Source organism: Carettochelys insculpta, chromosome 6 (assembly GCF_033958435.1).
Source record: "Carettochelys insculpta isolate YL-2023 chromosome 6, ASM3395843v1, whole genome shotgun sequence".
Classification (NCBI taxonomy): Eukaryota; Metazoa; Chordata; order Testudines; family Carettochelyidae; genus Carettochelys; species Carettochelys insculpta.
The window spans coordinates 123,169,273-123,450,716 of record NC_134142.1 but is presented as its reverse complement, the minus strand read 5'-3'; the positions used below and the strand labels follow the sequence as shown (position 1 = coordinate 123,450,716).

Genomic DNA, 281,444 nt, shown 5'->3' with positions numbered 1-281,444 from the left:
GTGCCCCTTTTTTTTTTAAAAAAAGTTGAAATATGGGAACCCTACGGAAGGGAAGAGAGTAACAGAGCGGGAGCCGTGCTAGTCTATATAGTGGGAGGTGGAAGATAAGAGGTTGCTGATGCATTAACAAAGGTCTAGTGAAAGCGCAGGGTGACATGGTGTCCCAGGAGTGCTGGTATGGTTACAATGGAGCATTAGAGAGTTAAAGACTGCTCTGTAACTAGAGCAGCCCATCCCCATTCATATAGTTAATTTAACTGCCTAAAGGCAGGCTCACCACCTGGGACCTTTGAAGCATTGCATAAGAGCCTCTGGGATGTGAGCCAAAAGGCAGCTGCCACCCAGCTAAGGCAGTAGAGGAAACTCATTCTTTCTCTGTGTGATTGGTCTAGGTGCCACCACATGGGACAGTGACCCATACCCCTAGGTGTGTGGGTTACATAAGCATGCTGGTTCAAAACAGAGTCAGAGGGACCATATTTACATGAGCTGGGAACTGCCCCTTCTGTCTCAAACCTAGGTGTCCCTCCCGGGCAGGGCTCCCTAGAAGCTAAGTGCTTGGGTGGCTGCCCAGGAGAGGTTGAAATGCTGCCCAGCTGATTAACAGAGCACCTGCAGCACCTACAACTGGCAGAGTGTATTTCTATGGGTGGTGCACTTCCAGACATGCCTCAGTGCACATAACAATATTTATTCCACTCAGGGATGGAAAAAATTAGAAGGAATATTGCTTCTGGGTAAGGGAGTTCAAGGATGATTCTTAAGCTGCATGTGGTGGGGTTTTCTTCCTGGGAAGCTGGCTGGGGGGCGGGGGGGTGTGGAGGTGTGCCAGGACCTACAGGCACCTGAATCGTATCCTGCCAAGAGGCAGCATGAGACCTGCTAGGGGCCTGTTGAGACATTGCTTGGAGAGGGCAGAGGGAGGATGGCTTGGAGAGGGCAGAGGGAGAATGGCCTGGAGAAGCCTTTTACTTTTCCATCTGTCTTTAACAGCATTTGATGAACTCCTGTGGGTGCAAGTGGATGGGCTGGAAAAAGAGAGGATGGGCCTGAACCTTTCTGCAACTGTGGGGCAGGCAAATTAAAGGTATGTGTGTTAATGGGGCCCACTGGGGAATTGCCGAAAGAGGGCAGAGTTAAGGTTGCCAGGGCCTGGCCCTTCACTGGGCATTTCCAGATCAGTGCCCTGATGTTAACCTTAACTCTGCCCTGAAGTAAATTTTCGCCCTTGACTAGACAGCCTTTGACTGCATTACCTGGATGGCAGTGAGGCCTGGGGAGAGGGCAGCTACTGATGGCCTGTTTTGTCCCCCTCCTCCCTGCACACACAGCAACTTCCCTGCAGCCTTACTCCTCCTCCCCTCTCTCTTTTCCTGCCCCCCTCCCATTGTCCTCCCAGGTATCTAGTCCCCTTCCTGACAAAACCCTGTGCCAAAATCAGACAGAAACAGCAGACTGGCATACTCACCAGCTGCTTACCTACAAACACCCTGATGGGTCTGAGTGTGGAGGCCCCTCTGCCTTCACCTCCCACCCGTCTAGTTAAACTGTGAGCTTCTTCTGGCATTGTGACATGTCCAGCGCCCGGCGCATTGGGAACCCACCAAGAAGGGGTGGGTGCAGCGGGGAGGGTTTTAGGGAGGCAGAGTGCCAAGGAGAAGGCCCAGTCTCTTGTTGGGAGGTTGCAGAAGCTGTGTTGCTCTGCGGGCGAATATACTCCGCCTCTCAGTGTGGTTAACTAAGGGTTAATCTGGCTGCGTGATTTGACTCACCTGTAGCTCCCACACTGGGTTTTAGTGCAGGTGACTCCTGGTCGCCGCCACCAGCACCTGCAGGAGAGAAAGCAAGTGGGAGACCATGAAGAACAAAGGAGCTCTCTGGACCACTGGGCATGATGCTCCCTCCCCTCAGCTGTGGGACCCACTCCCATCCTGATGGCTCTTTCCTCAGCCCAGAAATCCCTGATCCAGCTCCCACAGTCACCCACCCTTGGGGGAACCCTCCTCCGCTCTCTGGGGCCACACACTGGTCAATCTTCGACTCATTCAAAGCTCCTGCCCCTGCACTAAGGGACTGCCTTAGAATCCTCGTCCAGCACTGACCCCATAAGGATGGGCAGGCAAGGGATAAGCACCCAGACAGGATAACCAGTGTCCCCTTTGGGCTGGACTCAGAGCGCTGCCCAAGATCCCCTCTATTTTTTCCCCTTTATATTCAGAATAAATTTTGTCCTGTGACTGAGGCGTGTGTGGACGTGCACCACCCATAGAAACACAGGCCGCCGGCTGCGGGCGCTCTGCTAACCAGCTGGGCAGCACCTGGATCTCTCCTGGGTGGCTGCCCAAGTGTTCAGCTTACAGGGAACACGGGCGCTGCCCCCTGGGTGTGCTGGGGGAGGTGATTATCTCCATTACCCTCCAGCTCTTCAACCAGCTCTCTGTCTGTAGCTTTCAGCGCCTGGTAGAGCCGATCCTTGTGCCACATGTCCCAGCTGGGCACCAGCTCAAACAGCATCCGTGTCCTGCCAGGGTCGGTTCTGATACCGCAGTACTGTTCATCATCCAGTAGGTCCCCGTGGAGCCGAGCCAGGACTTCGTCCACTCGAGAGGCTTGTTGTATCAGCTGCTTGCAGTGCTGGGTGACAAAATGCTCCCCTGATGAGAAAGACGATTCAAACTTAAGCTGCCCAGAACGGCTGAACGGGACCTGCCCCCCAGGTACTTCAGGGGAGTGACTGTGCCCGTGTGTGACTTCACAAGTAACGAGCCTAACACGTGGATTAGCACGTGAGCTTTCGTGGGCAAAACCCCCTTCCTTGGACGAACATGGTGAGTGCGGGGAAGAGGAGAGGCGAGCCCACTGCCTCCACCCTTGGCTACAGGTAACCCCCAGACCCCTTACCTGGTGGGGGGTAAAGCAGCAAGGTGGTGTGGGGGAGCTGGCAATGGGTGGGGCCTGCAGTGCCAGAAGAGGGTGTCTTTGGCTCCACACGTAGGACACTACGGGGGTGTTGTCCTAGACCACCTCCAGGATGGCCCTGCCCAGAGACATGAGCCCGGGTTGGGCTCAGGGGCAGCTCCCCTGGGGATGGAGTGGGAGGTTATGTTTCCGCCCAGTTTCTTTACCTTCTAGCTCTTCAATGAGGGCTGGGTTTGTCACTCTCAGTGCCCAGTAGAGCCGGTCCTTGCGCACCGTGTCCCAGCCCGGCACCAGCTCGTACAGCTTCTGCATCCTCTGCAGCTCAGAGTGCTCGGCCAAGATGCTCCAGAATTGCTTATCAGTCAGCACGTCCCTACCAAGCAGGCTCAGGACCATGGTCACCGAGGCCGTGCGCTGAATCAGGGGTTCTTTGTGCGACTTCACAAAATGTTCCTCTGGGCAGAGAGACACTAGAAACACCAATGAGTCCGTTGGAGTGCCATGCCCCGAAGTGGCGCTAGGTGTGCCATCCGACGCTCTGAGCCCACACCCCGCGGCTTGGTGGGAGAAGCACCTGGCGGCAGCAGCAAACCTAAAGCAACAGGAGCAGCGGTGGCAGCCCTGGTGAGTTGCCAGCATCAAGTTAAAGTGGGAGAGGCTGGGGGTACCTGGCTCGGGAGGAGGGGGATTGGGTTAGAGAGAGGGGCTGGGGGTGCCTCTCTCTGCAGGAGGGGAGGGAAATTGGGTTATAGTGGGGGGCTGGGGAGCTGGTTCTGGGGGAGGGGAGGGGATTGGGTTAGAGCTGGGGCTGGGGGGCTAGCTCTGGGGGATGGGGAAGGGATTGGTTTAGAGTTGGGGGCTGGGGGGCTGGCTCTGGGGGAGGGGGGGGGAGAGGATTGGGTTATATCTATTGGGTGTGCTGTGAAATTACAATGAGTACTGGAACGTGCCATGAGGTATGAAAGGCTGCTGCTGCTGCGCCCTGCCTCAGAGGCTACAGAGATGGGAGGCGAATTCCCTACACTGACGTGCAACCACTTCCGCGACAGGCCTGGCATCTCTTGCTCAATCCCACCCCACTCCAGCACCTCCTAGGACGGTCCATGAGGGGTTTTAGCTGTCAAGAAGCAGGAGAAGTTTCATGGAAACCTGCGGGGATCAGCAGATGTCTCTTCTCTCTCCCTTCCCTGAGTCTAAGTTTGTTATTCCATGTCACTGGCCTGGGTGAAGAGTGGGGGGCGGTGGGGGCAGCCAAGCTCAGCCTGTTTGGGGTAACTACATTTCTAGAGTCAGCACTAAGTTCTGTCCTTGGGTCAGAGCGAAGGCCCATCTACCTCAGTCTCCTGTCTTCCGACAGCGGCCAATGCCAGGGGCCCCAGAGGGAGTGAACAGACCAGGAAATCGCCAAGTGACCCCCCCACCATCTCCCCCTTTCGCCAATTTCTGTGTTGGGCTTTCAGGGGCAGGTCCCCTTCCCAGGGACAAAAGGGGCAGTTATTTTGTGGTTCCATTTATTTACCCTCTAGCTCTTTAATGACGGCTGGGTTGGTTATTTGCAGCACCCGGTAGAGCCGGTCTTTGTCTCTCACATGCCAGCTGGGCAGCAGCTCATACAGCTTCTGCATTCGCTCTCGGTCGGACCTCGCAGCCAAGATGCTCCAGTACTGATGATCGCTCAGCGTGCTCTCCCAGAGCAAACTCAGGGCTGCATCCACTGGGGAGACTCGCTGGACCAGCTGCTCTTGGTGCCGCTCCACAAAATGCTCCCGTGGCGAGTGAAACACTACAAACAATAAACCCGTGAGTGTTCTTACCACCGGTTCAGGCAGTTCTCTGAGGCTATTTAGCCACAGCCCAGAGCAGGGACTAAGACAGGCCTGTCCTGGCCCTGGGGGCAATTCATAGAATCACAGAACACTAGAACAGGAAGGGATCTCAAAGGGTCATCAAGTCCAGTCCCCTGCCCTTATGTCAGGATCAGGCACCACCTAGACCATCCCTGTTATCCAGCCTGTTCTTAAATATCACCAGCAATGGAGACTCCACAACCTCCCTAGGCATTTATTCCGTTACTTAACCACCCTGACAGGAAGTTTTTCCTAATGTCCAACCTAAGCCTCCCTTGTGCAGTTTAAGCCCGTTGCTCCTTGTGCTAAGGAAGTACAAGGATGGATCACACCTCAGGAATCACCATCTCTTCCCCAGCCCCCAGAGAGACATGCCTGAAGTTTCTGCTCCACAATCCATTAAGGACAATTCTCTCTTCTTTCTCTTCCCAAACCACAATGAGGACGGGGATCTGCTTTGGGGACTCAAAGGCACCCGGGGCTCAGACAAGCAGTCAGGACACAGGGCCATTGGTGTCAGACTGGCCAGTTCGACCTGCCTCTGAGATGTGCAGTGATAGGTTGTTGCTCTTTCCCCCTTAATTCACATTCCTCTTTCCAGCCTCTTTCTGTCTCAGCCATCTCCGGTATTATGTTCAGGTGACTAACACTAACTGTCCCAGCCAGTGCAGCACAGCAGGAGGAGGGGCACTACCCAGGTCTGGAATGCTGGGCTTGTGGTTAAGGCCCTGCTCTGATCCACGTGATACCTGGGTTCCATTCCTGACTTGTAGAAGCTCCTTATGGGGAGCCCCCAAGCAAATCTCTCAGTTCTTCTTCTGCTTGCTGGAGAGAATAATCCTTCTCTTCTCCCTACCCTGGTATGTGATGCCTTCAGATCAGGGACTGTGTCTTTCCTGCTTATCTGCACAGCCTCACACACCAGGAACCAGCCGTGGTGCTAGGCTCTGAAAAAAATTTTGTAGTAATCTGCCTGAGAGCAAGACAGAGCTGAGAACTTCTCAGGGGCTGGACAGAGCTGTGTTGTGTGTGGTTGCACTGTCCCTCATGAACTCCAAAGGCCTTTTTCAATGTCTCCTCTCTCCTCTAACATAAACACCAGTGGCAAAATGGCCCTTCTGGGCCTGCAACTGAAGCTGTTTCCCAAGGCCAGGCTCTCCTCTCCAAGAAACCCTGTTAGAAACTCAAACCAAAGGTTCCAGATTAGTCACCATAAATAACTCAGCTCTCTGTGCTGGCAGAACCCAGGCCATTATTGGCTGGTTAATGTTCTGACACTGATACGATCACCCATTTAACCTCTTGGGCCCCTGTCTCTCTTCATGTAATGCTGACACAGGCTGTGTAATGGGACAGGCCAGGAGAACTGTAGGAACCACCAGCCTGGAGCAAACTCTGAGTGCATCTAGCCCACTGTCCTGTCTCTGATGGTAGCCAGAACCATCGGTGATACAGTAAAGTGTGAGAACCCTGCAGTGTCATGTGTGGGTTAAGCAGGCCTGTACTCCAAATCTCATCCTGATCCCTGTTACATCTGCACAGCAAGCTGAAACCCTATGATCCTGAGTCCATAACTTTGGGCTCATCTGACACCGCCTGCAGATGTTCAAGCTGAGAGTATGAAGCTTAGGGAGGGGAGCTGATCCAGATACTGGATGTTTATGTAACACTCACATGTGGACTCAAACCTGGGCCCTCTGTAACTTAGTTCATGAGCCTCTACTGCAAAAAGCTAGCTGTGACCTCAGGCTGTAGATCAGCCTCCTTCTTTGGTCCATGAGTGTGCTCAGTACCACTAGCTGTGACAGTGGCCCACACTGATAAGGTGTGTGAGTTACATAGACACAGCTGTTCACAGAGCTGTAGTCACAGGCTGTGCGGTTCATTTCAGTGGGTTTCTGCTTTCTCTGTAGAGGGACACTTATGGCATGGCACAGAGGGTTCAATTTTCTGGTGCAGAATTCCCTGAGGAGTACTTTAGCCCTTTTACTTGGTGCCACGTAATCCACAGGGTTTTGGGTTTTTTTTTGTGGGTAATAAATGGGTTTTGCTTTTGTTATAAATCATCAGTTCTGAGTAAGTCCAGTCCAGTCCGGTGAGGGCTTCTGACAACTGGGATCATTCTACTGTCTTGGTAGAGGCAGTGACCTTAACACTTTCACTGCGAGGGCCCAATAAGTGAGACTAGAACCTTCCGTAAAACAATTTGGGAGCAAATTCGGGATGGAAGAGCACTAAGGTCAGCCCACAAGGAATAACTGGGTTGGGCAAAGCCAGGGTGAGGCTTGTGGGCTGCTGGACAACTTGGTGTCATAAGAACATAAGAATGGCCATACTGGGTCAGACTAAAGGTCCATCCTGCCCAGTATCCTGTCTGCCAACAGTGGCCAGTGCCAGGTGCCCCAGAGGAGGTGAACTGAAGACAATGATCAAGTGATTTGTCTCCTGCCATCTGTCTCCAGCCTTTGACTAAAGGCAAAGGGCACCATGCTTTGCCCTTGGCTAATAGCCATTTATGGACCTAACCTCCAAAAATTTATCAAGCTCTATTTTAAACTCTGTTAGAGTGTTGGCCTTCACAGCCTTCTCTGGCAAGGAGTTCCACAGGTTGACTGTGCGCTGTGTGAAGAAAAATTTTCTTTTATTAGTTTTGAACCTACTACCCATTAATTTCATTTGGTGTCCTCTAGTTCTTATATTATGGGAACAAATAAATAACTTTTCAATATTCACTTTCTCCACACCATTCATGATTTTATATACCTCTATCATATTGCCCCTCAATCTCCTCTTTTCTAGACTGAAAAGTCCCAGTCTCTCTAGCCTCTCCTCATATGGGACCCTTTCCAAACCCTTAATCATTTTAGTTGCCCTTTTCTGAACTTTTTCTAATGCCAGTATATCTTTTTTGATGAGGAGACCACTTCTGCACACAGTACTCAAGATGTGGGTGTACCATAGTTTTATATAGGGGAAGTATGATATTCTTCGTCTTATTTTCTGTCCCTTTTTTAATAATTGCTAACATCCTATTTGCTTCACTGACTGCCGCTGCACACTGCATGGATGTTTTCAGAGAACTATCCACTATAATTCCAAGATCCCTTTCCCGATCTGTTGTATCTAAATTTGCCCCCATCATATTGTATGTATAATTGGGGTTATTTTTCCCATTGTGCATTACCTTACACTTACCCACATTACATTTCATTTGCCATTTTGCTGCCCAATCACTCAGTTTGCTGAGATCTTTTTGAAGTTCTTCACAATCTACTTTGGTTTTGACTATCCTGAACAGCTTGGTATCATCTGCAAACTTTGCCACCTCACTGCTTACTCCTTTCTCTAGATCATTGATGAACAAGTTGAACAGGATTGGCCCCAGGACTGACCCTTGGGGAACACCACTAGTTACTCCCCTCCACTGTGAAAATTTACCATTTACTCCAACCCTTTGTTTCCTGTCTTTTAACCAGTTCCCAATCCATGAAAGGATCTTTCCTCCTATCCCATGACCACCTAATTTACATAAGAGCCTTTGGTGAGGGACCTTGTCAAAGGCTTTCTGGAAATCTAAGTATATTATGTCCACTGGATCCCCCCTGTCTGCATGTTTGTTAACCCCTTCAAAGAACTCTAATAGATTAGTAAGACACGACTTCCCTCTGCAGAAACCATGCTGACTTTTGCCCAAAAAATCATGTTCCTCTACGTGTCTGACAATTTTATTCTTTACTATTGTTTCTACAAATTTGCCCGGTACTGACGTTAAGACTTACTGGTCTGTAATTGCCAGGGTCTCCTCTCGAGGCCTTTTTAAATATTGGCGTTATATTAGCTGTCTTCCAGTCATTGGGTACCGAAGCTGATTTAAAGGATAGGTTACAAACCACCATTAATAGTTCTGCAATTTCACATTTGAGTTCTTTCAGAACCCTTGGGTGAATGCCATCTGGTCCTGGAGACTTGTTACTGTTTAGCTTATCAATTAGTTCCAAAACCTCTTCTACTGACACTTCAGTCTGGGACAGTTCCTCAGATTTGTCACCTACAAAGGACGGCTCAGATTTGGGAACCTCTGTAATATCCTCAGCCATGAAGACTGAAGCAAAGAAATCATTTAGTTTCTCTGCAATGTCATTATCTTCCTTGATTGCTCCTTTTATATCTCTATCGTCCAGGGGTCCCACAGCTTTTTTAGCGGGCTTCCTGCTTCTAATGTACTTCAAAACATTTTACTATTGTTTTTTGAATTTATGGCTAACTGTTCCTCAAAATCTTTTTTGGCTTTTCTTATTACATTTTTACACTTAATTTGGCAGTGCTTATGTTCCTTTCTATTTTCCTCACTAGGATTTGACTTCCACTTTTTAAAGGATGCCTTTTTATCTCACTGCCTCTTTTACATGGTTGTTAAGCCATGGTGGCTCTTTTTTAGGTCTCTTACTGTGTTTTTTAATTTGGGGTGTACATTTAAGTTGGGCCTCTAATATGGTGTCCTTGAAAAGTTTCCATGCAGCCTGCAGGGATTTTACTTTAGTTACTCTACCTTTTAATTTCTGTTTAACTAACTTCCTCATTTTTGTATAATTCCCCTTTTTAAATTAAATGCCAGAGTGTTGTACTGCTGCGGTGTTCTTCCCAACACAGGAATATTAAACGTTATTATATTATGGTCACTATTTCCAAGCGGTCCTGTAATAGTTACTTCTTGGACCAGATCCTGTGTTCCAGTCAGTACTAGATTGAGAATTGACTCTCCCCTTGTGGGTTGCTGTACCAGCTGCTCCAAGAAGCAGTCATTTAAGGCATTGAGAAATTTTATCTCTGAATCCCATCCTGAGGTGACATGTACGCAGTCAATATGGGGATAATTGAAATCCTCTATTATTACTGAATTTTTCACTTTGATAGCCTCTCTAATCTCCCTTAACATCTCAGCATCACTATCACTGTCCTGGTTAGGTGGTCGATAATATATTCCTAGTGCCATAGTCCTATTAGAGGAAGGAATTGCTATCCATAATGATTCTATGAGGTACTTTAGTTCACCCATCTTATTAGACAGACTTCTAGCTTTTGTGTAAAAGCACTTTAAAAAACTACCATTATCTATATGTCTGCCCTTCACTGATGCGTTGAATTTTTTTTTTATATGTGACTGTTTCTCATCTGATCTGGCCCATACTTTACCATCTCCCATCTTCTCTTTCTGACCGACTTCTAGGGAATCTCTTTCAATGGAGTCTCATCTAAGAGAAGTCTCCGTCCAATCCACGTGCTCCCCTGCACCAATCAGCTTTCTCCCATCTCTTAGTTTAAAAACTGCTCTACAACCTTTTTAATGTTTAATGCCAGTGGTTTGGATCCACCATCTTTCCTGTATAGGCTCCCCCTACCCCAAAAGTGTCCTCAGTTCCTAATAAATCTAAACCCTTCCTCCCTACACCATCGTCTCATCCACGCATTGAAACTCTGAAGCTCTGCCTGTCTACCTGGCCCTGTGCGTGGAACTGGAAGCATTTCTGAGAATGCCACCATAGATGTCCTGGATTTCAGTCTCCTTCCTAGCAACCTAAATTTGGCTTCCAGGACATCTCTCCTACCCTTCCCTACGTCATTGGTACCTACATGTACCACCACCACTGGCTCCTCCCCAGCACTGCATATAAGTCTATCTAGATGCCTCGAAAGATCCACAACCTTCGCACCAGGCAGTCAGGGCTCTGGACCACAGCTACAGAATACCCAGGGTTACCAGGCAGGTGGTGACCAAACCCCTCACAGATCTGGGTTACCGCAATATGTCACAATCATTCAATAAAAATGTTTCTCCACTATCCTGTTCGGTTAATCCTACAGTCGCTCCTAGCACCTTCATACTGGGGTGAGTCTGGGAAGGGGCAGGTCAGGTTGGGTTGATTTCAGGAGAAGAATGTGGAGGGAAGAGAAAGAGATGGGAGCGTTCTGGCCCACAGACCAGCTGGAGTTCTGAGAAATGTTCCACAAACAGACTTATGGCCCAGACCTGCAAAGGTATTAAACCTTCTAAACTCTGCTGGAGTGAGTCTGTGCTCACGAAAGCTCACGAAAGCTCACGCTCCAAACTTTTCTTTAGTCTGTAAGGTGCCACAGGACCCTTCGTTGCTGTTACAGATCCAGACTAACACGGCTCCCCCTCCAATACCGGTTTCTAGGGGCATTAGAAGCCCAAATGCCTTGGAGGAGCAAGACCTGTAGTCACTAGTGCACTCAACTCAGGGCTCACACTGCTGGGATTAGCTCCTTCCCATGCCCTGCCCGGAGGCTTGGATGGGTCCTGAGGCCACAGTGGTGGGCAAGGGATAAAAACCCAGAGAGACCCAAGCTGGGATAGATTGGGGGTGTAGTTCCCCTGAAGGGACAATTATTTTCTTGATTCCATTTGTTTACCCTCCAGCTCCTTGATCAGGGTTTGGTTTGTGTCTTTCAGTGCCTGGTAGAACCGGTCCTTGCGTCGTGTGTCCCAGGTTGGCACGAGCTCGTACAGCTTCCGCATCTTCCCCGGCTCCGTGCAGATCTCCAGGTATTGCTCATAGTCCAGAGCATCTCCGCACAGCAGAGCCAGGACTTCATCCACCGAGGAGGCTCGTTTGATCAGCTGCTCTCGGTGCCACTCCACAAAATGTCCCCCTGCACAGAAAGACATGAAAAAAAACCCCACTGAATCATTGGATTTCATGGCCAAACTCTTCCGGGGTGCTCCAGGACCCACTTAAGCTATGTCTACAGCCCCGGCTGGCCTAGGTCACCTGATTCAGGCTCACGGGGCTCTGGCTTCAAGGCCAAAAATAGGCATGTAGCTGTACGGGCTGCAACCCGAGCTCTGGGATGCCCCACCTGTGTCCAAACGTCTACACAGCAACTTTCCATTCCCAGAGCTTGAGCCTCACAAGTCCTTAGCCACAGCCCTGAAATGGCTGGGACAAAGCTGCCCTGTGTCAGAATGGATCGTGCCGCAGAAATACGGTCCCTCCCCCAGCTTCCCATTGTGCAGAGGGACACACCAACTGCATTGGATAGGGCCATCTGCTCCCCACCATACCCAGCCATCTCCTACCCTCACCAGCACTGACATGCAGCCATCTCTGGGGTGGGTCATGGTAGCCACTTAACAGTTGCACAACAGTGTTAAATTAGATTTCAGGGCAGGAAGTGCTGGGGGCAGATGCTGGCTGCTAAGAGGAGGGGGAGGCAGCAGAGAACTCCAGGAATCCCAGTCCCAATCAGCAGAGAATGACAGTTAGGCAGTCCCTATACACATGCCCTGACCTTATGTGATGATGGCAGTTTGAGGTGGAAGGGGCAGAGTTAAGGCTGTTTAGGGCAACTGATTTTCCAGAACCTGCACTGACTCTTGCCCTGGATCTAAGAACTCCCAGCATTATTGTCAACCGCACGGTGGGGTAAAATAAGAGACAATTGGCCCATTCAGTAGTGAACTGGAACCCCAGGCACCCCATCCTCCCTTTTCAAGGAGAGTAGAAACCGCATAGATGGAAAAAATTAGGGGAAACATTAGTTTGTATCAATGGGGTGGGCTGGTTGTACACTGGATTGTATTCTCTGAGAACTGAGCAGAGATACTACAGGTTGAACCTCTCTTGTCTGGCACCCTCAGGACCTGACCGGTGCCAGATGAGAGAATTTGCCGGACAGGAGGTCAATATTTTCTAGAAAGTTACCGACACTTCCATTGCTGACTGGGCTCTTAGAAGACATTTAGGGGTAAATTACAGGTAAATAATAGCACAGAACACTGAGAGCCAGGGCTGATGGCTGTAAACAAACTTTTTGGGACCATGGGAAACTTGGCCACACCCATGATAAGTGGACATCCAGCTAAACAAAATCATGATGAATTACTAATGTTGCCAGATGAGAGAGGTTCACACTGTAGGTGTTTGCTAAAGGGACAGCATAACCAAACTTGAACCTGTGACCTCTGGAGTTTAGTACAGGAGCCTCTACAGTTAAAAGCTCTCGGCTAAGGCTGAAGAGGAGAGTTATTCTTTTGCTCTGAAAGTGGTCTAGGTGCTACTCCACAGGATGGACCCATGCCCAGTAGGGGTGTCAGTGTCGTACTCCCCCTTGGTGGGAAATAACATCCTGAGCTTCAGACACCCAGCTGAAATGCCAGACAGGCCCCCACTTGTAACTGCCCACAGGCAGGTGGGAACCTAGAACCTCTAGAGCTTAGTGCAGGAGCCTCTACAATTTGAGCTAAAAAGCAGCTGCCGCTCAGCTAAGGCTGCAGAGAAGACTCATTATTTCTCTCTCTCTAAGTGGTCTGGGTGCCACTGCATGGGATAGTGGCCCACACTTTGCATCTCAGGCATGGAGAGGGTCACCTCAGGTAGAGACACCAGGTGCTGAAGTAAAGAACCCAAGACCCAACCCAGGCGAGAGGCCAGTCCAATTAGCAAACAGGAGAGAGGAGACTTGAGCCATGTCTTGGCAAGGGGGCTACACTGGTATTCTGGGAGCTGGTAAACATCCATGTCCAGCTGACACCACAGTGATGGACAGGAGATAGAAGCCGCCAGCGGTCCAAGCTAATGTCCCCGCTGGGATGGGTTAGGGTGAGTCCTCTCAGGTCACAGAGGGTGCCCATTTCCCAGATGTCATCGACTTACCCTCCAGCTCTTCGACAAGAGCTCTGTTTGTGACTTTCAGTGCCAAGTAGAGCAAATCTTTGGAGTGTGGGTCCGAGCTCAGCATCAGCTCACACAGCTTCTGCATCTTCTCTGGGTCAGTTCTCTTAGCAGTGCTGGGCTGGTGTGGTTGGTTCTCCCAAAATGCCTGCGTCCGCTTTTGCAGCACAGGGAAGATGTCTGTACTCGCAGCAAAGGCAAAATGTCTTTCTTGCGATTCCTCTGAGAAGTCATTTTTAAAAAGAGCAAATTAATGAGTGTCATGATCCTATATCAACACACGGAGGGGAAAAAAGTAAATATTATTCCTCCTGCTGTTAATCATCAATTGGACCAGCCAACTCAGGCCAATTGGACCAGCCAATTCTCTTCCTGCCCTCCACCTCCACCACTCTTAGTATTGATCCTTGGGTTAACACAGGCAGGAAGGAAGCCCAGTGGCTTTCGTGCAGTGTATCTAAACCAGGGGTACGTGTACCTTTGGGGATATGCCGAGGTCTTCCAGGGGGACATCAACTCATCTAGATAGTTGCCTAGTTTTACAACAGGCTGCATAAAACCACTAGCAAAATCAGTACAATCTAAAAGTTCAGTCAGACAGTGACTTGTTTCTACAGCTTCATAGGCCTTCTGCTGAAAGGCAAGTGCAACATTTCTATTCCAAGTCATTTATTTGGTAATTAGATGGTAGAAAGTCTATAAGTTTTCAGGAGCCGTCTTCTGCAAAATTTTTGCCTTTTTTGTAAGTAAGTAATTTTAAAATGAGGTGTAACTTGGTGTATGCAAAACAAATCTGATTCTTGAACAGGGCACAGTAATCTGGAAAGGCTGAGTGGCCCTTGTTTCAAGACCTCAGATTACTTTAGGACCATGTGTCTCAATTCAGTGTTTCTCAATTGCTGATACATGTGTAGTACCCAGAGGCAGACACCTCATCAGGGATGAGTCAAGTTTCTGCTCTACAGCCTTAACAGTGAGCCATGGGGCCTTTAGCTCACATGATAGAGTGCAGTGCTTTCAACCCCAGACTTATAGGTTCTATTCCCAGGGCCAGCAAGTCTGGTCTGTCTGTGTCACACATCAGAGGGGTAGCTGTGTTAGTCTGGATCTGTAACAGCAATGAAGGGTCCTGTGCTTGGCTGTAGACAATCGATTGTGTGGTGTGTCTGGGATGGAAGCTGGAGGTGTGAAGGTAGGCGTAGCGGTCAGTATGTTTACAGTACAGGGTGGTATTGATGTGGCCATCATATAAGCACTAAGATATAACTGCATTTGCTCCAACCCCTCTGACAGAGACAAACACCTACAGGATCTCTACCAAGCATTCTTAAAACTGCAATACCCACCTGAGGAAGTGAAAAAACAGATCAACTGTGCCACAAAGCCTCTTACTACAGGACAAGCCCAAGAGAGGAACCCAACTAGAACATCACCTACAGTCCTCAGCTAAAACCTCTACAGTGCATCATCAGGGATTTACAACCCATCCTGGACAATGATCCCCCACTTTCACAGGCCTTGGGAGGCAGACCAGTCCTTGCCCACAGACAACCTGCCAACCTGAAGCAAATCCTAACCAGCAACTATACACTGCACCACAGTCACTCTAACTCAGGGACTCATCCATGCAACAAACCTTGTTGCCAGCTCTGCCCACGTATCTACACCAGCAACACCATTACAGGACCTAACCAGATCAGCCACACCATTGTGGGTTCATTCAGCTGCACATCTACCAATATAATTTATGCCATCATGTGCCAGCAATGCCCCTCTGCTACATACATCGGACAAACTGGACAGTCTCTACGTAAAAGAATAAACACACACAAATCAGATATCAGAAATGGCAATATACAAAAACCCGTAGGAGAGCACTTCAATCTCCCAGGCCACACAGTAGCAGGCTTAAAAGTAGCTATCCTACAGCAAACAAATTTCAGGACCAGATTCCAAAGAGAAATGTCTGAGCTACAATTCATCGGCAAATTCGACGCCCTCAGCTCTGGCTTAAACAAAGACTGTGAATGGCTGGCTAAATACAGAAGCAGCTTCCCCTCCCTTGGTGTTCACACCTCCAGATCAACTGCTGGTAGTAAGCCTCACCCTTGCTGACTGAGCTAACCTTGTTTTCCCCAGCCTTGCTCTGGTTTATTTATACCTGGCCCTGTAGATTTCCAAGACCAGCATCTGATGAAGTGAGTCTGTGCTCACGAAAGCTCATGCTCAAAACTTTTCTGTTAGTCTGTAAGGTGCCACAGGACCCTTCGTTGCTGTGTCACATATGGATCTCTTGCAAAAGAACTGTGTAGAGTAGACCTATCCTCTCTACCTCAGGTTCCTTGTCCCTCAGATCTTTGCTGCCTCACCCCAGAACAAGGCAGCACTAAAACAGTGTTTTTCAACGTTTTTTATAAAGTCCTCCCTTTTTTTTCAAAAATATGTATAAGTACCCCCCGACTTCTCTCACACACCCTCCTTTGGACCCTGTTCAGAGCTATTCTGGCTTCTTCCTTACCAGCTGTCACCGTGGGAATGACTTTCAGTAGCTGGTAGCTGGGTTTCGGAAACTCTGCTCCATAATGCTGCCAGTAGGACCCGGCATCGGCTCTCTCACTTATGCTCCCTTGCAGCTGGAGACCACTCAGTGTCTTCTGGATGCTTTGCATCTTTTTCGGTGCCTGATCTTGGGGGGGTCTCCACGCCATGCTGCCACCTCCGGCAAGGGCCCCTCCACGTTGTCAAGAACAGCAGAGACTAGGTCAGAGAACTGCTGCTGCCAAACCGTGACAGGGAGCAGGAAGTGACTGCTCTGCAAAGAAGCAGGAAATGCTTGAGAGCCTCCCTGTAGTGCACCCAGGGCTATCGCGTCTCCCTACTCCACCCTGCCTCCGGCGCGTCCCGGCTGCTGCTCTGTGCCAGCTGGGAAGGTCTGTGCTCCAGGTGTTTCACCTCGGGAGCGGAAGCTTTGTGCCCCTGGTTTTGTGACCTCCAGGGGTGTGTTTAACACTGTGTCCTCGTGATTGGCACTTGGCAAGGTAGGCAGAGCCACAAAGGCATATAAATGTCTAGTGCAGGGCTGAGCAACCTGCGGCCCACTGGGGCTCCACCTGCTGCCTTCCTCCCCCACGCCTCTCGCAGGCCCCGGCACCAGAGCCCCATACTCCCAAACCGTCCCCCTCTCTCCCAGCACATACAGAGGAGCTGTGAATCCCCTGGTTCACTCTGTCCCCCGCCTTCCCTTTGGAACACTGCAAATCCGCTGTTCACCGAGTTCCAGGTCTGGGAGGGAGGAAGAGTAGGTAAGTGTGGTGCCCCTGGGCACAAGGGGCAGGAGTAGGGGACACACGGGGGCTGCAGGTGGGAGGGATGGGCAATCAGACAGAGAGCAGCCTGAGCTGGAGGTGGAGCAGGGGACGGCTGTGCAGCCGGCCAGGGACAAAGCACATTTCAGGGCAATTCCTTTAATATCAGGACATCTGGGCAGCCTTACCAGTGTCTGGAGACCACCAGCTCTTAGCTGGCCAGGGGAGAATATAGTTAAGTCCATAAATGCCAAGTAGGGACCATACTGGACTCCCGTCTGGGGAGGCCATAACTTAGAGCAGCTCCACAGACCTGAATGATGCTAGAGGCTGTTTCAGCCCCTGGGCAGCCCACAATTGGGAGGGTACAAAGTTTCTTTAGGCTGTTGTTGCCTTTCACCACAAGGATGGGTGAGTGCTGGGCTGTGCCCCTTAGATCCCGAGGGTTAGCATCCGCCTTTCCATGTCAAAGCACCCCACTTGGCAGCACATGAGGGGTGAAGAGGTTTTATTCCCCTCTCTGCTGCAGGAGAGACCTGCCGGAGTGAGGATCCCAGCAGGGACCCCTGGGGGCAGGACAAATGTGACTTGTGTCCCAGAGAGAAGGCAGAGAATTGTGGAGTCCCCCTCCCCCCCGATCCTTGTCATAAGCACGGCCAGACAGGGTCAGACGAAATCTTCGTCCAGCCCAGGATCCTGTCTTCCAACAGTGGCCAACGTCAGGCACCCCAGAGGGAATGAACAGAACAGATTCAGCCCCGGTCACCCATTTCCAGCTTCTGACAAACAGAGGCTAAGGACACCATTCCTACCCATCCCAGGTAATCGTCATTTACTGACCTGTCCTCCATGAATTTACCTATGTTCTCTAGACCTTTAATCATTCTTGTCACTCTTTTCTGGACTCTCTCTAATTTCTCCACATCTTTCTTGAATGATGAGACCCGAATGTGGGAAGCTGTTGTCGGACTGGGTGAGAGCTTCTGTGTGGCTGAGGTGAAAATGACCAATGAAACCTTGCAGAAGGGTGGTTCTGGGATCCTTTGTGACTGAGCCACATGGTCTGGGGGGAGGCTGTGTCCCTTTGGGCTTCATCAGGAGTGGTACCGGGGTGCTAAGTGTGGTGGTTCGACAGTGTAGTGGCTATCACATCTGCTTTATGCACAGAAGATCCTGGGCTGAAGACCCAGTGGGACAAAAGCTTGTGGTTTGGTTTAGGGAGGTGGTGAAGCACTGGAATGTGTTACCTACAGAGATGATGAAATCTCCACCCCTAGAGGTTTATAAGCTCTGGCTGGGGTGACTTAGTTCGGGTTTGTCCTGCTTCGTGCAGGAGGATGGACTCTCTGACTTCCTGAGGTCTCTTCCCCCCCAAGGATTCTCTGAGGATGTCGGAGCAGGCACAGCCAGGTGGAGGCAGTTGTTTGTGCAGGCGGTCCCAAGCCAGCAGCTGTCATGAGGCAGGAAGCATGTGAAGGTTCTGGCAATTAGGAGAGAAAGGCAACATAGTAGCAAGATTGGTGCAGTAAGATGAGGGCCTGAAATATAAGCCCATGCATCACAGGCCTGGTGTGTGGCCTGAGGGAGACAGTAACCCAAGCGTGTGTCTACACAGCAACGTTATTTCAAAATAGCAGACAGCTTATTTCAAATTTGGTAAACCTCATTGTACGAGGAATAGTGCCTATTCCAAACCAAAGATTTCAGAATAGGGGCTGTGTAGACAGGGAATAGCAGCTATTTTGAAATAAACTATTCCTGAATAGCTTATTCCGAAATAATTCTGCTGTGTAGATATGGTATTTCAGTTTAGAGCCCTGGAAGCACTGCTTCTGGAGTTCTAATCTGAAATAGGCTCTACTGTGTGTAGACACACCATTTCGGAATAAGGTTTGCTTTTCTGGGGCTTCCCTGTAGTGTAGATGCATTCTTCTGGAATAACAACTCCCGAATAACCTTGCTGTGTAGACATACTGCAAGGGCATGTCTCTGTGCAGCCTGGGGGCAGTGACAGATCCCATGTCACTGAGCTAACTCCGTTGTAAGGAGCGTACTTGTCTCAGAGGTATAGCTGTGTTAGTCTGCAGCTTCACAGATAACAAGCAGTTCTGTGGCACCTTAGATTATGTCTACACAGCAACATTATTTCAAAATATCTTTGCTAGCATCTACACAATGCAACTGCTCTATCGAAAGAATTTCAAAAGAGTGGATGCCTTATTTCAAAATAGGCACTAGGTATTTTGAAATAGGGGCTGTGTAGACAGAATAATCTATTTCGAAATAAGCCATACTGAGTTCAATGGCTCGATTTAAAAATTGGCTCTCTTGTGTGTAAACACGCTATTTCAGAATAAGGTTTGCTTGTTCCGGGGCTTCCCTTTAGTGTAGACACATTATTCTGGACTAGATTATTTTGGAATAACAACTCTGGAATAAGATATTTTGGAATAACTTGTCTGTGTAGACACACCCTTAGGCTGAGTGTACACAGAGCTGTGCTGCTGGCAACATGATGCAAAGGACGGGGGTCTCAAAAATGCAAATAGATGCTCATTTGCCTATTTATTTGGCTAATTTGCATAGTCACATGAGATTGTCCTGCTGGCAGAGGCTGCTGCCAGCGGAAAACAAGCCATGCAGACGGGGTTCTGCCAGCCAAAACCCCCTTTGACAGCAGCCCCTTATGTCTGATTTTTTCCAGACATAAGGGCTGCTGACAAAGGGGTTTTCGCCAGCAGAGACACAGCTGTCATCTGTCTATAAGGCAGTACAGGACTGTTGGTTTTTTGTGGAGCTAGGCTAGCACATCTAACTGTAGACATCTGGTCTGGAAAAACTGGGACCGTGCTTCATAGACTTGGTGCCAACATGACCTGGTGCTCTTTGGGGGCTCACTTGGAGTCTGCTGTATTATCCCTGCACAGATGGCTAATGTGATCCTCTAGAGGAGCACACACAGCTGAACAATTATCATCATTGACTTCTGACAGCCACAAGATCCCCACTAAGAGCATGGAACTCAAGATCATTGCCCTCAAGCACTGGCCAACCACAGCAACCCCACTGCACAATTCCTATGGGGGACAGAACTCACAACCCCGGGCTACCCAAACCCAGGCCTGCAGTGCAGCCCCCATCCCTGCCTGCAAAGTGTGTCGCTCGTCCACGATACACTGTAAGCTGCAGATTCCTGTCAGCAGAGGGCATATGAGCACAGACACACGGTGCCCACTGTGTTATCAATAGTCTGGACAGACTTCTCTTTCTGGGTTTTAAAATCCTTTCAACAGACATTTGGTTTACTTGTAAAACTTTTGGTAGGCTTTTATTGACCTAAATGTTCAGTGGCATGAAATGATGGGGGAGGGTCAGGCAATTATTTAATGACAATGGATGCTGAGATTCAAAACTCTTTTTAAAAACCCTTTAAAATGCAAATACCACCTTTCGAGGGGGTAGAGACAAAGTAAATATCCATCTCATCTGTTCCTTTCCTAGTCTGTTTGCAACAAGCCCAGGTCAGAGGTCTGAATCACTGCAAATGGACTCAGGCAGCATTTTTCTTACATTCCCTGTCCAAGAATTCCTATCACCCACCAGGAAAACATGTGTGGGTGGGTGCTATGAAATTCATTTCTACCAACACTTGGCCCTGACAATCTTAATCCTTCCGAACCTAATTAAAAGCTCTCTCTTGATCACAGAGTCTCTCAGGAGCAGATCCTTGGATGGGCACAACCACCATTAACATCTTTAGGCCACCTCATGATGGAGGGAATTTTCCCATTTCTGCACTTGATACTTCCTTTTCTCTTCAAACTGGGGACTGTGTATGCGACCCCAGTTTTTAAATCCAGTTCTTCTGTCTGTCAGGCCGGTTTCTCCTTACAGGAGCAAAGAATCAGGGGGAGAAATCCCTATTGTTTTCTGTAGTCCAACATTCTATATTGTTGCTGACATATCACACCCCAGAGGTGGCTGCATTTAGACACTGAGTGAGCAATCTCTCAATAGCCAGGCTGCAAAGGGCTGTGGCAAAACTCATCAGAGAATATTTATACTAAGAGACCCCAGTTCATTCTCTGTCTCCTCCTCTGAAAGGCACCTTTTTTTGGTTTTGTTTTTTTTGGCAGGCACCCAGAATGATCCAGCGGGTGACTGCAGTGGGGAGCATTCCAAATATGCTACACAGCACCACTCTAGATGGTGAGTGATAGCGAATGTTTAACCTGGGAGTACAGCTCCAGAGAAGATGCAGAAGCTGTATGAACTTGTCCTGAGCTGGCTCAGGGATGGCAGGATGCGGGACAGACACAAGGAGGAGAGAGATGAGGCTTCTAGAAAGGCTACACTGAGGAATCACTCCAGGGAACTCCAGATTCCAGTTCTGGTCCTTCACTTTTCAAACAGTCCCACCAATTCCTCACCAGGGCTACGTCTACACGTGCACCCAACTTCGAAATAGCTTATTTCGATGTTGCGACATCGAAATAGGCTATTTCGATGAATAACGTCTACACGTCCTCCAGGGCTGGCAACGTCGATGTTCAACTTCGACGTTGCTCAGCCCAACATCGAAATAGGCACAGCGAGGGAACGTCTACACGCCAAAGTAGCACACATCGAAATAAGGGAGCCAGGCACAGCTGCAGACAGGGTCACGGGGCGGACTCAACAGCAAGTCGCTCCCTTAAAGGGCCCCTCCCAGACACACTTTCATTAAACAGTGCAAGATACACAGAGCCAACAACTAGTTGCAGACCCTGTATATGCAGCACGGACCCCCAGCTGCAGCAGCAGCAGCCAGAAGCCCTGGGCTAAGGGCTGCTGCCCACGGTGACCACAGAGCCCTGCAAGGGCTGGAGAGAGAGTATCTCTCAACCCCCCAGCTGATGGCCGCCATGGAGGACCCAGCAATTTCAATGTTGCGGGACGCGGATCGTCTACACGTCCCTACTTCGATGTTGAACGTCGAAGTAGGGCGCTATTCCCATCCCCTCATGGGGTTAGCGACTTCGACGTCTCGCCGCCTAACGTCGATTTCAACTTCGAAATAGCGCCCGACGCGTGTAGACGTGACGGGCGCTATTTCGAAGTTACTGCCGCTACTTCGAAGTAGCGTGCACGTGTAGACGCAGCTCAGGACAGCAATCCAGGACTCCTGCGTCCCATTAGCCTCAGGTGCGCTGGCCTGTGGGGAAAGGGGTGGAGCCAGGGGGAGAAGCAAGGTACAGACAGGACCTCATGGGAAGAGGCAGGGCAGGGGCTGGAGCCTGTGGGAGAGGCAGGGTAGAGACAGGACCTCATGGGAAGAGGCGGGGCAGGGGGTGGAGCCTGTGGGAGAGGCAGGGTAGAGACAGGACCTCATGGGAAGAGGCGGGGCAGGGGGTGGAGCCTGTGGGAGAGGCAGGGTAGAGACAGGACCTTGTGGGAAGAGGCAGGGCAGGGGGTGGAGCCTGTGGGTGAGGCGGGGTAGAGACAGGACCTCATGGGAAGAGGCAGGGCAGGGGGTGGAGCCTGTGGGAGAGGCAGGGTAGAGACAGAACTTCCTGGGAAAAGCCGGGGCAGGGGCTGGAGCCTGTGGGAGAGGCAGGGTAGAGACAGGACCTCGTGGGTAGAGGCGGAGCAGGGGGTGGAGGCTGTGGGAGAAGCAGGGTAGAGACAGAACCTCATGGGAAAAGCCGGGGCAGGGGCTGGAGCCTGTGGGAGAGGCAGGGTAGAGACAGGACCTCATGGGAAGAGGCGGGGCAGGGGGTGGAACCTGTGGGAGAGGCAGGGTAGAAACAGGACCTCATGGGAAGAGGCAGGGCAGGGGGTGGAGCCTGTGGGAGAGGCAGGGTAGAGACAGGACCTTGTGGGAAGAGGCGGAGCAGGGGGTGGAGCCTGTGGGAGAGGCAGGGTAGAGACAGAACCTCATGGGAAAAGCCGGGGCAGGGGCTGGAGCCTGTGGGAGAGGCAGGGTAGAGACAGGACCTCATGGGAAGAGGCGGGGCAGGGGGTGGAGCCTGTGGGAGAGGCAGGGTAGAGACAGAACCTCATGGGAAAAGCCGAGGCAGGGGCTGGAGCCTGTGGGAGAGGCAGGGTAGAGACAGGACCTCATGGGAAGAGGCGGGGCAGGGGGTGGACCTTGGGGGAGAGGCAGGGTAGAGACAGGACCTCATGGGAAAAGCCGGGGCAGGGGGTGGAGCCTGTGGGAGAGGCAGGGTAGAGACAGGACCTCGTGGGAAGAGGCGGGGCAGGGGGTGGAGCCTGTGGGAGAGGCAGGGTAGAGACAGGACCTCGTGGGGAGAGGCGGGGCAGGGGGTGGACCTTGGGGGAGAGGCAGGGCAGAGAAAGGACTTCACTTTCCCCAGGCGGGTGGTGAAGCACTGGAATGCGTTACCTAGAGAGGTGGTGGAATCTCCACCCCTAGAGGTCTTTAAGTCCCAGCTTGACAAGGTCCTGGCTGGGATGACTTAGTTGGGGTTGATCCTGCTTGAAGCAGGGGGCTGGACTCGATGACCTCCTGAGGCCCCTTCCAGCCCCAGGATTCTATGATTCACGGAAAGAGGCGGGGCAGGGGGCGGAGCCAGAGGAGAGGCAGGGCAAAGACAGGCCCTCGGGGAAGAGGTGGGGCAGGGGCGGTTCTGGAGCTCCTGCAGTAGTGGCTGGCTTTCAGCCATTAGAAAGTAGGCAGCCCTCCACCAAGGACCGAGAGTTCCCATTGCCCCCCTGCTCAGGCGCTGATTTCAGTGCATCCGCCAAAGCTCAGGGACAGCGGCGGCCCTGACTCTCTGCAACATCTTGGCTGGGAGATGCAGTCACCACAGCTGAGCTGGGCTGCTAGACCCTCCCCACCCGCAATCACCGTGGAGCTGTGCCCCCAGAGCCAGAAGTCATGAGAGTCCACCCATGTCTGGAATGGCAGTGTGGGGGCCTCCCACAGCCCCTCCTTCCCAGGGGGCTCAGACATCCTGGGTGATAGTTTAGCATGCCCAGTCCCCGGGGTCCAGGGGAGAGAATGGGACCCAGGCGTCCGGGAGGGGAATGCAGGGCAGAAGGCTTCTGAGGAGCGACAGCCGGGTTTCCCCCTGCCAACAGCTGCCTGAGCCATTTGCTGCCACCTTCTCCTCCCCCTCCTGTGCTGCAGACAAAAAATTGGCTGGTGTCCTGTGCTTCCCAGAAGAGCGTGGCATTATTGATCTATATATAGCAGTGGGGAAGGGCTGGGGGCAGTCGTGCTGCGGCGGAGCCCGTCCGAACGTAGTCAGCTGCTCCGGGGCGCCTGTCTGATCTCTGCACCATCTCGCCCTCCGGCTGGACGCTGCTCCCTGATCCGTCTCCTCCAAGCTCCGTAAGACACCAGTTTCTTTCTCTTGCACCCTGGGCCAGGCTACAGGTGGATCTTGCTGGTCCCGGGGCTGTGGGCAGCCCAGGGCAACTGGGGTGCTGGGATCCAGGCTTCGGGAGGGCAGGTGGGAAAACTCGAAGGGTTTCTTAGCCATGTAGGACAGAGCAGGTTGCATGGGCAAGGTCAGAGGGTCTCTCGCGGAGATGGGCTTGGACCCTGCCCTCGGGGGGTGAGCTGGCCCAGGTTGGAGTTAGTTCACTCCAGGCGGGGATGTGACATGCTCCAGGAGACCTTGGTCCGGGTCAGTCTGTCTGCATCTCTGTGTCCGTCCATCGGGCTTTCGTGCATCTGTTTCCAGTCTGTCTCCCCTCTTGTGCGTGTCTGTGGGCACAGCATGGGGTAGGGACAGTGGGGGACAGGTCAGAAGGAGGCTGGGGGGGCTGGGTTAGATTAGAAAGTCACTCTGAGCAGGAGCTAAACTTGTCCTTTGTCTCTCCCTCTGTCTGTGCCTGTCTCACCCACTCTCGGCTCTCGGTCCCCTCCAGCCCTGCAGCTGACATCCCTAACCCAGGGAGAAGCTACCTGTGCCTCCTTTGGGGCATCCCTGCCCCCTCCAGAATGGAAGGGGACATGGTTTCACCCATCTCCACCCTTAGGGGCTCAGTCTGTTCCCTGCCTCCTGCTTACACCCTTCCCACTGCTCCCAGCCCCTTCTCCCCTACAGCTCTGTGGATAGTGGGGCCAACCCAGCCCGGCCCAGTTCTTTTCATCTGACCTCCTGGATAAGACAGGCCAGAGAACTGCCCCAAATGTAACACAACCCCACACATGCACACTCACACACCCTGTGCCTCAGCTTGAGCCTCTACTACTGTCCTCACCCCCCACCCCAGCACCTACCCACAGCACACAAGGCAGCGTGACTGTGCTTTGAACCGCCCCCTGCTAGACTGCAGTGCGCTCGGCTGCAATGCAGGGCACAGGCACTCATAAACCACCACACTTAACGCTCAGTTCGCTGCACTGCACCGCCAGGAGTGCAACCCAGTGCAGCTGAGACAACGGCCAGGAACTGAGTCTGCAGAATCACGCTATGAGTGTCTGGCAATGCCAAACACTTCCCTGCAGCGTATGATATACTGTGTGCATTACGAAAAGCCAAACAGTGCAACCCAGCAGAACAGACTGGGTCAGACCAAAGGCCGTCTAGCCCAGTAACCTGTCTTTTGACAGCGGCCAATGCCAGGTGCCCCAGACGGAGTGAACAGAACAGGGAATCAAGTGATCCACCCCTGTGGCCCGTTCCAAAATGAATAGAGTAAAATGCGGCTGAATCTCTCTAACCCAGCACCCTTGGGACTGGACTGGTGCCGAACGAGAAAATTTGTCAGACCACAGGAGGTCAATATTGTCCAGCAGTATTACCAACACTGCCACTGCTTACTGGGCTCTTAGAAAACATTTACGGGTAAATTACAGCTAAATGACAGCAGAGAACAGTCAGAGCCAGGACTGGTGGCTGGAAACAAACTTTCTGGGGCCACAGGAAACTTGGCCACATCCCTGATGTGGTCGCCTGACTAACTAAAATCATGCCAGACTATGGATATTGCTGGATGAGAGAAGTTGAACCTGTACAAAAAGTAACATACGAATACCTGGCTCTTGCCTTCAGTCAATCTCTGAACACATTACTAAGGGAGAATTTTACAGCAAGGGAAACTGAGGTCAGGGGAAAGCAACTTGCTAACAGTCACAGAGCAGCACCTTTGCAAATCAAAGCAGTCTCCTGCCTCCCAGCCCCGCCCTTCCACCCTTAGGCAACACTCCTGTGCACAGCCACTCAGCAAAATGCCAGCCACCATAGCACTGTGAGCTGCTACGCCACAAATATAACCCTCCAAAGCACGCACAGTGGAGCCTAGTGGTTAGAGCACTGGCCTGGGACACAGCAAAGTTCAGAACAGGGGTATTCAATTTCTGGCCCAGGCTTGCTGGAGGATGGGGGCAAATTGATTCACTTTCATGTACCTCAGTTTCCCCATCTGTAAAATGGAGCTTCCCCATGGCAGGGAACCCTCCCCCGCCCACCCCAGTGAGTAAGTGGAGGTAACCAATGTCCTTGCTCTGTGGTTGATGCTGGGCTGGATCTTCCATTCCCTTGGAGTCGGGGAGCAGGGGGACTTGGACAGCTGTCTCAGAGCCTTTAAGCCTCCCACTGCGCTGCTCGAGCTGTGGGCTGATCCCCGCAGCTCTGCCACAATGCACTAATTCCCTGGCCTGCAATCCCTGCAGCAGCTGGAGCAGGCATGGCAAGACGGGGCTGGCTGAGCCCCAAAGAACCCTTTAACCCCTTGTTGCCCAGGGCAGGGTGCGTGCACCCTATCAGGCACCTAGGGGGACTTTGGGGGGGGAGCACAAGGGGCCACATCCCCCCAAGTGCCATGAGTGGGGGAGGAGCAACAGCCAACAGAGGGTTCGTCCGAACACCCTGTTCCCAGGCACAGGCTGCAGGGATTGGGCCCGCTCTGCACCCACCCGTGGTCAGTGGTCCCTGCCAGCTGAGCGCAGGAGCGATTCAGGGGCAGTCCAGCTGGTTAGCAGAGCTCCCACAGCCGGCATCGTGTGCATCTACGGGTGGTGCACATCCGCACATGCCTCGGTGTGCATGACAACCTTTATTCCACACACGGGTGAAAACAATTAGTGGGAGCCCTGCCAGCAAGGGCCCCAGCCCTCCCCACTAGGCCCATTCTACACCATGTCGCGCGGGGTCTGGTGGAACTGCTCCTTGGGGCCACTGGCAGCAGCGAGCGGAGCCCTCCCCACAGTCAGGGATGGGGCAGGGAGGAGTCACGTGTCTAGTGCCCTCTCCTTGTGTCCCGGCCCAGCAGTCGTAGCTGCACACCCCTGTGCAACAGACAGTCACTCTCTGCACCCCGTTGCAACAGTCCAACCGGTGCAACACCCAGCATCGCAGTGCCGCCAACCACCGCGCCATGCAACAGATGCACGATCGTGCTCTGGACTTCACAGCCGTAAGCACGCTGTGCCTCGCACCACTACTGAGCAGCGCCTGGCCGTGCACGGCGCAGAACGCGATCCACCTTTGCTGCTGAAGCACACCCGCCTGCAGCGCCCCGAACCTGGTGCGAGTCGCGCCAAGGCCTGGCGGCCAGGGAAAACGCTGCAGCGAGGAGCGGCAGAGAAAAAACTCAGGGCAGTGCAGCCTAGTCAGGCACAAGCCCAGGGAGAGGCAGTGGTCTGCAGAGGGAGAATTTGCCGGCTGCGGAGCTCAGCTCCTGTTACCAGGCCTGTTCCAAGCCAGCTATTTATAGGTATTAGTCATATCCCAGGCATGGGCCCAGCAGATGCCAGGCTGGGTTAACATACCTCCAGGTCAGGCTGCGTAGGCCACACACATGAGGGGGAAGGGAAAGGACTGATTTACCCCAAACAGGGGCTGGATCCGAGGCAGGGAACGGGGTTCCCCCTGATTATTGCCACAGACAGGTGGAATAAATTTTGTTTTGTGCACTGACGCATGCATGGGTGTGCACCACCCACAGAAACACAGGCTGCCAGCTGAGCTGCCGATCAGTGGGGCAGCACCTGAATCTCTCCTGGGAGGTGGCCCAAGTGTTCAGCTTACAGGGAGCACTGGCAAGAACCTGGACCTGGTGTCATCCCCATCTGAGGGGCTCTGGCTCCCGTCTGGGACTGGCTGGCTCAGGGGGTACATGAGTCATGTTCTGCCCCCTCTCTGCCAGTGCCCCGCCCCACCCAGCCATGTCAAACTCCAAGCAGCGCCTGATGCAGGGCATGCAGCAGGACCTGAGCTGCCCCAGCTGCCTGAAGCTGTTCAAGGCCCCAGTGACAGCAGAGTGCGGCCACACCTTCTGCCTGGAGTGCCTGTCCCAAGCCACAGCATGTCCCACCTGCAAGGCCCCCACCAAGGTGGAGCAGCTGCGCATCAACCAGCAGATGGAGCACCTGGTGCAGTGCTTCCAGCAGGTGCCCCACGACCACTGCGAGGAGCACATGGACCCGCTGAGCGTGTACTGTGAGCAGGACCAGCAGGTCATCTGTGGGGTGTGTGCCTCGCTGGGCAAGCATAAGGGCCACCACATCATCACGGCGGCTGAAGCCCACCAGAAGATGAAGGTAAGACGCCAGGGCCCATCTAACCAGGTATCCACAGGTCCGATCTGCCTTTCATCCTGGATCAGACCCATCTACCCTGCTTTCCTGTCTGCCGCCCCGAATCCGACCCATAGGCCCATCTACCCCGGTACTCCCAACCAACCTGCCCCCTCCCAACCATGCCAGCTCAGACCAATCTGTTCATCTTTTTCTCTCGCTCGCTCAGAAACAACTTCCTCAGCAGCAAGTCCAGCTGCAGGAGGCACAAACGCACAAGGAGAAAACGATTGCTGTGCTGAACAGACAGATAGCGGAGGTGGAGGTGAGCGAGCTGTGTGGATGTGGGTGTGGTGTGCACGCTGGTTTCAGGAGAGTCGGGTGTGCGTTGTGGAAGGGGATCTGTGACGTGTTTGAAACACCACGTGGTTGTCTTGTGAGTTCAAAGGGATCCCAGCGCTCTGGAGTTACCACACTTCTCTCCCTTCAGGGGGTGCCAGACAAGCCATTCTCAATCGTTAAGTCCTCGCTAAAGACCCTGCAATAACAAAGCAGTGCATGCAGGCCCAGTGCCCGGAGAGACCTTACAATTACAATCCCTATGCAATCCCTGTGGCCATAACGCCCTACAATAACAAAACATCCTCCATGACCCCAGTGTCTATGCACAATTCACAACAACAAACCCTGTGTACCTCTGGCGATGTCAGGAGACCCTACGCTAACAAAGCAATCAGTTCCTCCTCGTGTCCATCCAGGTAGATGTGGGGAGGAGGTTGCTGGGGGCTTCCACCCCAGGAATTGTGGTGGATGGGGACAGGAGGGGGGTAGTTGTGGTGGGATGGGGTAAACTGAGAGGAGATGGCACAGCAGTGACCTCCCCCACCCCCGGGCTGCAGGACACGGTGGCCCGGTTCAAGCAGCACGTGTCAGAGCAGCTGGGGGTGATGCGTGCTTACCTGGGGGCACTGGAGGCTTCGCTGGGCCGGGAGGCAGAGCGGGTGCAGAACCAGGCCACGGCCGTGCTGCAGGAGGAGAACAAGACCATGCGCCACTACCTGGAGCAGCTCAAGCAGATGGAGGCCGTGCTGGGCGAGGTGCAGGAGGAGAGCCAGACCGAGTTCCTGAGGGTGAGGAGCCACCACCATGCTCTCACTGCCCCCTTCTGTCTGTCTGTCTGTCTGTCTGTCCAGGGCCCCCTTCCCTATGTCTGTCTGTCCAGGACCTCCAGGACTCCACTTGTGCATTGCTCTGTCTGTCTGTGACCCCACACTTTACCTTGTCCTTGCCTGTCAGATGATGGAGGTGACCCACGAGGGGAAAACTTGCCCTTTGCTTCCTGGCCACCTATCCAGGGACGTTTTGATCCCCACAGAGGGCAGCGGTGGGTGTAACAGCCTGACCCTTTGTTAGTCTGGCCTCCTAATTTCCAACCCACCCGTTTGGGTTCATTGGTTTCCAGTTGCCTTTTTTTCTTCCCTTGCTTACCAGGTGTCACCTCAACCACGCCCTTGGCGCAGGGCTCAGCCGGTGCACATGCACTCTGTCCATGGTGTTTTCTAAATTATTCCAGTCGTCTTGTGCACTGGGCTGTTGTTACCTGGGACAACTGAGACTTGGTCCCCAGTGGCAACTTACGCCCTTCAGCCGTGTGGAAAATCCACAGCCCCAAGCTACACAACTACACCTCCTGAACACCTGGTGTAGACAGTGCTCTGCCGCGGGGAGAGCTCCTCCCATGGAGATAGCTGCACTGTTCTGGGAAGTGGAAGCCCTCCTGTCAGTGTAGTGTCACCACTGACATGCTGCAATAGCACAGTCTTTTAAGTATAGACAAGCCCTTAGTGTCCAGGGCTTCGTCTTGGGCCTGTCTGCAACCCTTCCCAAGAGCTCTGTGCCTGTCTGCCACCCGCCACCCCCAAGTCTGTCTGTCTGTCAGACTCTAAACATCCCTGATCCCTCTCCCACCAGGTCCCTCTGTGTGTTCCCCTCCCCAACTCACGCTCACTTCTCTGGGTGTGGGTGTGACCCTTGGCCACACACATGCTTCCCGCACCCCCGACTCTGGCTGTCCTTTTAGCAGGGTGCTGTTACTGCCATGGGGGTTCAGAAGGGCTGGGTTAGGGAGGCGGGATGGCTGGGGGGTCTGAGGGTGAGGGATGGGAATGGGGCAATGCTATGGGATGGATGTTAATCTTCATCCTCTCCACAGAAATACTGCCTGGTGGCCAGCAGGTGAGTGCTCCCCCTCCCCCGTCAACTCCCCACAGCTGCCACCCCCCATCCATCCCACAGGGCTAGGGACATGGGACCAGAAGGGCCCTCCTGGGTCACCCAGCCAGTCCCTGCTCTCGCAGTCTACTCCAATCATCTCAGACTTGTCACCCTGCAGCTGCCAACCAGTTGCACACTCGCTCTTTTCACCATCTTCCCTTTGCACACTAGCTCACACTAGCCATACATCCCCCCTCCCAAAGTGCCTCGCCTTCGGGGAACACCCCCATGTTCCAACCAACATCAGGCCCCCATCGCACCAGGTGCTGTGCAGAACTCAGGAGGGATCAGGGCACCTGTTCTGTGCACAGACTCTCAGGGCAGACAGGGAGATCACATTCTAAGCAAAGGGGCGGGGGAGAAATTTGGTCCATTTTACAAACGGGGAAACTGAGGCCAGGAGAGTTTTGGTGACTTGCAGTAGGGGAAGCATTGGGAATCGAATCCTTGTGTCCTAAGATCCAAGCCAGTGCCCTAGCCATGAGGCCTGCCTGGCTTTCCTATTGCACGAGGCCAGAGTATTTGCTCACTGTGTGCTCCACCCAGCTCTGCTCACACCTCTCCCCTTGCACAAGCGTCTCGCGCACCCCCGCCAAATGACTGGATCCATGAAGTGACTCTCAGTCTTAAACTCCCCATTGCTCCTTACCCTCCCACCCTGACCTCCTGGTCTCCCTCCTTGGGCACACGCCCCCTCCTCCCCCGGGCTCTCCCTTCCCTGCAGGCTGCAGAAGATCCTGGATGAGTCCCCGCCCGTTGCCCGGATGGACATCCAGCTGCCAATCATCACGGATGACTTCAAGTTCCAGGTGTGGAGGAAGATGTTCCATGCACTGATGCCAGGTAGGGCATGTGTAGGAGATGAATCAGCAGGGGGCGCTCTGCCCTGGTAGTGCCGCTCCAATGCCCCAGCTCCACACTAAGGGGTGTTGTGCTGGAGGGAGCAGGCAGGGGACTCAGCAGGGGACGCTGTGCTGCAGGGAACAGGGCGGGAGCCTCAGCAGGGGGCGCTCTCCCCTCGCAGTCAGTGCTGGTGCCAATGCCCCAATGCAGCACCAGGGGGCGCTAAGGAGACATCATAGCAATGCTGTGGCCATTCATGGGTTTTAAATCTCCCAGGCCTTTCCCCCTCGCCCCCCCGTCAGAGTGTCAACCACAATGACCAGGCAAAACCCCAGCTGCAGGTTCTCCATTCTGTTCTCGAAATTCTACCTTCACTGTCAGGACTGCAGCACAGCCGCTACGCAAATCCCGCACCCTATCTCACAGATGGCTGTTTCTCAGCGCCAGGTGAGGGACGCCTGTATTAACAGCCTGTGTGCTCCTCCCCAGAGGTGGCTGCATCTCAGCACTGGGCGAGGGATGCCTGTGTAAACAGACCCCTTGCCCATGCCAGAGGCAGCTTTCCTTCAGTGCAGGGCGAGGGACTCCTGTATATATCCAAGGAGATACTCTATTTACCCCGAACAGTAATCAGCTGTTGGGCCAGGTGCTAAACAGACCTTGAGTCAAATGATCAGCTCAACAAACCCATGAACAGCACCCGTGTGTCCAGGGCCCCTGCTGTGTTCTGTTCACTGGACTCCAATGTGCTGGGAGCTCCCTGAGTCCCTCAGCTGAGATCCCAGCCTCCCTTGAAGCTGACACTGGAGCTACTGCATAGGAAAGAACGAGGAAAAATGGGGTGATGACAGGTGGGAAGGGTGGCATTTTGGGCCCTGCTGGGCCATGGGTATCACAGCCCTGCCCTTTCCTCCCACCAGCTCCAGAGAACCTGACTTTGGACCCAGACACGGCCCACCCGAACCTGCTGGTGTCAGAGGACGGCAAGCAGGTGGAGTGCGTGGAGCAGAAGCAAGCAGTGAACGCGGACGACCCGGGCCGCTTCGACATTTGCAGCTGCGTGGTGAGCCGGCAGAGCTTCTCCAGCGGCGAGCACTACTGGGAGGTGACAGTGGGCGACAAGCCGCGCTGGGGGCTGGGTGTCATCTCGGCCGAAGCGGGGCGGAAGGGACGGCTCCAGGCTCACCCCTCCAATGGCTTCTGGCTGGTGGGCTGCAAGGAAGGCAAGACCTATGAGGCCCACGTGGAGCACAAGGAGACCCGCCCGCTGCGGGTGGAGACCAAGCCCAGCCGCATTGGGATGTACCTCAGCTTCGAGGACGGGCTGCTGGCATTCTACGATGCCAGCGACGAGGACAACCTGACGCAGCTCTTCGCCTTCCACAGACGCTTCACCACCACCCTCTACCCCTTCTTCGACGTCTGCTGGCACGACAAGGGCAAGAACAGCCAACCGCTGATCATCCACGTGCCGGAGCCAGCAGCCTCCTAACGGCGCCCTGCAGGGCCACGGGGGCGGAGCCATGCCCAGCCACACCTCAAAGAACCACGAGTGCCATTGCCATGTTGCTGAAGGTCCTGTAGCCACGCCCAGCCCTGCTCTGTGCTGCCAGATGCGCCTCCGCCTTGCCCAGCCTAGACCCAAAATGCCAGAGCAGGAGACGCTGCCACCACGCCCAACCGCCCCCGAAGCACGTCCAGCCACCTCTGCGTCACCAGCCGTGCCAGACCCTCCCCTTCCCTGCCCCCTGGAGCAAATGAGGGACCAGGGCCACACCCAGCCATGCCCACCTCACCGAATGAGCCCCAGGCACTGCCCACCCAGCCACACTCCCACCCCGGGGGACCTCAGCCAGGCCCTGCCCTGTCCCGCTGTGCCTGATATCACCAGACCGTGAAGTACCACAGCCACGGCCAACGTCCAGAGCTGTCCTGTCCATAGGATGAGGTGGGGCAGTCACCCCAGCCATCCTATGGATGGGAGGGGAGGGATTACCTGGGCAGGGGGCAGGCGCGGCAACAGTGGGGGGGTCCCCTGCCCTCGCCCCCCCGCTGCACTCTGCATGGGGCGCAAGTGGCAGACTGCTCTGCTCCACCACAGACTCCCGGCCCACTGAGTCCCACTGCTCTGTGGCGGTGGCCGCCACTCGCACCACCTGGAGAGTCCTGGTGGGGAGCCGAGGGGAGGTGACCCCCTGCAGCTGCTGTTCCCCGCTGCCACCCGCGCCCAGCTCCAGCCATTCCCAAGCTGGTCAGGGCAGGGTGGGGGCAGAGCAGGGAAGGGGCGGGGCCTGCAGTGTGAGGGGCGGGGTTGCCCAGGGCCCTGCCCCTCTCAGGACTGTGCTGCTGACATCACTGGAAGTTCTACCACTCTGCTATCAGAGGCAGTCGTAACCACAACCCACACCTCCAGAAGCTCTGTAGCTATGCCTGGCCACACTCCCGTCACCAGAGGTGCCCTCACCCTGCCCCCCTTACCACAGGCACCCGAACCACGCTCCAGCAACGGGTCCATCACGAGGGACCCCCTGCCCGTGCCCATGTAGTGGGATGCGCCAGACCTTACCAAATGCCCTTGCTGCTCCTTTGGGTGTTCGGAGCCCAGGCGGCCCAGCTCCGCGCTTCCTGGGACGGGCGGTGACGGGCGTTCCCTGTAAGCTGAGCGCTTGTGTGGCCACCCAGGAGACATTCAAATACCGCCCAGCTGATTCGTGGCGCGCTGGCAGCCGGCAGCCTGGGGGCCTATTGGCGGTGCACACCCGTGCATAACGAAGTTTATTCTGCATGCGGATGGGAAGATGAGAGGGAATGTTGGCAGTGACCTGACGTGGTTCCAAGCCTCCTGGATCTCTACCGCCACGGCCTGCGTCTGAGCATGTTCACATCCACCCCCCATATGGTCTCCAATAAAGCATGGTCATGTCCCCTGTGTCTGTGTGTGTGTCTGGGCTTCTATCTGCCACACGGCTCATGACCCATCGATCCATATGGGACTGGCTTTGTGTGTACATGGACCTGGACCCCCTAGTGACTGGGCACGTACCAACGAGAGTGGATTTATCCTTCCAGCACACACCAACGTCAGTACAATACAAATTCCTTGTTATTGTTGCTTCTGATGGCTGAAACCAAGAGCAGGGTCCCTGTTCTGCCATGGAACTCATAGACCTTGACCAAGATCAGGGCCCCAGCGTGCTGGGTGCTGCACAGACACTGACTGAAATCAGGGTCCCCAGTAGGTTGGATGTTGGGCCTCATCCCAGAGTTCCCTGTAAACTGTGCGCTTGTGTGACCACTCAGGGGAGTCTCACATGCTGCCCAGCCAACTAGCAGAGTGCCCACAGCTAGGCTGTGTGTTTATACTGGTGGTGCACATTTGCACACGCCATGGCACACATAAAATTTGTTCCGCACATGGAATGAGTGTGAGTGAGGGAAGGGGCTCAGAGCAGCTTGGTGCCCATAACAAAATTTATTCCACCCACAGATGGGAAAAATTGCAGGGAGCACTTCTTCTAGCTCTTGTGCATGTTCATGGCAAGAGGGACTCTCCTCAGGAAGGAAAGCAAACGCTTCCGCGCTCCGGACCTCCAGAACCTTCCTGCCCTGTGAACTTCCTGTATCTGGGATCGGATCTCCGTTGAGACTGGTGGGATGTTATAATCCGTTGGGGGTGGAATGCCTGTGCATAGAAATGCCTTTGCCTTTCTTGGACAGTTTCAACTCATTAGAATGACTTCTGTTAAATAAACACGGTCTTTAAGTACTGGCAGGCAAGTGCCTGTATACAGCAAGAGGAAAACGGTGGGAGCAGATTTCAGACAGGAAATAAAAAAGCTCTTGATTTTTAACAGCCAAAGTGATCACTCACAGAAAGAGCGTATGCAGGAATGGGAGGGATTCTTTTACCACACGAATCCCAGACTGGACTTCTGTCTTTGTAGATCAAGCACAGCCAGCCAGATGGATGCAGGAGCTACTAAGAGAAATGTCCTGATGTGGGTTGTACAGGTTGAACCGCTCTAATCTGGAACTCTCTCATCTGGCAAACTCTGTAATCCAGCATGATTTGAGTTAGCCCGATGACCACTTCTCAGGGGTGTGGCCAAGTTTCCTGTGGTCACGCAAAGTTTGTTTCCAGCCACCAGTCCTGGCTCTGAGTGTTCTGTACTGTTATTTAGTTGCAATTTACCCCAAATGTCTTCTAAGAACCCAGTAAGCAGCAAGTGTTGGTAATGCTGCTAGACAATATCGACTTCCCTTCATCTGGCAAATTCTCTTGTCCGGCACTGGTCAGATCCCCAGGGTGGTGGATTAGAGAGGTCCAACCTGTAGAACAAGTCTGCTTAAGATGGTCATAATGGCTCTTTCTTGCCTCAAAATGCGTGACTCTATTATTGCTCCATGCACAGTAAACACGGCTGGGTGTGGAATCTAACCTGGCCAAGTGGCCTAAATTAGAAGAGATTCTTCACGAGCTCGTATTTTTGCTGCACTGGGTAGCGTGACCATCTGTCCCATAGTAGGTGGGATGGTCCTGTGTTTGGGACACCTACTTATTTTTTAAAAGGGACAAATTGTCCTGTATTTAGGCCCTTGGGGGCTGGGTTGTGGGTGCGAGTGCCCGTGGCTGGGGCTTTCCTGGGGCTCCAGGGCCAGGAGCGCCCACAACTGCTGCTTCCCTGGGGCTTGGTGCAGCTGGGGGGAGATGCTTCTCCCCCACATATCTCCCTGTCTTGTATTTGGGACAGGGAGATATGGTCACCTTAACATTGGGGCAAAGTGAGATTAAAACATGAGATCAGAATCCACCACTCCCACACATGTGGGAGTATTTTACACTTGCTTTGCAACAGGAATATGTCACAACCTGCAGTGCAAGAGGGAGTCATGCTTTCCTTTTTGCATTTCACACAAGTGTGGTAATTAACGGAGCCTAGTGAATTTCATTTCTGTTTCTAAGCCATTTCACTTGCCAGGCTCTACACAAGGCAGAAGCCTCTGGGTTGCAAAACAGTGCAAGCTTAACAAAGTTTTCATGCTTATCAGCAGGAGTTATACCTAGGCCCTGGAAGTCCACAGCATGGGCCTCTACTGCTTGAAATCAAGCTGAATCCGCCTCAACTATAGAAGGCTGTTATCTTCCATGTGGCCCGGCCGCTAGAGTCAGAAAAAGCCTGCAGAAGGTGCATTTTCTGATTTTAAAAAGAAATTTCAACCAAAATTTCTCTTCCCTGCGTCCCTAATAACCCCAGACATTGTTAAATCCTGCCATTTTGAAAAGATCTTGTTTTCTGGTTATTATTACTCCCAGCATTTTATTTTGTGATGCCATTAGGACAAGGAACACAGAGGGCCAGTTCTGTTGTTAGGAAGTGCAGATTTTCCAAAGAGAGACCGTTGCTATTGAGACACATAGAGGAAATGGTGACAGTGGCAAGAGAGAGAGAGAACTCCCCAGTGGGCTGTCCCGGTTGGGAGAAGGATGTTCTAAGGGTGGGGCCATAGCCTAGGACAGTGGTTCCCAACCTGGGGTCTGCAGGGGGTCCTTGAAATAAACAAAACAAAACAAAATAAATAAATAAATAAATAAAAATGGTCATAGAAAATAAGTTTTAAATAATTTGCAAAGTAAAGTATCTTCCAATGATGTTATCAATGGCTGTCCGAAAATCTGGGTGGTGGTTTCCCTTTTCATTTAATGAAGTGTCCATAGCAGCTTTGAAGGGGAGCCAACAACAGGTTTGGGGGGTGATTGGAAGTCCACAATGGTGAAAAGCTTGGGCCTAGCATTTAGGACACCAGGGCTCAGCTTTATGTCCCACCCCAGGGTTCCTGTGTGCCCTTAGGCAAAACCCAGTTCTTCTCTCTGGACTTCAGTTCTCTGCTAGTGATGTGGGAAAATCAACACTTCCCATCAGGCCTTTCCAACCACCTGAGGCTGCTGACTGGCTGTCTTTGCAATTCTGAGTATCTCTGGCCTGGCTCCTCAGAGGACGCCACCCACACACGGCTTGATTATTTTTCCCCCTTGGAAAAAGTTCAATGAAAAGTCTTTCCTTTTCGGTGATTGTCCTTCGTAGGAAAAACATTAATATATTCTTATCCCCTATGCTATGCCCCATCTTCTCCCAGTCTCTGTGGCATCTGTCTCTTCCCTGATATCAAGGTGTTCAGCGTTGCAGGCTATACCAGACAGCGACTCTCCATGGGAGCTCTTCAGTTCCATTTCACTCCTGAACGCCTGTCTTACTGTATTGTAAATGAAGGGGATGCGGGGAGAGGTAGAGACAGAGATTGCTGTTCCGCTGCTGAAAGGAATGAGACCCGGTGCGCTCTGTGTGTGTGAACTACCACTCCCTGCGGGAAGCCAGAACTATTTCACCATGTGTCATACACCCCATACTGGTCAGAGCTAAGGGAAACTTGCCTCTTGCTCCAGGGATGGGTTTTTAGTTCCAGTCAGGTTCCTCTGAGTCTCCCAGCAGGATCCAGGACTCTGCCCAAGCACCAAGCCAGGACCTGCCAAGGAGGATTGATGGGAGTCAAAGGAGCAAACTACCCCAACAGCCCAGCATGGGAGGGGCCCAGCACCTGTGAAATTACAGAGGAAGGAGGGAACATTCAGCCCATAACTGCCAGCGCTGCTGTATTTGTAAGGAGACTTCTTCGAGCCCCAGCAGAGCAGCTGCTAATACCCAGCACCCGAAGAGAGGCACTCAATCCCCAAGGGCTGCAAGGGTCTGGCAGCTGGACAGGCCTTCCCGACCTCCAGCGGCCACAGCCCACTCCCCTCCCAGGGCTGGACAGGACCCAGGAGTCCCGCCTGCCAACAGACACACACCACTACCCTCCCGGCTAGACAAGGGCAGAAGGCGGGAGTCCGGGCCCCTCTCTCTAACCACTGGACACAACTCCCCCTCCTCTCATGGCCAGGGTGGAACCCAGGAGTCCCGGCTCCCACACCAGCCCTCACTCCCCTGCCCGGGCCAGGGCTAGAACCCCGGAGCCTGCCCCAGCCCCTCCCCAGCCTGGCTGGAGGCCGGCCCCGGGCTCCCGGGCTCCCGGGCAGCGGCGGGCGGCGCAGGGGGAACGCTCCGGCAGGCGGGCGTTGCTGGGGACGGGCTTGCAGGCGCACCGCATCCTGTCCCCGCGCCGGCAGGCAGCGCCCGGGGTGAGCCGAGCCGAGCCGAGCCGAGCCTCCGCCGGGCGGGGGAGGGGGGTTCCAGCGGGGGCGGAAAGCTGCCGCGGGCGGGGCTGTCACAGAGGGACCCGCGCCCGCAGGGCAGAGCGCAGCCGTGCAGCCCGGACGCCTGGGTTCCCTGCCCAGCTCGGGGCGGTGGGGGTTAGAGCAGGGGGGGGCTGGGAGCCCGGACTCCTGGGTTCTCTCCCTGCAGCGGGAGGGGAGGGGGCTGTAGGGGTTAGAGCGGTGGGGGGGGCTGGGAGCCCGGACTCCTGGGTTCTCTCCCTGCAGCGGGAGGGGAGGGGGGTGTAGGGGTTAGAGCAGTGGGGGGCTGGGAGCCCGGACTCCTGGGTTCTCTCCCTGCAGCGGGAGGGGAGTGGGGTGTAGGGATTAGAGTGGTGGGGGGCTGGGAGCCCGGACTCCTGGGTTCTCTCCCTGCAGCGGGAGGGGAGGGGGATGTAGGGGTTAGAGCAGTAGGGGGGCTGGGAGCCCGGACTCTTGGGTTCTCTCCCTGCAGTGGGAGGGGAGTGGGGTGTAGGGGTTAGAGCGGTGGGGGGGCTGGGAGCCCGGACTCCTGGGTTCTCTCCCTGCAGCGGGAGGGGAGTGCGGTGTAGGGGTTAGAGCGGTGGGGGGCTGGGAGCCCGGACTCCTGGGTTCTCTCCCTGCAGCGGGAGGGGAGGGGGGTGTAGGGGTTAGAGCAGTGGGGGGCTGGGAGCCCGGACTCTTGGGTTCTCTCCCTGCAGCGGGAGGGGAGTGGGGTGTAGGGGTTAGAGCGGTGGGGGGGCTGGGAGCCCGGACTCCTGGGTTCTCTCCCTGCAGCGGGAGGGGAGGGGGGTGTAGGGGTTAGAGCGGTGGGGGGCTGCGAGCCCGGACTCTTGGGTTCTCTCCCTGCAGCGGGAGGGGAGTGGGGTGTAGGAGTTAGAGCAGTGGGGGGGCTGGGAGCCTGGACTCCTGGGTTCTCTCCCTGCAGCGGGAGGGGAGTGGGGTGTAGGGGTTAGAGCGGTGGGGGGCTGGGAGCCCGGACTCCTGGGTTCTCTCCCTGCAGCGGGAGGGGAGTGGGGTGTAGGGGTTAGAGCGGTGGGGGGGCTGGAAGCCCGGACTCCTGGGTTCTCTCCCTGCTCCGGGACGGGAGGGGGGTGGGGGCTGGTGGGTTACAGTTGAGGGACAGGTCTCCTGTCATTCTGGCTTTGATCCCTGGTTCTCCAGGGAAGACCCCCAAAGGGTCACTGTGAAATTTTACCTGTGCCCAGAGCCCCTCAGCCCCTGCCCTGTGCCCACCCCCAGGACGATGTAACACACGGGCCTGCTTCCGACCCAGGCCGCCGGATCCCCTGTCCCAGCTGGGATCAGGAGGTGGATGGAATGGAAGAGATTCAGGGCCCAGACCTGTGGGGTCCCGAGGAACGGCAGAGCCCAGAGGGTGCCCGCAAAGGTAAGCAGTGAGTGACAGGGCTCAGAGCATGGCCAGGAGGGAAGGACGCAGGTGGGATCCCAGCAAAGCTGCAGAGAGGCCCCTGCTCCCCATTTCTGGCTTGTCCTGCCCGGTCCTAATGGCAAGTGTCACGCCCAGCCTGGAGTCCCCCCTTCCCTCCCCCTGGCTTTCCCTGAAGGCTCAGCTGGGCCATCGGGTCAGAACCAACCTGTCCTTCCCCACCAGGAAGGGTTCAGGGAAAGGGACTTCCTGCCTGTCAGGCTTTCTGCTCACTGACAAGCCCTTTGCTGCCCCGTCTCGCCTTGGTGCAGGGAACAAACCCAGGCTTGACTCTGACTCTCTCCCAGCAGGTGCCGGGAGAGATGAGGCGAGTCCCTGGCAGGATGGGCCTGTGGAAGCAGAGCCAGATGGGGCATCACCTGGTGAGGGTGCTATTGAAGAGGCCCACAGGATGCTGCTTGGTGGGAAGGAGTCCATAGAAGAGGACCCAGGAGGAGCATTGTCTGGTGGGAAGAAGTCTGTAGAAGAGGACCCACCTGGGGCATTGTCTGGTGGGAAGGTGTCCACAGAAGAGGATGCACCTGGGGCATTGTCTTCTGAAACTTTATCCCAGCTTCCAGCCCCGCCTCAATCCTTTGAGCACCCCCCTGGCCCATGGACACCTTCCACCCTGGAATCTCAGTGGGGAAAGCCTCCAGGGCTGCCCCTCCCGGTGGCACCTGCCCAGCCCAGACGAGCCCCCAAGAAAACCCCTTACCGGGAAGCCCAGCCAACCATCTGCAGTGAGTGCGGGAAGAGCTTCACCCGGAGCTCCCTGCTGGCCCAGCACCAGCGGGTACACACGGGCGAGCGCCCCTACCGGTGCACGCAATGCGGGAAAAGTTTCAGCCGCAGCTCCACCCTCCTGCAGCACTGGCGGAGCCACACGGGAGAGCGGCCGAACACCTGCGCCGAGTGCGGGCGGGGGTTCAGCCAGCGCTCAGACCTGGTGAAGCACCAGCGCACCCACACCGGGGAGCGCCCCTACCGGTGCCCCGACTGCGGGCAGAGCTTCAGCCGCAGCTCGGACCTCATCAAGCACCAGCGCGTCCACACGGGGGAGCGGCCCTACATCTGCCCCGACTGCGGGAAGGGCTTCAGCCGCAGCTCCGACCTCTTTCAGCACCAGCGCACGCAGCGCGGCGAGAAACCCTACCGGTGCACCCAGTGCACAAAGATGTTCAGCCGCAGCTCCAACCTCATCCGCCACCAGCGCGTCCACACGGGCGAGAGGCCCTTCGTCTGCCCCGACTGCGGGCGCGGCTTCTCCCAGAACTCCCACTACACGGACCACCAGCGGAGCCACCGCCGGGAGAAACCCTACCATTGCACCCAGTGCGGCAAGGACTTCGGGCGTAGCTCCACCCTCATCAAGCACTGGCGCACACACACCAGGGAGATCCTGTGAGCCTGGGGTGGAGGGAAGGACCTTCAGCTCGCTGGCCGTGGGCCGGGAATCCCACCCAGGCCTCCTGGGGAGCTTGAGGTGGTATCACCAAAAGAATCAGTGTTCTTCTTCGGGGGGTACTTGTCCCACTGTGTCCCCCAGGCTCAGCTTGGGTTGCTGATGCCATTAGTAACTGCTGGGTGTTCTCCTGGTGGTACTTGTCCCAATGTCTCCCAGGCTCACCTGTACTGCCGTTCAGATCAGCATCTGCCTTGATTTCATTAACATCAGTGGGCTCACTCTGGATTTAAACTGAGGTCTGTCAGATCAGAATCCAACTCTTAACTTCAGAAAGAGAGAGAGAGAGAGATAGAGAGAGAGAGTGTGTGTGGGAGGGGGGGGGCATTATTCCAGGTTTACACCAGCACTGAGGGAAATCCAGTGTCAGTTCTGATTACCTGGGTGACTTGAGGCCATTTCTGGGCTTTTGCCAGCCTTCCAGTACGTGATGGGGCATTTTTGCCTTGGAAAAGAAGTAGGTTGGGAAATTAAGCAATGAGGCTTGGAGAGGGAGGAGCGAGACAGAAGCAGTGGCTACATCATGGTGGTAGGAGACATGTCATTTATTTCCAGGGGGCACAGAGGTGATGGTGGGGAAACAGACGGTGAAGGAACCCCTAAAGGATCTATGCTTTGGTGGGCAGTTGATGGTACATAAAGAGTAGGTCCCTACCAAATTCATGGCTGTGAAAATGTGTCACAGATTGTGAAATCTGCCCCCCCCGACCCCACAAAATCAGGTCTTTTCTTTACTTTTGCCTTATCCTATATTATGTGGTGTTTTTCTAGTATAACAGTATACAAAAGTACACAATGTTTCTCGAGAGTTGCATGGTTTATTGTAGAGGGGTCATGGTATTGCCACCCTTCTATGCTGCTGGTAGGGGCGGTGCTGCCTTTAGAGCTGGACACCTGGCCTGCAGTCGCTGCTGTCCAACCACCTAGCTCTGAACGCAGCGCAGAAGTAAGGGTGGCAATACCGTGCCTTGCAACCCCAGTTTGGGCCAGGACCCCAGTGTGAAAACCACTGGGTGTTAGGGGCTTTGCATGTTTATATTTGCCCTTCTCAAATACATAGTCATGTTTTGCTACAACACCAGGGAAGTTAAGATTAAAGCATCTGAAATCATGAAAGTCAAGGTTTTATAAGTGTCAGAGGGGTAGACAAAGTCCTGTGGTACTTTATAGACTCAGATATTTTGGAGCATAAGCTTTTGTGGGCAATGACCCACTTAGTCAGATGCATGAGTGGCGGGGTTCCAGAGGAGGGTCTAAATATACGGGCTTATGAGAAGGAGGGAGTCTCAGTTAAAGAGAGGCCCAGAGTTCACAAGGTCAGTTCAGCCAGGGAGGATGTGGCCCATTATCAGTAGCTAATGTGGAGGTGTGAACTTCGGGTGGAGAAATTGCTTTTGTAGCTGGCCAGCCACTCCCATTCTCTGTTCAGTCCTTGGTTGATGGTGTCAAATTTTTAAATGAATTGTAGCTCTGCAGTTTCTCTTTGGAGTCTGTTTTTGAAGGTTTTGCAGTTGCAGGACGGCGACTTTTAAATCTGCTACTGAGTGTCCACGGAGACTGAAGTGTCCTCCTGCCGGTTTGTGTATGTTACCGTTCCTCATTTGTGTCCATTTATTCTTTGACGTGAGAGACAGTCCAGTTTGGCCAATGTATACGGCAGTGGGGCATTTTAAAAAGGCTCTGACTGAAATTTACAAGGACGGACCATGAATTTGGTAAGGCCTTAAAGAGAAATCTAAATGTTCCTTGGAGTAGCAGGAAACCCACCACCTCAGATCAAGTTAATCCCTCTCCATGCTCTTCAGGAATCTTGAACACACAGTCCCCTTCAGACCCAGGTTTAGAAGAACAGTTCCAGTAATCCCATTTCAAACGCAAATCCCTCTGCTTGGGTGACTCAGTCCTACTGGAGCGGCTGCGTGATCTAGGGCCACCTGCACGTTGCCTGAAATGTTGGGACCTTTTGCAGTCTTTGGGGTACTGAGTTTGGGAACCTTTGGATCTGAACAAAATGAGTCTTGCCCTGTTGCTTGCCCTGTGCACTGAAAGGAAGAACAAATGGATAAATCTTTGCTGTGTTCCAGCCCTAGAGGGTGGGACAAACATACGGGCTACGTCTACACTAGCACACTACGTCAAAGTAGCCTATTTCAACGTAAGAACATTGAAATAAGCTACTTCGATGTGTATCATCTATGCGTCCTCCAGGGCTCGTGCCATTGACGTTCAACGTCGAAAGGAGCCACCCCAGAAGGAAATGCAGAGCGTCCACACACAAGCGCTCTCTGTCAAAATAAGGGGCCAGCAAAGCCCCAAGCCGCTCCCTTAAAGGGCCCTTCCAAACACACTCGGCCTGTGCAGCATGAGATCCACAGAGCGTCTCTCAACCCCTCAGCTGATGGCCACCATGGAGGACCTCGCTGTTTCGACGTAGCAGGACACAGCTCGTCTACACACGCCCTACTTCAACGTTGAACGTTGAAGTAGGGCGCTATTCCCATCTTCGGATAGGAATAGCGATTTCGACGTCTCGCCGCCTAATGTCGATTTCAACATCGAAATAGCTCACAGCACATGCACATGAAACACGTACTATTTTGGCGTTGTACCAGCTACTTCGAAGTAGCCGGCTAGTGTAGATGCACCCGCGTTGTAGGATCTACCTACCTTATCCACAGAACTACCGAATTACCTGCAAATGGCACAGCTCTAGCTCTGCCACAAGGAGTGACCATGGGTCATATTGGCCTGTATTAAATCTCTAGCATAACTGCCTTGAAGGTGTCTAAGAACGAGGAGGGCAGTTATTTGTTTCACTGGGGTTTTTTCTTTGTGTCTGTTTCCCATTGGTCAAAAACGAGTCAGTAGAGCCTCAATTATTTTTTTTTAATGTGATGTTTAATCAGCCGTTGGATCTCACTGCCACGTGATTTAATGGGGAATGAGATTTCGATAGCATTGAGGGAAAGGACTTATATGGAACACACACAATCTACTAAACTAGTAGTTTTGAGCCTGGGATCAGTCCATAGTAAGGGTCTGTATACACAGCACAGGTACTGTGAAATAACTATCCTAGCCTCTACACAACGCAACCGCTATTAATTTTGAGCGAGCGGTTGGCCTATTTAAAAATAGACAAACGTCATTTCAGGAGGAATAGCGTCTATTTCGAAATAAGCATAGTGCCTCCAATGGCTCTTTTTTGAAATAGGCTCTGTTGTGTAGATGCTCTATTTCAGAATAACTAAGTGCAGTTTTGAAATGCATTTTCTGTGTAGCAGTATTATTTCAAAATAAGCTATTCCAGAAAAATCTCTTTCAGAATAGCTTATTTCAGAATAACGCCTGTGTGTAGGTATACCCATAGGCTTTGTCTACACTAGGCTGATTTTAGCAGTACAGCTGTGTTTCTAAATCCACAGAGCTAAAAGTCGCACAGCGTAGCCACCGTTTCGCTGGCAAAATCCTGCTGCTGCAAGAAGCAGCGTTAGGTTTGCCCGCAGGAATGCTGTCCGTGCTAGCCCCTGAAGGTTTTGTCCTTCAGTTGCTGGTAGACACGGCCAAAGGTGTAGAAATCCTTCCTGCTTCTGGGATTAAGCCAGATGCTATCGGAGCAGAGTTTGGAAGAAGCTTTCACTGTGAGGCATTTACTTCATTATAAAAAAAATGAGGGAAGGTCTGTTAGCCCCATATCGAGCTTGTAGAGGCATCAGACTTTATTTGTGCTTCTGCCAGCATCTCGTTCTGCTTTGTAGCTAAAACATCCACTGCCTGGTGCAGGTGAGGGGAACATGCAGCCTTTCCTCGAGAGGGTGTCGGCTCTGGTCTGGACCCAATGTGAGGAGACCAAGGAACAAGATATGGCCCCTTACCCTCCTAGGCCAGCTCCGTGCCAGACTTTAAAGTCAATTGTAGATACACAATTCAAGCTGAGGCAATTCCCTAGCTGGAATCGATTTATCTATAATCGACCTAGCTGGCCGTCCTCACTGAGGGAGGTTGACAGGACAAACGGATGGTTCGATTTGCCTGTCCCTACTCGGGAGTGTGTGAAATTGAACTCCAGAAGGTCGACCCTGAGCAGGTCGATCTTCCAGGTAGTGGTGATCTATGCTGAGGGCTGAGCTCTGGCCCCGTTTGCTCCAAAAGAATGTTGACCCCAGTCAAGCCCCAGGGCAGAGGGAACAGTGGTTTGCAGGGGGACGGTGAGAAATGTTCCCTTTAATCTAGTTCATCCAAGTGCCGATTTTCTCCATGTGTGGAATACATTTTGTTATGTGCACTGAGGCTTGTGCAGATGTGTACCACTGATGGGACCAAAACCCTACCTGTGGGTGCTCTGCTAATCAATTAGGCGGCATTGGGCTCTCTCCTGAGTGCCTTTCTAGGGACGACCAGCCCCAAACTGACCCAAGCTCACCATAACTGCCTTGTGGTGGGCAAAGAATGGGCCCATTCACTTATGCGGGGCCAGACTGGCTGGCTCTGATGTGTCAGGCAATTGGAATGTACCCTTTGCAACAGCAATAAGCTTGTCCTGAGTTAAGAATAAATGGCGTGTTGAGCAGAATGTTGTGAAATAAAATAAGGCCATTTGTGCCCCGTGCTCAGAAGAGTCTGAGCTCTCTTGTGAGAAGAGTCTTGTGTCTCTGAATAGCTGCCGGATTTGCAGGGCAGTGAAGAAGAGAAAAGAGCTAGTGTTAAGAAGATAGAAGGGGTCTGGAGAAAGACAGGGAGAGATTCCTAGAAGGTAGGAACAGAAAGAGAAACTGCAGGGAAATAGAATTGGAGTGGGAGTCTGCAGTTAAAAAAGGGTAAATCCCTGCATAGGAGTTATCTACAAAGAGATACTCAGAATGAAAGCTGAGACTGGAAGTTGAGGTTCTTAGAAACAGAAGTGGAGAACTAACAGCTCAGTACTTGAGTGAGTGGCAAGATTATTCCATAAGTCAAAGACAGAAAAGACTCTCCCTGCCTTACTGCAGGGGTGTGCAAAGCAGGGGTGGGAAATTTCGTAGTTCGGGGTGCAGCATGATCGGGTGCTGGGTCTCAGGCTCATCCAGCTCATTAAAAACTATTACTATTTTCATATCTGTGTATTCATGTTACACACTGATTAGTAGTGCTTTTTCCATTCTTCAGACTTATTTTCAGACACACAACGGAAGATGGTTTTTTCCATATGAACATAACCACAATTTCCGTCAGTTTGGATTACATTAGAGAGGTCACTGGGGACGGGGACAAAAACTGGGGCCCAACATAAAAGTGTGCTCACCTTGGCCTTAAGAGAACTATTACAGAGCTGAAGCAGAGCTCATATGGAATTTCCCAATGAAAAATTTTTGTTTTTAAAAAAAAAATTCAGAACTAAAAATGTCTAGTATGTTGTGTCGATGCTGGCAAAATTTTCAACAAATTTATATCAGCAAAAAATTAGTGTCTCTGATTTTATTTTTTATAGTTTCACTTCATTCTGACATTGATAGCATCCTGTTTCCTGTTTGTTTTCGACTTTCAGAATATTATTCTCTCCACCCTGTCTCCGCACCCACATATCCCTACCCTCCGTTTTCTGCAGAGAAACAGTGGAATTAGAAACCAAAATGACCACCATCTTCCCGTATGGCAAAGGGCAAAACATTTTGGTTGGACATTTTTCACTCAAAGCATTTCATTTGGACATTTTTTTCCCCAGTCAACATATCAACTCATTAAAACTGACCTTTTCAACACTGTGGACACAAAATTATCTTGGGGTTCCACCGGCATCTGTTTTGGGATCAGTTCTATTCAGTATCTTGGCATCGAGAGTACACTTGTTAAGTTTGCCGATGATAACAAGCTGGGAGGGGCTGCAGTTGCTTTGGAGAATAGGGTCATGATTCAAAATGTTCTGGACTAAGTGGGTAAATGGTCTGAGGCAAACAGGGTGAAGTTTAATAAGGACACATGCAAAGTACCGGACTTGAGAAGGAACAAACAGCTTCATACATATAGAATGGGAAACAACTGTCTAGGAAGACTACTGCAGAGAAAAGATTTAGGGGTGGTAGGGCCAAACTGAATGTGAGTCAACAGTGCGATGCTGTTGCAAAAAAAGCCAAGGTGATTCTGGGATGCACTAACAGGTGTGTTGAGAGCAAAACACGAGAAGTCATTCTTCTGCTCTACTCCATGCTCATTAGGCCTCAGTTGGAATATTGTGCCCAGTTCTGAGCACCACATTTCATGAAAGGTGGAGAAATTGGGGAAGATCCAGGGAAGAGCAACAAGAATAATTAAAGGTCTAGAGAACGTGAGCTATGAGGGAAGACTGAAAGAACAGGGCTTGTTTAGTTTAGAAAATAGGAGACTTACGGGGTACACGGTAGCAGTTTTCAAGTACCTTAAAGCGGGTTACAAGGAGGAGGGAGAAAAATTGTCCTCCTTGGCCTCTGAGGACAGGACAAGGAGCAATGGGTTTAAACAGCAGCGAGGGAGGTTTTGATTAGATATTGGGAAAAACTGTGGTTTGGGACTGGAGTCGGTCCCGCCTCCTCCTACAGCCCAGCTGGCCAGAGCAGTGCACTGTCTGACCATCTCCTCTGGTTCAGACACTGCAGATCCTGCGCCTTGGCAGGGTTACCTCTCCGTCGATGTAGGGCCCCTCTTGCTTCTACACCACCTGAGACAAGTGGCTGTCCAGCCTCTTTTTGAAAGCCTCCAGGGAAGGAGCTTCCCCATCCTTGCTAGGCAGCTCTGTCCCCTTCTCCCCGGGGTCGGAAGATTTTTCTGAGATTTATTCTCACTCTCCTCTGCTGCAGTTTGACCTCTGTGGCCTCTTGTCCAAGGTTTCTCCACCTCTTCCATGGTGGCCTTCCAAGCATCTGAAGACCTCTCTCCCACCCATATCCTCTCTCTCGGACGCAGCGCCTCAGTCCTCCAGCCGCGGCTGGTTTGGCCGCATCCCAGTCCTTGCACTGTCTTCCTGGCTTACCTCTGGATTCCTTCTAAGTTCTCTGTTTCCTTTTTACACAGCAGTCCCCAAAGTTGGAGCCAGAATCCAGCCAAAGCCTATCCAGAGCTGAGTGGTGCTACTGTTAGAACCAGAGCTGAGGAGAACCCTGCCCTCGCTGTCGGCACTGGTCATGCGGCTGAACATTGGATGTGCTTTGGGGCAGAGGTGACATACGAGGGGTCACGTGCCCCTATGCTGCAGGTGGGAGGAGGAAGGGTCCGGCCAGAGGGGAAATTAGGGGGGTGCCTAGTTCCTGCAGCAGGGGTCCAGCCTCCCGCCTCTCCGCTGTCATTGGCAGCAGCAGGGAAAGCAAAGCAAGCTGGAGGGACACCTCGGTGCTTGCCAGAGGGAAGCGATGCAGCCAGAAAAGCAGAACAAGCAGGAGCCACAGAGCTCTGCTTCCCCTGCCAGTGGGGAGGGGTGGGGGGCAGATCCCTGCAGCTGGCACTGGCCCCTGGCTGCCTCATGTGAGGCAGAAACCGAGCAAGGGCAGAGAAGGGGTGGGGCCTGGGGCGGAGGGGTTGCCATGGCCCTTTCCTGGGCTAGGGGGATATTATGTGCCCCCCACCCTGGGACTCCCCTCACCCGTCACCTCTGGTTTTGGTTTGTGGCTTCTTTTTAACAGCATCACCTCGCTGACTCATGGAGGCTGTGGTCCACTGTAGCCAGACAAAATCTCCCCGCTACAGACCAGCTTTTGCCTCCCCTTTAAGGTGCCTCAGAGCACACAGGGCACTGAACAGCAGTTAAGCAGCGCAGTCTTTGATGCCTTCCTAAAGGGGCCCAGATGTGCTGGCTCATCGTGACCCTGACGAACTGAAAACACAAATAGAGGGCGAGCAGGCTAACTGTTAACAAAGGGCCTCAGAGAACTGCCCTTGGCTGGCATTAAAGGAGTGATGCGCCCACACAGTTATCCCAGAAGAGAAATCTCCACCCTTGTAAAAGAATGTCTTGTACTCCCAAATTCTTTATCTCCTGTCTTACAAGTGCAAATTAAGTAAGAATTGTCCTTGTAAAAACTAGCGTCACAAAGACAGACCAGTACGATCTGACACCATAGATAAGAAAGAGAATACGTGACCCAGGGGGTATAAAGATGGGCCCAGCAGCACTCTGACTCTGAGTGCATTCCCACCAACTACCTGCTGGTCGGGTCAGGTGATTGCCTCCCAAGGTCCGCAACTGGGGACGCCCAGTTGGGGACGCCAACTGGGGACGCCCAACCTCGTATTCGTCTTTCCGCGGAATTGAGTGACTGATCCTGGCTTGGCTACGCTGGTATCGAGAGACGCAAGGAGGATAAGATGTACCCATACTAAGGTCTCCTTTTGGTGCGCACAGTTAAAGAATTAGAGCTCTATAGATGGATGCTGTTGCATTAAGGTGTCGTGGTATTGAATTGTAATGTAACCTGTTAACACCTGTACTCTGCTAGCATATAAGAAGTAGACAATAGCCTTTTCTAACCGCACGCTCATAAACTGTAGCTTAATAAACTTGTAACTAGTTAAGATCTAAGCCTGACTGCTGTTACTCTCTGTCACTACAACACAGCCGGCACAATAAAAGAACTTTAACCGTTTGGTTACCAGAGGCTGGCCGTAGGTGAGAGTGCTAAGAGCCTAGCGTAGAGTCGTGCCGCCTCCATGGGGCAGACACCTGGGGCGCCCGTCAGCCAATCCTGGCTGCCCGCTGTGACAGAGCTCCCTGCTCTAGCAGTAAAAGACTCAGGTGTTTAGGACCCTGGGGCGTCCGTCAGCCTGGCCCAGGCTGCCCGCTGCGAAGGAGCCCTGCGCTCTAGCAGTTAAAGACTCGGACGGTAACAAGGGCATAGTTGGTACCTCACCGCCCATTACCCAGCCACCAGCTAACATCCACCACAACTCCTAGCCCAGGGGTCAGCAAACCCCGGCACCAGTGCCGAGTGCGGCACGCGAGCTGATTCACATCAGCACATGAGGCAGGAGCTCAGCACCCCTCCCCCGCCCACATCCACCTGCATGCAGCTGGGAGCTGGCTCAGAGCCGCCACCTGTCCATTAACAGCAGCCCAGCAAATGCCTCAACCACCACCTCCACGGGAAAGCTCTGCCTCTTCCGTGATTGATTTGATAAGGTGGAAGCCAAGCCCCTTTCCCCCGCTCCCTGCTGGTGCATTTGGGTTTGGGGCCCAAAACTTAGCACCTCCCGGCCGGCTGGGTGGAATATTATCGCCTTGGCTCTAGCCCCTTTCTCCAATTTATCAGGCTCCCTCTGCGTGTCGCCTCTGTCCTCCAAAGGGCTGGTAGCCCACTGTGGCTTTGTCTCCTCCGCGGACGGGGTCTGAAGGCCATCTAAAGCTACGCCCACTCATGGACGCATTGTATGCTTCTGACGAGGCGGGTCTTTGCCCACAAAAGCTGATGCTCCAAAATATCTGTTAGTCTAGAAGGTGCCACAGGGCTTCTTGTCATTTTTGAAGATACAGACTAACACGGCTCCCTCTCCGATCATTGCCACAGAGATATAACAGACCCGAGCCCTGTGGAACCCCACTCCAGACTCCCCCCCCGTGCTCTGCCGTCTGTTCCTTTGCACGTTAGGCCAAAAGAAACCCTTAAAATAGGCTTGTTTTAAACTCTGCAAAAGAAAAAGAGCAGAGGGGCTGGGGGGCAGGGGTGGAAAAAGTACCCGAAAAGTGACTTGAGTAAAAGTGCAGCAGCTTTCACTTCTGGATACTTGAGTACAAGCTAGAGGTGGGGGTGAGGGTGTACTTCTGCTCAAGCCGTTTTCCTGAGGGACACCAGTGACTTGTGCTTCAGTACATTACCCCAAAGCAGCTGCACTTTTACTCAAGTCACTGTTTGGGTACTTTTTCCACCTACATGGCTCAGGACCACTGTACCAAACACAGCAAATGCAGCCAGAGCCTGTGCAGGTAATTCCATTAGTTATCACCAGCTCCTGGGGGCAGAGTTAAGGTGATGGGGCAGTGGCTACCAGCATGGCAATCAGATGACATAAATTTAGTTCTTTGTTCTGCCACGCATTTCCTGTGTCGGGGGGCGGGGGGGGGGAAATGCAGGGAGGGTGCACAAGGGGTCACAGGCACTTACCATCAGCACCATGCCACTTCCAGAGGAAGAGGAGGGCATGGGCAAAGCAGAGGTGGGGAGGGGGCTGGGCATGGGAGGGAGAGGGTAGAGCAAGGTGAGGGAGGGGAAGGGCTTGGCCAAAGCAAGGAAGGGAGAAGAGGGATGGGGGCATGTGACCAGTGCCCCCCAGACCTCCCTCATCCATCGCCACTGTCCTGTGTGAGCTGCTTAGTTTTAATGTCCTTCGGTTGCCACCTGTGAAATGGGTGAAATCGTGTGAGGCTCATGTTGCACCCGCAGCACCAGGATTATGAGGACAGTGTTTCCCCATTTTTGAAGCACCAATCCAGCGCTCAGAGGGCTCCAGCCCTAACGCACTCCGCTTTTCTCCTGCCTGCCCGCCCTTGGCCAAGTGCATGGGCCTGACGCAGCTTTCTTCGGTGTGACCAGAGCAGCTGTTTACATTCTTTGAGCACTGCAAAGATCTGTGGGCAGGGCACAGACCACCGTGTAAGGCAGAAGTGCTAAGGTCAGTCAAGCAAAGCTGCAGCCGTCCAGCACGTTGGTTTGGAACGGACCTCTGACAACTGCCCCGCTTGCAAGCTAAGGAACAGGAAGTGCAAACCGAAAGAGCTTGGGATCCGGTGTGGGGCTGAACCAAGGAGGCGATGGTGAGAGCGAAAACCGGAGGGCGAGAAATGCTCAGGCCGTTGCAGAAAGGAACTTTGCTCACAGTAAACACAGCGTCCGCTTCACCTCAGAGCAGCTGCAGCTCAGCACCAGGCCAGGGATCACCGCATAAACAGCCCTCACACAGCAACCTCAGAGAGCAGCACCTCAATGCTAGGCTAGAGCTCCCTGTGTGTTATTGCCACATGGCTATTACCTAGTTACCGTATCCCGCTCCAGAAGCAACTGCGTCTCAGTGCGAGACATGCGATTCCTGTGCACTGTTCCATGGTGGTTAGCTTGTGACCAGTTTCTGTAACTGTCCAAGATGTGGATTCCCAGACAAAACACTCTGCTAACACAGCTTTAACAGTTGCCAGCTGACCGTGTTCCCTGTAAACTGACCACTTGGGCTGCTGGCCGGGAGAGGTTTGTGTGCTGCCCAGCTGATTGCCAGAGCATCCACAGCTGGCAGAAAGCAGCCTGTGTTTCTTCTGGTGGTGCACATGCCTTAGTGCACGGAACAAAATTTATTCCACCCATGGATGGAAAACATTTACAGGAACCCTGCCCACAGGGCTCTTCTGCCCTTCTGCAGCACTGAGTTCAGCAAAGCTCAAACTTACAAAAAAATCGTGAAATGAACCCTTAAGGCACTTGCCCCATCACCTTAACTCTGCCCACAGGAGCTGGTAATATTAGTGGGAGTTACCCACACAGGCTCCGGCTGCATTCGCGGTGCTTGAGGCAGTGGTCCTGAGCCGTGCAGGGATTAGAGGGCAATATTTGGCAGAGCACGTGATTGTAAAAGGATGCATTGGGCGGGGAGGGGAGCACCCCTCTGAGGTTGTGTGCAAGCCCAAGCCCCTCTCCCTGGGTGATCAAAGGAAAGAGATGCAGGTGTCTCTTGGGAGATCCTGTTGCCTCCTCATGTGGAAGCACGTGCCTGTCCCAACACAGGTTGTTCGCGCAGGGTGAGGCTCAGGGCCATGTTCCGCCTGTGCAGTTGCCTACCAGGCAGGAGAGAGATCTCAGCCACATAGAGTCATGGCTGGTGGGCAGACCCCTTGGGCTTGCTGTCTGCACATGCTCTGTGGAACCTGTTCAGCCCATGGGGGTTAGCGAGACAGTTGCACTTTTTCAGTTGCTGTAGGCAGTGTCATCATTATCCTCATCATCATCAGCTATAACCGTGGGCTCAGTGCTTGTTGGTGTCTGATGCCTCTCTCACTATTTCCTTCCGTCTTTCCCTGCCGAGTGCAGAGTGGCTCAGTGTCTGTAGACTAGCTCCACACCAACCTACTACATCATCTACCCATTCTCTGTGGGGTCGGCCTCTCCTATTTGAACCGTCCATTATGCCAAATACCAGGGTCTTGATTTTTCATTCGTCGTTCATTCTGCAAATCTGCCCAAATAGTCATAGCTTTCGTTTTGTAACCTTCTGCAGCAGGTTCTCGTTCAGCTGTGTCTTCGCATATAATTCCTCATTGGTGACCTTCTGCATCCATCCTATTCTCAGAATCTTTCTACAACAACTCCTTTCGAGCGCCAAGATTCTTCTTTTCAAATCTTTCGTTATCACCCATGTCTCACATTCGTACAACATGCTGCTGAATACACGTTTTCAAGATGCCCAGCTTCATTCCTAAGCTAATCACTTTGCTTTTCCAGATCGTATCCATCGCCTTCAAACTCGCTCTTGCTTTTGCTATTCTAGTCGCTATTTCCTTCTTACAGTCTCTAGATCATACATTATGTTGCTCCCCAGATATGTGAACTTCTCTACATTTTCTAGTTCAATACCATCCACGCTGATCTTCCTTCCTATTTCCTTATCTCCAAATGCCAGAGTTAAACAGGGATAGGGAAGGGGGTGGATCTGTGCAGGGAAAGGGTGTAGACTCAGCGAAGTGGTTTTGTTAGGAGGGGGAGCCGTTTCACAGGACCCGAGACCTAACCCTATACACCCCAGAGGCACCCCAGTAATCAGGGTAACTGTGATGCCAAATTTAGAGCCCTTCAGAAAGTCTTGTTGAAACAGAAAAAAAATCTGCTCACCTGTAATAGCAGCAGGGCACAGCCCAACCGCAGGCAGTTCCTGTGTAGAATTCATGTTAAGCTGTTCACCCCGGCAGCAGCTGCATCTCAGAGTGGGGCAAAGAGAATCCAGTATGAACAGCTCTTATGCCCCATCCTAATGGAGAGGGGATTGCTGTGTGACCAGCTCCTCTGTTCCATCCCACAGGCAGCCACATTTTAGCACTGGCTGAGGGATCCTAGTATGAGGGATCCCTGTGCTCCACCCCAGAAGCAGCTGCATGTCCACATTGAGCCAAAGGTATAAGAAATAAAGGCACAGCCTGGAAAGTGATTTGTTCTTGGTCAGGTTGCAGGCACAAAGAGATAAAATGTAAACATACTGCATAATTTCAGAGAAAGAGGATCTTCTAGTTCCACCTGTAGTTTTACCTCTTCCCCTTGTCTGAATCAGGGAAGTGGTTTACATGGGCCCACAGCTGGGTCCTATGTTACAGTATGGGAAGATATAAAGCAGATTAAGTCAACAGTTTCTAAGCTAGCTACATTGCTGTTTATACAGGGATCCCAGGCCTGGTGTTTGCACAGGGCTGCTCTGAGAGGAGATGATGGCCATAGAACATTAGAACTGGAAGGGACCTTGAGAGGTCATCAAGTCCAGACCCGTGCCCTCAAGGCAGGACCAAGCACCATCTGGACCATCTCTGTTAGATGGTTGTCTAACCTGGCTCTTCAATGTCTCCAATGATGGAGATAAAACAACCTCACTAGGCAATTTATTCCAGTGCTTAACCATGCTGACAGTTAAGAATCTTTTCCTAATGTCCAACCTAAACCTCCCTTGGTGCAGTTTAAGCCCATTGCGTCTTAACTTACCTGCAGAGGCCAAGGAGAAGAATTTTTCTCCCTCACAGAATCACAGAATCATACGGCTGGAAGGGATCTCAGGAGGTCATCTAGTCCAGCCCCCTGCTTCAAGCAGGATCAACCCCTACTAAGTCATCCCAGCCAGCACCTTGTCCAGCCGGGACTTAAAAACCTCTAGGGATGGAGAATCCACCACCTCTCTAGGCAACATATTCCAGTGCTTCACCACCCACCTGCTGAAGAAGTTTTTCCTAATATCTAGCCTACACCTTTCCCTCTTCAACTTCTGACCATTACTCCTTGTTCTGCCATCAGACACCACTGAGAACAATTTCTCACCCTCCTCTTTAGAGCTCCCCTTCAGGAAGTTGAAGGCTGCTATTAAATCACCTCTAAGTCTTCTCTTCTGTAAACTAAACAAGCCCAAATCCCTCAGCCTATCCTCATATGTCTTGTGCTCCAGACCCTTAATCATTTTTGTTGCCCTTCGCTGAACCTGCTCCAGCAAATCCACGTCCTTTTTATACTGGGGGGCCCAAAACTGGACACAGTATTCCAGATGTGGCCTCACCAGTGCCCAATAAAGAGGAATAACTGCTTCCCTAGATCTGCTTGAAATGCTCCTCCTAATGCACCCCAGTATGCCATTAGCTTTCTTGGCTACAAGGGCACACTGTTTACTCATATCCAGCCTTTCATCCACCATAACCCCTAGGTCCCTTTCCATCGTACTGCTGCTGAGCCAGTCGGTCCCCAGCCTGTAACAACGTTTGGGATTCTTCCGCCCCAGGTGCAGGACTCTACACATCTCCTCATTGAACCGCATCAGATTTCTTTTGTTCCAGTCCTCCAATTTATCCACTTCCCTCTGGATTCTCTCTCTACCCTCCAATGTATCTACCTCTCCCCCTAGTTTTGTGTCATCTGCAAACTTGCTGAGGGTGCAACCCAGTCCCTCATCCAGGTCATTAGTAAAGATGTTGAACAACACCGGCCCCAGGACCGAGCCTTGCGGCACTCTGCTTGAAACAGACCGCCATCCAGATATTGAGCCATTGGCCACTACCCATTGGGCCCGACCGTCAAGCCAGCTTTCTATCCATTTTATAGTCCAAGGATCCAATCCATATTTCCTTAACTTATGGACAAGAATGTGGTGGGAGACCTTATCAAATTGCTGAAGTCAAGGTATATCACATCCACTGACTTCCTCATGTCCATAGAGCTTGTTAACGTCGTCATAGAAGCTGACCAGATTGGTCAGGCAGGACTTGCCCCTGGTGAATCCATGTTGGCTACTTTTGATCACTTTCCCCTCTTCCAAGTGCTCCAAAATGGATTCCTTGAGGATTCCCTCCATTATTTTCCCAGGGATTGAGGTAAGGCTGACGGGTCTTTCGTTCCCTGGATTGTCCTTCTTTCCTTTTTTAAAGATGGGCACTACGTTTGCCTTCTTCCAGTCATCTGGTATCTCCCCCGATTTCCAAAAGTCTTCAAGGATAATGGCCAAAGGTTCAGCAATGACCTCTGCCAATTCCCTCAGTACCCTGGGGTGCATTAAATCCAGGCCCATGGACTTGTGCGCATCTAGTTTTTCTAGCTAGCTCAGAACTTGTTCCTTCCCCGCAGATGGCTGCCCTTCACCTTCCCGTACTGCATCATCTAGGACCATCACTGGGAAGTTGACTTTGTCTGTGAAGACTGAGGCAAAAAAAGCATTGAGTTCTTCAGCTTTTCCTGCATCATCTGTCACTAGGTTACCTCCCTCACCCAGTAATGGCCCCACACCTTCTCTGATAACCAGTTTATTGTTCACATGCCTGTAGAAACCCTTCTTGTTACTCTTCACATCCCTTGCCAGCTGCAGTTCCAACTGTGCTTTCGCTTTCCTGATTACCGCCCGGCATTCTCCAGCCATATGTTTATCTCCTCCTCAGTCAACTGTCCTCATTTCCATTTCTCGTATGCATCCTTTTTGAATTTAAGATGACTAAGGATTTCCCTGTTAAGCCAAGCTGGTTGCCTACCATGTTTGCATTTCTTACTACGCAGTGGGATTGTTTGTTCCTGTGCCTTCAGTAAGACTTATTTAAAATACTTCCAGTTCTCTTCAACTCTTTTCCCCTTCATCTTTGTTTCCCAAGGGATCCTGCTCATCCGGTCTCTTAGGGAGTCAAAGTCTGCTCTTCTGAAATCAAGGGTCTGTATGTTACTGCTCACCCTTCTTCCTTTCATCTGGATCCTGAAATCTACGATCCCTGGTCGCTGCAGCCCAGGTTCCCCCCAACTTCTATTTCTTCTACTAGCTCTTCCCTGTTTGTGAGCAACAGGTCAAGTTGTGCACGGCCCCTGGTCGGTTCCTTCAGCACTTGTACCAAGAAGTTATCCCCAGTAGTCTCCAAAAACTTCCTGGATTGTCCGTGTGCTGCTGTATTGGTCTCCCAACAAATGTCCGGATGATTAAAGTCTCCCATGAGAACCAGGGCCTGTGATTTGGAAGCTTCACTAAGCTGCCTGAAGAAATCCTCATCTATCTCCTCTCCCTGATCTGGCGGCCTAGAACAGACACCAACTACAACATCACCTCTGTTACTTCCACCTCTAAGCTTAACCCAAAGACACTCAACTGGATTTTCTCCTTCCTCATACTGGAGCTCTGAGCAATCACACTGCTCCCTCACACAGAGCGCAACTCCTCCTCCTTTTCTCCCCGTCTGTCCTTCCTAAACAATTTATAACCGTCCATGACCGTGCTCCAGTTATACGAATCGTCCCACCAAGTCTCCGTTGTTCCAACCACCTCATACTTGTGTGACTGTGCCAGGGCCTCTAATTCTTCCTGTTTGTTCCCCAGGCTTCTGGCATTAGTGTACAAGCATCTTAGCGAAGGGGCCGATTGGCCCACTTTCTTCTCTTCACCCAGGAAACCCACTTGATTGTTCCCTCCTCCTTCCCCACTTACCTCTGGGCTTGTGTCACCTTCCCCCGACAAACCTAGTTTAAAGCCCTCCTCACTAGGTTTGCAAGCCTGCCCGCAAAGATGCTCTTCCCTCTTTTAGTGAGGTGGATCCCGTCTCTTCTCAGCAATCCCTGTTCACGAAACAGAATCCCATGGTCAAAGAAACCAAATGCTTCCCTGCTACACCACCTACGCAACCACGCATTTACCTCTGTGATTCGACGATCCCTCTGCGGACCCCTTCCTTCCACAGGGAGCATAGACGAGAGGACCACCTGTGCTCCGTATGCCTTGCTCTTTCTCCCGAGGTTACGTAGTCTGCCATGATCTCACCAAAGTTGTTCTTGGCTGTATCATTGGTTCCTACGTGAAGTAGGAGGAAGGGGTAATAGTCTACCGGTTGAAGAATTTTTGGCAGCAACTCTGTAATATCCCGAATTCTAGCTCCAGGCAAGCAACAAACTTGCCGGGATTCTAGGTCCGGGCGGCAGATGGATGCCTCCGTTCCTCTTAGGAGGGAGTCCCCGACCACCACCACTCGTCTTTTCCTCTTGGGGGGGGTGGTCATAGAACTCCCATCCCTAGGACTGCGCATCCCAGGCCTTCTAAACTGTGGGGACTCTTTCAGATACAATCCCTGGGAGGTATCAGCCCCAATTATCTCTGCTGTATCACCTGTGGAGAGAGGCTCAAAGCTGTTACTTAACTCCACTAGAATTGGAGCGACTGGAACTGGTTTTCTCCTCCTAGTAACACACGTTTAGGTACTTGAAAGCTGCTAGCATGTCTCCTCTTAGCCTTCTCTTTTCCAAACTAAACAAACCCAATTCCTTCAGTCTTCCCTCATCGGTCATGTTCTGTAGACCTTTAATCACTCTTGTTACTCTTCTCTGGACCTTCCCCAGTTTCTGCACATCTTTCTTGAAACGTGGCACCCAGAACTGGACACAGTACTCCAACAGAGGCCTCATGAGCACAGAATAGAGCAGAAGAATGACTTCCTGTGTCTCACTCATAACATCTCTGGTAATAAATCCCAGAATGATGTTTGCTGTTTTCACAACAGCGTTGCACTCTGGACTCAGATTTAGCTTGTGGTCTCCTATGTCCCCTAGATCGATCCCTTTCTGCAGCGCTCCTTCCTACGGAGTCATTTCTAATTTCATATGTGTCTCTCCAGAGTTTATACGTGGTACCCCTTGCACAGCAGGGGCAATTTATCTCTACACCGGTTACACCATGTGAAAAGTCAGATTAGGCCCACGTCTTACTAAGAAATCAGAGAGAGAGGGAAAGCCCGTTGGAGCCCCTGGGTACAACCACAACTTTGCATCTGTTAGGTTGGCCTTTCAGCCTTCCAGGATTTCACTCCTCGTTGTGCCCGCAGATGACCAATATTTATGGTGCTCCCAACACCTGTAAAGAGACTCCCAGCTCACAGGTCGGGCAGCTGAAGCAGAGCCACGCAGGGCTCTGCCAGGCGCAGATGGGCTGGAAGAAGGTGGGAGGGTTACGAGGGGTGTGAGTTGAGCTGCAGCGAGAGGCATTGACTCCCTGGCCACCCTGGCAATTTGGGGGGAAAAATAGGGAGTGCTTAGCACCCACCCCAGCCACGGCTGTGTGGCAGCTGGTGGGAGATGAGCCGGTGGGGAGGGGGGCAGAGAGTCGTGAGTGAAAGGCCGGGGGGCCTTGGAAGAGGGGGCGGAGTAGGGGCAGGAAGAGGAGGAGTGAGGGCGGAGTCTCAGGGCAGGGCAGGGGTGGAGCACCCGCAAGGAATAATAAAAGCCATCAGCTCTGTCTTCAGCTTCTCATAAGTGGGACCAGTTAGAAAGCCCACGTTGCCTCCAGGCACAACGCCGCCACATCAACACCGCAGAAGGGATCGTGATGTTATTGGATTTTAAAGTGAACCATTATTGTAACCACTGGCCTAGGCTGGCACCACATGCTGTGCCCAGGAGGCCAAGGGAGGTTCTAATGAAAGCTGGTAACTACCTCAACCTGTTTATGCTGCTTATACGTCTGTATCATTTTGGTACGTGAAGTTGTAACTATCGGCTCTGCATTTGCATTAGAAATATTAAGTTCTGGAAGGCCACACTAGGAGACGCGGCCACCTCCTAGCCATAAGAACATCAGAACAGCCCTCCTGGGTCAGACTGTAGGTCCATCAAGCCCAGTTTCCTGTCTTCCGACAGTGGCCAATGCCAAGTAAAGATGTGCTGAACAGAGAAACGGCCTCATCACACTCCAATCCACATCTCAGGAACTTTGCTAGGATTTGTCATCTGGCTTGTTGCCAATGGCAGAATGCCCCCCAGAAGGACAGGCAGGTGACCTAATCATGTGATTCTCCATCATTACTGGCAGGGATTTCCCTCCATGTGGGCCAGGCTATAAAAGGGACCCAGGCAGTGACCATTCTGTCTCCAGTCTGCATTCTCCTTCTTGTCTCCAATCTCCAGGAACATCTGTGCTATGAACTAAGCCTGAATGGACTGTTTGCCCACCCTGGCAAAGGATTTATTTCCAGAGACCATGAAGACAGCAGCCTCTTCTATCTGCTGTGGCCTGCATCACAGAATCTGTGATGGAAGTATGTAATTTAAACCACTTTAACAATTTTTCACTCTCACCCTATTCTTTCTTTCTTTTATTAATAAACCTTTAGACTTCAGGTTCTAAAGAATTGGCCCAGTGTGCTGTTTTGGGTCAGAGCTAAGCGTATATTGACCTGGGAATGTGGCTGGTCCCTTTGGGGGCTGGAAAGACCTTTGTGGATTTGGTGAGATTGGTTTTCACAACCTCTCATCTGTGTAAAGAGCAGTGACTTTAAAAAAAAAGTAAACAAAGAGGAGCTGGTACTCAGTCACCTTCCTGTCCTCACCCTCCAGCCACTTCCATCACTGGGGCTGCTGGGGTGCCAGTACTCAGTACTGACCAAAAAAAAAAAAAAAACACTGGTAACAAGGGATCCTGATTAGGGTGCCCGGGAAGGTAGCAAGCCTGAGGGATTTCCTGTGCAACCCCTAGCTGGCCAGGAAGGCAGCAGAGGTGCTCTTTGGGACTGGTTTGGCTCACCTTATGTGACGGAACCCCAGTCTGGGGCCATAAGTGGCCTGTTTTAAGCAATTTGCCCAGGTTTGGTTCTCCTAGCAGTGCCTGGGAACCCTACTGTATTACAGCCCTACATGAGTGAGTCCAAGCACTGACCACCTGAGTCAGGTTCACGTTATCAGCATTGGCCTTCCTGTTCAGGCTGAAGCTGGGTTGTGAAACCCGAGGAGCGGCTCGAGGCCCAGGCTCCACAGAGCCCAGCCTGGTAGCACACCCGCCTCTTGGTTGAGCCGGGCTCTGCCAAAGGTCATTTATGCTTTTTGTTGGCCACAGGGACATCCCCACAATATGAAGTCACAAGGCTGAGGCGCTAGAGGAGGTCTGTAGCAGTGCCGGGAATTGAACTCACGGCCTCTCTTGGGCTTGAAACATGCCTGTGTTCTAATTCGCTTCTCCTTTTTCTAATTTAATCCAGTTCTGATTTGTCACTCCCCACCCACCCCGATCGGAAACCACAGAAAACTGCCTGGGTGTGGAAAAAAAAGATTTTGGAAACACATGGGATAAAAATAAGCACTGAGAACCAGGAAACATTGATGTCTTTTGTTTAAAAAAACACATTTTTTTTTTTACCAGAATGAAAATCAAGGCCTGTTGTGATAGGATCCCCCCTATTCCTGGCCCTCAGCTGCAAGAGCTCTCTCTTCAGGGATCCCTCACCTGGCAATGAGACACAATTGGCTCAAGTCGGTGAGCAGGTTGGTGGTGGCAATGATGGGACCCTTTCTTGTGTCTATCTTGGCACTCTTCCATCAAGTTCTCACCTTTAGGACCTCCTGCTCCACCCACCAGAATCCAGCTTGGCCAAGGTGTGGCCATTGACCAAGACTTTGCAGACTAGGTTGCCTTGCTCATAGAGAAGCCAGAGTATTTTAGCCCTGCAGGGTTGCCGAGAGGCTCCCAGCTGAACGTGTTCTAGGAGACTGACTTCCAGAACCTTAGAGCCGGGCCACCACAATCCCCCCAGTGCTGGTCATGTCAAGTTCTGTGGCGCATGTGGACAGGTGTATCTATCTAGGCTGCATGCCCACATCCAGCAGTCACAGAAAACCTGATGTCCTCTGACGGCTGGGAGACCATGAAGGCCATATCTTGCCTACTAATGCAGGAACTTCTCTGCCCTGAGACTGAGTTCAGGAGCTATTAAGCCCACATACTACCTGTGTCCATGTACAAGTCAAATACCTGGCCCCTCTTACCTGCACATTTGCAGCAGCTAGAGAAATTCCATAAGTGCTGTCAGCATCAAATCCTGCCCAGAAAGTGGATTGACTGTGGGTGAAATGTCTCAGTCCCAGTCCCAGTCCCACAGGCCCTCTTTTCTATGTACCAAAGCAGCATTATAGAATCATAGAATCATAGGGCTGGAAGGGACCTCAGGAGGTCATCAAGTCCAGACCCCTGCTTCAAGCAGGATCAATCCCTACTAAGTCACCCCAGCCAGGACCTTGTCAAGCCAGGACTTAAAAACCTCCAGGGATGGAGAATCCACCACCTCTCTAGGCAACTCATTCCAGTGCTTCACCACCCTCCTGGGGAAGTAGTTTTTCCTAATATCTAACCTACACCTCTCCCTCTTCAATGTCAGACCATCTTTGCATGCTCTTCAGTGGTGTCACCTGTATGGATGGAAACCTCCACCCACTACTGAGGTGCAGAGTAGTTCAAATCCTGCCGCCAGCTGGTGGATTTGCACAATGAGCCAAATCTGGGAACGTCACTCTGCAGTGTCTAGGATAACCCTGGTCACTCCGGCTGGTTGGAAGAGTTGTCAGTAAACTATGTACCTTTGATGAGGATTGGTTAGTTGCCTTTGCAGCTGTTACCAAAGTGTGAAAAAACAAAGCGGTGGGCCCAGAAGATAGAAGTGTGGTTATGTGTGACTGTTGCTTTCTGGACAATTGCGGGTGAGTGAGGGTCTCAATACAGTTGTGCCTAACTGGACATGTTTCTGTATGTGGTTATCTTGAGGCAGCTTTGTGTGTGGCTGTCCCCTGGAGGAAATGCAATGTTCCCACATCAGGTGAGTGCATGAGGTTGTCTCAGTGTCTCGGTTCTCCCTGGCTGAGTGGCAAGTGCTTTTTTATTAACTTCACAGCTCTGGCATGGAAATGCCAGCTGCCAGATGGAAATAACCTGCTGTGTCTACACACATTCTGTGTTGCTCTAACGACACTGACATAAGCCCTCACATGGAGGTGAAGTGTTTACATCCAACTAGCTGGGCACATAAATCGGTGAGACAAGGCTGTGGCGTAGACACCAACAAGATTAAAGGAAGTAAGATGCCAGAGGTGCGTCTAATTCTGAGCTGCAGCTCAGGCCACAGTGTGGCTGTGAATTTTTCTTTCTCAAGAAGTCTGGGGATGGGGTGTCGAGAAGCATAGGTCTGTCTGCATTGTTGTGTATTGACAAATTAAGCTGTGAGCATCTGTATGTCGCAGCATAACGTCGGGGCTTGTGTTAGTCTCCGTGTGGTTTTTTTTGTCCCAACAGAATTGTGTGTATTTCTGTCCGAGCGTAGCTGTGAGTCACTGTCTCAGCATCACTGCGGTGGTTTTATGCCTGAGAGAGGGAGAGAGAGAGAGAGAGAGTGTGCGAGTGAGAGAGAGAGAGAGGGAGAGAGAGAGCGTGTGTGTGTGAGAGAGAGAGAGTGTGTGTGTGAGAGAGAGAGAGCGTGTGTTTGTGTGTGTGAGAGAGAGCGTGTGTTTGTGTGTGTGTGTGAGAGAGAGAGAGCGTGTGTGTGTGTAAGAGAGAGAGCGTGTGTGTGAGAGAGAGCATGTGTGTGTGTGAGAGAGAGAGCGTGTGTGTGTGTGTAAGAGAGAGAGCGTGTGTGTGAGAGAGAGCGTGTGTGTGAGAGAGGGAGAGAGGGAGAGCGTGTGTGTATGTGAGAGAGAGAGAAAGGGAGAGAGAGAGCGCGTGTGTGTGAGAGACAGCGTGTGTTTGTGTGTGTGAGAGAGAGACAGCGTGTGTGTGTAAGAGAGAGAGAGCGCGTGTGTGTGTGTGTGAGAGAGAGAGAGAGGGAAGTTCTCTCTGCTGTGGTTCTGCCTCAGCCTAGCGGTGGATCTGCCCCCAGCTGCTTTGTACACTCAAACCTCAAAGTTACAGCACTTGGTTGTTCTTTCAATCATTTACAACCAAACATGGACTTCAGGTACCTTTGAACCTGTACTAAGGAGAAGAAAAAATGTTGCTTCTAACCATCTTGATGACAAGCGTTTCCCTTTCCTTGTCACATCATTTTTTGAAAAACTTTCCCTTCATGTTCAGTGACTAGTTGGAGAGAGGTCGCCGTGTGATTTTCACTAAACAAACAGAACAGCCGCCCTGTAGCACTTTAAAGAGTAACCAAACAGTGTATTAGGTGAGGAGCTTTCGGGGGACAGACCCACTCCTTCAGGTCAGAACAGCCTGATAAAAATAAGCTGATGCCACCTGTGCTGCCCCAGGAGTTGCATCTGTTCACTTCTGATCGGAAAGCCCAGATCTGAAGAAGCAGGTCTGCCCCTTCCTTCTTGAGCAGTTCGCATTTAACAAAGCACTGTGCTGTATTTGCCTTTTTTTAACCCCCGGGGTGGAAGGGGGTCCCTGCTGCCTGATTGCCAAGTTCCTGAGCTAAATGAGAGGGGTGGGCCGTGCGTAACGCTGCTGTTCGTAATGCCGAGGTTCTACAGTCTGTTTGCCTCTAGCTGTTCAGCGCGCCGTGTTCTGTCTAATTTAATTCAGCTTCCGTCTCTTCTCCTTGTCTCTGCCCTGAGTCCAGTCCCCTCCCCAGGACTGGTCTCTCCTTCCCTTCCTTCACATGACACTTATTGCACTTCTCTTTCCTGTACACTCCCTTGCTGCCTCCCCAGGCAGTGCCGTCAAAGCTCAGACCTCCTGGCACACAGCTCCGCACACCCAGCCCAGAATGGACCCCCTGCCTCTGCTCCTGTACCTGTGCACCGGTGAGTACCAGCTGGCAGGAGAGGGGAAGCAGAAATCCCCCAGGCGAGAAGCCTGGAAGAGGGGGTGGTAGCAGCTGGCCTGTCCAGACTCCTGGGTTCTGTCCCTGGCTCCAGGAAAGGAGAGGGGTCTGGGAGTCAGGACTCCCAGGTTAATTGCTGGGGAGGAGGCAATGTAAAGCAGGTGGCCTGGCCCCATTGAGCCCCCACAAACACCTCCCCGCAGCAGATGTGGGTGGGTAGCCTAGTTCCAGGCCCTCCGGCAGTGGGGTGGGAGCACCTCCCAGCAGAGCCTGTCTGCCCAGCTGCTTGGAGGGAAGCTGTGCAGAGATGCTGAGGGTCAGCCAGTAATGTCCAGAAGCTGCTGGAGGGGATCCCTGTCAGGGAGTGGTAGAGCCGCTGGCTTGGCAGATTTGGGTGTGTAAAGGGGAATGAGGTTGGATTGGCACTGACTCTGGGTAACAGCTCTGCCCTGCATCTCTATCACTCTGAGCTCCTGTCTTGAGGTCCTACCAGACCCTCCCAGGGCTGGGGTAAGAACCCAGGAGTCCTGTCTCCCAGTTCCACCTGCTCCTACCCATCCGAGCCCACCCTCCCTTGAGAAAGGAGTGGCTCCTTCCCAGGTTCCCAATTTGAGTCCTGGCCTCTCCCTTCCCCCACCCCTCTAGCCCTGTGGTCAGTCATGTTGTTGTCCAAGTCACTCCACACCCACCCAGCGAAGCCCCAGACCCATCACTTCCTCAGAGCAGTGGCTGGGGGCGACCACATCCCCTTGCACAGAAGAAAGTCCTTGTACCTGACCCCCGGCTACATGGGAACGGAACCCAGGAGTCCTGAGTCCCAGCCCCACCCCCTCCTCTAACCAGTAGACCCCCTCCCCTTCCAGAGCTGGAGATTTAATCCAACAGTCACCTCCTTGGTTCCCCTTCCCCAGCTGTGGCAGCACCCGGCTCACACCACGCCCAAGAGGGTTGCATCATAGCTCTTTCTCAATTACTTTGCAGTGCCTCGGTGGCTGCGGAGGGTGGCTGTCTGGACGAGCAGAGCCAGCAATAAGCATTAGAAAGCCCGGGCCGGCGGTGGTGGGGAGATGGGGTTAGGACATGTTGGTGAGGGTCAAACAATGCCTGTGGAAGGCTACCCAGGGCTGGTCCTGCCTGGTGGTCCCTGCGAGAGGTTCTCAAGGCCATGTGCTCTCCAATTCCCTTTCTCTGGGAAGTTCTGCCCGTTCATCCCCAGACCCCGGGCAGGGCTCCCTGTAAGCCGCCCGCAGGTGTGTCTACTGGTGGTGCTCGTCTGCTCCTGCCGCAGTGCACAGAACAATATTTATTCCACACAGGGGTGGAAAGGTTGAGCAGAACGTTGCTCCTGGGTTCGACCCCCACCCATGGGTGAGGAGTGGGGCCTGGTGAAGTGGGGGAGGGGGTCAGGACGCCAAAGCTCAGAAGCAGTAGGTTTGCAGACATTTTGGTGATGGCCAGAACGCCCAGAGTCGCCCCTCCTCCTCCACGCAAACTGCCCCCCCACCGCCTGTCTAAGGCTCGGAGAGGGAGTTTGGGTGGGGGGGGAGGCTCTGGGGGGGGGGGTTGGGGGCAGGTGAGGGTCTGGGCTGCAGGCGCTGGGAGGGAGTCGGGAGATCGGGGTGCAGGGTGCAGGGATGCATGGACCCTGCTGCGCTGCAGGTGGTCGTGGCAGGTGGAAGACCTGGGTCATTTCAAGTCACCCTGGGGTGGCAGGTGTGGCGGGGGTGCAGGCTGCTGGGGGGCTGGGGCTACTGGGGGAAGGGTGCACAGGAGATGAAGAGCTTTGGTGGAGGCCAGCCCTGGGCCAGGAATAGCCCTGGTGCCAGGGCACCGTGGGCCCTCAGAATTCACAGCCTGTATCTGAGGTCTCCCCAGGCTCTGCGGGGAGCAGGGCTCCTTGTTCCTTACCAGAAGGTCTTGTGCGTCATTCCAAGGGCCCCACACCTCCATCCATCCCCCTCTACTTGTGGACCTCCCCCTGCTTCATAGGCCCTGTGTGCCCTCATTACTCATTACCCTGTGAGCCCTCATCACTTCCTTCTCCTCTGGGTCCACCATCCACCCCATGTTCTCCTTCCCTCTCCCCTTCCTCCAGACAAGAGGACTCTGATCTCCCCTTGCCAAGGAGCCTGGGTCCTCCCTTTCCCCATCTCCACCCCCATGCCAGGACCACACGTGCATCTCCACTACACCCTTCTCCCCCTCAACCCCGCTCTCAGCCAATCAGGTGTTCAAGGTGCCCACACGCTACTGCTGGGATGAGGAACGTCACAAGGGGGTATAGCCAGTATAGCCAGACCTGGCTGAAGCTGCTGGCTCTGCTCACCAGATGCCAGCAAGTCCGTGTGCCCTCCAGGTCCCTCCTGCTGGTGTTCTGAATTCCCCTGTCCTAGGGGCTGTACAAACACAGAGCAAAGAGATGGGAGAGCCCGTGGGTGGGGTGGGAATCAAGAGTCTCCTATGCCCTGCTCTGGGAAAGGAGTGGGCTTTAGCTGGGGTTCAGTCCCAGAGCCTGGAGGGGCCAGATCCTGAGGCCTCACCCCTAGCCCCTTCTCCAGGGAAACAGCTCTAATGGCAGCTGTTTAACCCCTGCAGTGCTGGCGCCCGGCCGTGGATTCAGCATAGATGTGGAGGGACCCATCACCTTCCAGGAAGCAGCCGCAGGATTCGGGCTGAGTGTGGTGCAGTTTGGGAGCAGCGGCGCCGGGGGGTAAGGGCCAAACATGGGCTCAGGGCCCTACAAGACATGCCCATCCTGGGGGCTGCCCTGCCTGGTCCCCCAGGGATGGTGGGGCACCCCTGAGCCCCACTCTGCTCTCTCCCTGCAGGCTGCTCGTCGGGGCCCCGCTGCAGACAGGAAACGTGAATGAAACTGGCAAAGTCTACAAGTGCGACCCGGACTCCAGAGGCTGCCAGGAGATCCGCATCCAGAGTAGGGCCCTTGTGCTGGAGGGAGGGCAGACTTTGCGGGAGGGGCTGGGAGCCAGGATGCCTGGGTTCTATTCCTGTTTCTGGGAGGGGAGCGGGTTAGGGAGGTGTTGCGAGGGACGACTCAACATCAGCTTGCTGTTTCCAGCTGGGGGAAGGAAGCGCGGGCTGGTGGTTAGAGCAGGACGGGGCTGGGAACCAGGTTGCCCGGGTTCTATTTGCATTCCGTCTCAGGGCTGTGCGCATGGACTTCTCCTCCGCCCCCACAGAGCTGGGAAAGTGATTTAAGTCACGAGGCCCACGCGGGGATGGAGGTGGGGAGTGACTCAGAGAAACGGCAGACGGAACCTATCTAGCCACAAGATTTCTCAACTGGCTGTTGGCACCTGTCTCCTCCCAGGGCCCCTGGATGCAGTGAACATGTCCCTTGGATTGTCCCTGGCTGCCAAGGACTCCAACCTCCTGGTGGGTACCACAGCCGGGGGGCTGGGGAGGGCAGCGGAACAGCTTGTTTATAGCAGGGTGTCCCCAGGAGGTGGGTGAGCCACTTGCCCAGACCTCCCTCATCAACAGCGATTGTCGGCACGCTGATGTCACGGAGCAGGTGATAACCAGGTGACTGACATCACAGTGGTTTGAGCACCTGGGGAGCCATCGCCAGGAGGGAAGTTGTGACCACGGGACGCGAGCCCTGTGCACAGTCGCAGGCGGGCTGATATGGGGGTGACGTCTGGAGGGGTGACAGGGGCAGTGGGGTTGTGGGGGGCAGATGTCTGGAATGGGGTGGCAGGAATGGGGATGTCACCCCCACTAGAGCTACTGTCCTGGTGGAAGCAAGTGGGGGGGGGCAATAGCCAGAGCAGCCTGGGGCCTAGTGGGAGAGGGGGGTCTGGCACCCACAGCAGGGATCAGCCCTCCCCGCACTCACCGGCGGTGACCAGCCAGGAAGTGGGAAAAACAGAGTGAGCTAGGGACCAGCTGTGCCTCTTCCCCTCACTGCTGCGGGCAGGTACGGGAGGGCACCCCTTCAGCTGGCACAAGGGCCCTGCTAGTCCCCTGGACCCCATCACTCAGAAGAGTGGGTTCGGGGGGAAGAGGCGGGGTGGGGCTGGGGCAGAGGAGGTGTTGTCCAGCCCTCCTCTGGGCTGGTGACGGTGCAGGGAGGAGTCACATAGTGGGGTGGTCACATAGCTGGTTCCCCCCAGCATGTCCTTCCTCACCGTCACCCTGATGGGGTGTATTATGGAAGCCCCAGTCATGGAGTACCACCCCCATTGTGCTAGGGGCTGTACAAACACAATGCAGCAACAAAGACAACAAACAATGCAAGTTTAAGACAGGAGGCGACAGCTAGCTACAGGCAGACCGACAGAGGGGGGAACAAGGAGGCAATATTGGTCAGCATGAGGGCCTGTGGTCTCGGTGCACCACCGGCCTCATTGCTGGTAAGGTTTGTTGCAGGCTTCACAGCAAAGGAGAGCAGTAAGGAGGGCTGGCCAGGACACCAGGGGATAGTTTTGTGGTTGTTTCCAAGGCGCTTGTCTCAGGCGTGAGGGGCAGCAGGGGAGACAACAGAGGGGCTGGTTGGACAACATAGCAAGTCGGCTGTCACAAGGGACTAAGCAGAGGCTCACAGAGGTCCTGTAAGCTGAGTGCCTGGGCGGCTGCCCCGGAGGGATTCAGCTGCCACCCAGCTGATTAGCAAAGCACCCACAGCCGGCTGCCTGCGTTTCTGTAGGTGGGGCACATCTGCCCATGCACATAACAAAATTTACTCCACCTCTGGCTGGGTAGAATTAGAGGGAACCCTGGAGGTGCTCAGCAATAGTTCAGCATGGAGCAAGAGATGCTAGTGGGGTGGGAACAGGCCGGAGAAGAGCCTAAAACAGGAAGACCAGGGGCTCATTTTGCTATGATAGAGAAGAGGGAAAAATGGGGGACTGCGAACGGGGGGGTGACCTGGTCACAGGAGCATCCTGAATGGAGATGAACAAGGTGTTGTGACCATGGTGAGGGGCCAATGGCCTAGGATGTTGGGTGTGGTCATGGTAGCCAGGTGCCACTAGAATGACTTGCGATGGTGTTGTGAGGATGACAGTAAGCAAGTGACATCGCCATGACAGTGACTATGTTCTTGGAAATGAGGGTGACTAGACAGTGCAATGAAACAGCAGGGAGGGTGGTAGACAGATGACATCACCACGGCGATGGTAACTGCAGAATGGCAGCGTGGGGTGACTAACAGGGAGTGTGGCAACCTAGTGGGTGATGTAGCCACGGCAACAGTGACTGGAGCTGCCTTAGCAGGGAGCATGGCAACCTGCTGGGTGATGTAGCCACAGCAACAGTGAATGGGCGTTGTCATAGTGATGTCCCCTCTCTGGGAGACAGGTGGTGGGTGCTGGGGTCCTGTCTGCCCCAAGGGCGTCTGCCAACCTGCCTGGGCCTTTCCGTCCACATCCATGGGGGAGCAGGACCAGGTCTCTCTGCTTCGCCCACAGGGTTTTGATCACCTACTGACCCCGTCCCTCTCTCGTGCCCAGGTGTGCGGCCCCACGGTGCACCGGGCCTGCGGTGAGAACATGTACGTCAATGGCTACTGCTTCCTCCTGGACCAGAGCCTCCGGCAGCTGCAGCGCATCCCAAACACCCTGGCAGGTGAGGGGCAGCCCCCCAGGGATGGAGGGAAGGGGAGCTGGGTCTAGATAAGCCAATGGGATGTGTTTGTGGGGAAGCTGGATAGCCAGTTAGACAGTCCCGTTGATTTGATTCAGGGTGTCAGTTGGACCTAGGAGCCAGGACTCCAGGGTTCTGTCTCCAGCTCTGGGAGTGGGGGAGTCTGCCGGGTTAGAGCAGGGGCTCTGGGAGGCAGGAGTTCAGGGTTCTGCTCCCAGCACTGGGAAGGAGGATGGGATGCACTTTGTCACCGCGGGGCGCGCCATGCTCTTCTCTCAACACCAGCACTTCCCAGTTTTATTTGGCCACGCATCCCTTTAAAACTTGAAAGAATTTTGCAGAACTCCATTCCCAGGCTCAAACCCCTCAGCCCCCAAATCCGCCCCTCATCCCCAAGCTTTACACCCCATCCTGCAAACCTCCCCATCCCCAGGCTTAACACCTCTCAGCCCCAAACCGGCCCCCAGGACTAACCCATCTGTATCACTGGCTGGGGAGCCTACGCTGGATGGCCATGTGCGCCCTGCTGGCGTGGAGGTGTTCGGCTGCCTTGGGTGAGCCAAGCCACACCCACCGGAAGAGTGTGGTCGCTCAGGTCACAGGGGGAGTTAGGGGCGCTCTGCGGCTCCCTGCTCTGCTGCTATTGAAATAATGAAACTAAAATTCAGTCGGTTTAACAGACGGATCCCTCCTGCCGCCCTTCCAGCCGTTAAACCAATTCAACTGAGTTGTACTGTCCGAGTGGCGGCAGAGCAGGGACCCGCCAAGGAGTGTTCTCACAGAACCCTTATTTTCACTTGCAGAACCCCAGGGTTCCCCGGAACGCCATTTGGGAAACTGGTCAAAGCCCCTCAGTGGCGGGAAGGGATGATGTTGGACTCGAGGGGCCCAGGAACTGATCCAGGGTGGAGGGGGAAGGGGAGGATACCAGGGTAGATGGGCCCCTGGGTCTGATCTAGCTCTTTCCACTGGGTTTTTCTCAGTCCCCATGGAGCTGAGTCAGGACGAACTTCTTTCCCGTCCCTCTCAGAGTGCCCCAGACGTTTCACAGACATCGTGCTCCTCATCGACGGTTCGGGCAGCATCTCTTCTGGGGACTTTGAAAAGATGAAGATGTTTATCTCAGAGATCATGACGCGTATCCACAGCGCCAACGCGCAGGTAACCAGCAGAAGGCAGACCCCTGCCTACCTCTGCTGCCCCAGCAGTCAGAGTTGACCCCGGTGCCCCACAGGGACACAAGGGGGCGCAGTGCTGCAGGGAGCAGGGGTGGAGCCTCAGCAGGGGGCGCTCTCACCTCACAGTCAGTGCTGACCCCAATGCCCCAGCATGGCGCTAGGGGGTGCTGCGCTGCAGGAGGAGCAGAAATAGATTTTGCATCCAAAATTAAGAAAAAAAAGAAAATCCTGTAGAATCAGCTCCCCCTGGACCACCTGCACCAGCCCTTAACCACGGCCGGTTCCTGCTTTTCTTACCCTCCGTCCCTTGGGTTGTTTCTAATTTCTTTCTCTCCTGGCCTCCTCCTGCAGTTCGCCCTCATGCAGTACTCGGACAGATTTAGAGAGCACTTTGACTTCTTCCAGTACCAGAGGAACCCTAACCCCTATCGCCTCCTCGCGAGGGTCTTCCAGCTCAAGGGAGCAACACACACAGCCACCGCCATCCAGAAAGTGGTGTAGGTATTGCCTTCTAAGGGACAGAACCTCCAGACTCCTGTATTCTGTCCGCTGTTCTGGGAGAGGAGTGGTCACTAGTGGTTAGAGCCATTGGGGGTGGGGAGAACTGTGAGAGAAAACTCCAGGGTTTTATGGCCAGTTCTGACCCTCCATCACTGTGTGACTTCAAGTGAGTCATGGCCTCACCCTGTGTCTCAGTTTTCTCATCAGTAAAGGGGAGACAAAAACACTGACCACCTTTCTAAAGGATTTTGCACTCAGCAATGCCAAACCAGTGGACAAGCGCCATGTTCTATAACATATCAGTAACCCTCCCATGTATTCTCCACTCCCATTTCCAGTCAGGAGCTGTTCATTTCTTGGAAGGGTGCTCGCGACGAGGCCACCAAGGTTCTCATTGTGATCACAGATGGGGAGAAATGGGGAGACCCACTTTCTTATTCCGATGTTATCCCTGAGGCGGAGAGAGCTGGGATCATCCGCTATGCCATTGGGGTGAGCTGCGGCCATGCAGAGAGCTAGCCTGGGTCTGAAGCCACGTCCAGGGATATGGGATGGGGGGAGGGGTGGGATTCCCACTGCGTCAGGGAGAAAAGCTGATGTTGGTTTGCAACTGGGCCAACATGTGACAGCTACAGCACCTTGGCTGGGTGCTGCTTTCGCGTTAGAAGTTGGGTTTTGTAACTGTCCTATAGGCCATGGGCAGACTCACCTGGCTTTGAAATCCGGTTTCCTGTATGAGAACACAGCGTGGGACGAGTGCTCCAAATTTTGGCTCATTTGAACAAGGGGTCCCTGAGATCCAGCCCCCCCCCCCCCAGTTAAACAGCAAAAGTATCTCGCTCTTATAAAGTATTTTTTGCACACAGCGGGGGGCTCATGTAACCCACACACCCATGTGTGGGTCACGGTTCCATGTAGTGGCACCTAGGCTACTTCAGAGAACGGGACCGTGAGATGTTCTAGTCCACGTTCCTGTGTGGTAGGTGCCAGAGAACTGCCCAAAGCCGGCCCTGCTGGAACCGGAGCAGATCTCTTAGAAAACCAGCCAGACTTGAAACAAAAATGACCACAGACAGGGAAACCACCAAAGCCTGTGGTGAGCTGTTCCAGCCATTAATGCCCCTCAGGGTTAAACGACTGGGAGGAGCCTAATTCCGCCACGGAACCGGCTGCACACAGCCCACCCCTTCAGCCTCACTCAGAGGGCCCCCCCCCCCCCCCAGAGATGCACCCCTCACGGTGCCCTGGAGATTGAGTTGTATAGGCCCTGGAGTGCTGACAGTTCCCATAGCAACAAGCCACCTGTGCCCTGCTGATGATACAACAGACACAACCGGGGGGCTGGAATGGGGCAGGTTGCCTAACTGCAGGCTTGGAGGCTGCTCCCCTCACACCATGTGACACTTGTGCCCACCTGCTGCAGCCCCTGAATACATACACACCAGAGTGGCACATGGCACGGATGGGGCTGTTTCTCTGTGGGGCCCAGCGGGTCTCAGGGCTGGTGGATACGTGCTCAGGGCTCTTATCAGTGACTGACACAGATGTTCTTGTCTCCCTCGTACCCTGCTCCCACCCACGAAGGTCGGTGATGCCTTCTCCAGAGAAGCTGCCCAGCAGGAGCTCCATGAGATCGCCTCTCAGCCCACCAATGAGCACGTCTTCCGCGTGGACAACTTCAACGCCCTCCAGGGCATCCAGAACCAGCTTCAGGAGAAGATCTTTGCCATCGAAGGTACCAGATCCAGGCCAGAGGAGACACCAGCTCTGGGACTCTAGAAATGGGGTCTCCAAGTCCAGGTGGGACAGGGAGCTGCTGGGAATTCAGAGCTGAAATAGGCCTCAAATATTCTCCCTCTTTCTCTGTCCAATATCCGTCTATTGATCTATCTCCTTTCTCATCCAGGCGCCCATAGGCAGGGGACTGGCTCAAGGGGTTGAGGGATGCAATACAGGACCTCCTCTCTATGGAGTGCCTGATCCCACCTCAAGGCAGGGAGAAGGGCCGGCTCCAGGGAGCAGGGGACGGGACCCGGGGCCTTTCCTATCTCTGATGGTCCCTCCCATCTCTGTTTCTCCCACCCCCCAGGCACCCAGTCCCAGAGCGGCAGCGCCTTCCAGCTGGAGATGTCTCAGGAGGGATTCAGCGCCCTGCTGTCCCCTGTGAGTGACACCCGGCCCCGGCGCGTGTCTCACACTGCCCTGAGCTGGGGCCCTGCCGGTGCTTTCAAGCTAAGGAGCTGCTTGGCCTCGTGCTTGCAGGGGAGACCATACCAGCCCAGAGCGCTGCCGAGGGCTCTGTCCCCTTCCTCTCAGGGCAGGCACAAGAGGACTTTGTGCTGCAGCCCAGTAAGGGGCGATCTCTGAGCGCTGATCGCAGTGTCCCAGCGACATGTTAGGGGTGCTGGATCTCAGGGCTTTGCATACGTGCTGCGCTGTCCATTTCCTGTAATCAGTCCCTTCGCCTGGTCTGTTGGTTTAGGATGGGTCTGTGCTGGGAGCGGTGGGAGCCTATGACTGGTCCGGTGGGATATTCCTGCATGGGAGGAGTGGGGAGCCGAGCTTCATCAACGTGTCCAGAACCTCTGCTGACATGAATGATGCTTACCTCGGTAAGGAGAATCTCTGAGAGCTGAGCTGCTCGTCCCGATTTAACCAGTTCCCGGGCCTCTCTGCAGAGATGGCTGCATTTTGGCACAAGATGGGTGTTAAACAGCGCCTGTGCTGCATCCCAGAGGTGGCCGCATCTCAGCCCTGGGAAAGTTCTGTGCAGCACTGGTCACATGGCTGTTTCCCATCTCACCTTCCCATGTTCCTCTCTTCCTTTGAGGTTATTCGTCTCAAGTCATCACAGCCAATGGGCAGAGCAGATATGTGGTTGGGGCCCCTCGCCACCAACACACTGGCAAAGTTGTCCTGTTCAGCCGAGATACCAAGGGTGGGGAATGGACATCCAGGTCGGAGCTGATGGGAGATCAGGTATGGGGAATGGTACTGGTAATGCAGAGTGCGGGTGTGAGAGGGAGAAAGCAGGATGGAGGAAGCTTGTAAGATTGTGACATTGTGTCATATTTGCATTTTGGACTTAACTTACCGAGGGGCAGAGGTTAGGGGACCAGGCCGGGGGGCGTTGGGAGCAGTCTGGTCATGGGGTGCGGTGGGGGGCTGTGGTTGGGGGATGTTGGGAATGGGCCGGGCCAGGGGGCTGTGGTGGGGGCTGCAGGGGGAGGACTGCAACTGGGGGGGTGTTGTGAGCAGGCTGGGGGCAAGGGGGGAGCTGCAGGCAGGGGGTGGGGCTCAACAACAGGGGACCCCCTGTTGGCGGGGGGGATCAAGCCGGCCCGGTCCTCCCTGCCATTTGCCATGTGTCATTTCTTCTTGCTCCCGTGGTCTTCCACAAGCCCTGACAGGGGTAGCAGCAGCAGCGCCAGCAGCCCACGAGCCCCAGGCGGGCAACACATAGCCCTGAGTGTGACGGCGGGTGGGTGGACTGAGTGGCTTCTGCCCCCTCATTCTGCATGAGAGGAGGGTCTGGGATACTTGGGTCCCTGGATTACTTTGTTTAATCCAAATGGCGTATGAACCATGATTTGGTCACCAGCAGCCAAAGGAGTGTGACTCCTTATGTCACCCCAGGGAAGACAACCCTGTCAGAAAATTCCCCACTGCCTTGTGGGTAGGTTCGAGAAAGTAAACCCAGGCAGAAAATCTGGAGTAAACCCTGGCAGAAAATCTGGAGTGGAGACCCTAAGGTGGCTTGCAGGGAGGATCCTTCAAACCTTCATTCTGGCATCTCCTTGCAGTCACCTCAGTTCCAAACGTACTGACTTCTGTCTTTCCTTTGGATTCAACTGGGGCGACCAAGAGGGGGACAGTGTCGCTTGGGCAACACACTTGCTCCAAACGCTAGCCCAGGCAATGCTGCGTGTAAGAGGATGCCAAATGGAGAGGACACTCCCATCCTTGCTGATCACATGGGAACAACACGGGAAGTGGTAGTTACGGGCTATAAGTCCTCCTCAGCTGGCAAAGAGGAGGACGCCACGGGTCACTTTCATCAGTGGGAGAAGTCATCGTGCTCCACTGGTCAGCTACTGCCCACCTCAAGCCGGGCAGCCCCCGGTCAATAAGGTCCTGACCCACCACATCTGCCTTCCTCATTGGGTGCCTGGGGATAGACCAAAAATCGAAAAGTAGATGGAAATGATGTACCCGCCAAAACACGAAATAATAAATCAGCTTGCCTCTGGCGGGGTAGCTGCAATGTGCAGGCCACATGTCCAGGACTTGAATCTGCCCATGACCTTACGAACACAGACACAATACACAAAAAAGCAGTCAAAGATCAACAGCTACACAAACAGAACATCAACATCGCTGGTCTCCAGGAAACCAGGCGGGCAGATGCTGGGTCAGTGAAAGAAACCAGCTACACTTTCTTCCGGAAGGGCTTGAGTTCCGAGGAACACCACCTCCACAGAGTTGAATTTGCTGTTCAGAACAATCTGCTGAAATCTGTCAATGTGCCTACAGCTGCATTGGAACATATTATATCCCTGAAGCTCTGCACCAAGTCAGGATATGTCAACATCATCAGTGCTTATGCACCCACGTTGGCGTCATGGGCCAAAGTCAAGGACTGCTTTTATTATAATTTTCAGAAAGTTATTGACTCCTTTGCAACTAGTGAAAAACTGTACATCCTTGGTGACTTCAATGCTAGGGTTGGACGTGACCATCAGTCCTGGCCCGTCTGCCTCACTCATCACGGTGTTGGTAAAATGAACAAAAATGGTCAAAGGCTTCTCGAATTCAGGTCTCCAAATCAGCTCTGCATCACTAATACTTTCTTTAACTTGAAAGAGTGTCATAAGGTTTCATGGAGCCACCCCAGATCCGGTCACTGGCATCAACTTGACCTTGTACTGGTATGCAGGAAACAGCTCAATGCCATCAAAATTACATGCACATATCACAATGCAGGCTGTGACACTGATCAATCCTTGATCTTCAGCAGAGTGAAAATAGTCCCAAAGAAGCTCTATATGACAAAGGAATGCAATAAGTCAAAAATCAACACCCTCAATAACAGAGACGCGCTGAAATGCTCTGTCTTCACAGGTGGTCTCACTTGCAAAATGGAACACAGATCTGAAACAAACCATTGATGAAACATGATCCATGCTGAGAGGTACAGTATAGGAATGTGCCAAATCTGCCTTTGGAATATATAAATTCTCTAACAAAGACTGGATCAATGAAAATGCTGACATTCTTAGGTCTCTTCTTGAAAAAAAAATACAAGACACATCTGAATAACATAAAGAACCCATCTCAAAGCACAAGAGATCAACTTCGACATGCAAGATCTGTTCTTCAGAGAGAATCCAGGTGGTGTGCGAAAAAGTATTGGGCCAACCTATGTTCTAATAGTCAAAAGGCAACTGATTTGGGTGACCTGAAAACCATGTATGGTGGATTGAAGAAAGCACTTGGACCAAACATTACCAAAATCACCCCACTGAAGCATTTAAATGGGCAGGTGATCAGAGACAAAAAGCTGCAGATGTCCATTTTCAAGTCTTTATTCCCATGAGCGTACAATACAACCTGAACTTGACAACCTCATCCCAATGCTTTTGGAAATGTCTGAGCTCAATGCAGAGCCTACGGTGGAGCAGCTTTCTCATGGTCTTGATGCTCTCTCCAATGGAAATGCACCAGGAAACAACAGAATCCCAGCTGAAGTCCTGAAGGCAAACAAGGCTGTGCTCTTCCCCTTCCTCTGCGATTTACTCCTAAAGTGTTAGAGAGCAGGTGATGTCCCACATGACATGAAGGATGCAAACATCATCACTCTCTATAAAAACAAAGGCGACAAGGGTGACTGCAACAACTACACAGGCATCTCGTTACTGAGCATCACAAGTAAAGCATTTGCCCGTGTCATTCTCAAACGCCCGCAAAAACTCACAGATCGAGTCTATCCAGAAACACAATGTGGCTTCAGGGCTGGCAGGTCAACAATGGACATGATATTCTCACTTTGACAACTACAGGAGAAATGCAGAGAACAAGAAAAGCCATTATTTGTAGCATTTGTGGACTTAACAAAGGCGTTTGACACAGTCAGTAGATCAGGACTATAAAGAGGATTAACCAAGATTGGCTGCCCACCAACCTTACTGAGGCTCATAACATCCTTTCACAAAACACGCAAGCAACAGTGCAATATCATGGATCTACGTCGGAACCATTTGCATTGAACAGCGGAGTCAAACAAGGGTGTGTTCTTGCCCCTACCCTCTTCGGCATATTCTTCTCAGTTCTACTAAATTATGCATTTCGAAACTCATGCAGCGATGTATTTGTCCACACAAGATTAGATGGCTCTCTCTACAACCTGGCAAGACTCAAGGCCAAAACTAAGGTCAAGAAAGTCCTCATCAGGGAAATCCTCTTTGCAGATGATACAGCTCTTGTCACTAATAATGAAGACACAGTACGGTCTCTGATGGATTCTCTATCCAGAGCCTGCAAGTTGTCTTCTCTTGATGTAAGTATGAAGAAAACTGTTGTATTCACTCAAGGTATACCTCAGCAACCCAGTGTCATTCTGGATAGCAGTCCATTAGATGTGGTTCAACAATTCTGTTACCTTGGATCGACTGTCATCACAAACCTATCCGTGGATGAAGAACCGAACATCAGAATTGGGAAGGCAGCTGCAATTTTTGGCAGACTTACGAAACGAGCATAATCCTAAACTGACAGTGAAAATAAAGATACTAGTCTATCAAGCATGTGTATCAAGCATCCTGCTATAGGGTTCTCAGGCATGGACCACTTAGTCCAACAAGGAGAGAAAATTGAACAGCTTCCGTCTTTGCTGGCTCTGCAGAATTATGAATATCAACGGGCAAGATAGTTTCAAATGCAGATGCCCTGTCAAGATCTGCTTACCCATCCTCATAGCGATCCTCAACAGCAGAAGACTACAATGGTTTGGTCATGTGAGAAGAAAGGGTGATGAACATCTTCCCAAAGAAATCCTCTTCGGCGAACTGTCATGTGGGTTGAGAACAAGAGGAAGACCAAAGCTAAGATTCATGGGTACATGCCAAAATACCAGGAAAAAATTCAACATTGATCCAAAATCTTGGGAATCTACATCATCAGATCAAAATACCTGGCGACGATTGCTACAAGGGGGCACGTTGTCTTCCAATAGTATATGTGCAAGCCATGTGAAAGAACTTTGTCTTAGAAAGAAAAACTCTCGGACTCAAGAATTCAGAAGTAGACTGACATGCGGTTATTGCAATTGACTGACTGTGCAAATCCAATATTGTAGGGATAAGCCATGAGAGAAGCTACAGACTCACACACTGCCCATAGATCCTCACCACCACTGCTAACCACCGTCTCTCGAGATGAAAAGGGGCCATAGTAATATTTGTGTTTGGCTTCACCTTCAGGAGCCTCAGGCAGAGGATAAACTTGACTGGTTTAGAGAATTGCACCACAGCTGACATTCAGCATCTCTCCCACATCCCATTGCTAGTCCCTTCACTTATAATCCAGGTAGAATTTGTAAGATGGATATGGAGATTGGCCCAGAGTCACCAAGGGACTTGGGTGTTATGACGCTTCAGGGAGGCACCTGCCCCTTTCAACAATCCATGCATGAGGGGAAGACAAGCAATCTCCCACCTAGCTCATATATTGGGCATCATCCACATGACAGCCGGAGGAGGTGAGGGAGGGCCTCTGTTATAACAAGGGTCCTACCAATTCCATGGCTGTGAACAATTCACCATGGACTGTGGCATCTGATCTCCCTGTGAAATCTGGTCTTTTGTGTAGTTTAATTCTATACCATAAGCATATCCTATACTAGAGGATAAAAGTACACAAAAGTACTCAGCATTTCTCAAAGTGGGGTTCCCTACACAAAAGGAGTTGTGCTATTGCCACTCTTACTTCTGTGCTGCCCTTCAGAGCTGGGCACCTCTCCAGCAGTCACCGCTCTCCAGCCTCTGACGTGCCCGCACAATACCCTTATAGCCCACTTTTGGGACAGGACCCTCTGTTTAAGAAGCACCGTGTCTTACGAACTTTACGTGTATATAGTTTGACATTTTCAGATACATATTTATGTATTTAGAACACCGTGAAAGTTAAGATTTAAATATCTGATACTGTGAAATTTGACATTTTAAAAATGGAATGGCAGTGAAATTTACAAAAATGGGTCATGAATGGGGTAGGACCTTTGTCATAGCTTGGGGCTTACAGTCATAAGAGCATAAGAACAGCGATATAGGGTCAGACTAAAGGGACAGAGTCTACGACAGAGAATATCTTATTGCCTCGAGGTAAAACCAGGGTACGCTCACATCTTGATTATTGTGTGCAGATTTGGTCACCTCATCTCTGAAGCGATATCTTGGCACTGGGAAAGTTCAGAAAAGGGCAACAAGCATTACTGGAGTTAGGAATGGCTGCCTTTTGAGGAGAGATATGTGTGCAGCCAGTTCCGGGGCCCGGTATGAAAAAAGTGAATACGGAAAAGTTATTTATTTGTTCCCATAACACTGTGGGTCACCAAATGTAATTAATGGGTAGCAGATTTAAAACTAAGAAAAGGAAGTTTTTCTTCACAATGCACATAGTAGGCCCATGGAGCTTCTGGCCAGAAGTTGTTGTGATGACCAGGACTGAAACAGGGTTCAAAAAGAAATTCATAGAGGTTAGACCCATCAATGGCTGTTAGCCAGGATGGGTAGGAATGGTGTCCCTCGCCTCTGTTTTTCAGAGGCTGGAAATGGACGACAGAAGAGGGATCACTCAGTGATTTCCCTGTTCTGTTCACTGCCTCCAAAGCATCTGGCATTGGCCACTGTCAGACGACAGAATCCTGGGCTAGCTGGACCTTCCATCTGACCCAATCTGGCCGTTCTTATGCACTTACGGGTCCCAATGGGAGAAGACGGAGTAGGGGACTAAACTGAAAGGGGTGACTTCTCTGCCTCTCCAGATCGGTTCATATTTTGGGGGTGCGCTGTGCGCTGTGGACCTCAACAGAGATCGGAACACGGACCTGGTTCTAATCGGAGCCCCCATGTACGACACACCTCTGAATGGAGGACAGGTCTACGTCTGTCTGGTTAACTGGCCGGTAAGAAAGATGATGGGAGCCACGGGGGGCAGGGGATGAATCGCCTCGGGTACTTGTTGGTCTGGACTGCCCTGGTCATGAGGCCGTTAGCAGGGCAGTAGCCGGTGCGCTGCTGCAGGGAGCGGGCCGAAGGAGCAGAAGAGGGCACCCTTTCCTCACAGTCAGTGCTGGCCGCCATGCCCCAGAGCAGCCCCAGGGGACACAATGCTGCAGAGGGGGCAAGGAGCCAAGTGGGGGGCTCTGCCTGAGGACAGCAAGTGCTGATCCTTCCCCTGGGGGCCTGCAGGGGGCAACGCTGATCTGCACCGAGACGCTGCAGGGGCAGACAGGGCAGGCGTTCGGGCGCTTCGGGGCCAGCATGTCGGAAATCGGCGACATCAACGGAGACGGACAGACGGACGTGGCTGTTGGGGCCCCCATGGAGAACAACAATCGCGGGGCCTTGTACATCTTCCATGGAGAAAAGGGAGGCCTCAGGCCCCAGTACAGTCAGGTGAGTCCCAAAGAGACATCATGGGGCCCCACAGCCCCCTGGTGCCTATTAGCCTGTAATTGCTCCTTTCCCATCTTTCACCTGCTGGTACCCCCAGTGCACTCACCCCTTGCCAAGCCCTTATCCTCTGCTGCCCCCTAGTGCCTACTACAGCCGCCCCTTCCCCTCCCTCACCCTCTGCTGCCCCCTAGAGCCCGTTGCACGGTACAGCCGCCCCTTTCCCTCCCCTTACTGCTCTCTGCCCCGCAGCGCATCGAGGGGTCGCAGTTCCCCAGCGGGCTGCGCTACTTTGGCCAGGCCGTCAGTGGCGGGACAGACCTGACGGGGGACGGACTGCCGGACGTCGCGGTGGGAGCGCAGGGGCAGGTCCTGCTGCTGAGGTGAGTTCTCTGTGCCCTGGCGCTGCTCCACCTGGCACCCCGGGCAGCACCAGTAAGTGGGGGGGTGTCTGTGTGGGTGTGCGCACACCGCCCCCTGCTGGAGAAAGGCCCAATGGCGGCTCAGCTGCTGCTTCCTCTGTCCACCATGGCAGGTCTCGGCCAGTGCTCAGAGTCGGGGTCTCCATCCGCTTCCAGCCCTCCATGATCCCCACCTCAGCCTTCACCTGCCAGGGGCAGGAGCAGCTCAACACAGAGGCCAGCAAGGCAGAGGTCTGCTTCACCGTCACGAAGAGCACCAGGGACAGCCTAGGTCAGACCAAACCCACACCCTGCTCCCCTTCCCCGAGCCAGCCAGTTCCCTGCCCTGGGGCCGGATCGGAACCAGCGCCCCTGGAGGGACTAGTCCCTGTGTCTCGTTCCCCACCCCCTGGAGCCAGGCAGGTTGGGGCCGGCACCTCCCAGAGGGGAAAAGCCCCGTCTTCCGTTGCCCCCTCCTGAGCCAGCCGGTCCCTCTGCCCCATGGCTGGAGTGGAGCTGATGCCCCTAGAGGGGAAAGGCCCGTGTTCTGTATCCCATTACTGATCCTGCTCTCACTTCTCTCCGTCACTTATTTCTCCTTGTGGTAGGCAACAGGCTCCTCAGCACCATCCAGTACAGCCTGGCGCTGGACCCCGGGCGGACAAAGATCCGAGCTGCCTTTGGCTCCAGTGGCCCCGTCCTGGGCAAGGAGCTGCAGCTCGGCATCGAGAAGAGATGTGAGACGTTCCAGATAATGTTACCTGTAAGTGGATGGGTCTCAGCTCCTTTGTCTCCTGCTCCCACCCTGTCCCTCCCTGTCTAACCACCCAAAGAACAAACCTCTGTATGGATCCCACCTTTCCTCATGGCCCCTATGTGTGTGTCTCCTCAGCTCTGCCCCGAGGACACCCTGACCCCCATCACCCTGCGCCTCAACTACACCCTGACGGGGGAGCCCATCACAGCCGCCCGCCGCCTCAGACCCATCCTGAGCCAGGACTCCCCGCTGGTGTCTGCAGGCTCGGTGAGGCCACCAGCACCGGGCAATGGTGTTTGTGACACTGTGGAGGTTTCAGCGGGTGTGATTTGGGATATAGCGCCTGCACAGATGGTGTCAATGCTTGGTATGAATGAGTGAAATTGTCATGTGGGGGAGCGTCTGAGGTTACAGAGTTGGTGTGTTGGTGACGTTGGTTCAGATTGTGGTGATCTTGTTGAAGATCTCGCTGAGGTTGTAGCTACAGTGCTAGTGACAGGGGTTTAGATTTGATCGTAGTGGTTTTGATGGCAGCCTGAGGTCAAGTTACAGTGATTTTGTTGGTGGCATTTCTGGTTCAGAGTATATGGATCTTGGTGTCTGTGTGAGGCAACGTTGCAGTGGCTGTGATATTGAAACTGGTGTTGATACAGAATATATTTCTGGTGGCAGTGGAGAGATGATAGTAGAGCTGGTATCAGTGTTGGTTGAGGATGTTGTGACTGTGTTGAAGGTTGCACTTTTTGTCAGACTCTACTGGTAGGTTATTGGCCTTTTGACTATAAAGATGTTGGTCAAAGCATAGTCTTAGGTAGAATGGGTGAGTTGTTGTGACAGTGTTGGTTCAAATTGTATTGATCCTGAATGTGGTTGTGACTGAGATTATACAAGCTTTGCTGACTGCGTTGGTTGTGACTGCACCATCTGCGCTGTAGGTAACAGTGTTTCAGATTGCGCTGTGAGTGGGGATCGATGAGATTGGAAGGGTGTTGGTGACAGTGTTGACTAAGATGGTTGTGGTTATTATGGTGATAAAAAATGTTGGCTAATGATGCTATTTGTTCTGGTGGTGACAGCAAAGTCTGTAGAGTGGTTCATAGTGTGGACAGAGGTTGTTGCAGCTCCATTTCTGGTGACACTGTCAAATCCATAATGGTGCTCGTGGCAGTTGTAGCCGAGAATGCAGATGCTGGTGACAGTGTTGGGGAAACTGCTATGGGGATGGGTTCACGGCCACGGTGTTCCTTCAAGCAGTATCAGTAGTGACCGTGACAACTGAGATTGCAGTATTTGTGACATTGTTGACTGGAGTTTCACAGCAATTCCCTCACACCCACTCTGCTCCCTGCTTTCTCCCTGCTCCCGGATCTCTCCCTAGCTTCCATTTGAGAAGGACTGTGGTGATGACAAAATCTGCAAGGATGAATTACACATCACCTTCAATTTCTCGGGGTAAGTCACTGCCTCTGACTCTGCCTCCCCCCATTACATGTTGAAGCCCATTTACTTCATCAGGCCTCAGATGCTGCTGCATTCCCATATGGCTTCTTGATAGGGTCTGTGATGATAGGACGCTCACAGCGCTGGACTCCCTGGCTGGGCACTGTTATGGGAAGCTCACAGAGCTGCCAGAGCACTGCTCTGAGGAAGCTCACCCCTTTATCTCCCCTGTAGCTTGAGCACCCTGGTGGTGGGCGTCACTCCCGAACTCAACACCACCGTCTCCATCCAGAACCGTGGGGAGAATTCCTACAGTACCACAGTGCGGTTCTTCTTCCCGGCCGCGCTGTCCTACCGCCGGGTCCTGCTGCTCCAGGTACCACCCCGATCCCCTCCAAGCACTGCAGACATGGGCTGGGGGTTGGACACAGGGGAGGCATGTGAGAGATTAGATGGTGAGGAGTGGGCTCTGCAGCAGGGGGCACTGTGCTGCAGGGAGGGGGCAGGGGGCTCAGCTGGGGGTGTTGTGCTGCAGGGAGGGGGGCAGGGCTCAGCTGGGGGCACTGTGCTGCAGGGAGGGGGGCAGGGCTCAGCTGGGGGCGCTGTGCTGCAGGGAGGGGGTGGGGGCTCAGCTCGGGGCGCTGTGCTGCAGGGAGGGGGTGGGGGCTCAGCTGGGGGCGCTGTGCTGCAGGGAGGGGGTGGGGGCTCAGCTGGGGGCGCTGTGCTGCAGGGAGGGGGTGGGGGCTCAGCTGGGGGCGCTGTGCTGCAGGGAGGGGGTGGGGGCTCAGCTCGGGGCGCTGTGCTGCAGGGAGGGGGGCGGGGGCTCAGCTGGGGGCGCTGTGCTGCAGGGAGGGGGGCAGGGGGCTCAGCTGGGGGCACTGTGCTGCAGGGAGGGGGCAGGGGGCTCAGCTGGGGGCGCTGTGATGCAGGGAGGGGGGTTGGGGGCTCAGCTGGGGGCGCTGTGCTGCAGGGAGCAGGGCAGGGGGCTCAGCTGGGGGCGCTGTGCTGCAGGGAGGGGGCAGGGCTCAGCTGGGGGCGCTGTGATGCAGGGAGGGGGGCGGGGGCTCAGCTGGGGGCGCTGTGCTGCAGGGAGGGGGCAGGGGGCTCAGCTGGGGGCGCTGTGATGCAGGGAGGGGGGTTGGGGGCTCAGCCGGGGGCACTGTGCTGCAGGGAGGGGGGCAGGGCTCAGCTGGGGGCACTGTGCTGCAGGGAGGGGGGTGGGGGCTCAGCCGGGGGCACTGTGATGCAGGGAGGGGGGCAGGGCTCAGCTGGGGGCGCTGTGATGCAGGGAGGGGGGCAGGGGGCTCAGCTGGGGGCACTGTGCTGCAGGGAGGGGGGCAGGGGGCTCAGCTGGGGGCGCTGTGATGCAGGGAGGGGGGCAGGGGGCTCAGCTGGGGGCGCTGTGATGCAGGGAGGGGGGCGGGGGCTCAGCTGGGGGCACTGTGCTGCAGGGAGGGGGCAGGGGGCTCAGCTGGGGGCGCTGTGATGCAGGGAGGGGGGTTGGGGGCTCAGCTGGGGGCACTGTGCTGCAGGGAGGGGGGCAGGGCTCAGCTGGGGGCACTGTGCTGCAGGGAGGGGGGCAGGGGGCTCAGCCGGGGGCACTGTGCTGCAGGGAGGGGGGTGGGGGCTCAGCCGGGGGCACTGTGCTGCAGGGAGGGGGGCAGGGCTCAGCTGGGGGCACTGTGCTGCAGGGAGGGGGGCAGGGGGCTCAGCTGGGGGCGCTGTGATGCAGGGAGGGGGGTTGGGGGCTCAGCTGGGGGCACTGTGCTGCAGGGAGGGGGGTGGGGGCTCAGCTGGGGGTGCTGTGCTGCAGGGAGGGGGGCAGGGGGCTCAGCCGGGGGCACTGTGCTGCAGGGAGGGGGGTTGGGGGCTCAGCTGGGGGTGCTGTGCTGCAGGGAGGGGGGCAGGGGGCTCAGCCGGGGGCACTGTGCTGCAGGGAGGGGGGTTGGGGGCTCAGCTGGGGGCACTGTGCTGCAGGGAGGGGGGTTGGGGGCTCAGCTGGGGGTGCTGTGCTGCAGGGAGGGGGGCAGGGGGCTCAGCCGGGGGCGCTGTGCTGCAGGGAGGGGGGTTGGGGGCTCAGCTGGGGGCACTGTGCTGCAGGGAGGGGGGTGGGGGCTCAGCTGGGGGCACTGTGCTGCAGGGAGGGGGGCAGGGCTCAGCTGGGGGCACTGTGCTGCAGGGAGGGGGGCAGGGGGCTCAGCTGGGGGCGCTGTGATGCAGGGAGGGGGGTTGGGGGCTCAGCTGGGGGCGCTGTGCTGCAGGGAGGGGGGTGGGGGCTCAGCCGGGGGCGCTGTGCTGCAGGGAGGGAGGCAGGGGGCTCAGCTGGGGGCGCTGTGCTGCAGGGAGGGGGGTGGGGGCTCAGCTGGGGGCGCTGTGCTGCAGGGAGGGGGGCAGGGGGCTCAGCTGGGGGCACTGTGCTGCAGGGAGGGGGGCGGGGGCTCAGCTGGGGGCGCTGTGATGCAGGGAGGGGGGCGGGGGCTCAGCTGGGGGCGCTGTGCTGCAGGGAGGGGGGCGGGGCTCAGCTGGGGGCGCTGTGCTGCAGGGAGGGGGGCGGGGCTCAGCTGGGGGCGCTGTGATGCAGGGAGGGGGGCGGGGGGCTCAGCTGGGGGCGCTGTGATGCAGGGAGGGGGGCGGGGCTCAGCTGGGGGCGCTGTGCTGCAGGGAGGGGGGCAGGGGGCTCAGCCGGGGGCGCTGTGCTGCAGGGAGGGGGGCAGGGGGCTCAGCAGGGGGCGCTGTGCTGCAGGGAGGGGGGCAGGGCTCAGATGGGGGCGCTGTGCTGCAGGGAGGGGGGCGGGGGCTCAGCTGGGGGCACTGTGCTGCAGGGAGGGGGCAGGGGGCTCAGCTGGGGGCGCTGTGCTGCAGGGAGGGGGGTTGGGGGCTCAGCTGGGGGCACTGTGCTGCAGGGAGGGGGGTGGGGGCTCAGCTGGGGGCACTGTGCTGCAGGGAGGGGGGCAGGGCTCAGCTGGGGGCACTGTGCTGCAGGGAGGGGGGCAGGGGGCTCAGCTGGGGGCGCTGTGATGCAGGGAGGGGGGTTGGGGGCTCAGCTGGGGGCGCTGTGCTGCAGGGAGGGGGGTGGGGGCTCAGCCGGGGGCGCTGTGCTGCAGGGAGGGAGGCAGGGGGCTCAGCTGGGGGCGCTGTGCTGCAGGGAGGGGGGTGGGGGCTCAGCTGGGGGCGCTGTGCTGCAGGGAGGGGGGCAGGGGGCTCAGCTGGGGGCGCTGTGCTGCAGGGAGGGGGGCGGGGGCTCAGCTGGGGGCGCTGTGATGCAGGGAGGGGGGCGGGGGCTCAGCTGGGGGCGCTGTGCTGCAGGGAGGGGGGCGGGGCTCAGCTGGGGGCGCTGTGCTGCAGGGAGGGGGGCGGGGCTCAGCTGGGGGCGCTGTGATGCAGGGAGGGGGGCGGGGGGCTCAGCTGGGGGCGCTGTGATGCAGGGAGGGGGGCGGGGCTCAGCTGGGGGCGCTGTGCTGCAGGGAGGGGGGCGGGGCTCAGCTGGGGGCGCTGTGCTGCAGGGAGGGGGGCAGGGGGCTCAGCCGGGGGCGCTGTGCTGCAGGGAGGGGGGCAGGGGGCTCAGCAGGGGGCGCTGTGCTGCAGGGAGGGGGGCAGGGCTCAGATGGGGGCGCTGTGCTGCAGGGAGGGGGGCGGGGGCTCAGCTGGGGGCGCTGTGCTGCAGGGAGGGGGCAGGGCTCAGCTGGGGGCACTGTGCTGCAGGGGATGGGAAGGGGTCTGAGCATAGGGGGCTTTGGTCCCCATCTCTCACTGGCTGGCCCCTGTGCTCAGTCTAACAGGAGGGCCATGGCCGTTAAGTGCAGCTCAGCTGTGGGCTCGGAGAAGCAGACTCAGAGGAACTGCACCTGCCACATCAACTCCCCCATCTTCTGGGGCGGAGCTGAGGTAGGGATGGGCCCTGGCCTGTGAACGCCCAGGGTGAGCCCAGCTGGGAGCAGAGAGGGGCAGATCCCTGGGGCAGCCCAGCCTCTGGGGAGAGATGTGCTGAGGGCAGCCCCTCCACGAAAGCCCTCTGCTCCCGCAGCAGCCAGATCACGCCCTTGGAGCTGGTCAGACAAGGGGGTTCCCCCCAGACACTTGCTCCAGCTACAGACGCAAGGCGGGGTGTGTGGGTGGGATAACAGCCGTACCGACTGTATGGCAGTGCGAGGGGTGGCTGACGTCTTCGCTGTGTGTGATAAAAGGCTGGTTAATGGGGTTTGGCCGTGACAAAAGATTTACTGAGGTCTCTGGATCCCCAGCCAGGTTAACGCTGTTCAGTGTGGGCCAGAGCCATGTTAACACCTGTCCACTCCCCGGGCTGATTGATCCAGCTCAGCTCGTACATCCGCCCCTGGCCCCGATCCCCTCTCCCAGCCCCCCAGTGTCAGGCAGTTCCCCAGGCCCTGAGCCCAGCCACTCTCCCACCCCATGTGTTTTCCAGGCCGTATTCGTTGCCACCTTTGACGTCTCCTCTGAGGCTGAACTGGGGGACAAGCTGCAGATCACGGCCAACGCCAGCAGGTGAGGGGGCTGTGCAGGGCTGGGGGGGAATGGGGAATGGGTGAGGGCAGGGCAGTGGCCTATGGCGCAGCCTCCCTGGTGGCATCTCCTCACATCTCTCTCCTTTGCCGTCCCCTCTCCCCAGTGACAATGGCGGCCCCATCACTGAGCACATGATTCACCGGGAGGAGCTGCCAGTCAAGTATGGCATCTCCATCATCCTCACTGGGTAAGTCAGTGCAGAGATGAGAGGAGAGCGCCCCCTGCTGGGCCCCCACCCTGCAACCTGCACCACAGCGCCCCCTGCTGGGCCCCCACCCTTGTTCCCTGCACCACAGCGCCCCCTGCTGGGCCCCCACCCTTGTTGCCTGCAGCACAGCGCCCCCTTGTGCTGCACTTGCTCAGAGGTGCCAGCACTGACTGTAAGGGAGTGTGTCCCCCTACTGTGGCCTTCCCAATAACACAGCGCCCCCTGCTGGACATGACACAGCACTGCCACGCTCCAGCTCCTCCCATCACACTCCTGTCTCTCTTGTTCTTTGTCCTTTGCCTTTCCCAGCCTCGAGGTGTCAACCAAGTATGTCAACTTCTCCACCAAGGCGGCGGAGACAAGCGTGCCGGTGACACATCGGTACGAGGTGAGGCCTGTGGCACCGAGTGTGCAGGTGGGAGATGGGGCAGAGGCGGGCTCAGAGCCGGGGGAGGAGTGGAACTGCCTGAGCTGGATCTAGTGGGTTGGAGCACAGGGGGTGGGGGTGGGCAGGGTATCAGGACTCCTGGGTTCTGTCCCAGCCCTGGGAGGGGAGTGGGGTCTGAGGGTTAGAGCCGGGCCTGGGGATCAGAGCTGCTGGGCTCTCTCCCTGCAGAGCCTTATGGGGAGTCTGTTCCTTTCAGGTGAAGAACCTGCGGCGGCGAATCGTCCCCATCTCGGTCACGTTCCAGTTCCCGGTGAAGCTGAGTGGGGTCCGGGTGTGGGACGCCTCTGAGGTCGTCCCCTCCCAGGTACCTGCCCCTCCTGTGCTGTGTGTGTGACGGGCCCAGTGACACCTGCCTTGCGCTACGGCGCCCCCTGCTGGGACAGGCTGCGGGGGGGAAACAGCCTCATGTCCCCTGCCCCAGCCAGCCTGTCCCCTGGCCTGGGGCTGGATCACAGCCAGCGCCCCCTAGAGGGGAAGGTTCCCGTGTCCCCTTCCCGCCCCCGTTAACTCCGTGTCTCTCTCCTGCCCCAGCCCCAGCTGGCTCAGTGCACCAGTGAGGCGGAAACGCCGGGGTCAAAGGAGTTTGTGAAGCAGATGAGTGAGCACCCCCTGCTGGTGAGTACAGGCCAGTGCGGGTCCCAGCAGCCCCTTTCCCTCCTCACTAACACACAGTGCTGGGTGCGGGGGCCTGGGCAGGGGAAGGGACCCCTGTTATGGACAGACCCAGACCTTCTGACTACATGAGTCCCTGCCCGCCCCCGCCTCACCCGGCGATATCCTTCCGCCCCCAGGACTGCTCCGTGGCCACCTGTAAGAAGATCCGGTGCAGAATCGCCTCCCTGGAAATGCAGCAGCCGCTGGAGTTCATGATCACAGGGAACGTCAGCTTCCAGTGGGTCTCCCAGGTACGAGAGCTGCACCGCCCCCCCGCCCCCCGCCCCCCCCAGTGTGATACAAAGGATTGCCCCTGTATGAACAACCTGGAACTTGCTCACAGTCTATCTGGGCTGATGCTCTTGGCTGGTTTGTGTCATCTGTGGTGCATTTCTCTCTTGCAGACGCAGCAGCAGAAAGTGAGGCTGGTGAGCGAGGCCCAAATCGAGTACGACGAGAAGAAATACACCCAGGAGGAGGGATTCGTCCAGCGCCAGGTACCACAGTGAGAGAGACAGCATTGGCTAATGGTTAGAGCTGGGAGCCAGGCCTGCAGTCTGGAGGTTTAGAACAGGGTGGGGTGGATGGTGCCAGGACTCCTGGGTCCCCATGTCACAGTCCCTTTTCCCGCAGGTGCAGACGGTGGTGGAGAGCTCCGAGGTCTATAACTACCTGCCCATCATTGTGGGCAGCAGCGTGGGGGGCCTGATCCTGCTGGCGCTCATCACTGCAGCCCTCTACAAGGTGAGTGAAGCAGGGCTTGGACCTGCCCCCCAGCCCATCACAGCAGAAGTGGAGCCTATGGCTGTCCCTGCTGGTGGGGAGGAGAGATGGGCTTTCCTTTGGGGGCTTTCCCAGCCCATCACCCACTGGCTGGCTCTCACCCACTTTCCCCTCCACCTCCTTCCAGTTTGGCTTCTTCAAGCGCCAGTACAAGGACAGGATCGGGGGTGACGAGGTGGCCCCAACCCAGACCGATGCTGCCAATGCCTCCCTTCCACCCGACGCCCCCAAGCAATAGTCTCCCTCCGTCACCTCTGTGTGCGTTGCTCCGGAGCCGCACCCCACAGTGACAAGCTGGACTTGGAACATCTCTTCAGAGCATCGGGGGTGGGCAGGGGGCAGGGTGGGGAGCCAGGACTCCTGGGTCCTACCTCCAGCTCTGGGAAGGGAGTGGGATCTAATGGGAGAGAGCAAGGGGGCCAGGAGCCAGGACTCCCAGGTTCTCTCTCCAGCTCTGGAGGGGAGTGTGGCCTGGGGCAGAGCCAGGATGAATTGAGATGGCTGCTCCAGGTCCCCTGGCCATCCTCCCAACCCTACTATGGACAGGAAGGACCCAGAGTCTCACGGGTTTGGTAAGGGGCAGTAGGTGTTGCCTCCCCCTGCCGCACTCACCCTGTGGGCAGCAGGCGCCAGAGGGGCCCTGCAGCCTGCTCTGCCCGCCCCACCGTGACCCATTGCCCTCCCAGCCGGCTGCGTTTGGCTTTAATGCAGCAGCAGAGAGCCGAGCACCCCTGCCCCCAGGTGCACCATTTCCCGCCACCGTGGAGAAGTGAGGCGCAGCAGGCCGGGACAGTGAGCTGGGGCGGAGCAGAGTCCTGCAACTCTGCTGCCACCACAGTCAGTCCCTGGGCCCTGCTGCTCAGGGGAAGTTGTAAGTGGGTGGAGCTTGGGGCGGGACTTGGGAAGGGGCGGGGCCTGCAGCAGGAGGTTTTGCCTCTAGTCCAGCGCCCCTTTTGGGACTGCCCTGTCTGGCGGGTTGAAGCAGGGAGGACGGGGAGCCAGGACTCCTGGGTTCTCTCCCAGCGTTGGGAGGGGAGTGAAGTCTAGTGCATTAGAGAGGGAGGCTGAATCTCTCTGCCCATCACTTTCCCCACTTGTGGGGTTGAGTATCCTGCCCTTTACTCACTATTCTGTGAGCAGCATGGGGCAGGGATGGACTCCCATGGCACAGCTGGAGCTCCCACAAAATCAGGTCTCCTCTGTCCCACTCAGGTTCTGTATGGCACTAGGGCCCCCATCTCCATCCAGGCCTTGAGTGGCTGGTGGATAAGTTGTAATAAAGCCAAGCTCTTGGCATGATTTTTCTCTGACTGTTTACAACCATCTCCAAACACAGCAGGGCAATAATGGTTGTTGCTCCTTTCTGGACTTGCCCCAATTTGTCCACATCTTTCCTGAAATGAACTGGATACAATAACCTGCCCAGAGCAGAGCTGAAGGAAGACTCACTTCTTCCTTGCAACACTTCTGCTTGGACATCTCAGAATGACGTTTGCTTCTTTGCAAGTGTGTTATGTAGATCATTTATATTTAGCTTGTGGTCTACTGTAACCCCATGTCCCTTTCCACAGGCCTCCTTCCTAGGCTTGCCACAGATAGTTCCTTCTTAAGCGCTGTATGTTGCATTTGACTTACTACATTTCATCCTGTTTATTTCAGAACGTTTCTCCCGATCATTTTGAATTTTATTCCTATTCGCCAAAGCCCTGGCAGCCCCTCCCAGCCTGGGGTGGCCCATGCACTTTGTAAGTGTGGCATTGTCTGCATCAGACCAGGCAGGATCCCACCTGATATACCGCACTAGATTGTGAACTACTGATAATTACTCTCTGGGAACAGTTTTCCAGCCAATAGTATACCCACCTTACAGGTTGTGCTCCTACTTTGTTTATGAAGTGGCCATGCTGGGCAGCTCCCACTTCACGAGGTGAGCATCTCTGTTTTCACTGAGACCCGGCCTTAGGCAGCTCAAGTCCTTAGCTTAAAACTCACACAAAGAAGAAAAAAATTAAGCAGGGTTCTTTCACATCTCCCTGCCTTGGCTGCCAGCCAACGCTTCCTAGCTACCTGAGGTTATCCCCTTGGTTACTGAATGCTGGGCTGCTCAGAAAAGGCCAGCACACCTCCTCTCCATCACAGAGACCATGTACGTGTCAGGCAGATGGATTCTGGCCCTCTGCAGGAGGGAACAAACCTGCAACCTCAGGGACTAAAGCCATGTGCTTTACTACATGAGCCAGAAACCAGCTGCAGCCCACCAAAGGCTGCAGAGCAAAGCGTTCACCTTCCCTTGCCAGCATTCTCCATCCCTCAGGCGTTACACATGCAACTTTTGTGAGTTTTGCGAAACCATGTCCCCTCTTTGACCCAGTCATCCACCTTGGCAGCTGGGCCAACACGTGCCTCTGCTCGCTCTGGTAACCCTCTGACCTTTCTCTGCAGAGCTCTTCGCACAGCTAACTGGGCGCTCTTTGTCTGATTTGAGCGAGTTGGTTGTCACCAGCAACAGCATTGGGCCGAAGGCACTCGAGGGAAGCACCCTGACCACAAATGTAATGTTGCAGGCGAGCGTTTGGATTGGCCTTGTGCATGCATCAGCTCTGCAGAAAGGGAAGTTTAAATATAGAAATCAGACCCCGGTGGTCATAAGAGGCAAGCGAGAGATATAGGAGCCAGCAGGAAGAGGAACTGAAGAGGAAAGGGCTAATAGATATCATCTGTTTCTTCAATATACACAGTGTTTCGCAACCTTTGGGTTCTTCTTACAAAATACCCCTTTTAAAAAAATGATAACTACCACCCCAGACTTTGTATCACTGGCTGAGCAACATGGTCCTAAGTTAGTCTGAGGTCTTCCAACAAGCATGCTTCAACCTGTCCAGATCACTGTATCTGTTTCAGAAGTCAGATTTGTTTTGCGTACCACCAAGTTACACCTCATTTTAAAACTACGTACTTACAAAAACAGGCAAAAATACCACAGCAGACAACTGCTGAAAGCTTGCTGCCTTTCTACCATCTAATTATCAAATAAATGAATTGGAATAGAAATGTTGTACTTACATTTCAGCATCAGGTATAGGAAGCCGTAGAAACAAGTAGACATGGTCAGAATGAACTTTTAGATTGTACTGACTTTACTAGTGTTTTTAGGTAGCCTGTTGTAAAACTAGGCAAATATCTAGATGAGTTGATGTCCCCCTGGAAGATCTCAGGGTACCTTCAAGGGTAGGTGTATCCCTGGCTGAGAAACTCTGGTCTACATCATCCTCACCTCAAAGCTGGCTGCATGTCAGTAAATAGCTCCTGCATCCAACTCCAGAGGTGGTTGCACCTCAAAACCCCAGTCACGGGCAGCCATAATCATAGAATCATAGAACTGTCTATCAGGGAAGGTCTAGACAGTACTTGGTCCTGGCATGAGGGCAGGGGGCTGGACTTGATGACCTCTCAAGGTCCCTTCCAGTCCTAGTGTTCTGATTCTATGATTCTATGAACTGGAAAGGACCTCAGGAGGTCATCAGGTCCCTTCCCCTGCGTTCATGGCAGAACCAAACATCATCTAAACCATCCCTGAGAGATGTTTGTCTAATTTGCTCTTAAATTTCTCCACAGCTTCCCTAGGCAATTTATTCCAGTGCTCAACCACTCAGCAAGAAAATTTTTCCTGGGCTACGTCTACACAGCAGCCCTATTTTGAAATAAGCTATTCCAGAATAGCTATTTCAAAATGGGGCTGTAACACACAATAATGTACTTCAAAATAGCACGTAGCTATTTCAAAACACATAGCCCCACATGTAGTGCTTATTTCAAAATAGCTTTCTGCAATTGAAGCCCATTGCATCTTGTCCTATCATCAAAAGTTAAGGAGAACAATTTTTTTCCCCCTCTTCCTTGTAACCCTTTTAGGTACTTGAAAGCTGAGATCACGTCCCCTCATAATTGTCTCTGTTGCCGACTAAACAAGTCCAATTCTTTTAGTCATTCCTCATTGGTCATGTTTTCTAGACCTATAATCATATTTGTTGCTTTTCTCTGGACTTTTTCCGATTTGTTCATCTGTTTCCTGAAACATGGTGCCCAGAACTGGACACAATACTCCAGCTGAGGCAGGGCTCACCCATGGACATGTTGTAAAAGGCTGCATCTCTGTTCTACGTCATACCTCCCTGCACAAAGAACCCCAGACTCCACCCCAGAGGTGGCTGCATCCCTGTGCCAGGTAAGGGATCCCTGTACAAGCAATGCCCATGCCACCCCCAGAGGTGGTAGCAACAGGTGGGAATATTAAGGCAAAATGTCTAGCGTAGACAAGGCCAGAGAGAAAGATATAGAAATAGACAGGGAAATGCAGAGTTCAAAACTGAATGAGTTGACCTAGTATGTCATTTCCCTATTATAATCTGGAACCCACCCTGGGGACTGTGCACCCTGCTGCTCCCAGAACTGAACCTGCAAAAAGATAAGTAGTAAAACAATAGATGGAACCTAATCATCATTCCAAAAAAAAAAAAAATGCAGTGGGAGCATCTTTCACGTCCTCATGCCTCTCAGACTACACAAGAACAAAGCACTTTCCAATCTGTGCAATTATACAGGAACCACCTGCCCAGTACTGAAATGCAACTGCCTCTGGGGTGGAACACAAGGACTGTTTATACGGTGATCCCTCACCCAGTGCTGAGCTACAACTGGCTCAGTGCAATAATAATTTGGTACTATGCCAAGCTATACAAGAGCTGCCAACATGCACAAAGACCGAATCTCAACAGTTTTGTGCCTGTGTGTATGGGAGTGTTTTCTGGACAGTTGTGTATTGGGAGGGTAATTGTAGATAGAAAGTATGATGGGATGTGGTCACAAAAGACCCCTTGGAATGTTTCCCAATGTGCTGATCATGCCACTTACTTACTCTCTCAGGCTCCCCTTCTTACTCTCCAGGGCTCCCCAGCACCCTGTCTTCCTGAGTCAGATCCTCTGGTCTCCCCCAGCCAAGGTACAGAGTTGGGGTTACCGCTTCCCTGCAGAGCAATGAAGACACTAGCCACAGCTCTGGGTGGATACAGTTCTAGGGCACAGTACCCAGGAAACCAACTCCCAGAATGGATCAAAGTTACAAATAATGCGTCTCTCGCTGCAAAAGATTTGCATGGGAAGGGGTCATGGCAAAAGCTCCCTCTATCAATGAAAGGGAGATCTGCACAGTGGTAGCTCTCTCCAGGGAATGGCAATTTACACTAGGCTTGATTGGAAACAAAAGAGCTTTTTATTAAGCAAAACAGTAGAATTTAAGTGGTTATAAATGAGACCAAGAAGCTCAAAGTGTGCCACAAAAGCTCGTCACCGAATAAATCATTTTGTTAGTCTTTAAAGTGCTACATTTCCGCTGCTTTGTTTTGTTGGAGCAGAGACTCAGACGGCTGCCTCTCTGTTACAGATCAAAGTGAGTTACCAAATCAAACAAAAAGAAAACGACAGTCCTCATTTTTTTTCTCTCAGCGTTTTCTCTGTCAGTTCTTTTCCTCTCAGTTGTCTGTTCTTGGTAGTTCTTATCCTAAATAGCTTCCTCTATACCAGGTAAAATTTTCAGGTCAGAAACGATCTTAGCCTGACCAGGGTCTCCAGGAAAGTTCTCTAATTTTCTTAGGGCGTGTCGGGCAATTGCCAAGACAGACCGAAGACCAAAGCTGGAGCAGGCTGAAGACCAAGGGACTACAAGATTCCTATCACTGAAATAGGCTTTCCCCTGGGACAGAAATTGTTTATTTACCCATTGCTCATTCCTGCCCCCAGAAAAAATTCTGGATTCCAAAACGGAGACCCCTGTACCAGGTCGCATGGTCATGTGTCTTTCTAAACCAACCACCTCCCAGATCTACAGAACAAAGAAAGCCATTTACAACACATCATTGCTTAGCCATTAGGGAAGATAACTGTCCTTTCAAGTTTAATACCTATAACCATGGACTCAACAAGGATCTCAATTGTCTTACGCATTACAGGAACAATTTCCCACCTTTGATACTCAGGAATGGACAGCATCCCATTTAACTCAACAGAAACTTTCAAGGGCTATTTTTCTCTCCCACCATTGTTCTCCCCATCTGAGTCCTCTTTTTTTTAATCTCACAGGGTTTTTTTTCCTCAGTGTTTTTTTCTGTCAGTTCTTTTTGTCTCAGTTATGAGTTATTCTCCACATCTGAAGAAGTGGGTCTGTCCCACAAAAGCCAATCACCAAATAAATATCAAAACAAAAAGCAGTCAAGTAGCACTTTAAAGACTAGCAAATGGTTTATTAGGTGAGCTTTCGTGGGACAGACCCACTTCTTCAGACCACGAAAGCTCACCTAATAAACCATTTTGCTAGTCTTTAAAGTGCTACTTGACTGTTTTTTGTTTTGATAGTGTATAGACTAGCACGGCTTCCTCTCTGTTACCGAATAAATAATATTATTAGTCTTTAAGGTGCTACCAGACTGCTTGCTTTATTTTGTGACTATACAGACTAACATGGCTACCTCTCTGAGCTTGTCCTCTGGGTTGTTCCTCGGAGCTCCAGTAATTAATTGTGATTTGCACCTTTAAAAACTGTAAACAAATGCACACTTCATTATAGACACAACTCCACACGGAAGAATGATACATCCACAAAAGTCTGATATGCAGATTCTGCAGGTTGTAACACTTCAAATGATAGGTTATAAGACACGCTTTGTTCCAGGCATCTCTGAGTTACGCCTAGCTGTATTCAGAGCACCTTGTCCATAAAGCACGGTGGGAGGGAAGATGGTCCATCACAGCATGTGTGGTTGCGTATGTGGAGCTCTTTGTTTGGTTCTCTCTGTGCAGTTCTGCCCTCTGTGTGCTCATTTCACTGCGAGTGGGTGTGAGCTTGTATCAGTGGTGATGTGGGTAAGGTTGTGTGTGTGGCAGGCGGCTTCCCTGAGGCTGCGTTGAAGACAGAGTGGGTTGTTGTCTTGGTGTGAGCTGTGCATGATTTTCTCCCTGTAGCTACGTCTACACTAGCCCCCTCCTTCCAGAAGGGGCATGGTCACGAGGCAGTTTGGAAGATGCTAATGAGATGCTGACATGAATATGCAGCACCTCATTAGCATAACGGTGCCCACACGGGATTTGAAAGGGCTGCTTTCGGAACGCATGCTGCCCGTGTAGACGGGGGCCTTTCGAAAGGACCTGCTGGGCTTCAAAAGCCCCTTCTTCCTATTTGGTTTTAGAAGCCCGGGGTGTCCTTTCTAAAGGCTCCCATGTCCATGGGCGGCGGCGTTCCAAAAGCAACACTTTCCAATTGTGCGCAGCCACCATCATGCTAATGAGGTGCCAAATCATGCTAATGAGGTGCCGAATCATGCTAATGAGGTGCCGCGCCTCAATAGCAGCTTCCGAACTGCCTCATTACCATGCCTCTTCCAAAAGGAGGGGCTGGTGTAGCCACAGCCTGTGGCTGTGGACGCCGGTGTCGCTGGCTTTCCCTACACACACAAACACACAGTTTGGGCCAGTTTCACGAGCACCTCTACAACCAGACGAGCAGGTGTGTGGACGCTCTGACCGTGGTTCAGGAGTGGAGTATTGACCAAGAGACATCAGTCCCTTTGTGCAAGTCACCCTGGGTGTGTTGGATTGGGGCGAGGGGGTGGCAAAGGGCAACCTCCTCAGAGCAGGGCAGTGTGAGGGTATTGCCGATGACAACTGGCTATCGCCTGTAGCTGTGGCTCTGCCTGTCTCTCTGTGACTGACTGGATCCGCACAATGTTGTACATGCCAGTGTGTCAGGGCTGCTGGCGATGTGTCAGGTGATCTCACTTGGTTCATCTTTCTCTTTCCTCTGCCCTGCGTCCTGTCCCCTCCCTCATGCTGGTCTCTCTCTCTCTCTCTCCCTCCTGTCACGGGGCACTGATCTCAGTTCTCCTTTCTGTGCATTCAGCTGAGACCTCAGCGGTGCCCTCAAACCTGCTGGGACTCCACGCCCAGCAGCCAAGCCAACCCCACCCCTCAGCCAGCCTGGAATGGCCCCCTTGCTTCTGCTCATCTACCTGGGCACAGGTGAGTTGTCAGCCAGAGAGTGGGTGAAAGCTGGGGCATTGCTTAACCTCCGCACGGGTGAATGGGGAGCTCGCAGGCGGTCTGCTCCCAGTTGTGGGAGGGCAGGAGAGTGGAGGAGGGGGTAACAGCCAGGGGAGCTGAGAAGAGCTGTGCTATTGGACTGTTTAACTCCTGCAGAGCTGGCACCCGGCCACGGCTTCAGTGTGGATGTGGAGGGACCCATCACCTTCCAAGAACCAGCTGCCGGGTTCGGGCAGAGTGTGGTTCAGTTTGGGAGTCCCAGCAAAGGAGGGTAAGGGACAAACATGGGCTCAGGGCCCCCAGTTACCTGCCACAGCCCCTGGTTTCACAGCCAGAATCTCCAGCACGGGCCCCACCCAGGGTCCCAGCCACACACCAGCCTGGGGCATGGACCAGAGTAAGGGGGAGCTGCAGGTTAGCATCCCCACCCTACAGATTGTGCTAGCACCACTGCCCCCAAGGAGCCTGGCCAGCTGGGTGGCCCTGCCTGGGCCCCACCACCCAGGAGAAATGGGATGCCTTGATTTTCCAGCTCCCCTCCACTCTCTCCCCGCAGGCTGCTCATCGGGGCCCCGCTGCAGATGGGAAACATGAACGAAACCGGCAAAGTCTACAAGTGCAACCCAGGCTCCAGGCGCTGCCAGGAGATCCACATCCAGAGTAGGGCCCCTGAGCTGGGTGGGGTAGTGCTGGGGGCAGGGGGGGTGGTCCAAGAGCCAGGACTCCTGGGTTCCATTCTCCAGCACTGGGAAGGGAGCACGTTCTGGAAGGGTAGAGCAGAGGAGGCTGGGAATCAGGACTCTTGGGCTCCATCTCCAGTTCTGGGAAGGAGCACGTTCTGGCAGGGGAAGCTGGGAATCAGGGCTCATGAGTTCTATTTCCAAGCAACCACAGAGGCCTTTGTTACCATTTGCCTTCACTTCCCACCAGGGTGGAGGGGACTTGCCAGGGAATGGGGAGTGAATGAACTAGGAGATGCAGGACTAAAGGTATCCCATACCAAGGGATCTTACTCTGGCACTGGGGCGTTTCTCCCCGCAGGGCCCCCCAATGCCGTGAACATGTCCCTTGGCTTATCTCTGGCTGCCCAGGGCGCCCAGCTCCTGGTAGGTATCGCATGTCAGCGTGGGAGGGGTGGCTCGGGCTGTGCTTTGAGCTCTGATTGTGGGTCAGTCTCTGCCCCGGAGTTCCATGGGATTCTCCCATCCCCCAGCCATGGGAGCAGGATGAAACGTCAGCGCAGTGATGTGGTAGAGGAGGTACCCACCTCATGATCTCCCTGTGGCTCTGAGCGACTGTGCACCCACCATCCCAGATGGGTGATGTTACCGCATGACATGAGCAGCTCCCTGCTGCTTTCCCTAGGACGTTCCTGGTGGGGTGACTCTGGGAGGGGTGTGGGGCCTATACCACAGAAGCAGATGCTCTTGCCGCAACTCAAAGCTCTGCCCACCGGTGTCAAGCTCACCGGAACATGGGCAGTGTTACCATGGCAAGGGATGAGTAACAGTACATGTGTAGGCAGGTGCTAACCACTAGAATGAGCCAGGACGTGGTGCAGAAGACGTGAGTAGATAACATCACGGCGACTGCAGGCACAGTGTTGTCTGGGGTGTGGGGGGGGGACCAAGAAGGTGCAATGAAGCAGCAGTGAAGAGACTCACTGAGTTGCATTGCCATGAAGATAGTGACCGAGACTGTGATGTGGTGAGGGATGGGGGTAACTGGGCAATGTCGCCATGGGGACAGTTACTGGGCATGTCCATAGCAAGGAGTGTGGTAACAGGGTGATGTCTTGTCCTGTCTCTGGGAGAAGGGTGCTGGGCCCTGGTCCTGTTCGCCCCAGGGGGCTTCTTGCCCTGACAGGGCTTTTCCCTGCATATCCATGGGGGGAGCAGGCTCCCCCTTCCCCCAGTGCCCTCCTCAGGGGGCAACCTGTGACCCCATCCCTCTCTTGTGCCCTAGGCCTGTGGCCCCACAGTTCACCGGGCCTGCAGGGAGAACATGTACATCAATGGCTACTGCTTCCTCCTGGACCAGAGCCTCCGGCAGCTGCAGCGCATCCCGGACATGCTGGCTGGTGAGGGGCAGCCCCGTGGGAGGTAGGAGGGGGGCTAGATGGGCCCTTTGATGTGGCTCAGCTCTTTCCACTGACTTTTCTCAGTGCTGAAGTTGAGTCAAGATGTACCGGTTGGACCTCCCCGGTCCAGCCTCCTCAGGACCTGACCCATCCCAAACCAGGGCATCTGCCGGACCAGACTGGTCAATGCCAGCCCCTCTGCTGCCACCGGCTGTGGGGCTCTGCTCACAAGTGCCCCCACCTCATGCCCACTCCTCCTCCACCCTCCCTGGGTTTGAGCCCCACAAATGAGCCCTTTGCAGTGCTCCGGCGGCTCTGGGAGGGTGGGAGAAGAGTAAATGAGTGTGGGGTCCTGGCTTTTCCCCATGAGTGGGCCAGCCCAGGAGCCCGCACAGGAATGCTGAACCCTCGGTGTTGCCGGACAATGGAAGTCCAGGGGCTGGAGGTGGAACCTGGACTTCTTTCCCATCCCTCTCAGAGTGCCCCCGACACGCCACGGACATCGCACTCCTCATTGATGGCTCAAGCAGCATCTTTCCCGAGAACTTCAGAAAGATGAAGACGTTTCTCTGGGAGATTATGAAGCATTTCCACGGCACTGACACGCAGGTGATGGGCAGGGGCTGCACCCTGGCTGCTTGCCCTGAAGGCTGCATGAGGACGAACCCACAGTCAGGGCTCAGCCGGGGGAGCTGTGCTACAGGGAGGGCTGGGGCTTCAGCAGGGGTGCTCTCCCGTAGCAGGCAGCGCTGGCGCCAATGCCCCAGTGCAATACTAGGGGGTGCTGTACTGCGGCAAGCAGAGCGGGGGCTCAGTAGGGGACTCCCTCATCTCTTAGTGCTGAGCCAATGCTCCATTGAGGGGCTAGGGGGCGCTGTACCGCCAGGAACAGGGTAGAAGCTCAGCAGGGGGCGCTGTGCTGCAGGGAGGGGAAGGGGGTTCAGCAGGGGGCGCTGTGCTGCAGGGAGGGGAAGGGGGTTCAGCAGGGGGCGCTGTGCTGCAGGGAGAAGGGTGAGGGCCCAGCCGGGGGTGCTGTGCTGCAGGGAGGGGAAGGGGGTTCAGCAGGGGGCGCTGTGCTGCAGGGAGGGGAAGGGGGTTCAGCAGGGGGCGCTGTGCTGCAGGGAGAAGGGTGAGGGCCCAGCAGGGGGTGCTGTGCTGCAGGGAGGGGAAGGGGGTTCAGCAGGGGGCGCTGTGCTGCAGGGAGAAGGGTGAGGGCCCAGCAGGGGGCGCTGTGCTGCAGGGAGGGGAAGGGGGTTCAGCAGGGGGCGCTGTGCTGCAGGGAGGGGAAGGGGGTTCAGCAGGGGGCGCTGTGCTGCAGGGAGAAGGGTGAGGGCCCAGCAGGGGGCGCTGTGCTGCAGGGAGGGGAAGGGGGTTCAGCAGGGGGCGCTGTGCTGCAGGGAGGGGAAGGGGGTTCAGCAGGGGGCGCTGTGCTGCTGGGAACAGGGCTGGGGCTCAGCAGGGGGCGCTGTGCTGCAGGGAGGGGAAGGGGGTTCAGCAGGGGGCGCTGTGCTGCAGGGAGGGGAAGGGGGTTCAGCAGGGGGCGCTGTGCTGCAGGGAGAAGGGTGAGGGCCCAGCAGGGGGCGCTGTGCTGCAGGGAGGGGAAGGGGGTTCAGCAGGGGGCGCTGTGCTGCAGGGAGAAGGGTGAGGGCCCAGCAGGGGGCGCTGTGCTGCAGGGAGAAGGGTGAGGGCCCAGCCGGGGGTGCTGTGCTGCAGGGAGGGGAAGGGGGCTCAGCAGGGGGCGCTCTCACCTCGCAGTCAGTGTGGACTCCAATGTCTCAAGGATTTTGCATCCAAAAGCGGGAAAAAAAAATCCTGCCGAACCAGCCAATTCTTGACTGCCTGCCCCAGCCTTTTCCACTGTCCAGCTCCTGAGTGCCTTATCCTCCCTGCCCTTCTCTTTTCTCCCCTGCTTCCTCCCACAGTTCGCCCTCATGCAGTATTCGCACAACTTTATGGAGCACTTCAACTTCCTGGCGTACAGGCAGAGCCGCAACCCGGGCCAGCTCATCAGGAGAGTTGTGCAGCTCAGGGGGTGGACACACACAGCCACAGCCATCCAGAGAGTGGTGTACGTGTCGCCCTCCTGCCCACGCTGCCTCCATAGGGAAGGGGCTGCAAGGACCTGCAACCTAAGCTAGAGGGACTCTATGCCCAGTAGTGGAAGGGGACTGAGGACTAGTGGTTAGAGCTGGAGGGATGGGAATCAGGAATCCTGAGCTCTGTCCCCAGCTCTGGGAGGGCAGCGGAGAATCAGTTTTCCAGGGTCTGTGGCCATCTTTGAGCCTCTATTGCTGTGTTAATTTAAACACGTCATGGCCCCTCTTGTGCCTTGGTTTCCCCCAGGCAGAATGGAGGCATGGATCTCCTTTGTCAAGGGCTTTGCAATCAGCAATGCCAAAGCAGTGAATGAGCTCCAGAAGCTATTACACATCCATAACCCTCCTCTGCATTCCCCACTTCCCCTTTACCAGGCAGGAGCTGTTCACCTCCGGGAGCGGTTCTCGGGAGGAGGCCAACAAGATTCTCATTGTGATCACAGATGGGGAGAAAACTAATGACCCACTTTCTTATTCGGATGTCATCCCTGAGGCGGAGAGGGCTGGGATCATCCGCTACGCCATCGGGGTGAGCCTGGATTTGAGGCCATGTCCAGGGACAGGGAGGGTGGGAGAAGATGGTCCCACCCAGCATGGCAGGGCACCAGCCACAGTACCGGGCAAGGAGCTGAAGCCAGGCTGGGATGCTACAGCACAGCTGGTGTGTCGCTAGCCAGATGAAGCAGCAGATTCTCATTAAAGGCTATTCCACGTACCCACTATATGTCAGGTTGAGCAGCACCATCGAGACCAGCTAGGGGTATTCCCACTGCTTGCCAGGCCACCTGCCTACTCCGATGGCCTGGAAACGTCAGATCCTAGGTAGGGTAAACGATCTACATGTGGGATGCCTGAGAGAGGTGGTGGAGTCTCCATCCCTAGAAATTAAGTCCCGGCTTGACAAAGCCCTGGCTGGGATGACTTAATTGGGGTCGGTCCTGCTTTGGGCAGGGGGCTGGACTCAATGACCTCCTGAGGTCCCTTCCAGCCCTAGAAGTCTTTGATTTTAGGAACCAAAAGTTCCTGAGACACATTCTCCCGCCAACCCAGGATTTTACAAAATCACCCTGTTCTCAGTACAATTACCCACACTTCCTTGCACACACTCAGGGCTCAAGACCCAGTTCTGCTCCTCCCCAGACTCAACCCTTATCTCTCCCACTGGGGGTGGAGTCCTGACCCAGTGATCGAGTGTGGATGGTCGCAGCAGAGCCCCATTGCATCCCACACCCTGGAATGGCACATGGCGCTAGCTGAGCTGTGCCTCTCTGCAGCCAAGCAGAGCTCGATATGGGTGGGTCCTGGCCTGGCCTAACATCAATGCTCTTGTCTCCCCGGTACCCTGCTCCAACCCACGAAGGTCGGTGATGCCTTCTCCAGAGAAGCTGCCCAGCAGGAGCTCCATGAGATCGCCTCACTACCCACCAATGAGCACGTCTTCCAGGTGGACAATTTCGATGCTCTCCAGGGCATCCAGAACCAGCTGCAGGAGAAGATCTTTGCCATCGAAGGTACAAGGTCCAGGCCAGAGGCCGCACCAGCCCTGGGGCTCTAGAAATGGGGTCTCCAGGCCCAGGTGGGACAGGGAGCTGCTGAGAATTTGGAGCTGAAATAGGCCTCAAATATTCTCCCTCTTTCCCCATCCAACATCTCTCTCCTGGTCTAGCTCTATAAATACCCGTGATGCCTTTGTCATCTGGGCACCCTCAGGCTGGGAACTGACTGGCTTAAGGGGTTGAGTTTCAGGATACAGGGTTTTCTCTCTGGGGGAGTGCCAGATCCCGCCTTGAGACCAGGAGAAAGGCTGGCTCCAGGGAGCAGGGGATGGGACCCAAGGCCTTTCCACCTCTGATGGTCTTTCCCATGCCTTTTTCTCTCCCCCAAGGCACCCAGTCCCAGAGCGGCAGCTCCTTCCGTCTGGAGATGTCTCAGGAGGGATTCAGCGCCCTGCTGTCCCCTGTGAGTGACACCTGGCCCCGGCACATGGCCCACACTGCCCTGCGCTGGGGCCCTGACAAGCTAAGTTACATGAGGCCTGAAAGGCAGACAGCTCTTTATTAGCCCTGACGGCTGAAGGAGCAGCGTGAGAGGTGCTTTTCCCATGGAACCTGAGGGGTGCTGTCCTGCCAGCAGCAAGGGCCTCGGCAGGGGGCGCTGTTCCCCCCAGCAGTGCGGTCCCCCCATCTGGCGCTAAGTCAGGCTGTGCTGCAGTGGGTGGGGAGGTCTCACCAATGTCTCCTGCTCTGTCCGTTTTCTGCAATCAGTCCCCTCAGACATGCATGTTGGTTTAGGAGGGGCCTGTGCTGGGAGCAGTGGGAGCCCATGACTGGTCCGGTGGGATATATTTATACGGGGCCAGCGGAGAGCTGAGCTTCATCCGGGTGTCCAGCAGCTCCACGGACATGAATAACGCTTACCTCGGTAAGAGCAAACCCAGAGAGCTTCCCTGAGCCATTCTACCAGCCCCCTGTACCTCACCCCAGCAGCAGCTGCAGCTGAGCCCTGGCTGAGTGATCCCTGCCCCATCCAAGAGGTGGTTGCCTCTCCATTCAGGGCAAAGAATCCCTGTGTGGCACCGTTGCATGGCTGTTTCCTGTCTGACCTGCACGTGTCCCTCTTTTTCTGTGAGGTTATTCGTCTCAGATTGTCACGCTCAATGGGCAGACCAGCTACATGGTCGGGGCCCCTCGGTACCAACACACCGGTAAAGTCATCCTGTTCAGCCGAGACACCGGTAGCGGGGAATGGACGCCCAGATGGGAGATGCAGGGGGAGCAGGTATGGGGAACGTTACAGATAATGTGGAGAGGGGGTCGAGGGGAGACGGAGGAGGCTTATATGATGATGACGCCATATAATAGAATGATTCAGTCAGACAGCCTCAGCCAGGGGGTCATTTTAACAGGTTCAGAGAACTGCACCACAGCTGACAGTCATAGGACACTAGGACTGGAAGGGACCTCGAGAGGCCATCGAGTCCAGCCCCCTGCCCCAATGGCAGGACCAAGTACTGTCTAGACCATCCCTGATAGACATCTATCTAACCTGTTCTTAAATATCTCCAGCGATGGAGATTCCACAACCTCCCCAGGCAATTTATTCCACTGTTTGACCACCCTGACAGTTAGGAACTTTTTCCTAATGTCCAACCTAAACCTCCCTTGCTGCAGTTTAAGTCCCTTGCCTCTTGTTCTGTCCTCATAGACCAAAAAGAACAAGTTTTCTCCCTCCTCCTTATGACACCCTTTTAGATACCTGAAAACCGCTATCATGTCTCCCCTCAATCTTCTCTTTTCCAAACTAAACAAGCCCAGTTCTTTCAGCCTTTCTTCATAGGTCACATTCTCTAGACCTTTCATCATTCTTGTTGCTCTTTTCTGGACCCTCTCTAATTTCTCCACATCTTTCTTGAACTGAGGTGCCCAGAACTGGACACAATACTCCAGCTGAGGCCTAACCAGTGCAGAGTAGAGCGGAAGAATGACTTCTCGTGTCATCTTCGTAACACACCTGTTAATGCAGCCCAGAACCGTGTTTGCTTTTTTTGCAACAGCATCACACTGTTGACTCAGCAAATCTCCAGTATCCCACTGTTCCTACAGTCAGATAGAGCTTGTCTGACTTTAAAATTCTGCAGCATCACACCTGCGCCAGAGCAGCTGCACTGCTGTAGCATGTGAGTGAAGATGCTACCTTTGCCAGCAGGGCGGCTTCCCGCATTGGCATAGGTACTCCATCTTCCCAAGAGACAGTTGCTAGTGGGTCTTTGCCCAGGAAAGCCTATGCTCCAAAATATCTGTTAGTCTCTAAGGTGCCACAGGACTTCTGGTTGTGCTTGAAGATACAGACTAACTCGGCTACCTCTCTGGTAGCTTGAAAGGGGAATTCTCCCACCAAGCTACCACCAGCCACCCCGGGACTAAGTTGCTTTACTTGTGTTCTTCAGGGCGGTGGAATTTCACCCTTGAGAAACGTAGCTGCACCAGCCTCATTGTTTAGTGGAGATTAGGCCTTAAATGGAACTCATAAGACTAACAGAAAGAGACTGCCATAGGGTTCAACTGTTACTGGTAATATGCACAGTGCTGGCAAAGGGTTGTGCTTCAACTAACCCGGTACGTTTCTCTAATATCTAACTGCCTATACGTTCCAGCTGAGTCGGATTGACGCCAGAGTGGCTCAGCTGGCGAAGCAGCGCTGCTCTGCAAGCGCAGCCTCTGAAAGGAAATGCACCACATCTCGCATTCAGCATGCTGCCCACCCCTGCCCAGGCGTCCCCTTAGGCAGGAAACTGACTGTAATCACCCAAGCTGCTGTGTCTAAAGCCGGGAGGGAGGGGAGCGGATGACATGAGCGCGGGAACTGAATCTTCCTCCCAGCAGGGCTGGGGCTTGGAGTCCCAGTGGAAGGAGGAAGGTTCCCTCTAGTTTCTGATGCCTGGGTGCGGAGTGATTTTGGTGGTGTGCGCTTCTATGGAAGGGATGTGCCACTGGACAAATGTCATTCCGCACACGGACAGTGGCGGGGGGGGTAGGGTTGAAGGCTTGGGGAGCGGGGGGGCAGCTCAGGGATTGGGCAGAGGGTTGGTGTGCAAGGTCTGGAATGGAGATGGGATACAGGGTTCGGAGGGCAGGCTGCCCCAGCCCTCTGTCCCTGCAGCAGCTTGGGGCCGGGGAGGGACACCTCTTCTGCAGCGGGGGCGGCTCCAAGCTAGGCTGGTGGAGACCAGGGAAGGGGCGCCACACCGCAGCAACAGCTCTGGGGCAGCTCTGGATTGAGCACTGTGACAGGGGAAGGGACTAATTTTCCTCCAGCCCCCACACAGAGGTCCCGCAGCTGTGGGGAGAAAAGCCCCAACACTGAGTGCCACAGCCAGGAGAGGGGCCCCTCCCTGCTGGCCCCAGAACAGAACCGCCCTGGCATCTCTGCTGGGCCAGCTCCACACTGCGGCTAGTGGGGAGAGACGCTTCGGCCTGGCTCCCTAGTGGGACCGGCGGATGGAGGCAGCAGTGTGTTCAGCCTCTCTGAGCCCCTTGCAGACAGCTGTGTGGCTTGGAGGGGGCTTACAGGAGGGGGTGACTAAACTGGAGGCGTGGCTTAATGGCCTCTCTAGATCGGTTCGTATTTCGGTGGTGTGCTCTGTGCTGTGGACCTGAACAGAGATGGGAACACGGACCTGGTTCTGATTGGAGCCCCCATGTTCTACACCCCCCTGAACGGAGGACGCGTCTATCTTTGTGAATTCGGCCGACAGGTAGGACAGAGGAGCAGGGCCGTGGGAAAGCTGGATAGCTCTCAGGGGGTTGGGATGCTATAAATGAGCCCAGTGGTACCTGAGCTCCGTGCTCCAGGGAGAAAGGCTGGCGGCTCGGCAGAGGGCGTGCTCACCCGGTGGCGCATGCTGGACCCAATGCAGCACTGGAGGGAGCTGCTTTGGCGGGAGAGGCATAGGCGGCAGGGATAACATTTAACTGGGGCAGAGAACTGCAGCACAGCTGACAGTCACCATCTCTCCAGCAGCCCACAGCCTATTTTCCATATATACTCATCCCTCGCTATATGAGCACCATTGGTTCCCAAGTTTCTGCTCATAAGCAAAAACTCATAGGAGTGACACTAAATTCCCATTAAAATACATGTAAAAGTCTCCGATTCATTCCAAGTGCTTCTGTCTTGACATAAACCAGTTGAGTTGAGGTACTTTTCTGATGTATTTGAATAGTTTGGCACCAGAAATAGATGTAGTGTATGTATGCAGAGCAGGGATTCCCAGTCTATGGATCGGGACCCAAACATGGGTCACCACTAGATTTGTTAAAGGTCGCCAGCTGGGCAGTTCAGAGCTGCATGTGGCTGTCAAAGAAGCCATTTGCAGTTTCTTAACACTGCTGCCTCAGGAAGAAATCTATTGCCTGATACAGCAATTACCTTATGCCTAGGTGCTGAAAGCTTAACCCTTAATTGGTTTTTAACGACTGTTACCTGCTGGGAGCAGGGGAGCTGGAGGAAGCCCCAGTGAAGAGGCTGTGGGAGGAGAAGGAGTGTCTAAGGCTGGGGCCATTTAGGGCTGCGATGGGGCGGGGGCAGGAGGGATTGAAGGCTGGGGGTAGTTTGGGGCTGCTGGGGGAGGTCTCCCCACTTCCCGGCCAGGACCCCGTGGCTTGCTCATATTAGTGGGGAAGTTCACTCATTTAGTGATCATAGGTGTGTATACGTGTCCCTCGTTATAGCGAGTCCTCATAAGTAAAGTTCTCTTTAAACGAGGGATGAGTGCAGCTCTCTGAACCTGGCCTGCAGGGGGCGACGCTGAGGTGTAGACGGACGCTGCAGGGGCAGACAGGGCAGGCGCTCGGGCGCTTCGGGGCCAGCATGTCGGAAATCGGGGACGTCACCGGGGACGGAGAGACGGACGTGGCCATCGGGGCCCCCATGGAGAACGACAATCGTGGGGCCTTGTACATCTTCCTCGGGGAAAAGGGAGGGATCAGTCCCCAGTACAGTCAGGTGAGTCCAGCTCCTGTGGGGAGGGGTCAGCGCACAGCCCTGAAGAGATGTTACAGGGACGCCATCATCTCTTTGCAGCCATTGGCCCCTTCCCCTCCCTCACCCTCTGCTGCCCCCTAGAGCCCGTTGCACAGTACAGCCGCCCCTTTCCCTCCCCTTACTGCTCTCTGCCCCACAGCGCATCGAGGGGTCGCAGCTCCCCAGCGGGCTGCGCTACTTTGGCCAGGCCGTCAGTGGCGGGACAGACCTGACGGGGGACGGACTGCCGGACGTCGCGGTGGGAGCGCAGGGGCAGGTCCTGCTGCTGAGGTGAGTTCTCTGTGTCCTGGCGCTGCTCCACCTGGCACCCCGGGCAGCACCAGTAAGTGGGGGGGTGTCTGTGTGGGTGTGCGCACACCGCCCCCTGCTGGAGAAAGGCCCAATGGCGGCTCAGCTGCTGCTTCCTCTGTCCACCATGGCAGGTCTCGGCCAGTGCTCAGAGTCGGGGTCTCCATCCGCTTCCAGCCCTCCATGATCCCCACCTCAGCCTTCACCTGCCAGGGGCAGGAGCAGCTCAACACAGAGGCCAGCAAGGCAGAGGTCTGCTTCACCGTCACGAAGAGCACCAGGGACAGCCTAGGTCAGACCAAACCCACACCCTGCTCCCCTCCCCCGAGCCAGCCAGTTCCCTGCCCTGGGGCCGGATCGGAACCAGCGCTCCTGGTGGGGAAAGGTCCGTGTCCGATTTCCTACTGAGGTTCCCTCTTTCAGTCTGTCCCTCATTTCCCCTCCCCTCTGTAGGTGACCAGCTCCTCAGCACCATCCAGTACAACCTGGCTCTGGACCCCGGGCGGACAAGGATCCGAGCTGCCTTCGGTTCCACCGGCCCCATCCTGGGCAAGGAGCTGCGTCTCCGCATCGAGCAGAGATGTGAGACATTCCAGATAACATTACCCGTGAGTTGCAGAATCCCGGCTCCTTCCCCTCCTGCTGTGTCTCCTGCTTCCACCCAGCCACTTGCCCCCTAATCACCCAGAGAACAAACCTCTCTATGGATCCCACCTTTCCTCATGGTCCCCTCCATGTTGTCTCCTCAGCTCTGCCCCGAGGACACCCTGATCCCCATCACCCTGCACCTCAACTACACCCTGAAGGGGGAGCCCATCACATCTGCCGCCCGCCTCAGACCCATCCTGAGCCAGGACTCCATGCTGGTGTCTGCAGGCTCGGTGAGGCAACCGGCACCAGGCAATGGTGTTTGTAACAGTGTCAACATTGGTTGTAGTGACTGTGGGTTTGCTCACAGCACTGAAGTAGCCTGTGTTGATGTTCTGTGATGATTGGTAAAATCGTAATGCGGGTGACAGTGTTGGGTGAGGCTGAATTGATTGAATTATTGGTGACAGTTTTGGTAAGGACTGCAGTGGTTTTGAGGACGGTATAAACCGAGGTTGCAGTAGTTGTGTTAGTGACAGTGTAGGTTGAAGTTGTAGTCGTATGGGCGATGTTGATTCTGCCTAATGGTTTTGGTGATGTGTTGATTCAGATTATTGTGGCTTTTTTGCTTGTGCTGGTTGGTACGCACTGTATTTGTGATGGTGCTGAGCGTAGTAGTGTTGATGACGGTGTTGACTGAAGTTGTAATGGTTGTGTTTCTTACAATATTGGCAGAGATTATACTAGTGAGTGACAGTGATTGTAGTGGTGTTGGTAACAATGTAGTTTGGGGGATGTTGTGGGTGAGTGGTAAGTGACTATTGTTTGAGCCTGTATTGACATGTTATTATGGTTGAAACTGTAAAGCTATTAGTTACTGTGTTAGTTCTTGTTATCATGGCTGTGTTAGTAGCAGTGTTGTTTCAGATTATGTTAGTAGTGGTGAATGGTGACATTGTAATGATATTGGTTACATTGTTGGCTGAGGTTGTAGTGGTTGTGTCATTTGCACAGTGTTGGTTGACACTATATTGGAGAGAGTGATGAAGGTGATGGTCGAGAGGGTTGTGGGGGTGCTAGCATTGGCAGTTTTTGTTGCATCTATATTGCTGCAAACTCTGCTAATTTAGACTGTGTTGAATGTGATGTAGGTTGTGGTTGAGGTTGTAGGGAACCTATTGACCGAACTGGTTGACGCACAGTGCGTTTGTTGCTCGGGGTGATGTCGAATCAGACTGTTTTGGTGCCGGTGGTGGCTGAGGCAGAGCATGAGATGGTGCAGGTAACAGTAGGGGGGAAGAATGCAGCAGTGGTGTTCTTGGTAATGCTGTTGTTTCACACTATTGCTGATGGTGGTGGTTGAGGTTGTATGATGGGCGAAAATGCTGGCTGCATTTTACTCCAGTCCCCTACTAACTGCCCTGTCCCCTGTTCCCCTCCTTCCCCCCGCAACCCCCGGATGCCTCCATAGCTCCCGTTTGAGGACGACTGCAGCACCGATGGCGTCTGTGCTGATGAACTCCAAATTTCCTTCAATTTCCCAGGGTATGTCACTCCTCTGCCTGTCAATAACTTCCACAGAGGGGCTTGTCTGGCTGGATCAGGGCTCAGCTCTGCAACACCCAGCTACAGATCTTCCCATAATTCCTTGCAGCATCTGGCTGGGCATTGATACAGGACACTAGCAGCACTGGGGTCCCCAGAGGGGAACTTTTATAAGAAGCTCACACCACTGCTCTGTGTGACATTAGGGGCTGTGAAGGGATTCTGGCTGGGTACTACACTAGGAAGCTCACAGCACTGGTTTCCCCTGCTGGGCACTGCCCAGAGGAAGTTTACAGCACAGGAGAAGGGTGGATATTGGTGGAGGAGTTTGCCCTGCCTGAATCACTTGAAGGGCAGCAGCAGCTCTGGGATTTGGTCTCCCCTCTCTTCCCTATGCCAGCCACTGATGCGAGTAGCTGAGGGCTGCTGTGAGCTCTGAGACAAACACTGACAAATATAGGACCCACCAAACTAGAGGAGGAGCTTTGTCCCCTAGGGCACTGCCCTGAGGAAGCTCACCCCTTCCTCTCCCCCTTAGCTTGAGCAGCCTGGTGGTGGGCGTCACTCCTGAACTCAACACCACCGTCTCCATCCAGAACCGCGGGGAGAATTCCTACAGCACCGCAGTGCGGTTCTTCTACCCGGCCGCGCTGTCCTACCGCCGGGTCCTGCCGCTCCAGGTACCACCCCCGATCCCCTCCAAGCACTGCAGACATTGGCGGGACACGGGATGCAGGGGCTAAGTGTGAGAGATCAGCTAGTGCAGAGAGCAAGCAGGGGGCTAAGCGTCAGGTGCTGTGCTGCAGGGACCAGGGCAGTGGGGGCTCAGCAGGGGGCACTGCGGGTTCCGTCTCTCACGGGCTGGTCCCCGTGCTCAGTCTAACAGGAGGGCCATGGCCATTAGATGCAGTTCGGCCGTGGGCTCGGAGGAGCAGACTCAGAGGAACTGCACCTGCCACATCAACCCCCCCATCTTCCAGAGAGGAGCCGAGGTAGGTGTAGCCCCACCAGTAGCCAGTCTCTGGCCATCCCCTCTTTCTCTGTCAGTTCCCCATCCCCTGAGCCCAGCTCCCAATGTGTGCTTTCTAGGCCACTTTCGCCATCACCTTTGACATCTCCCTGCAAGCCGACCTGGGGGAAAGACTGCAGATCGCAGCCAATGCCAGCAGGTGAGAGGGGCCGGGGGGGGGCGTGCAGGCTGCAGAGGGCTGCATGGGAGGCAGTGCAGAGAGATGGGTGGGAAGGGGCCGTGGTGTATGACCCAGCGTAGTGGGGGTGGGGCTGTGGTGTAGGGCACAAGGGACAAATCACAGGTTAGTGCGGTGATGTGGGGTCCAGTGAAAGGCAGTCAAGTGTGTTCTGTTGCAGTGCTGTGTGCTGCAGTGTGATGCGTGTGGCCATACAGTGCTGGCCAGCGCACTGGCACTGGAGCAGTGCATGACACAGGACAATACAGTGGAGGGGCAGTTTCACCCAGAGCAGCGATGCTGGACTCAATATCCCACAGAAAAGGGCAAAGAAACGCAGCAGCCCAGGAGTCACTGCAGCTCTGCTTTACTGGCATGTGCTGTAAAGCCAGACAGAGTGGCCTGATACAGCCCAGTGCATGACACCCTGTGCACTGGAGGCAAATGGCACTGACTAGTGCATTGCCCCATGGCACACAGCAGTCGGGCATGGTATAGAGCAGTGATGCACGCGGAGAAGGGTCACACAGTGCTCCATGCTCAGGGACTTGGACTTCAGAGTACAAGTACAGTGACCTGGACTTCAGAGTGGAGCAGTGATTGAAAATCCCCTCACTGGAGTCGGGTGCAGTGCACGGCTGTAAACTGCAGGGTGAAGCAGTGGGATTAAAGTCACAGCACTGGCATCTGGTGCACTGCCGTGCAGTGAAGTGTGGTGCAGCACAGTGCCACATACTGCAAGGTGCTGCAGTGGGCCGTAAGCCGGAGCAGTAGCATGTGGCACACTGCAGTACAGCGACCTCCGGTGGAATGCTACCACAGAGGCTGCAGTGCGGTACAGAGATGTATAACCAAGGCCAGGGGTGTGCAGTACAGTGGGATATGGTGCGATGCTGTAACATTTACTGCAGTGCGGTACAGAGATGTATAACCAAGGCCAGTGGTGTGCAGTACAGTGGGATATGGTGCGATGCTGTAACATTTACTGCAGTGTGGTACAGAGATGTATAACCAAGGCCAGGGGTGTGCAGTACAGTGGGATATGGTGCAATGCTGTAACATTTACTGCAGTGTGGTACAGAGATGTATAACCAAGGCCAGGGGTGTGCAGTACAGTGGGATATGGTGCGATGCTGTAACATTTACTGCAGTGCGGTACAGAGATGTATAACCAAGGCCAGGGGTGTGCAGTACAGTGGGATATGGTGCGATGCTGTAACATTTACTGCAGTGCAGTACAATGCCAGCGGCGCATAGGTGTGGTGTGTGATGCAATACAGCGGCTTACAGTGCAGGGCACAAAGATTTTATGCAGAGCAGTGCTGTGTGGCACAGACCCAGGGCACGGCTCCTTGCAGTACAGTCCAGTGTTGTGCAGGAAGTGGCCTAGAGCGCAGCATCCCTGAAGAGTTAACTGGCTGCATCTCCCCACATCTTTCCCCTTTTCCCTGAACCCCACCCCCACCCCTAGTGCCAATGGCGGCCGCATCACGCAGCACATGAGTCACCGGGAGGAGCTGCCGGTCAAGTATGGCATCTTCATCATCCTCACCAGGTCAGTCTGTGCAGAGAGGACAGTGCCCCCTGCTGGGCCCCCACCCTGTTCCCTGCACCACAGTGCCCCCTGCTGGGCCCCCACCCTCTTCCCTGCAGCACAGCGCCCCCTGCTGGGCCCCCACCTATCCCCTGCACCACAGCGCCCCCTGCTGGGCCCCCACCCTGTTCCCAGCAGCACAGCGCCCCCTGCTGGGCCCCCACCTATCCCCTGCACCACAGCGCCTCCTGCTGGGCCCCCACCCTGTCCCCTGCACCACAGCGCCCCAGGTGGATATAACCCCACCACCATTCTCCAGCTCCACCCATCACACTCCCGTCTCTCTCATTCTTTCTGTCCTTTGCCTCTCCCAGCCTCGAGGAGTCAACCAAGTACGTCAACTTCTCCACCAAGGAGGCGGAGACAAGCGTGCCGGTGACACATCGGTATGAGGTGAGGCCGGTGGCACCGAGTGTGCAGGTGGGAGATGGGGCAGAGGGGGGGCTCAGAGCCCGGGGGCGGGGGGGGGGGGGAGTGGAACTGCCTGAGCTGGATCTAGCGGGTTGGAGCACAGGGGGTGGGGGTGGGCAGGGTATCAGGACTCCTGGGTTCTGTCCCAGCCCTGGGAGGGGAGTGGGGTCTGAGGGTTAGAGCCGGGCCTGGGGATCAGAGCTGCTGGGCTCTCTCCCTGCAGAGCCTTATGGGGAGTCTGTTCCTTTCAGGTGAAGAACCTGCGGCGGCGAATCGTCCCCATCTCGGTCACGTTCCAGTTCCCGGTGAAGCTGAGCGGGGTCCGGGTGTGGGACGCCTCTGAGGTCGTCCCCTCCCAGGTACCTGCCCCTCCTGTGCTGTGTGTGTGACGGGCCCAGTGACACCTGCCTTGCGCTACGGCGCCCCCTGCTGGGACAGGCTGCGGAGGGGAAACAGCCTCATGTCCCCTGCCCCAGCCAGCCTGTCCCCTGGCCTGGGGCTGGATCAGAGCCAGCGCCCCCTAGAGGGGAAGGTTCCCGTGTCCCCTTCCCGCCCCCGTTAACTCCGTGTCTCTCTCCCGCCCCAGCCCCAGCTGGCTCAGTGCACCAGTGAGGCGGAAACGCCGGGGTCAAAGGAGTTCGTGAAGCAGATGAGCAAGCGCCCCCTGCTGGTGAGTACAGGCCAGTGCAGGTCCCAGCAGCCCCTTTCCCTCTGCACTAACACACAGTGCTGGGGAAGGGGCCCCTGTTATAGACAGACCCAGACCTTCTGACCACAGGAGTCCCTGCTCCCTACCACCTGACCCGGCGATATCCTTCCACCCCCAGGACTGCTCCGTGGCCACCTGTAAGAAAATCCGGTGCAGAATCGCCTCCCTGGCAATGCAGCAGCCGGTGGAGTTTGTGATCAGAGGGAACATCAGCTTCCAGTGGGTCTCCCAGGTATGAGAGCTGCCTCTGCCCCGGGCATTGGAAGTGGGATCTCCAGCATGTGAGTGGCCCCCCCCATGCCTCACCCCAGAGGTGGCTGCATCACGGTGCTGGAAAAAGCATTGTTCCTGTGCAAACAACCTGTAACTTGCTCAAGGTCCCCCTGGGCTGATTTATATCATTCCAGTCAAGGCCAGTGAATTTCTCTGTTCCAGACGCAGCAGCAGAAAGTGAGGCTGGTGAGCGAGGCCCAGATCGAGTACGAGGAGAAGAAATACACCCAGGAGGAGGGATTCGTCCAGCGCCAGGTACCACGGTGAGAGAGACTGCACCGGCTAGTGGTTAGAGCTGGGAGCCAGGCCTGCAGTCTGTGGGTTTAGAAAAGGGTGGGGTGGATGATGCCAGGACTCCTGGGTCCCCATCGAACAGTCCCTTTTCCCGCAGGTGCAGACGGTGGTGGAGAGCTCCAAGGTCTATAACTACCTGTCCATCATTGTAGGCAGCAGCGTGGGGGGCCTGATCCTGCTGGCGCTCATCACTGCAGCCCTCTACAAGGTGAGTGAGGCAGGGCTTGGACCCTTCCTCCCCCCACAGGCCCCCCCCCTCCCCGTCTCTACCTCAGCCCGCGGTGGGAAAAGGATCCCACATCCCATGACGAGAGTCTCTCCCCCTGGGTCTCAGCACCTCTCCTCTTGCTCTCCTTCCAGCTCAACTTCTTCAACCGCCAGTACAAGGAGAAGATGGACAATGCAAGGGATGGCGATGGGCCCAGCCTTGCCCAGAACGACCTCCCCAAACAATAGCCCTCTCTGCCCCATGGAATGCCCTGAATCTGCCTTTGTTCCCCCGCCCCCCCCACACACACACGGCCCACTCCTGCTGTACTGCATGAACTCAGACTGTGGTAACGCCCAGGTGGGGCTGGCCAGCAGGACTCCTGAGTTTGAGCTCCAGCTCTGTGAGGGGACTGGGGCATAATGGTTAGAGGGACAGAGGCTGGGAGTCAGGACTCCTGGGTTCTAAACATATTGCCCTAGGAGGGGACTGGGGTTCAACGGGTTAGAGCAATGGGCAGAATAAATTTTATTATGTGTGCTGAGGCATGTGCAGATGTGCACCACCCACAGAAATACAGGCTGCCAGCTGCAGGCGTGCTGCTAATCAGCTGGGTGGCATTTGAATTTGAGGGGCCACCCAAGTGCTCAGCTTACAGGGAACGTTGGCTGGGAGCCAGGCCTCCTGGGTTCTCGCGGACTGGAGTCTAGTGGTTAGTGCAGCCAAGGGATGCTGCAAGGAAGGATTCCTGGGCTCTATCCCTAATGGGTGATAGGCTTCTAAGGAGCTCAGTGTGTTTTGTGTATTAAAAAGATTGGAGGTGTGATTATTGTGACCAAGTGGGAGTGCTTTGCAATAGTTGGGATGACCGTGTGCCTCAGTTTCCCCCTTGTGGCACACGGTTCACTAGAGTGGGAGCAGGGACACTGTTTACTCTTTGCAGGCTCAGGTGTGACTGCTGCCTAGCTCTCTGGGGCTGGCCCCTGGGTCCATTCAGAGCCTGGGGAAATGGTCCCTCCACTTCGCCCTGCCTTTGGTACCTAGCTGCTCTGGCCCGTGGCCAGCTGAGCCATCCGCAGGCAGACAGCTGGCGGCAGGGGCCAGGTGGGATGTTACGTGTGAGTTGCTGGCGGCAGAAGAGAAGCTTCTGGAGCTGAACAAAAGAGGGTCTGGGGGCTACGTTTGCTCTCATTCTTTCCATCCATGGGCGGAATGAAATGTTCTCTTGTGCACCGAGGCATGGGTGGATGTGCAGCTCCAGCAGGAACAAACGCTGCCGGCTGTGGGCGCGCTGCTAATCAGCTGGTTGGCCCCAGACTCTCCGCTGGGCGGCCGCCCCAGCACTGGTGGTGAGTGTTTGAGGTATTAGCTCTTCATGTAAACTTTCATCAAGCCTAGAGCAGCGACAGCCCAGCTCGCAGGGAGCCCCGGTCAGAGCGCTCTGTCCTGAGTCAGACTTTCTGCTCTCTGTGCTAACCACGCATTTATCAAACCCCGGTGGGTTCCAGCACTGGCCAAAAGCCACTGCCACTACCGGCGGTGGGGTCCTGGCCTGCTGTGGGGGGTGCAAGCCGCTCTCCAGTGTCCAGCTCAGGCAGGCTTGCTGCAGGGAGTCCCTGGCGTACAGCAGGTGTGCAGACAGCTCCGAAGTTTGGGCCCAGGCAGGTGAAGCCAGCAGGCTCAGCCTGTCACCTGAAGGTGCCTGACACACCAATGGGCGCTTCCCACAGACTGTTCCCAGAGCCACGGGAGAGCTTTCACTTTCTCAGCACCTCGTGATTGTTTCAACCTCGATCATAGCAGGGCGCCCTGAACTCAGCCATACTCGTCCCTTCCCCCAGTGCAGGTTGGGTGATGAGGTACAGGCCACTGGGCTACTTGCCCTGGCAAATAGAGCCGTCCCTAGGGTGGGACAGGGACTGCATACGCAGGATCCCTCGCCTGATGCAACTGTCTCTGGGGGAGGGCGAGCTGCTAACAGCCACACTGCAACAGAATACAGGACGGCAAAGGGAGGGGATCGGTCTCTCCAGTGTGTGGGAGGCAGAATGGGATTGCTGGAGCAGGGATGTGGCCACTTATCCACTGATGTAGGAGCCACAGGATGAGAGGAGCCTGAGGCTGTGACCCAAGAGGCCAGAGAAATGGCCCTCAGGGGACCAGAACAGTCAGACAGGCTCCCAGGCGACCAGATCTTGCTGCCCTGGGGTTGCTCTAGTTCCCGGCTGGGGAATCAGTGTCACCCCAGGGTGCTAAGTCCATTTCCCCTCCCCCCGCACAGCACCCCCTTGGCAGGGGCAGCAATCAGGGGCTGACTGAGTCTCACATACCTCCCAGCCCTGGGGGGGTGCAGAAGGGCCCCCAGAGCCAGAGGTTCCTGCCCCACCATGGCCCTTCCCACCAGAGCGTACATAAATCCACCGTCAGACCGATCCACTCAGGTTTATTGTTGGTAGGCTGGGGCGGCTCAGTGGTGACCTCTGGCTTCCTCGTAGCCCATGGGCAGTGGGTTGGTGTGGGGGTTGTGGAAGAGGGTGTGGTTCCCATCACCCCAGGGAAACGGCTGCAAAGAGAGAGAGCAGGTCAGGAGAGAGAACGTCTCTGCACCTGAGCTTTCCCCAGGGCTGGCCACGCTGAGACCAGACAACTCATTGCACCGCTGAGCTGAGGGCATTTTCATTGCTGGGTCAGACCCATGAGCCCACCTGCCCCATCCCTGACAACCCAGCTCAACCCCATGGACCCACCCAGCCCTCTCTGTCCTGCCCCGGCTCAGCCCCACAGCCAGCGCCGCCCGATTCCTTGTACCTTGGTGCGGATCCGCAGGTGGTGGTAGGGCACGAACTGCTGAGGTTCGTGGGGGTGATTCGCTTTCTTCAGCCAGGCGTTCAGCATGCAGATAGCCACGCCGGGCAGCGCCACCACGAAGGACAGGATCTTCCATGTCCTGGCTGCAGAGACAGGCACGGCACAGTGCATGACCCCTAGCATGGCCAGGGGCAATGTGGACAGCCCTGCCTGCTGGGGGCAAGAGCCCCCTACTGCCCCCACAATCCCTTCTCTGCAGCCTAGTGCTGCACTGGGGCCAACACAGACAGAGGGGACAGCGCCCCCTGCTGAGCCTCGGGTGCTCCCTGCAGCCCAGCGCCCCCTAGTGCTGCATCGGGGACAACCCCTACTCTGAGCCCTGTTCCCCCATAGCGCCCCCTACAGACTCCCACAATCCTTTCCCTGCAGCACAGCGCCCCTCAGTGCTGCCTCAGGGCCAACACGGACAAGGGGTACAGCACCCCCTGCTGAGCCCCTCGTGTGCTCCCTGCAGCCCAGCGCCCCCAGAGCTGCTCTGGGTCCCAGCACAGTGGGGAGAATGCCCTCTACTGAGCCCCCGCACTCCCCCTGCCCCCTTGTAGCACACAGCCTCTTAGCTGTCCCAAGAGGGAAGCAGCAGAGGTCGATTTCAAAGTCAGCCTCCCCCTCCTCCCGGTGGGTAAATATAGCCCAGGCCTGACACCCTGGCAGCTCTCCAGGGCTGGTCTAACGGCAGCACCCGCCAAGGCCCAGCCCACCGGTCCAGGGATAAATAAGGCAGCACAGCTGCCTCCCAGCCATAGGACGTGGGGCCTGGCCCCCACCAGGGAGTAATGGTGTCCTGTGAGCTCAGGAGCCAGCTAGTAAAGCACCGGACCCTGGACTATGGGGAGACACTTATGGGCCAGGCCCCTGAAGCTCGCTCGGCTGGGGGAGCCAGGGCTGCCCAGGGCCTGCATGTGGGAGAGGCAAGATGGAAAACTAGAGGGAGGCTGAGTTGCAGTTCTCCCCCATGGAGTACTTGGTAGCTGTCCTCTGCTACATGACCCCACTAAACCCCTTTGCCCTGGCTGGTTTGGTGACCAGCTCAGCCTCCAGCCAGGCCTAATGATCTCCCACCCCCCCACCCCCCCCCCAGAGCAAGGCAGCCCGAGGGCGAAGTCCTCTCTTCATTCCCCTGGTGCTTATCCCACCCCGCCCCCAGGGAGAGGGGAGCTCTGGGTCCCAGGACCAGCCAGCCCGCAGCCTCGCTATCGCGGCTACCAGCCAGGGAGTTGGCCATGGCCGGTGCATGGAAGGGCTCGGCTGTGGGTGCTGGAACTGAGGCCTGACAAATTCGTTCCATAAGGCCACAGACTTGCTTAGCCAGGCTCAGAGCCCAGCCCCTTCTGTGGGGGAAAGGCCCCATGTCCCATTTCCCTCTCCCCAACCTTGGGGCTTGATCAGAACAAGCCCCCCAAGTTTTCATAACCCACTCATCTCTCACCTGTCCCATCCCCGTGGTGAGCCCCGGTGCTAGCCGACGCCGTGGCTAAACTTCGCCCCTTGGGCCCCAGCAGGGTCAGCCTCTGCCACAGGCTCATGTTCGGCTGAAGTGGTGGTCGGAAACCCAGCCAGCAAGGTCTATAACGAGCAATCAGCAGCGACCTCCTTCCCTTCACCTTCCTCAGCTTTCCGGCAGGGGCTTCCCAATGTGCTCCCACCGCAGGCCCCCAGCCCCAGGGCTCATCTGACCCCGTGTGGCCAATGAGGCTGAGGCCAGCAGGACAAACATGCCCAGCTGCAGCTCTGTCCAACATACTCTTCTCTCATCACGTGCCCTGGACAAGGTCTCGCTGAGTCTGGCCTGGTGCTTGCAGCTCGCTTGGATTCCTAGGGGCTGTAACAGAGAGACAGAGACACTGCCGTGCACGAGCTGAGTTGTGACCCAAAGGCTGCAGGGCCGTGTATGAAAGCAGAGGCGGATCAGTTTACTATCGAGTTCATGAATTTGGTAGGGAGGTGAGCAGGGATTCCGCTAATTTTTTCCATCCATGGGTGGAATAAATTTTGTTGTGTGCACCACCCGTAGAAACACAGGCTGCTGGCTGGGGTGCTCTGCTAATCAGCTGGGTGGCACCTGAATCCCTCCTGGGCAGCTGCCCAAGCACTTGGCTTCGAGAGAAAACTGGTGGCAAGCAATTTAGGGGTTAGCTGTGTGTGTAAATTTTTGTCAAGTCTAGCGCAGCAACACCCCAGCCTATGACAAACTAAGCCAGCTGCACAACACCTAGCAGACAGGGACACAGTGCACCCCTTGTGCAAGAATCCACCTGGCATGACTTGATTCCTACTGGCAGTTGATTCTAGCAAGCAGGGTGGCAGGAAGGGTGTAGGCCCAGTGGGGTTGATCACTAGATGCTGTTGACGCTTGTAGCAGTGATTCTCATCTGGAACAAGGGGGAGGTACCATACAGTTCAAACAAGGGGAATACACCCCACTGTAGGCTTCAGCCTGTGAATGTCGGGGTACCCGGGGGTACCTTGCCTTAACCCTTGGCTTGGATGAGGAAACAGCAAAATGCCTGCCACTGGCTGAGCCGTTCCATGCTACTGGGCGCTCACATGTCAGTACCTGAGACCACAGAGCCGGGGTGCCAGGACTGGGCCTAGGAGCAGTGAACCCAGCCAGCTAAATCCCCTCTAAGCTACGTGGCCACCCAGCTAGAAAGCAGCTTATTGAGTGCTGCACAAGTGCTCAGGGCTGTAGCAGGGAGAGATGTTCTTCCCAACCCTGGTCCTGCCGGGGTGGGGAGAAATGTCCCTCTCCCCTGGGCATAACCCAGCCTAGGACCCACTGAGGCACCTAAACATCAGCCCCCCACCCCACAACTGCCATGGCAAGAAGTACCCCTCCCCCAGCCCAGGTGCTGCTGCAGGACAAACAAGCTGGAGGAAATGCTCTCCCCCCCACATAGGCCGGGGACAGCCTGCACCCAAAACCTCTCCTCACCCCCAACTGCAGCCCTCAGTCTTCCCCCTTCCCTTCATCCAGCCCTCTGCTCCAGCCCTCAGCCCCTCATCTCTGCCCCCTCGCAGAGCGCACACCTTCAAGCAAGGCCCTCACCTCTCTAGCCCCCCTCAACCCTCTGCCAGTGTTCCCTGCAAGCTGTGGGCTCGTGCAGCCTCTTAGGAGACATTAAAATGCCGCACAGCTGATTAGCAGAGCACCCACAGATAGGTTTTTTGTTGCTGCTTGTGGTGCACATTCACACATGCCTGGGTGCAGGGAAAAATTTATTCTGCACATGGATAGGATTGATTAGTAGGAACATTGCCCTATGCCCTAGCCCTGCGCTCCCTCTCCCACTACAAACTTCTCACCCCACAACTCCCGCTACATACATTTTCTTGGGTGCACCTATGCGCATGGAAAAAATTAGAGGAAACGCCACTGGCCAGGTGCCTTTGTGCCTTAGCTGAGCCCATGGGCTTTCTTTGTCAGGATCTTTGAGGTGTTTGTGAAAGGGGGCAGGGGGAACAGAGGGTTCTGGAGCCCCAGAGAGGAATGTTGGGAGCGTGAGCATTCCACAACAGCTGAATGGGTCCCCCTACAATTAAATCTTTCCCAGTGGCTGGGACTTTTGTTGAGTTACCTCCCATGCTGGTCCTTTGATAGTTCACAGCTGAGGAGACACCCTGCCTGCAGTTGAGGCATTTATAGGGTGTCTCCATTCCATGGGTTTCTGGTATCTAAAGAGTCCAGAAAACGCACTGTAGCTTCTTCCCAGATGGAGTCACCTCTTACTCCTGGGCTTGCGTCCTCAGATGCCTGCTGAAGTTTGGCCAGCCACAAAACTCTAATTTCAGACGTGATTCCTTCTTGTAAACCTACTCATACTACCCCACAACCCTAGCTCACATGCTCAGGCATGAATTTTCTTCCCATGAAAGCTGCTGGCCTGCTTGGCTTCTCAACTCATCTGCTTCCTCAGAACTCTCAGAACCCTAATATTCCATCCAGCTGTCTCCAGACGTGAGGCAGCTTTGGAACCCTCAAGCCCCAAACATTCCGCGCAAGCTGCCACAGAATCCTTAAGGTGCCAACATTCTGCCCAGCTGCCATGGAAGCTTCAGGCCACCAACTTTCTATCCCGCCCACATAGAACCTTCAAGGCACCAACATTCTGCCCAACTGTCATAGACCCCTCAAGGCACCAACGTTCCAGACAGTCCAGGCGAAGGGCCTCTCAGGAGGTGCGATCTTGTGAGTGCGCTCCCTGAGCATCTGTCTCCTTCCCTACTTCCTGACCTGTGGCTAGAGATGGCTTAGCCTTGTCTGGTTGGTCAACCCCCCACCTCAGGCAGTGTCCATGCCGTGGGCATCTGATTGCCACCAGGTCGGAGTCCCAGATGCCTTATCCACCTGGGTGCTGCTCAGCCGGCCCATTCATCTCAATGCGCATTCCCAGAGAGGGTGGGAGGGTAAGGTGTCTCACAGGCAGTCAATGGGAGAAGGGAGAAGGGAGGTGTAACAGGCTTTTTAGACGTACAGATCACTGCTGCCCCATAACAGAACCCACAAGGAAAACACAAGAGAGGGAGACCTTGGACAACATGGAGAAGATCTACTCAGGCTGAAGGACAACAACTGGGGTACTCCTGGGGTCAGCTAGAAGTTTCGCCCCGAGATAGAGTGAAGTGGAGGAGACTTGTAGATGACCTGTGCTCAAAGTAAATCAAGTCACTAGAGCTTAGACTGGGCCGCTGCTCCCAGACACCCACCCGTCTGTTCACCTCTCCCACAAACTCCTCAGACTCTGCCAGTCTTTACGTTGCCTGTGTGGGATCAGACAGTGGCCCTGTATCCTGCGCTTTCCAGAGACATTTGTCCGCAGCGTCCAGCCCCTGTCACTGGACACTTACACAAACCTGTGCTGCCTCCAAAGGGACAGCACCCATACACCAGCCTGTTAGCTCAGCTGAAGTCACAGCCCACAGCTGGTTTATAGTCAAACTAAGCTAATTAACGAAGGCGGCTCTGAGGGTTGGCTGGGGGTGGCACGGCACAGTCCAAGTGGTGCTGAGGGCTGGCTTGGGGACGACTTGGCACTTCCATCCTGTGGTTGTCCTCGGTCTCTGCAGGGTAGGTGGCCAGTGATCTCCCCAGCTGGTCAGTTCACTGGTGGCTACAGTGGATCTGGCAAATGCGCAGTAGATTCAGGACCCTCTCTGGGTCTCAGTAACATGCAGGATGCATCTGTCTCCTTCACCTGAGCTCCAGGGCCTGCCTTTCATACTTCCTGTTCTGGTCTCACCCCACTGCTTCTCACAGGCCACGAACAGCCTCCCTGGCTCTGCCCCTGGGGAGGCAGTTAATGGTCCCTCCTTGTCAGTCTCTGAAGGAGGCCATGCTTCCTCACAACAGCCTCTGAAAGGAGACCAGGTTTGGAATCTTTATGTTTTCTCCCCATCATATTTCAAGTCCAGACAACTCTTCTGATTAGGATACTGCAGAGCCCTGACCTCCCTGTTGAAGCTGGTTTGAGAAGGGAGGCTGTATCCCAGGAAACACTGGGCAGGTTTTTCCTTTGCACTGAATGCTGCTTGCCTGGACATTTGTGCCTTAATAAATTCAATTGGCTCTTTCCACATTTCTTTCAAACATGATGGACAGAGCCGGCTTAGGAGGAAGAGGAATGGGGTCTGGTCGCCATTCTGGAATTAGACCTTGCTTTAATTGGATTGAACTTCAGAGTCACTTTGTGGCAGGGCAGCAGAGAAAAAAAAACGTGAAATCAAGACAGATTTAGTCTGAAACTTGGAATTTGGGCCATTAATTATAAGCCCTTCAGGGCACAGACTCTGTCCTGTTCTATTTAAACATCTAGCAGCCCAACACAGCTGCTGTGTGGGATTTTTCCTCAACATCCAGCAATTGCTCACCGTGTCTGGGAGAGAGTCAGGTAGGTGCGTGCAGCGTGTATGGAGGGTGCTCTCCACAGACTGCTTTGCAACAGGGAATATTCTGAGGGAGAGCTGTCCACTCCTCCTCACATGCCCTTTAGGAAGGGCAGCAGTAGGCCAGTAAGTAAAGTGTCGCTGTGTAGCACTGGCAGAGGGAAGGACCAGGGGCATCAGGCAATGAGACTTCAGCCTCCCTTCTGCTGGGGGCCATGCAGAAGTTTCACCCGTGAGCTGGCTACTCCGCTTTCCCCAGATCCTGCAGGAGAGTAGTAGCTCCAGGACTCTGTCCCCCATACAGCAGCGACAGGGGAGCCAACATGTTCCTCCTTACAAAGGCAGATTCTCACCAGCGTGTGGGACTCTGCCTGCTCATGGTGTGGGACCAGCCTTCTGGTTCCCCAGAGCACAACCAGGTTGAGCCCATCCCACTAGCAAGTGGACACCAGATCGGAAAAGTGCTAAAGAGGACCTCAAATTGAACTCAATATTTTATAAGAGAAACGTAAAAGCCACTTCTAGGTTTTACACAGGGTCCGGCTAGTCGTGAAACGAGGTTGGGAATTGGCCTGAAGAGTCTATCAAGCTAAGGCAGACGTTTGGACATTTAATCTTCTAGATTATAAATATTTTACCATTACAACTTGATGCTTCCAATTCTTGTTGAATAAACTGGTTGAAAATCAGCTGCTCATCATGAGTTTAGGATTTTTTTTCGGTCCAGGGCAGAAGGAATGGGTTTCAGCTGTGTCTCTTCATTTGTCGAAAGAAGTTCTTTCAGGATAGAACCAAGTGTAATACTCACCTAGACGTGTCAGGCATGGTTGGAGCATTGGCTTGCTAAACCCAGGGTTGTGAGCTCAATCCTTGAGAAGGCCATGTAGGGATTGGGGCAAATAGAGGTCAGGGATGGTGTTTGGTCCTGCCAATAGGGCAGGGGACTCGACTAGATGACCTCCCAAGGTCCCTTCCAGTTCTAGGAGATGTGTTTGTTTGTTAAGACATTTCCTTACTTGCTAAGTGATGGTAAAGACCATTCCCTCCACCTCAATTAACACACACAATTACTTTACCTCCAAAGATAGCTAGTCTATTATTTTAAAAGTTCTGTGCTATCTTTTTTTGAAAGCATTGCTACATTAATGGCTGTAGCTACACTACCCCTCCCTTTCAGACGGGGCATGTAAATTACTGCTGTTCTAAAATGCAAATGAGGCACTGATATGAATATTTGGTGCCTCATTTGCATAATGGTGGCACCCAGCCTGTCAAAAGTGCTGATTTCAAAATAAAAACAGCCGTGTAGCTGGGGTTCCTTTGAAAGGGTGCCCCGAGTGCTAAAGCACCCTTCTTCCCAACTTTTGCTGTTTCCTGGTGGTCTGCCCTAGCACCACTTCCTGGTGAGTGCAGAAGTCTGTCTGAATCAGTGGCGGAAAGGTGCTGACCAGCCTGACATCTGTCTACCCGCCTCGGGTGTATTTTGAAGGCACAAAGAATTCCCAGGAAAGTGGGGATGACTTTGGGCTACACACTTTATCACACACTAGCACACGCCTGGAACCGTCCTTTTTGGAAATCTAAGCAGGATACTCAGCAGCAGGACTCTCACCCATCAGTAACCACCGATGTGACAGATGCCGGAGCCACCCTAGATAGCCCACTTACACGATGCTTTTCATGAATCACTGCTGCGTGCGACCATTCCAACAGCTCCAGATGTACCACATCACCATTTTAGCATCGTTTTACAAAGTACCACAAGCCTGAGAAAACACAATTGCCAGGCAGGCAAACTGGGGTTTTCACTAGTGTCAAGAGAGCTTCTATTCTAGTGGGTGTGGGAGGTGATCTTTTCTTTTCTTTTCAGTGCAGACGTGATTATTTGGAAGGCTTCCAGCAGCAAAACCCCAAACTTTTCCAAAAATGCTCGGAATATAATTGTTAACACACGTGCCAGGAAACTCTCCCATTTGGGCCAATGAGCAACACAACAATAGTTACTATACTATAGTGTAACAGATATTTTGCAGCAGACATTTACATGGGCAAAGACCCGCTTCATCCAAAATATCTGTTAGTCTATAAGGTGCCACAGGACTGCTCGTTGTTTTTGAAGATACAGACTAACACAGCTACCTCTCTGACATATATTATAGGATAACATTGGGCCTATGGTGCAGAAACGAAATAGTGGCTGTCACCAGACAGAGTGAACCGGAGCAGAGATGAGCCAACACTGCAGTGGGTTGGGACCCCGGGATGTCACCTGAAGAGTTGAGCCTGCTCCTTCCTGCCAGCCTGGGCCTGCTTGAGTCCTGCCTTGTGAGCCAGGCTCTCAACACTCCTCCAGCAAAGCTCACAGGCAGTGCCATGCTCAGCTGAGAGGCAGCCTGGCTCTTGGAAGACTCAGATGAAGGAACGTACCCTCAGTACCCTTGTGGGCATCCCCCTTGAGAGTTGTGGCAGTCATCTTGTAGAGAAGCTGTTTCACATCCCTTACTTCTGCACGCACACAAGGGCCTGTCCTTTCCCTGACCTGTTTGGGAATGGCTGGGAGGATGAGCTCTCTGGAATGTGCTAATGAACTGTTTGGAGTTGGGGATCCAGCTCCCTTGTACCTGTTTCTCCTGGCTGATAACGGTTCCTCTTTGGAAAGTGATTTACGATTCTCTAACTAATTGCCTCTGACACTGGGCTTGTTTGTGTAAGGGTATAAAGTACTAGAGTTAGCTGCATCAAGCAGCCTTGCTGGACCCGGTTTTACTAGTGTCCAGTTTGGCTCATCTGTTGCCTTACTGAATTCGATAAAGCTGAACGTTAGCCGCCTAAACTCGGAGAAGTCTTGTGCTTCAACAGGTACAAACCCAAAGTTACATGAAGTTTGCCCCTTCCTCAGTGTGCAGGAAGCTACACACGGCCTCTCACCCGCCTCCCCAATGAAAAATGACACAAACTGGGTTATATGATAAACCAGAAGTAGGAGTATGGACTAAGAAAAGGTGTATTCGAAGTGTTCAAAGAGGTCTCCAACAGAACAAAGCGGGTTACTAAGAAAACAATACAAAGCACAAAATCTAAGCTCGAGTTAGTAATAATAATTTCTTACCCTAGTGACTGAGTTGTGTGGCGTCCTTCACAGGGCAGGTAACTCTCAGCCTGGGTCCAGCAGTTCTTCCCTTCCCTTCCTGAGGCTCCCCTCTGAGCCACACACTGGGGCAGCAGGTTTGTACAGTTTTCGGTGGTGCCCAGAAGAAGTCCAAGTCCCACCATTCACCAACTGCCTGAGGCTCTGGGAGGGAGCTTGGGTGGCGGATGGGTGCAGGCCGTTCGGGGGCGGTTGGGTGCTGGGTGCTGGCTCTGGGTGGGGGCAGAGGGTTGGGGTGCAGGAGGGGTTATGGGGTGGGAGGTCTGTGAAGGAGGGGTGGGAGTGGGGGCTCTGTGAAGGAGTCTGGGTGCATGGCCTGGGGCTGCCCCAGGGCTGGGGTAGGAGGCAGAGAAGATAACGTACCCCAGCCCTCTCCTCCCCAGCAGCAGTGAGCTCCATGCCCCCCCTTGCCCCCTACCCAACACTCAACCAATCCACATTTCTTCTTAGGATGGGAGATCCAGCCACGATACGGCTCCGACCGGAGTCAGCCCACCCCCAGTGCTGCTGCCTTGTGGCCACACATGGCAGCCGCTGGTGAGGGAGCAGAGCGCGGAAATGCAGGGGCAGCTGCATTCTGCCCAGGTCAGGCGGCAGGAACCAGTCAGGGGTGGCGCATGCGGGGGAGGCGCAAGGCCGGGGACTCTCAGGGTTGATGGGAGAGGAGGCGGGCAGGGTTGGGGAAGCCTTGGCCCTGTACCTTGCCAATCCTGACGCACCTCTCCGTGCTCTCCAGATCTCTCCCTGGTTCAGCTGCAACTGTTGCAGTTCCCAACGGGAACAGACCGCTCACGGATAAGCAGCACATCCCCCTGCTAGCTGGGGATTCCGCATAACCCTCCTGTGTACAGCAGGTCACATCAGCAGCCCTGGCCTTGTGGAAAACATCATCCCAGACCATCCTGTCCCCTGGGATGTCCTCTCCCTCCTCCTCAGGTAAATCACCTTCCAAACCTTCCCGCCCCATACGAACCTTCACTAGTGGTGCAGGGAACCCTTCTGGCTCTGCACCCTACTGCTGGCCATTTGCCCTGGGAAAACAATAGCCTCAGACGCTGCCCTTGCTTGCACCAGAGAGACAGGGCTCCAGGGCCCCTCCAACTCAGACACTCTGTGTCATCAATTTTGAACGCTTTAATGTGTTTCTTGGTCAGCTCCCCTGGCCCAGCTTCTATCGAGCAAATGCAGGAAGTTATGGGGGTTCCCTCGGGTGCCTTGGGGCTGAGGAAAACAGAGTCAATGTGGGATGGGGGGAATTATTCTCCTTCCATTTGGGGCAGAGAAATTATGGAGGAAGAACATTTGGGAGTCTCCTGTTTTTAAGGATGGTTTGGGACAGGTATGGGAGGTAGAAATCTGAGAGGGTGAATGGCCCATCTCTGGGTCACCAATATACAGTAAACGCTTTTGTATCTGGCATTCTATCACCTGGCACTCTCAAATAACTGGCATTGTAACCAGAAGTATATTTTAGTGACCTTTCCCATAAGAATAGTAGGTTGAAAGTAAATACAAATAAATACAGCAAATACAGTATAAGTGTACAGTGTGCAATGCTGTTGTTGGTAAATAACGTACTGTGCATACATTTTTGTTTGTTTGTTTGTTTCATAATATCTAATCTTGTTTTCCTTTAGTGTTATGCATTGCTAGGTATATTATCCAGAATATCTGAATACCCAGCAATCTCCTGATCCCGGGGCTGCTGGATATGAGTTTACTGTGTGCGTCATGCATATCAAACACAAAGCCTACTCAGGGCCGTACAAATGAAAACCGAAAACCAAAGAAAATACTTTTATCGGAAAGTCGTAATTATTACAGAGTATGTTTTCGGTATACTTTGTAATATTTTTCCAGTCATTTGAATATAACACAATAATTTTAATTGAGAATTTAATAGTTAATATGAAATCTATTGTTTTAGAATTTAATGAATAGTTCATAAAATTTGATGTGTAAAATTGTTGTTTGTTCATATATAATAATTTTTAATTTAAATATCAATTAAAGATACTCTCCTCCCCAGCTGGCTTCCAGCCGCGAGCCTGTCGGGATTCCCTGGCCCTGCTGGGTCTCTGGGTCTGGAGCTGCTGGGGGGCCTCCACGCCCCAGCTGGCTCCCAGCCAAGGGCCTGCTGAGGTTCCCCTGGCCAGATTCACAGGGCTGGAGCTGCCAGTGGGGCTCTGTGCCCTGGCTGGCTCCCAGCCAAGGCCCTGCCAAAGTTTCTCCTGCCCTGGCCAGTCACCTGGGCTGCAGCCGCTGGTGGAGCTCCATACCTCAGCCGGCTCCCAGCCTCAGGGCTCCCGGGGTTGCCCTGGCTCCGGCCAGGTCCCCTGAGCTGCAGCTGATGGTGGGGCTCCATGCCCTGGCCAACTCCCAGCCTCAGGGCTGCTGAGGTTGCCCCAGCCCTGGCCAGGGTCCTGGGGCTTGAGCTGCCAGGAGGGACTCTGCGGCCCAGCCGGCTCCCAGCCCTGGGGCTGCCTGGGGTCCCTCTGCTCCAGTCAGGTCCCTGGGGTTGGAGCGGCTGGCGGGGCTTCATGCCCTGGCCAGCTCCCAGCCCCAGGACTGCCAAGGTGCCCCTAGCTGGGTCCCTGAGGTTGGAGCTGCTGGCTGGGGCTCTGCGCCTTGGCCAGCTCCCAGCCCCGGGGCTGCCAGGGTTCCCTTGGCCAGGTCTCCGGGGCTGGAGCTGATGGTGGGGCTCCATGCCCTGGCCAACTCCCAGCCTCAGGGCTGCTGAGGTTGCCCCAGCCCTGGCCAGGTTCCTGGGGCTGGAGCTGCCAGGAGGGACTCTGCGGCCCAGCCGGCTCCCAGCCCTGGGGCTGCCTGGGGTTCCTCTGCTCCAGTCAGGTCCCTGGGGTTGGAGCGGCTGGCGGGGCTTCATGCCCTGGCCGGCTCCCAGCCCCAGGACTGCCAAGGTCCCCCTAGCTGGGTCCCTGAGGTTGGAGCTGCTGGCTGGGGCTCTGCGCCTTGGCCGGCTCCCAGCCCCGGGGCTGCCAGGGTTCCCTTGGCCAGGTCTCCGGGGCTGGAGCTTCTGGGTGGGGCTGTGCCCTTGCCGGCTTCCAGCCAAGGGGCTGCCAAGGTTTCTCCAGCCCCGGCTGGGTCCCCTGGGCTGCTGCTGGCAGTGGAGCGCCACGCCTTGGCCAGCTCCCCGTCCCAGGTCTGCCGGGGTTGCCCCAGTCTTGGCCATGCCCCTGAGGCTGGAGCTGCTGGGAGGGGCTCCATGCTGCAGCCGGCTCCCAGCCCTGGGGCTGCCTGGGTTCCCCTGGCTAGGTCCCTGGGGCTGAAGCTGCTGGCAGAGCTCCGCGCTCTGGCCAGCTTCCAGCCCCAGGCCTGCAAAAGAATTAGATGGGGCTGCATCCGGCCCCCAGGCTGCATGTTTGACATGCTTGTTGTGCACCTCATTGAATACGTCCAGTGCTCTTCCAGGCTGCTTTGCAGCCACAATGTTCTGATCCTCACAAATCATGAGCATGAAATATTGGGTAAGAGCTCCAGTTTTATCGTAGGTTTGGCACAACCGCTCCTCCGTGTGGATTTTTGGAGAGGTGGCGCCCCCTGCTGTGGCCTTCTGTTTCTTCCAATCCATAGCAGCCAATTCATGCTGGGCTTTATTGTCTTCCCCTTCCAAGGCTCTCTGGTAGGCCACCTGCCCATCAAATTCCATCTCTTTCAATTCCACTTGTCCCTTCATGTTCCCTCTCCTCTGTTTGGAGTGTGCAGAGCTCTGAGGTTTTGGTAGGTCCTCTCCTTTTGCTATTTTCCTGTTTTTAGTTTCTTTACCTGAAATCAGCAAAGAGAAAATAACAAACCAGTGAGTGCCCTGTGTATTCTCCAGCCACCACACTTAAAGCTCACTTATAATCACCACCAGTGTTCCCCAGCAATAAGCTGTGCACACTGCCCTCCTCAATTATGCCACTAGGACATTTCAGGACCCCTGGGATATCACCTGAGGTGCTGAAGCATGAGTGTCCCCCCTATTCTAACACCTTAGGCCCATTTGAACCCTGTCCATGCTGAGCCAGGCTCCCCTGCATCCTCCAGCAAAGTACACAAGTAAGGCCCATGCTGAGCCTCAGATATGGACACTGATATCCACTCTGGGAGGGCTGAGCTGAGGTGATTTACCCCAGTAACCAGGTGTTCTCACAACCTTGGGGTATCAACCCAAAGTTAAATGAAGCTCAGCTCCTTCCTCAATGGGCAAGAGGGTCCGGACAGCCTCTCACCTTACCCCTTAGAAATTACATAAACTGGGTAATATTATAAACCAGCAATAAGTTTAATGACTAAGGAAATGTGTATTTCAAGTGGTCAAAGAAGTAGCACACAGAACAAAGTGGGTTACCAAGAAAATAATACAAAGCACACAATCTAAGGAAGAGTCACTGAAAAACTGGTCACAAATCATCATTTTCCCACCCTCGCTATTCTCTCATGTAAAGTCCTTCACCAGCCAGGTGACTCTTAGCCACCAATAACAGCCCCCTCCTGCAGGGATTAGGCACAAATGGAACAAGGCATGGCTCTGGCAATATGGTCACAACAGTAACCAAGAAAAAGACAAACAGCTGGGCAGACCTGACCCCCAGTTGAGTTTCTGGGGCCAGAGACTAAGTCCTCCTGGGCAATTGTACAGCCGACTGAGCAACGGTCATCATCACCATCAACAACTGTGGGCTCAGCATCCATTGGTGTTTGATGCCTCTCCCTGTTTCCTTCCATCTTTCCCTGTCCCTTGAGAAGTGGCTTAGTTTCTGCAGACTAGCTCCACACCAATCTACTGTATCATCTACCCATTCTCTATGGAGTCCGCCTCTCCTATTCGAACCATCCATTATGCTGAATACCAGGGTCCTGATTTTTTGTTCATCATTCATTCTGCAAATATGCCCGAATAGCTGTAACTTCCATTGTATAACCTTCTGCAGGAGGTTCTCTTTCAGCTGTGTCTTCCTATATAATTCCTTGTTGGTGACCTTCTGCATCCACTCTATTCTCAGGATCTTTCTATAACAACTTGTCTTGAATGCCAATATTCTTCTCTTTAAATATTTCATTATCACCCATCTCACACATTTACAAGACATTCAGCTTCGTTCCTAAATTAATCGCTTTGTTTTTCCAGATCTTATCCATCGCCTTCAAACTTGTTCTTGCTTTTGCTATTCTAATCCCTATTTCCTTCTTCCCATCTAGATCATACGTTATGTTGCTCCCCAGATACGTGAACATCTCTACATTCTCTAGTTCAATACACTGATCTTCAAATACCACTGGTTTTGTTTTATCAATGTTCATAATCAGTCCGTACTGCTTCCCTTCCTTGTTTGGCACCTGCACCATTTTGCTAGCTTCTCCTCATCTTCCTCAATGATAACTATATTATCCGGGAACCTCAAGTTGTTAATTCCTTTCCCGTGCACAGATATCCCTCTGCCTCTTCCTTGAACTTGTCCATCACTCTCTCTAGGGGCATGATGAAGATACTTGGCAATATCAGATATCCTTGTCTCGTACCTCTACTTGTTTTAAATCAACTTCCCAACTCCCTGCATATTATCACCACCGCCCCTGCATTGTCACTGATATTCTACAACAACCATATCAGTCTTCTATCCACTCCATATGACTCCAACGCCGCCCAAGTCACTTTCTGATCTATACTGTCAAATACCTTCCGAAAATCGAGTGTAGATGTTCTTGTTCGTTCATCAAGCTTTCTGTGCTGCCAGTCTTAGTGCCAATGTCTGCTGTATGGTACTTCTATCTTTCCTGAACCCTGCTTGCTCATCCGCTAGATGTTCTTCTGTCTGCGATCGTAGTCTCTCCATCAGTATCATCATCAGCACCTTGCCTAGATGACTCGCTAGGGCAATCGTTCTGTAGTTTTTGCACTCCAGTGTACTTCCTTTCTTGTGTTTTGTCATAGCATAGATCTTGTCCATTCCTTAGGTGCCTTCCCTTCTTTCTGTGCTATATTACATAGTCGGTGTATTTCCTGAATCATACTTTCTCTGCCGTATTTGATCATCTCTCCCGTCATCTTATCATTTCCAGGGCTCTTATTGTTCTTTAGTCATTTCACTGCTTTTTCTGCTTCGAAGTATCCGTCCTGCTCTCGACGCGCAGTGGAGATATCTCTTTCAGTTCTCCAATTAGTCTCTCTGGGACACGCAGGTCCACCTGTGCTTTGTATAGATTGGTGCAATATCTCAGTCATTGCTGCACAATCTTCTCCCTGTTCATGAGCACCTCTTCATTCTCATCTGTGATCACCATCTGCTTTGGCTGCCACTTCCTAATCATCTCATGCACCTCCCTGGTCTTAAATTCGCCATAATACCTCTCTATATCTTCACGCTGCTCCTCTAACCATTTCACATTATCCTTTCTGGCTGCTTTCCTTACCTTATTGCATTTCACCCTATATGAGCAACAGTGCAGCATAAATATTCAACGGAACAACCAGAGCCCCCTCCGTGTTCCACCCGCTAAACACCACACCTGAAGAAAGTGCTCTCAACAGGATGCAGACATGCTGCGCAACCTGGGAGGTTCTGTGAACCACATTTGTAGGGCTGAAATTAGGACAGCCAACTTTCTGACCAAACCAAACCTAACACCCTTGCCCTGGCCCTTCTCCAACCCTGCCCCCCCACACACTCCTCCCTCCCTCCCCATTGCTCACTCTCCCCTACCCCCACTCACTCACGCACTCACCAGGCTGGGGAGGATCCCTTTTTGATCTCTCAGTTGAAAACTATACACCTGGCCACCTGAGCTGCAGTGCCTGGTAAAAGACCAATATCAGACACACACAGACTCTTGAGCAGGGTGGTAGCTGGGGACAACGGTGGGTCCCAAAGCCCTTCTCAGCAGTTCTATTTCCCCTGTTGTCCCAGCACAGAACATTCATGGCACTGCCCTCTCTCTGCGCCCAACACTTCCTGGAAGGAAAATGAAGTAGCTCCTCTCCTTGAGCACATGTCTACACTAGGAAATTGTCGTATCTATTAAGGTTGACTTTATACCACTCAATTTTATAAAGTCAAGGATGCATGTCCAAACTCCTCTCCAAAGTCAGTGGAGTGTGTCCCCATTAACTTAGCCAGGTTTGGCTGTCAGCAGTGCATTGTGGGTACCTATCCCACAGTTCCTGCTGCCCTGTTGCAGTCTGGGTTTCTCGTCCAGTGTCTTATGGGAAAAAAACTGTGTCACAAGTGGTTGTGGGTGTGCGACATCAGCATCACACCACCTTCCCCTCCCTTTGAACACAAACTGCAAAAAGCCATTACAAGCCTAGCCTGGAGCCGGAGAAGCTTAGAGCCGTTGTGGAAAGTATGATGATCACTTCGCACATTGTGCTGCAGTATTTTCAGACCCTGAGCAGCCAGCAGACTGAGGACCATTCTGAGCGGCAGGACACGTACACGTGAAAAACTGGAAAGGAGGACAGTGGAGATGGGGGCTGCACTGGGTGCATTGTACACAATGGAGCGTTCTGGAGCTGTGAACAAGCTCAGAGTGATGGGATCTCATTGATCTGCAGGTATGGGACAATCAGCAGTGGCTGCAAAACTTCCGCATATCTAAGGTCACTTTCATGGGAACTTTGTGAATTGCTTTCCCCAGCCTTGAAGTGCTGTGACGCCAAAATGAGACCTGTTCTGACAGTTCAGAAGTGAGTGGCAATTGCTGTGTGTAAGTTTGCAACACCCGAAAGCTACCAGTCCGTGGCAATCAATTTGGAGTGGGCAAATCTACAGTGGGGGCTGTTGTGATCCAAGTAGCCAAGGCAATCAATATCAAGCCAAGGCAATACTCTGGGTATTTTGCAGGACATAGTGGACAGTTTTGCTGTGATGGGGTTCCCTAACTGTGGTGGGGCGATGGATGGAATGCACATCCCCATCCTGGCACCAGACTACCTTGCCTCATATACCACAAGAGGTACCTCTCCATGATGTTGCGGGTGTTGGTGGCTCACAAGATCGTTTCACTGACATCAACACGGGATGGCCAGGAAAGGTACAAGACTCGCACATCTTTAGGGATTCTGGTCTGTTTAAAAAGCTCTAGAATGCGACTTTCTTCCCAGACCAGAAAATTACCATTGCAGACACAGAGGTGCCCGTAGTGATTCTTAGTTACCCTGCTTACCTCTTGCTCCCTTGGCTCATGAAGCCAAACACAGGCACCCTAGACCCCAGTAAGGCACTCTTCAGCTACAGGCTGAGCAAGTGCAGAATGGTGATAGAATGTGCATTCGGCTATTTAAAAGTCAGGTTCACATGCCTTCTGACTTGGTTAGACCTCAGTGAAGGCAACATTCACCTGGTAGTGGCAGCTTGTGTGCATCACAGTTTGCGTGAGATGAAGAAGGAAAATTTCTTGCCAGGCTGAAGTACAGAGGCAGATCACCTGGCCAGTAATTATGAGCAGCCAGACACAAGGACAATAAGGAGAGCACAGCAGGGGACACTGATAATCAGGGATGCTTTGTAAAAACAGCTCTATGAACGAGCAGACAGCAACATGACAGTCAAGTCTGTTGCTCTTAAGGAGTTCCCCATTTGAATGAAGTGTCCTTTCCTTTTATGAAATCACCTCCAACAACACCTCACCCAACTCCACCCCAGCAAAACCACTAAAAGGCATTTTTTAACTTAATTGTTTATATTCAGGGGACACTAAAATAGTTCATGGAAGAGACTTAAGGGGTGGGTATGCAAGGGAACCTTGCTGTCACACGTGGAGGAATGTGGGTCTTCTGGTGTGAGAAGCACCCCTGGGTGTGGACTGAAAGGCTGCCCTTAAACACTCTCCCTCTCCCCCCGGGCCCCACTAGCATTCTGGGGTGCTGACGAGGGGAGGCTAGGGAACATGGGGAGGTGGGCACATAATGGTTCATGGTTTACAGCGGGGGAGGGCTCTTTGCTCTGCAACAAGGGACTGCATGAGCTGTGTCTGCTCACTAACTAAAGCAACAAGTGTCTCTTGGTTCTAAAAGTCTTGAACGCTTTGCTGTCTTCTCTCCACAGGCAAGGCTCTTATCTTGGTATTCATTTGCTTTCTTTCTCTTTAAGCATGTGTGCACGGCCTCGATCTGCTGTATGAATGGTTCTTCCCTGGTTTTTTTTCTCCTGCTTATCTGGATAGACCTCAGTCCAGTGGAGCCTAGAAGATAGTGAAGGACACACATTAGAGGAAGATACATTTTAATGCAGTTAAGTGTAACACACGAAGGTATATAACGAATGGACGTTTGTTTCAAACTTAGAACATGTGTTCTCCATGAGGACACTTTTGGGCTCTTAAGGCTGAGATAAGATCATTTCCCACAGAAATATTCTACATCCCCTACTGTTCATGTTTACCTTCCCAGTTATGGCAAGATGCTGGTTGCTGAGGGCCGGGTAGGGAAGCTTTGTGGGGACGATCTGTGAAAACCACCTGAAAACCACTTATGCTTTCATGCAGCTGTCTCACCCTCCCTTCCCTGTGCTTGGGCAATGAAAATTTCCCAGATGCTGGGGAAATGGGGGGCAGCTGTTCCAGTCATTTGATGGAGGGCTGCTACTGTAACAGCTGGACCCCAGGGGAACAGAAAAATTCCTTGTCAGTGAGCCCAAGATAGTTTTGGTTTGCTAGCAAGCTGGGGAGCAGGAGGGTGGGGGAGAGGGTTTGATGCTGACTGTGTGTACTCTTACAGGGACAGAAAAATTCCTCATTCCTTTTAGGAATGTTTTGGCTTGCTCCCCCACACCCCTGCATGGCAGACCAACTTGTGCAATCATATATAGTAGCTTAATGCTCCTTCCTCTACTTTTTTTGGGCTGCAAAAGAAGACAGCAGCCTCCAAAGAATAAGTGATAACATATGCTAATCCATTCTGGGCACCGGGCCGGTCAATTTGCCAAAATGCTCTGTGGTGCCATGATTCCAGATTGCTTACTGATGGCTTGGCATGGGAAGGTGGGTTATCATGGAAGCTGGAATAAGGCAGGCCTCCCCAAAAAAATCAAGAGAAAAATCAAAAAGTACCTGTCTGAGACCTTTATGGAGATGTCCAAACAGGATTAGTGCACCATTCCCAGAAACATTAACAAGCTGTTCCAAGGGCCCTAGGCTGCTTAGGGAATAATAGCCTCAAACAAATTCACTCCCCAACCCCACAAGCTGCACCCTACCTGTAGCATTATTTTAAAAAAAAAAAAGTACGCACCAGAAATGCCCTCTACACCACCAAGGTCTGGCTGCAAAACATCCTGGGATGAGGGGACTGGCTTCAAAGCTACAAACAGCTCCGGGCTGTCTCCAAAATCAACTTCTCCAGTCACCAGCTGACTGCTTTCCTCCTCCACCTGCTCTTCTTCCTCATCCACCACATCCTCCTCTTGCTATTAGCCAGAGATCCTGCTCAGCAATGCTCCAGAGTGGTTGGGTCACTCCCTAGAATCCCATGCAGCTGCCCATAGAAGCAGCATGTTTGGGGAGATAATCAGAATGTCCAGTTGCTTCTTTTGCCTTTTAGTACACCTGCCTGAGCGCCCTTATTTTCACACAGCATTCCTGGTGTAGCCTTTTTGCAGTATGCTCTGTGAGATCTTTGTATCTATGTCAGATTCATCCCCCCACACACTGATGAGGTCCTGGACCTTATGCAAGTTCCATGCTGGGGGTCATCTGCGATCCTGCGAATTCCTGGCCAGAGGTGATGCTGAGGTGTACTGCTGAGGTGTGCTGCTTGTTCTGCTAGCCACGGTGGCCACAAAGGAAATGAATTTAAAATTCTAGGACTGCTGCCTAGACACCTGGAGATAGCTGTAACTTGTGTTGTGTACCTTTCTGCAGTACATTCTTTTTCAGCTATCAGAGAGGTAGGCACGTTAGTCTGTAGCTTCGAGAACAACAAAAAGTCTTATGGCACCTTATAGACTAACAGATATTTTGGAGCATAAGCTTTCGTGGGCAAAGACCCGCTTTGTCAGATGCATGGGGGGGGGGGGTTTCAGAGGGGTATTTAAAGAGTGGGGTCCCAGTAAGAGGGAGGGCCAGAGCTGACAAGGTCTATTCAGCAAGGTGGAAATGGCCCAGCATCGACAGGACTTATCGAAAGAGGAAAAAACAAGTCAGATCAGACAGGGGGATGTGAGCCATTGTCAGTGTCCAATGGGGAGCTATCAACACCCAAAGCAGAGCAACTGTCTTTGTAAGCTGCGAGCCACTCCCAGTCTCTGTTTAATCCATGGTTAATGGAGTCACTGGACATGGATCAGACGTCAGGAACGGTAATGTACAGAAGCCTGTGGGAGAGCATTTCAATCTCCCTGGACGCTCAGTGACAGATTTAAGGGTGACAGTTCGGAAACAAAAAAATTTCAGAAATCAAATGGAGAGGGAAATCTCTGAGCTGCAATTTATTTGCAAATTTGCAAATTTGTTGTGCAGCACTTCCTGCAAGATGGCCCCCAGGCTCCCTGGAACCTTACCACCACACCTGGTATCTAGGGGAGAAAAGCCAACAGCAGGAGGCCACCCACTGCAGACCAGACCTCGTGCCTGGTGGCATCTGGTGCCTGGACACCAGCGTGGACTGTTGGGACCACGTTGTCCTGGAGCACAGGGGAGACCAACAATGGCTCCAGGACTTCCAGATGACAAAGGCCACTTTCCTTGAACCCTGCAAGTAGCTCGCCTCTCCCTTCTGCCACCCCTCTGCAGAAGCATGTTGCCATCACCCTTTGCAAACTCACCACACTGGACAGCTGCCAATCTGGCGGGGAGCAGTTCGGTGCGAGGAGGTCCACCTTTGGGCTCCTGCTCATGCACATAAGGGGGTCTCGGGCCACTGGCCTAGGACAGGGATGGGAGAATGGCACAAGCATCCCTAGGGAGCAGGTGTGGATGGGAGAGGGGGCAGTGTGAGCCCCCGCTCCCCCAACCCGGGAGGATCCCTCTGTCCCATCCTCATGAAGCAGGGCTGGGGTGGGCACGAGTGCAGGGGTTGCTCCCAGTAAAGGGGCGAGGGGAACCAGGGGGGCTGACAAACACCTTGGCACCTCAGCGAGTCCCACTTTGTCCATCCCTCCACAGGTGGTCAGGCCCATCAGTGGCATCCTGCTGTGCAGAGTCATCTGCTGGGCAGATGTGGGCACCATTATTGAGGGATCTGTTGCCCTGGGCTTCCCCAGCTGCAGAGGGTCCTTTGAAGGAACGCACATCCCCACCCTTGCCCCACGACACCAGGCCTCAAGCTACACCAACTGCAAGGGGTACTTTATAGTAATCCTGCAGGCTGTATGGACCACCAGGGACAGTTCACGGACATCTCTGTTGGGTGGCTGCAGAAGGCACATGACTCCCGTGCCTTCAGGAATCCCAGCCCTTTCCAGAGGCTGCATGCTGGGACTTTCTTCCCTGACATGCCCATCTGCCTGGTGGGGGATGCGGCCTAATCCCTTCATGCCATGGCTCATAAAGCCTTAGACTGGCCACCCTGACTCCTCCCAGGAGGCATTCAATGCCAGGCTGGCCAGGGCCCACGTGGTGGTCAAGAGTGCCTTCAGCTGCCTCAAGGGATATTTTTGATGCCTCGTCACCCACCTGGACCTCGGGAAGCACATTCTGCATATGGTGGTGGTGTGTTGCACAACCCGTGTGAGAGGAAGCGGGAGGCCTTCGTGCCGGTTTGTGGGGGGCAGAGGCCGAACATGTGGACCAGGCCTACAAGCAACCACACATGCTGTCATCCAGCAGGCACATCGGGGGGCTGCATGCATCCACGAGGCCCTGAGGGAGAGCTTGACCCTGGGAAAACACTGACCCTGTCCTCTAAACTGCTCCACTGGGGGCTTCAGCAACACCCATCCCTACCATCCCCCCTACTCAGACCCCCATCTGCCTTCCCAACAACTCATTAATAAACAGTTTTGTAGCAAAGAAAGTGAACTTTATTATGTAAAATGGGTGGGGTCTTGAAAACTGAGGAGGGGGTGTGGGAGCAATCATGGGGCGGGGGGGAAGACGGGCATCAGCAACAGTGTGAGGAGGCTCAGTGCTCAGTTAGTGAGAGGCACCATCCCCCATGGGTCACACTGCTTTGGGTGCGGTGCATCGGTGTCCCCAGTGGTGGTGGGAAGGGTGTGGAGCAGGCATCTCAAACTCAAAGTCTACTGAGAGCTGCACAAACAAAACCAATAGCTTTCAGGGCCACCAAAGAAAATGTACTTCTATCAGAAAGTCACAGTTATTTATTACAGATGATGTTTTAGGTATATTTTATAATATTTCTTCTTGTCTTGTTTGAATATAATACAATAATTTTAATTGAGAATTTAATACTTAATATGAGTTTTATCATTTTAATAGTTCATAAAATTTGATGTGTAACATTATTATTTGCTCATAAATAATAATTATTAATTTAAATATACATGTAAGTACTCCACACCCTGCCAGCTCCCAGCCCTGGGCCTAGCAGGGTTCCCCAACCCCACTGGGTCCCAGTGGCTGGAGCTGCTGGCAGGTGTCTGAGCCCTGGCTGACTCCCAGCCCCATGCTGCTGGGGTTCCCTGCCTCTGGCCAGGTCCCCAGGGCTGGACCTTCCGATCGGACTCCCAGCCCCAGGGCTGTCAGAGTGTCCCCATCCCCAGCTGGGTCCTCATGACTGGAGCTGCTGGTGCTCCCAGAGTTTCCCTGGGGCTGGAGCTGCTGCTGGGGCTCTGCACCCCAGGTGGCAGGCAGCTCCAGGGCTTTCTGGGATGCCCTGACCCCAGCCAGCTCCTCAGGACTGGAGCTACCAGGTGGGGCTCTGCACCCCAGACAGTTCCCAGCCCCAGGGCTGCTGCGAATCCCCAGCCCCCCACCATATCCCCAGGGCTGGACCTGCCAATGGAGCAGGGCTGCCAGAGTGTCCCCAGCCCCAGGCGGGTCCTCATGATTGGAGCTGCTGGTGGTGCTCCCAGAGTTTCCCTGGGGCTGGAGCTCTGCATCCCAGGTGGCGGGCAGCCCCTGGGCTTCCTGGGTTGCCCTGGCGCCAGCTGGCTCCTCAGGACTGGAGCTACCAGGCAGGGCTCTGCACGCTGGATAGATCCCAGTCCCAAGGCTGCTGGGATTTCCCAGCCCTGGCTGCGTCCCCAGGGCTGGACCTGCTAGTGGGGATGCCAGCCCCAGGGCTCCCAGAGTGTCTGCAGCCCCAACCAGGTCCTGGTGACTGGAGCTGCTGGCAGGATCTCCCAGCGCCAAGGCTGCCGGGGTTTCTCTGGCCCCAGCCAGGTCCCTGGGGCTGGAGCTGCCACCAGGGTTCCACACGCCAGCTAGACAGGCTGGGAAGGCCTCTACATCCCAGCCAGATCCCAGACCTGAGGCTGCCTGGGTTCCCCCAGCCTCAGATGGGTCCCTGGGGCTGGGGCTGGGGCTGGGACTGTTGGCAGGGCTCCACACACTGTCTGGCTCCCCACTCTGGGCCACAAAAACATTTGATGGGTCACATGTTTGACATGCTTGGGAGGGTGAGGTGGGAGGGGGAGAGGATGCGGAGGGAGGAACAGTGGGAAGTGAGGGGGCAAGGTCCTGAGCAGGAGGGGCCATCATGCCCTGCACGAGGTCCTGGGCCAGCTGCACCGGTAAGTTCTCCCTGTGGAGCTGCAGGTCGCCTTTTCCCAGGTTTCCATCACCCGGCACATGGCCCAGAGCTCCACCATCTGGCAGAGGCACCTGGGCAGCCCTGGAACTGGGTGACTGTGCCGAGGCATACAGATCGCTCTCCTCTTGCAACGGGTCTGGCTGTGGAGAACAAGGACGGAGGGTCAGTCATCCCAGGGGGCACAGTGCCTGAATCCCAGCCCCCAGCTGGCAGCGGAGAGTGCCAATTCTTGACTCTGTCACAGCCATTGTGCTGGAAGCCAGGCCATGTGTGCTCTGGCCACTGATGTGCCTGGGAGTGGGGGCTGCCATGGGACTTTGGGCACTCCTGTGTGCCCGGTAAGGGAATGCTGGGTTTGCGTGTGTTGCACTGCCCCATGCCTCCCTCCCGTGGTGGCTTGGGGAATGAGGATGTCCCACCCCGGGGTTAGGAGCATGGCAGGGCTCTTCAGCCACCCCGTACCCAATAGCCCCGGGGCCCCATGTGCACCAGTTGCTGCATGCTCCATAGCCAGCCAGGGCCAGGTGTGGAGCATCCAGCCCCAACACACCCTCCCCTGGCCCAGCCAGCCCCTCCACCCCTGTACGGGGGATGGTGATGGCACTCACCTGATGGTCCCTCACCATGTCAGATGATGCCTGGGACGGCTCCCTTGGCTCAGCTTGGGTCCCTTGCATGGTCTGGCTGGCCTCGTCCAGGTCCAGGTATCCTCTGTCAGCCTCCTCCCAAAATACACCACCTGGAGTGGCAATGGGATGGCCCTGCCCTGCAGGGTACGATTCAGCTCCTGGTAGTAGAGGCAGCTGACAGGCACCATCCCGGAGCAGGATCTGCTCTCCCTGGCTCTGGTGCAGGCCCACCTCAGCTCCTTAACTTTCATCCGGCCCTGCTCTTAGGTGTGGATGTGGCCCCTCTCTGCCAGGCTGGTGGCCATGCAGCCATAGATGACTGCATTCCTGCTCTGGGTGCAGATATCCTGGAGGAGCATCCAGCCCCATGCCCCCGCGCCCAGCAAATCCTCCACCCCCGGCACAGGACACAGTGCTGCCACTCACCAGACGTTCCCTTGCCTGCATCAAACAATGATAGGGCTGGTTCCAGTGCCTCGTCTTTGGTCGCCAGGATTACATTGCTGGGCTCAGCTGCATCCGGGTTGCCGGGGTTGCTCTGCACCTCCAGTGTAGCAAAAGTGTATATTTTAGTTAGCAGTGATTATAAAACTATAAGCATGATGTAAAATTTCATGTATAATAATTTGCTTATAAGTGCTGTAGCTTCTGTTTCTGTGTCTCTCATGATTAGATAATGTTTACTGTAAGGCCTTGCTCCCTATTAACATTACAAATTAAGTTGTATCCCTTCTCTATAACACACACTAAGTTGTGTCCTCTAGCAAGTACTGATCTTGTCTGAAACTCTGTGCAGTTGTTTGGTGGGAGTGGAGAGTGTGTGTGAGTGAAAGACAACACAGATGCCCAGGTGATCAAGAAGAAGTGGAAACTTTGCAGAAAACAGGAAACATATAAAAACAACAAGAAGTCCTGTGGCAACTTATGGACTAACATATATTTTGGAGCTTAAGCTTTCATGGGCAAAGGCCCACTTCATCAGATGCACGAGTGGGGGTGTTTCAGAGGAGGATTTAAAGGCGGGGGTGGATCTCAGTAAAGGGGAAGGCCAGAGTTGACATGGTCTATTCAGGAAACATGTGTTGTGTCTTGAGGCTGAATTGAATTACTAACACTGACAAACCCTGGAGACAGGCAGAGACACCTCCCCCCACCCCACCCCGAAGAGTGAGAGACAAGGATGGGCATCCTGACAATCACCATTAAAGCATAACTCTGAAAAACACAGATTAACACCTCCTAAGGTTGGATGATCTCAGCAGGCAGGACACTGCAAAACCCATAGACTCAATTGGCAATTTACATGTCCAAGAAGGGAAGTTCTTGCCAGGGGACTCTGGGTTCAGTCCTGCATACCAAGCCTCAGAGGAGTCTCAGAGGAACCCCAACCCCTCACTCAGTCGCTGACTTGACCCACCATGGACTGGTAACTATGCACCATCTGCGGGACGTGTGTGTGTGTGTGTGTGTGTGTGTTTATAAAGCATACGCTAACTGCTTCTTTACTGTATTCTCAATAAACGCAGCGCATTGCCTTTTCCCCTGAAAAAGATCCTGTGTACTTCATATAGGCATAACATCAGCCCTGAATCCACCCCTTGGTGTGGCAATGGCACCGCTCCGCCTCGCACAATTCAGTTGAGCTCCTAGCAGCGGAGGCAGCTGACGGGCACCGCTCCAGAGTAGGAGCTGCTCTCCCTGGCCCTGGCATAGGCCCACCTCAGCTCCTTAACTTTCATCCGCCCCTTCTCTTGGTTGTGGATGCGGCTCCTCTCTGCCAAGCTGGCGGCCATGCGGCAGCAGATGGTCACGTGCCTGTGCCAAGTGTGGAGATCCTGGACGCTGGCCTCCTCCCACCAGACCTCGATGAGGTCCTGGATCTCCACACCCAACCAGGAAGGTGCCCATCTTTCCCTGGTCTGGGCAGGCTCCTGGGAGGCTGGGGTCTCCTCCTCCCAGGGACCCAAGGGGGGCAGCTCACTGGGCTCTTGGTGGCTCATCTGGGGCTGGGTGGGCACAGAGGGTAGCGTGTGGCGGGTCAGGCCTGCAGCGGCTCACTGTCAGGCTGTCAGCGCAGTCTCCTTTAAGGGCTATGGGGGAGGGGGTCCAGGCTAGAGTGCTCAGCAGGGCATCCTGGGGAGGGCTTAGAGGTCCTTTAATTTGAAATAGCCATTTTCCCCTTCTAAAATGGGCTTATTATGAAATACCTATTTTGAAATAAGCACTATTAATGAGGCCTACCGGTACCAAAATTATGCACCCGCTATTTCAAATTTATTTCAAAATAATATCTGCGTTATTTAGATGCTGCCAAAGTTAATTTGAAATAATGTCTGTTATTTCGAAATAACATGGCCGTGTAGACGTAGCCCACGTCTTTCCCAGCAAATTGTAAATAATAACAGCACATCACTTACTTGGCATACAGCAGAATTCTCACTGCGGTACATTAGCAGATACGCAGTGTGACTAGAACAGAAAAAAAGAGGAGTGAACATTAATACCTAGTCAAATGGTGACCACATCTCTCTCCATTAACAGCGTCCCATGCGTGCCATCCTTTCCCCTGGCACAGTTAGGAAAGTTCACCTCTGCAAAATCATCCTCTGCTTCGTGCACGGTTCCCAGAGTCATGGTCCTCCATAGCAGGATGCGACTGATTGCCCTGCACACTTGCAGGAGTACAGTCCCAACGGCAGACATTCCCACTCCAACTGATTTGGAAGTGGCTGGTAGCCCTTTCGAGTCACCACCTTCCAGACAGCAATAGCCACACGCTGCTCTAACGAGAAGGCAGCGCTCATTCTGGTGGCCTTGCTCTGCAGATCGGGAGCCAGCTCCACATAGTGCTCCAGGAAGGTTGCTATATGCATCCTAAAGTTCTGTAGCCCCTGGGCTTACTCCCTTACCTACACGACCATGCAATCCCATCTCTGCTGGTCTCCATAGCCCAAAAATGATGATCTGCTCTAGCAACTGCTCTGTGAATGACAGCAGCACTGCTAAACCTGCTGCTGCCCATATTGCACAGAACGTGGGGCACCTGTGAGTCCTCTTCTCTCAGTAACTTCATGGTTAACAGCACTAACATTGGTAATGTCCTCACTACTCCTAACAGAGCCTAAGGGAGAAGCGTGCAAGCCATCTCGTCTCGCTGAAGATGCTGGAGTGCATGGCCAAGAACAGCAGTTGGCAAAATGGTGCAAAAGGAAGCCAGAAATTACTGGAGGGCTGGGACACAAAGCAGTGCCTGCCAGGATGTTTTGCATGGTCCCAAGGTACACCACACTATGTTCCACCTTTTCAAAACACCTCGCAAGAGACGGTGTCACCAGGCACCGTGGGATAGACACACACAAAGCGCATCACTCACGCTGTCGATGACGGTGCCCCCAGTGTGGACATGATCCATCAACAGACGGAGCAGGTGTCAGCAGCCTTTGGTGACTTTGCTTTTCTCGATTCTTTCAAATTAACATTAGCTTTGTTGACGAACACAAGCCCTTAATTTTTCAGTGCAGACTTGCCCTGAGTTTTCCAAACCTGAAGAAGAGCTCAGCATAGGTTTGAAAGTTTGTCTCTCTGATCAACAGAATCTGGTCCAATACAAGCTATTACCACCACCTCTCTCTAATGCCCTTGCATCAACCTGCCTACACCATTGCATGTCAGATTTTGTGCTGATTATAGAAATTCTAATGCTGTCACAGTACCTGATTTCTGTCCTATGCCCAGAATTGACATGTTACGTACTTTAAGCAAGTCTTAGACTTAACTAACAGTTATTGGCAAATCCTTTAGACAAAAAAGCACAGAAAAAAGTCCATTCTGGTTATTGAGATGGGACTTTATGAGTTCCAACTGTTACTTGTAGAGTTAATTAATGCAGGACACACCTCACAGAGGCTTGCTAATGAAATGTTAAACAGGCTGCATGACTCTGCATGGGCTTATATTGATGGCATTACAATATTTAGCAACTCTTGGTCAGACTATAAGAAACGCTTGGGAACTGTGCTAACAAAACACAAAGACACCAGTGTCATCATACAGGGCTCAAGGTCCTTACATAGGATCCAAAGAAGAGGCATGGTGAAATTTCTCCTGATCACTTTAAAGTGCACACTACAGTTACCTAGCCTGGACTCCACACTAAAACACAAGTCCAGTCTTTCACAGGTTTGGTCAGCTATTACCATCTATTAGTACATGGCTTTAAAGGCATTTGTTATCACAGAAATATTGGGAACAGGGTGGTGTCAGAAAGGGTATAGATCAGGTACACAAAATCCTGTCAGAAACATGGGTTCTGGCCAGTCCAGCTCGTGACAAAATATTCAAACTTAGATGTGGTACAGCTGAATGTAGTGGAAGGTAACAAAAGCAGCCCATCAGACTGCCAGACTGAGTCAGACCGTAGGCCCATCCAGCCCAGTCTCCTGTCTTCCGACAGTGGCCAATGCCAGGTGCCCCAGAGGGAGTGAACACAACAGATAATCATCACAGTGATCCCTCTCCTGTCATCCATTTCCAACCTCTGGCAAACAGAGACTAGGGACACCATTCCTACCCATCCTGGCTAATAGCCACTGATGGACCTATCCTCCATGTATTTATCTGGCTCTTTTTTTAACCCTGCTATAGTCTCGACCCTCACAAATGCCAACCACTCTCGAGGGAGTGACCAGCACATAGACACCCGAGCAGCCAGGAATACTGACCCAATATTTTCACATCCAATGGGGCATGTGTTTTGAACTGCAAATGCACAGCAGACTAACCCCACTGAAAAGGAAAAGAAGCAAACAAAAGGAGGAGTGGAACAAAGTTTGGCTGGGGTCCAAGCTAATCAACATGCACATAGAAAAACCTTTCCCCCTCACCTTGTTACATCAGTGACCTAAGCAAAGATCAGAGAAGAAAAAAATGGCTGCCAAGGAAGGGAAGAGCTTTGAAAATGTCATACTGGTGCTGGAATGTCTGAAAGTCCTACCGTAAAACATAGGATTGGAAATACCTGTTCTTTGTACCCATTGTGTTCTGTTCTTCTGGTGCCTGAAAAAACAAACAGAAAGGATCATTATACCCAACTTAGCTTCAGCAGTGTTAGCAGAATAACGGACTCTGAACAACTACTTCAGATGTTCATCACATCTCTCATCCCAAGAGGGCAGTACAACATCTGAAGGGAGAGGGAATGCTGTGCTATTCAAACATCATGTTGTACCAAACTGAAGCTAAATGGAGCAGGTCCATGTTGTAATGCCATCATGTATGCATGCCAACTTTTGATCTCGGTAACACTGAGGTAAATTCAGAACAACTCCAAAGTAAGCGACTATAGATTTGCACACATATAACTTAGTGCAGGTTTTGGTTTACAGCAGTGGTGGGCAGACCAGCAGACTGCATGTGGCTCATCAGAGTTTTTGGTGTGGCGCACCAGAAATTTCGTTGCCCGCTGCCCATGTGCAAGGTTGCCAGATTCTGCTGGTGTCTGTCCATGTCGTTTTTGCCCTACCAGTATTACTGAAGTGACACACGCCTAAAGCAATAACACGTGAAGTGCGGGACATGCTGACTACATGCAACATTGCCCATGAAAGCCATGCTCCTCCCTCTGCACCCAATCAGAGCTTTGCTACGGTATGATCAGCACACCCCACAAATTTGCAGTTAGCAAAAATTACCCTATCCCAGGAGACTGTCTTGTTTACAACAATCTGGCAGCCCACTGAGGCGAAGGAGGGCCACTCACTCGCCAGCCTAGCTTGCCCATCACAGGTTTACAGAACTTTCAATCTGCTACAGAGGTAGTTATAGATACAGTACTTCTCTCTTCTGCTGTACTCCTCAGATCCCTTAGAGGAAATCTAGACATGTCCATGCTTGCTTTCCCTCAACTCAGGCACCCATTACCTCAGTCACTGTGGTGTCATTGAAGTAGTACCAGCAGTCGCTTTTAAATGGCTTTATCTCAGCCACATAATGGCCACCATGAATTCCTCCTTGATGGTGACACACTGCAAAAAGCTCATAGTTTATGATCTAGAAAAAAAATCATGATCAAATTTAGATGAGCAATTTCTTCAGTTGTGATGCAAACAGATTTTTAGAGGGATGTAGGTAGAGCGAAAACCATTTACCAAACACTGGGATTTAGGGATGGGATGACAGATGAATACAGATGTTCTAGTGTTTATCTTTTCTGTGTACAGTAAACTCTTTCATATCCAGCATTCTATTATCCAGAACTCTCGAATAAACAGCATTTTAACAATAAGTAAATCTGAGTTACATTTTCCACAAGTACAGTATAATGAAAGTAAAAACAAATAAATACAGCAAATACAGTACAAGTTTACAATGTATAATACTACTATGGTTGGTAAATAAAGTACTTGGCATACATTTTTTGTTTCTTAATATCTAATCTTGTTTTTCGTTAGTGTTACGCATTGCTAGGTACACTTCTCTATTATCCAGAATATTTGAATATCTGGCACCCTCACAGTCCCAGGGCTGCTGGATATGAAAGTTTACTGTAGTTGTTGAAGTTTCCAAGGTCTAAAGTAAGCATCAGGCTTCCTCCTACTTTGGAATAAGAAAACATGAGAACAGAATCCCTTCCCCAAAAACAGAGGAAGCTTGCTTCGCCTCTGTCAGAGGCTGGAATTGGGCGACTGAGGATGGATCCTGTGGTGACTCCCTATTCTGTTCACTCCCTCTTGGACATCTGGCATTGGTCACTGTCGGAAGACAGGAAGACACTGTCGGAAGACTGGGCTAGATGGACATTTGATCTGACCAAAGATGGTCATTCTCATGTTCCTACTTCCCCTATGGCCACCCAGCTCTAAAGGAGATGGCGCTCTTTGAGTGAGAACACTCTAATGAGAATTATCGCTGAAAGGGATAGGGGAGATGGCACGGCTAAGAGTGGGACAGAAGTAAATTGCAGGGTATATCCAAGTTTCACCACACTTAGTACCTTCCAGTCTGTTGTAATGTGGGTCTAACCACTTATGAAGTGGAATAAGCTGCAGCCAAAGGGAAGAGAAATATGAGTGAGAGATACCATGGTCATAGCTAAGGAGTCACAGACACTGCTTAGATAACTGCACGTTGTTTAGCGTTAGCTGAAACCAGAGGAGGAGATGGTGATCTCCATCCTTCAGACTTGTGATGTCTCCTAAGTTGGTCCAGGTGTCTTGTCAGGCAGAATAGTAGAACCTTCTCCCCAACAAATCTAATTTCTTTGCTTGTTTATGTTTGGGATTAGATTTAGTCTGGCCACGTCTTGCCTTTCATTCATTCGCCACTACGAAAGACGTCAAGGTTGGATGAGAGTAAAAAGTATACATATTCATATCCCTAAGAAGGAATCTGGCACATATTTTCTGATCTCATCAGTAGGCATAAGAGGAAGGAGTTGGCCAAGGGATCATGGTAAGCTCCCAGATGGCCTCAATGAATGAGCAAAAGCGTTCTAGCAGGCCCAGCAACATGCCACATATCAAATAACCTTTACAGATCGCCCTAAGTTCCTGGTACACCTTGTCAGGAGTCAGGAAGATGATTCAGAGACTATGGCCTCTTTGAGGATGAAGAGGGCTTCCCCCAGCTAGAAGAACCTGGGATGTCTGATTTATGCTGCCATTTGTGTGGTACCAGAGAAGGGGAATAGCAGCTTCTCTTCAGCTCTCTCTGGTGAGGGGATCTTCCAGAGTCCGGTGCTGCACTCCAGGAAAGAATAGAGTCTGAAGACCCATATGCCATGCAGCTGGATTCCAAAGGACAATGCAAAGCAGATTCCATAAGGATGTACCAAAGTCCTAACTCCCTGGACTTCTTAATCCTGGTCTTAAACCACCAGCAGATAAGACACCTTCATGCATCCTTCTCCAAACATTTTCAGCGATGAGCGTGAGGCTCGCTAATTGGTATAGATTTGTTACAGCGAGCAGTGCTTAAACCACAGCAACTTAGGCACGCCCTGATACTGACCTTAAGACCTTGGACAACAAAGGAAAACAGGCAAAACATTTCTGAAAAACAAGTACCACTAACAATAACTTCACTAAAAATTCAACTAGCTATAGACAACAGTAATTTTACAAAAACCTTTCTCTGGAAAGAGAAAAGGGAGAGTGTGACAAGCACATACCCACACACACACACACTCACACACACTTTGATTACCAACCACAGGCAATGAGAAGGAACTGAGAGTTACTGCGGTGGCTCTGTCTTTTATACCTTTGACTAACAGGGTGAGAAAGTGTGGAGGTCGCATGCTAGGGGGCAAAACTTCCAGCTTCGGTGCACTGGCACACACAAACCTGAACTGGAATGGATAGGATATGTGCAAGCACTAGAAGAGCTTGCTATTTTCTTTCACCTTTCTTTGACATAGTTGTAACCATTACTGGAGCTAGCCATAAAGTTTGATCTGGATCCTGTAACCTTTCATTTAGAGACATGGGTATTCTGTCAGGTGCAGAATAAAGTAAAACACCTACAAGCATACAGGATTTATCAGAAGAAATCACCTCCACACCTGCAATAATCCCATGTTTAGAGGTCTGGGGGATCTATAACTATCTAAAGGTCAGAAAGGCATTGCTCTTAATATACACATCTCAATAATATATGGAGATACACATCTTGCCTCTTACTGAACAGAAGACAACAGAATATTTGCAGGTTGCTCTTGCTGAACCTGATGAGCTCTCATGGACTTAAAGCTTGTGGCTTTCACCAACAGAAATTGGTCAAATAAAAGATCTGACCTCACCCATGTTGTCTCTCTAACATTCTGGGATCAGCATAGCTACAACTACATTGCATTAAGACTGACCCTGCAATTCTTTCTTGGAAAAAACCTGCTGATATAGCACAGGAAATATATCAGGTTGCTTATTCGGATGACCTATTTCTGTTTGCTTGGGTGATGGAGACCTGTACATTGCACATGACAAAGATGGGGCCTTCTACCCCTGAGGAGGAGCCCAATGGTTCTTGTAAAGCTATATCTGCTAGCTATAAAGAGACTGCTTGGCAACCCAAGGAGGACAAAACCAGGAAGCCTGGGAAGTTTCATAAGCTTACAAGAAGACATCAGAGGTCTTGTTTTAGGATTAATCTCTGGCCATTGACAAGCAGGTGTGTAAGCAGGGGATGCCTACAAACTTACCTCAAAAGATGATGAAGATAATTCATATTCTTCTGAATAACAATAAGCAGACATTTGAGGGGGGCCTTCACTAAGTTCATACTAGATCCAGCAATCAGATGTAATCAACAGTACCAGTGATTCACCCAGACATGGTACTGCCATGAGATTGTCAGTTAAGATGATTTATCTTTGCTCAGATACCAGTAAGCCTGGTGGTATCATGTATAAGGGAGCGTTAGTAATCCGTACCTACGCTGAAAATGTGGATTCTGTTGGTACTGATGTATGTAGTACCAATGAGCAAGGAATCATGGAGACAGAATTCCTTATCTTCGATCAGGGATGTGGGGAGTGGGCCCCCTCTTGGGGGCATGGAATTTCATAAAGGGGGCACAGCACAACTGGCTGCTGGTTCTCAGCCTCATATATCTCATTAAAAATGTTGACATATGTTACTGGTTTTATATGTATTCATATTTATACACTGATCAATGACATTTTTACATTCTACAGACTTATTTTCTTACACATTCCAAAGGGTTTTCTTTTTATATATGAACATAACCAAAATTTTCATTTGGTTTGGATTGCATTAGACAGTTGTTTGTTTGGGTTTTTTTGGTTTTTTGGGGGTTTTTTTTTTTTGGTTTTTTTTTGGTGAGAGGGCTGCTAATTGCAGGGACAAAAAGTAGAGCCCAACCTAAAAGGTGTTCTCACCTCTGCCTTAGAGAATACCTGTGCCCACAGCACCAAACCCTAGTGTACCAATGGAGCACAAGCAGTAGAGGGCGGTTTGACCTTTAGAGGTGGTACTCAAAGTTCAAAATGATCTTTCTTCAATAGTACCAGCTCTTACAGGCATGCTTCAGGGGCACTTTTGTTTGCCTTGAAATCCCTGCCAGAGCCACATCCTGAGTGATCCTTCTTTTCATTTGAAAACCTGGGGAATAAAATCAGCATCCCTCCTCGCTCTATCTTTTAACTGCAACAGGTGCACCACTGGTAGAGAGAACACTGGAGATAGACAGATCTGACTGACCAGGATCTGAGTCAGGTCTCATGGACCTCTCCGGGACACATCTCCTGAGTTTAATCTCCCTGTTCCTCTGAGACCATTGGCAGAAGAACAGCAGTAGTACATTCATGAGGAACATGCCCCTCACCTAGACAGTAAAGACACATCTCTTGGGTGTCGCTGTACAGAACAGCAATGTGACATGAAGGACACATTTTGAAACTGGGAGATTCTGGAGGCAACACAGCTGCCTATCACCCACTATTTAACCAAACGTTTAAATTATCTTAAAATACACACTCTAAACTACTAATAAAACGAATCTAAAACTAACTGACAAAATCACCATTTGCAAAAACGCTCTGCTAGTTGAGTTCAAAACAGAGGGGAGGTACTCCAGAAGTGCCCTGCTGCTGGCCTAAGGGGGCAGGTGAAGCGGAAAGAGCTGCAGTTTGTCTGCTCCACCCCTGCGTGCCTGAAGGCGTGTGGGAGAGTGTAAGCACACTCGCTGAGTGCGTATGGACCAGCAGCACACTGCTAACTAGGAAAAAGTTCCCATCTCTGGCACTAGCTGGGGGGGCCAACAGAGTTCCTGGGTGCTTCGACGAGGTGGGGGAGGAGGCTCCCTGTTCCCAGAAGGGGCAGGGCCTCAAGCTGACTGGGCAGCACTGGGCACAGCCACCCCTCAGTGTCACCCAAAGTGTCCTGCCCAGGTTACCAGAAGTGATTTAAAGGACCCAGTGCTTCAGCCGCTGCCACAGAAGTGATGACAGTAGCCAGGACCCCCAGACCCTTGTGAATCACCAGGCCCCAGGGAAACTGCCCTATTTAACTCTACTCTGTCCCCTATGGGGGCCCCAGGCACTAGGGGCCGCGCAATACCAAGAGTGGAAGATACATAACATCATCCAGCAGAAAACCTTCCCATAGAGTTTTGCTTACAGGTTCACATTTATGAACTCATCTTTGCAAGGGGGGGCACCCCAGTTCCTGAGCCTAGTGTTGTCCCAAGACTGATGCAGGGTGAGAAAGTGAGGCAGGGTCAGTCACCAGGGCCAAGAGGTACCAGGAGGAAGCTATCAAATCTCCAGGGCTCACAGAGGGGCAGACATCAGGCTAGAGACAGATTTCGATGAATGGTAAATTTCTGTCCTCAGAGTCAAGACCTTACATTTTAAGACAAGGTGCCATCCAGCAGAGGTTCATGGTTCACTACAATACCTGTGCACAATGGTAGACCTGAACTCTACAAGTCCTAATTAGGGAAGTTGTTAGTATATTTTCTTTTCCCTTCCATTCTGTCATTATCTGTATTATGCCAACAGAGAATAAAATTCACCTGAGAGCTCTGTGTATGGTCCAACTTCACATGCAGTGCAAGAGGTGCAGACACGTTACAATGGAGCTTTCTAAACCCATCACCACCAAATCGGTATCTCTTCAAAACGAGAACAAGAATTGGGGGTAGAGTTTCAAATCTGTAGCGCTGAAAGAGACAGCAAAGCAGAACATTACGTGCCATATGACTATCGACTGCATTCTAAAATTTGCCTTCTGTAGACCGACCACTGAAATAAAATACAAATTTATTGAAAAAACATTTTCTCTCCTTTTAAATACACTTTTCAAGTCAGAGCAGCTCAGCCACGTGGTTGGTGTGATAGCCAGTGATGGGCAACCTCTGGCCCATCGGGATTCTATGTGTGGCCCCACAAACTTTGTCTTTACTATTGTCCATGCATACGGTCGCCAGATTGTGCTGGCTTCTGGCTGTGTAGTTTTTTTTTTTTTCCTATCAGTGTTACTAAAGTGACACTCACATAAAGCAAAGACACATGAAGTGAGGTGTTTGTTGACTGCACACAACATTGGACGGTGGAAGCCGTGTGCTCCCTCTGCACCCAATCAATTGGTACATGCCACAGATTCTAAGTGCACAAGCACAGTTAGCAAAATTGCCCTATCCCAGGAGACCATCTTGACTACAACAATCTTGCAGCCCACGGAGATGAAGAAGGCCTACTCATGATGCCCGCTCATTAGACTAGGGTGTCCAGCACTGCAACAGACCATTCTAAATAATCCTTTCTTACCGACTCAGCATCTTCTTTGCTTTTACATGTTTCACAGTAGAGCTGCTCATCACCAGTAAAGTAATTTATTTTCTGTACATCGTCCAAAGCCCTAGCCTGCAAGAAATTACAATGTGATGGAGCATTATTATGATGAAACTTGAGGAGTACATTTAACAGCATGGGCCATATCCCACAAAGCACTGAAGGAACAGCTTTACAGTAAACAATATTTGACCTGCCATTTGTCTGGTGTGTGGAAGTACATCCACTTTAATAACAAGGGATTTTTTTTTCCATGACCAACTTTTACTACATAGAGACACCTAGTCAGAAAACACCGTATTCAGGAAAACACTTAAGTGGGTGTTTTAAAGCACATTCTCAAAGCCCCTTAACTTTCAGGGGACATAAGTGTATATGATCACATATATGTTTCAGTTCTTATTTGAACAGGGTTTAACTTGAATATGACCTTAATTTATTTTTTTAATTGGGGATATAGAGCACCCAGACAGTAGCTCTGAGCTGCAACAGGGCTGTGACTGCCCCTCAGAACTGGCACCCAAACATCCTCCAACAAACTCTCTCCTATGTCACACAGGCCTCTGGCACACTTGCCTGATGGCTTTATTTTCTGTACATTTTAATTATGCCATCAACTTCCACTAAAAGTATTTTAGCTCATCAAAGCAACAGAGAAGAATTCAGTAACTCCTGCTTAAGCAACTGCAGCTTTTTAGTTACTTTCAAGGCACCATGTATTGTGCCCCAATTCTGCAAAAATTTAGGCCTTCTCTACAATTATAGTGCTGTCAATTATAATATAATTACAGTAACGGTATGCAACCTTGCTCACTTTTAGCGATGCGTGTGAATGCTGCTTGTCGGCCCTTTGTCAACAAAATACTTCTACCCCATAAGAGGGGGTTTCACTTTGTTATCAGGAGAGTGTTCATACTTTCACCTGATACAGCAAAATTCTCTTGTTCGGGAGGGGTTCAGTGCAGGTGTAGAAATATTCTTAGGGCTCATCTACACAAGCCCCCTCCTTCACATAACACATTCCCCTTTTTTATTTTATTTTATTTTACTTTATGCCTATGAACACAAATTTAATGCCTTCTCATTTAAGGGTTAACTGTAACCAATAGCTGTGTTGTTATAGGTCACTCAGAAATGCTGGGATATTTTCCTTACCACAGAATAAGCTTCCTGTTTAGAAGTCCACTGATAAAGAGAGAGAGAAAGACTCAGAACTGGATTCTCCTTGATTTTAGTTTCCTTCTGACATTTCTGGCAAGTGATGGAATGGACCATTTCCACCTGGTACATCTAGGGAAAGAATGACTAACTAGAAGTGTTTCCAACAGTCCACAGAGATTTCATACTGCAGGTAACACAACAAGTAACACACAGACACATCTTTTATGAGTCGACGGGTGACTACCCTAGCTCCAACTTCTCATTTACTTCCCTAGCAGTGTCAAAGTTGCTTCAGTCTTCTATGGCCTGCAAGTGCAGAGACAGCCCTAAATTGCTAAAAATAATACCTCAAATGGAAGACAGAGCAGTGTAATCTAGCAAACTGACTTGCTCTTGCCAACACTTTCAGCCTGAGTCAGGTACTGACAAAATAATTGTTAGAAACCAGCCTGGTTCTCCTGTGGGTCAGCATGGTTGGGACAGGTATTGAATTTATAACAATGTGTTTAGGCTACATGAAATGTTTGAAAGTTATTGCATGTGTTAATCATACGTACGACATGCTACATGGCAATACTTAAGTTTTTGATTTATAACAATAAAACATGTCTGTTTTGGAGCTGCAAACCCATCAGGAAGGATCATGTGTCTCTAGCTATTTAAGGTAAGAACTCATATGTGACTAGCTTCTTAGTGAAATAGAACTAGCTATGCATTTTCTTTTATTTTAATTCGGTAACTCACTTTGATCTCCCTGTTTTCTTATCATCACTTAAATCCTACAATTTTGCTTAATAAAATCTCTTTTGTTCATAGTCAAGCCCCATGTAAATTACCACCTGGAGAGGGCTACCACTGTGTATATCTCCCTTTCGTTGATATAGGGGGTTTACCTAATGAACCTTCCCAGTGCAAATGTTTTGCACAGAGAGAGATGGATTTATTTGGGGGTTTGATCCCCTTGAGGGGGTTGATTCCCTGGGTGCTGTGCCCGAGAACTGCATCCACCCAGAGCCATGGTTAATTAGCATCTGCACTGATATGCAGGGGGAGGCGGAGTTAACCCGAACTCTGTGCCTTGGCTGAGAGAGACCAGAGGATCCGGCCAGGCACGACAGGATGGTGGGGAGCCCCAGAGAGCAAGAAGGCTGGTGTCAGTGGCATGATCAACACATCAGGAAACATCCTAAGGAATTTTCTGTGACTACAGCACATCACAATAATGGTCTAAAAAGAGTCTGAAATTTAGATTTCCTGAAGAGGAGAGTTACCTTCTGAATCTCTTGTTTGTCATCAATGATTTTATTCATCAGAATCCGGAAATATTCTGCAACATCCTGCTGCTGGTGTACTGTACCAACACAAAGTAGAGTGATCAACATTTATTTGTGGTAGCTGGTTATTAAATTTCACCAGGGGCAATATTTGCTGTCTCAGTTTCCATTTCTTTTGCTTCCTTTCCAGCAGACACTCTGGGCAGATCTACACTCCAGGGACAGGATGATCTAAGTTACACAATTTAAGTTACCTTAGTAGAGTAACACAAATCAGTGTAGCTTAGATAGGCTTACCATGGGGACCCAATGCCATATGGACAACAGAAGAAACACTCTCATCAACTCCCCAAACTTATCCTGTTTTGATGCAGTACTGGAGTTGAAGGGAGAGGGGTTGGTGGTCAGTTTAGCAGGTCTTCATAAGACATACTAAATCAACACTCAGTGGATCAATCACAGCAGCATTGATCCATCCCATAGTGGAAACAAACCATGAAGCCTCTACAAGTTCCATGCCAGTCCCAACCCTGGATGAAGATGGAGGGTTGGTCAGATGAATGTCAATGTGCTGAATATGGAACAACAATACGAATGAAATCTGATGCCAATACAACTACATGATAAAAGATGCCAGCTCGGACATCGCCCAGATAAACAAGATCCACAACACCAATCGAGCGACCGGGGTTGGGTCAATAAGTTGGCTACCAAAGGAAAATTACAACTAATGCATATGCTATGCATTGGAACATGGAACATCTGAACACTGTGGGCAACTGGAAAATTAGAGCTGCTTCAGAAGGAGATGGAGAGATACCGATGCAATATATTTGGACTGGCAGAAATGCACTGGATAGCATCAGCAGTGATGTATGGTTGCAAAGTCATTTGGTCAGGAAATGAAAGGAAGCATGAACCAGGAGTCAGACTCCTTCTCAGCAAAACAGCTAGAAGAGCATTATTAGAATACAAGTCGGTGAGTGCAAGAATGATGGTAGCAAGAGTCGAAGCAAAATCGTTCAACATCTCAGTCGTTCAGGGGTATGCACCCACGTCGGACAGTATGGAGGAGGAGACTGAGCTATTCTATAAAGACTTGACAAAGACGGTGGAGGAGACACCGAAGAAAGATGTCTTGATCATCAGAAGAGATTGGAATGCGAAGGTTGGAACGGATAACAAAGATTGGGAGAGAGTCATGGGAAGGTTTCGGTATGGAGAAGGAAACGAATGAGGTGAAAAGCTACTAGAGTTTGCTACAGAGCACGAGATGGTGATCTGCAATACGACATTCCAACAAAAGGACTGTAGGAAGTGGACGTGGCGATTGCGTGACGGGAAGTCCAAGAACATGATAAATATGATTTTAATAAGAAGAAGACGGTGAAGCGAGCCGCTGTGGCCTTCGCCAGACCCAGAGGTGGAGGAGGCTGCTCAGAGGCCCTGGTGGGCGGGCCCTGAGCCGGAACACCGGTGCTCTACCCCTCAGAAGGCGGGGCCTAAAGTCAGAAGGGCCAGGGGCAGGGCTTGGGGCCCATTAACTGCTGGGCTGCAGTGCTGGGAGGAGGCTCCTGCTCGGGGTCCTGGGTGCCAGGGGCAGGGAGTCCGCCGCCGCCCAGCCCGTCAGTGAGAGCAACCCCCCAGCTGCCCAGACCAGCCTGGGCAGCTACAGATACAGATGCCCCAGGGGACCTACCCGGACTTCCCGGATCTACCAGGACCCTCACGCCGGTGGAGGGCCCCCTCCCCAGAGGGCAAGCCAGGCCCAGACAGACAGCCTGGGGCTAGCCACCCAGAGGCCCCGGAAGCAGCCAACTCCAGAGTTCAGCCGGACCCCTGCAGTGCCGAGGCCCCCTGATTGCCTTGGTCCCACCGTGCTGCCACCGCCAGACTACGCCAACGACGTGGAGATGTCAGACTGGATGGACCCTGCAAAGGCAGACGACTTCGAAGGGACCTACCTGCCGGGACCTGCCAACCAGGCTGACTGGGACTCTACCCAGATGGAGATGGAGGTAGGAAGTGGCCCGGGGAATGCTGCTCCAGAACCCATGGCGGTGTGTTGTGGCCTGGATCCCCACTGCCACAGTCAGGTGTGAGTGATCCACAGGGCCCCAGGCCGGGTCGCAGTGGAGTGGGAGGGCCTGCGACCCCACACCCCCTCCCTAGCAGGGCAAACCCTCGCCGTGCTAAAGCCAACCCCGCGTAGGGGAGAGCCAGCTCTGTGTAACTGCTGCTCCACCCTGAACTAAGGGCTGGGCTTCCCCAACTACAGACTTACCTGTCGCCCCACCCTGCTGCAAGGGCTGGGGGCCATCCGAACTGCTTGCGGGCTGACCGCTGCCTTGCCCTGAGGGAAGGGCCAGCCGGTTCCTTAAAGGAGACTGAGCCCGGGTTCCGCGAGGACCGTGGGCAAGCTGTGGTAGCCTGTGCCGCCCAGTGGAGGCGCTGTCGTAGCACGGGCCTCTACAGATGGGTAACATCAGTACAGCAGTGCTGGACTTTCCAGGAGCAGATATAGACTCGTACCACAGTCTAGTGATCACAAACACCAAGATAAAACTCAAAAGAAAGTGTAAGACACAGTTTAAGAAAAGAAGAGACGTGGCAAGGCTATGTGAGGAAGAAACAGGGAATGCATACAGAGCAGCGCTCAAAGAGAAGAATAAGAATATCGCCACAGAGAAAGACCTCTGTAAGAAAGTCACAGGAATAACCATGACGGTAGAAGAGGCAATTGAGCAGACTGTTCCAGAAGAAGAGAAGATCAATAAGAAGTGGATTACCCAGGAGACACTGAAGTTGGTTCAAGAGAAGAGAGCGTTGAAGATCAGAAGAAATGTCTCTGAGATTGTGCAACAGCAATATAGGATGAAATGCATTGAGGTGAGGAAAGAAGCCAGAAAGGACAAGGAGAAATGGTTAGAGGAGCAATGGGAAGATATAAAGATGTATTACGATGAATGTAAGACCAGGGAGGTGAATAAAATGATTAGGAATATTAATAAGAGATGGCAACCAAAGCAGACGACGATCAAAGATTAGAACAAAGAAGCGCTCGTGAACAGGGAGAAGATTGTGCAGCGATGGATGAGATATTGCACCTATCTGTACAAAGCACAGTTGGACCTGAGTGTGTCAGAGAGACTGATTGAAGAACTGAAAGAGATCTCTCCACTGAGCATCGAGAGTGAAACCAATATTTCGAAGGAGGAAGTAGAAAAAGCAGTGAAACAACTAAAGAACAACAAGAGCCCTGGAAATAATAAGATAAATGGGGAGATGACCAAATACGGCGGAGAAAGTATGATTCAGGAAATACACCGAATATATACTATAGCACGGAAAGAAGGGAAGGCACCAAAGAAATGGACAAGATCTGTGCTAGTGACAATACACAAGAAAAGAAGTACATTGGAGTGCAAGAATTACAAAATGATTGCCCTAATGAGCCACCTAGGCAAGGTGCTAATGATGATACTGATGGAGAGACTAAGATCGCAGATCGAAGAACATACAGCAGAGGAGCAAGCAGGTTTCAGAAAAGATAGAAGTACTATAGAGCAGATATTGGCACTAAGTGTTATAGCAGAAGGACCTCGATGAAAGAACAAGAACATATACATTTGCTTCGTCGATTTTCAGAAGGTATTTGACAGTATAGATCAGAAAGTGACTTGGGCAGCGTTGGAGTCATACCGGAGTGGATAGCAAACTGATGCGGTTGTTGAAGGATGTCAAAGACAATGAGGAGGCAGGGGTGAGAATATGTGGGGACTTGGAAAGTTGGTTTAAAACAAGTAGAGGTACAAGACAATGAGATCCGATATCGCCAAGTATCTTCATCACGCATCTGGAGAGTGTGATGGACAAGATTAAGGAAGAGTTAGACAGGATATCTGTGCATGGGAAAAGAATTAACAATCTGAGGTTCGCAGATGATATAGTTATCATTGAGAAAGATGAGGAGAAGCTAGCGAAAACAGTACAGGTACTAAACAAAGAAAGGAAGTGGTACGGACTGATTATGAACATGGTTAAAACAAAAACAAGGGTATTTTGAGATAAGGAAATAGGAAAGAAGATCAGTGTAGATGGTATTGAACTAGAAAATGTAGAGAAGTTCACATATCTGGGGAGCAACATAACGTATGATCTAGACTGTGAGAAGGAAATAGCGACTAGAATAGCAAAAGCAAGAGCGAGTTTGAAGGCGATGGATAAGATCTGGAAAAGCAAAGTGATTAGCTTAGGAATGAAGCTGGGCATCTTGAAAACGTGTATTCAGCAGCATGTTGTACAGATGTAAGACATGGGTGATAACAAAAGATTCGAAAAGAAGAATATTGGCATTCAAAAGGATTTGTTAGAGAAAGATTCTGAGAATAGGATGGATGCAGAAGGTCACCAATGAGGAATTATATAGAAAGATACAGCTGAAAGAGAACCTGCTGCAGAAGGTTATAAAACGAAAGCTATGACTACTTGGGCACATTTGTAGAATGAATGGTGAATGAAAAATCAAGACCGTGGTATTCAGCATAATGGACAGTTCGAATAGGAGAGGCAGAGCCCACAGCGAATGGGTAGATTATATAGTAGACTGGTGTGCAGCTAGTCTGCAGAAACTAAGCCACTCCACATTGGACAAGGAAAGGTAGAAAGGAATAGTGAGAGAGGCATCAGACACCAACAGGTGCTGAGCCCACGGTTATTGATGATGATGATGATGATGATAGTGGAGAGAAGCCCTCTGTGGTAAGATGGCAGACTGGATACACCGGGATGTTCCCAGAACATGTGCACAGCGAAAACCTGTCTTGCACTGCCACAGAAGACGCCATTTGAGTTTGATTAAAAAACAACACCACAACAGTGAAGCTCAGAAATACCACTAAAAACAACCAGAGAATGGTGCCCAATGCTGCTCCCTGTTCATTTCTTAGTCCCTAGGCAGGTGTATTCAAGAGCACTCATCACGCTTCAGAGCAGAGACCATCCCAAGTACCTCTGAATGCAGTGACACTATTGGTACCTCTTCACTGCAGTTAGCCTGGGTGATTGACACCTGTGTTAGCCTAGCCCAGGTGTTAACAGTCACACTACAAAGCCAGACCTAAGTTAATGCATCCTCATTGATGCTGAGGTCTCCTGTGTATTCGCAGGGATTCTGGGGACATATCTCATAGTTCTATCTGCTGTATTAAACGGAGGAACTCTGATTCTTCACCATAAAATTGTGGGCAAACTTGTCTGTCCTCCAGGGCACATGGGGAGGTCTGTGAGAAGGCACTGGAGTACTTGAGTGATTTAGCCTGTATTCTCACTGGAAAATGAGCAGACTACCAGTCCAAATAAAGTAGAACCCTGGACTCTAACTCATCCGCATAGCTAGGCCAGCTAGACCAGATGCCAAGGACCATTAAACTCAAAGAAAAGGTCTGTGGGTGTGGATGGAAGGGGAGTTAGCAGCAACATCTGAGAATGGGCATCGGGAAGAGAGAACCTAAGGACCTGGAAGAAGGCAGTGTACCTGACATTTCAAATCTTCAACAATATAGGTATCTGTAGAACTTTTATTGTAAAGAAGGAGGACGCGTTGCCTACAGAGTGGCCAAGAGGATATCATGGAACAGAAATGGGCTTGTGGGAACCTCTTCTATTTGGCTGAGAAGTCATCTCGTATTTACAGAGAGGCAGGGGAGCAAACAAGGGAACACAAGTAAACATGGCGGGGGATTCACAGAAATAAACGAGAGAGGCATGAGGACCAGTTGGGGATAGTAAAAGCAGGAAGAGGGACCAGGAAGAAATATGGGAAAAATTCTAATATGCACACAGGCTTTTACGGGCCAGGCAAAGAGGGAATTTCCAGCCCTTTTGTTGATCAGTCTCAGTAATGAGATGTTATTTAGATCATGTCTGTCCCTTGTTTTCTAGAAATTGGTGTGAGCGTAACTAGGCCATGACAGAGAGCTCCAGAGGAACATCTTACCGTTTGTCACCCCAAGGCATCTTGTAATATTCTCAGTGGAAGGTGCTGATTTTTTATGGTTCAGTTTATCAAACAGCTTTTTCAGCTGACACACAATGCTGGAGTCAGGTACATTTTCACAGCTACAAAATAGCACATAAAATAAAATTAATCACCCACTTTCCACCTAGAATCCAGGTTCTGACCCACGTTCTGCTACTGCTTCCGGGAGAGAGTGGCCCTTCCAGGTGTCTGACTTTGGTCCTGCTGGTAGCACACCTGGAGGAATCCCAGACATGGTGGGTGGGTAAGTCTGCTGCCTGGGGACGTGAGCTCCCCAGCCCACCTTTTCTGCCTAGTACTCTACCCATAACCCACGCTGTTCTGCCCCCACTCTACCCAGGCCTCACCCCTTTCCCTCTTCTCTGCTCTTCCACTTCCTGCTCATCCCCATCCAGCCAAGTCCCTGAAACCCAACGAACCAAATTATACTTGGAAAAACCACATGTCCACATTGTCTTTCTAAAGGACAAGAACCATGTCAGAGGGCAAAGACTGAAAATGCAGAAGGTACCTATTTAAAAGTACTAAACCTGTCAGTCACAGGTGTTTTGATATACCCTGAAATTTGTCAGAGATTTATGTGCAAAAACTTTGAAGTAAGGGCAAGTCAGCTGTCCTGCTGACTACATTCACTATGACGGCACCCTTGATGCATCTCTTCTCTGTTTCACATTTTCTGAATCAGTATTTCTACGATTATTTTATATTTTAAACATACTCTTAAGGCTCCATAAAGTAATCATTCCAGATTAGTACATATTTAACTCACTGAAACGAAGCCATTTAAAATAATCACTCACAGAGTTTTAGTGTGTTTATGATAATGTTCATTGCTTTTCCAAAAAGGAAACACTAATTTCGTTTGCATAATCTCTATAATAATACATATGTTTATGAAAATATCCACATTGTTCCAAACCCTGCTCAGTCATCCTGTGTGTCTCCCTGCCATTATGCCCTGGTCTTCTTTCTAGGGCAAGGAACAAGGGAATAACATTTGGGAACCCACCAGATGTGGTCATAACTTTGCTTGAATGTGCCCTGAAGCCAATATCAGAAGTTGGCCTCATTTTCCAGGATAACATCAAGGTGCCTTCTCTTCTGCCTTCCCCATACCACAACTTTTGTCTCTTCCCCTCACACCCTGCAGCCAGCCATCACCTCCTGCCCCTTTCTCTCATATACTCCTGCCCGTTCAACCTTGCCTCAGGGGTTGTGCCTTTCACACCTCAGGATGGGGCCTAGACATCTATCCAGACTAATCCTCCTTCTTGTGCTCCACTGCTGAAGGAACCCCAAGGTTTACTGTGAACATTCTCACCTGAGGATGGATTTGCTGAGCTCTGGGGTGAAGAAGAGACACTGCAACAGGCTGTTTAAGTAGCAGGTTGAACCCTGATTCTGCAGCCCCACGTATCTGCCTGTAACCAGAGAGCATCTATTTCACATCCAGCTTGGTGGGTTTACTTACAAAGGAGAGAAAATGATCAGCAAGTAGCCAGAGAGCTGTAATACAGCCAAGTTCCCTGTTCAGAGGTGGGTAACAGCTCTGGGTAAATGCAGCTGTAGCTGAGTTAAGTCAGAAAACCCCCCAACACTTCCCCCAGCCAGGACTTTGCTGTCTGGGAAACGTGTCTCCTTCACCTCCAGCTGCGCCTCAGCCAGAGCCCTTCTGTCTCACCATGGAATTTCTTCATCTAGTCCGAGTTAATTTAAGCACAGCCTATGATGCTCTCTAGTTCAGAGGGATCAGATTGCTGATGTCAGGAGGGTTCATTACTGGCTACCAAAAATCCATCAAACCAGGCCTGTATGCAGGAATTTGTGTGTCTGGGTGGGGCGGGGGGATGTTGATTTTTGTTAATGTGGACCACCACCACTCACACCCTGCTGCGCCTCCAGCCACATATGGTTTGCCCCTCCATCCTACTCCCCAAACAGCCCCCCATTCCATCCCCTACTAGGCCCAAAGATCTACCCACCCACCACTTGGCCCAAGGACACCCCACATCCCACCCCTGCTCAGCCTGAAACCTATCTCTCCCCAGCACAGCTCGAAGATCCCACACCACCCTCCATTTTGCCCAAGGACCATTCCCATGCACTCTCCACATGGTGCTCCACCTTGGCCTCACAGCCTGCTGAGCCCCACTTCTTCACTGGCTGCTGGGAGGCCTCCAGACGCCCAGAGAGGCTCAGATGGCCCAAAGGATGCAGTGGAGCACCCTGTGGTAAGTGTGGTGTGAGGGAGATCCCCTGTGGCTCCGGCTGTTGCTGCCACCACCTGCTCACCCCCTGCCTCACTAATCCCCAGCCAGGGTGGCAGGGGAGGGGTCCATGGGTCAGGTTAGGAGTGGAGTGGCCCACTGCGTGGTGTGTTCACATCCCTTACTCAGCCCCACATACAGGCCTGCAAACCTTTTGGTCTACTTTTGGGTTGCTCCAGTGCAGGAACAATAGTTATGTAAAACCTGAGGGATGATTCCCTATTGGCCTCCCTACCTGAGAGCACATGCCTCCTGGAACCTGAGAATATCTAAGCACATTTCTGACTAACTGTCACTTAGGAAGCTCAGACCCTGAGCTGGGCGGCTGCAGCAAGAGCCCAGCTGTGATTGTGTTGATGTATTGTGGTGGCTGCAGGGACCCACACCAGGGTGTCCAAGTCAGTAAGGAAAAGATGGAATAGTACCAGACCAGAATTGGCCCCTGTGGAATCCACATTAGATACTTCCTTCTGCTTTGACAGTAAATCATTGATACCTATTCTGAGCCCAGTACGTCAGACAGTTGTGCTGCCACCTTATAGTCATTTAATCTCCAGACTGCATTTCCCTAGTTTGTTTATGAGAATGTGTTGTGGGATTGTGGGATTGTGTTGAAAGCCTTACTAAGATCAACCTGTATTACATCTATTGTCTCTTCCCTAGCTAGTAGGTCAGTAAACACCTCAAATAAGGAAATTAGGTGGCTTTTCCTTATAACTCTGTTATTGTCTAGGTACTTATAAATTGATTATTTTGTAATTTATTCCAGTGACCTTCCAGATATTGAAGTTACGCTATCTGTCTATAATTCCCTGAGTCTAATTTATTACCCTTTTTAAAGATAGGTATTACGGTGCCCTTTGCCAGTCATCTGGGACCTCACCTATCTGCCAAGTATGTAGATGCTTAAGGCCTTGGCAGCTTGAATAAAATTAACTTATTTAAGTATTCTCTGACCTGTTCTTCCCAAATTTTGTCTTACATATCTTCCCGTCTTTAAGTGTCTGGTCATCATTAACCCTTTTAGTGAAGATAGACACAAAACAGGTACTGTAACAGCAACGAAGGGTCCTGTGGCACCTTATAGACTAACAGAAAAGTTTTGAGCATGAGCTTTCGTGAGCACAGACTCACTTGTCTGTGCTCACGAAAGCTCATGCTCAAAACTTTTCTGTTAGTCTATAAGGTGCCACAGGACCCTTTGTTGCTGTTACAGATCCAGAATAACATGGCTACCCCTCCGATACAAAACAGGTATTAAGTCCCTCAGCTTTCTTGACGCTGTCAGCAATTAGCTTTCTTTCTCCACTAAACAGAGGATGTCCACTTTTTCTTTGGCTCCATCTTTTTCCTAATGCATTTGCAGAACCTCTTCTTACTGCCTTGTACCTGCCTGGCCTCTACCACCTCCACATGGGTTCACATAACAAAATGCACTCTACTGAGGGGTAGGAAAAACACTGTTCAAAGGCCCCACCCTCCACATTACCCACATGAAGGTGACCACTCTCATGATTCATCCACCCCAAACACATTCCAGCAACTTAACCCTTTTCACTACTGGCTCTCCAGGCAGGCAAGTCAGCAGGCTGGTGCTTCTGCTGGCCTCCGAACTCTACTTCTGCAGAGCTACAAAAATGAACTAATCTCCCAGAAACTAGGATGTCTGACGAGAAGAATAAGGATGCCTCCTTGTGTGCATACCCCTAAGTGCCCTCCTCTTTGCTTGACACTTGAGATTGGGTTCCAAATTCAGCTGTGGAGTAGTAGCTGCTACTGTGCTTTCTTGGCCAGCAGTGCCAAACACCTTGACTGTGACACAGAATATGCAGTCTAACCTTCATGTTAAATAAAACATTTCTATCCCACATGCTGCATAGAAAAGCCCTGCAAATAAAGCATAAAACAATGCAGGTGTTCATGTCCCTAGCTTCTGTTTGCCAGAAAGTGGGAAAGGGTGACAGGGATGGATCACTTGATGATGACCGGTTCTGTTCACTTGCTCTGGGGCATCTGGCATTGGCCGCTGTCGGAAAACAGGATGTTGGGCTAGATGGACCTTTGGTCTGAGCAACTATGGCTGTTCTTATGTTTAAGAAGCTGCTCTGAGTCATGGCACATACACACTGGTCACAACAGCCAAAAGAAACTTGCCTGTAGGTGCCAAATCCAGTTGGACCTGCTGAGACACCATGGCTGGCAAAGAGATGAGTGGCAGTCCAGGGACCTGGTCTGTGAGTGGGAGAATTCTGGGCTTCCACCCTGAGAGTAGTGAACAGACAGGGTCTGCCCTGGATAGGGTGTACTCAAGACAGACTGAAGAGAATTCAAAGGGGCAGCTATCCTATAGCTGTAACAATATAATATCTTCCATCTCATGGGAAGCTCAGAGCGAGCACTTTGCAAATCCCCTCAAATACCACCGTGCTTTATAGACAGCCTTAGAGACAAAACAAAATATGCCTGACCTTATTCTAAATGCACTTCTGATCATCCATGCAACAAGCTAACGATGAATTATGTCAACACGAAAGCACACATTAACTTCCAAGCAACATTGGAAGTAGGAACAGACCCAATAGCAAGGTCACACTGCCCGTGTTGCTACTCAGCTAAGCATGAGCCACTTTCAGGTTAGAGATTGGACAGTGTCTCGCACATGTCCCAATGATTCTACAAGAGACAGGTCTCTCCCTCAGGAAAGTCACAAAGACAAATCTCATTGGCAGAGGAGAATATGCTGCAGCCCTGTGGTCCGGTTGGGTCAATGGACAGGATCTATCCTACTGCATAGCCTCATGCAGGGTAGGGGGTGGCCAGCCAGGGAAATAGGAAGAGCAAGTTCGGCAGAGATACCTCCATACCTTTTATTGACTTAGATAGCACTGGGTGTGCCCGACAGCTGGCAGCTGGTGAACCAGCATTCTCCATCCCTGTACATGTCTGTATTCCACATATTTGTGAAAACCCTTGCTTGGATGTATCATCAGTGACTGAGTTCCTCTTCGACTTGCCAATGGCCCTGCAGGTGTACCTATGATTTCATGAGCCAAAAGCCATACTGAGCAGATAGACATCTTTCCTCTACTGCACACCCTGCAACCCGCAGCAAGGACGCCATAAAATGAACACCACCTCTGAGTGCTACAATGACCTACAGAACAGGGCTTCCAGAACACAGAAAGATGGGAGACATTTACTTGTTTTTGGCAGGGGCGTACGGAGAGAGCACTGAACCAGAAACCTCATGTATGCACAATGTGCTGGTGTAGCAAGAGGCAATATTGGCGCATAACGCTTCCAGTCTCTCCAGCAGCAGGGTGCACACACTAAGACATGTAAATACGACAGCTCGGAGACAACTCCCGAAACATCTTTCCTCCTAAAATGGAATTGTATTCAATGGAGCAATTTTGTTGCACATCCAACAACCACAAGCATCATTGGAGCACTCATATTTAGCAAAAGCAGCTATTTGTTTACTCGCTAATGGCGGCACATCTGCCTTCCCTTTGCCATGCTTTCCCTTGGAAGATTAAAATAAAACCTGTGCAGGGCCTGTTGGTTTCATGCTATCTGTCCTTCTGGGTTCTCATTCTCCTGCGCACGTGCGCGCGCACACACACACACACACACACTCTCTCTCTCTCTCTCTCTCTCTCTGCCAGACACTCTAAATCTGAAGCAATTAACAGAAGGGACTTTCACTCTGTTTAGCCTGAAATTCTAGTTACTCAGTGCTGAACCCACAATGGTGTCACACCCCATTACAAAATTCACTTGAAGTTGGATACAGGGCTATACACCCCATTCTCAACCCCTTCCCAGGGTTATATTTGCCATGTGCCAGGTTTCCCAGAAACAGAACATAGACAGAACACCTGACTCACCCCATGGCAAATTGCAGCAGCTCCATCTCTCGTTTGCCAATCAAGCAGTATGAAGCAAGTTTCTCAGTACATGACTCAAGCTCATATTTGGCAGAAAACTATAAGAAATCGATGAATGTCACTTACTTGGTCTAGCATCTGACTTCACCTTGTGGTACAGTAATAGAGAGACAGCGGCACTGTGACAAAATCAAGAGGCAAGCATATTAATACCACGTCCACATCTTTGCACCCATCCCAGGGGGCTTCACAAAGGCTTTAGTTCTAGTAATTTACACAGATCTATTGTCTCAACATGACCTACTGATTGCACCCACCCAGTACTCGTTAGAACCTTGGCTGAATTTTGCATCAACCCATAGGAAATGAACAACAGCACACTTTTCAAAACAAAGTTACCCTGTTTTCACAAGAAGGCTGTTCGGGTCAACAGACCTACCAGAAACCTATACAAGAACAACTGTGAACAGTCATTTTTCCTGGACTAGGAATTAGAAAACTATGAAAGCAAAGTGGGGCAAGGACTTGTCTTTGTTTTGTCAGTTTTGTTTTGACTTCCTTTTTCCCCTTATTTTCCATTCCAAATTAGATGCGTCCAGCCCTATGAACCTCAAAAACAAGGTTTCTTGGATGTTATAAACATATCTTAGTCGGTCTTGGATTCTGTTTTCCATGCTCACCTGAAGCTTGTTCTCACAAGTGGGACCTGCGCTTTGACCCAAACTTTCCAGTCTGACCTCAAAGGAACCAAAGACTGCCTGCCTAAAGAGAGAGCTGTGGCTTTAGCCTGAAATCACTCAACTACCAACAAACTAGCAAAAAAACAACTATTTTCCTGTCTCTCTTTTTCTCTGATATTGCATTTCACCCTGTCTCAGGATAAAACTTCTAGCTGACTCCAGGAATACCCCAGTTGTCCTTCAATAGTAGTAGATATTCTCCTCATTGTCTGAGGTCTTCCTCTTTTGCATTTTCCTTGCAGGTTCTCTTTGAGAGCTTGACAGACAGAGTGTGGCATAGCCATCCCCACTTTCTTTTCTTGATTTAAACATCAAGGGGGTCTTGTCCTGCTCTGTTCCAAAGCCCCTCAATTGTGACAAAGTCTTTCCATTTGATGTGAAGAATTACCTCCAGTATCTGTTTATGAATGTTTGTAGCTTGTGATTTGAAGACTTATTAGTACGCCAGGTCTCGCAACCATACAAGAGCACAATCTTCACATTTATGCTGAAGATCCACAGTTTCATCTTCGCAGATATTGTATGTGAACTCCACATGGGACAAAGAGTCTTGAATGCAGCTGTTATGACATTGATATCCTTTTCTGTTCCTCCATCACCTACTTGGGGAGTATTATGGGCAGAGAACTGCTCCATATCTTACAGACCATCCCTATGCAATGTGATGGTGGTGTTGTTAGACTGGCTGATTCTGTTTGTCTTGGTCTTCCCCTTGTTAATGCTCAATCCAGTCATTGTGGCAGTTTTGTCTAGTGTTGTGACCTTTTCTTCTATGTTTTCATGTTGGTGTGAAAGGAGGGTGGCATCGTCAGCAAAATCTTACAGTCAGAGAATCCTAGGGCTGAAAGTGACCTCAGGAGGTCATTGAGTCCAGCTCCCTGCCCAAAGCAGGATCAACACTAACTAAATCATCCCAGCCAAGACTTTGTCAAGATGAGGACTTAAAAAACTCCAGGGACGGAGATTCCACCACCTCTCACGGTAACACATTCCAGTGCTTCACCACCCTCCTGGTGAAATTGTTTTTCCTAATATTCAACCGACACCTCTCCCTTTAGACCATTGCTCCTTGTTCTGCCATCCGTCACTACTGCGAACATTCATCACTACTGAGAACAGCTTTTCTCCACCCTCTTTAGAACCCCCTTTCAGGAAGATGAAGGCTGCTATCAAATCGCCCCTCACTCTTCACTTCTGCAAACTACATAAGCCCAGATGCCTCAGCCTCTCCTTGTAGGTCATGTGCTCCAGCTCCCTAATCATCTTTATTGCCCTCCACTGGACCTGCTCCAGCACATCCACACCCTTGCTGTACTGGGGGGCCCCAGAACTGGACACAATACTCCAGATGTGGCCTGACCTGTGCCAAATGTGCTTCTCTAAATCTGCTGTACTCAAGCTGTTTGAAAAGTGTCCACTGAATGCCCCATTGATCGTTATCTGTTGTCCTGCTCATAATCCAGTCCACTGTGATCAAGAATAGGAAAGGTAATTACAGGTACCCTTTTCACACTCCTGAGAGCATGCTGAAGGATTCTGTCAAGAAACCATTGAACAACCTGGCACGTCCAGGGTTTGTACACTGAAAGGATTAGGTTAAAAAATTTGGATGGTACGCCATGGTGTTGCAGCAGCTTCCACAGTGTCTCTATCAACACTATCGAAGGCTTTGTCGAAGGCTATGAAGATTATTTACAGGGGGAAGTTCCACTCAATCAGCTCTTCTATGATCACTCTGAGAGTTGCTATTTGGTCAGTACAAGATCTCTCAATTCAGAAGCCAGCCTGTTCTCCTCTAAGTTGTCCATCAATTTCTGTCTTCATTCTCTCAAAGAGAACCCTGCTGAACACTTTTCCTGAGATAGACAGGAACGTGAATCCCCTCCAGTTCTTACATTCCATCAGGTTGTCTTCTTAGCATTCCAAAAGTAATTAAAAATTTTTAACAGTTTTTTTCTGTAAACTCAGATTAATAAAGTGAAAGAGCCCATCTTGTGTGGTTACTGAGCCGTGGTCTTCACTAGGAATCTATTTCAAAATAACACATGGAGCATCCATACTATCTTGCCCATTATTTCAAAATAATGACCCTTGTTTCCAATTGGCTCCTTGGCTGGGGCCACACTCGTTTCCTAGTCTACATCTGCCTGGCCGGGTTTTTCAGAAATAATTTATTTCGACATTCTAATCTTGAAATAAGCTATTTCTGTAAAGAGCATTCACACTGCAAGATCTTTTCAAAAGTGAGCATGCAGACTAGAGAGCCTGATTTTGAAATAAGAGCAAGGATGGGCTGCCTCCCTGGAGGCCAATTAAGTCATACTTGCCTCCGCTGGGTACACTTTGAGTCAGCTTCCAAATCGGAAGTGGGGCAGTTGGCAAAAGTCATTCATTTTGGTGGAGCTCCTACTTCAAGTTAAACGCCCTATTATTCCAGAAAAACAAGCTTTGGAGTGTGGACACAGGGGGTTATTTTCTGGAAAAAAGGAATTTTTCCACACACCAAATAAATAAATAGTGTAGACAAGCCCATAGTGGTTAATCATGATGACATTAAGGCTCTTCTTAAAACACTTCCCAAGCTCACAAATTTCCTGACCATGGGAGATAGATGCCACCACACAAGTGGAAAAAAACCCTTTAGAACCCAGGAAGACAGCCTTGGGATGTCTCCCTGTGGGGTAACCCCAAGCTTCTATCCCTCCCTTAGGAGAGATCTTGGAAACAAATAGAAGAAATTAAACTGCAATCTAATGGCTGAACTTTTTGTCGAGGCGTGAATATACACAGACACTCCTCTAGGACATAGGAATCAAATCTTGCCTTAAAAAAATCAATTTATTAACAAAAGATGAAAATATACCAAGAAAGTGATAAAGTACACTTGGCTGCTGGGTATTACACAGCAACTAAAAAACAAGATTAAAGCACAGAGAATTTCTTCCCTGGGATTCAGTTTAGAAGTTACAGAATACAGGGGAAACACATCAACCAGCTTAAAAAAGTCTCACACCAAACCCAAGATTAAAAAAAAACAAAACAGCTTGATCACATCTAACTTAACATTTCTTTCAACTCACATATCTATGTGCCCAGATTATGTTGTGGCTAGGATATTTACTGGCTCTATTAAACCTTTTTTAGGATTAAGCACCTTGATATCTCTGCCCCAGCCAGAGAACAACAGACCACCTCAGCAGGCAAACAGCTTCAATTTGAACAATCCCTCTCTCTTCCTGTTGGCTCACCCGGCCACTTACCTAAAAAGAACCCACCCTCTCTGGCTGCGTCTACACTAGCCCAAATCTTCGAAATGGCCATGCAAATGGTCATTTCAAAGATTACTAATAAGGCGCTGAAATGCATATTCAGCGCCTCATTAGCATGCCGACGACCGCAGCTCTTCAAAATTGCCACTTTTTGCTGCTGCGCGGGTCGTCCAGATAGGGCTCCTTTTCGAAAGGACCCTGGGAACTTCAGAATCCCCTTATTCCTATCTGCTGATTTGCACAGCCATTTTGAAGACTTAGGCTAGTGTAGACACAGCCTCTGGGTTTAACCTTTTACAGCCATTCCTGACAATATCACAAAAGGGGCATCTCTCGGATTTCTGAAAATGTCACACGGGCACTGGAATGGCTGAAAGTGTGATACCCAAACTGGGGATTGGCAATACCTGTTCCCCATTCCTGAACAATAACGGCTGCCGGGGGTGGTGCTTGCTGGCTGTCCTGAGACCTGTAAAAATAGAGCACAATGGATCATTTCCCAAGGCAACTTCTAAAGTATTTATTAAATATCAGTAACGGGTACACTGGGCAGAGGTGAGGGCAATATCTCCTGTATCCTTATGGCCGCATTTGTGACATAATGGGTGATTAACGTGTATCTTAATTTTATCACCAGTCGCTGGAAGAGGGACTGACTCTGCTCTGATGGTCCAGTGGATAAGGTACTAATGGAGGACTTGGGACATCTGGCTTAGGGATAGGGATGAGCATGAGGCGAGTCTGGGTGGGAGGTAGGGTGCTGGAGTGGGCTGCTTGCTACCCCTATGACCTACATCCAGCAGTGAGGCTCAGGGCATTTTTCTCCTGCCACCCATTCTCCCCAGCAGGGAAGCAGTGCTGGCATGAGGCTGGAGCACCAGTGCAGGCTCCTCTCTGTGGGGAGATACTGGCAGTACGGGGAGCCCTAAGCCCACGGCCCACTTGCAAAATGGCCGCAGACCACGAGTGTCCACAGACTTCAGTGTGAGAACCAGTGACCTAGAAGATAGATAGTCCCACACACAAGAGCTACTTGACTAGAATCCGGGCCTTTCCATACTGTCAATGCCACAACAAACCCCCAACAGTGGAACAGAGAAGTTTAAGGCTATTGGGCTACAGCATGCAAAATTCCTGTCCACGTTTTCAAAATTGCAGACTCAGAAGAGTTGAATTTTTACATTGATTTATTTGTCTCTTTTGGCACCATTTTCTGCACAATTATTTCAAAGGAGGAACCTGATCTGGGGAATGGTAGTTTTCACAAGTGGAATGTTTTGATTACTAACTGACAGTTTTCCAGTTTTCAATGTCCCACTGAGCTCTCCTGGAGTTGACCAATCTCCAGGGTGATAAAAACAACCCAAGCAAAGCAAACACAAAACCGTTTCACAGAATCAGAGACATGTGAGATTGGGAGGGGTCTCAACAGGTCTGTGATGGGTTGGGTCACAGAGGTCCCCTGGAGAGAGCCACCTGAGGGGCTGATCAGACCACTGAACCCATGTATCTGCTTTTTGGGGTGCCCCACCACCCTGTCCTGGAGGGCTAAAACCTCTAGTCTCCCCCGATCAATTCACACAGTGGGGGTCACTACCCACAGCAAAGCAACAGACACGGAGAGCAGCTCAGCTCTGGGAAGGCTCCTTTACAGGCAGCACTTAACAGGGCCTGGGGTTCCACCCACTACTGCTGCAACGGTAGCAGGAGCAGCAGCTCAGAGGCCCAGGCTTTTTCAAATCACCAGGCCCAAGGGCAACAGCTCCCTTGGCCCCACCCCACCTCGTTGGCAGCAGTGAAGCACATTTTACCTTTTGCACCTCAGTGTCAGAGACCCAATAAAAAAAACCATTTCCAGGCAACTTTATTTCAGTCACATTCCAATCCTCCTGAATTCCCTTAGAATGGTAACATGCTGCAAAAAGCTCATAGTTTGCATCCTAAAAAAATAAATAAAAATCATGATAACATTCAGGTTACGGCTACATTAGCCCAAATCGTCCAAATGGCCATGCAAATGGCCGTTTCGAAGATTACTATGCATATTATGCATAGTAATACATGCATATTCAGCGCCTCATTACTAATCTTCAAAACAAAAAGCAGTCAAGTAGCACTTTAAAGACTAGCAAAATGGTTTATTAGGTGAGCTTTCGTGGGACAGACCCACTTCTTCAGACCACAGCCATACCAGAGCAGACTCAATATTTAAGACACAGAGAACCAAAAACAGTAATCAAGGAGGACAAATCAGAAAAAGATAATCAAGGTGAGCAAATCAGAGAGTGGAGGGGTGGGGAGGAAGATCAAGAATTAGATTGAGCCAAGTATGCAGATGAGTCCCTATAGTGACTCAGAAAGTTCCCATCACGATTTAAACCATGTGTTAATGTGCCGAATTTGAATATAAATGTCAGTTCGTCCACTTCTCTTTCTAAAACGGAGCGATAATTTCTCTTCAGTAACACACATACCCTGAGGTCATTGACAGAATGCCCCATGGGAACTTTCTGAGTCACTATAGGGGCTTGTCTGCATACTTGGCTCAATCTAATTCTTGACCTTCCCCCCCACCCCTCCACTCTCTGATTTGCTCACCTTGATTATCTTTTTCTGATTTGTCCTCCTTGATTACTGTTTTTGGTTCTCTGTGTCTTAAATATTGAGTCTGCTCTGGTCTGGCTATGGTCTGAAGAAGTGGGTCTGTCCCACGAAAGCTCACCTAATAAACCATTTTGCTAGTCTTTAAAGTGCTACTTGACTGCTTTTTGTTTTGATAGTGCATAGACTAGCACGGCTTACTCTCTGTTATTACTAATCTTCGAAATGGTCATTTGTGTGGCCATTTTGAAGATTTGGACTAGTGTACACACAGCCTCAGTGGTTAATCATCTTATATTTGCACCGTGAGCAGACTATTCGTGCTCATAAATCATGACGTCCTAGAAGAAATTAACAATCAAGTTTAGATTGCCCCATCTTTTTAGCTACACTGTAAACAATTTTGCAAATATCTAGTCCACAGAACTGCAGCTGCTTTCAAGAAAACTCTGCTTCTAGCCAGATGACATTTCTGTCACTTTAAGTAAAAGTTTCCTTTAGATATCTGAGAAGGTTTAAATACCTAAGAATCCAAAATATTGATCCAAAAATTTTAATGCAAGAGAGGGATTTAATGAAATTGATGCGACCATCTTAACAGTGGAAAGATTGCCATGGGCTGGCGGCGTCCAAATGTAGTTATATAACTAACATTTTTGATTATTTGAAGGGAAAATAATATTTTCATCATGAAGTTGCCGAGGAATTGAACCCTATGATAGTGTGTCAGCTAAATGGTCAGGGAGCACCAAATGCATGTTTGAGTTTCTCTGTCCAAGAAGGAATGCTCTAAGCTGCGGTAATCAATTACTTCTTGTCAAGGGCCGAACTTCTTGTTCAAAGTATAGTCAAGGTGCAGATTCCACACAAAATAATACAAAAAGAGTAACCAAAATGACCATTTTAAGTACAGTAATCCCCCAAAATACACGAGAGTTGCATTCCATGCAACTCTTGCATACCCTGAAATTCGCGTAAGTCGGGGACTTGGGAGGTGGGTTGGGGTGTAGGAGGGGAGTAGGGGGGTGGAATGGAGCTGGGTCTGTGGGAGTTGGCACTGGGAGGGGGTTGGAGCCGGGGCTGTGGGGGTTGGGGCCAGGGCACGCAGTGGTGACTGGAGCTGGGGCGCACAGCAGTGGCTGGAGCCAGGGCACATGCCCCAGGGCAGCACTCAGGGCAAGAAGCCGGCTCCTGCCAGCTCTGTTGCCCTTTGACAGGGGGATCTCTTCCCCTCTGCACCTCGGCAGCTGCCTGGGGCTGGAGCTTCTGGGGTCCCCCTCCAATTGCGCTAATGTGAGATTCACGCTTGTCAAATAGGCATATCTCAAGGTTTACTGTATACGTGTGAATCAGGGGTCAGCCATGTAAGAGCGTGGTCACGTACTCTGCATCCACATACTCTGAGACCTTACTGTACATAAAAAGATTTTGAAGTCCATTCAAAAGTGCCTGACAATCAACATTCAGCCTGCAGTCCGTCTATTGACTACCCTTGACCTCAGGGCGCCCCAAAGACAACTTGATGGGCAAAACCACAATGAATATGAAGCAGGAGGAGGTGGCCATCGGACCTACCTGAAGATGAAAATGGTAAATACTAGTCCCAGAAAAGGCTCATTCAGGAAAGAGCAGATGTCAGGCTAGGTGTGGCAGTGGTATTTGGATTTTCCAAAATGGCAAATATCCTTCCTTCAGGTTCACAAAATGTCAACCTTCAAGACCAAGCTAAGTCCAACATAACCAAAATTCATATAGAAGTTTGCGTCATGTGACAGATGTGTAGTTAAGTTGCTTAATGCACTAATGCAATGGAAGGTAATACAGATATGTGGGAGCACGAGCACCTGGTGGCTGGGCCTCACTCGCAAGGCAGAATGACCATACACTCCATCTTGGAACGCTATCATACAACGGCGGGAAGGGCTGAAGTCAGGCCAGGAGAAAGAAATCAGAAAGTTGACAAGTAGTTGGAGAGTCCCCAAAGAGGACATCCTGACAAGCAGATAGTAAGCCCCCAAAGAGAACAGCTGGGGCTAGTAGCTGGAAGCCCCCCAAAGAGAACATCTTGGTTGTACAACATCAAAGGGTCCCAGGGGAGGTTCAGCAAAAGACCAAGGACAGAGGAAATCTTGTAACATGTTCTGACAGGCCGAGAGGATAGAAAGCCCAAATTAGGTAACAAACGCTTTAATTGGCCAGGTATTAAACCCCCAAGTAAGAAACAGTATAAAAGGTGATTTAGCAGGAAGAAGGGTGTGGGCTCCTGGACACGAGGCGGAGGCTAGCAACTTCCAGTCCAGAGAGCAGACCCCGGCCTGATCACCCGGACGTCACCACCACGAAAGGTCCCAACCAAGCCGTATCTCTGACTTGAAGGGCCGCTGTAACGTAGTTGTTGGTGAGATGTGGGAGCATTGGATGTTATTGGTAAGTCACATGTAATTATATACAGCTATATGTAACCTAGTGTTCAGCCTATGCCAAATAAATAACTATATATATATAACAAGTGTTAAGTAATTGTAGTTACGAATAAATGAATCAATCACTATCGGTAAATACCACTAGCTGGTCTAGCTGGGGCTGTATAGAGAATTATTGGGACTTAGAACAGCCACAGGGCATTGTGGTGTTCACAATCGGAGCGTTATTGTTCCTGGTACTCATAATACTGTGGAAACCTAGGTTTTAAAGTAGATACGCTGAATCACATATTGCTGCTACACTATATAAGGCTGCTGTAAAGGTGGGGTGGTCAGTCCCGGGCCACCCGACTCTCCCCGCTGTATCACACCCCACGCGCACCCACGGGACCCGGAGTAGGTCGGCACATCATCAAGATACTATGGTAACAACTGCAGAGTAAGAACTGACACAGAATGGTCACAGAGAGGTAGCCATGTTAGTCTGTATCTTTGCAAAACAAAAATGCAGTCATGTAGCACTTTAAAGACTAAAACAAAAATTATTTACGTAATGAGCTTTCATGATGCAGATCCACTTCTTCAGATCTGAAAATAGGGCTGAAAATGAACTGGCACAAAAAATACACAACGGAGATAGAAAACAAAACAGAAGAACGAAAACTGACAAATCAGCGGGGGGGTACAAAGGGGCAGGGAGGAAATTACTTACCACAAGTGTCTATAAAGTTAAGTGACTTGCCGGAGATCACTATGAACATCAAGGATGGGGAATCTGTCTTTGTAACGTGTAGGATAATTGCTATCTTTATTACGGCCAAGGCGCAAAGTGTCAAATTTGAGAATAAATTCCAGTTCAGATGTCTCCCTTTGCAATCTGGTGTTAAAGTCTCTTTAGCTATGTCTACACGTGAAGCCTACATCGAAATAGGCTATTTTGATGAATAACGTCTACACATCCTCCAGGGTTGGCAACGTCGACGTTCAACATCGACGTTGCGCAGCACCACATCGAAATAGGCGCTGCAAGGGAACGTCTACACGCCAAAGTAGCACACATCGAAATAAGGGTGCCAGGCACAGCTGCAGACAGGGTCACAGGGCGGACTCAACAGCAAGCCGCTCCCTTAAAGGGCCCCTCCCAGACACAGTTGCACTAAACAACACAAGATCCACAGAGCTGACAACTGGTTGCAGACCCTGTGCATGCAGCATGGATCCCCAGCTGCCGCAGCAGCAGCCAGAAGCCCTGGGCTAAGGGCTGCTGCACACGGTGACCATAGAGCCCCGCAGGGGCTGGAGAGAGAGCGTCTCTCAACCCCTCAGCTGATGGCCACCATGGCGGACCCCGCTATTTCGATGTTGCGGGACACGGATCGTCTACACGTGCCCTACTTCGATGTTCAACTTCGAAGTAGGGCGCTACTCCCATCCCCTCATGGGGTTAGCGGCTTCGACGTCTCGCCGTTTAACGTCGATGTTAACATCGAAATAGCGCCCAACACGTGTAGCCGTGACAGGCGCTATTTCGAAGTTAGTGCCGCTACTTTGAAGTAGCGTGCACGTGTAGACACGGCTTTTGTTGCATTACAAAGGCCGTGTCTACACGTGCCCCAAACTTCGAAATGGCCACGCAAATGGCCATTTCGAAGTTTCCTAACGAAGCGCTGAAATGCATATTCAGCGCTTCATTAGCATGCGGGCGGCAGCGGCACTTTGAAATTGATGCGGATTGCCGGCGCGCATCTCGTCCAGACGGGGCTCCTTTTCGAAAGGACCCCGCCTACTTCGAAGTCCCCTTATTCCCATCAGCTGATGGCCATTTCGAAGTTTCCTAATGAAGCGCTGAAATGCATATTCAGCGCTTCATTAGCATGCGGGCGGCAGCGGCACTTCGAAATTGACGCGGATTGCCGGCGCTGATGGGAATAAGGGGACTTCGAAGTAGGCGGGGTCCTTTTGAAAAGGAACCCCGTCTGGATGAGACGCGCGCCGGCAATCTGCGTCAATTTCGAAGTGCCGCTGCCGCCCGCATGCTAATGAAGCGCTGAATATGCATTTCAGTGCTTCATTAGGAAACTTCGAAATGGCCATTTGTGTGGCCATTTCGAAGTTTGGGGAACGTGTAGACGTAGCCAAAGACAGATTCCCCGTCTTTGATATTCACAGTGATCTCAGTCAAGTCACTTAACTTAATGGACACTCACAGTAAGTAATTTCCTCCCTACTCTTCACCCTCCCCCACAGCTCATTTGTCAGGTTTCATTTCATTTTTTTTGTTTTGTTTTCTATCTCTGAGTTATATATTTGTCGTACCAGTCCATTTTCAGCACTATTTACAGATGTGAAGAAGTGGGTCTGCCCCACAACAGCTCATCACCTAAATAATTATTTTTAGTCTTTAAAGTGCTACATAACTGGGTTTTTTTTGTTTTTGTTTTCTACACAGAACAGAATATATGAGTTCTCTTTTCCTCAAAGGCTAAAATAAGCGTTATTACCATGTGAGTATACCAGGCTATATTCCCAAATTTGAAACCAGGAAGCGGCTGGCACATCCCCTTTCCTTATACTCGGTTAGATAAAATAGAAATCTTGAGAGCTCAGTGGAAAGTCCTTATACATACTAGCTGCTCTTCTGCTTCCAGATTCAGTGTGAGGAGCCCAGGGACATCAGCACGACTGCCAACAACCTGATCTTTCTTCAAATGAATGAACAGCATCTGGGGTACAGTTTCAAAGCAGGAGCGCTGAAACAGACAGCAGTGGGGGCTATTACAGACCATATTCAATATTCATGTTCACCCTATTCATGCTAAACATTCCTAAGGGTAGGCAAATCAGTGTAAAAAGAGATGCATTTATAAAACCCTCCTGTCTTAAGAACATAAGAATGCCTATACTAGATCAGATCAAAAGCCCATCTAGTCCAGCGCTGATATCAGGGTGACCCCCTCCCCCTGCCCATGCACCCACTCTCTGGTGAGCTGGGGTGGGGAGGTCAAGAAAGAGTGTCTTTGTTGGTGCCTCTGGGTCTGGAGCCAGAGCTGCAGGTTCTGCTGTCCAGGTCTCTGAATGTGCTCTTAAAGAGACAGTGCTAAGCTGATCACTCAGCCACACACATAGTCCCTCTTCCAACACACACTTGGCACAGGACACACACAGACTGCTCCCTACACACGCTCTCTCACACACACATAGGCACATACAATCCCCAATTACACACACATACACACTCACTCTTCCTCTCACTCACTCCATGTGACATACACACACTCCCTCAACACACACTCGCTCTCCTGGTTTTACTGGGAGTCTTATGGAATCAGGGCCTATGTCCTGGAGGTTACTGAAGACAAAAAAGTCCGGCTGCACAGTGAGGCTAAGACAGGTTCCCCACCCGCCTTGGCCCTGCACCACTCCCAGATGCAGCAGGCATGTCCCTGCAGCCCCTGGAGGGACACAGAAGTCTCTGTGTGGTGCAGCTCTCCAGCAGAAGACCTCAGCCCATCATGGCTTTATTTTTCTGTTCAAATGTACCTTGTAATAACATCATCGGCTTTGAAAATATTTGCTCGAATCAAAGCAGCAGGGCAGGATTAAATAAACCTCACTTAAAGCATCTAATGGTTTTAGGTAGATATAGGGAACTGTACAGTTTGGTCCCAGTTCTCAACAGACTTACACGTGCTCTTAACGTTAAGCGTCTCTTACCATCAGTAGGACCTACTAGCATGGTTAAAAGTTAAGCAGGGTTGTTATCGGTAATCGTGTTTATTGCGGAAGTGCAGGTGCAGAATGGGCCCCCTTGTGCTAGACACTGCAAAACACAGGAGGAGACTAGCCAAAATGGACAAAACAGACACCTGGAGGGGGAAAGGGTGTAACACGCAGAACCCACACTATCGCAGCAGCAAATGGCATGTTAGTTCCATGATTTTTTTAGGAGATGGAGGACAATTTTCATTAGGAGCAGATACGCTTAAAAGGCAAAGAAGGAAAAGAAAGGGGACAGAACAGAGGTGACTTGAATCTTAAGTGAGGAGAGTAAAGAGAGGGAAGGAGCAAATAGCCAAGGGTAGGGACTGTCTCCCTCTATCTATCTTCTTGTCTCTGGGCAAAGTGCAAAGGCTTCCTATGTAAGATTTAAACATAACCAACTGATCTGCTATTGCAGATCACCACAACTCCTAATGAATGCCAAGACACTGTCCTTACCACAGAGTAAACTGGTCCAGGAGTACACTTGTCAAGAAAGGAGGAACATTTCAAGGTGCATTTCTCCAGAACCATCAGATTTCTACCCCCATGATAAGTGGGGGCCTGGACCGTTTCCACCTGGCATGGTTAGGGAAAGAGCGACAAATCAGAAGTATTTCCACCAACCCAAAGAGAGAGAACAGAGAAACACATATTTTGTCCATCTCCCCCGAAAATCTCCCTAGTGACATTCAAAGTTGTTTCCAACTTCTACTGCCCTGGATACTACAGCCATCTCTAAACACCTTGGATGTAAGCACACAAGGATTTCCCAAGTCTGTCTCACACTGGGAGTTCACCAGGCAGACTCCTAAGGAGATGGGATCTTTACACGAATGGCTTTGCTTTCTTATGCTCTAAAATAAAGTCTCACATTTACGCTTCCAGAGAAGATAGGTAAGTTACCTGCTGAATCTCTTCTTTGTCTTCAGAGATTTTACTCATCACAAGCTGGAAACATTTCATTATATCTAGCTGCACCTGCACTGTACACACACAAATCAGAATGATAAGCACATAACTGCAGCGTCTGGCTCTTTTGTTCTGCCAATCCTTAGGGCAGCTTCCTCTGCCTATTTCCATCTCGCCTCGTTCCTTCTGAGATTGGCCTCTTTGTGAACATGGTGGTGCAGCTTCCAGGGCAATATGCAGTGCATCCCTGGCCACCCTCGCACCTTAGGATCACACAGATGTGCTCAGCCACTTCCCAGGAGCCACACAAAGGCAAGGCAGGCAGGAAGCCCCTGCATCGTCAACCAGACTTTTAGCAGCTCAGTGGTGGTGAAAGGAGCAGCCAGGGTCCCCTTTCAACCAGGTGGTCCACTCAAAAAACTGATGCCTGCCAATGCTAAGGTCTTATCTCTGCCCATCAGGGGTCAGTTCCCTGACACCCCGGGATGCAGGCAGCCCATGTGCTCCCCTCTCATCCTATGCAGGTTCCACTGTACCCCTGAAGGTTAATGATAGGCACAATCCAACTCCTCAGCATTGTCCAGACCCTTATACACAGGACACTTACAGAACTATGAGGCCCATGTTCCAAAAGAAACCCTGGGCCACACAGTATCAGTTACACCTTACGATGACATCTCACCTTAGCACACAACATTTACATTTGTGTTTTTCAGAGAAAGCCAGTGTAATTTTATTTAACAAAACATGCAAATGAAAACAAGTTGAAATTCTGTAAACAAAGGGTTACATCTACTGTATGTTTCAAAAAGTGTGTTTGATCAAGAACCCTTCCTACGCAATTAAGAGCTAGGACTAGCAAATTTGGTATACGGCTTCCTCTTACAGCTTAAAACTACAGAAGGGTTTGGTTATGCCAGGAAAACAGGACGTGCTTGGATGGGATTGCTTCTCATAAAACCAAACAGAAAAAATACAGAATCACCAAATCAAGTACAGTCCTCAAAACTGACACAACCAAGCAAATATTGAAAGAGACTAAACCAAGACGAGCCAAAAAAATCAGATGAACCTGCAATAGGACTGCTTCTCAATAAACCTTACAGAAGAGAGATAAAACAGAGAAATTTGGAGTAGTGCTCTGTTTTGGCACAGCCAAATCAATGCTTAAGGTATGGAAAACGAGAAGACAATGTTATTGGAAAACAAACTGACTATAGCTCTTTTTGTTAAAACACAGCAAATGGTAAGAGCTTATAGGAATAACATAAAAAATACACTTGATGGAATTCCTATTTTAAAAAATTTACTAAAGTTAACTTCACAAAAATAACAGTGTATTTTATAAAAAATACCATAATTTCAATGAAGCATGGACATTTTCCTTTTATTTAAAAAAAATTAATTGCGTTAAGGATGCAAGCAATGCTGAGGAAATCTGCTAGTATAAAATTAAGTCAGGACACCCCTCCTAGAGACTACGCTAAGGGGATGCCTACACAGCAAAGTTTTTTGGGAATAATGGCTGCTATTCCGAACTAACTTTGGGAGCATCTACACAATGCAACTGCTATGTCAAAATAATTTTGAACTAGCGTATGCCTTATTTCAAAATTGGTAAACCTCATTCTATGAAGAACAGCACCTATTCCAAAATAGATATTTTGGAATGGGGTGTGCAGACAAGGAATAGAGGCTATTTCAAAATGAGCCGTTCCAGATTAATTTATTCCACGATAATTCTGCTGTGTAGACATAGTATTCAGTTTAGAGCCCCTGGAAGCACTGCTTCCAGGGGCTCCAATCCAAAATAGGCTCTATTATGTGAAGACACACTATTTTGAAATAAGGTTTGCTTATTCCAGAGCTTCCCTGTAGTGCAGATTCATTATTCTGGAACATCTTATTTTGGAATAACTCCAGAATAAGCTATTCTGAAATAACTTGGCTGCGTAGAGATACCCTAAGACATTATGGCTGTATCTACAATACAACAATAACTTGGAGGTCACTTACTTCGAAGTACAACTTTTAAGTAAGCAACTTCGAAGTTAAACTTTGAAGTAGGGCACTATTCCATTCCCAGGAATGGAGTAAGAACTTCAAAGTTGGGCTCCATACAGAAAGTTAACTTTGAAGTGAGGGAAAAATGTATGTATACTCTCTGCTGGCTACTTCAAAGAAGTGCCTAACTTTGAAGTTAACTTCTAAGTTAGTTCCTAGTGTACACGCACCCTATGTCATAAGAGCAAAAGCTCACCCACCAGCCTCCCAATACATTACATTGTGAGTCAGTGGTGATCATTAAGGCCGTGTCTACACTGCCCCGCCTCTCAGAAGGGACATGCAAATGAGGGAAATAAACAATGCAAATGAGGTGCTGATTTATATGGTGGGCATCTCATTTGCATATTGGCAGCCAGTCGCTGTTCCAGAAGTGCTGTTTACGAAAAAAAAAGAAAAAAAAAAGCAGTGTAGACAGGTTCTTTCGAAAATAAACCCTGTTTTCAAAAGAAACTTTCTTCCTGAAACAAAACAGGAAGAAGGGTTCTTTCAAAAAGAGGATTTATTTTCAAAGGAACCCCATCTACACTGTTTTTTTTTAAATATTTACCAAAAACACAATTGGAAGAGATTATGCAAATGAAGTGCAAGATTTGTTAATCAGCAACTCATTTGCATTTTCAATTTCCCTCATCTGCATGCCCCTTTCGAAAGAGGAATGTAGTGTAGATGCAGCCAAAGCGTACCCACTGTCAGCTCACTTCCTAGATGCAAGATACAATGTACAGTCCCTTGATATACCAAACTAATTCTTTTATCTTCACCATAAACTGGAAACTCTCCTGCTCCCCACTTCCTTCTTTAGATTTTGGGCTGCCCCTTGTGGAACCCTACTAGATGTGCCCTGCAGTTTGACCATTGGAGCACCGATAACTCCTCTTTGTGCATCTTACCATTCTTCACTCTAAGACAGGAGTCAACAATATTCCTGAAATGGAGGGCCAAAATTTGACCTTTTGACGTCTAAGCACGGTTCAAGTGCCTCTGATACTTTTTAAAGTCACTAAGGCTACGTCTACAATGTAGCGTTATTTTGAAATAATCCATTCCTGAATAGCTATTTCAAAATAATACATCTACACACAAAATGCATTTCGACATAGCACCCAGCTGTTTTGAAATAGCACGGCTGGGCACATACTACCTATTTCGAAATTTTGCCATTGTACGCCATTATGGCTCATTTCAAAATAGTGCTATTCCATGTCCAAACCACACAATGAGGTTGTTCCTCCTGCAATGAGGTTTATGAAATTCAAAATAATGCACCCACTATTTCAAAATAGCATGTGCGTAGCGTAGACCTAGCAAAGTTATTTTGAAATAACAGCTGCTATCTCAAAATAACTTTGCTATGTGGCCATAGCCTAAAAGTCCTGCTTACAACAGCTTCATTAATAAATAAATAAAGATGCAGAGTTTTACCATTTTGGCGGGGGTTGGTAACATTTTCTGATCTTTCGCTAATCCCCAGGCAGTGTGGCTTTGAGCAAGCTCCTGGCTGCATGAAGGAGGAAGAGTGTGGTTGAGCTCCTCCCTTGCATACTGATAAAACCTGATTTGCTCGGCATTCTTGGCACCAGTCCCACGTGTTGCAGACCTCTGCCTTAAGCCATTGGATAATTGTTTCTTCAGTAAGTGAATTATCAGTCGTCAGCATTTCAAATTGGCTTTTAAAAGGGGCCATGATGTGGGAGTCACCAGCATTGTTCCAGCTACAAAATACAGTAGAGACGTACAATTAAACTGCCCTGGTACAGATAGAATCTAGGCTCTGAAACCAGTGATACTGCAGCAGTGCCTTCAGGAACGAGGGAGCTGTCTGGGTTGGGTTCTGTTAGCAGCACAGTAAGAGGAATCCCAGAAACAAAAGAACAGACTGAACTCTCCTCTCAACGCATGGCGTGGAGGGATATCTCTGGCTCAGTGTTACAAGGCATTGAGGCACTGGGTGAGGGGTTAACAAGAAATGCCTGCTCTGGCCCTCGCTTGCTGCCCTGTTCAGTGAGTATCTGAACATGGGTAGGGGGCAAAGCTTTGCCTCGGGGAGGCTGGCTCCTTGTTCCATCCCATCTGGGGTCAAGGTTTCAGCCTCAGCTGGGACAGCCGCAGGGTTCTCTGCCCTGGCTGGAGCCCCCGCCACATGCCACCCCTTCCACCAGAGACCCTGTCCATGTGCCTGTCCCACTCTGACCCTTTTCCTGTAGCCCCATGCCCAGTCTGCCCACAGCCTTGATCTCATTCCACCTCCTACTCCTCTCCCTGGCTTGTTCCTCCCTTCCATCCCACACTGCAGCCCTGAGACTGGGAAAGCTCTGTGCCCATGAGGCCATGCAGGGAGTGAGAGTTCCTCCCACCCTGGGTCCATGTCAGAGGGTGATTTTTCAGGGGCTCCTGAACCCACCAGTGGGGAGCATTGTGATAGAATTCTGCCACCCCTCTAGGCAGGGCATAAGTCTCATGGTGTGTGGGGGACACCAAGCCCTGCACCTCATCCTCAGTCAGACGTGACTCGCACTCAGCGCGTAGAACAGAAGGTTTTTATTAGGTGACAGGGACACAGCATAGAACCAACTTAGCACAGAAACCAGGAGCAGTCAGTACAATCCATCTTAGGGCAAGAGGGCCCAGGGATGGTTCCTGAGCCGGGGCCCTGGCCCTCCTTCCTCCCTCTCCAGCCAGACGAGACTTCATAATTCAACTGCCCAGTTCCAGTTCAAACCAGTCAGGCCCCTCCGCCCTCCTTCCTTTGTCCTGTTTCAGAGGGAAGGAAGGTGTCACCTGGTTGCCTAGGTTACAAAAAGCATGGAGGACCATTGCCTATGTGTGAGAAGTCATCACACTGAAATGCCCCTCACCACTAGGCTCTGACGCTGTGCCTAGGGAAACTGAGACACCCAGTTTGGGTTGCTATAGGACAGCAGGAAACACATGCAACCTAACCAGGGGTCAGCAACGCTGTAATGGGCCCTAGCCAAACCATCTGCAGTGAGCCCCAGCTTCCCGTATAACTTCATGTGCCTCTGACTCCTCCTCTGCCCTCCCATACCCACAGGCTGCTGCCTCATCTCTTTCTTCTCCCTCACATTCCTGTGGCCAGCTACCAGCTCCTGCCCCTCCTCCTCTGGCACAGGTCTGCTGACTTCCTCTCCCCTCCTTCCCATGGACTCGTACAGTACTGCCCTATCAGTCTTGTCTCAGTGGGTCACTTCTACCACGGGTCCCACAGCATCAGGACCATGTGGCGATCCAACTGAACCCTGCGTCTTGTGCACTGCGGCTGATGAAACTCCAGGGTTTGCTGTGAATGCCCTCACCTGAGGATGGCCTCTCTGAACTCTGGGGTGAAGAAGAGACACTGCGGCAGGCTGTCCAAGTAGCAGGTGAAGCCCTGATTCCTCTGCCCCTCGGACATGCCTGTAACTAGAGAACAGCTATTTCACAACCAGGGTAATGTATTTATGATTGTTAAAAGCAGAGAAAATGAAACTCCTTTACTAGCAGCCACTTGTCAAAGTGTGACAGAGAAAGAAAATACAGCAAAGGTGCCTGACCAAAACTGGTGATGAGTATTGTTTTTGTTGCAGCAGTGTCTGCTGATTAGGGTCACCATATTTCCCCTGTGGTGAATACAGGACACCTGCTAAAATTGCTCCAATTCAAGAGAATTCAAAGGCAATGAATCAAAACGATGCTGTTCCCCACCACGACCACCTAAACATGCTATAAGAACATCCACACCCAGCAGTGATTTGAACTGTGTGGGGGCCTTAGAAGTAAGTGTAGTGAGGGTCAGCTGGTGAGGGGTGATGCGGGGGAGGCTACCCTCTGGGCCTAGGCCCCATCCCTTCCCCGCCCTTGCTCCATCTCCTGTCCCACCATGTCTCCCAACTGATGCCACCTGGGGAACTAGCAGGGCTGGGGTTCCGGTGTCGGCAGCAGGAGTCACAGCCCACTGCCCCACACTCTCCAGCTGCACTAGCCCAGGCCTAGTCTGCTCCCTCCGCCATTTCTCTCTACTTCCCACCAGTGAGTGTGGGGGGCGGGCCAGCCACTTCTCCATGTACCATGCCAGGAGAGCCCAGCGCGCTGGGGTTGCATTGCTCCACTCCCCCTGCTGCAGCCGGTGAGGGCAGTGACAGAAACAGACCGTTGCGCTAGTGCCAGGCCCCACAAGAGTCACTCCGGAAGCCCAGCGACTGAGCCTGCAGGCTGCTGGCTGGACCCTGGATCAAGGTTCCCTCTAATTTTTTCTATCCATGGGCAGAATACGTTTTGTTATGTGCACATGGAAACAGATGCTGCCAGCTGTGGGAGGTTGCAGGTGCTTTGCCATCAGCTGGGTGGCACCTGAATCTCTCCTGGGCAGCTGTGCAGGCGCTCGGCTTACAAGGAGCACTCTCCTTAACCCTCCTGCCTGTGGTGTTTAGGGGGCACTTGCCTCCCTTTTGCCACCCTATGTGTCAACTGATGGGTGAATTTTGCTTCTGACTGGGAGGTGCTCAGAAACCAGAGGTGGTTGGAAGATGTTAAGTCCCAGACTGATGGGATCCAAGGTCCATGTAGGCTGTAACCCATGGTTTCGCAAACTGGGGAGGCATGAAAAAATTCCAGGGGGAGGGTGTGAGGCAGCCCAGCCCCCCTTCCCCATTAATTCCCCCATCCTTTGCTTCTGGCTCTCAGCTCCTGACATTTTATGTGGGTGACCTGGCACAGCCACTATAAAAAGCAGGTAGCTGCTGAAGACCCACATGCGAAGGTAAGAGTGGGCTGGGGTGGGGGGAGGATGGGGTTAGATGGGGGGCTGGGTAAGGCTCAAGTAAGGGGGATGGGGATGGGGTAAGAGTGAGGAGATGGTGGTGCCTGGCTTGGGAAGGGAGTGGCTCAGGCGGGCAGCTCGCGGGGTTTGTGGGGCTCAGGCAGCTGGCTGGCTTGCAGGATTCACAGAACTTGGGTGGCTGTCTCTGGCATCGAAGGGATCAGGTTGCTCAGGTGGGCAGCTGGCCCTCACAGTGCGGGGCTTGGGCTGGTGGGCAGGTGGCTGACCCCAGCAATGTGGGGCTTGGGTGGCTTGGGCTGGTGGGTGGCAGCTGGCCTGAGCACTGTGAGGCTGGGGCAGGCAGCTGGCCCCAGCAGCTGGTGGGCAGGCAGGCGGGCAGGCAGGTGGCTGGGCCTGGTGCTGCAAGGCTCAGGCTGGCAGCTCTGGCAATGCAGGTCTGAGGCAGACAGGCAGCTGTCGTGGGCAGCTCTGGCACAGGGCTCAGGCAGGGGGCCAGCTGAGACTGCACCAGGCACCCACATGGGACCAAGAAACATTATTTGTGCTTATTTTTAATTTGAAATAACATTTTTATATCAAGCTTTTGTGTTTATTTCAAATTGCAAGTTGAATTTTTTTGTTAAAGGGGGTTGGATGACGGTAAAGAAGAGGGGGGGACATAAGGGTTTTTCAAAAATCAAAAGTGGGGACGTGATGCCAAAAAAAGTTTGTGAACCACTGCTGTAACCCTTTCTCTGCCTGGGCATGATGTGACTTCTATTTGGGAGGCGGGGGCAGCAAGGCTCATGCCAGTGCCACCCGCCACCCAATTCATCCCAGCAGAACCCCCAGCCTGTCTTGGCTGCGGCGGTCAGGGATGGGGGGAGGTGCAACCAAAAATTATGACTCAAAGGCAGGGTGGAAGTAGGGCTCGGCTCAAAATGTTCAAAAGCAGCTGCTCAGGGTGCAGGGAGAGGGGAGCTCAGAGTGAACATAGAGGAATAACTAGGGGCTGTGTGACGGCAGCCTGGATACTGAACCCTTCATCCCTAGCCCCACCTGAGAACCTACACTCCCAGACCGAGCCTTCACCCCATGCCCTAACCCGCCCCGCACCCCAGCTCTGAGCCCCCTGCCTCCTCCTAGCCTATTGAGGCCACCTTGCCACCCACATCTGTGTATAGAATGGCTTTTGTTAGGACATAATAATGAGAGGGAATCCTGGCTGGCAGGCCCCATGACAATCATTCTTTGTTTCAGTGCTCCCTGAAACCTGCCCACTTGTGAATCCACTCAGGAGAAATTCAAGTGCTGCCCAGCTGAGTGGCAGAGTGCTCATAGCTGGGTTCTTGTTTCCACTGGTGGTGCACATTCACACATGCCTCAATGCACATAACAAAATTTATTCCACACATGGGTGGAAAATATTAGAGGGAACCCTGCTCCCTGGGGAAGTGAAGCTGCACGAAATGCCAACTGGTGCTGCCACCCACCCGAATTCTAACCCCACAAGAATATTTTGCTTTAAACAGGAATGGAAGTGAACGGGTTTCCTCCACCCCACCTCCTGCTCCCAAATGCCTACAGAGCTCACGACTGAACATGGGGCTTGCAACAAATTAAGGGAGAAAAAAACATTGGGTCCCTCTGACTAAGAAACTCCTTATCTCAACCATGATTTGTATTCCCAGCCACACTCCTGGGTTACAGGAGGCCCTGGGGGACCTTGTGGGGTTACCATATAAAAAAGAGGAGACCCCTGAGAGGAAGTGGATCTGTATCAGGACCTACTAATGTGCACTGTATTAATGTACTAGATATAACACATTAGCTGCGTCTACACGTGCACGCTACTTCGAAGTAGCGGCACCAACTTCGACGTTAGGCGGCGAGACGTCGAAGTCGCTAACCTCATGAGGAGATAGGAATAGCACCCTACTTCGACGTTGAACGTCGAAGTAGGGACCGTGTAGATGATCCGCGTCCCGCAACGTCGAAATTGCTGGGTCCTCCATGGCGGCCATCAGCTGGGGGGTTGAGAGATGCTCTCTCTCCAGCCCCTGCGGGGCTCTATGGTCACCGTGGGCAGCAGCCCTTAGCCCAGGGCTTCTGGCTGCTTCTGCGGCAGCTGGGGATCTATGCTGCAGGCACAGGGTCTGCAACCAGTTGTCAGCTCTGTGTATCTTGTGTTGTTTAGTGCAACTGTGTCTGGGAGGGGCCCTTTAAGGGAGTGGCTGGCTGTTGAGTCCACCCTGTGACCCTGTCTGCAGCTGTGCCTGGCATCCCTATTTCGATGTGTGCTACTTTGACGCGTAGACGTTCCCTCGCTGCGCCTATTTCGATGTTGGGCTGAGCAACGTCGAAGTTGAACATCGACGTTGCCGGCCCTGGAGGACGTGTAGACGTTATTCATCGAAATAGACTATTTCGATGTCGCAACATCGAAATAAGCTATTTCGATGTTGGCTGCACGTGTAGACGTAGCCATTAATACAATGGGAGCGGGTAGGTGCCTACCCAGACAGATACAGTAAACCCTCAATTTAATGGACCCTGATACAACACTTTGGAAATAAAGGATGCAGTCTTCCAGCCCCACCCACCTGCCCTTAAATAAATGCTAGACGCTCACCCTTGCACTTGGGCCGGAGGGGCCACTGTAGTGGCTGGCTCTCCGCCCCCAGCCCCTTCTGCGTGGAGCATGTTGGCGCCTGCACGCCGTTGCCTGCAATGGCACTGAGCAGCAGCCATGGTGTTGGAGGCTGCTGCCCACTGGCAGGCTGGTAGTGACCATGCTCTACCTTCATGTGGGCAGCTCGGAGCTGGGGGCTGGAAACCCCGAAGTGCTGAGAGCGGCAGGAGGTGAAAGGAGCCAGCCCAGCATTCAGCTCCTCTCCTGGTAATTGGGAGAGGGACAGGGAGGTGTGAGGGTAAGAATGGGGCAGGCGGGGGGAAGGGAAGTAGGGGCAGAAGACAGGAGTGATGGGCCGGGAAGGTCAGTGCATCATCACACAGTGTAACGATTCTGATATAACGGGCTTTTGGCATTAACGGACACCCCTTCCCCCCATTAGTCCGTTAAATCGAGGGTTTACTATACACTCCCCCTCAGGGGCGTCCTCGTTTTGGAAAGGTCAAAGATGCTGAGCCTCGGACTGTGGAAATGGCACCTCTGGTATCACCATTGTTCACTTTCGTGACACTAACACATTCGTGTGTCTCTCCCTGCCATGGTCAGCTTCTGGCTGCCTGGAGCAGTTCCTCCGTTGCTACCTCAGACGGCTGCCCAGGCCCACGCACGTCGATGCACCGCAGCTAACAGAGCACACAAGGGGGTTAGCTGCAAAACCTGCCCGGCGGCTGAACAAGACAGGCTGACTCTCCCTTGGCTCAGGATGGGGACCCCGTCCTGCAGCTCGGGGCCCTCCCTGGCATCCAGCTCACAGTGGGGACGAGGGTTTGGGGCCCTGCGCCTTGCGGGTTGAGACCAGAAACCATCTCCAGGCTCCACTGCCATGCACTGCTGTTCTCTCAGCCCGGGGAATGGAGGGGGAGTGGCAGCGGCCTAGACAGCCCACCCAGAGGCTTCCTACTGCTGCTGTGATTGGCCAGAATTCCAGTCAAAGTTGCAGCGAGCAGTGCCTGGGAGCAGGGGTTCAGGGGGCACAGAGTCATGTATGTCTGGGGGTGCTGCAAAAGCAAAGGCAACCCCATTGCCCAGATCCCACACTCCCGACAGCCGCTGCAGCCCTCCCATCCAGACCCCCATCACACCCCCTTCTGTCCCCTTCTTCCAGCCGTGACTACCCACCTGTCCCCTGCTCCTGCCCCCTCCTCCCAAACCCCTCACCCCCATCCTGCACCCCCTCACCAACTCCCCACACACAGCCTGCTCCTGCCCCATCCCTCCCAGAGCTCTCACCCCCCTCCTGCACCCCTCCCTCCCAAAAGTCTACATGCCCTTCCCTCCAAAGCCCCTCCCCCCCAGATCCCACATCCTGCTCCTGCCCCCTCCTCCCAAACCCCACACCCCCATCCTGCACCCCCTCACCAACTCCCCACACACAGCCTGCTCCTGCCCCATCCCTCCCAGAGCTCTCACCCCCCTCCTGCACCCCTCCCTCCCAAAAATCTACATGCCCTTCCCTCCAAAGCCCCTCCCCCCCCAGATCCCACATCCTGCTCCTGCCCGTCCCACTCTGACCCCTCACTCCCACCCCTGCCACTTCCCTTCGAGGCCCCTCACCCCCAGCCTGCTGCCTCCCACCCAGACCCTTCACCCCACCCTGGCGCCTCCGTCCCAGACCCCACACCCCCCTGCACTCCTCCCACCAAGACTCCCCACCCACAGCCTGCTCCTGCCCCATCCCTCCCAGAGCTCTCACCCCACCCTGCCCCCTCCCTCCCAGAATCCACACACCCCCTTTCAAAACCTCTCCCACACCCTGCCGCCTCCCTCCCTCCCTCCCAGACCCTACACCCTGCTCCTGTATCCCTCTCCCCCAGACTCCCCACGCAGACCCTGCTCCTGCCCCCTCCCTCACAGATCCCTCACCCCCTTCCTGCACCTTCCTTCCCCCAACTCCCCACCCATACCCTGCACCTGCCCCCTCCCAGACCCCAAACCCACCTGCACCCTTCTTCCCACCTAGACCCATGCCCCCAGCCTGCTCCTGCACCCCTAAACAGGCGTTGACACACAAGCAAACCTGTTTAACTCTGCTAGCTCCTTTAATGCAGTCTCCTTTATATCTTCTACACTTTATACTAGCTGTGAACTAGCTCCTATCACACACACACCCTTTTCAAGTTCCCATTTCCCCTGTGCACAGACCACAACTCACCTTTTGCACAAGACACCCTGAGAATAGTTCTGAGAAGGACATTAAAGGCTGAAACCTTCCGGACAGGCTCATCAGTGAGGAGGGCTTTGGAGCAGCTGCTCCGGCAACTATCACTTTCGTTATGACAGGACAAACTGCGCACTTGGCTACATTTTCCTTATTAACCCACTAGAAGGAGCAGTGGCTCTTGGCTGGCAGCAAAGCCACTGCTATTTGTTTGAAAACCTCTGCCTTCCTACCAAGTGTTTACTATTCAGTGAGGCATGTATGAATTTAGCTGTGCAATTTCCTTTAACGCCCATGGGAGTCACAAAGTTAATGTCTATGACACTGATGAAATGTGAAGAGTCCCAGGGGGCGGGGAGGGGGAACTGCTCAAAACACTATAGGCCTGGTTGTACCCTGTTCAGAATAATTTTGCTAGCATCTACACAAGGCACCAGCTACTGCAAAATAATTTCAAAACAGCAGTTGGCTTCTTTTGAAATAGCCAGAATGAGGTTTACCTATGTCTACACTAACCAAAAACTTCAAAATGGCCACGCAAATGGCCATTTCGAAGTTTACTAATGAAGCACTGAAATACATATTCAGCGCCTCATTAGCATGCGGGCGGCCGCGGCACTTTGAAATTGACGCGGCTCGCTGCCGCATGGCTCGTCCAGATGGGCCTGCTTTGCGAAAGGACCCCACCTCCTTCAAAGTCCCCTTATTCCTATCTGCTCATGGGAATAAGGGACTTCGAAGTAGGCAGGGTCCTTTCAAAAAGGAGCCCCGTCTGGACAAGCCGCGCGGCAGCCAGCCGCATCAATTTCAAAGTGCAAATTTCAAATTGGCATGGCCATTTCAAGTGCAAAGTGCAAATTTCAAATTTGCATGGCCATTTCGAAGTTTTTGGCTAGTGTAGACATGGCCATTTTGAAATAGCTGTTTCAAAATATGTTCTGTTAAGACAGGGAATAGAGCCTTTTTCACAGTAAACCATAGTGCGTCCAATGGCTATATTTCAAAATAGGGTCTATTGTGTGTAGACGCCGTATTTCAAAATAGAACTCAGCTCTTCTGAAATGCATTTGCGTGTAGCAGCATTATTGAAAACAAGCTGTTCCTATTTTGTTTCAGGAAGAAGGGTTCTTTCAAAGATTGGGCTTATTTTTGATAGACCACCGTCTACACTCCTCCCCCCACCCCCGAAACAACCGCTTCTGAAAAAAGATTATGCAAATGAAGCATGAGATATCAGAAAATCAGTGCCTCATCTGCATTTTCAATTTCCCTCATTTGCATTCCTCTTTCAAAAGCGGAATGCAAATGTAGACACAGCCTGAGAGAATTAGCTGTGTTAGTACTTATGTGGCCCTCATTTCCACAGGATCTGAGCATCTCCCCCTTTTCATCCTAACACTACCCAAGAAGCAGGCAATGGTGTCAGCCCCATTTCATACAGATCAGTGGTCCCCAACCTTTTTGAGATGGCGATCCGTTTTGACAATTCAGTAAGACTTTGTGACTCATGGCAATGCAAAACCAGGAAAGGAGGTTCTCCCCTGGGGAAAAAAATATTATAAACCTTGATTTACAGCCCCCCCAGGCTTAAACCCCTCACAGCCCCCCAAATAACCTCCCCACCTCCAGGCTTAAAACCCTCACAGACCCAAACTACCACCCCCTGCCTACAGGCTTAGCCCATCACAGCCCCAGAACACCCCCCTCACCTACCTCATGAGCACCGTTGCTGCCCCCCACTGCTCCTTTACCAGGCCACCACTGCCACCTCTGCAGCACGCCTCCGCCCAGCTTCTACTCCCTTCCCCAACCAGCAGTGCAGGCAGTCCGCTGCCCTGCCACACTGAAAGGGGACTGAATTTAATTGGTTTAATGGATGGATCCCTCCTGCCAGCCATTAAACCAATTAAATTGCATTCTGTTTCAGTGCATCAGGGCAGGGACTGGAAGCTGGAGTGAGCAGTGGTAGCAGTGGGAGCTGCAAATGGCTCCTTAAAGAGACATATGGAGCTCAGAGCCACCCAGCTGGCAACCCTTGCCAAATCTAATGGCGACCCATGTTTGGGTCCCAACCCCCAGGCTGTGAATCCCTGTCACAGAGGAAACAGAAGCCTGTTGACCAGAACTTTAAAGATCTAGTTTCTTTATTAGTACTAGTAGAAGAGATGAAGTATTTTAGAGAAGTCTTAGAAGACCTTTAGAAACCATTAGAGAAATTCTCCCTTCACACTGTCAGTCCCTTGCACTACTGTATGATAGAATAAAACAAGATTAAGAAAAAAAGACCAATTATACATAGGCTTGCAATCCATAACATGTATGCTTATAGGCCCCTCTGCAGCCCTGCCCCAGCTCTTCCACTCCCTGTAAAGCCTCACTTCCTCCTCCTTATCACCCCTCCAAGGCCTCACACCCTTATCTTTTTGACAAAGTACTATGAGAGCAGCGTGTGAGGTATAGTGAACTTGTCGAGCCTGAGAGGCACTGCTGTCCTCCTCCTGCAAATCGCTTTGTCCTCCTCCTGCAAATCCCTGCACCCTGGCTAGGGCAGAAACCAGAGCTGGGTCACAGTAAGAACCACCTGGGGAACTGAGTCACTGTGGGGAGGCGAACTTGGGCTCCCTGAGCTGCTCTTTCCACTGCCTTCCTCTGCTTCCAACCTGGCCAGGGGTGGAACCTCAAAAGGGACAGAAGAAGCAGAAGGTGGGGACTGATGTTGGCAGAGGCTAGGGCCTACATCAGCCTACCCCACTGGGAAGCAACTGGCATAGCTCCTAAGCCTCACGCAGGCCTGGAGCCGCACTGCAGGAAATCTGGGACAAAATGTTGCTGTGGAGTCAGTTATCCCAGGGTTTGGATGTGAGCGCTGCCTGGCAGAACAGTTCCATCCTAACATGGGGGAATATCTGGGGCTTGATGTGGAGACATGCAGTTTATTTGGTGTGATTATTGCAGGGTTGTTTGGTATTTATTCACACAGAGGTATGCAGAGGAGAGATATGACTGACAGGGAGTGCTTGGCTTGTCAATGCTTGCTGCAAACTTCCTGGTGTCCTGCAGGCCATAAAGCAATGGGGTAACTGCAGAGGAAGCCTTCTTTCTATTTGCACAGGAAGGTTACTTTGCAAACACATGATCATGCAGTCAAGCTCTTGAGCGTCACAGCCTTGCAGTGGGCAAGGCCTTTGTGAGCCTCTGTCCCCAAGGGGCATTCCAGACACCACCATCCTGTCTGTTTACAAGCAAGCTCCAAGATAGAATCAAGGCACCACTTTCTGATAAACAGCTCTATTCCTGGAAATGTTGCTTCAGCCAGCAAGAAACATGAAACTTAGAACTGACTTTCGATTTCCCTTTACTCTCAGTTTAGCTGTCCTTCCTCACATATTTCACCAGCTGGCGCTGCTTCAAGCAGAAAACAGCTGCAGTAATCAAGCACAGTTGCCTATAGTCATCTGGCAAGCAGTCTGAAATGACCTTTTATGCCCTAGCCCACTTCAACAAAGTCACACAGCCCTTCACCAGAAGCTGTCGAAAACCAATAGGGGTATTGCCTGAATATGGACTGTCGAATATGTCCTCAAGTGAGGAAGCTTTGGCAGGTACAGCAGTTACTAGGGTTGCCAGGTGTCCAATTTTTTTGATCAGACCACCTGGTCGAAAAGGTACCTTGGTATATTTGGTCAGCCCAATGACTGGGCGGATAGGAGTCCATCTGGTGGCACAACTGGGCTAAGGAAGGCTCCTGGAAGCTGCATTATGTCCTCCTTTATATCTCCCAAACCAGTGGTTCCCAGCCTGACATCCATGGACCCGTGGGGATCCATGAGGTAATAGCATGGGGATTGTGAAAAAGACACATAAAAATTATCACAGAAAATAAGTTTTAAATAAATTGCAAAGTTACAATCAATTATTATTTTTTAAAATAAGCATCTTCCAATAATGTTATTAATTGCTGTCCTAAAATCTATTTTGTGGTTTCCTTTTTCATTTAATGAAGTGTGCACAGCAGATATGCAAATGGTTTAGGGGGCTAATTAGGGATCCACACTCGTAAAATGGTTGGAAACCATTGACCTAAACTCATTGTCCTTGTCTCCAGTCAGGATTACCCCAATGCTGAGATTTCAGTGTGCTCAGCACTGTCTCTCTCTCTCTCACACACACTCACTCCCCCATCAACCTGTTTTTGTTTTACTTGCAACCATTTAAATCCTACTTTTTATACTTAACACTTTTTTATTACCAAGCCCAGAGTAAATAGTTGTTATTGGGAGGAGGGAGAACTGTTGTGCATCTCTCTCCTCCTTTGGTAAAAGGGGGAGTGACCTCGATAAATCAGAGGACTGCACCAAAAGAAATGTGATGCGTTTCAACAAGGAGAAGTGTAGAGTCCTGCACTTGGGACAGCAGAATCCCAAGCATTGTTATAGGCTAGCAACTGACTGGCTAAGCTGCAGTACAGAGGAAAGGGACCTAGGGATTATAGTGAATGAAAGGCTGGATATGAGCAAACAGTGTGCCCTTGTAGCCAAGAAGGCTAACGGCATATTAGGGTGTATTAGGAGGAGCATTGCAAGCAGATCTAGAGAAGTGGTTATTCCTCTCTATTTGGCATTGGTGAGACTACATCTGGAGTTGTGTATCCAGTTTTGGGCCACCCACTATAAAAAGGATGTGGATGTGCTGGAGCAGGTTCAGTGGAGGGCAACAAAAATGATTAAGGGGCTGGAACACATGACCTATGAGGAGAGGCTGCAGGATTCAGGCTTATTTAGTTTAAAGAAGAAAAGACTGAGGGATGATTTAACAGCAGCCTTCAATTTCCTGAACGGGTGTTCTAATGAGGATGGAGAGAAACTGTCCTCTGTGGTGACTGGTGGCAGAACCAGGAGCAATGGTCTGAAGTTACAGAATAAGAGGAGTAAATTGGATATTAGGAAAAACTACTTCACCAGGAGGGTGGTGAAGCACTGAAATGCGTTGCCTGGAGAGGTGGTGAAATCTCCATCCTTAGAGGTTTTTCAGTCCTGGCTTAACAAGGTCCTGGCTGGGATGACTTAGATGGGATTGATCCTGCTTGAAGCAGGGGGCTGGACTAGATGACCTCTTGAGGTCCCTTCCAGCCCTATGATTCTATGAACTTATGAGTTTTCTGTGTAAAGCTTACACAGAGTAAGATAGATTAATTTGTGGCTTTGGTCCCATTGGCAGGTTGGTTACTTGGGTGCTGTATTCTTATAGCTGAGCCCTCCTAAAGCAGAACTGGTTCACCATGTATGTTGCCCTGCAGGGAAATGGTTACTCCAACTCAGTGGTTTGGTGGCAGGAGAGCAGAGGATCTGGCCCAGCAGGACACTGTTGTTACCCCAGTGACTAAGGCAGCTAGAAAATGAAACACATCTGGCACCTGGGTTGTCCCTGTCCCTGTCTCAAAAGTGCAAGCCTCCTGGCCAGCCCCATATCCATCACCCTCAAGGAGCTTGCCCAATTAATGCCAGGTAAAGAAAAACAGACCCAAAAATAAGTATTGTGGGATAATTAACAATAAGTAGGAAAAATGGGGAAATGATCAAATAATCAGTAACAAACAGCCAGCATCCACAAAGCCTCTCACTCAGAGCCAGTCCTGGGGCGGGTGAGCCAGGTGCTTGCCCAGGGCTGCCAATTTCTAGCAGCTACCGAAATGTACCAGCCCGTGCAGCACCAGAGCCAGCAGCTGCTTGCCACGCAAGGATGGGGGCAAGGGCAGGGCCACAACTGAGCAGCCTAGTTCCTGGGGCATGCTGAAGGCAGCCGGGAGGCAATAGGGTCCTGCAGGATGGCAGGGTAGGTGGAGGGCACACCCACTGCCTCCTTCCCTCCCATGCAGTGGCCCCCCTTTGCCTGCAGCCACCAATTAGTTAGGACTGGCCCCGCTAACACCTCGAACACAGCACTAGGACTATTAAATCAAGCCTGGAACCCACAATAGCCAAGTGGCCAAGGAAGAAAAGAACGATAGTCCAGGCTTTGGCCAATAAGAGAATTTACATGACAGTGTCAGTGGGGGTGAAGCACAGCGGGAATCCTGGGACCTCCACCCATGAGCTAATGGGAAGCTCGTCAGGAGGAATGCCAGGGAGATCCCAATGGGGAGATGGGTGACAGCTGTGGCACCTAAGAGGGAAGGTTCTGCTCCCTTCTTTGCTATGGCACTACTGGGATTTCTCAGTGCTAGAGGCCTGGGCCGCCCGAGGGGTCGCACTGCCTGCACTTGGTCTCAGAGGGAAGGAGAGAGACTCTGCTGGGACAAGAGTCTGGTGGAGCCGACAATGCCGGAACTCACTGAGACCAAGTGCAGGGAGTGTGACCCCTCAGGCCCTTTGATTGACAGGTGCCGGGCTATTTCCAGCTCAGTGGTGCGGACGTTCATCTGATTGACAGTTCTGAAGCGCGCAACTTCTGAGGTAAAAGAATGTTCAGGAGCTCGTGGCGGGAAAATCTGGTTGGAGCCGGATTGACCCAGCGTCACCCATGCTGCTGTTAGCAGGCACCTTACAAGATGGAGTCTGTCCTTACAAAACATAACATTTCCACTTACAAAATCACCCACAGCACAGTGATGGGGAGCCCCAGAGATCAGGAGGGCGGATGTCAGTGGCACGATAAGCCCATGCAGGTTTGTGGTTTTGCCAAATGTCCCTAATGAGAGAGGTTGGGACAACTCTGCAATTTGCTGGAGGAACAACACAGTAAGAAGCGGTTTATGAAGTTGAGTCATTTAAAACCTGGGCTGCCTGAGAAGGTGATAAAGCAGAGCGCTCGGTGACAGCCCAGCTGTCAAGAAAGGGACCAGAACAGCTAATTCCTTGCAGAACCAGGGCTGTTTTTCCAGGCAGAACACACCAGAATGGAGTTCCAACACCATTTTTCTGTTAGGACACCAGAAAAATTTTCACCACCGGTTCTGCAGCAGTGCAGGGACCGGGACAGGAGCCCCCGCCATCCCAGACAGGAGCCCCCGCCAGTCTCACAGCAGTGCGGGGACCCGGGCAGGAAGCCCCACTGGTCCCACAACAGCGCAGGGACTGGGCAGGAGCCCCTGCTGGTCCTGCAGCAGCACGAGATTTAGGACAGGACGAATGAGCAGAACATTCTCTCCCCAGAAATAAAAATAAAATACTTTAGCGGGGATGCATGTTCATAACTGTTTACTTCTCTCTGCTCGTGCTCTTCTGCTGATATATACACTACACGTGAACAGGAAAAAGTCATTTTTAGATGCCAGACCCGGTCTCTGGCAGAAGTAATATTTTGGTCCTATGAGCCCTTTTTATCAGGGCTTTCAGGTAATAATTGTGGTGCCAAAATGTGACTCCCTCCGTCTATAGACAGTTGATTTTTTTTTAGCTGACACCCGCTGCACCCAGAGGTGAGGTAACCAGGAAACAGAAAGGAGCAGCTCTCCTCTTTCCCTCACAAGTCGCAAAGCAGAAGGACTGTACAAGGAGAGGGAGGAGCCGTGAGGCTGGTGAAAGCGAAAGCATTTCTAGCTAGCTCTGGAATCGTTTGTCAAACGAAAGAGCCACCTTGTCCAGGACAGACAGACTCGCTCTCTCCCATGAGGCGCACGTTTTTGGAGGGATCGTTTCTACCACCTGTCTCCAGCTAACACGATGAGCAAAGGGTATGAAGAGCCTTCACCAGAGTTTGTTGCTGCCAAGGACGATATCACAGGTAATTCTGTGCAGCATTTTCATTTGTTATGAGCCTGACCACGTAGGTCCTTCCAGGCTTGTCGAAAACACCCTGTAAGAGTGGTGAGGGGGCACCGTCCCTCCATCACCTTTCTGAAATGTCAGTGTTTATAGAACCAGACGCGAAAGCAATGTGGAAGCATGAGGGCAAAGTAGAAGCTTAAATCCGTTAAGGTAACTTACCTAGTTCAACCCTGCCATTTGGTGACTTTGTGTAACCCCACATACCTCCTGGGTGTGGTTCACAGTGTGGGGGGCTGAATTAGTCAAACCAGTCTTACACCTCTATAGCCAAAAGGTTTTCACCTAGCTGGTTCAACCATTATGCCCACCACCCCTTTCACACAGCTTGTGGTGGGGGGGAGCCCTCTGCAATCCGTATCTTACTCAGCAGTGAAGACTGTTCTGTACCCCCACAAACTTCAAGCATTGTTGAGACTCCACAATTCTTACACTGGGTGATAGCATAGATTATAACTTTACAACAACATGTTGCTTACAATAGACAAAAGCTCATTGCTTTGCCTGCTCCCATGAGGCTTTGTTTACAAAGCATTATGTATGCACACTTTTGCATTTTCATGCAAATGGTCTCTGAAGGACACATCCCCAACTCCTTCAGCAGTATTGAGCTCCTGCTGGCACATTCCTTACATCAACAAGCCCAAATCCCTCAGCCTCTTCTCATACGTCATGTGCTCCAGCCCTTTAATAATTTTGTTATGGTGGGAGACGTCAGATACAATGTTAAAATAGTTTTACACATTCTTTGTTTTTTAGCATGTGAGAAAGACCATCTGAAGAAACACGGTATTGGTGCTTGTTTTGTGATGCAACCTCATTTTGGTGGCGCTGTTACAAGTTACAGGAGTGTTTACCCTTCCTGTACCTGGTGATATTCTGTAGAGGGAACCTGTATATAACTCTATTCATTTTTGTGGCTGCTTAGCTGGCATGAAGGAGCCAAAGGACAACGAGGAATAAGGCTCAGAAAGCCTGAGGTAGTAAGACTAGAACTCAGATCTCTTGATTCCCAGTCTTTTGCTTTAACAAAATACTTTGTGGGAGTATGTCTACACAGCAGCCTTATTCCTAAATAAACTATTCTGGAATAACTGTTGCAAAATAGCTTATTTCAAAAATAACAGTGCTATATACAAAAATGCATTTCAAAACAGCATTTAGCTGTTCTGAAATACAGAATCTACACACAGAGCCTATTTCAAAATAGAGCCGTTGGATGCACTATGGCTTATTTCAAAATAGGCGTCATTCCCTGTCTTCAAAGCACCTATTTCAAAATAGGTGCTATTCCTCGTAGAATGAGGTTTATCAATTTTGAAATAAGTCAACCGCTATTTCAAATTTATTTCTAAATAGGGGTTGCATCGTTTAGAGGCTAGCATAGTTATTTCAAAATAACAGCTGTTATTTTGAAATACTTTGCTGTGTAGACCTGCCCGGGAAAGATGAAGAAGAGGGACATCTCAGATCTTTGGGAAAGAGACAGAAGAATCCTTTCCCCAAAGGGTAAAAAGAATGGTCTGAACAATGTAAGGGGAAAACAGAATGAGAAAATATTTAAATGTTACACATTTAATATTATGCACCAGTTTTTCAAAAGCACCTCAGGGTTTTAAAAGTGTCACACGACCCAATGAGGGGAAAAAAAATCCAATGATTGAGTCCTTAAATCTCTGCAGAACTTTTGGAAATCTGTGCACCTAGACACATGCTCTGCCAGTTATATTAATACTGGAAGGAGTGGGGGAAAAATCTCACAGACGAAAGATCCAGATCTGATAAACACACTTAGTTTGGATCAGATTTTTATGTTAATTCAGCCAATGTTTCTTTGCTTGTCAGGTGATGATGATGGTCTCATGAAAGTGAAAATGTCTTGTGGACATGCTACAGATCCTGGTGTCTTATCAGCATGGTGCCGAAGTCTGTTAGACCAGGTAAGAGAACGCATAAGGCAGTTAGAAAAGCCATACTGCATGTTTTTAATACACATTTGCTTCTGGGAGACATGCTCCTTGATATATTGAAATATTCTGTCAAGTGGTAAAAGGATCCCAAGCATTGTTATAGGCTGGGGACCAACTGGTGGTGGCGAATGGCAGAGCAAGGAGCAATGGTCTCAAGTTACAGTGGGGGAGATCTAGGTTGGCTATTAGGAAAAACTGTTTCATTGAGAGGGCGGTGAAGCACTGGAACGCGTTACCTAGGGAGGTGGGGGAATCTCCATCTCTAGAGGTTTTTAAGTCCCAGTTTGACAAAGTCCTGATTGGGATGATTTAATTAGGTTTGGGCCTGCTTTGGGCAGGGGGGCTGACAACCCTAGGATTCTATGACTTTATAATTCTAATTTGGTGTGCCTACCACAGCATCTTCTAGGTGCTAACATTGGCAGGGGCTTCTCTCCCATTGGTTCTGGCTACTCTTCTCATCCTGGTGGAGTACCGGAGAGCGTTTGGAGATTGATTTATCATGTCTAAGCAGACAAGATCGATCGACAGCTTGTGAATCAATTGGTACAGTGTCAATTCACCACATTAGTGGAGTCAAGCCCAAACAACCAACTCTATGAAGATGGCATTGACATTGACTTTAACAGGTGGCTTATAATATGGCACAAATTTCCAGTTTCACAGCTTCACCTTTTGTACTTCTCTGCTTTCCTGGCCTATAGGGTTACTTAAAGTTTCACTGCCCAGCTGATGTAAAGGGGGAGAAGTGCAGGGCAGAGTGGTCCTACCAGGAAGTTCGCCGAAATGCTTCACTAACTGAAGAAGAGCAGCAGAAGTTTGAAGAAAAGCTTGCAACAGTTGCAGCTAGATTTTACCATGACTTCAAAGAAGTGAGTACAGCTCCATACTGCATCCCTCCGTTTCACACCTCTGCCATTGTCTTATTCATTATGGTGCCCCATAGATAATGGTGAAGCTGTGCTGTTCCCACTGGTGCTGCTTCCATATTGCGCCATGACAGTGTTGTTGCTGGTTACAGATCTAGGGCATCCTGAGCAGCAGACTGTGACATCCAGCTGTTCCTCTTCCCATTGATACGCAGCACACATCCCTAACAGAGCATGGAACCATTTAGCTTATTTATGCAGCTGGGCGTATACAGGAGACGGGGCTTTTAAAAAGTTCAGTTAGGAAAATAATCTTCATGCACAGCAGAAGGAGCGTGACACACCTCGTGAGCGGTAACCCGTAGGAAAAAAAAAAAACACTCCTTTAAGGACCACTGTACAGTCCTGCTCGTGACATGGTGCTCATGACACCGAGTTTCCAGAACCTTCTGGAAAGCTGCATCCATTGGGCCCCGCACACATGCCTCCCACTGAGAGACAGTGAAATTTTGGCATACAAAGTTACAAGAATACAGCCCCCAGTCATCCCAGTTCCTCCTCCATTACAGAAATCACCTTTAGCACTCTCCTTAGCACCCTTTTACGCCCACAAGTTTCTTATATCCCTTTCAGTTAAGTATGGAAAAGAGCCTTAGATAGGTTGATAGATTTTCTTCATACTTTAGTGTGCTCTATGCATAGGGTGACCATATCCCCTATTCCGAATGAGATGGGGGGCCGGGGAGTGGCTCCTCAGCTGTGACTCAGAAAACCAGGAAGGAGCTGGCAGCTGTACTGGTCCAACTCCCAGCTTCCCACCCAGGAGGCAGTCATGCTGGTCCAGATTCTGGCTTCCCCAAGCTGTGAGGAGTTGGGAACAAAGTGGCCGCCACGCAGGTGTGCTCCTAGTTTCCCAGAATATGGGGCAATTAGTCCCTTTGTTAAAATAAATCAGGATACCTTCCTGGCACCCAAAATATGGGGCTGTCCCAGCAGAACTGGGACGTATGGTCACCTTATTTATGCAGGCAAATTCTCAGGGCTTTGACTGAGTTCCAAAGCCATTTCTCTGGTTCAGCTTAGAAAAAACACCTGTGCTTACTCCTCTTCCATCTTCCTGAAGCTGGACTCCTCTTTTCTGCCTTGAGGATCATTGCTGCTGACACGCAAGCCACATCAGGGCCAGGACAAAAACCACAGTATGGATCAATTACAGTAATCTAACATCACAGCCACTGCTCTTCTGTGCATCAGATTGTTCCCTCAAGGCGTCCCTGATCCTTATGGTCCCACATTGCACTCTAATAGCTCAGGACTCAGGATGTTCAAACTCAGCATCCAGGTGCTCCGCCTCAGTGGTCCAGCCCTGAGTGAAATATTCACCCTTGTCTTCACAGATGTTATGGAGGGTACAGTATGTAGAAATTGCTAGCACAAAAGTCTTTGAAGGGTGGTGTCAAATGCAGATGGAAGCACAAGTGTTGCTAGGATGTGAAGTGATGCACCAAAGGCCATTGTGACCCTCCCTCCACCTTCCCATAAGCCTTAACAGCAGAAGAGGAAGCGGAGCTCCCTGGGATGGCTTTCCAGAGTGCACTGTTCTGAATGCCATTAAAAGCATGGTCACACTAGTGCACTGGCAGCTGACAGTGTCAGCAGGGCTATCCTAGATATGCAATTCCAGCTACAACAATTGCATAGCTGGAATCAATTTGTCTAGGATCAATTTATCTGGCCATCTTTCAACTGCTACAATCTGTATTTCACAGAGAACTCTCAGCCCCCTGTCCCCACAGTCTGTACTGCTCACTGACCTTCCATGTCCCAGAATCCCAAGTCCCTTGAAGAAGACAACAGCCACCTTCAGATGACAGTGTTTCTTCCGGTGCCCCTACACACACCCACCTTCCTCTCAACCTGGGAGTTCTCTGTACACCCGGGAGGGTGGGTGTCAGGGAAAGGAACAAAAGCTGCATTCCCTTACGTAACCTCACAGGCTGGTGAGGAAGTATTTGTGCCCCGCTAGCAGACATGGTTTTCTATCCATTTCCCTCACTACAGGCATGTGGTGGGGAGAGGCACTATGTCACAAGTCTGACCACAAAAGGGAGAGTCATGAAGAACCACAGCTACAGTGAGGCAGCCTACTTTTATTCTTCTAACTTCGTCATGGTGTAGAGTAGGGGTGTGCAAAGTGCAGGGGTGGACCTGGGCCAAGGAGGCATGAAATTTTTTCCGGGGGTGCAGTACAGTCAGTTGTTGAGTCGCAGGCTCATCCAGCTCATTAAAAATGTTGACATAGGTGTTTTGTTTTGGGTTTTTTTTTAATATCTGTGTGTCCACATTTATAGACCATTTTTACATTTCACAGACTTATTTTCTTCCATGTGCCAAAAGGGTATTTTTTAATATGAACATAACCAAAACTTCCATCCTTTTGAATTACATTAGATGGGTTGGAGAGAACCTGCTAATTTCAGAGATGAAAAGGGGGCCCGGCATAAAAAGTTTGCTCACCTGTGATGTACAGAAAGGAAGCCTGAATATCCTACCTCCCCAGCCTCCTGGGCTTTTTCAATGCTAGAAATTTCAGGGTGTTCCCTCCTGTTCTATGGGAGCGTGACATACAGAAAGCAGGGAAATGAACCTTACTGTGAAAACAGCTTTCAACTCACAGCTTAAACACCTCTTTAAAGCAAATGCTTAACTAATGGTAATAAGTAAAGCTCTGATAAAGATTCAGTACGCCCCCACCCTGTCGCTAACTGCAGCAATGCCCTACATCGAGGGGTGAGCAAACATTTTTACACTGGGCCCCCTTTTTATCCCTTCAGTTAGCAGCCACCCCTCCCCGCAACCTGTCTAAAGTAATCCAAACCAAGGGTAATTTTGGTTATGTTCATATGAAAACAAATAACAAACAAACCACCTTTTGGCACATGTAAGAAAATGAATGTGAATACACAGACATAAGAACAGGAACCTGTTTCAACATTTTCATGAGATGGGTGAGTCTGAGACCCAGTAGCTGATTGTGCTGTGTTCCCCTTACAAAATTTCACGCCCCCCAACCCTATGAAGAGGGCCCACCCCCCACTTTCACTCCCACACCCCAATCCATTTCCCCTATTTGCCTGGGATAGTATTCAGTAAAAGCTGAGTGTGGTAGGGGCAGGGTCTCCTTCCCCACCTTGCTCCTGAGGCCCCCTGCATTAGCCTCAGGCTCATCAGGACTCGGTGGCCTAGTTCCAACTCAGAGGCCTCACCACCCAGTCAGGCCTCAGCAGCCCAGTCACAGTTCACAGGCCTCACCCACCGAGGTCCTCCCTGCCTTTGGCTCAGAGGATAGGGAAGCGTGGGCCTGCCCACTCCACCAAGCTCCAGTCCAGGGCCCTGTTGGTGGTGGATGTGGGACTCCAGCCACAAGCTCAGCAGGGATCCCCACCACAACATGCTCAGCTCACTGGTAACCTTCCCAGTTCCACCACCCTGGGCTACTTCCTACCCTGATCCTGGTGCAATCTGCCATCTCATCTCTGGCTGCGCCTCCCACAACTGCTCCTGCTGCAGGCTGCTCCTCTGGCAGTGGCTGCTGCTGCCTGGGCAGCTGTGGTTTCCCGCCTTTAGCAGGAGCTCCTTCCCCTTGCTAGCCAGCACCAACTGCCAGGCTTCCCTAGCCTTTATACCTGGGATACAACTGGAGCATGCCCAGCAGGGCCTTGGAGGCAGGGCCTTTTCCATCCAATAGGCATGGCTCTCACCTCCCCTGCGCACTGCGGGATTGGTACGCCTGGTCATACTGATGCTATGTCTGTACTAAAGAGAAGTTGATCTATGTTATGGCATCTTAGAGCCACCAAATTAATTATTGCAGTGACGGATGTCCACATGATCCACCTTCTCTTGGTGGTGCACATCATCTCCAGGAGTGTTCCCACCAATTGAAGAGGGGCAGAATGAGGGGCTGAGAGCCAGAGCTCCCCACTCTGCACAGCTTCCTGTCAGGAGCCCAGCTTCTCCTCAGCGTTCTTGCCTCCTTGGTCCCAGTTGGGTGTGGAGGGGAAACAACCTGGGACTTCTCACCTCTGGCAGGGAGATCTGCACCCAGAGTACAGATAGCTACCGTACTCCTGGCAGATCACTGGGACCCTGGGGCTGGCAGGGCTCCCAGTGAGAAGCAGGGAGTCCAGGTGGCAGGCCAAGCCATGAGCTCAGGTGGCAGCCTGGCTTGGAGGCTAGCTCAGTTGGAAGCAGTTTTTTTGTCAATTTCATGACTACACAGAAGCACAGTGAAAATGACATGAAAGACAGGCATTGGCTGATGTAAGGAATACAGTGTCTACACACACAGTGTCACCATAGTGACACCAAAATAAGCCCAATATCTCTCCTTGGGGTGGTTTTATTACATCAACATAGCATGGGAGTTACATCCTCAGGAGAAGTATTTCAGAGCATACACCTCTGATGTTTTGTCAACAGAAGCTGACTGTTGTTGCCAAACTATGTAGTACAGACCAGGCCTAAGATTTGACATTCCTGCTATTTTTATGGCAAATAATCAAAGTCAATAAGTGTTTGTGGAGAGGACAATACCCTTTCAGGCCTTCATTATAAATCAGAAAGAAGTCAAAAGGGCGCATGCTCATCTTTATAGGTGACCTATAAAATGGGCAGGAACTCCAGAAGCTATGTAAATGTCACTTGCTTTGTAAACACCAGTGGAGTAACACTCTCCTTCACAGCTGAAATTTGTTTGTTTGCTTAGTGTCCCAACTGCAAAAGCTTTGTGGAACGCCGTGAGTTGACAAACCTGAGAGTGCTCTGTATCATCTGCAGTTCATTGAAGGCAAAATCCTTTGAGTTCTGCTGGCAATGCCTGAAGCCCTGGAAAGGGGCTGGAACATCCTCAGAGAGGTGTGAAAATATGGGCTGCAGGAACCAGGCCCTGGAAGTCTTAGCCAACTGCAAGCTAAAGGATCTTCCGGGAAGTGAAATAAAAAATTGTCCCTCCATCCGTGCTTGTCCTACCTGTGGGCGACTCATTGAGCACATGGAAAAGTGCAAATATGTTGTATGTCCGCAATGTCACATCGAGTTTTGTTTCGCTTGCCTTGAAAATGCTCGCAGCTGCCAAGCCAGCAAAGGTGGAGCCTATTTTAAATACTGTGCAAAACCATTAGCTCCACGACAAACACAAATTCCGGTGTGGTCTCGGAAATGAGGGAAATCGTTCCAACCGGACAGGCTAGGGAAAGCACGAAGCAACACATATCACTGACCAATCAAGTATACAGTCAGTATTGAGGGATAGTTTTCAAACAATTTTAGTGCTGCAAGGGGCCAATGGAGTTTTTTTTGTTTATAGCCACTGTTAGCTTGCCAATAACTCTATATTGTAGTGATCTGTACTCTGCATCCAATTTGTTTAGCTCCCATTCAGCAAAGGACTTAAGCACATACTTAACCTTAGGCTCATGTTTAGGCCTCACTGACTTCTTAGGGATGGACTTAAACACATGTTCATATATTTTGCTGAATCAGGGCCTTATGATTTTAAAACTTGTATCTTCCTCTGACTTAAAAATACTTTCATTCTTCATTTCTTTTCTTTTAAAACATCATATATCTTATATTACTCAAATATATACTGGATACATACTGTATGCATGTTTTGTTACAACACTGTTGTCACTTAGTATCCTTACATTTTTAAAGTCTTTTATTTTTTGTAATAGTATCACATAAGTAGTGTCACGTAATGCTACTCTCACCTCTCGTCTTCAGGCTATACACTGCCATTTTTCAAGAAAAAAATAAACTAGACCCGTGCTCAGCAACCTTTATCACCTCATGGCACACTTCAGCACTCATTATGATTTCGTGGAACACCCAATATATAAAAACCAATCCCCACCCCATCCCCCAGAGCTAGCCACCCCCAGCCCATCCACCCCACACTCTAACCCAATCCACCACCCCTCCTCCAGAGCCGGGCACCCCCAGTCACCCGCTCATACCTGATGCCGGTGACTCACTGGAGCCACCTCCACGACACGCTTCTCCCACCAAAGTGCATGCAGAGCAGCTGATGGCCCTGCCGGCCTGCAGCTCCAAGGAGGAGCTGCATTTAGCGGCTCAAAGAGCTGCATGCAGCTTCCTAGCCACAGGTTAGCCACCCCTGCTTCATGCAAATAATTTTAAATATTTTTTCTCCTAATTTGATGGCACACTAAGCGCCAGTGGTCTGCCATGGTACACCAGTTGTGGAGCACTGAACCAGACGCAAAGTGGCTATATACTTTCCCTGCATACTTAACGGTTTATAGTGCCTCTCAGCAGGTTTAGACATTTGATTTTATTCAAATAAGCACAACAATTCAGATGATTCTCCAAAGGCTCTTTGAATTATTTAAACATTTTGAGTCTACAGAACTGGACTGGAAACATTATAATTCTGGGACTTCCTAACTTTTCAGTGCTTGACTTTGCAATCTTAATAAAAGCATCTAAGGTGGTCTTTGTGTGCAGTTTTCTTGTTTCTCAAAAAGCGAAGTGAAAAAATGAATTGCACCAGGTGGCATCATATTGACACTTATATGGTTCATCAGCAGAGTCACAACCTCTGGCTCCACCACCACTTGAACTAATAGTGTCACTGACTGACACCTGTTGAGTTTGTCTTTCTCCGTCTACATTTCCACTACAGCTGGCATGGAGGGAGTGGAGATTGATGTAGCAAGGTCCTTCAAACAGCCACTTTCTCCCTTCTCCTCCACCACCATGCAGAGCCTGTGGACCAGATCCAGTCCAGACTTACCTTGATCGGGCCCTCAAGTCTCAGGGCTCCCCCTCTATGGTAGGGAGCTGATTCTGACATTCGAGCCATGCATGGGATGCCAAGGCTGGAGCGCCAGTGCCAGTTCTCTTTGCTGTGGGGAGAGGAGAGGTGAGCCTCAAGAACTTGTTAAAATCCTGGCAGCCCCCATCTGGGAGCTAGCCAGGGCACAGAGCCCCACCAGCAGCTCCAGCCCCAGGGAGCTGGTCAGGATGCTAGGTCCCAGACAGCCCTGCCGCAGGGAGCAGTCTGGGGCATGGAGCCCCGCTGGCAGCCCAAGTTGCGGGAAACCTGGAGAGCAGAAGTGGGCAGGGAGCCAGCTGAGTACCAGCTTCTTTTTTTTAAAAAAAAAAAAACAAAAAAAGCACTGCCTATAAGTATTAAATAATGACTTTTCCCAGTGTTGCAAAAGATGTGCCAACACTCTGACATTTACAGATATCGCCCCATATAGTTCATGCTCCGGTGATGCCAAGCTAAGGAGTTGCATTTAAGTCAACATAAACCTAGGGCTGTCTTGTTTCCTAATTCAATTTGCTTTTTATACAACAGTCCTGGGGTGGTGTTTAAGGGTTGGAGCATTGCTAATAGCAGAAGACATGAATAAGAAACAAACCACCAAACTCCTTTATGAAACGAGACCCCAGGAGCTGCTGCTCAAAATGCAGTTTATGAAAGGCCAGTTGGAAACCAAGGTGTGAGCGTGTGGGTGGGGTGAGGGGATTTTCTGGTTGCTCTGCTTGTGAACGGCAGTCAGCAAGGAACCACTAGCCAGAGGAACACTGAAACATGACCCTGAGAGAAAGGTGGGAGAAGTGTTCGACAGAGTGCGAGCTGGGAAGAAGGTTCCACTGTTTGGTCCCTGCCGTGTTCAGGGAAATGGGATTTTACACGTGCATTGTAAGCAAACAGGCTTGTGTCAAAGACATACCCAGCTCTGTCATCAGTACATAGGTTCTATCAGAAAAAAAACCCACAAGACCCTGAATATTGACTAACTGGACAATTCAAAGGGAACACCTTGGGTGGCATATGGAGCCCCTTTTTGGGAGTTTAGTTCCTGGTTCTGACCCTTCTTCCTATTCCCCCACCACCACCAGCACCACCAGTGTTAGGATCAAAGGTGCTTCAGGACTGCTTATTGTTTGTGAGCTTCAGACTGACAGGGCTACCCCCTCTCAGAAATAATAAGACCCTCCTCAGCCAGCCTGTTTTAGCTCTGTCATTGAGCAGTGGGGAGGTACAGGCTGAACCAGTCTTACAGCTCTCACACCTGGAGAGCAGGTAGCCTGCTGAGTCAGAGCCCTGCCTTCCCTGCACTGGGTGTGGGCTTTGTGAGGCCAGTTGGGGGGTTAAGTCTGCAACAGTTTTGGTCTGAGGGGCCAGCGGGGTTAGGCTGCAGTGGTTCAGGTGTGTGGGGCGGTGGGGGACTTAGGTTTTCAGCAGTTTTGGTGTGCAGGGGCTGGTGGGGGTTTCAGTTGCGGCGCTTTGGGTGCATGGGGGTCAGCAGGGGGGTTACGTTGCAGCAGTTCAGGTGTGTGGAGGCTGGCGGGGGGGTTATGTTGCGGCGGTTCGGGCTTGCAGGGGGACTGGTGGGGTATTTAAGGTGTGGCTGTTCAGGGGCACAGGGGCCAGCGGGAGGTTTAGGTTGCAGTGGTTTGGGTGCATGTGCATCAGCGGGCGGGGGTTAGGTTTCAGCAGTTCGGGCGTATGGAGGCCGGCAGAGGGGTTAAGTTTCGGTGGTTTGGGTGCACAGGGGTCAGTGGGGGAGGTTTAGGTTTTGGCAGGTCAGGTGCGTGGGGGTCATCACGGGGGTTTAAATTGCTACAGTTTGGGTCTCCAGCGTGGGTGGAGGGGGTCAGGCTGCGGCGGTGGGGAGGGGGTAAGTCTCTTATTAGTGGGGGGGGGAGTTCACTCGTCCAGTGAACAAAAGGTCAGTAAATGTGTCCCTCATTTAAGCAAGTACTCGTAAATAAAGTACTTGCTTAATGAGGGATGAGTGTACGTAGATTATTGATGGTGGCGGGGGCGCTATGGCGTGGGTGTCACCCAAGCCTGTATAGGTCCTGGCAGCAAGAAGAAATGAGCACAATAAGCCAATAATCTGAAAAAGGTTACAGAGTATCCCCACCCATAGCTTATAGAACATCTTATCTCTAATACAGGTGTTTTTCCTAACAAGTTATTAGAACAGAACAGATAGACAATAACATATTTATGTCAGATAGGATAGATGATGTGCCTACAAGGGAAATGATGGCACCTCCATATTGGCACATTCAGGGGGTGCTTATCTAGAGGGTCGAATCAAAAGACATTAACAGCATAAAGCAATAATATATTTGTTTTGAGTACCAGTCTGGGATGGCAGAGGAGAAAACACCATAATTAGGTTCTCATATCCAGGGCCTCTCTTCGGAATGTGGGTGCTGAGGCAACTATCCCTCCCTTCAGACTCCAAGGTCCTGCCCAAGCTGGGACCACCTTTCCTGGTTCTGGTGATTGAAGAGGGGGGCAGCAAGGTATCTCTCCACTCATGCTAACTGGGTTTCTGAACTATAGTATTATAGGCCTACTCCAGACTTTAGGATTCAAATAGGGGGTCTTTAGCAGAATACCGTAACCTGCCTCAGAAATTTCCATCCTACAGACCCCCCTCTTAACCGTAGGGTTCACAAACCCGCCAGGTTAAATATGAGAATTTTAGTGTTTCAGGTTTGTTCTGGAGTGCTGATACGGCACTAGTACTACTAGGAAGGTTATAATAGACATTTCCCACATAACTTGGCAGAGCATCACCCATTCCATCCCCATGGGTTGCTGTCAGCCATAAAGGCTCTGCCTATGATCATTGTCTTGATCTCTACTGTCTGGTTGAATGCTGTAGAGTATTTGGTTTCGGCCTGGTCCACAGTTTCCCCTATCTGTGTATGCCTCAGATGGCCAATTCCAATATGCCTTTGGGCCTTGGCCACCAACTCCTCAATCTTCGCCTGCAGGGCTATTAGGCCCTCCTCTAGGTACTCACTTCCACTGTGCCACTCAGGGTGTCATGTTATGTTACCCGTCATTGCCGGAGTACGGTGGAGCCACGTCCCATCAACGGTCAGGGTTGCTCGGTGAGGGACTGTCATACACATGGATGGGTATATGGAGGGGCAGGACTTTCCATTCAGTTCGTTAGAGTCATCAGTCTGGGCTATCAAATACTAGTAGGTACCGTTCATTTGGACCAGCTCTGTATGTAGTCGGTTTTCAGTGACAACCACTTCAAACCTAGACAGATTCATCAAGACATTACGTGGGCATATACACAAAATCTCCCCATCAGAGTGGGTGGTACATTCATGTGGTACAGGGTTCTTCGTGCGCTCTCAGAGTAAGCAGTGCCTTCTATTCTAGTAATATGGCCCTACCTCCTTACAGGCAGGGAGGTTACCATTCTAGCCCACTGTGAGTGGGGGATGCCCAAGGATGCCAGGAAGCTGAAGGTTATGCTATGCCCTGTCCACATTGGCTGTTGGACTCTCATTGGTTCTCTGTTTCTCCATTCCCATGGTGGGGTATTGGGCAGAAGGGGACTTACCACCTTCATAAGGGCTGTGTGGACCTGGACATCTAACAAATCTATTACAATACCCTGGGTGGCAGTGGCTGGAGTCTGTCCTATTCACTAACAATTCCTTTCCAGTACCTCTTCCTTAGTGTCATTCAATAATAGGGCAACCACCCTCTAGTCTAGGTAATCTGGTATACCCAGTGAGGAAGATACTGAATCTGACAGATCCTTCAGGCTATTTAGGATCAGTTGGTTGGCCTGGCTGGTGTCTAATCCACAGCATTGGATACTGCACTTGCCAGCCTTGATTCAATATGGTCTCTTTGCTTGTGCTGTGACATAGGTGTGGCTGACAGAGTTCCCAGTGCCAGACCAGCCTGGATGGTATCTGCTAAGCCCCATTTCTGCCAAACTCGGCAGTCACCAATTTGGTTAGTTAGTCTGGTAATGGTAGCACATTGCTGGCTTATAGCCTCCAGGGCAATATACACCTTGACCCTGTAGGTGTGGGACACCACCGAGGTGAGTACCGGTAATACTGACCCTATCATTACTTGGCACCAGTGAATGACTGGGCATTTGGCTGTTACGGAAATGGTGATGTTCATCTGTTACCCTGTTTATGTGGGCATCAGTATAGGACTTTATGTGGATCCTTTTATAACCTGCTGGCCCGTGTTCCAGCCCCGAGTTGGCTCATAGCTCTGGCCAGACCTTGTAAGGGTTAGTTCTCATGCTCTTAAAGGAGCTGAGGGTTTTGTTATGGCCGGTGTTAGTGACTCAGTTCCAGTCTTCTCTTTCACCTTGCACACTTTCTGCTCCATCCATCAGGTGTAGCAGGAGTCTCAACAGGAACAACATCATGGTCATCTTTAAATCCTTCTTGTGCACCTGGGGAGACTGGAGAGACCTTGTTAGAGTTTGCAGTTTCTGGTTTAAACATTTTCAATCAATTTTAGTGCTTCTAAAACATCCCCATTCCCGCCCCCGCCCCCAAGTTTGCACAATTGTTTGTGTGCCTGTGGTTAACAAGACTTGAAATGTTTGAAATGCTAGTTTATCTAGGTTGCTGTTATCTAGCTGATCCTGTTTTTTTGTTTATTACAATGGAGATAATTCGCTGCTTGGAGTACCACAAGGCTGAAGCAGTTTTCTTGTACTAGCGTCTTCTGATTTTCTTTGACAGACAAAAGAACATTTTTCTACCCTTTTGAGGGTGGCAGATTACATCTTAAAATACTCCTTTTACCAATATATTTTCTGACGTTGGGTAAAATAGAGGCATTTACAGACACTCCTCTGGAAAAAGGACCCAGTTTTCCTTTAGAATGGCTGCAAAGAAACCGAGAATTGTTCTTTATATAATTTTACAAAGTTAATTTACAAAATTTAACTGCTTAGTTTCCTCCTAACTCTGCAAAGTTAATTTACTCTTTCCTTCAATTACTTGATTAGTTTATTGCATATTACCATTTTAAGCAATACTGTAGGGATTTGGATCTTTTATGCCTGGACTTCCTGTTTTTTTCTTATCACTGTATTCCTGCCCTGGACTTTTAGCTAATAGTTCACTTTCCTTGTTTCTTGTATCCAGGATAGACATTAGGCATAAGGCAACTTACAAGAGTCATAGCAGGGGTAGCTATGTTGATTTTTTCTAATGCACAGTGAGCCACCAGGACTATTTATTCACTTTTAGAACTGGCCAAATTTGGGCTATTGAAGGGGCTCTGGGTCTTAATGAGGACCCCTTCCTTTAGTAAATCTTGGATTACTACCTCTGTTCCTGCATCCACTTCAGCAGGGTAGGGATTGCCTGGGTTAACTGTAAATCTGAGAGTTGTTGGCAGATGATTATTAAACCCTTCTCCTAATTTCAGATATTTGACACACCAGACCCCAGAAGTCCCTTTGTTCCTGCTGGGCGTAACCCTTAGCAGGTAATTCCAAACACATTTCACCCATTGTTTTGTATATAGATGTTACCTTTATAAATTAATTAGTTTTACAACAGGTTTTACCATAACCTACCTCAGAAATTTCCATCCTACACTCATCATAGCTCCCTCCCTCTCATACTCAAAGGTGAGGGTGAGGAAGCAGGTTTTTAATTAAACTGAGATCTGACTCAAGTGAGAGCCACATGGGAATAGCCAGAGATACTCACAAAGACCTAAGGCTGACTTGGGTCCTCGTTAGAAACCCCAACCCCTTTGTTTATCCCCCCATCTTCCAACATGTCTCCTGCTCTGACTTGAAACCAGTTTGTGCCTTTCTCCTGGTCACAGTGGCATCATGTCAGGCCAGAGGGCAGCACGAAGCCTGGCCATGATCTGGAGACCCCCGTTGGGCCGGGGCACTGCAGAACACCTGGTTGAGCTCTGGGGATTCCTGTTGGGACCAGGTGCTGCATGGAACCTGGCGAAGGTCCACACAGCGCTGGGTGCTGCACAGACACACACTGAGAGATGCTCATTGCCCTAAGGCACTCAGTCTACGTAAACAAAGCAGGCCTGTAGGCAAGGGGGTACAAAGGGTGTGAAAGAATCCCCCAACATATTCGGTTTCTCAACCTTCCCCCCCACTGCAGTGTGGAGGGGGGCACCTACAGGGCATGATGGGGGAGCCCCAGGCACCGTGGGAGCTGTAGCTCCTTGGTCAACTCCTTGCCTAGCGAGCTGGCTCTGGAGAAACGCAGGGACTACATTTCCCAGCATGCCCTTGGCCAGCAGCAACAAGAAAGAGATGGGGTACAAGGGCCTATTGTTTTTCACTTATAATATTACAGCAAGATCGCAGAAGGGCATTTCTATAAACCCTTTATTACTATATAAATTTTAGTACGTTATAACAAAACTATCTTACCAACCAGTTTCCGCTCACATTTTTCCTTAACCTCTCTTAGGCATAATTTTTGCACAACTGTTTCAAACTCCTTTATATTTTTAAAAAATTGTGATCCACATTTACAAACTGCTCCCCTCCCCTCCTTCCTCCCCGCTGTGCCCCCCAGAATTTCCTGCAAGTGGGCCTGTAAAGGAGGGCTGATTAGATTCAGCTGCAGAAATCTAACCCCCAGAGAAATTCAGTAACTTAACGTGGTCAAAACCAGCGAGTCAGTAACATTGGGCTCCAGGAGCAAAACCTAGGTTCCTGAGTCAGTAGGGGACAAAGGCTTTTCTGTAGGGTTATCTGGGAATGCCATTTGGGGCTCTGATGTAGGAACAGAATTGTCTGTTGGGTGCTCTGGGATAGCCCTCAGAACTGGGACGGTTTCCCATTCAGGCCCCTAGGAGCTGTGTTCTGCTGTTCAAGTCCCCTGCACCCAACTTTTGGACTGATCTGAGCTGAATCTGTGACAGATGCTCTGAGACAATGTTGACCGCCACATGCACAGGAAAAGGTGGGTTTGGCTAGTGCTTAAGTGAGGTGTTTTCCCTGGCTGTTTCCTGTTTTCAGGGATTCCCCCAATATTGTGTTCCACCCTGACAGTGGTTGAATGAGCACCAGCTGTGGGAGCTAGCATCATCCATACCCATATGCAGAATGCGCAGCTGCATAGGGTACCCCAAAACTTAGAGCCCCACTGGGTCTTAATAACCACCCACCTGCCTCTTCTCATCCCTGTTCTGGGGCTCTGCTGCATCTGGAGAGGATGTATTTAACTTACCAGTGGAAAAGTTGGAGATATTAGCAGACACAGAATCTCTGAAAGAGCCATTCGAGTGGTAATGAAACTGCTGAACACGCATTTGCCACCCCCAAGTAAATCCCGTCAGTCTCTGAATTTACTATGTGAGTTGACTAGACCCGAGTTTAAAATGTGCTTTAAAATTTTTCATTTGTGCATTGCTGCAGATTGTAAAATCCCAGCTCTTCTCTTCCTTTGAGGAGTACAGCATGGAGAGCAGGGGATGAGGGCTAGCTTCTGGCCCCAGATTCCAGGTGGGCTGCACAAGTAGGAGGTTCTGAACCCCAGGGCTCTTCCTCTGGCCATACACCCCCTCACCATCTCGGTGGAGGAAAGGGATCCCCAGGGGCTGGCTTGCTGGCTCTGAAGGCATGAGCTCTGTTGTTTGAGACTGCTGTGTTGGCAGCTCCGGAAAGCACTGCCTTCTCCTTCTCCCCCAACCCCTGCCCAGCTGGCCAGGGGCTCCAGTCCTGGGCTCACCGGCACTCAGCCCCGCTCCAGCAAACCCAGCCTGCCATCCTGTGGCACTCAGATGGTGCTCCCAGCCGCCACGGTGCCCTGGGCAAGTATCGGAGGGGTAGCCATGTTAGTCTGGATCTATAACAGCAACGAAGGGTCCTGTGGCACCTTATAGACTAACAGAAAAGTTTTGAGCATGAGCTTTCGTGAGCACAGACTCACTTCATCAGATGCTGGTCTTGGAAATCTGCAGGGCCAGGTATGAATAAGCCAGAGCATCCCCACCCTTGCTCTGGCTTATTTATACCTGGCCCTGCAGATTTCCAAGACCAGCATCTGATGAAGTGAGTCTGTGCTCACGAAAGCTCATGCTCAAAACTTTTCTGTTAGTCTGTAAGGTGCCACAGGACCCTTCGTTGCTGTGTTTGAAATGTTACCCTGCAAATGTCAAGCACTGGGCCTAATCACAGGCTTTTCCACCAGTATTGGTTCAATAAAGCCCCCATCTTGAAAATGCCTGTGCCTGCAGCTGAGCTCTGCAGGGACAGAACTGTTTTCAGAAGCAGGATCTTAGACAGAGTAAATAGCATGAAAGTAGGTAAAGTGGTGCCAGTCAAAATAAATGCACAGATCAAGTTAACTTTTGATTGCAGTAACTTGTCCATACAATCACACCTGTGTAGTTACATCTCTCCCCCATGCCCCAAAATGCCAGCAACTCACCACAGTCCTGTCTCTCTCAGGCACAGCAGCTGCTGCCCAGCTGGGAATGGGGCACCCCAAACTCCCTACCCCTACTTCTCCCATCACCTCACCTTCCACTGCCTCTCCAGGAGCCGGCAAGTGCAGGTGGGGTGAGGGAGCTGTAGCTCCTGCCTCAGGGGGAGGGAGGTGTCTCTAGGCTCCAACCTTGGTATAGGATGGGGTAAAAGAAGAAGGTATGGAGCGGGGGAAGGCTAGGCATCCTTCCTCAGGTGATTTAAAGAGGTCCAGCTGTCGCTATTATGGCTGGGAGTCCCAGGTCCTTTTAAATCATCCAGGCCCCTGGGCAATTGTCCCTTTTGCCCCCACCTGCTTGTTGGCAGGCCTACCTGAGCCTCCTGCCACACCCCAAACCCCTGAGCCTGGAGCCCCCAACTGCGCCCCAAAGTTCACATCACTGGACACACCTTTGAGGCCACACCCACAGCCAGAGCCTTTGCACCCCAACCCTCTGTCCCAGCCCCAAGCCCCTTTTCCACAGCCCCACCCCAGAGCTTGCCCCCCACAGCCAGAGCTCTCATAGCCCTGAATCCCAGCCTTCTGAGCCAACCCAGCTGCCCCTTTCACCCCAAAGACTGCCTATTTGTCACTGCCTGGGGGCTACCCCATGCTAAACACAGCCCCCTCAACAGCCACCCCCTGGCCCCAGCAGCAGCCCATCCCCCTCCCCTCCGCCCTCCCCTCCCCTCCACATCCTGTTACCTGTCTGGCTGAAGCGGCAGGGGAGGAGAGCTCTGTCTCCAGCAGTACTGTGTCTTTCCCCAACAGCAAGGTTAGAGATTGCCTGCGAGAGTGATGTGATGTGGCCCTTTTCCCCCACCCTTCACCCTTGACAGCATCCGGGACCCCCTCATGCCCCCTGCACCTGCATCACCTGTTCTGGCCAGAGTGGTAGCCAGGGAGCTACAAAATATTCCTCAGAGGGTTAAAGCTATGTCTGCAGCAAGAATGTGCTGTCCTTTGCACACCACTGCCAAAGCATCCCCACTGAGAGCCTTACACCTCTTGAGGGGAGGAGAGGGTTTCTTGTTGCAGTGAAACTTCTCATTTGCCCTGTAAAAAGTCATGGGTGAGTTTAGCTGCTCCCACAGTTTACATACAAAAATGGGACTTTTTCCACTTTAAATGGCAAAAGTGTAGATAGACCCTGAGTTTCTTTTTCTTCTGTTACACCCGCACTCAGTGCTTGCCAATAGGGAAGTATGGCCAAGGGCCCCGGGGCGGGGGGGTGGTGTTTTTTCCAGGTGCTTGGGTGGGGTTCAAGCAGCTTCTCTTTTGTAATACTAAGACAGGAAGTTCTTGATATTCATCTGGTCCTTGTTAATGCCCATGTCAGCTGACGCAAGGGTCACACCAACACATCAGATTACTGCACTTAATCACAGGAATACCTGGCTGGTAAGGCAAGTCCCCTGCCCCAGCCCTTCAATCTACTCCCCATGGAACCAAGGCCAGCTTCCACCCCAGTGGCCTGGGATCTGGGGAGCGACCAGCGAAGTGGTGGGGAGGGAGCAGGGGAGTGTGGACAGGCAGCCTGAGAGTTGGAGGTCTGGGGTGCGTGAGTGAATGGGGCAGGCGTCCCGACCCGCCAGGAGGAGAAATGGAAGGCACACTTGGGCAAATATCTGATTAGGGCTTGAGAGCAAGATAGTTTATTTGGTGTGATTAATGGAGCGGGGTTTGGTACTCACCCACTCAAAGACACGTGTGAGACATGAGTAGTGCAGGGGGCCTTAGTTTTAAATGCTCAGTACAATTCTCTGGTCCTTCTGAAGGAAAGAGCTGATTACTTTGCAAAACTGAGCCCTGAATAGCCCTGAGTTTCTGACGGGAAACCCCCTGAGTTTCCCAGCCAGCATAACCTTGACTGGATAATTACACCTGTTGGACTCTGCCCTTGGGCTGTTTGTCATACATCCAGGGGAAGTCCAGGCTGCAGCCACTCCCTTTACAAACACGTCCAAAGGGAAGGGTTTCTGAGGCCATCAGTGTTCTGACAAACAGACTCATTCCTGGAAACGCTTCCTCAGCGGGCAAGAAATGAAACTGGAAACTTACTTTCGTTTTCTCTTGTCTGTTTGTAGGTTAGAGCTCCCTCGCCACCTTTTACCAGCCAGAGCTGCGGCAAGAAGAAAACAGCAGGCTGTAACCAAGCAGAGTTGGCGGCGGCCATGCTGCAAGTAAGTTTTCTTAAAACTGACCTGTATTCTCTAAGACAGGAGTGAATAAACTTTTTACATCAGGCTCCACTTTTCATCTCCACATTCAGCAGGGCCTCCCACTCAGTCTAATGTCATCCAAACTGATGGAAATTTTGGTTACGTTCATATGAAAACAAAAAAAAAAAACCTTTTAGCACGTGTAAGAAAATAAGTCTGTAGAATGTAAACACTTTACTCATCGGTGTATAAAATGTGAATGCACAGCCAGAAAAGCAGTAACATATTTCAACATTTTTCATGAGATGGATGAGTCTGAGACCCGGCAGCCAATCCTGCTGCGCTCCCACTCTTAGGAAATTTCACACTCCCCACAAGGGGGCTGCCCCCCTCTTTACACAGCCCTGCCTTAGGACACTTTAATGAGGTTGTGCTGTCCTTCAGCAAAAGCTCCTTGGAAACCAGTCAGGATTGGCCTGAATATGGACTATAGGATTTATTCCTGAGTGGCGATTTGGCAGGGACATTGGAACGCTAATTGTCTTATTTGCATTTGCAGGGCCTAAGGGCACCTGTGTCTAACAACGGCTGGGGCAGCTGGGACAGCAGAGGATGGAAAGAAACCTGTTGGGAGAAGGCAGCGTGATAGAGCAGACCACGTCACCAGATCCCTCCAGCTCCTGCTGCCTTGGTGAATGGGGGTGGGTGGTGACCCCCAGGCCAGGCCCCAAGGTAATCCCATGGGCCTCTCCCATAGGACAGTTGGGGCAGCTGCTGTGGTACCCCCCAAGACATGATGTGTTTTCAGCTCAGTAACCCTGAGGGGGTTTCTTTAAAAATGCATCGCGGACAATGAAAGTGAAAGCTTCTGAGAGGTGGTGAGGAGGAAACGCCCAAGCTCTGACTCAGTTGGGAGCTGACTGCAGAGCAGGGAGGATGTCTATCATGTTCCAAGTGTTTGTGGAAGGGGTGGAAGGCAGAAAAAACATTGTAGATGTGGCAAACTCCGAGCAGGAATTCAACAATATGACCATTGACAAGTTCATGGTGATGGTGGCAACCAAACTCCTGAAGAAGCCAGGTAAGGAGTAAGGAAATAAACTGACTTTAAAACGGGGCAATGGCTTTTTGAGAGGGCTCGCTATCTGAAATGTAGTTGGAGAATAATGCCAGGTCTACTTGATGCCTCTTCCACCCCCACATCTTGGAGCATAGGCCATTGATGACCGTTCGACTGTGTCCCTGTCCTGGGCGATCTTTTCCAATTCTGTCCAGGTGTATCCCATCTTTTGAGCATCTGTCTTCAGGTCTCTACGCTAGGTGTTTCTTGGACAGCCTCTTTTCCTTTTTCCTTGTGGGTTCCAACTTAAGGCTTGCTTTGTGCCATGTGCTAGGGGTTAAGCCTGTGGGGTGGGGTAGCGGTTTGGGGCTATTGCGTGTTCAGACCTCAGAATATGTAAAAAAATTGCCATGTGGCCCCCGATGAAAAAAGGTTGGCCACCCTGGTGCAGATGTACCCGTATGCACTGGTCAGCAGGGTCAGTTTATATTATCATGAGAGACTTGTGATTTTTTTAAAATGAATTAGAGATTTAATCTACAGCGAAGTGAGGTAACTCGAAATCACTTTCTTGTAGGTTTAGTTATTTAGCTTTTAGGTCTGACAGCCCACACAAGAAATGGCAAGGAAGCCGTTGTTCCAAACTCCACTGTGCTGACTCTCGCTTTATTTCACTACCAGATTACCTGCAATTTAGTTTGCTGTTTGCTAACCAACAAGTGGAAAAAGGGAAGAAATTCTCAGATTACTCCATCAGAAACAAGTCGACCTTCGTCATGGTTGTCCAGCTGCCTGGAGGAGGGGGTAAAATGTCGACTTGCATGAAGAACATGGCAGTTTTCTCCTAGGAAAGGAGGTGCCGCCAGGCACACCATGGTCTGTGGCATAGGTAGAGTTTAGCATTTGCCTGGAAAGAAACCAGAGGTGGGGAGAGGTGGTGAGCCTCAAGTGTCACTGTCACACCCAGACCTTAGCACACCTGACCATCACTGCCAGCCCGCCAAGGGCACCTGGTTAATAAACAGGATGTTCCTGTGGCCTTCCTTTCTCTTGTGTATTCTCTTCCATCACCTGTTATCTTCTGCCTCTCCTGTCACTCACGCCCTGTCTTTGAGCTGATCCTGGAACCAGCTGCAGAGCACTGCAGCACCATGGGATTAGCGACCCCCCTCAGTGAAAGACAGGTGAAAGAAAAGGACCTGCGCAGACCAACTAGAGGATGTTCAGAACTGGGAAAGGGAGTCAGGATCTGCAGCAGCAGCCGCCATCGTGACCAACTTGCCAGGCCAGAGCATCAGTTCCTGACAGGCCCACTGTCTTTTGTCCTCAAAACACCAACCAAAAGGCTGCATTTCGCCTGCCTTACTATCTGTTCTCTTCCTCCACTTCCCTGTGCACCTTTTGTTAAAAGCTGCACAAGCAACCACAAAACTTACAGCTCTCAACAAAAGAAACTGAGCTGCTTTTCCATGCTAGGAATGAGAGACTCACCAATATTCTCGCCGAAAAAAGTGACTTTGAGTTATATTTATGATTGTTTAGCTTAACGCTCACTTTCAAAATGCTTCGTCTTGTCTTGAATTTTTTTCTTGGGCATCTTGGTGCAATAAATTTCCAAACCTCGGTGTTGTATTTTTTGTATTGATTGTATTGTTTGCCAGGAGACAAAGCAACCTCCAGTGTCCGTACTGAAAACCCTAAGCCCGCTTACCTATGTAATATTGTCAGGTGACAGTTTTGCATCTCTCTGGCCCTTATTGCCCTGAAGTTAACGGAAGAGAGTCAAGACTGAATACAAGCACAATGGGGGCTGGGAGTGGGGCGCAGCAGAGAGGGTGCTGTGGACAGGCAGGGAACAAGACTGGACGAAAGATGTGGAGCTGGAGGTCTCCATGCCCCAACATGACCTCTTTTCACGGATCTGCTCCAGGTTTTCAGGGGTCCGCCCCAGGCTTCTGCAGTCCAAACCTGGCAGCAATTGGTTCACTTCCTGGTTGGTCCTTCCCTCCATCCACAGCTAATAATCCATGCCCCAGTCCCTGGACTGGAGAGGGGCCAGAGGCCCACCTGGAAGCATTGACTGAGGGCTGGCGCTGTGCCCTGGGCTAGTGTTAGTGCCTGTAACAGGGAGAGATGTTGCCTCCTAGTCCAGAGAGGGCCCTGCGGCAAGTACCCCACCAGCACCCCTCAGGCAGTGCTCCCTGTGAGCAGCTGCCCAGAAGAGATTCAGGTGCTGCCCAGCTGATAAGCAGAGCACCCGCAGCCGGCAGCCTGTGTCTATGGGTGGTGCACAGCTTCACATGCCTGGGTGCATATAACAAAATTTATTCCGCCCATGGATTGGGGAAAAAAATTAGCAAGAGCATTGCCTTTGGGTGCCCTCTCAGTGTACACACACTTTGCCAGACACCCCCTCCAACCCTCCCCACACTCCCTCGCTGTACATATGTACCTCTAGCACCCTAAGAGCCCACCAAAACCCCCAGATACCCCGTCATTGCACATACACCTGTCCAGCTCCCTCAAGTACTCTGCTACGACCCCCGCCCCCAAGTATCCCTTGCAGACAGAGGGGACCAGAGTGGGTGGCAGAGTCCTGGGTAGGAAAGTGAGAGCCAGAGATCGGGGTGGGTGTGGGGGAAGGGTGATGTGCAAGGGAAGGGGGAGAGATTCCAAGAACTGGCAGAGGGAGATCAGGGACAGTATTGACTGGTTGTTCAAGTTCAACAAGTTATTCCTGCATATGGATTTTAAGATGGGGCCAGGTCAGGCTTATACCCATGATTCAGTTGCAGCTTTCACAGCTGTGCAAGGGCCACCCCTCCCTCATATCTGAAGCAGCAGAAGTTTGGTAATTGCTGCTTGTGTGGTTGGAAAGAGATTCGAACAACCAGCACTAAGAGCAAAGTACTCCAGTGTTGTCTTCTGAGGCAGCCTGAAATTACAGCAGAGAGGCGTTAACTCCCCTGCAACCACAGTGGTCCACTCACAGGACATCATAAAACCGCGGAGTTAACATCAGCGCCAAATATTGCCATGCAGAGCTTCTGGTGCTGATGAGGGGGGTGGGGAAGGGCAGTAGTAGAGTGTTTCTGAGGTTGGTTGGTTCTCAGCTCCTGTGGGCTTCTGTTTCTTCATCCCCTAGAGGTGGGAGTCAGGGTGAGCTGTCTTCCCACCGGGGATCATAGTTCACCTTACATCACCACGCTCTCTGGGACTATGGCTTCTCACTGTCCAATAGAATAAGGTTTTCTTCCCACAGAATCCCATGCCTCTACCATGCACAAACGGTCACTGCTTCTCACACATCCCTTTGCCTCTGCAAACAAGTATGTCCTGCTACTTGCACACGACTGCCTCTGAAACCCTGATTTGTACAGCTCCTGTTGGAACGCTGCACTGGAAACACATCCTTTCAAAGGCTGGTTTGCCCAGCAATTTGAAAATGGATCTGCTGTTTGTAAATGTAACAGCGCCTTCCAGTGGACAGCCTGGTTAATTTCGTGTTAGATAGTCCTGCAGAAACAGCTCCCACATGAGTCTAAAATAACAACCAGGCCAGTGGCACCTTAAAGACAGAAGCTGTGTCTCCACGTGCCACTTCTTCCAGAAGAAGCAGCATGCTAATGAGCTATCTGGAAGATGCTAATAAGGCACGGATGCAAATTTTCCTTGCCTCATTAGCATATCGGCACATGATTCAGAGTCTGGAAGAACCAAAGTACATGTGCAGACCCATGGCCTGCGGGAATCTTCCAGAAGGAAACCCTCCTTCCGGAAGCCCCTTTGGCCATTATGGACTATAGCTTGTCCCTGAGTTGAGGGGCTAAATTGAGGCTGGGGAGGGGGCAGGGGTGGGTGCCCTAAGACAGGACTGCTAAGACACTGGAAGGGGATGAGAGACTAGCAGAGCCAGTACTGCCAGACAGCAATGCCCTGAAGGGGATGCTGTGATCTAGAAGGTGGCAAGGGTCTGAAGAGCTGATCGTGTGGCAAGAATGGGCAGCAGGTGACACGCACTGGCCAGAGGAAGGCGCCGTGCTGGAGATCGGGCTAATTCCCAAGTGACCAGAGCCAGAAATGCTCACCAAAGTGGGGGTCAGGTGCAGGAGGGGATGAGAGCTCCAGCCAGGCATGCAGACTCCGGGATGGGGCCAGAAACGAGGAGTGCAGGTGAGTGCTCTGGGTGTTATGCTTATAAGAAGCACACCAGACCTTTTCAGAGGGATAAGGCAAGAACACTGCAATTATTAAGAATGCAGCACCATCATGTTGTGTGCATATACCATACTTAGTTTACTCACAGGCACACACACACACACACCCCACATTGTGGTTGCTTGTAGTCACCAAAAGATGCTCACTCTAATCCATTGGCAGATGGGTTGGATGTGAGCATGGAGCCAGGTTCCCTTGATCCAGATCGCTTCTCCACTGTTGACAAGACAAGAAGAAACCAACCCTTGGGGTGCACACATCCTTTATAGGGTTTAGCCCTGATGCTGTCCCAAGCACTATGAGTCACCAGTCAATGGCAGATGGGTTTGACCCTTTCCCACTGCCCCAGGTTGGTGTGTAACTCATCACCTACAAATGGGACTTCATCTTCCACTCCGGGTGGGTTATTGCTGCAGAATCCACTTTTCATTGTTGGTTCTGGTACAACTATGATCTGGAGAAGTGGGTCTATTTCACGAAAGCTCATCACGTAATAAATTATTTTGTTAGTCTTTAAAGTGCTTCATGACTGCTTTTTTATTTTTTCAGCCATCAAATTTTTGTGCTCCAGATGGGTGGTTCCCAGAGGGTGACTCACTAGGCATCCACATTCACACTTCCAAATGCATCTCACACACCCATCCTCACACAGAGACAGCACAAGGTTTACAGGCTAATACAGCAGCCCATTGCCCTAAAAATGGAGTCTTAGGTACAATGTGGAATTAGATACAAAGTATCTATGAAGTTAAAAAAAACAAATGTTAAGGATAATACAAAGATAGAAAGTAGTGTGAAAGAAACATAAATAGTACAAAAGGTACTATAGAGTACAAAGCTCTTATCGAGAGATACAGGGTAATATAGGGAAATACAAAGATACATGGTAATGCAAAGTTTCTATTAAAATATACATATCTATTTAGGGTTGCTACATGGGCTGGGCTGGGCTGGGCTGGGCTGGAGGGTGGGGGGGAAATCTAAGCTAGGGCAGGGGACTGGGTTGCAGGTGGGGAGTCAGGGCTCCAGGTGGGGGGAGGACTAGGAGGGGAGAGCAGTTTGAGCATTGCCCTGCTAAACCCAGGGTTGTGAGCTCAATCCTTGAGAAGACCATTTAGGGATCTTGGGGCAAACACATTTAAAAAAAAAAAGTTGTCAGGGATGGTAATAGTTCCCACCAAGAGGGCAGGGGACTGGGCTTGATGACCTCCCAAGGTCCTGTCCAGCTCTATGAGATGCATATCTCCACATTTATATGAATATATATTTGAGCTGTGCAGTTGGGGGTGCAGGAAGGTGCTCCAGACAGGGACTAAAGAACTCAGAGGAGGGGGACTGGGGCACAGGGGTGGGCTCAGGGGTGCCAGGCCTGGGCAAGGCTTACCTCACACAGTTCTTGGTAGCAGCAGCCCAGCCCTCTTCCGGCTCCATGTCACTGGTGGCTGCAGAGCTGGTATGTGGGGTGGGGGCAGCATGCGGAGCCCCCTGGCTGCCTCTGCTCTGGGGAGCTGCATCGAGCAGGGCATTGCAAACCCCCAGCCTTACTGCCCAGGCTGGGAACTGGAGTGAAGTAAGTTCCTATCCCCACCTCCAGCAGGAGCTCCAGGGCTGAATATAAATGTCCAACTGGCTGGCAGTCCCACAAGCCATAGTTTCCTCTAGCTGGTGGAGACTGAAAAAATATATAAACAAATATTAGCATCTAAATATGTGGGGGGGTTGTTATTTTAATTCAGGTGGTGGTATTTGGGTTTTCAGGAAAAAGCTCCTCCTGAGTTCTGTTGCTGGACAGCCCAAATAACCCATGGATGTGAAGGTTTATTGCCTGTTAATACTGTATATTTCTGTCACTTGTGATCAAATCCCCCTCATCCCTCTTTACCCCCAACCTCAACCACTGCTAACCCCTATTTCCTCCAACCCTCCCAAAAGCCGGGCTAAGTCCTCACCATGCTCAGGACTGTTAGGTCTCACACCAAGTCCGAGCACACAGTGAATTTGAGGAAGGAAAGTTTCCCTGGACAGGCAGCTGGGAACGCAGGCAAGATAAAGTGTTGCGCTACCTCAAGGTCTCCCATGACAGGCAGGCATTGTGCTGAGATTCAGCAGGTTTGCTTTTCTTTCTCCCTGCTTCCAACAGCTGCTCTGTGGCCAGCCCAGCCAGCTGTGTGAGTATTCTGAGGCAACGTAGGAAGAGGTCCAGAGAAGCCATCTTTGCGAACAGTCTACACCTGTGCCCAGGAAGTGGCAGTGCTGTGGCAGGAAGAAAGGGCAGACCACAGGCAGCAGGAGATGCCAGGCAAGCCCTGAGGGCAGCATGCGTGTGAAGGAGAGACCAAGCCACAGAGAGAATTGTGTGTGTTCTGGAGCAGGGGTGCACAAAGTGGGGGTGGGGAGCATGAAATTTCACAAGGCGTTCTGTTCCCACTTTGCACATCGACAAACACCACCCAGATATACACCCCCTGCTCTAAGACACACAGGCACAACCAAATCCATTGAGACAGACCTGGGGTCTGCAACCAAAACAGCAAGAAGAGCCATTTTTTCAAATCCAATTACCAAATCAATCCTTCAAGAGCCGCGATGCACATGAATACGAGACGGGTCCCAAGCAGTGAGGTGCGTGTGCAAAGCAGCGACAGCACTAACAGCGCACGGCTCTGAGGCACACTGAGCACCACTTCACAACACCCCAGTTGGGGGGCACTGGTGCAGGGCACCGAAACCCCTCATGACGCCCCTGGGTCTGGAGGTTCCATGGCAGACGCGCGGAATATTGAAGTCTGGAAGTTCCATGGCAGTTGGCCACATGGCTGTGGGTTGGCGGTTCTGGCAGTTGGGTGGGAGGCTGGGGGCGGAGGGGAATGGAGGTGTCACAGGAAGGGAGTAAATACCTCAGTCGTTAACACTGGGGGTAGCTGAGGAGGCAGAAACATCTCAGGAATTCATGACCCCTGCTGTCCGAGCCCACAGTTTTGTGGAGACTGTGGTGAAGTGCACACCCGTCCCGTCCTATCTGGGCTGAGATCCCACTCGTTTCACTCTAGACCTAATTAACACAGCACATGAGATTCACTCACTAAGTTCACATCCCATTCCATGCACCCCCAAGCCAGTCCCATTGCCTGGGGCTGGATTGGAGCTGGCACCTAGAAAGAAAAATCTCTTCTCCTATTACTGTCCCCCTAAGCCAGCCAGTCTCCTGACCTGGAGCCAGAGCTGAAACAGTGTCCCTAGTGGGTGAAGGCTCCATTTCCCATCACCTGCCTCCAAATGGGTGAGCCTCTCAGTCCCCTGCCCTGAGGCTGCTCGGAGGAAAAGGCCTTGTATCCTTTACACCAGCCATGCATCTGTCCTGAGGGTGCTAGGAGCCAGTGCCCACCAAAAGGAAGGGCTGCATGTCCCATCCCAGACCTGAGAGAAGGTGGGGCTATCCTTGTCTATAGAGCCCTGTGGGGACCCCTTCTGGGGCTAGAAAACTTCCTGGAGTTCCATCGCACAGCATCTGAAACTTGTGGCCATGATGGAGTTATTGGGGCTGCATTCAGGATAACAACTTTCATAGTAACAGAGAGGAAGCCATGCTAGTCTGTACACTATCAAAACAAAAAGCAGTCAAGTAGCACTTTAAAGACTGGCAAAATAGTTCATTAGGTGAGCTTTCGTGGGACAGACCCACTTCTTCAGACCTGATCTGAAGAAGTGGGTCTGTCCCACGAAAGCTCACCTAATAAATTATTTTGCTAGTCTTTAAAGTGCTACTTGACTGCTTTTTGTTTTAACTTTCATAGAATCATAGAACAGTAGGACTGGAAGCAACCACGAGAGGTCATCAAGTCCAGCCCCCTGCCCTCATAGCAGGATCAAGTACTGTCTAAACGACCCCGATAGACATTTATCTACCCTGTTGTTAAATATCTCCAGAGATGTAGATTCCACAACCTCCCTAGGCAATTTATTCCACTGTTTGACCACCCTGACAGTTAGGAACTTTTTCCTAATGTCCAACCTAAACCTCCCTGGCTGCAGTTTAAGCCCATTGCTTCTTGTTCTATCCTCAGAGGCCAAGAAGGACAAGTTTTATCTCTCCTCCTTATGACACCGTTTTAGATACCTGAAAACCACTATCACATCCCCTCAACCTTCTCTTTTCCAAACTAAAGAAGCCCAATTCTTTCAGCCTTCCTTCATGGGTCATGTTCTCTAGACCTTTCATAATTCTTGTTGCTCTTTTCTGGACCCTCTCCAATTTCTCCACATCTTTCTTGAAATGGGGTGCCCGGAACTGGACACAATACTCCAACGGAGGCCTAACTAGCACACAGAAGAGCAGAAGAATGACTTCTCGTGTCTTGCTCACAACACACCTGTTAATGCATCCCAGAATCATGTTTCTACATTTTGACAAGGGAGTTCAACAACTGGTGATGTAAAAGGTAATAAGTAGATTTGCCACAATTCATTTTCTAAAAATAATTCCCACAGACACAGCTGTTTATTGTGCACATTTTTATCTTAAATTTTCAATTGTCAAAAATTATGGGGAGGGAAAAATCCAACCTTATTTCTGTAATGAAGAGAGATGTTGATTAAAATCTTCAATGATTCAAACACAAATTATTCACATCACAGTTCATATCAATTGTCTAAAATCAAACTCTAATACATTTTCAAGCAGGAAGTGTCAAGTATTAGCCAGCACTTTTTTTGTGCTGGTACTTGCCAGTACAGTAAACACTTGATTTAACAGATTAATAGAGGGGAGGGGTGTTTGTTAACGTTGACAGTCCATTAAATCCAAATGGTTTACTGGATTTGCCATAGCGCCGACCCCCCAAACAGGGTCCCCCAACCCTCCGCCCCCCAAAGAAATTGTAGTGACTCACCAGAGACTCTGCCGTCGCAGCTGCCAGAACAGCTGGAGGAGCCGCCGGGGCTGGGAACCCCAGGACGGCTGGGACCGCCACCACCACTAGAGAAGCTGCCAGAAATCAGGGCCACCACCAACACTGGAGCTACTCCAGAGAGGTGGATCCTCCAGCCACACAAGCAGCGACTCCAGCAGCAGCTCTGGCTGTTTTGGTAAGGTGCTGGCATTTACTTTCTTTGCAGTGGTGAGGAGCAGGCAGACAGTCTGCTAAATCGGGGTCTGGTAAATCGAGGGTTTACTGCACTGGCACCTCAGCAGCCCCACTCATGGGATTGGCCAGGAGGAGAGGCAGGGAGCCAGCTGAGTACTGGGTCCTCTTTTTTTTTTTTTAAATACAAAAAAGTCACTGTTATTACCAATGGAAATATTTTGCCAGCAGTTTCCTTGTGAGTGATGAATTCAGCATTTACCTAGAAAAATCCAGCCCTTCCAATCGCAGTCATAAAGTTTGCCATATTGAATTTCAACCTCTATTGCCATTAAAAAATTACCTGATCTCACACCTGGCCTGACCCCCGACACACACAAATTCTCACAACCTTGATCATTCAAAGTGATAAAAACGGGGGGGGGGGGGGGAGAAATGCTTAAAACCCATAATTTTCTACATCAAAATTTAACTCAACAAAACTCTAAACAATGCCAATAAACTAACATTGCTGTTCTCCATCAACATTGTAAAAAGGGCAGAAGAATTTTGCCAAACCTAACTGGAGTAATGGCTGATGGTAGTCGGCACCTGGACATGCTTTGTTGTTGGGAGGGAGGGTGGGCAGTGCCAGTCTTCATTCATCTTGGAGATGACAAAAACAAGGGGGTGGAGATGGATCTGGAGCAGCCCAGTGGGACGCAAAGCTGAAGGACATGGGGGGCTATTGTGTGGGGGCATTGGAAGCAGGGGGGTTGCCGGCTGTAGTAGCGCTCTGTGTCGGGGCAGCTGCATCACCCTCCACAGCCTCATACATCATCTGCTTGTACTGGCGCTTGAAGAAGCCAAACTGGAAGAAGACAGATGGGGAGAGGGTGAGAGGCAGACAGACATCAGATCATGGCCGAGAAGGAGGATGAGGAGGAGGAGGGAAAGGATGTGGGAACTGATGAATGAAAGACCTGTGCTCCTCCCCACCAGTTGGGAGAGGGACAGGCCCCACCCCCAGTGCTGTGGGGGAGGGATCCAAGCCCTGCCTCACTCACCTTGTAGAGGGCTGCAGTGATGAGAGCCAGCAGGATCAGGCCCCCAACGCTGCTGCCCACAATGATGGGCAGGTAGTTATAGAACATGAGGTGCTCCACCACTGTCTGCACCTGGGGCAGGCGGAAACCATGGGATTGGGATCCAGGAGTCCTGGCACCATCCACCCCACCCTATCCTAATCCCCCAGACTGCAGGCCTGGCTCCCAGCTCTAACCACTGAGCCGGTGCAGTCTCTCTCACTGTGGTACCTGGCGCTGGACGAATCCCTCCTCCTGGGTGTATTTCTTCTCCTCGTACTCGACCTGGGCCTCGCTCACCAGCCTCACTTTCTGCTGCTGCGTCTGGAACAGAGAAATTCACCAGCTCTTACTGGAAATGACACAAACCAGCCCAGAGCATCAGCCCAGAGGGACCCCAAGAAATTTACAGGCCGTATGCAGAGGAAAAATGCTTTTCCCAGCACTGAGATGCAGCCACCCCTGGGGTGAGGCATGGGGGGGGCCATTCACATACTGGGGATCCCTCATCCAATGCCCAGGGCAGAGAAAGCTCTCGTACCTGGGAGACCCACTGGAAGCTGATGTTCCCTCTGATCACAAACTCCACTGGCTGCTGCATTGCCAGGGAGGTGATTCTGCACCGGATCTTCTTACAGGTGGCCACGGAGCAGTCCTGGAGGCAGAAGGATATCACTGGGTGAGGCAGAGGGGAGCAAAGACTCACATGGCCATGAGCGTCTGGGGCTGTCTACAACAGGGGTCCCTTCCCCAGTGCAGCCCCCTCTGCCCCCCAGCACTGTGTGTTAGTGCAGAGGGAAAGGGGCTGCTGGGACTTGCACTGGCCTGTACTCACCAGCAGGGGGCGCTCACTCATCTGCTTCACAAACTCCTTTGACCCCGGCGTTTCCGCCTCACTGGTGCACTGAGCCAGCTGGGGCTGGGGCAGGAGAGAGACATGGAGTTAACGGGGGCGGGAAGGGGACACGGGAACCTTCCCCTCTAGGGGGCGCTGGCTCCGATCCAGCCCCAGGCCAGGGGACAGGCTGGCTGGGGCAGGGGACATGAGGCTGTTTCCCCCCCGCAGCCTGTCCCAGCAGGGGGCGCCGTAGCGCAAGGCAGGTGTCACTGGGCCCGTCACACACACAGCACAGGAGGGGCAGGTACCTGGGAGGGGACGACCTCAGAGGCGTCCCACAGCCGGACCCCGCTCAGCTTCACCGGGAACTGGAACGTGACCGAGATGGGGACGATTCGCCGCCGCAGGTTCTTCACCTGAAAGGAACAGACTCCCCATAAGGCTCTGCAGGGAGACAGCCCAGCAGCTCTGATCCCCAGGCCCGGCTCTAACCCTCAGACCCCACTCCCCTCCCAGGGCTGGGACAGAACCCAGGAGTCCTGATACCCTGCCCACCCCCACCCCCTGTGCTCCAACCCACTAGATCCAGCTCAGGCAGTTCCACTCCTCCCCCTGCTCTGAGCCCCCCTCTGCCCCATCTCCCACCTTCACACTCGGTGCCACCGGCCTCACCTCGTACCGATGTGTCACCGGCACACTTGTCTCCGCCGCCTTGGTGGAGAAGTTGACGTACTTGGTTGACTCCTCAAGGCTGGGAGAGGCAAAGGACAGAAAGAATGAGAGAGACGGGAGTGTGATGGGCGGAGCTGGAGCGTGGCAGTGCTGAGTCGTGTCCAGCAGGGGGCGCTGTGCTGTGAGGAAGGACACAGAAGGGAGCACCTTTCCTTGCAGTCAGTGTTCCTTCTGAGCACCTGCAGCACTAGTGGGTGCTCTACTGCAGGGAACAGGATGGGGGGCCAGTAGGGGGCGCTGTGGAGCAGGGAACACCATGGGGACCCAACAGGGGGCGCTCTCCCCCATCCCTGCACAGACTGACCTGGTGAGGATGATGAAGATGCTGTACTTGACTGGCAGCTCCGCCCAGTGACTCATGCGCTCAGTGATGGGGCCGCCATTGTCACTGGGGAGAGGGGAAAGTGAAGGAGCAGGAGGACCTAGTGAGAGGAGACCTGGGAGGCCACTGGCCGCATGACCTCCTCCAGCCTTGGCAAGGATCAGGATCGCCCCTGCCCCACCCCAGTCCACACCTCTATCAGTTCCTGTTCTGTCCTGCTCCCCACCCTTGCTCCACCTCCACCTGCCTCTTCCCCCAGCTGAGGTGGGCCAGGAGACTAGCTAGGCTGAGGCACGAGCCTTCAGTGGTACTTGAGCTCCCCTCCCGCATATATGTGCCAGCAGCGGCAGGCCTATCAAAGTAAAGCGGCCCCTGATCCCAGAGACAGCTGGGGCTGCATTGCACCACTTCCCCCGTCTCCCCATTAGTTCCCCTTCCATGCTGCTGGCCAGCCCCATGCTCCTCTCACCCACGGTGCTTGGGGGACACATGACACCTCAAGTTCCCGCTCCTCCATCGGTAACCCTGGCAAAGGACACAGATGCAAGGAGGTGCACCCAAATAACTGCAGGGAGGCTGCGCCATAGGCCACTGCCCTGTGTGGCTCCGTGCCCTGCCCCACCCATTCCCCACGTCCCTCCAGCCCTGCACAACCCCCTCACCTGCTGGTGTTGGCCGTGATCTGCAGCTTGTCCCCCAGGTCGGCCTCAGAGGAGACATCAAAAGTGAGAACAAATACAGCCTGGAAAACATGTGGCAGGTGAGAGTGGCTGGACTCAGGGCCTGGGGAACACTGCCAGAGATTGGGGGCAGGGCTGGCACGGGGCATTGGAGCTGGGGGGGCAGGATTGTTGTATGAACTCAGATGGAATCAGTGAGCCCGGGGCGAGGAAAGGTGTTAACATGGCCCTGGCCCACACTGAACAGCATTAACCCATCTCAGGATCCCAAGCTCTCAGCTGGCTTCATGCCACAGCCACACCCATCAAGCATCCTTTTACCGACCCCAAGGAGGATTTTCTCCTATAGTGAAACCTCATTTCCACCCCTACCCCTCAACCCCGGTCCTTTGTTCCCAGCCCCGAAGTGATCTCAGGGCTCTGTCTGTGCTGACTTGCCAGGCTCCCCTGGGCACTGCCCTCAGCACATCTCTCCCCACGGGCTGGGCTGCCCCAGGGATCTGCTCCCAGCTGGGCTCACCCTTGGGCATTCTCAGGCCAGGGCCCATCCCTACCTCGGCTCCGCCCCAGAAGATGGGGGAGTTGATGTGGCAGGTGCAGTTCCTCTGAGTCCGCTTCTCCGAGCCCACAGCTGAGCTGCACTTAACGGCCATGGCCCTCCTGTTAGACTGAGCACAGGGGCCAGCCAGTGAGAGACGGGGACCAAAGCCCCCTATGCTCAGACCCCTTCCAAACCCCTGCAGCACAGCGCCCCCAGCTGAGCCCCCACCCCCCTCCCTGCAGCACAGCGTCCCGATGAACCCTTGCCCTGCTCCAAGCAGCACAACGCCCCTTGCTGAGCCCCCTGCCTGCTCCCTGCATCACAACATTGCCTGCAGAGCCAGTCCCTCAGGCCTGGTGTGCATTGGGGTACCTGGAGCAGCAGGACCCGGCGGTAGGACAGTGCGGCCGGGTAGAAGAACCACACTGTGGTGCTGTAGGAATTCTCCCCGCGGTTCTGGATGGAGACGGTGGTGTTGAGTTCAAGGGTGACACCCACCACCAGGATGCTCAAGCTACGGAGAAGTGAAAGCAGCGAGTTTCTTCAGAGCAGTGCTCCGACAGCGCTGTGAGCTTCCCATGACAGTGCCCAGCTGGGACCCAAGTGCTGTGAGCACCCTGAAAGCAGAGCCTCCCACCAAGGAGCCCTCCGCGCTGGAAGTTCAAGATTCAAGTTGCAATCAAGCCAGCCGGGCCCCCCCACGGTGGATGATTGTGGAGCGGGAGGCTTTGGTGACTTACCCAGAGAAATTGAAGGAGATTTCAAGCTGGTCATAGCAGCGGCCATCTGTGCCACAGTCCCTCTGAAATGGGAGCTGGGAGAGATCCAGGAGGGCAGGGATTAGGATGGGTGTTGAAAGGGCTGCTGCACCCCCAGCCAGCGCAACACTGCAGGGACCCAGGGACCATACAATTACCCCAGTGCTTCCCAGTACAGCTAACCCCATCCTCATCCCATCCCTTCCTCCCACCCACATGACACACTCTTCTCCTCCTTCTTCCACCTCCTGGCTCTGGCCAGCAGCAGAATCTCCCTTCTAGGGGTGCCAGAGCAGGGGGATGGCCTGGCTTGCAGAGAAGACGGGGAACTGGTGGTGACATTCTTGGGTTCTAATATGAACGTACAGATCATCGCAACCACTGTTCCACGTTTGCACCAAATCTTGTACAAAGTGGGCCAAGTGAGGTGTCCACTGCAAGCTGGTGATTTGCTGATTCTGTTCATACTATCTGTATGGACATGTGGCTTTTGTATCTGAAGTTATGAGTTTTGGTGATGTACTTATATTTCAGGTGTTTGCTTCTGGGAGATATCAACAGAAGATTTGGCAGGCCTGTTGGGCGAAGACTGTTAGTCAAGTGAATATAGCGCATTCCAGGGTCAATGGCAACGTTAGTGTGGCAGAAAGAAATGTTCTTTGTGGTGGGTTTAGTCTGCTGTATAGTAAAAGATTCCCAGTCTAGAGCTGTCAGTACCCCAGTCTTTAAGCAACTTTTCACTGGCACACAAGGCGAGAGCTTGGCCCTGGCCCCCTCCCTGATACTGCCTGTGGATTCGCAAAAGCCCAGCAAATGCGACCAACCACCACCTTCATGGTAAAGCTCTGCAGCTTCATTTACTAATGAAGCTGTTGTAAGTAGGACTATAGTAACAGAGAGAAAGCCGTGCTAGTCTGTATAGTATCAAAACCAAAAAGCAGTCCAGTAGCACTTTAAAGACTAACAAAATAATTTACTAGCAAATTATGGTACGGCTACGGTCTGAAGAAGTGGGTCTGTCCCACGAAAGCTCATCACCTAATAAATTATTTCGTTAGTCTTTAAAGTGCTACTGGACTGCTTTTTGGTTTTAGGTAGGACTATTAGTGACTTTGTAAAGCATCACAGGCATGCCACACATAGAGGTCAAAAGGTCAAATTTCAGCCCTGCGTCTCACAAAGGTTGCTGACCCCTGATCTAAGCAATTCACTCTGATTTGATTCTCTCAGCAGCACCCCCTGAACCCTTCTGTATTGCACACGGCTTTTCCCCTCTAGAAGCATTAGCTCTGATACACCATTAGGGCAGGGGGCCTGTGTGGCTCAGGAGAAAGGGGAACAGCACATGGGGCCTCTCCTCTCTGAGGCCCCATAATAAAGCCAAATAAAGGTTGAAAATTTTTCAGCAAAAATGTCTTTTTTTAGACAAGGATATTTTGGTTTTTGGACAGAAATTCCAGGAGCGTTGAGGAGAGCTTGAAATATTCCCATCCTGGGGAGATGGGTCCATAGTCAAGGTAAACTTGGCATTTGCCTCTGCTGCCCTCTACTGTCTGCTCTCTGCAATGTCTTTAGGAGGCTGCTGCTGGTTTTGAACTTTGCAGTCTCTTGATTTAGACACCCCCGCCACCCCAAGGTCACTGGCTCAGTTCCTTCAGCAGACCCATCACAAGCAGTGTTGTCTACAAGCTGAGCACTTAGGCAGCCACCGGGGAGAGATTCAAATGCCACCTAGGTGATTCGCAGAACACCCACAGTGAGCAGCCTGGGTTTCTACTGGTGGTGCACATTACATTTTATTGTGCCGATGGATGGAAAAAAAAGAGAGGAACCATTGACCACAGGGCTGGTTCTGGCACCTTACCAAGCCTGCAAACACCAGTGCAGAGTCCTCACTCAGGACGGGTCTGAGGCGGGCAGCAGATGCGATGGGGTCCCCTGTCAGGGTGTAGTTGAGGCGCAGGGTGATGGGGGTCAGTGTGTCCGTGGGGCACATCTGGGAAGACAGAGAGACATGTTGGACCCCTGAAGGGAAAGGGAGGTTGGGCGAGATCCGGAGTGGGTACGTTCTATGGGAGACAGGGACCAGTGGGCAGGGCTGCAGGGGCAGACACAGCAAGAAGGGAAGGATCAAGGACCCTCCACACTCACAGGTAACGTTATCTGGAACGTCTCACATCTCTTCTCAATGCCAAGCTGCAGCTCCTTGCTCAGGACGGAGCCATCAGAGCCAAAGGCAGCTCGGGTCTTCACCTGCCCAGGATCCAGGGCCAGGCTGTACCGGATGGTGCTGGAGATTCTGTCACCTGTGAGGGAAGAGAAATGAGAGACAGAGTGGGATCCTCAAGGGGAACTGGGACATGGGCCTTCCCTGCCCCATGGGGCACTGACTGCAATCCAGCCTCAAATATGGGTCTGGCTGGCTCAGGAAGGAGGGGAGCAGGAGATCGGTTTGGTCTGACCTAGGCTATCCATGGTGCTCTTCATGACAGTGAAGCAGATCTCTGCCCTGCTGGCCTCAGTGTTGAGCTGATCCTGCTCCTGGCAGCTGGCTGATATGGGAATCATCGGGGGCTGGAAGCTGATGGTGACCCCGACTCTGACCAGTGGCTGGGACCTGCCATGGGGAGAATAAAACCTTCACTCAGACACTTTATGGACACACAGCACTACTAGAAGGCAGACAGGGGAGCAGAAAATATGTCATCATGCCTCTCTCCAGCTCAGGGGAGACAGACACACAGAGAATGTAGAGCTGTTATATGTGACCTTCCCTATGCCACAGATAACTCAGCTTAATGAAGCATGGCAAAATACTGAGCCTCATTCTCAAAATGTTGCCTCAAAACCTCCCTGATTTAGATAGCCCCTCCCTGTGCCCCTCAAGGGCCCTGGTCTCTGGCTAGTCAAAATCAGCAGCCACATGATCTGCCTCAGTGCTCCACTCTGGGCAAGCACCTCATCCTTAGCCTCACAAAGATTATGAAGTGTACAGAAGGTAGCTATGGCAATTTGAATGTTTTCCTCACTTACATCTAATCTGCCATAAAGGCATCTCCAGCATGCTTTCATTCTGCTTAGGACACATTCCACAATCATTCTGCATCTATTCAGTCTATTGTTGAAACTCTAATTTCTGCAGTCCACATTTCCCATCCTAGGCTTCATGAGCTAGGGGACTAATAGGTATGCTGAGTCTCCCAAAATCATACTGGGTATTTCAATATTCCCCTACTGTAATATTTTGCTCTGGAAAGAAAGTCACTGCTCGCAGCTTTCTATACGGGCCAGTGTTTCTGAAGATGCATTCATCATGAACCTTCCCAACCGACCCTGCCCTGATGTCAGGGAAACACCAAGGTGATCCACAGTCACGTGCAATACGATAGAGAAGTTCCTCTGTTTGTTGACGTATTTCATCACAAGATGATCCATCTCCAAAACCGGAAAATACATTCCATCAGTTTCCACAAAGCCATTCACTATTTCACATACTCTACATTGCCAAGAATCACTGTCCTTTGTAGCAGGATTCAATTCACAGTCTTCCACAACACATTAACACAGATCCTGTGACAAATGTCATGACTTCAAACTGATTCACAATCAACTGAGAACATCCAGAGGAAAGCTCTCATCTTGGTGTTCTTGCATGGCCAGGCTGGAGCGAGCTCTGTACACAGTTCCAGGAAAGTCATTTGACACAGCTGAAAGTTCTGCACCCACTGCTCGTCATCCCAGAGCCGCAGAATGATCTGACCACCAATCAGTGCTTGTTTCCCAAGCCCAAAACCCACAGTTGTTGAGCTGCTCAGTGAATGGTGGTGTTTCTTTCCGTTGCACTGCTGGTCAGGCAATTCTGGTTCTTGCTTGAATTGGAAGCTTATGATATAACCCACCACCATTCACAATGAGTTCATAATAATGAGCACCAGAGTCGAGAGCAGTGCAGGATCCATCCTTTCACTCAGACATGGCAGGCACACAATAAACAGGAGCCATCGCAATTGCCACGGAATGCACTCAGAAGTCCATGGAGTGTTGGGGTGGAAAGAACTCCCTCATGGGATGCTAAGCCCACTCCCATGATGCATTGTGATCCACTCAGCTTTCCCACAACTCCTAGCGGCGGAATGTGGTGAGTAGCACACTGAGACGCGTACCCACAGTGCACTGCTCTGCCTGTGAATGTGACACCACCAAATGTGCATGCACTCTGCCCACTTAAGGAATGTAGTGAGAACACAAAATTAGCAATGAAATTATAGGACTTTTTGATCATCAGCATAACTTCTACTGAAAAAACTCTGTAGTGTAGACAGGACCTGAACTGTGGAGCAATGCAATGACATAGAGGAACTCACCTCAGCAGCAACACCTGCCCCTGCGCTCCCACCGCGATGTCCGGCAGTCCATCCCCCGTCAGGTCTGTCCCGCCACTGACGGCCTGGCCAAAGTAGCGCAGCCCGCTGGGGAACTGCGACCCTTCAATGCGCTGTGGGGCAGAGAGAGCAATAAGAGGTGCAGAAGGGGTAATTATATAATGTGCACTAGGGGGCACCAGAGAACAAGAGGCAAGAAACAAGCACATGTACTATGTAATTGTCACTAGGGGGCAGCAGTGGGTAAAGGATGGAAAAGGGACCGATATGGGTTCAAAGCCATTAAGGGGTTGTGGGGCTCCATGACATCATGTCAGGGCTGTACGATGACCCCTCCTCACAGCAGCTGGGCTCACCTGTCTGTACTGGGGCCTGAGGCCTCCCTTTTCTCCATGGAAGATGTACAAGGCCCCGCGATTGTCGTTCTCCATGGGAGCCCCAATGGCCACGTCCATCTGTCCGTCCCCGCTGATGTCCCCGATTTCCGACATGCTGGCCCCGAAGCGCCCCAATGCCTGCCCTGTCCGCCCCTGCAGCATCTCGGTGCAGTTCAGTTTCGCCCCCTGCAGGTCCCATCCGAGGAGACACATGGGGAAAGGATCAGCCATTGCTTTCTGAGAGTGCTCCCAGCGAAGCGCCTTTCCCTCTCTCAGCAAAGCAGTGCCCTCCCAACACTGGCTAGGCACTGGGGCCAGCTCTGACTGGGAGGGTAGAGTACCCCTGCTAAGTGTCTTACCGGCCAGTTAATCAGGCAGACATAGACCCGTCCTCCAGTCACAGGTGAATGATACATGGGGGCTCCAATAAGAACCAGGTCCGTGTTCCCATCTCTGTTGAGGTCCACGGCGCACAGTGCACCCCCATAATATGAGCCAATCTGAAGAGGCAGATAAGTTATCCCCTCAGTTTAGTCACTTCCTCTTTCTTCTCCCATTGCCACCCTTCTGGCCCTCTGGGGATAAGGATTCAGTCCCAACGTCCAGTCCATCGTTAGTCACACCCTCCCTTGGCGCAGCAGGTGGCGCTATTGCTGTAATTGTTCTTGAATACATAGGCAGTCAACTCTTGGAGGGACAACGATGCTGAATGCTAACTGTGGTACAATTCTTTTCAGAGGCTGTGCTAGCACAAGTATGTTTTATTCACTGACTGAGCCACTGTAATAATTTTTTTGGAGCATGAGCTTTCGTGGACAGAGACCCACTTCGCCAGATGCACGTCCCCACGTCTGACAAAGTGGGTCTTTGCGCACAAATGCTTGTGCTCCAAAAAATGTGTTAGTCTATAAGGTGCCCCAGGACTGCTCGCTGGTTTTGCAGATACAGACTAAGATGGCGACCCCTCGGATACTTAGCAAAAAATTTGTTTAACTGGAATATATAGACAGTAGGAATTTAGAGAAATTCACTTTATCATCGTAGTGTGATCTTTTTCAGACTGTTAATTTCACTAGTCTCTCTAGCCCAGATCCACAAAGGCAACTATATGCTTCTTAACCATCAGACTGAGCTCTCATTATGATCCACAAAACTTCTGCATGGCTCCACTGACCCCACTACGTGCCAAAGGGACCTGGTGCCTAGGTTTCTGCAGTAGAATTTCCATATAATGCTGGCTTGAGGGAAGATCATGTGCCTTACTGTCTTACTCTTAAGTTTCCGGTTGCCAGTTTCATACCACTCCCTCAGCATGATCTACAAACCAGGAGAACACAAGCACTCTTCCACCTAGTTCATCTGCAGGCCCCTGTGGTACGTGCAGTCAGAGAAGAAAAAGTTGAACAGGGATCTGCTTCTCCGTGGTCAGACTCCTAACCCCTGCACTGTGGGGTATTCTGATGTGGACTCCTTCAGTCTCTCCTGCTAAAGTTGTTCCACTTTAATTGACTAATTAAGTATCAGCTGGGCCAGAAAACATGCAAATCACAACCACCCACCAGCTAGACCACTCCTTGAGAGAAGGAAGATCTCTGGATAAAGCCTTCCCCCTAATCAAGCAAAGCAGGGATTTAACCACGGGTCACTCATCTCATAGGTAAGGATTCTAACCCCCAGACTATAAATGAAACCCTCTCCTGTCTCCTCTGGCTGGTTTGTAAAGATCTTGACAGCTCTGGACATGCCTGTTGAACGAGGCCCTGTCTGCGGGCTAGGTGGAAGAGTGCCTCCTGTGCGTCCCCCTCTGCCCCATGTATCGATTGTGGACAGGCAGGTGCCTCGTTACAGCATCACAAAGCCTAAGTCCCTTGGTGGGTCTGGGCCTCTGTCCATATCCTTCTTAAAAGTTCTGTCTGGACTGTAAGTGAAGGTAACAACTGTGGGATATTGGAGAGATGCTGAATGTCAGCTGTGGTGCAGTTTTCTAAACCAGTCAAGTTTATCCCCTGCACGAGGCTCACAGTGAATTTGTTTCTGAAGGGGAAACCAAAAACACAAATATAACACAATGTCAAAATTTGCAAGGTTTCTCCATCTTGCTCTCTCTCTCTCTCTCTCACACACACACACACACACACACACCCCATATCACCTGTAAAACTCCCCATACCTGCTCTCCCAACAGCTCCGAGCCGGGTGTCCATCCCCCACTCGTGGTATCTCGGCTGAACACGATAACTTTGCCAGTGTGTTGGTAGCGAGGGGCACCAACCACATAGCTGCTCTGTCCATTGGCCGTGACAACCTGGCACGAGTAACCTCAAAGGAAGACAGTGATATGGGGAGGTGAGTAAAGAGCTGTACAACAGTGCGATGGGTTAGACCACCCCGTCTGGGATGTCACCTGATGTGACCACAACTCACCAGACATGCTTGGCACAAAACTTCAGCTAGTTATAGGACAGTGGTGAATACTGGGGCTGTTGGGCATCAGAGTCAGCGTTACACAGCGATCCCTTTTCCAGAATTGAGATGCAGCCACCTCTGGGGTAAGGAGCGGGCACTGTTTAAATAGCTAAGGGGAAATCTTTGGGCTTGTTCTTACCGAGATAAGCATAATTCATGTCCCTGGAGGTACTATATACATTGACGAGTCTCAGCTTCCTTCTGCTCCCATACAGGTATATCCCACCGGACCAGTCATAGGCACCCACCACTCCCAGGACAGGCCCCTCCTAAACCAACACACACACAGCAAATGGGACGGATTACAGGAAACTGGCAGCACAGCATGTGTTCACTAGACAAAGATACTGTCCCGAATCATGGGGAGTGTAAATGATTAGCATGAGTGATTAGCGTAAATGGTTGGCATGAGTGAATTGACAGTAAATAGGCTGAAGAGAGGCCATCTGCAGTGGACCCCAGTGGATTATGGACTTGCTCATCACTTAGCCAGTGCCCTGGCGAATTCTCAACTTGTTTACCACCTTGAGAACAAAATTGGGTGTGCTTGAGAAAAGCAAAATTACACAAAAGGGGGCAAGTTCCCAGGTAAAAAGTTAAGAAGGAAGAAACAAAACACCAAGGACACTCTGTTGCCCATCGTTGAGGTGAGCAGAATTGAGGTGATGTAAGAAGGATGTTCCAAAGCTGGTCAGGAACAAGCATCCCATCTGGATTGAGGATATAAACAATGAACCAAACAGCACCCTCCCAGGATGGAGGGGTACCACCAAGGAACAGAACATCACTCTCACCAGACTGCCTGCTACCAAGTAGATAAATGTTAACTCAATTTCCCAAACAAGTCAGAGTCCATCAATTCAGCATAATGGGGTGACGTATACATCAGACTTTCACCTCAGTCAACCAGCCAACATTACCATTGCTCTGGCCAGCCCCAGAGGGTGAGTGTATATGTGAATGGACTTATAAGAATGTGTGGACTTAAAATTGGGTTAAGAATTAGGTTGTTAAATTGGGATAAGAATTAGACCGTTATGATGGGGGCTAATGTAGCTACAGCTAATTAGGAAAGAGATCCTGGAATTATAGTGGATCGTTCTCCGAAAACATCCACACAGTCTGCAGCATCAGTCAAAAAGCAAATGGGATGTTAGGAATTATTTAAAAAGGGATAAAAAAATAAGACAAAAAATATTTTACTGCCCCTTTGTAAAACTATGGTATGCCCACGTCTTGAATGCTGCATACAGATGTGGTCTCCTCACCTCAGGAAAGATATTTTGGCATTGGAGGAGGTTCAGAGGGGGGCAACTAAAATAATTAGGGGTTTGGAACGGCTCCCATATGAGGAGAGGTTAAAGAGACTGGGAGTTTTCAGTTTAGAAAAGAGGAGGCTGAGGGGGGACATGATAGAGGTTTATAAAATCATGAGTGGTGTGGAGAGGGTGAATATGTTCCCATAATATAAGAACTAGAGGGCACCAAATGAAATTAATGGGCAGCAGGTTTAAAACTAATACAAGAAAGTTCTTTTTCACACAGCACATAGTCAACCTGTGGAACTCCTTGCCAGAGGAGATTGTGAGGGCTAGGACTATGAGAGAGTTCAAAGAAGAGCTGGATAAATTCATGGAGGTTAGGTCTATAAAAGGCTATTAGCCAGGAGATGGGAACGGTGTCCCTGGCCTCTGTTTGTCAGAGGCTGGAGATGGATGGCAGGAGACAAGTTACTTGATCATTCTCTTCAGTCCACCCCCTCTGGCGCACCTGGCACTGGCTGTGGTTGGCAGACAGGATGCTGGGCTAGATGGACTTTGGTCTGACACAATAATGGCCATTCTTATGTTAACAATTCAAGCTACACCTTACCTTTGACTTGCTTTCTAAAATTGTTAACGATTCACTTTAAACGTGTTTTTAAATGGCTCTCTTAACTGCACGCAATAAAGTAATTTTTGCTATGAAATCTACCGCTCTCTGCATTCTTAAGGGAACTGCTGCCAGCCTGAGCGACTGTGCAGCAGCACCCTCTTGTGACAACACCACCTGCAGCAAGTACCCCCGGTATTGTTCTGGGACACTGGGGATGCGTCTATACCAGCATTCCTCTTTCAAAAGAGGCATGCAAATGAGGGACGTTGAAAATGCAAATGAGGTTTGGATTTACATACCTGGCCCCTCACTTGCATATGGCTCTTTTGAAAGAAGAAAAGCGGTGTAGACACTGCTCTTTCGAAAGTAATCCCCATCTTCGAAAGAATCGTTCTTCCTTTTTTTATGGGAAGGATTCTTTCGAAGGTGGGGTTTACGTTCAAAAGAGCAGTGTCTATGCTGCTTTTCTTCTTTCAAAACAGGCATATGCAAATGAGGTGCCAGGTATGTAAATCCGAACCTCATTTGCATTTTCAATGTCTTCCGTTTGCATGCCTCTTTCAAAAGAGGCATGCAAGTGTAGAGACACCCTGAGAGCGATGCTGACAGCCAGGACAGAGTGCGCCCCCTACTGGGCCGCCACACTGCTTGCTGTAGTATAACACCCCCTCGTGCTTGTGGGGGGCAGTGTTCCTGGCACTGCTCCAGCAGTGCTCTGAGCCGGTATTGTCTCCCCTGCAAGCACCAGGCCAAGTAGCTGCTTTTCTTAGCTTGAAAGCACTGGCAGGGCCCCAGCGCAGGGCAGTGTGGAACAAATGCCAGGACCAGGTGTCACTCACGGGGGACAGCAGCGAGCTGAATCCTTCCTGAGACATCTCCAGCCGGACGGAGCTGCCGCTCTGGGACTGGGTGCCTGTGGAGAAAGAAACAGACATGGGAGGAGACCATCAGTGACAGAAAAAGCCCCAGGTCCCATCCCCGGTTACCCAGAGCTGGCCCTTCTCCCTGCCTCTAGACTGGATTGCATCCAGCGCTCCCCTAGAGAGAACGGCCTGTATCCGAAAACTCAGCTCCTTGAGCCAGCCAGTCCCCTGCTCAGGGCTCCCAAATGAGAAGGGAGATAGATTAAGATGCTGGATGGTGAAAGAGGGAAACTATTTGGGGCCTATTTCAGCTCCAGATTCTCAGCCGCTCCCTGTCCCACCTGGGCCTGGAGACCCCATTTCTGGAGGCCCCAGGCTGGTATGGCCCCTGCCCCAGATCTGGCACCTTCGACAGCGAAGATCTTCTCCTGCAACTGGTCCTGGATGCCCTGGAGGGCGTCGAAACTGTCCACCCAGAAGACGTGCTGGTCAGTGGGCTCAGAAGCGATCTCGTGCAGCTCCTGCTGGGCAGCCGCACTGGACAAGGCCTCGCCGACCTTCACAGAGTAGAAGGACGCACAGGGGAGACCAGGGCATCAGCATCCATCGCAGCGCAGAACCCTGAGCATGTACTTGCCCATCCCAGTCCCTGCTGGGCCCTAGAGAGGCCCAGCCCCGTCAGGGCTGTGTGCTAGTGCAGCTAGACACACGTGTCACAGTGATGTGAGGAGAGGGGCCCTCAAACCTGGAGTCAGGCAGCCTGCCCCATTCGCGCCCCAAGTTGTGTCTGTTGTAACAGCAGCAGAGCACAGGCAGCTTGTTGCCATGGGAACAGTCAATGCTCGGAGGGCCTTCATGACAATCTCCAGGGCACAGTGAGGGGCAAGTGGAGACAGTGTCTCCAAGGGGCATCTCTGGGTGAGGATGAAGGTGTGGGACCACTGAGACAGTCTGGGAGGGTTGTGTGTAGCTGATTTTGCGGTGGAATTCAGGCTTCTCCCAGTCATTGGGCCCAACATGAGCAGCGGACAAAGGTCCAAGACGACCCACTTCACACCGCTTCAGATTGGGAAGGGGGGGAATTGACGGCTGGAACAGCTCACCACGGACCATGGTGGTTTCCCCACCTGTGGTACTTTTTGTTTTCCAGAATGGCTGGTTTTCTATATGATCTGCTTCGGTTCCAGCAGGGATGACTTGGGACAGTTCTCTGGCCTGTGTTACGCGAGATCTCCACAAAAGTCCCTTTGGACCTGGGACTCTAGGACTCTGAACTGGAGTTTGTTGATACAAGACAACGTGTGTCACCATAACTCTGAAAGCGGTCACGCTCAAACGCAGCGCTCCCCCGTGTAAGTCGCCTGTTGCGCAGACTGAACAACTCTGCTTCCACAAGAGGCGTTGGTTGCTCTTAGGTCAAAGCAGCTATGTCAAAGCAGCGTCCGTCTAACCACGCCTCAAGCTCCCACTGTTGGCCCAGGGCTATCGGGCTGCAGCTGGCAGAACTCTACAATGCCCTGCACTGACTGTGAAATCAGCACAAGCACCCCAGGTGAGGACATGCACCGTCGACAGAAGGAGAACAGTGGGTGCGTCTGCATTTGCCTCATTTGCATACCTTTTCAAAAGAGAAGTGCAAATCAAAAATGCAAATGTATAAATTTGCCTATTCTACATTCAGAAGAGCTTCTTTTGAAAGAAGAAAGCCAGTGTCGGCGCTGCTCTTTTGAAAGTAAACCCCATCTTTGAAAGAATCCTTCTTCCCTTTACTTAATGGGAAGAAGGATTCTTTTGAAGATGGGGTTTATTTTCAAAAGAGCAGTGTCTACACTGGCTTTCTTCTTTCAAAAGAAGCTCTTCCAAATTTAGAATATGCAAATGAGGCCCCAGACATGCAAATTTATACCTAATTTGCATTTTATTTGCATTCCTCTTTCAAAAAGGTATGCAAGTGTAGACGCACCCAGTGTGGACATGAAAAAAGGATATGCAGCAGCTGCATGACAATGACATCTACTGAACTGTGTCATGTAAGCGTGCCCATTTCAATTTCTTGGGCTCAGCCATTTAGTGGAGATAATGGTCAAGTGACTGAGACCAACTGAAGGCGAGTCAGAGCACCAGGATGTGTGCAAAAAAGACTTTATAAGAACCCAGTGACTTTGCTGTTTGGCTGGAGGGGCTGGATCCCAGGAACCCCTTGTTCAAATTACCCCAAATTTGGACCAATAATTCTAGCCTGAGGCAAACCAAATTTCATGGCAAGCCGAGTAAGCACATGCAAGCAGAAAACCTGATTTCTAACAGAAAATCTTCCCTCAACCTGAACAACAGAGGTGCTCCAGCCTCTCCTAGAATATCATGTTTCGGCCCCGTTACAACGCAGCAGTGGTTATTCTCCCTAAACTGACAGGAAGCCCCTTCTCCATCACATAGGACCATAGGGCTTGAAGAGACCTCAGGAGGCCATCGAATCCATCCCATGTCCCTGGACGTGGCTTCAGACCCAGGCTAGCTCTCCGACCAGCTGCAGCTTACCCCAATGGTGTAGCAGATGATCCCAGCTCTCTCCACCTCAGGGATGACATCTGAATAAGAAAGCGGGTCTCCTGATTTCTGCCCATCCGTGACCACAATGAGAACCTTGGTGGCCTCAGCCCGAGCGCCGCTCCCAGAGTTGAACAGCTCCCGCCTGGTAAAGGGGGTGGGGTGGAGAATGCATGGGAGGGTTATTGATATATAACACTTTTCAGAGCCATAATAGTCTGTTTCAGTAAAACAAGAAGTCCAGTAGCACCTCAAAGACTAATCAATTTATTAGAGCACAAGCTTTCATACCACACACTCTCAGAGAAACCATGGACTCATCTCATCAGCATCTGGGACTACGAACAGGACATCAAGAATGCAGACTCTCATTTAACATCTCTCCCACCCCACCCCCCCAACACAAACTTCCACGTGGCTGGAGAGTATTAAAACAAGACAAATGTAAAATTGGAGATCCACATCTCCTAGAACTGGAAGGGACCTTAGTAGCTCATCTAGTCCTATCCCCTGCCCTCTTGGTAGGACCAAGCACCCTTCCCAACACCTATTTGCCCCAATCCCTAAGTGGCCTGCTCAAGGCCTGAGCTCACAATGCTGGGTTTAGCAGGCTAATGCTCAAACCACTGAACTATCCCTCCCTCCAATGTCAAATCATTCACAACACACATGCTTCTCTACAGAGAAAAAAGGACATAAAACTATCTAAACTCCTACAGGTCACAAGGGCTCACAGGAGTAAGACCCTTCATCCACCCAACAATAGTGTTATCTATCCATTTCTTTACTTAGCCCAGCAGAAGAGTCTGTCCTATCTCACAGACTCTCTTTCTGTCCCATCACCCCCACACGTATGATACAGTTCTGCAGTGACCTAGAAGCCTTTTCTCGCCATCACCAACTCAGGGAATATTTCTACCATGCCAGTGAATGACACACTGATGCACAGATGTTATCTTTCCAGTTCCACAAGAAGGCGGCTTCTTCAGGGCCTCCACCTGATGGATGAAGCCATCAACTGGACTTCTACATGGACTGCTTCTACCAATGGACACAGGCAGAAATTGTGGACAAACAGCACCGCTTGCCCCATAACCTCAGCCGTGCAGAACACAATGCCCTCCACAGCCTCAGAAACAACTCTGACCTTATTAGCAAAAAGGCTGACAAAGGAGGTGCTATTGTTATCATTAATAGATCAAATTATAAACAAGAGACTGCCAGGCAACTCTCCAACACCTCATTCTGCAGGCCACTGTCCTCTACTCCCACTGAGGAGTACCAAAAAATAACTATACCATCTGCTCAAGAAACTACCTAATGAAGCACAGAAACAAATCTTCTCAGACAGTCCCCTAGTGCCCCAACCAGGGGTATTCAGTCTGCTACTCAAGATCCATAAACCTGGAAATCCTGGACGGCCACTCAACTCAGGCACTCACATACTTACAGCAGAGCTGTCTGACTATATAGACTCTCTCCTCAGGCCCTACACTAGCAGCATTCCCAGTTATCTTTGAGACACCGTCGACTTCTTGGGGAAACTACACTCCACTGGTGATCTTCCTGAAAACTCCTTCCCTGCCACCCATGGATGTAGAAGCCCTCTGCACTAATGTGCCACCGGAGGATACACTACAAGCAGTCAGGAAATGCAGCCCCAATGATGTCATGGCTGAACAACCTGGTTGCTGAACTTTGTACCTTTCTTTTAATCCACAACCCTTTCAGACTTCGGGATGATTTATACCTTCAAGTCAGTGGCAGCCCCACAGTACAACAACATTTTTATGGCTGACTTAGAACATTTCCTCAGCTCTCATGTCCAAGTGCTGCCCCCAGGCATCTGTGCTACATTGATGACATCATCATCTGGACCCATGGGAAAAAAGCCATTGAAGAATTGTACAAGGGGATCTCGACAGTTTCCACCCCAATGTCAATCTCAGCCTGACTAGTCCACACAAGTGACCCATTTCCTGGACACTACGGTGCAAATAAGTGATGGAAACCTACTGACCACCATACTTACCTACATGCTTTCATCCAGAACACAGTACATGATCCATTGTCTACAGGCAAGTCCTAAGATGCAACCACATTTTCTCCAGTCCCTCAGAGACACACCTACAGGAGCTCTATGACGCATTCTTAAAAATTCAGTAGAAGGGAAGAAGTGATGAAACAGATTGACCAAGCAGTTGGGGACCCAGAAATCACCTGCTATGCAACAGGCCCAACAGAAAAAGCAACAGAACGCCACCAATCATTACCCACAGCCCACAGGTGAAATCTTTCATACACATCACCAAGGAACTACAAAATATCCTATATAATGATTCCTTGTTCTCACAGGCCTGGGGGCGGGGGCAGGCCAGTCCCCGCTTACAGACAGTCCCTCAACCTGAAACAAATACTCATCTACTACTTCACAACCCGAAACAAACACTAACCCAGAAATCAACCTCTGCAGCAAATCCGGTTGCCAACTCTGTCCACACATGAACCCTAGTGGCACCATCACAGAACCTAACCACATCAGCTATGCTGTCAAGCGCTCATTCACTTGCACATCTACTCATGTGATATATGCCATCATGTGCCAGCAATGCCCCTCTGCATTGTACATTGGCCAAGCCCCACATTCTCTACAACAAAAGCGTAAGTGGATACAAATTAGACATCAAGAAAAGTAATACACAAAAACCTGTAGGGAAAGCACTTTTAGCTCACTGGACACATGGTTACTGACTTGCAAGCTGTCATACTCAGGCAAAAAAAAACACAATACACAAAACAAAACAAGCTCCAAAACCAGATTGCAATGCAAAACTGCTGAGCTGGAATTCATATGCAAATCTGACACTGTCAAGAGACGTTTAAAGGGAGACAGGGACTGGCTCTCTCATTACAGTAATTTCCCCTTCGCAGTCACTGTCGGAGGGGAGACCCACCTACTCTGATTTAATCAGTACTAATATACTACTCCCATCTCTGTTGACCCTCCTTTTCTTTCCTCTTCAGGCATCTCAAGAAGCGAGTTGTAGCTCACAAAAGCTTATGCCCGAAAACATGTGTTAGTGTTTAAGGTGTCACCAGACTCCCTGTTGCTTTCACAATAATGGCTAGTGCTCCTCTACGGCGTTGGCATCACAGATCACAAAGTGCTTCACAAAGGAGATCACGGTCTCCATTTTACCAATGGGAAAACTGAGGCACTCGCTGGAGCTGTGACTTACTTAAAGTCACACAGCAACAGCGGCTCAGTGCTGGAGTCCTAGGCCACAGTTACAGTGTACAGCACTCCATCCACTGTAGGAAGTCACTGTCGGAAGAGATTTCCCAACATAACTCCTGTCGACACACTGTGGCCACACACAAAAGCCAATCGGAAGAGCGCTCCGCTCTGTCAACAGAGTGGCTGGATTGACTGGCTGCTCTCTTGACAAAACAGGCACCCGGAAGCACAGCAGATGGGCTGCCCGTTGTTCTGGGTGCCCTGTCTGTTGAGAGAGGCCCCCCCAGAGCATCCACGCAGCTTTTCTGTTGACAGACTCTGTCGACAGCAGCATTATGCCTCACGGCTGAGGCACAGAACGCTGCCGGTGGAAGTGCTGAGTTTTGTCCACAAACTGCCAACAAAACGCATCATGTGTGTGGGGATGTTCCACCGATTTTGTCGGCAAAACTCACCACAGTAATCACAGCCCTGGAGTTCTTGCTCCCAGCCACCTCTCCTTTCTCTAACCCTCAAGTGCCCACACCAGCTTTCCCGGTAAGCTGATCACTTGGGTGGTCACCCAGGAGAGATTCAAGTATCGCCCAGCTGATTAACAGAGCCCCCACAGCCAGCTGTGTGCATTTCTAATGGTGGCGCACATCTGCGCAGCAAATAAAATATATTTTGTACATGGCTGGAAAAAATGAGAGGGAACATTGACCCACACCCTCCCCAAGTTGGGGACAGAGCCCAGGTATCCTGATACCACATCTCTCCCATCTCTAACCACTCATTCCCTGTCCCCTCCCACAGCGGGGGATACTACCCAGGAGACCTGAGCGTCCACGCTGCCTGCTCCCTGTGGGGTCAGCCTGGGAGGAGGGCAATACCTACACCACTTTCCGGATGGCAGTGGCCGTGTATGTCGTTCCGTGAAGCTGTGTAACCCCCTGGACAAGGTGGTCAGGGTCGTGATTTCTCCTGTACTCCCTGAAGTTGAAGTGCTCTGTAAATTTATTGGAGAACTGACTGAGCGCGAACTGCAGGGGAAGATGGGGGAAAAGACAAGGAGAGAAGGGTAAGAAAAGCAGGAATCAGAGTCACTTAGGACCTAGGGCAGAAGAACAGGATATAGCTGGTACCGTGGGAATTTTTAAGCGGTTTTCCCACACAAAATCCACCCCTGCTCCCCCTGCAGAACAGCGCCCCCTAGTGCCGCACTGGGGCATTGGAATGAGCACTGACCTCCCAGTGACCAGGCCACCTACTGAAGCCCCAGTCCTGTTCCCTGCAACACAGCGCCCCCTAGTGCCTCACTGGGGCACTGGCATCTGCACTGACTGTGAGGTGAGACCGCCCCCTACTGAGGCTCCAGTCCTGTTCCCTACAACACAGCTCGCCCTAGTGCCACACTGGGGCACTGGCATCACCACTGGCTGCCAGGGCAGGACTAGGCGGGCTCCACCCTCTGCCCATTACCTGCGTGTTGGTGCTGCGCAAACGCTTCATGATCGCCGAGATAAACGTCTTCATCTTTCCGAAGTCCAGGGGTAGGATGCTGCCAGAGCCGTCGATGAGGAGCGCGATGTCTGTGGCATTTCTGGGGCACTCTAAGAGGAAAGAGGTACATCCTGACTCAGAACCACAAACATGGCGAAGCCCATTAGAAAGACCTAGACCGCACCAATGGACCCATTGATCCTGATTCCGCCCCCCCCACCAGCCACCCCATTGGGCCCCTTTGTCACCTTATCATCCCTTCACTGCCTTTGACAGGTCCTGGGAATACAGCGTGAAATTCGCTGGGGTGAAAAAATACACCCACCCCATGCCCAGAGCTGGGGAAAGAGCCCAGAAGCCCTGACTCCCAGCACCCCTTGTACTAACACAACACACCCCACTGCCTTGAATGACGAGGGGATACAACCCAGGGGTATTAACTACTGACATCCTGAATCACACCAACAAATCAGCACATCTAGGCTGGTGCCCATCCCCCTATCAGACCCATGGGCCCATCTAGACCCATTTTCTATTCAGCTCGTCATCGCTCAGATACCCACCCGTGACCCCAGGGTGTAAGTCCCAGCCACCCACCCTTGTGTCACCCCTCACCTGGCTGTGTGAGGGGGATGCGCCGCAGCTGCCGGAGGCTCTGGTCCAGGAGGAAGCAGTAGCCTTTGACATACATGTTCTCCCCGCAGGCCCAGTGCACCGTGGGGCCGCACACCTGAGACATGAGAAGGCATAAGGGCTGTAGGTGCCCCTCCAAATATACCACTGAGTGTGAGGAAAGAGAGACTGGTGACCCCACCTCCCATGGATATGCAGAAAAAGGCCCCCTTGAGGCAGGCAGGATGCTGGGATCCAGCACCCAACTCCCAGAGGGAACTACACATGGACATCACCTGGTTACCACACCCTGTAATGGCAGCCAACAGCCACTGTTGCCATGACAGTGTCACCCAGTGTCCACTTTCCCTGATGCATCCATGCAGTCCCTGTCACCGTGACAACAACCTAGTGTCGTTGCTTCCTGCTCAGTCAGCATAGTCACTGTCACCATGGTAACATCATGCTTCCTGCTCAGTCAGCATAGTCACTGTCACCATGGTAACATCATCCAGGTCCCTCCAGCCCTCACATCATCATCTCACCATCTCTTTTGCAAAAAAGAGGACTCCTGGTTACCTCCACCCCCCATGGCCTGGTCGTGCTGCCCCTCCAGTTACAGGCACTGCCAAGAGCCCTCGCCCACTTGGGTAGTCATGGCAACATCACCCAATCATCATCTCTGCACCATCGCACCAGCCATGCTGCACCACCCAGATACTGCCTTGCATGAGTCGTGGGGTTTGGGGAGAGCTGTCACATGGAATAATGAGGGAGTTAATGATGGACCCCAGTCACAGCAACTGCCCCCCTGGGTGTGGTACCTACCAGGACCTGGGAGCCTCGGGCAGCCAGAGACAAGCCAAGAGACATGTTCACGGCATCGGCAGGCACTGGAAGGGAAGAGTCAGGTTGCCAGGTGTCTAGTTTCAACCAGAACATTAGATCCAAAAGGGACCCGGGCCATTAAAAGGCTGATGGGCAGGGCTGGCAGGCATCCCACCTGGCTTCATGTAGTCAACTGGTGCAGGACACCCAAGGGAGAATGAGTGGCCTGCCTCCAGCTTGTGCACCAGCTCCACAGCTCTCACTGGCCAGGAACTGCAGTGACAGTGCCTACGGACAGCACTCCACAGAGCCAACGGGCCACTGCTACGCCTTGCAGCTCCGGAATGTGCACCGCTCCCAGGGTGCCCTCACCGAGGTAACTGTTGCCTGGAACCTGCACCTCACACTCCCTCCCGCACCCCAATCCTCTGCTCAGTCCCACAACGCCCTCCTGCTGCCAGTTTCCCTCCTGGAGTCTGCACCACAAGCCAACCCCCTCAACCCCAGCCTGGTGAAAACGAGCCAGCGAATGGGCATGGTGGTGAGCGAGCGAGGGGCAGCGGGAGGATGGCTGGAGTGAATGGGGGCAGGGCCTCAGGGAAGGGGCGGGGCCTGGAAGAAGCAGCAGAGCGAGAGAGTTTGGGTTTGTGTGACTGGAAAGCTGGCACCTCCAGGGAAGGGGGGCACACCAGGGTGAACCAGTGAACTCTGCTCCCGTCCCAGAGCAGAGGAGCCAGCTGAGGATTCCTGACTCCCAGCTCCACCCGATGCAGGAACTGCACACACCCCCCGTTGGGGACAGAACCCAGGAGTCCTGGCTCCCTCCCCAGCCCTATTGCTGCATCCCCCAAGCACAGGGGCCCTACTCTGGATGGAGATCTCCTGGCAGCGTCCGGAGCCTGGGTCACACGCATAGACTTTGCCGGTTTCATTCACATTTCCTGTCTGCAGCGGTGCCCCAACGATCAGTCTGTGGGGAGAAAGCATCGGGGCGGGGGCTTAGGAGATGCCCTGTCAGGGACACCCCAGCCACACAGGTCCCTCACCACTGGGTACACATCATGTGGGATCCCATGTTTGGCCCTTACCCCCCGGCACTGGCACTCCCGTACTGCACCACAGTCTGCCCAAACCCGACGGCTGCCTCCTGGAAGGTGATTGGTCCCTTCACATCCACACTGAATCCACAGCTGAGTGTCAGCACTGCAGGGGTTAAACAGTCTCCAGTTAGAGCTTCCCCTATGGGGAACAGGCCAGTGGTTGGGGTCTGAGGGCTGGCTCCTTCTGTCTATGGGACTGAATTCCAGCCCCCCACCCGCCCACTTCATCTCACCAAATCCCACTCCTCTCCCAATGCCAAACCCAGGCATCCCGACTCCCAGCTCCTCACCAGCTGCTCCCTCATATCTATTCCTCCAGGCTATTTTATACCACTTATTTGCATAGTGCTACAGCCAGACCCTCCCATTTAAAAGCAAAACTCATGCGTAGGACCCCATCAAATTCGCAGTCCATTCTGGTCAATTTCACAGTGATCAGATTTTAAAAATCATACATTTCAAGATTTCGGCTAATTAAATCTGAAGTGCCACTGTGCAGACATTGCAGAGGGTGGTCCCAAGGTTATTGCACAGGTTGGACGTGATCATCCCCCAACCCAGCCTGTTCATGCCTATAGAGATACATAAGAAAATAACTGCCAGACTGGGTTAGGCCAAAGGTCTATTGAGCCCAGTATTAGCCCCCAGAGTGACCAGTGCCTGATGATCCAGGGGGAGTGAACAGACCAGGTAATCACCTAAATGATCCCTCTCCTGACATCCATTTCTAACCTCTGACAAACAAAGGCCAGGGACACCATTCCTACCCATCCTGGTGAATAGCCATTGATGGAACTAACCTCTATGAATTTCTCTAGTTTGTTTTTGAGCCTTATTAAAATCCTGGTCCTCACAAACTCCTCTGGCAAAGAGTTCCACAGGCCTGCCATGTATTGGGTGAGGGAAAAGCTTCCTTTTGTTAGTTGTAAACCTGCTACCCATTAACTTCATTTGGTGACACGCCCCCCACAGTTCCCACAACAAAAGAACAAGTCAATAACTTTTCCTTATTCGCTTTTGACAAACCATTTCTGATTTTAGAGATCTCTATCACGCCCCCCCCATAGTCAATGGTTATCTAAGCTGAAAAGTCCCAGTTTTTTAACCTTCCTTCATATGGCACTCATTCCAAAACCTTAGTAAATTTTGTTGCCCTGTTCTGAACCTTTTTTTGATGCTAATACATCTTCTTTGAGATGATGCGACCACATCTGTACACAGTATTCAAGAAGTGGGCATAGCATGGATATATAGGGAGGCAATAAGGTACTCTCTCTCTTATTCTCTGTCCCTTTTATAATGATTACTTATTCTGTTGGCTTTTTTGTTTGCTGCTGCACATTCAGCGGATGTTTTCAGGGAACTATTCACAATGACTCCAAGATCTCTCTTGGGTGGTTATAGCTAAATTAGTCCCCACCAAGTGTATGTCCAGTTGGGATTAGTTTTTCCAGTGTGCATTACTTTACATTTATCAACATTAAATTTCATTTGCCATCTTGTTGCCCAATCACTTAGTTTTCTGAGATCTTTTTGAAGCTCTTCACAGTCTGCTTTGTTCTTAACTATCTTGCACAATTTAGTATCATCTACAAATTTTGCCACCTCACTGTTTTATCTTTTTCTCCAGATCACTTATAAATAGGTTGAACAGTATTACAGACTCTTGGGGGACACCACTAGTTACCACTCTCCATTCCAAAAACTCCCCATTTATTCCTACCCTTGGTTTCCTGTTTTTTAAACCAGTTACTATCAGTGCATAAGAGGACCTTCCCTCTTATCCCATGACAACTCACTTTACTTAACAGCCTTTATTGAGCAACCTTGTCAAAGGCTTTCTGGAAACCTAAGTACACTATATCCGCTGGTTCCCCTTTGTCCACGTACTTATTTACTATCTCGGAGAACTCCAGTAGATTAGTAAGCTGCGATTTCCCTTTATAAAAACCCTGCTGACTTTCCTACAACAAATTATGTACATCTATGTATCTGACAATTTTATTCTTTAATATAGTTTCAACTAATTTGCCCGGTACTGGCATTAGACTTACCAGTCCATAATTCCCAGATTCACCTCTAGAGCTAATGTGATGCCAATATTTAACAAGGGCTATCTTCCAGTCATTAGGTACAGAAGCTGATCTAAAGGACAAGTTACTAACCAAAATTAATAGTTCCACAATTTTGTATTTGAGTCCTTTCAGAACTCTCATGTGAATGCCATCTGGTCCCAGTGACTTGTTACTACCATCATTTGTTCCAAAACCACCTCTAATGACACCTCAACCTGGGACAACTCCTCAGATTTATCACCTAAAAAGAATAGCTCCGGTTTGGGAATCTCCCTAACATCCTCAGCTGTGAAGACCGAAGCAAAGGATTCATTCAGTTTCTCTGCAATGGCCTTATTGTCTTTGAGTGCTCCCTGAGCATCTTGATCATCCACTGGCCCCACTGATTGTTTAGCAGACTTCCTGCTTTTGATGTAATTAAAAAGGATTGCTATTATTTTTTGAGATTTTGGCTACCTGTTCTTTGAAATCCTTTTTGGCTTTCCTTGTTATAGTTTTACATTTAACTTGACAGAATAATATCATCATCAATAACCGTGGACTCAGCGCGCGTTGGTGTCTGATGCCCCTCTCACTATTTCCTTTCATCTTTCCCTGTCCAGTGCGGAGTGGCTTAGTTTCTGTAGACTAGCTCCGCACCAATCTACCCATTCTCTGTGGGGTCTGCCTTTCCTATCTGAACCACCCATTATGCCGAATACTGGAGTCGATTTTCCATTTGTTGTTCATTCTGCAAATATAGCCAAATAGTTGTAGTTTCCATTTTATAACCTTCTGCAGCAGGTTCTTGTTCGGCTGTGTCTTTCTATATAATTCCTTATTGGTGACCTTCTGCATCCATCCTATTCTCAGAATCTTTCTACAACAACTCCTTTCGAAGCCAAGATTCTTCTTTTTGAATCTTTTGTTAACACCCATGTCTCCCATCCATACAACATGCTGCTGAATACACACATTTTCAAGACGCCCAGCTTTGTTCTTAAGCTAATTGCTTTGTTCTTCCAGATCTTATCCATCGCCTTCAAACTTGCTCTTGCTTTCACTATTCTAGTTTGTATTTCCCTCACTGGGATTCTACTTCCATTTTTAAATGATGCCCTTTTTATCTCTCACTGCTTCTTTTACCTAGTTGTTAAGCCATGGGGGCAAATTTTGGCACTCTTACTGTGTTTTTGAAGTTGGAGTATACATTTAAGTTGAGCCTCTATAATGATGTCTTTGAAATGTTCCCATGGAGCTTGAAGAGTTTTTACTTTTTGCACTGTACCTTTGAATTTCTATTTATCTTCCTTATTTTGTGTGTAGTTCCCCTTTATGAAATTAAATGCCACAGTGTTGGGCTGCTAAGATGTTTTCCCCACCACACGGATGTGAAATTTTATTGCATTGTGGTCACTATTTCCAAGCAGTCCAGTTTTATTTCCCTCTTAAACTAGATCCTGTGCTCCACTTAGGACTAAATCAAGAATTGCCTCTCCTCTTGTGGATTCCAGAACCAGCTGCTCCAAGAAGCAGTCATTTAAGATATTAAGAAATTCTCTCTCTCTGCATCTTGTCCTGAGGCGACGTGTACCCAGTGAATAAGGGGACAGTTGCAATCCCCCTTCAGTATTGAGTTTTCTTTTTTATTTTGATTCCCTGTCTAATCTCCTTGAGTATTTCATAGTCATTATCATTATGGCATTAGCCCTTTAGCCCACTGTATTGCATTGGTGAGTTTGTGTCACAGGAGCTAGGGCTGATACCCACCAAGCTCATGTCACACATGAAACACCAACAGCCAGTGGGTGGCTACGCTGAATCCCTACCACACAAGGTAGCTAATTCCCCCAGTGCTAAGCGCCCCCTGTGGGACTGGCCAGGGGAAGTTGGTGAGTGGGGACAGCCCTTCCCCACATCCCCCACCTCCTTGAGAAAGGCAGCGCAGGAGGCAGGCAGGAACAGGAAACTGTGGGAGAGAAGTAAGGAACCGAATAATGTCAGGGGGGCTCTGCTCTTGTCTGCCTGCTCCTTTGTTGCATCCCTGCAAGCTGAGACCTGGGAAGCAGAAGCCCCTGCTTGGGGCTGTCTCCTTTAGGCTTGGAGGCAATAAAGTCCCCCCAGATTTGCAGATGGAGCAGGTGTGGGGCAAGGTGAGGGGCAGAATTGTGGGGCTGGTGGGCAGGGTTGGAAAATTGTGGGCTGGCTGGACACAGGGGGTTATGAGAGAGAGGTCAGGCCCCCGCAATCTTCCCTTCATCCCATTTAGGCCACGTTTCTCAGCGTGTCTCAAACTCCCCACTCCCAGCCCCAAGTCAGTCACACTGGGGGTTGCCAGAAGTCACCCATGGGCTGTCCTGATAGGTCTCCAGCTCCATCAGTGATGATGATCGCTCTGTTGCATTCATGCACTCCCCCATATATCACGTTTGCCCTGCACAGATGGCTAATAGAGTAGACTCCAAAGACGACCCCCAAAGACCACCAAATCTAATAAGGATTGACAGTGCTAGGACAGATTTATTATACACAAAGCTCAGTAAAAGCACCTCATGGCCTCTACAGCTACAGCTACACAAGGCAAAGTAAGTCAGCCACAGATATGTCAATTGTAGCTATGCCAGAGCTAGACTTGTGTATCTGCGCTTGGCTAACTGGTCTGTCTATACTGGGGAAGGTCACCGAGAGTTTCTTCTATCGACCTCCCTTACTCGACCTCGCATCGATCGACCTCGCATCTCACAAGGAGGACAGGTGTCGATCGCAACCCCCGAGAGGTCGATTTCATGCATCCAAACTAGACACGTGAAATCAAATGACCCTGCGCTGGTCGATCTTCCGGGGTAGTCAAGATGTAGCCGACGAGGATACTATGAACATGAGCCCGTGACAATGGCTGCAGCTCTGTCAGGGCCAGGGAACACAACAATGCCCTCAAGGCTGGACAAAAAGACAGCTCCCTTGAGACACAATTTGATATACAAATAAAGAGTTACACCTCACTCCTGATGGTTGCCACCCTCTGACGTTACCTAGTTACCAGCCTTTACCTTGTACATGGCGGTTCGGTCACTATCTTTCATGCCATCAGTCTAGACCCCATCCTGAACCAGGGTCGGTAAGTCGGTTATTTGTGGGGAGTGTGTTGGTACCAAGATGTTTCTTCACAGGTTGCTCTATTACGACCTCTCTGGAATCTGCTTCTGGCCTCTGTCTAGTACCAATTAGGTGTAAGGAATGCGGCAGCAGGAACACAATGCTTCTGAAGGCTGGGAGGAATGTGTCTCCCAGAGATCATTTGCATGAGAATGCAAAGGGGTGCATGTGTGATAACTTTCAGGCAAAGCCTGACGGGTAGCAAGTAAGTGATGAGATTTTATCTATTGTAAACACATTGTTGTAAAATCACAATTTATGCTGACAGTGTGGGAGTTGTGAGATCTCACCAATGCTCTGGGTTGTTGTGGGGGACAGGGCAGTTGACATAGCTGTGTAAGACATTGATTACACAGGGCTCCCTGGTTTAAAGCGTTGTAAGGCAGGAGGGGTGAGTTGTTAGTTGAGTCAGCTTGCTGAGTGCCTTGGCCATAAAATTATAGGCCTGATTTGACTAGCTCTCCCCACCTGTTCAAAGCTAGAGCTGGATACTAGGGTTTTCATGAAACTCCAGAGTAGAGATATTAACAGCTGAAATTACAGAGTGGCAGCTGAGGCCACAGAGAGTTGAACTCACAGAGCTCTGCCTCAGGGCAATCCCCGCAGCGGACAACGGTGACCAGTAGGGAGAGGGGCAGATGCCATGACTGACGAGCAGCTGGTAAGGGAGCAGCGGCAGATGATGCGACCGGTGGGCGGCGGGTAGGAGGAGCGGCAGATGATGGCGACCGACGGGCGGCTGGTAAGGGAGCAGCGAACAGATGGCGCGAGTGGCAGGTGGCCGGTAGGAGGAGCAGTCAGTGGGAGGCTGCAGACAAGTGAACAGCTAGTACTGCCCTGGTGATGTATCTGTGGGGTCTGGGACTGCACTGCGAGAGGTACACCCTGTAACTGTGTGTGGGGTAAAGGCCAAGAGCCCCAGCAAGGACTTGGTTCTATAGCATTATGGGGATGGTATCTTGTTAACGGGGTTTGTCTCTCCTTTGCTCAGACATACTGCATCTGTCACCGTAAACTTGGGGTAGGTTCTTGTTATTAAATAAGCTGTTTCTATCTTAGACTCTGTGCTTGCGAGGGAGGGGGGGTGGGGGCAGAGAACTGCCTTACAGGCACCCAGCAAGCGAGGTAAAATTGTCCCAGCCACTGGGTGGGGGCTCGAGCCAGTTGGTTGAATCCTTGACAAAAACCCCTAGGAGCTGGACCTGGCCCTTCTTGTAGGCACCTGGCGTTAATAGAAGGATTACATAGGTGTGAGCGTTTCCGCAATATCAGCTCTGTTGTGCCAACTGCTGGGAGCAGGGGCCTGCCTCTTGTGCACAGCTTCGCTTTGCTTTATACTAGCAAAGGCTTCACTACCGTCACCCGGACCTCACGCCTCACACCAGGCCTGTGGGATATGGGCATGTGTTTCAAGCCCTCATCATTACCCTCAATCACCACAAAGTCTGCACTTCCCCCATGCCCTGTGAGGTCCCAACCTCCCAGACATGACTTCGAAGCAGGAGCAACCTGTGTGTGGTTTTATAGCAAGACTCTGCCAAGCGCCTCCATTTCCTGCCCACAAACCCTACCCCCCACCCCAAATCCTACCAAGCACACATACCCCAGAGAGAGACAGAGAGGGGGCCATATCTGCTCCCTTCCCCTCCCAGAGAGACCCAACAAATGGCCACGTCTCAGTGCCACATGAGCAAATCCCTGCATGAACAGCACCCATGTTCCAGCCCAGAAATGGCTGCATCTCACCACCCAACAAATAACTTTAGGGTTTCCATGCCGGGAGAAAATAATATACGGAGATACACATCTCACAGTACTGGAAGGGACCTCAGGAGATCATCAAGTCCAGCCCCCTACCCTCTTGGCAGGACAAACCACCACCTCTCCTCTTTTTCCCCCAGACCCTGAAACGGCCCCCTCAAGGACTGAGCTCACAACCCTGGGTTCAGCAGACCAATGCTCAAGCCAAAGAGCGATGGATTTCACACATGCTGCAACATGTTTTGCTCAAGTATTTTCTAATAAAAAACCTCCAGCGGCTGAAACTTGTAATCCACTCTCAAAGCATTGTTTTCATTTGCATATTAAATAAATCCACACCGACTTCAGCCATGCCCTTTGCGGCTCATTGTTCACCAGCATAGCCTCTTTTATTCTGTGTCGGTTGGTGTTGGGAGGTCGGGGAGGGGGAAGGCTGTTGTTCGTTTGGGGCTCATACAGTATCTCTCAGGCTTTGCATTTACATTTCTCCAGCCAGATCTACACTAAAAAAGAAATTCAACTTTAGGTGCACAACGCCAGCTACAAGAACTGCGTATCTTAAGGCAAATTTCCAGCACAGACCCACTGCAGGTCAATGGGGGAAACTCTGTCAACTTCCCTTGCTCCTTGTGACTGCAAGAGTCAACAGGGACACCCTCATTGTTTGCTGCAGCACAGCCCCAGTAGGGCTCCCTCTAAGTTTCTCCATCCATGGGCAGAATAAATTTTGTTATGTGCGCCACCAACAGAAACACACACTGCTGGCTGGGGGTGCTCTGCTAATCTGCTGGGCAGCACCTGAATCTCTCCTGGGCTGCTGCCCAAGCACTTAGCTTACAGGGAATGCTGGTCTCTACTAGACACACTAAATCAGACCCCAGAAGATTGGCCTCCAGAGAGACAATCCTCACAAAGGTTTAGACGTGCCTCCACGTCCAGGTGTCCTTCATGTCCCCTTGTGAACAAGTCAGCCCAGTTTGGTGCTACTATTCTACTTCCCTAAACAACAAACCATCACTCACAACCAGCTCTGCTTTAAACTGCAAAAGGAGGATCGAGATGTGATGTCTTGGCCACCCCACGTTAAGAGTAAAACTGCAGAGATGTAGCACTTTAAAGACTAGCAAAATGATTTATTGGGTGATGCGTTTTGTTTTTTGTTTTGTTGGAGTACAGGCTAGCACAGCTACCTCTCTGTTACTATTCAGCACGTTAAGAGTGTCAATGATCCACCCCTCTAAAGCCTCAGCAAACTCGTTCCAAAAACCTGTCTACACTGGCAAGTCACAGCACAATAAATCAGCTCACAGTGCCCCGACAGACCTGACGCTGCAGCAGGAGGAAGTGGCTGTGGTTTCACAGAAGGGCTGAGCAAGTGCTCACGCTGTGTCCACCTCACACCTGCTGGACCCTTCTCCACCCCCACACCCTGCCAAGCGCATGGCCCCGCTGGGAAGGAGAGTCACGCCTGCGTCAGAGTCTGGGGGAGCAGAAAACAAAGGGGACAGAACCCAGGAGTCCTGATTACCAGCCCTTCCCCCAGCTCCACCTAGCCACTAGAGCCCCATTTCCCTCCCAGAGATGAGAAAAGAACCCAGGAGTCCTGATGCACAGACCCTTTGCTAGAACCCGCCGGATTCCCTTCCTCTTCCAGAACCAGCCAAGGATAGGACCCAGGAGTCCTGAGCAGCCAGCTGCTCCCCTCCCACTGCCAGAGGGGTACTCTGGGCACTGGTGTGGAGGAGCCCAGCTTTTCCCAGGCCTCTGGTGGGCACTTACCTGTGCACAGGTAGAGGAGCAGAGGCAGGGGAGCCATGCTGAGCTGGAGGAAGGGATGGGGCAGGGATGCTCCCCTAGGATGTGTGAGTTTCAAGGGTGCTGCCTGAAGAGGAGACAGCAGAGTGCAGAGGAGAGAGCACTTATAGCTGGAAAGGGAGAAACACCGGCTGGTGGGAGGGGCTCAGGGGTGGTATAGAGAGGGGGCAGAACAGAGGAAGAAGGAGAGCAAAGAAAGCTTGAGACACCCAACTAATCAGAAACACACACAACCAAGTGGAGAGAGATGAAAAACAACTAAACACTGACCACACCCCCTGAACTCCTGCCTAGCCCTCTCCCCCAGCGCTAGCCAGTGGTCAGTCATTGCACACACACACACACACACACACACACACACACACACACACACACACACACACACACACTCTCTCTCTCTCTCTCTCTCTCTCTCTCTCTCTCTGTCTCTCTCTCTCTTTGTGAATTCAACCCCCTCTAATTTCAAATCTTGAGGGAAATGCTGTGCACACCTATCTTGAAACAAACATACAACCAGACAGACAGGTGGACAGACAGTCCCCTACTCTGGGACATACACACGGACGCACACAGCTATGCTGAGACAGACTGATTCCCCATTAGACTCACAACTGCAGCAAGATATCCCCACACAACCGACACTGAGAGAGATGTAGAGGCAGACAACGATACTGAGACACACAACTCAAACACTGAACAATTAAGTTGCCCAAACACACACACACACACACACACACACACACAGCTGGTGTTGTAGGCATGGCCAGGTGTTGCCTGAATTGCACAACACGTCCTCTCTCAGGCTCCCCAGACAGCCCTGCCCTGTCGGCCGTTCCCTGCCAGAGGCTGAGGTGCGCAGGCTGCAGGTCACACACCCCACACATCCTCCAGGTGCTGCACCACTCTGCCCACACTGCCTGCCCAGTGCTGGGGCGGGTGAGGGATGGGGAGCCTGTCAGTGACAAGGGGGCACGTCACCAGGGAGAGGGACCGGGTCAAGCCAGGCACGCTGCAGGGCTGAGGGAAGCTGGGGGTCACACCGCCCAGGCTCTGGGGGCGCTAGCCCGAGGCCAGGGCCAATGACCATAGTGGGGAGCAGGGGGAGCTGGGCAGGGGCCAGTAGCCACAGGGGGGCTGGGGTTTGGTTGGCACAAAAGGGGCAGGGCCTCAGAGCAAAGGGAGGGGCCTGGGGTGCAACTCCCCAAGACAAGGGTTCACCACACGCACTCAAAAGCCAAACAGAGACACCCCACCTGCCGCACTGAGACAATCACACACACTTGTCTGACACCCAGGGGTGCCCACTGGACAAACGCCACCCTCCCAGCTGTTCCCTCAGGAGCCAACGCCGCTGGGCTGATGCCCCCCGCCCCCCACCCAATTGGCTGTGTGAGCCGCACGGCATGAAAAGGGCCGAGGGCTCCCACCCCAGGGGAGCTGTAGTCTAGCCCGGGGAAGCTCACAGGAGCAAAGCCAGAGTCCATGAGGGAGGAAACTGGGGAAGCAGCGTGTGTTTCAATAGCACTCTGGGTTTCATTGCTTGTAAGTCGCATTGCCAGGGGGCAGCGAACAGCCCCTGGGCCCCACCCTGTCGGTGGCTGTTATTCAGCACTAGGTGAGGGGCCTTTCTATAAACAGCCCCAGGGCCCCACTCCAGCAACAGCTGCTGCCTGTTCACTCTGTGGCCCAGAGGAGAGCAGACAGGAGAGTTGGTCACTTCACAAAAGTGGGGAACTAAAAATGCTTCTAATTTCTCCAGGTTTTGCCTGCGGGGCTGCCCTTGCAGTCGGGTGACTGCCCAGGGCATGAAAGCAGCTGGGGAAACCATCTGAGTGCCACAGGTTGGCAGGCCTGGGCTGCTGGAGAGGGGCTGAGTGCTGGTGACCCCAGGGCTGGAGCCCCTGGCCAGCTGGGCAGGGGACGGGGGGGGGGACGGGGAAGAGGAGTCAGCGCTTCCCAGAGCTGCCAACCCAGCAGTCACAAAACAACAGAGCTCATCCCTGAAGAGCCAGCAAGCCAGCCCCTGGGGAATCCCTTTCCTAGGGGCACAGGTGGACGCCACGTAACCTCTCTCCTCTGCCGAGATGGAAAGGGGGCGTATGGCCAGCAGGAGAACCCTGGGGTTCAGAACCTCCTCCTTGTGCAGCCCAGCTGGGGTCTGGGTTCACAAGCTAGCCCTCATCCCCTGACCCCACTGGCTGCTGTCCTCAAAGGAAGGGCACCTATTTCCTTGGAACTGCAGCAGATGGGGAAGTAACAAAACCACACATGAGCCAACACCCTGCTTCCCCTTCAAAAATACACAGCGGGATCCTTGTTCAAACGGGCACTGTCCAAGCTGAGCAGTTACACAGGGATCCCTCCGGGGCCACTCTGAGGTTTCTGGGGCCCTGTGTGATACTATTGAACTGGGGCCCTGTAACTGACAGAAGCCTGGGGGGAGATTTTTTTTTAGAGCTGGGGTTTTATAACCTTCAGCAACGCACGAACAAAATATTTTAAAGCTCATTGTAAACTCAGAGCCTGTCAACTCACACAGGAAATTCAGAAACTGTTTGATGGCTTCGTTACCACTCGAATGGCTCTTTCACAGGTTTGGCACCTACTAAAATCTCCAGCTTTTTCGTTTGCCAGTTAAATAGATCCTCTCCGGAGGAAGCAGAGCCCCAGAACAGGGATGAAAAGGTGGGGGAACGTTAAGAACCAGTGGGGCCCCAATTTTTGGGGTACCCTGTGCAGCTGTGTATTCTCAATATGGGTATGGAAGTCCTCTGATCCTTCAGCAGATGCTCCTTCTACCACCGTCAGGGTGGGCAAAATACTGGAGGAATCCCTGAAACCAGGAAACATCCAGGGAAAATCTCTCTCTCAAGCACTAGCCAAACCCACCTTTTCCTGTGCACATGGCGGTCAACATTATCTCAGAGCATCTGTGACAGATGCAGCTCAGATCATTCCAAAGCTTGGGTGCAGGGCACTTGAAGAGCAGGACACAGATCCTATGGGCCTGAATGGGAAATGGCCCCTCTTCTAGAGCAGTTCTGGAGTCTATCCTAGAGTACCCAACAGAGAATTCTCTTCCCGCATCGGGACCCCATATGGCATTCCCAGAAAAGCTCTGCTCCTGACTCCCTGTATGTGAGTGCACAGGTTACTGACGCTCTCGGGGGCTTAGATTTCCCCAGCTAAGGCTCATTGGCCTTCCTTTGCAAGCCCATACGCAGGAATTGCAGGAGTTGGGGGAGGGGGTAGAAGGGCAGGTTGTCAATAGGGACCACAATTTTTTTAAAATGTAAAGGCGTTTGAAAGAGTCATGCAATGATTGTTCATGAGAGGTTAATGAAAACAGTGAGTGGAAACGGTGATTGGTAAAATGATTTTGTAATAACATACTAAAAATTACACAGTAATAAAGGGTTTATAGAAATTACCTTCTGGGATCTTGCTGTAACACCATAAATGAAAAACAATAGTCCCTTGTCCCTCTCTCTTTTCTGTTGCTAGTGGCCAAGGGCATGCTGGGAAATATAATCCTTTCCCTGCTCCAGGGCCAATTCGCTAGGCAGGGAGCTGGCCAAGGAACTACAGCTCCCAGGGTGCATTGGGTTCCCTCATCATGCCCTGCAGGCGCCTCCCCTTCACAGAGCAGAAGGGAGGAAGGGAGAGAAACCGGATATACAGCGAACGTGCTCACACCCTTAGCGCACACCCCCAACCTACAGGCCTGATTTGTCTACGAAGACCGAGTTCCCTAAAGCAAAGACCGTCTCTCACTGTGTGTCTGTGGTGCCCCAGCTGCTACAGTGCCCTGGGAGGTCACCCAACCACGAGGCCGGCCCCCCCAGGCAAAACCTGGAGAAATTAGAAGCATCCCCCGTTCCCCCCTTTTCTGAATGGCCAACTCTCCTGTCTGCTCTCCTCTGGGCCACAGAGTGAACAAGCAGCAGCTGTTGCTGGGGTGGGGCCCAGGGGCCGTTTATACAAGGGTCCCTCACCTAGTGCTGAATTACTGCCACCAGCAGGGTGGGGCCCAGAGGCTGGTTCGCTGTCCCCCAGCTATGTAACTTACAAGCAACCTTAATCAGATACCCTGAAGCACCCCAGCCCCATGGGGGTTCCCAGATCTCAACTAGCTGTTGTGCAGTGTCCCAGCCCAAAGGGGGGCCCCCAGATCTCAACCAGGCTTCGTGCTGCGCTCTGGCCTGACAGGCTGCCACGGTGACCAGGAGAAAGGCACAAAGTGGTTTCAAGTCAGAGCCAGAGACAACTTTGAAGATGTGGGGGATATACAAGGGGGTTGGGAGTTTCTAACAAGGACCCAGGTCAGCCTTAGGTCTCTGAGTATCTGTGGCTATCCCCATGTTGCCCTGACATGAGTCACGCCTCAGTCTAACTAAAAACTTGCTTCCTTTGAGTGTAAGAGGGAGGCAGCTGAGATGAGAAATTCACACCTCTATTTCACAACCTTGTCAGGCTGTAGATTTGCAGCCTCTGAGGCTTGTTACCGGCTGTCACGGGTTGTAGTCACAGAAGACCCCTTGGAATGTTCCCTGATGTGCTGAGCATGTCCCTGACCCCAGCTTCTGGCTCTCTGGGGCTCCCTACCACCCTGTCCGGCTGAGCCAGAAAGAAGTGCTGGACTACCAGGTAATGGAAGGCTCCAGGAAGGGAGCTCCGTCAGTGGGGGGACCAGAACACGGCCCAGATGCAGGGGCCCCAGGGGACACCCTGTCACCAGGAAGGAAAGGAGTCACCTGGCCTGGGACAGGTAGAAGTACCAGAACAGCTAGACTATAGAGATGCTCAGACCAGTGTTCCCTGTAAACTGAGCAATTGGGCGGCCCCCCAGGAGAGATTCTGATGCCACCCAGCTGATTGGCAGTGTGCCCACAGTGCCCACAACCAGTGCGGGGAAGGCAGGGCTCTGAGTCAGCAGGCTACATGCCCTCCAAGTATGAGGGCTGTAAGACTGGTTCAACCTGTACCTCCCCACTGCTCAATGACAGAGCTAAAACAAGTACGGGAGAGGTAACCGAGTCAGTCTGTACCTTCAAAAACAAGAAGTCCTGTGGCACCTTAGGTCATCATCACCATCAACAATTACCAGGGGCTCAGTGCCCGTTGCTGTCTGATGCCTCCCTAACTACACTCATCCCTTGCTCCACGAGCACAATTGGGTCCCAAATTTCTGCTCGTAGGCGAGAACTCATACGAGGGACACTGAATTCTCGTTAAACTACAGCTTAAAGTCTCTGATTGGTCCCTAATGCTCCTAGCTCGGGGAAGAAGCGACAGCAGGTGGCACTGCTTTGGAAAGGTAAGTGAACCCTGGCTTGCGGGGTTGGAGAGGGTTAAAGGCTGGGGGCAGTTTGGGGCCATCAGTGGGAGGGAGGGTTAAAACCTGGTGGCAGGTTGGGTCCGGGGGTGGTGGGAGGTTCAGGCAGCTGAAGGCTGGGTGCATAGTCAGCGGCGGGAGGCGGGGTGTCAGGCTGCCACGGGGCCAGTCTGCGGTGCCAGGGGAGGGAGGGAGGAGGAGTTAAGGCTGCTGCGGGTTGGAGCCGTGGGGCCAGCAGGGGGGTTAAGGCTGCCACAGGGACAGTCTGTGGGGCCAGCACAGGCGTTAAGGCCGCTGCAGGTTGGGACCGCAGGGCTGGCGCAGGGCATCAGGCTGCTGTGGGGCGGGGGTGTCAGAGTACAGCAGACTGGAGCTGCAGGGAGGGGCCGAGTCTCGTATTAGCAGGGGGAGTTCACTCAACGAGTGAACTAGGGGACGTACGTGTCCCTCCTTTAAGCGAGTACTTGTAAATAAAGTACTTGTTTAAGAGGGATGAGTGTACTTGTTAGTAAAGTGCCGTCTTACCGAGGGATGAGTATTTCCTTCCATCTTTCCCTGTCCAGTGCAGAGTGGCTTAGCTTGTGTAGACCAGAACCACACCAATCTATCCATTCTCTGTGGGGTCTGCCTCTCCTATTCGAACCATCCATTACGCCAAATAGCAGGCCTTTGCTTTTTCATTCATTCTGCAACCATGCCCAAATAGCTGTAACTGCCTTTGTATAACCTTCTGCAGGAGGTTCTCTTTCAGACATATCTTCCTATATAATTCCTCATTGGTGACCTTCTGCATCCAGGATTTTTCAGGATTTATCTGTAACTACTCCTCTCAAACGCCAATATTCTTCTCTTCAAATCTTTCGTTATCACCCATCTCACATCCGTACAATGTGCTGCTAATTCACACGTGTTCAAGACACTTAGCTTCATTCCTAAGCTAATCTTATAGACTAACATTTTGGAGCATAAGCTTTCGTGAGCAAAGACCCACTTCACCAGATGCATGAGTGGGGGGAGTTCCAGAAGAGGGTCTAAATATATAGCCTCATGAAAAGGAGGGTGTCCCAGTCAAGGAAAAAAACTTCAAAGAAAAAAAGCCTTCAAAAACAGACTCCAAAGAGAAACTGCAGAGCCTGGTTTCTCTTCTCTTGGACTTGGTCTACACTTGCCCCCAACTTCGAAGGGGGCACGTTAATCAGGGCAATGGGAGATTACTAATTAAGTGCTGTGGTGAATATGCAGCACTTCGTTAGGCTAATTCTCCCCCACAGCAACTTCAAAGTGGCAAAACAGTCACCCAACAAGGTCAGTTCAGTCAGGGAGGATGTGGCCTATTATCAGTAGCTAACGTGGAACTGCGAACATCAAGAGAAGAGAAACTACTTTGGTAACTGGCCAGCCACCCCCACTCTCAGTTCAATCCTTGGTTTATGGCGTCAAATTTGCAAATGAATTGCAGCTCTGGGGTTTCTCTTTGGAGCCTGTTTTTGAAATTTTTTTGTTGCAGGATGGCTACTTCTTCCAGGGGCTGTAATTCAAAATACTATGTCCACATACCAGTGTTATTTTGGAATAAACTATTCTGGAGTAGTTTATTTCAAAATAGCCCCTATTCCAAACTATATATTTCAGAATAGACGCTATTCCTCATAGAAGGAGGTTTACAGAATTCAAACTAAGCTGTCCACTATTTCAAAAGAGTGATTTTGCTGGGTAGATGCTTGCAAAGTTATTTTGGAATAGTGGTCATTATTCCAGAATAATTTTGCTGTGTAGATACACCTAAGAGACAAACAGATTTATTAGGGCATGAGCTTTTGTGGGAAGAGAAATTGGATCTTATGTTATGAGAACAAATAACTTTTTCTTATTTATTTTTCCACATCAGTCATGACTTTATAAACCTTTTATAGACCTCTCTCATATTTCTAAAATGAAAAGTCCCAGTCTGTTTAATCTTTCCTCTTATGGCACCCGTTCCAATCCCCTAATCCTTTTTGTTGCCCTTTTCTGAACCTTTTCCAGTGCCAATATATCTTCTTGGAAATGAGGTGACCACATCTGTGCCATGGATTTATACAGAGGCAATAAGATATTGTCTGTCTTATTCTCTACCCTTTTTTAATGATTCCTAGTGTTCTGGTTTCCTTTCTGATGGCTGCTGCACATTGACTGGATGTTTTCAGAGAACTATCCACAATGACTCCAAGATCTCTCTCTCGAATGGCTATACTACATTAGTGCCCATCATTTTGTATGTATAGCTGGGATTTTTCCCCCCCTTGGTGTGCATTGCTTTACAGTTATCAAGAGGGCTTCCTCAAGCTCCATGGCAGAGAGTGCAGTGGTGTCCTGAGGCAGGGTAACCAGAGTATGCGGTGATAACCATGGGAAGCAACTGCTGACCTCCTGCCTTGCCAGAACTGCTTCTGGGGGGCCTTGAATGCAAGTCAGTGTCCAAGGGGTGTGGATGCTCTATTTCAAAATTAGGCTGCAGTGAAAACGTAGCTTTTGTGTGCTCCCTTAGCATCTCGATCACCCAGTGGCCCACTGGTCATTCAGGAGGCTTCCTGCTTCTGATGTGCTTAAACATTTTGCTATTACTCTGAGTTTTTGGCTCACTGTTCTTAAAACTCCTTTTTGGCTTTCCTTATTATATTTTTACACTTAATTTAACAGTGTTTATGCTCCTTTCTGTTTTCCTCACTGGGATTTAACTTCCACTTTGTAAGCTATGCCTTTTATCTTTCCCTGCTCCTTTTACCTTGCTTGTTAAGCCACAGTGGCACATTTTGGTACTTCTACTGTGTTTTTTTTAATTTGGGGTACACATTTAAGTTGGGCCTCTATTAGGGTGGTGCTGAAAATTTTCCAAGGAGCTTGCAGGGATTTGACTTTTGGCACTGAGCCTTTTAACTTCTGTTTAACTAACCGCCTCATTTGTGTGTGGTTCCCCTTTCTGAAACATAATGCTATGGCGTTGGGCTGCTGAAGTGTTTTCCCCACCACAGCGATGTTAAATTTATCACATTGTAGTCACTATTTCCGGGAGGTCCTTTGCATTACTGTAAAGCCGGCAATAAGTGTGTAACAGAGAGCAGCTCTTTGTCCACCATGGAGGGACAGAGCATCTTAGCTAAGCAGGAAGAGCAGAAATGCTATAGTGATGATGGAGTCAGGTATTCCTCTGACACAAGCCTGTTTGCTTACAATGCACATGTAAAGTCCCATTTTTCTGGGCACAGAAGGAACCAAAACAGTAGAATCTTCTTCCCAGCTCACTCTCTGTCAAAAACCTCTTTCACCTTTCTCTCAGGGTCACATTTCAGTGCTTCCGGGGCTAGTGTTCTTTGCTGACTCCTGTTCCACATGCAGAGCACCCGAAAAAATCCCCTCACCCCCACCCACACGCTCACAGCTCGGTTTCAGGGATGGTCTACAAAGTACTTGGTCCTGCCGTGGGGGCAGGGGACTGGACTCGATGGCCTCTCGAGGTTCCTTCCAGTCCTACTATTCTATGATTCTATGAACAGATGTGGAACCTGTCTGCAGCTGCAGCCAGGCCCAGGTTCCATCCCTCCTCCATCCAGCCAACACAGCACTGCCTCCAGCCCCACTCCCCAGGAACCTGGGAAATTCACACCCCATCCCCAGGCTCCTCGGAGGGGCAACGTTCCCCCACTCACAGGCACAGAGCCAGAGCCCAGAAAAGGGAGACAAGTAACTTGGCATTACTTTGGGAAAACATCACAGACCAGCCGTAAAAACATAAACCAGGAGTAAAAGTCCAACCCCCTTGTCCTCAGCTTCTTAAACCCAGCAACCCCAAAATCCCCTGCACCCACCCCTCCCTGCCCTGCCCCCCACTCACCACGGCTCGGCTTGATCCAAGCGGTCCCAGAGCTCAGACGTGCAGCTGCAAGGTTCATTTCCCCACCTCAGTGGGTGCAAGATGGCCACTGCCCAGAAACACGCTCCTGCCACAGGTGGTTTCAGTCCCAAATGAATCACATGAAAACAACAAAGGTGGCTCCTAATGAAGCCTCATTAGCTGTACTCTTGGAGCCACGGGGAGAAATGGACTGAGGCAGCCTTATAGCAGGCTGGCAGGCCGTGAGCCGCCTGCTTGGGAACCCTGCCTTCGCCTTCGCTTACCGTCACAGGGCTCTGACTTTCCAGCCCTTGTCTGACTGAGGTTCTTTACACCGAGTGACTCCGCTCTGGGGCAGGCTAAGCACGGACCTGCCCTTGGCAATAAGTACCGCAGTGGTAGCTGTACCTCTCTCCCACTGCATTCAGCACTGATGGAATTCATGACTCAGCTCCAGCCAAGTTGATTACACTGGGCAAAACACTGTGGAAGCCACACACCTAGGGGTGGGTCACTCCCCCATGGAGTGGCATCTAGACCACTTACAAAGAGTCTCCTCTGCAGCCTTAGCTGAGAGCCAGCTGGCTTTTGCTCGAGCTGTGGAGGCTGAGGCACTAAGCTCTAAAGGTGCCAGGTTTGAGTCCACCTGTGGCAAGTTACAATTGCTCCCTCAGCTGAATAGCTACCAAAGCAGGAGTGACCTGTATGTACCTAAACCCAGCTAGGGGCTCTTGCCCCCTTCCCCCGCTAGCTGTGAGGAAAGCACCATCCAGAGAGCTGTATGGGGAGGTCAAAGTGCCCCAAGCTAGCTAAGTACCATCCTGGAGAGAAAGAAAGGGGACTGTGGTGTGGCTCTGACTCAAGGAGACTGGGTTTGATTCCTGGCTGTGTCCCAGACCCTCTTCCTATGTGGCTGCTCAGTTCTGTGGCAGAAAGGAAGGGCTGTGGTGGCTCTCAACAGCAGGAAAATTTCATCCCTTCCTGCTGCCAAAGCACCAGCCTCACAAGTTGGAGGGGAATCCTCGTGGTATGAGTGTGGTGTGGTATGAGACTGCTTGTGGGGGAATGGAATCAGACCCACCTTTGGGCTTGGGACCCATTACAACACTGTAAACTTCTGAAAACAGGGAACTGACCCATTTTAAAACTGGCCACAAACCTCATCACCAGGGACTGTGAATCTGGCTGGGCCCCAGCGATACGTGTATCTGGGGTGACCATCTGTCCCAGGACACGTCCTTATTTTAGCTGCCTCACAGAGTTTTTTTAGAAAATGGGCGAATTGTCCCATATTTTGGAGGGCTCCTGTTCTGTGGCACATGATGTCTCAGGGAAGCGGCCCCTGCTGCCAGGCACCCCTGCTGGGCAATGGCTCTGTTCCCCAGCATCCTGCACCTTAGGGTGGCAGCTCCTGCTGAAGGGAAGCTACTCCATGGGGTGGCTGCCCTGTTCCCCAGCACAGCAGCCCCTGCTACCAGGGACCTCTGCCATGGGGCAGCTGCTGCCTTTGCTGCCTTCCCCATTTCGCTGCCTGCCAGGAGGCTGTGAAACCCCTTTTCTCAGCACCCCCCTGCCAGGAGATTGCAGAGCCCCCATCCTCTGCTCCCCTCATCAAGTGGCCGTGAAGCCCCCATCCCCAGTACCTCACCAAGGGGCACCCTGGAGGCTGGTGTCTCACATTTGCCATAGGGCAGTGTGGTCACTTATCTCCTAGCTGGAGAAGCATCTCTCAAGGCCCACTGCCTCTGAGAGCCCTGCCTTTAACAACATGACCTAGAGACATGTTCCCAAGGAGGAGCTATAATCCACCATGCCACCCTGCTCAGTTCCCTGCCCTAAACCCAGACAGCTGAGAAGCAACACAAGGAAATCCTTGATTTAGCTTTCTCTGGTGATTGCAGAATGACGGGTGGTTCTTTATTCCTCCAACCTTGGGGCAGGGCCTCTCTGCAAGGAGATTAGAGGAATGTAAATAATCAAGGAGGTAACAGAGAGGTTGTCCTGTTATTCTGTATTCTAACAAACGAAAGAGCAGTCATGTAACACTTTAAAAACTAACAAAACGATTTATCCGGTTTGGAGTTTTTGTGGGACAGACCCACTTCTTCAGATCAATGAACTGGGTCTGTCCCATGAAAGCTCATCACTGAATAAATCATTTTGCTAGTCTTTAAAGTGCTTCTTTTCCGCTCTTTTGGTTTATCAAGGAGGTAGTTAGTCAACTATGTTTCTACGAAGTCCCAATACTGGGATGATATTTCAGAAGAGAAGGATTCTGGGGAACAATCCTGATGCAACAGGAGGTGGAGGGCTAAGCTAGACAGCTCCAGAACTTGTCCCCTGGTGTGGTTAAAGATGGACAAGTGATTTCATATTGTGCTGTACCACCTCTGTATTGCACTTCATATGCATATATCTATATATAGAGAGAAAAATAGACATGTGAATTTCATCGAGCTGAAGGGATCTTGGTAGGTCATTGAGTCTAGTACCCTGCCTTCTTGGCAGGACCAAGCACCATCCCTGAGAGATTCTTTTGGGGGGGCAAGGGGAAGAAGTCTATTTTCCCCAAACAGCTGCCTCGAGAATTGAGGTCATAAGCCTAGTTTAGCAGGCCAATGCTCAAAGCCCTCCCTCCCCGCTCTTTGTGATGCCCCCAACCCTCTACAAAGGGTACAGCCCATCTCCCCCACAAAAGGCCCTGGGAACATTTCCCCAGCTTGTCCCAGCACAGAACAGGGCTGGGGGCTAAAACCAGGGCATGTTCTCTGTACAGAGCTCTCCCTGAGAGACGGGCAGATAACAGAATTGCAGGGGGAGGAAAGTTTTTCCTAGCAATTCCTGGATAAACAAGTGAGAAAATTTTTAGTTGGGGGTTAAACCAAGCACAGTATTTTCCAGTGGATTGAAAACTGAAAGAAAAAAAAAACAATAAAGTTCAATCATTTCAGTAATAGCAAAACATGATATTCCTCCCAAAATCATTTGACACCTTTTGTTAAAAGTAAAGAAAAAATTCCCTCAAACGGCCAGAGAGGGAGAAAGAGGGGGCAGCTCAGGCAAAATGCCCCATGTCCTGAACATCTGAAGGGACTGAGAGACAGGAAGGGATATCAGTGCTTTTTTTGTGCTGGTATGGCACACCAGCACCTCAACAGCCCCAGCAGTAGGATACCTGGCTGGTGGGGCGGGGGTGCCCTGGCAGCCCTGCAATGGGGAGCCAGCTGGGATGCAGATCCCCACCAGCAGCCCCAGTTGTGGGAACGCAGCTGGGGTGGGGGCAGGGGTCCCCAACAGCCCTGCAGCAGGAAGCCGGCTAAGTAACGGCTCCTCTTTTTTTCGTGAGGAATCACTGAGGGGATATTATTCCATGTTCTGATTCTGAACAGCTGGAGAAGACTGAGCAATGAAGCCACCTGCTGAACATCTGGAGATGATGCAGAGTCTTTCATGGGTTGAACATCTGGAGCCGCTTGTAGTCCTGAAAGGATGATTCAGTGAGCTCCAGAGAATCCGTCTGGGCTGTGGCAAGCTGAGTGTCCTGGCTCATCACACACATGGTCTTGACTCTTATCAG

At 51.6% G+C, this 281,444-nt stretch overlaps 8 protein-coding genes and 1 long non-coding RNA gene across 15 annotated transcripts; 6 read left to right on the top strand and 3 right to left on the bottom strand.

Moving 5' to 3' along the window:
• The first annotated feature begins 23,944 nt into the window (after positions 1-23,944).
• TRIM72 (tripartite motif containing 72) lies at positions 23,945-34,278 on the top strand. The gene is made up of 7 exons (XM_074998239.1): positions 23,945-24,100; positions 27,868-28,261; positions 28,467-28,562; positions 29,137-29,367; positions 30,450-30,472; positions 31,236-31,354; positions 32,275-34,278. The coding sequence occupies exons 2-7, from the start codon at positions 27,887-27,889 to the stop codon at positions 32,844-32,846; spliced, it is 1,416 nt and encodes a 471-aa protein (XP_074854340.1). The 5' UTR covers positions 23,945-24,100; positions 27,868-27,886; the 3' UTR covers positions 32,847-34,278.
• Positions 34,279-39,711: 5,433 nt separating this feature from the next.
• On the top strand, positions 39,712-49,977 carry LOC142014942 (uncharacterized). 2 transcript variants are annotated; one of them, XM_074998247.1, is made up of 4 exons: positions 39,712-39,969; positions 40,320-41,412; positions 48,497-48,641; positions 49,102-49,977. In XM_074998247.1, exons 1-4 carry the CDS (start codon positions 39,900-39,902, stop codon positions 49,186-49,188), a joined length of 1,395 nt encoding a protein of 464 aa, XP_074854348.1. In that variant the 5' UTR covers positions 39,712-39,899; the 3' UTR covers positions 49,189-49,977. The 2 variants fall into 2 exon arrangements, with proteins under 2 accessions (XP_074854348.1, XP_074854347.1); XM_074998246.1 differs by having other exon boundaries at positions 40,317-41,412.
• Positions 49,978-65,017: 15,040 nt separating this feature from the next.
• LOC142014910 (integrin alpha-M-like) lies at positions 65,018-92,992 on the top strand. Its single transcript, XM_074998181.1, has 30 exons — positions 65,018-65,151; positions 67,767-67,881; positions 68,000-68,103; positions 68,500-68,564; positions 70,643-70,757; positions 71,806-71,936; positions 72,305-72,450; positions 72,793-72,946; positions 74,039-74,189; positions 74,544-74,617; positions 74,937-75,066; positions 75,285-75,433; positions 81,495-81,635; positions 81,922-82,128; positions 82,378-82,508; positions 82,661-82,818; positions 83,135-83,289; positions 83,419-83,550; positions 84,662-84,735; positions 84,958-85,099; positions 88,495-88,608; positions 89,147-89,226; positions 89,351-89,434; positions 89,765-89,843; positions 90,100-90,207; positions 90,435-90,518; positions 90,695-90,808; positions 90,962-91,054; positions 91,191-91,301; positions 91,468-92,992. Exons 1-30 carry the CDS (start codon positions 65,115-65,117, stop codon positions 91,576-91,578), a joined length of 3,489 nt encoding a protein of 1,162 aa, XP_074854282.1. The 5' UTR covers positions 65,018-65,114; the 3' UTR covers positions 91,579-92,992.
• Positions 92,993-99,323: 6,331 nt separating this feature from the next.
• On the top strand, positions 99,324-118,064 carry LOC142014964 (integrin alpha-D-like). The gene is made up of 27 exons (XM_074998295.1): positions 99,324-99,407; positions 99,585-99,699; positions 99,985-100,088; positions 101,394-101,504; positions 101,987-102,117; positions 103,431-103,576; positions 103,980-104,133; positions 104,965-105,115; positions 106,234-106,382; positions 108,718-108,858; positions 109,902-110,108; positions 110,287-110,417; positions 110,570-110,727; positions 110,889-111,043; positions 111,185-111,316; positions 112,495-112,568; positions 113,107-113,248; positions 113,447-113,560; positions 113,658-113,737; positions 115,227-115,310; positions 115,664-115,742; positions 116,012-116,119; positions 116,347-116,430; positions 116,588-116,701; positions 116,905-116,997; positions 117,134-117,244; positions 117,397-118,064. Exons 1-27 carry the CDS (start codon positions 99,371-99,373, stop codon positions 117,490-117,492), a joined length of 3,201 nt encoding a protein of 1,066 aa, XP_074854396.1. The 5' UTR covers positions 99,324-99,370; the 3' UTR covers positions 117,493-118,064.
• Positions 118,065-119,670: 1,606 nt separating this feature from the next.
• LOC142014958 (cytochrome c oxidase subunit 6A2, mitochondrial-like) lies at positions 119,671-121,826 on the bottom strand. Its single transcript, XM_074998290.1, has 3 exons — positions 121,539-121,826; positions 120,053-120,195; positions 119,671-119,807 (listed from the first exon to the last, which is right to left on the bottom strand). The coding sequence occupies exons 1-3, from the start codon at positions 121,633-121,635 to the stop codon at positions 119,712-119,714; spliced, it is 336 nt and encodes a 111-aa protein (XP_074854391.1). The 5' UTR covers positions 121,636-121,826; the 3' UTR covers positions 119,671-119,711.
• Positions 121,827-130,644: 8,818 nt separating this feature from the next.
• LOC142014909 (uncharacterized) lies at positions 130,645-196,833 on the bottom strand. Of its 5 annotated transcripts, none has more exons than XM_074998177.1 (21): positions 195,099-195,206; positions 190,450-190,555; positions 188,558-188,847; positions 185,063-185,142; positions 184,616-184,735; positions 183,025-183,147; positions 177,185-177,313; positions 175,781-175,842; positions 171,491-171,543; positions 166,529-166,628; positions 165,166-165,287; positions 159,165-159,244; positions 157,888-158,022; positions 156,709-156,804; positions 155,955-156,101; positions 150,342-150,470; positions 149,440-149,477; positions 146,840-146,891; positions 144,849-144,966; positions 144,402-144,580; positions 142,124-143,933 (listed from the first exon to the last, which is right to left on the bottom strand). In XM_074998177.1, the coding sequence occupies exons 1-21, from the start codon at positions 195,121-195,123 to the stop codon at positions 142,623-142,625; spliced, it is 3,495 nt and encodes a 1,164-aa protein (XP_074854278.1). In that variant the 5' UTR covers positions 195,124-195,206; the 3' UTR covers positions 142,124-142,622. The 5 variants fall into 5 exon arrangements, with proteins under 5 accessions (XP_074854277.1, XP_074854276.1, XP_074854280.1 ...); XM_074998178.1 differs by having other exon boundaries at positions 144,417-144,580; XM_074998176.1 differs by lacking the exons at positions 142,124-143,933; positions 144,402-144,580; positions 195,099-195,206 and adding exons at positions 130,645-132,923; positions 196,736-196,833.
• Positions 196,834-204,326: 7,493 nt separating this feature from the next.
• LOC142014954 (E3 ubiquitin-protein ligase DDB_G0292642-like) lies at positions 204,327-213,851 on the top strand. Of its 2 annotated transcripts, none has more exons than XM_074998285.1 (4): positions 204,327-204,463; positions 206,350-206,444; positions 207,179-207,346; positions 212,112-213,851. In XM_074998285.1, the coding sequence occupies exons 1-4, from the start codon at positions 204,403-204,405 to the stop codon at positions 212,565-212,567; spliced, it is 780 nt and encodes a 259-aa protein (XP_074854386.1). In that variant the 5' UTR covers positions 204,327-204,402; the 3' UTR covers positions 212,568-213,851. The 2 variants fall into 2 exon arrangements, with proteins under 2 accessions (XP_074854386.1, XP_074854387.1); XM_074998286.1 differs by having other exon boundaries at positions 212,089-212,161.
• A 10,785-nt stretch (positions 213,852-224,636) lies between these two features.
• LOC142014966 (uncharacterized) lies at positions 224,637-227,489 on the top strand. The gene is made up of 3 exons (XR_012646074.1): positions 224,637-224,832; positions 225,371-225,892; positions 226,553-227,489. It is a non-coding gene; the product is annotated as an uncharacterized LOC142014966 (long non-coding RNA).
• A 7,089-nt stretch (positions 227,490-234,578) lies between these two features.
• On the bottom strand, positions 234,579-268,683 carry LOC142014961 (integrin alpha-M-like). The gene is made up of 30 exons (XM_074998293.1): positions 268,626-268,683; positions 259,864-259,978; positions 259,642-259,745; positions 258,776-258,840; positions 257,951-258,065; positions 257,315-257,445; positions 256,730-256,875; positions 252,607-252,760; positions 250,475-250,625; positions 250,045-250,118; positions 247,470-247,599; positions 247,035-247,183; positions 245,224-245,364; positions 244,844-245,050; positions 244,470-244,600; positions 242,568-242,722; positions 242,257-242,411; positions 241,970-242,101; positions 240,088-240,161; positions 239,720-239,861; positions 239,361-239,474; positions 238,789-238,868; positions 238,109-238,192; positions 237,745-237,823; positions 237,381-237,488; positions 237,070-237,153; positions 236,776-236,889; positions 236,466-236,558; positions 236,217-236,327; positions 234,579-236,020 (listed from the first exon to the last, which is right to left on the bottom strand). Exons 1-30 carry the CDS (start codon positions 268,660-268,662, stop codon positions 235,895-235,897), a joined length of 3,501 nt encoding a protein of 1,166 aa, XP_074854394.1. The 5' UTR covers positions 268,663-268,683; the 3' UTR covers positions 234,579-235,894.
• Between the last annotated feature and the right edge of the window lie 12,761 nt (positions 268,684-281,444).

What these genes read in the sequence shown, in the direction of transcription:
- TRIM72 (XM_074998239.1), top strand. Translation starts at nt 27,887, where the DNA reads ATGTCAAACTCCAAGCAGCGCCTGATGCAGGGCATGCAGCAGGACCTG. An exon ending in AAGCCCACCAGAAGATGAAG is followed by an intron (nt 28,262 to 28,466) that starts GTAAGACGCCAG and finishes TCGCTCGCTCAG; the next exon opens with AAACAACTTCCTCAGCAGCA. An exon ending in GCCAGACCGAGTTCCTGAGG is followed by an intron (nt 29,368 to 30,449) that starts GTGAGGAGCCAC and finishes TCCTCTCCACAG; the next exon opens with AAATACTGCCTGGTGGCCAG.
- LOC142014942 (XM_074998246.1), top strand. Translation starts at nt 39,900, where the DNA reads ATGGAAGAGATTCAGGGCCCAGACCTGTGGGGTCCCGAGGAACGGCAG. An exon ending in CCCAGAGGGTGCCCGCAAAG is followed by an intron (nt 39,970 to 40,316) that starts GTAAGCAGTGAG and finishes ACTCTCTCCCAG; the next exon opens with CAGGTGCCGGGAGAGATGAG. An exon ending in GGATGTGCTTTGGGGCAGAG is followed by an intron (nt 48,642 to 49,101) that starts GTGACATACGAG and finishes TCTTTTTAACAG; the next exon opens with CATCACCTCGCTGACTCATG.
- LOC142014910 (XM_074998181.1), top strand. Translation starts at nt 65,115, where the DNA reads ATGGACCCCCTGCCTCTGCTCCTGTACCTGTGCACCG. An exon ending in GAAGATCTTTGCCATCGAAG is followed by an intron (nt 74,190 to 74,543) that starts GTACCAGATCCA and finishes CCCACCCCCCAG; the next exon opens with GCACCCAGTCCCAGAGCGGC. An exon ending in CGGAGCTGATGGGAGATCAG is followed by an intron (nt 75,434 to 81,494) that starts GTATGGGGAATG and finishes CTGCCTCTCCAG; the next exon opens with ATCGGTTCATATTTTGGGGG.
- LOC142014964 (XM_074998295.1), top strand. Translation starts at nt 99,371, where the DNA reads ATGGCCCCCTTGCTTCTGCTCATCTACCTGGGCACAG. An exon ending in GGGAGTCCCAGCAAAGGAGG is followed by an intron (nt 99,700 to 99,984) that starts GTAAGGGACAAA and finishes CTCTCCCCGCAG; the next exon opens with GCTGCTCATCGGGGCCCCGC. An exon ending in ATCTTCATCATCCTCACCAG is followed by an intron (nt 115,311 to 115,663) that starts GTCAGTCTGTGC and finishes TGCCTCTCCCAG; the next exon opens with CCTCGAGGAGTCAACCAAGT.
- LOC142014958 (XM_074998290.1), bottom strand. Translation starts at nt 121,635, where the DNA reads ATGAGCCTGTGGCAGAGGCTGACCCTGCTGGGGCCCAAGGGGCGAAGT. An exon ending in TCACCACGGGGATGGGACAG is followed by an intron (nt 120,196 to 121,538) that starts GTGAGAGATGAG and finishes CTGTCTCTGCAG; the next exon opens with CCAGGACATGGAAGATCCTG. An exon ending in ACCTGCGGATCCGCACCAAG is followed by an intron (nt 119,808 to 120,052) that starts GTACAAGGAATC and finishes CTCTCTTTGCAG; the next exon opens with CCGTTTCCCTGGGGTGATGG.
- LOC142014909 (XM_074998175.1), bottom strand. Translation starts at nt 195,123, where the DNA reads ATGGCAGGGAGAGACACACGAATGT. An exon ending in AGGGAGAGACACACGAATGT is followed by an intron (nt 190,556 to 195,098) that starts GTTAGTGTCACG and finishes GCTGTTCTCTAG; the next exon opens with TTACAGGCATGTCCGAGGGG. An exon ending in ACAAACAAGAGATTCAGAAG is followed by an intron (nt 158,023 to 159,164) that starts GTAACTCTCCTC and finishes TTCTTTCCCTAG; the next exon opens with ATGTACCAGGTGGAAATGGT.
- LOC142014954 (XM_074998285.1), top strand. Translation starts at nt 204,403, where the DNA reads ATGAGCAAAGGGTATGAAGAGCCTTCACCAGAGTTTGTTGCTGCCAAG. An exon ending in TGCCAAGGACGATATCACAG is followed by an intron (nt 204,464 to 206,349) that starts GTAATTCTGTGC and finishes TTTGCTTGTCAG; the next exon opens with GTGATGATGATGGTCTCATG. An exon ending in GCCGAAGTCTGTTAGACCAG is followed by an intron (nt 206,445 to 207,178) that starts GTAAGAGAACGC and finishes CCTGGCCTATAG; the next exon opens with GGTTACTTAAAGTTTCACTG.
- LOC142014961 (XM_074998293.1), bottom strand. Translation starts at nt 268,662, where the DNA reads ATGGCTCCCCTGCCTCTGCTCCTCTACCTGTGCACAG. An exon ending in CGGAGCTGTTGGGAGAGCAG is followed by an intron (nt 245,365 to 247,034) that starts GTATGGGGAGTT and finishes CTGCCTCTTCAG; the next exon opens with ATTGGCTCATATTATGGGGG. An exon ending in CTGAGGTCGTCCCCTCCCAG is followed by an intron (nt 237,154 to 237,380) that starts GTACCTGCCCCT and finishes CTCCTGCCCCAG; the next exon opens with CCCCAGCTGGCTCAGTGCAC.